Source organism: Hemitrygon akajei, chromosome 22, assembly GCF_048418815.1.
Source record: "Hemitrygon akajei chromosome 22, sHemAka1.3, whole genome shotgun sequence".
Lineage (NCBI taxonomy): Eukaryota > Metazoa > Chordata > Chondrichthyes > Myliobatiformes > Dasyatidae > Hemitrygon > Hemitrygon akajei.
In genome coordinates, this window is record NC_133145.1 from 46,637,194 (window position 1) to 46,900,132 (window position 262,939).

Consider the following 262,939-nt stretch of genomic DNA (forward strand, 5'->3'; position numbering starts at 1 on the left):
AAATTTTAGAGAAATGAAACTTATGCCTACTGCAATTAAAATGGAGTTTGAGAAATGATCTAGAACATTAAAAAATTGCTTTTGTTTATAGTTAGAACTCAACACGTGTTGTGAATCAACAGCCGTATTTCCCTAAATTTTCAGTGTCCACTTGTGAAATCACCAGCTTCCTTGCAGTCCACTCTAATGCATTTGGCAAACAAATAATTGACCACACTTTTCTATCAAGCAAATAAATAAAGGCAGCAAAATGAAATACTTCAAGCCAGCGAGCAGGATTGCACATTATAGTTTATGTGAACAACATTTTCCTTTAATAAAAACAAATCATTTTTTACATTTACAGTATTGTGCAAAAGTTTTAGGCATACACATAGCTAGAGTGCCTAAGATGTTTGCACAGTACTGTAGTAATTTCTTGTTTCACACTGCACTGCGTGATAATCATGATATGTGAGTGAGGGTCAAATTGATTCTGATATGGGTCTCCTTTGTGGAACAAGGGTGGGAAGGGGGCAGGGAGAGGAGAATCATGGTTGGGAAAAGGGGAAGAGAGCGGGAAGCACCAGAGAGTAATTCTGAAATGATCAATAAACCAATTATTTGGAACCAAATGACCTTGGCTGGTATCGCACCTGGCATTCCTTCTCTGCCACCTGTCCACACCCCTCCCGTGGTGCTACACCCTCGCCATTCTCAACATAATTTGCTCCTGCCAGATTTACAAGCTCACTCTCCGCACCACGTTGTCGAATACAGTGTTGTCCAAAGTCTTAAGCATGCTAGCTATACAAATGTGCTTAAGACTTTTGTACAGTACCGTATATCACTACTTATTTTGCAATTCCAACAGTGACGTTTCAAAATGATTAGCTACTACTTAAACATGTTCCTGGATCAATTCAGTTTTCAAAGCAATAAAGTCAACTTGAATTGATCAAAATGCACTTTTGCCATACAAATCCTTTCATTAATGTGTGCAAGCACTGCTGATAAGCAATTGAAAATATATGTTAGTGTTTTCAGAACACTGGCAAAAGCCGTGGAATACAATGCATCACCAGAAAGCTCCACCCCTCACCCTACATTTCTTCCCACTCTCCATATATAACAAAGTTCCTGCCCCTTACAGTGTTTGTGTTCACTGTACACAACCCCCCCCCCCCCACTTGACATGATAAAATATGAGTAAAACACATCATGGATGCAGGCAAAACAGGAGTTGAACATTTCAAATTCAAACCCTGCTTTTTCTCTCAGGAACCATAATTTCTATGAATATTTAGTTCCGCTGCATTGCCTGAAAAACATATTTGAAAATGGAGACATGGTAGTCTCTTTAAATCTAGCAATGTTGTACACTTCAATATTCTCTCCAAGAGGCCCATTATAATCCAAAAGTGTGTGTGAGATTCTTGCTTAACAATTAATAACTTGAATATCCACCTAATAAATAATGTTTTTCCTGTCTATGCAAATCAAATTTAAGCCCAAATTTTACCAACAATTAACTCAGAGTTGCGTTCATGCCAGTAGGAGAGGGGAAAAAAAACACAATCTGAGACTTGGTGTTACAGAGCTGCTGTTTAATTCACCCATCTCCCTCCTGAGATGACTGAGAGTTATTTAGATTAGTGGGTGTGAACCGCAATTTGGAAAGGAGTATGACAACTGAAAGAATGCGCAGAATAACTGGGTGGGGTACATACATTTTCCTTTTGAGAAATCCACAATGATTATTAATAGAGACAATTATTTTTAGTTCCGTAATTAATGCCCCATAAAACATTTTCTTTATTACTTGTTCCTCTTTACAAATGCATTTTATCTGATTTCAAAATATATGATGCTGGAGGATACTTTGTACACTATTGAAATTTCATTATGAAGCCAGGTAACAAAAGTAATTAAGGAATGGAATGTGACATGTTACTTAGTTCATCACTGTAATAGGGAAAGATTATCAACATATAAACAAGATGTAAAGCTGTAATTCTGTACATAATTTAATATTAGCTTCTTGCCAAAATGTAGGAAGTTTATAAAGTTATTTTCATTTTGGAATGTTTAAATTGCCAAGCAAGATCTTAGTGATTAAAAAAATTGTAATGTAACATAAAATGACTACAATTTGTAGATCAAAAACAGCTTTTAAACATTATCATAAAAATGGTATTAAGATTCCTGAATACATCAGTTTAAAAGCTGTACATCTGTAGATCTTTCAAAATCAGAACAAATGCACAATAAAGTTTCTATTCCTCTTTTGCTTTCCATTATTAATCATTGCTTTTATTTCTGCAGCTACATAACTTTCATTTTTTAAAATTGGAAACAAATCGGAAGAGTCAATTGGAGGCCTCAAAAGTCAGTAATATTTGAACATTTATTTAAAATTTCCTCATTACACATCAGGGCATAATGAATGAGTACATCTGTAACTCATCATGTCAGTGTGTGCAGGTCCATGGCTTCCAGAAAGAGGCAACATGAATGGATAGGGTGGTAAAGCAGGCATTGGCACGGTTGCCTGCATTGTTTGGGGCAAGGCCTATAAATGTTGGGAGGTCCTGTTATAGCTGTATAAAACTTTGGTTAGGCCACATTTCAAGTATTGTGTGCAGTTCTGGTCACTGCACAACTATGCAAAGAATATAGGAAATAATGGAGCCATGTAATTCTTGAGTCTATTCTACCATTTAATTGGACCACTTCTCAAATCCATTGCCCCATCTTATTTGCATATACCCTGATTACTCTAGTATCCAAAAATATTTTAACCTGAGCCCTGAATATAATCATTGACTGAGCATCCCTATCTCCTTGGAATACAGCATTTTGAATAATAAGTTTAAAAGACACTTTTCACTCTTAGAGGAAACAGCTTCTCATCATCCATCTTGTCAACCCACCTCAGTGAAATTATCTCTGAGCTTTATCTTGAGTGAGCATAGGATTACCCTGCATAAAGTTCTCAAAATAGGGCATACATAGCCTGCTTCCGTGGAACAATCTGGTGTATTTCTGCTGTGTTGCCTCTAAACAAATACATCTAGCCTCTGACATAGAAACACAAATTGCAGGTGGTTCATCAGATAAGGTTTCACCAAAATCCGGTACAGTTGCACCAAGATTTCCTATTTATGGTCTGCAACACCTCTGTGATAAAGTCCTAATATACTAATTGTTAGCTCCACCTGCACATTGTACATTTTGTGTACAAACATTATGCAGAACCTTTGATATTTATTTCATCTGCTTCCTTCTTGTGCACTCACTTAACCGACAGTATACCCCTTTGCAAACTTTTGCATCATTTTCATAACTCAGTATTGTTTCACAAATCTTTTATTTTAAGCGAACCTATAAACATATTTTATTCCTTTGCTAAACCATTAAAATAGATCATATACAATGGAAACTCCACCATTGATTCTTGTAGCATTCCATTCATAAATACCTATTAACTTGAAAATAGCCCATTTATTCTTGTTTTCCATTTCCTGGCCAATAGACAATCACCTATTTTCTACATTGCACTGAACCTCATGAAGTCTACAGGCTGATAAGCCTTATAGTAGCAGTGGGAGAGTTAGTGAAAGGCATTCTGACAGACAGGCTGTATTTGTATTTGGAAAGGCGAGGACTGATTAGAGATGGTCAGCATGGGTTTGCCTGAGGGAAAACACATCTCTCACATCACAGACAGGGTGATAGACATTGTCTACTGGACTTTAGTAAGGCTTTTGACAAGATCCTGTGTGATAGGCTGGCTTGGAACGTTAGAACCCATGCAATCCAAGGTTAGTTGGCTAAATAGTTACAAAATTGTCCTAATGGTAGAATGCAGAGGACTGTTCTTCAGGTTGGAGACCTGTGACTAATGGTGTGCCATTGGGTCCGCTGTTGTTTGTCATCTGTACTAATGATCTGGACAAGAATGTGGGTGACATGACCACTATGTTTGCAGATAACACCAAAATTGATGGTGTGAAGAATGTAGTCCAAGGTTACAACAGGACAACTGGGGAAGTGACAACTAGGAAAGACGTGATTAACCTAGAGAATGTGTACAGAAAATTCACAAAGTGGTGGCTGAATTGAGGGGCTTGAGTTATCATGAGAGATTAGATATGCTAGGTCCGATTTTCCTGCTGTGAAGAAGGCCAGTGAATGACACGATTGGACATGAAAGGTTTCTGACATTTAGGATGTAGCCAGAGGGCTAAAACATTAGTTTCACCCACATTGGTGAGCATAAATATATTAAAATTCTGAGATTTCCATGATAACCAATGATCTGGAATGACCTTTAAAATGTACCATACACCATCTCTTCCATCCTCTGATTGTTAATAGTCAAATTGAATATTTTGCAAAAAAAATCTACAGCCTTAATGTGAGAGACAGGAAGTTTAAATGGCTTTGAGGGGTAAACTCTTCCACACAAAGAGAAGTTGGTATCTGGAATAAGCTGCCAAAGGAGGTGGTGGAAGCAAGAACAGTAACAACGGTTGAGAGCACTTTGACTAGTGTTTGAATGAGCAAGATATGGATATAGAATGAATGCAGGCAAGTTGGATTAATGTAAATAGGCAAGATGGTTGGCATAGAAGCAGTGGGCCGGAGGCTGTTTCCATACTGTAAATCTCTATGACTCAATTGCATATTTGAGAAATTAACACCAGATTTACAGTTCTGTGGTCAATCATTAGAATACAAAAGAAATGCTTTAGACTATCAATCTAATCAAATAGGAATCAAAATGAAGGAAAACAAACTTCAAAGCATTGTTGGTGAGGAAATCATATTTTGGCAACAAATAGAGAAGTGCATGGTTATGTCTGAAAACAAAACATCGGGAGCACAATATTGTATTCCTGAAATGAAACTAGACTATATCTTCAGGTTTAGAAACCAGTTCAGAAATTAGGAGCAACATCTACTTTGCAACACATTATGTGACTGCTATACCCAAACTGAAAAAGTTGGTGGAAAGTCAACAAATTGTTCACTTCAAGGTATTTATTATGACCAGCTTTCCATACGTCCTATTATTATTTTGAGCCACACTATATTATCAGCAATCACAGACACATTTTAAACTTGAAGAACTTAAAAGTACCTCTGAAACACCAAAAACATAATACTGGGAGAATTTGTACGAATTTGTACTTTTTTAGATACCTGTTATTTGGAATATGCAAATTTTCTGAAGTTAATACATGAAATCCTTAATATTTCATGTCTTTTTCTTTGAGAACAAGGAAATACATTGTGCTTCAGAAAAAGTTTGGTATCTAGGATGTAGCCAAAAGGTTAAAACATTAATTTCACCTACATTGGTGAGCACAAATATATTAAAATTCCGAGATTTCCATGATAACCAGTTATCTGCCATCTGACTTTTAAACTGTACCATACACTATCACTTTCATCCACTGATTGTTAATAGTCAAATTGAATATTTTGCCTAAAATTTCCAAGAAATTTCCAAAGATTTAAAGAATATACAAAAAATTTTGAATGTTATTTGGTGATTTTTTTCTGTATTCTTCCCCACTTTCATGCACTACAATGACTTTACTTAGATAAATTAACCTAACGATGATTTATGGTTACTGGATTTAGCAAGTAATCTGTATTTTCTTTTGAATGTTGGGCAAAATAACATAGATATAGAGAATAGTGATTGAGAAGGATTTCACAGTTTATACCACTAAAAGTAGAGAGTAAATTGAAGAAATTGTGCTTTCAAAGACAAGTAATCTACAATTTTCACCTTCAGAAATTGCTTTTGGAAATAGCTGTCATTCTATCATTGTCTAATTGTACAACTGGCCATAAGATAGCTGCCTCAATGGGTTTTCATTTGTGACAAAAAAAACTAGCACTCAGCCAAAATTTACTAGAATGATAAAATCTGATTGGGTTCTTGGTACTCCCCATCATTTACTGTGATGGGATTAAGCTTGACTGAAGTTGCTTCAGTGACAAAGGGGCCACAATTTCATCTCTAATGAAGCAAATATATTGGTGATGATGCTTAAAGATCAAAATGAATGAATAAACAAATTAGAGGGTAATCTTAAAACCCTAAAATGATATCAGAAGGTTACATGACCACAGCTGTCAAGTTACGCTTATTGTTTCACTGAGAACTAGTTTTAAATGGCATGTATATCAAAGTACGACACTTAAGTGTACAGACCATAATTTAAGAGAACCCCAGCACATTTAAGATTATTTCATAAGATGTAAACTATTGCCCAGATCAGATCTTAACATTTCTTTTACAATTATTGATAGTTAAAAGAAAGTGCAGCAATTTAACATTAATTTTCTTGAAAACATTAATTTAGTTTTCATAATAGTAGGAAGAAACTGATAAATTAACTGTTTTACTTTTCCCCAATGGCAACCCAATTGAAACCTTATCTTGGCAATAAAAATCTGAAATCCCACAGCACTCACAAATCCACAGCTTTCCATAAAAGTACTATACATGTGCTTAAAAGCAGATGTGAAAAGGCAATGCATTTAGCTATATATCTGAAATTGGGAATATATTTTAAGATAGAACAGTTAATTGATAGGGATGTGATTAACTGAGAATTATTTTCAATACTGCAGATAACTGGGTGCCAACAATTTAAAAAATGTTTAAAATCAGCACTGAATTCTTACACTGAATGCAAATCACCCATTAAATTTCATATTTTTACCTTCACAACATCTTCCAAAAATCAGATGTATATTTTGCATTACATTATAAATGTTCCAGAGTGTGCTTCCCCAATCATTCAACTTGGACAGTATTTTGGGGCTACAGAAGAATCCCCAATAAAGACATCTGTATCTTCACATGTTTAAGTGATTGGGCTATAACAAGCTCCCTTTCCCTGAATAGCTTCTCTACTTCAAGGCAGCTAGAGTTAGTGAAAAAGTTTTAAGTATTCTGTGTTCTGGAACAACTGTGGGATTAGGTCCCACTTCAGTGAATTGAACATTAGAATTTATGGTGACATTACAGTGCAGTATATGGGAAATACTGTACTGTTGGAGGTTTCCACCTTTCAGATGAAACCTTACACCAAAGCCTCACCTGCACTCTCAGGTGGACACAGAAAATCCTGTGGCACAATTTCCAGCAGGCATATGCTCCTCTTGGTCAATTTTTGTCCTTCAACAAACTTTACCAAACTAGTTCATCTACCTTTATCAAATGCCAAAATTGCCTGTTACATTTTCTACATTACTGCAGTTGTTACAACTCAGAAGTACTTCACTGGCTGTAACGCACTTTGAGGCTCCTGGAAAGGTGTTGCATAAATGCAAACCTCTCTTTCTTTTCAACGGTATCAGTCTAGACATGCCCAAATCTTACCTGCAGTCAGGGTGCATACCAACACTAGCCCTCAGCTATCAAAAAACTATAGTTACTAAGACCACAGGTTCAGCCTCTCTCAGGTAAACCACTTCCTGAACAATTTTTCAAAATGTACTAGAGTCCTCAGCACAAAATATGATTATCTCAGGAATGTGAAAACATCTTTAGCTCCTTTTTTGCCTTCTTGTGCTGATCTTGGAGATGGAGTAGCAGATGTCCCGCCATATGGACAACTGTCAAAATCTAAGTGATTCAATGTGCACTCCACAGCTGGGATGTATCCACTGTCCCACATTCCTGTGCCACACAGCTTACAAAGATCATGTAGGCTGCAGGGGATTCTGGGCAAGAGGCGAAACTGGTACAAAAGACTCCGTGCCTGTAGAGAAGAAGAAAAAAAATCTCAAATGAAATCAACAAGCTTGAATGACACTTCACTCACTTAAATATTTCACTAAATAACTTTAAAAAATATTCCACTTTGGTACAAAAGTTGTTAAGCACTTGCTAGTGGCCCTTTGTGCATCCAGTGGCTGGAAAAAACTTGTACACATTTGCAAAAATGGAACTAATTTGCTAGATCGTAGAGGTGCAGGAGAATGGTTTAAACCCAAATCATCCCCATCATCATTCATCCACCTCATCAATTGATTACCCTCAAAGTTAAACCCCTGATAGAATTCAGTTCTCCTCGTTGATGAATCCCACATTCTCCCACTCTCATCAGCACACAAGAGGTCATTTAACTGGCCTCTGATTGTACTGTTCACATATTTGCAGTATCAGTTTCTACAGACAAATACATAGGGATTTTAGATTTAATCCAGTTCATAAAGGAAAATAATGTAAACACAAAATAGTATTAAGATATGCCAAGCTGCTTAGCTCCTTATTAAGATAAATAAAAGGTACATTTGTTTTCTGTTTGCTGTTTACACAAGGTTGTCGAGAGCTTGGTATCTTGATCATGATCATTTCACAGTGGCCTACCACTGGGAATCTTTATTAAAATAGCATTCACCTGGTGGCCAAGTTAAGATAGTATTCTCCCTGATTTAAAAAAAAAATTCAGCCTAAACTAAAACTGGCATAGAAAAAAAACACTGATGTTATTTAACTAATGACCGTTCACAGGTAGTATTGGAAATTTACATAAATTGCTGTGTTCCTCTTGTTTTAAGCTTCTTCACTAAATTACCAAAGTGTTACATCTTTCATCTCCAATGAAGGCCTATAGAAAGCCTGTGTACAGTGCATTGAAATTAATAGATCATTCAAGAAATAAAAGAAGGCATTGGTTGAAAAATCATTCCTTATGAATCCTTTCTTTTCCCCACAAGGGCAGGCTTGAGGATCAATTACCAATTGCAAACATTTTGAATATAAAATTGGCCTCCAGATCTTCCTCAATCTACAGCTAGTACTCACTTTAGACTTTTAAGTGCCACCCACTTTATTTCCCCTTATCTCCTTTGCACTCATGTTCTTCTCACTCCCAATTAGTTAAAGCTTTACAACGAAAACTGTCCAAAGGCCTTTCTCATAATTACTTTTAATTTTGTTTGCCAACTCCTGGTACTGTTGTAAGAAATACTTAAAATGATATTAGATTGAAATGAAACATTGTAAACGTGCACAGAACATAAATGGTTGGAAGTATTGGCAGATATTAGTCACACAAGGTATTATACCATAATGGACTGTGTCATGAAGGCAACATGCTGATCGTTTGGGCATTCTTGTGTGGGTATGTAAATGATGTGGCTTGCCCATGAGAGTCAACTGAGTGTAATTACGCCTTCAGTGCTGACGTTTAAAGATGATGTTCTTGTCTCTTTGTGGGGTGGGGGAAAGCATTCAGAATTTTGTCTGCAGTTTGATTCTATGCATGATATGGTTATTAACAAGTTGCTGGACCTCCTATGTTCTTTCCACCCATCAATTCTTTGAACAATTTTCTTTTTGTCAGACTTTGGCTTTCAGTTGCCTGTAGAATGCGTTGTTTTTCAAAGTGTAGTGCAGCTTCTAATTCAAGAATGGCTTGTTATTTATAACATGCACAAAATGCTGGAGGAACTCAGCAGGTCAAGCAGCATCTATGGAATGAAATAAAGAGCTGACATTTCAAGCCAAGATTCTTCATCGGGATTGAAAAGGAAGGAGGAAGAATCCAGAATAAGAAGTTGAGGGAAAGGAGTTCAAGCTAGAAAGTGATAGGTAAAGACGAGATTCTGTAGATGCTGAAAATCCAGAGCAACACATACAAAATGCTGAGGAACTCAGCAGGTCAGGCAGCATTTATGAAAATGAATAAACAGTCAATGTTTCGGGCTGAGATGTTTCATCAGTTGATAGGTGAGGACAGCTGAGGGGGAAGGTTGTTAATTTCTTGTTACAAGTTCTTGTTAATTAGTTCTTGGATCTCCCTGTCACTTTCATCAAACTAGTTCTGGACTTTTTCCACTAAAAAAATCGAAGAGTCACTTCAAACGTACCAACTAAAATGGACTTCAGGGCTGCAAAGATACTGGGACATTGTGCAGATCTTGATGGGTGAGGGTCACCAGACTGTGTGAGAAAAGCATTTGTTGTGGTGTCATTGATATCTTCAACACTGGTTTTTATGCAGCAACATTCCTGGTGGGGATGATGGAGCAGATTATGTAGCTGTCTGTCCAACAATCATCGATGGTGATAGCAGCATTTTAGGACATTACTAGGTAGGCTGTGTTCTGTAACCAAAGCCCGCTGAGATGCTAGCAATGTCACGTCAACAGCTGCTGAGGGAAAGCCACCAGTGATAGAGCAGGGCTTTTTCCTCAGGCTTGAGGTGACTTCTGCCACAGGCTATGGGCTAGGGGATGGAGAGTAGGACAGAGAGAATAAAAGATGGAAATGGGTGCCCAGTAAAGGAAGGAAGAAGGAATTTAAACCGCTGGGTGTAAGACAGAAGGATGGAAGTGTAAGTGTTGGACAGAGGAGATTTGTGGGAGGATGGGTAAAAGTATGTAGGTGAGGGAAACTGAAGGACAAAAGATTCAGGGATGGACAAAGTCAACAGGAGTAACAAGTGAAATGCCAGCAGATAAGGGAAATTACATAGAGTCCCAAAGAAGGGTCTTGGCCTGAAACGTCGACCGTTTACTCTTTTCCATAGATGCTACCGAACCTGCTGAGTTCCTCCAGCGTTTTGTGTGTGTGTTCCTTTGGATTTCCAGCAGATTTCCTCGAGTTTGTCTTTTTACATGGAGCAAGCACGTGTGTTTTGTGTGCATGTGTTGGGTGGTTTTGCTGATGGCCATGTCTACACGTGTGTGTGTGTGTGTGTGTGTGTGTGTGTGTGTGTGTGTGTGTGTGTGTGTGTGTGTGTGTGTGTGTGTGTGTGTGTGTGTGTGTTTTTTTACTCACTGTGCAGCATAGTTGGGTCTTGATTATCTTAGAAGTCCCACCACTTAGACTTAAAGTCATTTTTTCAACCCTCATTGTGAATTTTAGGGGTCTGGATCATTAGGATGCTCATGCACAGCTCTAGCAGTAACAGATCTGAACAATGTTCCATCAAAGTAAGACAACTTGGATGCTTTGACAATGACATTGGAGGAACACAATGAGCCAAACTTTTTTCTGGAATGACAAACTGGAAGTGAACTGCTATCATTATGGAACCAACTTTGCCATTTAGAATGAGCTATTTTGGCATCTCAATGAGATTAGTGAATGTCTCATAATCCCTGCCTCAATATAACACTGTCTACTATTGTCAGTGCATACATTTCAACCATGCAACCTACTGATGTGGCCAAGAGCTTCTGCTCTAACCTTGAGAAGAAAAAACATAGTCTGCAATCCAGTGGGTAAAGAACTGATCTTCCTAGGCAACTTCATTGCTGGAGAAAAAGAGATGTATTTCTCTGGCAAGGAAGGAGTAGTAAAAATATAGTGAACATACTTGTCATAACCAATAGCCTGTTTCATCAGAGAGACAAGTGCAAGAGGTCGTAACAGCCCTCAACCAAATTCTGGCACCTGCAATATTATTGTATTATCCAAGATTGTAATAATGCATATGAAGTGCTCAAGTAACGGAGATGAATGAGATTTGTTTAAACATTCACAAGTGCTTGAGTAGCTAAGTCAGATAATACTTCAGAAATTGTGCATTTATTTGGTCTGACTAGTTCAAGTGTTACCAATAATTCTTACATTATCTGCTGTTATTACATTAAATATGGTTCAGGGCAAATTAAATGACAGAAGAAATGAGCAGAGTGCTTGTACATTTACTATTTTTATTCTTGCCACACAAGAGTAAGTCAAAACATTGTAAACAAAAAAAAAAGCACAGAAATACCACAAAGAGCTACTTCCTCATATAAAGAAAGCAGCAGGAAATAACAATCTACTGACAGCTGCACCTCACCATTAGATTGATATCTCTCTTCTAGCACAATTGAAACAAAATATTTCAAGGCAATTTGTTGCTATAAGAATGGTATTTGTTTAATACTAATTATTTTAAGTAAATGAATTATGTAGATATTTTAAAAATATTATCATTATGTTGAACTGTTAAATTAAAATTTTAGCAGTAGCTGTTAACCTTGAGAGGACAAACCAGGATAAGACTTGCATAGTGAACGGCAGGGCTCCGAGGTGTGCTGTAAAACAAAAGGAGCTGGGAATAAGGGTCTATAATTCCATGAAAGTGGCATTACAGGTAGATAGGGTTATAAAAAGAGCCTTTGGCAATTGGTCTTCATAAATCAGGGCTCTGATTACAGGATACACACAAACTGCTGGTGAAACTCAGCAGGTCACGCAGCATCTATGGAGAGATGAAAGGTCTCAGCCCAAAATGTTCACATTTTGTTTCTCCATAGATGATGCCTGACCTGCTGTGTTCCTCCAGAAGTCTGTGTGTGTTATTCTGGATTTCTAGAATCTGCTGTATTTTTTGTTTTATTGATTACAGGGGTTGGGATGTTACGTTTAAATTGTACAAGATGCCGGTGAAGCTGAATTTATAGTATTGTGTGCTGTTCTGGTCATCTACCTACAGGAAAGATATCAGTAAGCTAGACAGAGTGCAGAGAAAATTTACAAGCATGGTGTCAGGATTTGAGAACCTGAGTTATAGGGGAAGGTTGAATTGGTTAGGACTTTATTCTCTGCAGCACAGCAAAATCAGGGATAATTGTATCGAAATATCCAAAATTATGAGGTGTATAGACAGGAAAAATGTATGCAGGCTTTTTCCCTTCAGGTTTGATGAGACTAGAACTAGAGGTCATAGGTTAAGGGTAAAAGGTGAGATATTTAAGAGTGGTGGTGCAAATGTGGAATGAATAGGATTAGTAGATGCAGATTCAAGATTCTAGATGAAATTTCAAGGTTTAAGATTGTTAATATTTTTAGTACACAAGTGTAAAGAGCTAGATAATTGTTACTCCAGCTTTGATGCAGCAAAACAAAAACTCAGTAAGATAAAGAACACAATGATAATAAAAAAACACAATAAATATAAATACATAATCTATCTAAATATATAGATTGATTGTATGTCCATAGAGTGACGCTGGGCAGAGGAGTGTCTGTATGTAAGGTGACTGACAGGAAATGATAAAGCAGTGGTGGTTGTAGGTGTGGAGCTGTTGATTAGCCTTGCAGCTTGGGGAAAGTAACTGTTTTTGAGTCTGTTGCTCCAGGCATGGATGCTATATTACCTTCTCCCTAATAGGAGTGGGACAAACAGTCTGTGAGCAGGGTGGGTAGGATTTATCATGATATCGCTGGTTTTTATCTGGCACGTTTCCTCATATCCATGATGGCAGATAAGCTGGTGTTGATGATGCATTCAACAGTTTTGACTACCCATTGTAGAGTCTTCCTGTCCACAGTTGTAACATTTAAGAGAGGTCTGAGTAGGTATATGGAATGGAAGGGGTCTGGAGGGATCTGATCTGGGTGTAGGTAGAAGGGACTAACCAGAAAATCCAGTCGGAATGGACTAGATAGGATGAAGGTCTGTTTCTATGCTGTAGTATTTGATGATTAGAATTGAATAACACACTGGTAGAGGGCATGGTTCAAATACCTGCTGGAATATAGTACTGTGCAGCAGCAGTACAGTGCAGTACCTAAAATTAATACATATGTAGTAGGCAGGGAGAGGGGAATCATCATTGGGATAAGGGGAAAGGAGAAGGGAGGGAAAGGGAAGCACCAGAGAGACATTCTATAATGATCTATAAACCATTTGTTAGGAATCAGATTAGCTTGTTTGGTGTCTCAGGGTTGGGTGTGTCTGCACCAGCGCCAACTACCTGCATCTGGCACTCTGCCACCTGTCTCATGCCGTTCCCACGGTACTCAACCCTTACCATTTCCAACATGCTTTGCTCTCACTTTGCTCCACATTGACAAATACAGTACTGTGCAAAACTCTTAGTTGCAAAACCTGGCTATATATATGTGCCTAAGTTTAAGGTGTGTTTTATGTGTGCTGGTTTAAAATGGCACTGCTGGGGGTGAGAGACAACTTACTAGAAGTTAACAGAACAAGAAATACAACTAAATGCTTTATTAATAATGCTTTTTCTTAAAAAAATATGGTGAATTATCACTGCAAATGATGTAGAGATGAGCGAAGGTGAGTCTGAGCTAAGGGTCGATGCCAGCAGGTGCGAAGTCAAGGCATGTTTGAGGAGAAGTCAGTTGAGGTATATTTGAGATTAAGTTGAGGTGAGTGGAGTGAAGAAGAGTCAGAGTGGAGGAGAGGCAGATTCGGGCCATGTCCACCTAAACCGAGAGCGAGGTTTGATCAAACTAAGCACCGGGCCAATTTGGAAAGGTTGGGGACAGGCTGAAACGTGGCTGTGAGGTCCAGGTCCAGAGCAACAGGGCCCAGTTCTAAAGAGTGAGGAACAACCTGATGTTTGGGTGATTTAAATACCAGGCCAAATGGATTGAAAAGGCAGGGTGTCAAGACCAGAGGCCAGGGTCGGGCCAGTTCTGCTCACTGCTCTGCTACGTTTACTCCGCTCTTCACTGCACCGAGGCCGAGGCTGTAGGTCTGCTCCAGGCTTCATGTCTGCGTTCACTTCGTTATGTGCCAAACTGAAACTGAGGCTGTGGGCCTGCTCTGGCTGCTCCTGGTTTTGTGTCTGGAGGACTCACTTCAATCTAAGTGCTATTTGCTTACTTATATTGTTTGTACAATTTGATTTTCTCTCTCTCTGTACATTGGGTGTTAGTCAGTCTTTATTCTTAATTTTTTGGGGTTTCTTGTTTTGTGGCTGTAAGGAGATGAATATTAAGATTGTATAATGTATACATACTTTGATAATAAATATGCTTTGAACTTTAACAGTTTTGCACACTACTGCAAGTTTTGAATTTTGGAAAAACTGAGTGAATGAAACTGAGTGTCAACTCCAAGATTTATTTGAAAGAAAGATTTATTCTGTGTCGGTCTACTTGCCTGTTTTAACCAATCTCCTCCATGTCCAACCATTGTTGCAATCTGTAATTTTCCCTCTCGCCATAGGATCACATACTAATCATAAAGTCATAGAGCACAGAAAGAGGACTTCTGGCCCACCGAGTTTTGTCAGTTATGAAGCACCTATTTATACTAATCCTATACTACTTTTATTTAAATCACCCTATAATGGGATTTTATCACTCATCTACACACTAGAAGCACGTTATAGTGATCAGCTCAGAAATGAAAATGCACATTTTTCACTGTGGAATGAAATCGGAACACTGCAAGGGATTCCATTTGGTCATAGCGAGAATATGCAAATTCCATACAGACAACACTGGAAATCTGGATCAAACTGGGATGTTGGAACTGCAAGTCAACTGTTCTACTAGCTCATTCACTGTAACATCAATCGGACCTTCATCACCTGAACCCTCAGCTTTTTGTACTCCAGCTGGACAACTCTTCTCAAATTCTTAGCTTCTTACTTGCTTTGTTTTTTTCCCCATTAAACCAGTTATATCCTCTCTTGGATAAATCTCTTTCTTTTCCTTGGGATGCCCCAAAGGATGCATTCAGATCAGTGTGTGAGGGATGTCATCAATAACCAAAACTGCCCATCTTATTCACCAGCTCCCTATCTGATACCATACTGCAACTGGAAGCTGACCTCACTGATTTCCTTCCCTTCCAGCTCACTGTTACCATCTGTGGCTTCTTGGAGTCTGCCAGTGGATAAAGAATTTTTACTCTTCTAAAAATACTTCTTTAGATTGTGTATTCTCTTGCAAAATGCCCCCTGTCATCTGAAATTAGATGTGTAAAGTATCTGGGCTTAAGAGTGACAAACACTCTTAGGTTCTAACATGTCAGTTCATGGGCTCCTCTTCTGCTGCGACTAGGCCACTCTCAAGTTGGTGGAGCAAATTTCTTATTCCGTCTGGGTAGCCCTCATCTTGCTGGCAAGAACATCGATTTCTCTAGCTTCTGATAACTTTTCATTCTTTCCCCCTCTCTCTTCTTCCATTCCCCACTCTAGTTCCCATTTTACCCCTTCTCTTCTCCTCACCTATTACCTCCCCCGATGCCCCTTCTCCTTCCCGTTCTTCCATGATCCACTCTCATCACTATCAAATTCCTTCTTTTTCAGCCCTTTACCTTTTTCTACCCATCACCTCCCAGCTTCTCCCTTCATCCACCCCCCTTCCCATCCATCTAGCTTTACCAATGCCCTCCTAGTTTGTACTCCTTCCTCTTCCCCACCTTCTTATTCTGGCTTCTTCCCGATTCTTTCCAGTCCTGATGAAGGGTCTTGGCCCAAAACATCAATTGTTTATTGCTTTCCATAGATGCTGTCTGACCTACTGAATTCCCCCAGCACTTTGTGTGTGTTACCCTAGATTTCCAGCATCTGTAGAACCTCGTGTTTAAGAACGACAGTATTGACCTGACTACCACACCCCCAGCTGGCTATATTTTTTTGCTACCTACTTTGACCAAATCACCATGAATGAACTTTTATTTGTGATAAATTAAAAGAAATTATACGATATGAGTATATTGAATAACTTTTGCTACAAGTCATAATTTTGCTTAAAGTAGGAAAAATAGATTGCGATAAATTTAAAGTATTAGGTTGGATGAACTATTAAACAGCACTGTCACGGTGAAAGAATAAAAACTGCTAGGAAAAATTCTGTTATTTAACATAAGTAAACAAATACCATTCGTTATTATGTATGACAACAGAAAACAATGATCGGTGGTGAAAGTTAACAGATTTTTATATATTTTTCCCTTTTCATGATGATGCATCTGATGGTCATCTACTGATAAAACTGATGATAAACAAATTCAATATGGCAATATAATAGATTACTAACCCTGTACTACGATTAATTTTAATTTTCAAATGATGAAACAATATTGACTAACAAAACACTCTTTTGCTCCAAAAATGTTGTTTTCAATAAAGCAGAATTTTACTTATATTTTATATGCCAGTGTATAGTTCAATAATTAAAAACAAGCTATTTCTTCAGAGCTACCACATCCAGTTCAAAACTATTACTATGAACAGCTAAAGCAATCATAAAATTGCTGGCTGGAGGTTTTCTGCGTTTGCACTTGGCAGTATGCAGTTTTCCACACTTTAAATGTGAGACAAATGAGGGGTTGGCAAGCACAAGAGTGGAAAATCCAGGCTGCTACAAAAACAATGCCTAGATACAAAGCTCTAATTGAATCTTAGGACCCCATCACCTTACTGTCAATCAAGGATGTCTCTGGAACAATAATTATTACTTTATTTTATCTCAGTGACAGAAAGAAGAAATCCCATTTGGTTTAACTTTATTTATCAAATTCCTTGTTCCTCAAGATTTATAGAAATATACTGGGCTGATGAAAGTTTGTTTCTTTCAAACTGTTAATGCCAAAGTCACATCTAAACGTGAGGAAATATCTTAATCGCTTCAATGTTTTTGGTACTTTAAGTTTATTTCAGTTAAATTTATTTTGCACCAGAGTTCAAAACAGTGCACACTAAAAACTGAATTCAGGACATTCCCACTCCCGCTGCTCCTCCTCAGAGTAAAGGTAGTGGAAATCTGGAACACTTTCTCTAAAAGCCTGAAGATTTTGAGTGAACTGAATTTTTCAAAAGTGGAAGTTGGCGAGTGTTTTTTGGTGAGGCACTAACATCAACAGATACAACCAAAGATGAATAAACATAATTGTGGTCCAGATCCACCAGGCCTGAATGGATGACAGAGTCGACTTTAAAGGCTGAACAATTTACTTCCATTCCAACAATATACATCTTTCAGCAAACATGTAACTGGCAAAGTCATAGATTCTAAGTCTAATACATGATTCCACATGAAAAGGGCGCAGGGGTAGAAGCTTATCCTTGCTATTTGTTGTTCATGTATGACACTACAGAAGCTGAGCATTATATTCTTGGTCTGAAATGTGGCCCCAAAAAGAGCCCATGGATCTGCCTTTAGCACTAACCACATATTTTGTCCCGGTCTCTAGACATGAGGTTGCCCATTTAAGACTAAAAGGAAAATATTTTTTCTTTTTACTCTGTGGGCTGTGAATAGTCAACTCCAGACAGTTATCAATGTTCAGTTGGACAGCATATTAAAAGATATGATAAATTAATTTTCAGATATTTAAGGAATCAATGAATATGGGAATCAAGTGATGATGAAGCAAAATAGCCTGTCACCTGAATTACTTTATCTTCACAATTTTAAATTTATTATTTTCCCCTTTTATAGTTCCGCCTCTCCTCATCCCCATTCCTCAGTGACCAGAATAATGTTCACATTTCAGAATGAGAAGAAAAACCCATTTTAACCATTGACAGACAAACAGCCATGCTGTTACAGACTGACCATTTTAGTGATTCCAACATTGGTAAAAGATGATCATTGGCAATGGTGAAAAGTTACTTTTTAAAAAAAATTTGAATAATTAATAGAAGCTACATTGAAATAAAACAGAGGCTGAGGGTTAACCGTACAGAGGTTTACAAGATTATGAGGAGCACAGATAGCTAAGATAGTCAGAGACTTTTTCTCATAGTAGGAGAATGTAAAATTAGAAGGCAGAGGGTTAAAGCAAGATTAGGGAAATTTAAAACAGATCTAACGGGCAAGTTTTTCCACACATTTTCTTCTGTGGGAGTTTTCTCCCACAATTTCATACATAAGGGAAAAAAATATTTTTTTTGGTTACATACAAATGAGCTAGAGGAGGAGTCAGTCAGACAGGTACTTGGATAGGAGAGGAGTGGAGGGATATGGGCTAATTGCAGACAAATGGGATTAGCATAGATAGGCATCATAATCAATATAGATAAAATGGGACATTGGGTCCATTTTTATTCTGTATAGGCCCTAGACTCTGATTCCCTGATGCATCTCTAAATTAACGTTTTTCTTCAAATGGAATTTGCGACATTGCATGTTTTTGGTTTTACTTATCTTATGGACTTTGAATGGATGCAACACATGATCATATTAAGAGTAGTACTGTTGTTACACACAGTTACACTTTGGATGCATTGTGAATACTGTAACAATATCAAAAGAGATAAGCAAACTATTTCAACAGATGGCCCACAACACTTCAATTTACTAAAATCTGATTATTCCAATCTAATAACTGTTACTTTCTTCACTGCCTAAATTACCTTACAAATAAAAGCTCATTTAGCTTGTAAGTTATTTTAAAATGAAAGCAGGGAGTCCTTCTCTGACTCAACAGCTCTGCATACAATAAAGGAGCAGAATACTAGAATTTGGCAAAATGTCAAGATGTCACTTATGTTCATATTGATGCAATGCCTGAAAGCCCGACTTAAAATAAAGAATTCTATTATTAAAATGGTTCTTGTGAATTTTGGTAACAAGAAAAGAATAGGAAATTACCAACAAAGCAAAGTCACATTATTTCTTTGCACAAAACTGGATGGTGGTAAGAATTTACACTGTAAAGAAAACCAAACAAGCAATGCATCACTGTATTAAGAATATTTTTGATCAGTCCCTTGATGACCACCTTTTATTAAATGGAAATAATTTATGTATTTTTAAACAATATGTCACAGTTAACTAAGATCTACTACATTTATCACTTTGTACAATAATATTTATTAACACTTATGAACAAAAGAATTTTTCCCAGTTCTTACCTTCCTTAAGACGATCTCTCCACTCATATGCATGGCCAGGTTGCTAAAATGGAGCAGCATCTGGTCTGTCGCTAACTGTTGTTCAATTACATCATCCCCATAAATCACAACAATAGCCACACAAACAAACAGGTGGAAGTAGTCAGTCTGCAAGGCACATATACATAAATGATATTACTAGCATACAGAAACTGTGCATGGGTGTTATTATTCAGAAATTCAAACATCAAATCAACAGGGCCAATATGCAGTTACTCTTCAATAACTGAAATTCTAGCAGCAATTCTCTACATTTCATCCCTTCCACCCATTACAATCCTCCAAATGAAAATCCAAATTCATTCAGGACTGAAATTAGGGCTAGCATTAGGCTTTGAATAAAACGGACAAATAATGCTAGTAAACATGGCCAATACTTGCTCTCTCTTTTGATTTTGTGCTGTATATCTTTTATCTGTTTACTTCAAGTTCAAATTCAACTGTCATTTAACCATACACATGAATGCAGCTAAATGAAATAGTGTTCCTCCAGGGCTAAAGTGCACAACACAGTACCAAAATTCACACACAGCTCACAATACATATAGCTACAAATAATATTTAAGAATATTATGAATAATATTTAAATAATCAATAAAACACTGGCTGTGGGGCAGAGTAGGATTTTCTGATTGAGATAGCTTTTAAATTACACATCTCCACCTCTGTGCTAGAGATGTTACAGGGAATGTTTAGCAGTCTTCAAATTTTTAATTTAAATTCAATAAATAGACATACTTTTGATTGTGAAGATCAGAATTGATCAGCGATAAGAAAAACAAGCTAGCTGGGTTACACTTACTGAACTGCAGATGCAGATCAGTGAATACCAAGGCAGGCAATATAACCCACTGAAAAAATAGTATTATTTGTAAAACTATACCATCTTTTAAAATCTTTGGGCACACACACATTTTTTTGGAACACTCTCTGAAGATTTTTTTTTATCAAACTGAAGTCTATGCACTGTCTTGTTTTCCAGCACCTCATGCTGATACAGCATTCGATCATTCCAGCAGCACAGCAAGAACATCTGCTGTAGGTCTAGGTCCTATCGCACCTTCAATGAACCTTAGTCTCTTCAGTGAATAGCCACAGTGGCTGTGAAGGAGGCTTTCTAGCAAGACGGGTTTAACACCAAAAGAAAACTTAAATTAGAAAGCGCAGGATAAAGCAGGGATTGAAGTCAGAATTGCTTTGGCTGCTGTACTTTGGACTGTGGTCAACCCATTAATTAAAAAAAAAGGAATGGAAAAGCAGTGGATAGAATTCAACACAAGTCATTTTGAGCAGTAATCTTTTGATTAAAAAGTAGGGACTGGGCGTTGTGGTTGGCTGCTTTTTATGACAATATCTAGTAACTCTGAGAAAGCTCTGGCATTTACTTCCACCTCTTCCAATACCAGTTTCTGTTTGAGGGTTCAGTAGTATTCTGTTTCCCGGAGGCCTAAAGTACTGACCCAGGAACAAGAGTAATCACAAAGCTAAGGAACCATCATACAAAACAATCTGGTTCAATAGTTTTTATAGGAAGGAAATCTGTCATCATTACTCAGTTTGCTCTGCATGCAACTTCAGATGTGTCACTTCTATAGAAAATGTGATTCAGAATTGCCTCTTTAGTTTGGGCATTTAGGAATGGACCATTAATGACACCCTCACCAGTAATATCCACATTCCACAAAGAACCACAAATAAACACATTTAAAAATGGTAAGTCATTAAAATGAGTAAAGTATGATTCCCAAAAATAAGATTTTTTTCTGTCTAGAGAGATCGTTAAGCAGTAATTGAGGCTTTTAACCTTTCTCCCAGATAGTTACAGGAATCTGAAACTCTCTTAAAGGCAATGAAAACAGTTCTTGAACATTCTGCAACACAGAAAAGTACAGCACAGGAACAGGTCCTTTGGTCCACCATGATTTCAAATTAAACTCATCACATCTGCTTACACATGGAACACATCTCTCTATTCACTGTTCACGTGTCTTTCTAAATAACTTATCAACGTGGCTATTGTATCGGCTTTTGCCACTTCCTCTGGCACCAGCCACTCTCAGTAAATTAAAAAAAAATCATTGCCTCTCAAATTTTCTTTAAACCTTTGCTCTCTCATCTTAAACCTATGCCCTCTAGTATTTGACATTTCCATCTTCGGAAAATAAGACTATCTACCCTTTCCATGTTTCCCATAATCTTGTTACTATCAGTTTTCTCCTCAGTCTCTGACTCTTCAGAGAAAACAATCCAAGTCTGTCAAACCTCTCCTTCTAGGTCATGCCCCCTAATCCAGGCAGCATCCCGGTAAATTTGTTCAGCACTCTCTCCAAAACCCAAACTTAGTTTGTCCAATTTCTCATTCTAGTTAATACCCCCTAATTCAGCCAGCATCCTGGTAAGTCTGTTTTGCACCCTCCCCAGAACTCAAACTTAAACTCTTGACAGATTAATGCTTTAGGAGGATTACCCTGGAAATAATTGCAAGACAGTCTAAACAGTGAACAAATAAGGAACTGAGGAAACCAACTTTTGAGTTGCCATGTACGTTCTGCATAGTTCAGAAATGGTCAGCTTCTTGCTGTAATGGCAAGTTTCATCATCACTGCTAATATATATACTGCAATATTATTATATTTTAGTGGGGATATTATGTGATGTGATATGAAGAAGAGGGATTTGGGGCTGACTTGTGGTTGCAAAAACATAATGTTACAGCTGAGATAGATATTTCTTTAAATTTCCTGTAATCAGTATTTTTCAGACTTATTAGACTTGACATAGGCCTAAAAAATGGATGCCAACCTGATAATGAGCCCAGCATGCCTCCCAAATACGGAGTGCCTCTGTTTCAGGAAACTCGCGTTTAAAGCAGAGAAGAATCCACCGATGACAGAACAGCATCTGGAGCCCATCCTCACCCAAGGACACCAAGTGGTGGTAAAAACGGGGGTGCATCAATCTCAGCAACTCTCTTAGGTACAGCTTTAAAACAAAAAGTACTTACGAAAACGCCGTATTTTTAGAAAAACTAATTACATGCATGCATATAAAAGTTCATAATATTATTAAACTTAACAATAAGGTTAAAATAATCAATAGGTTAAAGAAGAATATTTGGCTTAAGGAAAGATAATTCTTAAGGATATCTTTTATACATATTGAACAACTTTATATAATAATTTCCTTGATTAATCAAGGCATTAAAGATTACAGAGAGAAGACAGGAGAATGGTGTTAAGAGGGATAATATATAAGCCATTATGGAATGGCGGAGGAGACTCAATGGCCTGAATGGCCTGATTCTGCTCCTATGTCTTATGGCCTTGTGAAGTATGCTCTATTTACGCTAACCAATGCAATGGGTGCATTGGTATCCTAAATTGGATAAATTTTGCACTGCATGAAGGATTCGCAGACCCCATGCCAACACTGGAACACCAACACAAGGGGATGGTTTCTTACTAATCACTGAAATACTTTCCAAACTACTGGTGTAAATATTACAAAGTTAAATTTCAATGACTGTGCCCATTTAGCTGTTCAAGTTATTCTATTGCACACAGCCAAACCCAGCTGTGAAAATTAAAAAACCTGCTCAGGCTGTAGGCTGTAAATACTTATAAAAACAGTATTTACTGAAATATGACTTATTCCCAACTGTGCTGCACTGGAAATGATTTTTAAGGCTAATTATCCTGTAAAGTATTAAACAGAATTTGATGGATTAGATAAGAAATAGAAATGCCTCCAAAAATTACTTCAGCTTCATCAATCATCTTTACTGCCAGTCCAATCACTTCTCCCATCTGATTCAGCACTTACCAACTGTTTCTCCATATCATCATCCCGCGGAGAGCTGATGAAAATTGTATTCTGCATCAGTCCAACAAAACACCAAAATGTGTCGGATTCATCCCTGACTTCTGACAAGATTGGAGCCACCAGATCTGACATTCCCTGAGAGTAGCCTACCTCAGGGCTGTAAACTGCATAGTTCAGCAAAATTCTCCTGTGAAGAAATTCAGTTGCATAGACATGATTCATTTCAGGAGTTTATTCAGGGAAAAGAATCCCAGAATTCTGGTATGTTTAAAAATTGAAAATCCTTAATCTTTAAAACACAAAGACAAGTGCTGCCAGCTATGCCAGACACAGAAACTGTTATGAAATTGGAATGCTCTTCTTGTTCAGCCTTGCATGAAGGTAATTTCAAGGGGATGGGGAGGGCGGTGGAGGAGGGGATGGGGCATTGCTCTTGAACTATTGTAGCTTTCTTTGGTCAGCAATTTTCATAAGGAAGGAAATATGCAGGATTAAAGACTTCATAGTTGAACATACCCTTTTAAAAAATTAACTTTTTCAGAAACATTGCAACCCACTTCATGTGATTAAACTTTTTGAAAAACAGTTAACATTATTCCAACAAAGAGAGCACCAATTTAAAGTACATTAAATTAAAAATATGTGCAATAGAGCTAAAAATTGTCAACCTGTAAAACTATTGTTCATCAAGTTGTAAATTTGAGAAGATACCACATTTCCATTTTTAGAGTTTCCCTGTATGAAAATGCCACCTTTCTCCCATCTGGCCAAGATACATAAACACAGACAATTACCTCATTAATTCCACATTGGGGTTGTTTTCCCCTTTGAAGAACTGTTTGGATCGATCAGTTCGAACCACATCTTTATCAACAGTAAACTGAACTTTTCGCCAAAATTCTTCCTGCTCTTCAGGAGTCATTGACAATCTGCAACAGGGGAGTAATTTAAATCTCAATTTATGACATTCAGCCATCATCCCATTTTCCCTCATCATCCAGTTCTCCAGCTATTGCCATCTGGCAACAAGATCTGGAATGATCTGTTAGACCACGTCTAACCATCACCAAACAGGTCTGCAAATATCTGCATCACAATTGTCACTGTCCTTCAATTAATATGTCAAAATAATTTTTTAAATACACATAAGTAAAACAGTTTTTACTTGTGTTTTGATTTGCACTGATGTGGTTAATACATGCTAACTGTAAAAACAAATAATTTTCCTTTTTATATTGGTAATTGTGCCATGCAGGTGAATCTTACTTAATACTGCACTTTGAAACCCAACACTGCTCCAGCACTATTTTACTGCTTGATATTATGCATATTTATAATTGTCAAATATTAATTTTAAATATCTTCAGTAATTGTTTCCCAGTTGATAACATTTCCTGAATTGAAATATTCCTTAAAACAGTCATTAAGTGTCCTTCTATATACTGCCTGAAGATCACACATACAGTACACTCAATGCAGACATTGAAAGTAGCATGTACACACAATGATTCAGATCAAGCTCAAGCTAATTTTAACACTACAGATGAAAAACAACATTTTTTATTTATTCTTTGTGATTCTTATTTATTCTTGCTCTCATTTATAGATGATCTTGAATCATATCTTTGCATAAACATTCTCTGATGACTGGGAGATCTATTTTAATTTGCCTTTTATTTCCTCTTTGGATATAAACTCTTAACCTCATGACAAATGACATTGTTATTTAGATGAATTTCAGATGACTAACCAGCTTTACCACAATGTGGCACACTTTTCTTAAGCTCTAACAAGGCTCTCCAAAAAAACCCAGAATAAATCAAGTACAGCAGAATGAAAAAAAGAGGCAAAAACTATCAGTTTTATGCAAGCTACAAAGTATATTTGCATTATTCTAAAGATTACTAACAACATGAAAGCAAGCATTCACATGATTTCCTAAAACAGTCGCGGTTACATTTATTTACACTAGTAAAATTTATCAAGACTTACTCTGACCCTGATTCTTTCTTCCACTGATATCAATTATCTAAGTGACACAATACAGATATTTTGCATGAATAAGCAGCAATGTATGTCCTTTGATAGTTTGAACATTGTTAGTTTGTTAATCATTCTAACTGGCATTAAAAGTTATAAAAGTAGACATTTTTTTGAAATTATTGCAGGGCAAAGGTTGGAAATGTCAGAATTGTTAACATTTTTTAATGTACTATTGTTTCCTTGTCCTTATATCCCCTTTTTCTCTTTCAATCTAATCTTGTAGTCATACAGCACAGAACCCTTAGGTCAACTTGTTCATGCTGACCAAGATGTCATCAAAGCTAGTCCTATTTGCCCATGTTTCACCTCTAAATCTTTGCCATCCATGCACTGATCCAAATATCTTCTAAATGTTGTTATTTTATCTGCTGCAACCACTTCCTCTGGCAGTCACTCCATACGTATACACCACCTTCTATGTGAAAAAGCTCCCTCTCGGGTTCCTACTAAATCATCAGCCCTCTCACCTTAAACCTATGCTCTCTTGATTTCCCATCCCAAGGACACAGAACGTGTACATTCACCCTATCTCTTTCCCCTATGCTCTTATACACCTCTATAAGATTACCCCTCAGTCTCTTAAAGTCTTAGCTGTCCAATCTCTCCCTATAACACATACCTACAAACTCTGGCAACATCCTTGTAAATCTTTTCTGCACTTTTTCCAGCTTAATTCCATCTTCCCTAAAGCAGGGGACCAAAACCAGACACAATACTCCACGCAAAGCTGCAATGTCTCAACTTCTAGACTCATTGCTCTGAATAATGAAGGCCAGAATGCCAAGTTTTCTTCAATATCCTGTCTTCCTCTGACACTAATTATTCCAACATACTCTTGTTTATTTATACCCACTTCTATCCCAATAAAATCAGAATCAAGTTAAATACTATCGGCATATGTCGTGAAATTTGTCTTTGTGGCAGCAGTACAATGCAATACATAGTAATAGAAAAAACCTGGCACAGTGAAAGGCTCATACAGGGTCCTGGTAAAATGTAGGACTTGAGTTGATTTACTGAGGACTGTGATTTTATTTAAAATAGCTGTAAATCTACAACGAGGGGTGATGTAAGGTAAGTAGATCATGTGTGTGTTTGTGTTTGTATGTAGTTGTACGTACATGCTCTTTGTGTTTTCTTTCCCTTGCTCCTACTCTCTTCTACCCCGGTATAGATATTTACCATTCGGACTGATAGCCAATGCTTGTTTGCAGATATGTGTTTGTTCAATAAAGTTTTTAAAAAACTGAATTACAGAATTTCTACACACACACACACAAATATATATTATTTTTAAAAAATAGTTAAAATAAGCCTTTGACAAGATGCCACATGAGGCTGCTTACCAAATTACCTCATGCCTGTGGTATTACAGAAAAGTTACTAACATGGTTAGAGTATTGGCTGATTGGAAGGAGGCAGCGAGTGGGAATAAAAGGATCCTTGTCTGGTTGGCTGCCGGAGACGAGTGGTGTTCTGCGGGGTCGGTGTTGGGACCACTTCTTTTCATGCTGTATATAAGTGATTCAGATGATGAAATGGATGGCTTTGTTCCAAGTTTGCAGATGATACCAAGATTGGTGGAGGGGCAGGTAGTGTTGAGGAAACACAGGTAGGATGCAGAAGGACTTCGCCAGATTAGAAGAATGGGCAAGGAAGTGGCAAAATGAAATGCAATGCTGGAAAACGCATGGTCATGCACTTTGGTAGTAGAAATAAATGTGGGGACTATTTTCTAAATGAGGAGATAATCCAAAATCTGAGATGCAAAGGGATTTGGGAGTCCATGTGCAGAACACCCTAAAGGTTAATTTGCAGGTTGAGTCAGTGTGGTGAGGAAGGCAAATGCCATATTAGCATTCATTTCAAGAGGTCTCGAATACAACAGCAGGGATGTGATGCTGAGGCTTTATAAGGCACTGGCGAGGTATCACCTTGAGCATTGTGAACACTTGGGCTCCTCATCTTAGAAAAGGTGTGCTGGTATTGGAGAGGCTCCAAAGGAGGCTCACAAGGATGATTCCAGGAACATTTGATGGCTCTGGGCCTGTACTTGCTGGAATTTAGAAGGATGAGGGGGATCTTATTGAAACCTTTCGAATGTTGAAAGGCCTAGACACCGTAGATGTGGAAAGGATGATTCCCATTGTGGGAGAGTCTAGGACAAGAGGGTACAGCCTCAGGATAGAGGGGTGTCCATTCAAAACAGAGATGTAGAGAAATTTCTTTAGCTAGAGGATGGTGAATTTGTTGCCACATGCAGCTGTAGAGGCCGGGTCGTTGGGTGTACTTAAGGCAGAGATTGATAGGTTCTTGATTGGACATGGCATCAGAGCTTATGGGGAGAAGGCCGGTAAATAGGGTTGAGGAGGAGAATAAAAAAAGGATCAGCCATGATTGAATGGTGGAACAGACTCAATGGGTCAAATGGCCTAATTTCTGCTCCTATGTCTTATGGTTAAGTAGTGCAAAAATATAAATACAAGAAGTAGCGAGATAGTGTTCAAGGGTTAAATGTCCATTCAGAAATCAGATGGCAGAGGGGAAAAAGCTGTTCCTGAGCCACTTGAGTGTGTGCCTTCAGGTTTCTGTACCAATGTAGCAATGAAAACAAGACATGACCTGGGTGAAGGGGGTCTTTAATGATGAACGCCACCTTTTTGAGGCATCACTCCTTGAAGATGTCCTGGACACTAGGGAGACTAGTGCCTCTGGTGGAGCTGACTAAGTTTACAACTCTCCACAAGTTCTCTCAATCCTGTACAGTAGCATCCCCTCTACCCCCATACCAGATGGTGATGCAGCCAGTTAGAATGCTACATCTGTAGAAATTTGTGAGTGCCTTTGATGACATACCAAATAAACTCCTAATGAAATATAGCCACTGTCATGCCTTCTTTATAGCTGCATCGATATGTTGGATCCAGGTTAGATCCTCACAGGCACAAACTTGAAATTGCTCACTATTTCCACTTCTGATACCTCGATGAGGACTGTGTGTGTTTCCTCATCTTACCCTTTCTGAAGTCCACATTCAGTTCCTTGGTCTTACTGAGTGCAAGGTTGTTGCTGTGACACCGCTTAACTAGCTGATATATCTTGTTCCTGTACACCCTCTTGTCACCATCTGAAATTCTGCCAACAGTAGTTGTGTTTAGCAGCAAAATTTATAGATGGCATTTGAGCTGTGCCTACCACAGTTGTTGGTGTAGAGTAGAGCAGTGGGTTAAGCACACATCACTAAGGTACATTAATTTTGATTATCAGCAAGGAAGAGATGTTATTTCTGTTAGATCATTTGATCCAATGTCCATCAGCCACTCATCTTGCAACATTTGCTTGTCTCCTTTGGTCAACTCTGCCTTCATAAGAGCAAGCTATAAAATCACGTGAAATAGGAACAGGATTGGGCTGTTCACAAACTTGCTATTGCAGCTTATTCCACCATTCAAATAGTTCATGATTGATCTGATCTTGGACTCAGCTTTACTTTTCCACCTGTTCCCTATGAAGAACAAAGGTCTATCTCTTTTGGCATTAATTTTGTTCAATGTATCAGCTCTTTGGGATGAAGAATTTGAAATAATTATGATGTTCCAAAAGAAGGAATTCCTGCTCATCTCTTAAATGTGCTCCATGCTGCTACTTTGCCACTCAAGGGACGTGTCATTCAATCCAATGTCCATTAGCAACTCATCTTGCAACATTTGCTAGTCTACTTTAGGCAACTCTGCCTTAGTAAGAACTAGCTAAACTCTCAGGACAATCATGTTATGATTGCTCTTTCCAGAAGATCCTCTAACCTTGATATCTTAATTGTGAATCAATGCACGTGACCAGAGTTTAAAAAGTGGTTCCTTAAACTGGTTCTACATTATATTATTTTGAGAAATTGTCCTGACTACTGTCCATGAACTCATCCAAATGTGCTCTTTTCCACAATTGCTACCTGGCCTGCTGAGTTCCTCCAGCATTTCATGTGTGTTGCCTGCTTCATGTCATTTTCTTCCCTTTACCAATCTGATTTGTTCAACATATTGATTATTAGAGTATCACAATGATTACAGAACTTGCTTTGCAGATCACTATTAACTTATTGATTTACACTGCCCTATTATTGTACATGATTTCCACCAAGTTTGTGATTGAAGACTCATCAGTAATGTCTCTTTACCTCTCATTTCAGGAATTTGTCAGGATGTTGCTCCCTTTTAATTTTCATTAATTGATAATTAGTGATATACTATTAAATATCCAATCCTTTATTATCTCAATTTTTTATTGTTTTGTATCTTTTTACTCTTGTTAATTTTGTTTCTTGATATTCGCATTACATCATGGCTATTGCATGGCCATTTGTCCCAACAAGCCAACATTAGCCCACTGGAAGGACAATCCAGCTAGTCCACTTTCTCCTCATAACAGTGTAAATTCTTTCAAGTTCAAGTTTAATTATCATTCACTCATTCATGAATATAGCCAAATGAAACAGAGTTCCTCCAGGGCCAAGGTGCAAAACACATTACCAACAGCACACAGTACAGAGCACAAATAGCACATATAGTTACAATTTCAGAAGAGCAGACATTCCCAAACAGAGAAAAAAATATATATATACCCCACGACCCTGAGTGGCATGACTGTAAAATTGTAGAATTAAGTTGTCTTTCCACAATGTGAACACTGGAGGGCAGCACCAATGGGAGCAAACAGGCCTAACCTAGTACAGATTCCAGCATGCCCCGCAGAGGCTCTTCCACACTGCTTTGGCATCTCCTCTCCTGGTCAGCTGCAACAGACAACCCAGTGGCCTTAGCCTAGATCTAGTCCTTGCCACAAAAAGGGCAACGCAGTTTCCCACCGTGGGTCTCTCCAAAGAACGAGTGAACCGGACTTGCAGTATTCTACATTACCAGTGTCCGACAGGGTCTTGCGATCACAATCACATAATTATCCAGCTCTATTTAGCTACAATCAAACATGCTTCTACTGTGCCCTCTCATGCAATTCAGACTCCAATCACTAAGGTAAAAAAATTGCTTCAGGTCATTTACAAGAGAAAATCTGCAGATGCTGGAAATCCAAACAACACACACAAAATGCTGGAAGAACTCAGCAGGCCAGGCTGCATCTATGGAAAAGAATACAGTCAACATTTCGGGCTGAAACCCTTCAGCAGGACTTTTATTTCTCTCCAGTCCTGCTGAAGGGTCTCGGCCCAAAACATCGACTGTGCTCTTTTCCACAATTGCTACCTGGCCTGCTGAGTTCCTCCAGCATTTCATGTGTGTTGCCTGCTTCATGTCATTTTCTTCCCTTTAATCTAAGTTCCCTAATCCTTGGTGCTTCTCCCACTAAGAAGTTTTCATCTATCAATTCTGTCTGCAACTTTCATGATTTTAAACACCCATTGTTATTGACACAGTAGGTCAACGGCAGACACAATCTCAAAGGCTCTCCACATGACTTCAGACCACCTGGACAACACAAGCACCTATGTCAGGATGCTGTTCATCGACTATAGCTCAGCATTTAATACTATCATTCCCACAATCCTGATGGAGAAACTGCAGAACCTGAGCCTCTGTACCTCCCTCTGCAATTGGATCCTCGACTTCCTAACCAGAAGACCACAATCTGTACGGATTGGTGATAACATATCCTCCTCACTGACAATCAACACTGGCGCACCTCAGGGGTGTGTGCTTAGCCCCCTGTTCTACTCTCTGTATACACGACTGTGTGGCTAGGCATAGCTCAAATACCATCTATAAGTTTGCTGACGATACAACCATTGTTGATAGAATCTCATGTGGTGACGAGAGAGCGTAGAGGAATGAGATATGCCAACTAGTGGAATGGTGCCGCAGCAACAACCTGGCACTCAACGTCAGTAAGACGAAAGAGCTGATTGTGGACTTCAGGAAGGGTAAGACAGAGGAATATATACCAATCTTCATAGAGGTATCAGAAGTGGAGAGAGTGAGCAGTTTCAAGTTCCTGGGTGTCAAAATCTCTGAGGATCTAACCTGGTCCCAACATATCGATGTAGTTATAAAGAAAGCAAGACAGCAACTATACTTCATTAGGAGTTTGAAAAGATCTGGTATGTAAACAAATACATTCAAAAACTTCTATAGATGTACTGTGGAGAGCATTCTGACAGGCTACATCACTGTCTGGTAAGAGGGGCTACTGCAAAGGACCGAAATAATCTGCAGAGGGTTGTAAATCTAGTCAGCTCCATCTTGGGTACTAGCCTACAAAGTACCCAGGACATCTTTAGGGAGCGGTGTCTCAGAAAGGCAGTGTCCATTATTAAAGACTTCCAGCACCCAGGGAAGGCCCTTTTCTCACTGTTACCATCAGGTAGGAGGTACAGAAGGCACAAACTCAGCGATTCAGGAACAGCTTCTTCCCCTCTGCCATCTGATTCCTAAATGGACATTGAACCCTTGGACAGTACCTCACTCTTTTTTAAATATACAGTATTTCTGTTCTTTGCACATTTTTAATCTATTCAATATACGCATACTGTAATTGATTTGTTTATTACTAATATTTTTTCCCTTCTTCTATGTTATGTATTGTATTGAACTGCTGCTACTAAGTTAGCAAATTTCACTTCACATGCTGGTGATAATAAACCTGATTCTGATTCAATCAGATCACTTAATTTCCTATGTTCCGACAAGAACTTCACCCCCCCCCCCCCCCACCCCGCCGCCTCAGTTTCTCCGGTTTATCCACATAACTGACATCCCTATCCCTAGAATCAATTTAGTTCCACTCAAATAAACTCTCTTCAAAGCTTTGATATCTCTCATAAAATGTGGGGGCAGGAATGGGCATAATGATCCAGATGTTTCCAAACCAGTAATTTATAAAGCTTCATAATAACTTTCTTGCTCTCATGCTTCTCTATTTTGCTTACCACAGCTTCCTCAATCTTAATTAACTGTATGCAAGTCCATTATATGGAACTTGCATTCTTGTCCTTTCTACCATTGCAGCTGTTCTTCACAACCAGTTACTACCAAATTATTATGTTGCTAATGGTCCATAGATTGCTGTATTGTCAATCTAGTACGTTCTTACCTTTCATTAATCTGGTGTTGTTTAATAAAGACATTTTGTTATTACTTCCTATGTTGTTCATTTTTTCTCTTTTTGTTCTAACCTATTCTCTAAACTTATGGTTTCCTTACTTTTTGGCCATTACTATTTCTTCCCATTTGCGCTTTTGCATTGGAATACTTTTCTAAAATTCTATTTATTCTTTCTTCAAAGTTCTTAACACAAGTTCGACTTACGCACTGACCACTCTAATTACACATCATCTTGCTGGCTCCACTCTTAAATTTACCCCATATTAGGAAATTACAGCTGAATTTTAAGTAATGGCAGTGGAATAAAAAATTCTTAAGCTCTGAAGAGGTATTACCTCTTTTGCTCGAGTTCCTCATATTCCAAACGTTTCTGAATACGGAGAGCTTCTCGTTCTTCTGATGTTGACTCACAGCTGTAAAACTGTAACAGAAATGGCCAGACCTCTCCACGGATTGCAGGATCAATACCACCAAAAAATATTGCCTTTAAAAGAAAGATGCAGAAGTCCTCATGATTCCTTTCCATACCTATAGCTATTTTTATTTACCAAATACTCCTTAATTAAAATAACGAACTAACATTTGTTGTGGAGAAATAAGCAGGGATATCTTCTGCCCAAGCAAAAGACTATTATCGGTAGCAAAGGCATGCAACTCTAATTATTTTTGTATGTAGCCTAAAAGTAGTTTTCATGACTAACAAAATCATTTAGTCTGAAAATCTTTAAAGTTCACATGACAAAATATTTCTTATAAAGAATGTGACGATAGTGTCCCACAGTTGAAGTATAGTTTTTGAAGGAATTTTACAAGCATGAATTTTACAAACCAAATTTAAAGCATTCCAATCAACCATGCCAATAGGAATCAAAATTTCCTGGCAGGCAGAATTTAGTTTTCAACAACAGCAAGCAAATTTCATCTCTTTGTTTAGAAGGATTTACTGGCTTTGGAGTTAATGCAGATTTCTAAGATTGGCTTTTAAGATGATGGTGTCCTTTGAAGGGCATTTGAGAAAGTTTATCCTTTTCAACAGTAGAGAATTGGTAGTAATTGTAGACTATGTAGGTGGCGAATGAGTATCAGCATTACATCGAATGGTGAAACAGGATCAAAGGCTGTATGGTCTACTCTTATTTCTATTGTTTACTTTATATTCCTATGATTAGTTGTAGGAATTTTGTATGAAGAATGGCTGGTGTACTCGTCCATGTGTGTTTATGCATCACATTTGATATCATATTGCAAAATACCTAGATTCTGGAAACAAAACTGAATAAATAAAATATATATCATTGAAGCATCTCAAAGGTCACAATCAAGTACTGAAGTGTGGTCACTTATGAATCTCAACATTACAGCTAATTTACACAAAGCAATGAGTTAAATATGCACTCTGATAAGGGGTAAATGTCCAGTCATTTCATGAACTCTCTTGATAAGTTGTGTGAGAATTCAATTAATGGATCTTTTACATATACCTGAACAGACTAATAACATCTCATCCAAATGGCTATGCATAACTTGCTCAATACTACACTCAAGTGTCAGCCTAGATTAACAGCTTCCATTTACATAATGCTTTTAATGCAGCAAAACATCCCAAACACTTCACAGGAGTGCTATCAAACAACATATTGACATTGAGCTATGAGGAAGTATTAAGGCAGATAATCAAACCCTGGTTAGAGAAATAAATAAATAAACAAGGAAACAAAACAAAAATGTTTTGGGACAGAATTTAAGAATGTAATGCTGGCAGCTGAAGAAACAATCACTAGAAGAGGAATTAAATTTGGGGATTCTCAAGAGACTGTAAATGAAGATTGGCTAATATCTAAGTACCAAAAACAAAAGAGCACAGGTTTAAGGTGAGTGGAAGGAGTATTAAAGGTGATCTGAGGGGCAAGTCTTTTTTAAACTACACTGCAACACACTACCAGTGGAGAGGGTGAAATCAGATACAATTACTATATTTAAAAGGCATTTAGAGAGACATACAAGTAGACAAGGCTTAGGAAGATATGGACTAAATGGGATTGATATAGATGGACAGAGAAATATAGAGCACAAAAATGGATCCGTTGGCCCACCAAATCCATATTGATCTAAGAGTAAATGGCTCCAGTAAAACAGAAGGACAAAACTACCAGGGAAATTAGAAAATAAGAATCTGAATTTTAATGAAACACAATAGAGGTTCCATTGAACAAGGATCAAAAAAAAGGTCAGTAAGCACAGATGTGATGGGTGAAGACACAGGTGGTGGAATTTTGGATAGCAAATTCATGGAATGAAGAACAAGGAAGGTCAGATAAAAATGCATTGAATTAGTCAAGAATTGCTGTAACAAGGATATGGATGTTAGTAACAGATCAACTGAGGAAGGAGAGTAGTTGGTCAATTCTGAAAAGAGGTGGGCTTAGTGAAGGCACTGTAAGAAAATATGAAATTGAACTCAAGATTGTGAATAGTTTGATTCAGTTTCAGATACCACAAAGAGAATTTGCGTCACTGGCAAGGAAATTTAATTTGTAACTGAGGCACAAGACCATGGCTTTGGTCCTCACAAATTTTCCATCCATTCACATGGATTTTCAAAAAACCCATAAAACTTATGGAAAGCTCATTTGGTAAGGTAGGAATGGTAGTAGGAGTTGAGATGCCAGAATCATAAATGTAACCCTTCTTTTTGGATAAAGTTGAAGACAATAGCATAGAAATAAGAAATAAAAGAGATCAAGAATTATTTCTCAAAGGACATGAGGAATATCAGTATACCAGTGGAATTGGAAGTAATTGTAGCAATTCTTGACATAAATAAATAGACTAAATTGGCAAACACACTTTCATCTAGTTGGATGATCATATAGGGCATTGAGGTTCATGAAATAGTCAACCACAGTGGGGACTTGAGGTCAATTTGTGGAGGTAAAACAGATTGCATCCTTAAAGCAACTGACCTCTGCAATTCCGTCAGTAACCCAGAAATAAAACTGATTTAAATAAATAATCTAATTACTAAATAAATTTCCCACTAAGACACATTTTCCTGTTTATTAACCAACAACCCCCCTCATCATACCACCATGCCAGAAACAATTGGGGAATCTGTGGAGTATTTAAAAACACAAGTTACACTTCTTAGAAAAATATGTCCCAAACTAACAGTTTTTAAAATATCAGCCTAATATAAAGCAGAGCACTATTTTACTGTTATTTGATCTTTACAATACATAATAATTGATCAGAGCTACAGTTCAGAAAGATACTAAGGTACTCGGTGCCTAAGTTAGTACACTGCAGCTGTCAGTGAATATTTGTATTTACATTTAAGAATCTCTTCAGATAAATATTGCCTTCTTCCTGCTAATCTTGGCTGGGGTATCAGCTGTGCCAAGAGCATCACTGTGTTGTTGTCAAGACTCCACAGGCCACACATTTTCTGCAGGTCATCACTAATCTTCTTCCTGCTGGTGTAGAATCTCCCCAACTCTAGTTGTGAAAACTTACTGCTTCTCAAATTCCAATCAGAATCATGACTATCACATGTGAATGAAGCTGGGCAGGGACTAGCAACTGGGATAAAAACTAGGCTTTGAGCAAAGAAATCTCTAACTGAGGCATTGATTAAATAAAGGATAAGCAGAAAATAAACAATTATTACATTAATACTATATTTTTAAATCATACATCTCAGAATCTAGCCATTATAAATACAAGGTGTGTGTGTATTATATACCTGCTATAAGCTGGCCCATATTAATAAATACATTTTAAAACAGAGCTCAGAATACCACAGACACTTCATAGAAAATATTTTTTCTCTGCATGGATGACTACTGGTTCATTTAGAGGATGATCCCGGGGCATTTTGCAGCTAGAAATCGGAGATAGGTGTAACAATCTCACTATAAGCCGCTCTGCTGACCAGCAGGATAGAAGACATGCTGCTGGGATAATAGCAGTGCAAGCACAGTACGGTCGTATAGCACAGGCAAATCTGATGTTAAATATGAACATTGGAAATTGCAATAGCAAAACAATAATAATAAGACTGACAAATGTTCTTCAGTATTCTGATTCCTATTCCATATAAATGCTCAGATTAAGAATCACTGACTGCCAATATTCAGGTGTGGATTTATGCTAACTTCACTGCAATGAAACTGACATTAAAAGGTGCAATTACAGCTGAATGCATCTGAGGGAACACATTCCCTGTCTGGGGTAGTCATTCAAAAGACAACAGAAAGCCAAATGGCACAGAGCAAAAATAAATGCAGATACATTAAAAAAAAAGGATGTACATTTTTTCCTCTAAAAAAAAAGATCCTCAACTACTTAATATTCTCTTCAGCAGACCCAGGGTGAGAGGATGGGTAGGAAACTGCAGACTTTTTCATGGTTTCTCTGCCAATCCTCATCTGTGGCCAGCTGGTACGATATGCTAGAGCTAGATTGTGATATAAGACACAGCCAAATTTTCATGCTTCCTTTTGACAAGGCACCTCATTCAGTACCGTGTCCAATGCTGAAGCCAAGTTCAGCAGTTAGCTGCCTGAAGAAATACAACTCATGGCTCAGATTCAATTTTTTTTCTAAATCATGGACACAATGTGCTAAACATGTTAGACTGATGGGTTGCTCCATTATTCCCTAAGTGATTGGCTTGTTTAGTTTTAGCATTAAAAATTATAATCATTTTGCTGCAACGTTCATGCATTCATCAGCAACCCAGATGAGGTATTTTAATAAAGGCCAAATAAAATAAATTTCAAGAATCCATTATTTCCAAGTGGGATGCCCTCTAAATTTCTAAGGAAAGGAAGAAAGTGCAGATGCCCTGATTGTAATCTTCGGAATACCAAATTCAGTAGTGATGCTTCAGGTCTGGAAAATTGAAAATGTTACACTCCTACGTAGATTTAAAAAAAATACAGGGTTAAACTCAGCTACTACAGATCTGTCAGTTTAACTTTAATTGCATGGAAAGTTTTTGAACCATAACAGGGAAGGAATTAGCAGTCGCTTGACAAGTCTGGCTTCAGTTTGAGACAGCCAGTTTTGTTAACGGCAAATTGTGTCCAACTAACTGGAAATAAATTTTTTTAAATAAATAAAGAGAAACAGATTGCTGATGAGGAAAATGAAGTTCATATGGATTTGCAAAAGGTAAGGTTACATCTGAAGTGTGCAAATAGGACTGACGTCAAAATTAAAGTATGTCTTTGCAATAGGAAATAGAGTAATAGTGGAAAGTTATTTGTCAGTCTACTCGGAAGTGCACAGAGGAGTTCCGAGGGAGGTAGGGTCAGTGCAAGGGCCATTTTCTGAACATACATCAATGATCAGGACTTCAGGTGTACAGAAATCAAATGTCAAAAGGTTAGAAGAAGCGTTTATGCAGAATATTCCCAGTTATACTATAAGCCCTACATGATCTTCATTCTCAGCTACTCCAACAACAAAGGCTAACATACCATGCAACTTTGAAAGGGCCTGTTACACCTGTAAGTTGGTTTTCAGTGAATGTTACAAGTCAAGCTAGGATCCCGCTCTCTTACCATTTACTAACCAAGACCCATCACAAGCACTCCCTTTAACCTCACTGGGGTTTCATTTCCTACACTCCCCATAAACTCACTGGGACTCATCCCAGGAAGTGGAAACTCAGCAAGCCTCGATTTCCCATTCTCACGTGGATTACAGTATATACCTTGCTCTTCCCATGGCAGATAAGAGGACAGAAGAAAATCTGCAGGAAACAGGGACAGAAGTGAGCAGGCAGAAGGAGAGCGGGAGGGAGTGTGCCACTGAGGAAGGAAAAGGTGAGGGGAGGAGCAGAGCCAGCAAACATGGATAGAACAGGGAATTGCAAAAGATAAATCAAAAGGTATAGAAAAACAATAAATATCATTCTAAGGGACTTCTAGTAGCTATTTGACACAATATAGGCATTTTGTTTTCTTGTGATTAGTACTGAACTCACCTTGTTGAGATGTCTAAGCTCATTTTACAATCTATTTTTGAATTAACTTTTGGCCTCTGCCCAAGTTTCCACTGAATTGATTTCTATGAAAGTAATAAGCAGCTTGGGGTTTTCCCTCCTCCTTTCCTGTGTGAAGTAAGATGGTCATACCCAGCTTCTTTGTTGATATCCCAACAAAATCACACAGGCACTTCAGGGATATCGTTAATAGCCCAAAGGTGTTGCCCAATGAGTAAACTTAATTATTAAGCTTTTCACAAACCTTGCGGAGTTTGTATTCCTCTTCCATCTGGCCAATTTCATTCAGGTGGTTCAGCCAAATAGTGACATCCAACCGTTTATACATGTTTTCCTCAGGATGAGTTTCAGTTGATGGAAGGTTTGGGCGCTTTATTGAAAACTGCATACAAGCCTTTACATCAGACACCTGGAGGCAATATGAGTTTAGTATACAGGTGTAAAAAATGTGTTTTCATTCTGCAACAAGCAAATCTAGATTCATTTTTTTATCAGATGTACATTGAAACACACAGTGAAATGAGTCGTTCGTGTCAATCAATGCAACCTAAGGACGTGCTGGGGGCAGCCCGTAAGTGTGCGACACTAAACAAACACCAAAACAAAATTGTAATAGAACTATTCTATAAGAATAAGATGCACAAATCACTTTCATTAACAAATGCAATCAGGTTGGAAACTGCTGCTCTTAGCTAGTCTACTGATTAGTGGATTCTGAGACTCCAATTCAAATTCTATGATAAGTGAATTAATTTTATTCCTTATTTGGGAAATTAATTATTTTAAGTGAGTACTAATTTCAACCAGTTCAAACAAATTCGATTCCAGTAAAGCAGCTGATTCTTAATGCCCATATACAATCACATGGAAAGGATTGATGAGCACAGTGAAACCTGTCACAACTATGTACAAAAGTTGCTATGTATTACAGTGTCTTTTTTTTCCACCCTCCTAAAGGCTTAAAGATAACATCAATAGATAAGGTCAATGGTAAGTCAACAAGCTGATTTAGTTATATACAACCTTCAATGTAATATTCTCAAAGATAGCCTTGCTCTCAATAGCAGGTTAATCTCACTTCAAAGATCAAAATCTGTGGAACATGTCAGTTTAGTTTGACTTTTGCATCATCAATTCCATGTTGTACGTTTGGTAGTCAACCAGCCAACCAAATTTGCTAACTTCTTTCCTGGTCTACTGGATTCAAACTATGCAGTTCATACTGATATGCTCTGTATGAATATCTATTAAATATCCTTCACAATATGCAATAACTGAGTAATTTAGCAATCACTCCTTTTGGTCCCTCCAGGCAAATCATGGCATCACGACATGGAAGGGCATTAAGGAGCTGAGGATTTAGATCAAAAGAAGGCACATTTCCTTTCTTGTTTTAGCAATGTACTGTGAGCTATGACTGATGAAGGGATAGATATTTTTGTGTTGTTTACTCTGGTTGGTCATGGTAAGAGATGGTCATGAGAGTTCATCACATTACTTCCAAGTGTCCTTTTACTCCCCAAAACTTTTGGCTGATCAAAGATTTCAAAGAATGAAAATACATCAGTTTTTATTTAATTATCTTACAGTTTATCTCCTGGGGTGTTCACGGCATGATCTAGGAGACTAGTTTTTAATTCCTGTGGACTGCAGCACAAAGTGGTAGAGTTAGCACCCGCTCATGCTCTGATCATTCCATTGTTTCTTGGGTTTTATGACAGTCACTGATATAAAGCACAGACTCCCTAATTCCATGTACTCCCTTGGAATTTCACGTTTAAGATATCTGCTTGTAATCTGCTTTTTGGCAATCTAGAGTGGTCAAGCAAATTGACCATAAAAGATACTGAAAAGATGCAGGTTGCCTGGATTTGCACACTATTTTTCAAAAGAAAGATGCGTAGAAATGTCTCGTATGGTGGTGTTCCCACATTTCCTTCCTGCTAGTAAATGCCAGGGCTCTACTTGGCCTCAGCTATAAACTGCACAGCTGAGATGGTGAGAATTCACCATTTGCAAACTCTTGCCAACCTAAAGTACACTCAGCTACTTTGAACCAAACAAAAAAAACATGGCTACCACAGCAAATGATCTAGCAAATTAGAAATTAATATATGATTAACAAAAAGCATAACGTCCAAACATTAATACATTTAACTGGAATGGAATAGGGAAATACTTTTACAGAATGTATTTAAATAGGTCTCCATAAAGCCACAGATGGTCCAGGCTATAATTCAGGCCAAAGGGATTTCACAAAACACTAAATTAATATGGTGTGTTTTAACACTCAGTGATTGCACTCCTAAAATCAATTAGCAAAATGCAAATTAAATTAGAGAGCAATAGCATCAGACAGCTAACCAAGATGCCCCAAGTCTAACTCTCTGCCTTAAATAATGTGAACTTAGTTATCGGCATTTGGTGAGGTTTCACAGTTTGTTAAAGCTGTTTGATAGAACAGCTTAAAGAGGTGGAGAAAGGAAGGAAAGAAAAACTGTTTTAATCAATTCCAGTGTAAAAGTACACCTTCTACAAGCCAATATGGACTGACATTTAATGGGTGAATTTGTTGGCTCCAATATTTACTCCATTTTCTTTAAAGAAAACATTCTGGATTTCCTGCAAAATTTGAAAACTCTTGAATAGATAGGTCAACAAGATACCTTGACCTGGTGTTGATAAAATGCCTCAACTTATTCTGGTATGAATGTTTGTGACTGTGAGCACAGCAAATATATTTCAGCCTATAAAATACTGACAAAATAGGGACAATAAAAAGTTTCCCAATTTTTTAAACATCTATCTTTCTACCTTCCCTGCCAATTTCTTTTCCCCCTTGAAAGTGATAGCTATTTTGTTTCACCATATCTGCAAGTCCTAATTTTAAAGCTAAGTTCTCTGATTGTCACTTGCGTAGTGAATGTGAATCCTACCAACCTGACTGAAGAGCCTAATGCGTTCATTCAGTGGTTGGGACTAAAAAGCCAAATTTTCTTTCCTACACTTACAAAAATGTGAAAATGACTCTAAGATTTATCAGCATCAGGAAAACAACCCAGCTTTTGGCTAAGCATTTTAGCCAAACTAAACAAGCATTTATTCCAAAACCATTTCCTCTGAAATGTCCTGTTTGACTGGGGTCCACATACAAAATGATGCAGTTAACTTTAAAATACCTTCAGATATTTACATGCATGTCTTCAAAGTAAACCACAGTAGAAGAAAATCCTCAATTAAGAGGCACCGATAAGAAAAATGATCTTGTCAGAACAGATGACAAAGGAAAATTCGCAAAACAGATGAGAATCCTCACAAGGGGGAAGGCAGAAATAATGTCATTATACTCTTTAGTCAGGAGTGTATACAAAAACATATGGGGAGACTAAGCACAGTTTGGGTGATGACATCATTTAATATCCCCTTCAGTCTACAAACACAACCCCATTTTTCGAGTGACCTGTCACTTCAGCTCTCCATCTTGTCTGCATCTTTCTGTCTTGTTACCGAGACCATTACAAACAACACGGTCAATAACTCTAAGTAGTAACTATTTAATGACAACAGTTAATAATCATTCTTTTCTATCCATTTACACACCCTGAACTTATGTTCTTTATTGGTCTCATTGCCATTGTCTTTTTCCTAACCAACATTACCCTTTTGCCAGGCATCTCTGCTGTCTTATACCATCAGATCTTTCCCTCTTTTGCTCCCCTTCCCTTCCTCTGCAGCACTTAAATACTGTTGCTGTATACTTGGGCTGAGTTGCTCTCCGATCTCTGCAATTTAATTGCAAACATTTTGTCACCATGCAAGGAGATAACGCCAGTACGCTGTCGAATGTGGTGTGTCCACCGAATGCTTGGCCTTTATATATTCTTCAATCAGCTGATTCGATCCCACTTATGAACTAATGCAGGCAAAACTCCTGACCACTGCACACGAAGTTCACCACACTGGCAATCAGTGACGAGATTTCTTCCCCCACAACACAATTGAGTTTCCAAACTGACTTCGAACCAGCTGAATGGAAAATATATAAAGGCCAAGCATTCAGAGGACACGCCACAATCAACAGTGCACTGACGATGTCTCCTCACATGGTGATGAAATGTTGGCAAGTAAATTGCCAAGATCGGAGAACAACTCAACCCAACCATCAACCACCCAAGCTACACATCTTCTTAATTATTTCCAGTTGTTATATTTGTTACTATTACCAATTCTGAATAAATGTCATTGGCCTAGATCTAGAATACTTTTACTAACAACTTGATATGCTTAATCCTGTTGAGAACCTCCAATATTTTCTGAAATGTCAGAAACGGGGACTTCACAGAGGCTGGGTATAAAAGAATTCTACTCAAAGGTTAACCAAAAGTAGTCTTTGGGCTGCAAAGCATTCTATGCAGTTTGTTGTCATCCGTGTAGGAGAGTAGAGCCTGTGTGAGTTGTGCTGTGACCTATTCAGGACTCTGTGCAGCAGAGCCCCCAGTGACAGATCTTAAATGCAGTTGTATTCTGTCTAGTGGCTACTTATGCTAATGATGCAGAGGTTTAGGATTCCAACTGTGCTGAAAAGAAATTAATTAGACTTCAAGCATCCTATTACTATCTTGCAGACCCGTGGATATTTTGAGAGCATTAAAGACTTGAATATAACAGAGTTTCTCAAATCAGAAATGGGTATCAATTTGTCGAATGGATGCAGTCAGTTTTCAAATAGTTTTAACAGCACAGACAAGAGCAAACATGAAGACCATTTAAACATGGGCCCAACATGTTATTCAGTTTTTATTTCCATTCAGTAATAATCAGGGTTTTTTCTTAACAGAAGGAGTATTGTATCTCTCTTATTTCTGCAAAAAAATAACATTCAGTAAATTATTTCCTTCTTGCTTCTCCCTTGCCGGTTGATGATCATCCCCCACTATAACAAAATTTCTCTGGATGATGAAAATAGGGAGAAGTGCACAATCTGTTGGAAATTAAGTCAGTATTTTCAAGATGCCCAGAGTTTAAAATAATGATCTGTCCTGTGCATTGATCCTTGCTGCTCATTTTGCAAATAATCTTCTCTTTGGAGATCTTCCTTTTTAAAATGAGCCAAGTTAAATTAAATGATTTAATCAAAAAATAATCTGTGGAAAGTACAAGATTGTGGGAAGTATGGGATTGTGCACAGGGTTTTACTAACAATACAAATTAAAATAATCTCTAAATTTAAAGAAAACAGACTGTACAGCAAATGTGTCTGGGCCATAGTGTCTGTGCCAAGCATGATGCTAATGGCAAGTAATCCAATCTGCAAGCACACAGTCCATATCTCTGCATTCCCTACCTGCTCCTCCATACTAGATTTCTAACTTTCCCAAGTTCTGATAAAAGATTATTAACCTTCCTCCATGGATGCTGTCTGACCAGTTGAACATTTTCACCAAATGGTAATTTTATAATTTTCTGTTGTGTTGCAAATCACAAAGTCAATACTCACATCTAATTACCTATATCTAAGTCTCAAGAATGGTCTGCAGAAGAGGAGACTTGGGAAGTATCTCAAATATAAATGCACTTAATTTATATTTTCACACTCCAGTTTCAAAACGGACAATGAGTGGGGGTTGGGAAACTGAATTTGGAAGAATCTCAATGCCAACAATATCCCCATTGTCCTTACAAACCAGACCCCTTTTCAACCACAGTCTATTCACAAGGGTCACTGTGTATAGAACAAACTGCTCTGAAAACAATTACTGCCAGAGATGTGCTGACTGATCATGGTCTGTTACCAATTTGTGTAAAAGCTGGCTGTAAAGAAACTGCTAATTGATTTTTCCAAATGCTCATGCATCCCAAAATGTACTGCAATTCAGCTTAACAAAACTGACTTTTTAATATTTCTAAAAGATCAAAAAAAAACATTTAGAACAGAAGAAAAAAAAGAACATTTCTTGCAACTTTAAAAGCATTTTTTTCATAGCAAAATATCCTTGACTATGAAAGTATCAAGGTAATCTAAATAAAATTAGTTTGGAACCTGTTTTCATGTTTTTACATTACAATGTGACACGTGGTAAATAACTTGTGAAGCTGAAAAAGTATCAGAAGTATCTCAGACTGTGTCGGATGGTGCTAGGTTCAGTCTGCTGTATTTAATAATATACCTGGTCCTTTTGATGAGTCTCAGTGCAATATTTCCATTGTTGAAAAACTTCACTGAGTTTATCAAGTCCACCACGATGGAAGTGGAAGATCTTGTACTGACTTTCCCGGCTCGCGATGACAAGTTGTCCACACGTGCATGCTTCATCACTAAGAAAAATACATTTAAGATGCATAATATTACGTAGTTTCTGTAACTCCCTCTATTACATTTCTCTTCAGCTATGTGTCTGCATTTACTTTTAAGTTAAGAGGTGATCATTTGAATGGACTGAGAAGTCAAAACCTGATGTGGAAGCTAGTCGGACTTCACAATTTACAAGATGGAAATTTATGGAGGGGAATTGCCTTTAGATCCATTAAGAACAAAATAACATTTTCAAGTATAACTCTATGCCTGATAACCAATGTCCTATTAGCAGAATACATTGTATGATATAAAGCGAAGTTCTGTATTTATTGGAAAAACAAAATACTGTCTAATAACTTTGAATGCTGGTGGTGAAAGCAGAACATGAATATTTGGGCTTATAAACTTTATAGGAGTGCTATCTACAAAGACCTAAAGACCCAAGGCTTCTAGGTATTTCTGCTTTTAAATGTACTATTTATGCATCATAATATTCAATATAATATTTCATACAGAACAAAATGAATTTAAATGTGCAAAGATATAGACCAAATCGCCAACATTGCTACAATGTCGTGCATAAGAAATTCAGATAATCACGCATAATACAAAGAAAAAGCTCATATGGGGCGAGAGGAATGTTTGACATGCAGTTTTTGTCAAATGGATTATAAGTAGCTTAGCAAAATGCTGTACTATTCAAGAAACATTTTTACAGGAAAATGTTTTTGCAATCCATTAAAAGTGTCTTGTTATTCAGATACTTGCTATACTTAAGAGGAAATCTAACCTTTCCTTTCATTACTTCTATTCAGATAGGTAACTACTCTGAAGTACCAACTACAAAGTGACAGAGCAGTGAAAGTGTTTATTGATTGAGAAGCATACTATGTAATCTCTACTTTCTTTATAACACAGTCACATGAAACCAAGTAGACTAATGATGTACTTGAAGAAATGAAATTTGCACTCTAGAGGCAATTACAGCGGCTGTTGCAATCCAAACTTCTATTTTAAAATGAAAAAGCATTTAAATGCATCTTCCTACAATTACTGAACATTTAAAGCAAAGTGTTGATGATACTTGCAGAGACTTTGAAATACTTGAAATGGTGCATTATGCATTTTAGTTAAGTATATTCCTCTATATGAAATATGATCTTTCAGTTTCATGAACATACATGGGTGTCAGTTTTGTATTATTTTGGTGATAAAATCTCAGGAATCTACATTGTTTTGCAATTTTTTAAGCTCTCATAAGACTGAAATAGTAACTATACTAAATGAATAATTAAATGCTTTATTTTTAGAATTAAGTATTTGGTTGTTCTTATTCATTCTCTATTTTACTATGATTTTTAATTTTCCTATAAAAAGCTGTATTTTAAATGCATTCTTTTTCCATTTTCCAAAATAGAGAGTGAAAGCAGTAACACTTGCAATCACAATGAACCAAAAGTATGAATTTAACATGAAGCAGGAAACGTATATCATCTAATAACATAATGCCAATGCTGCAAGATAACTGGGACTCCTGCAAGTTCTTTGGGGAACTGAAGACTATTTTTAGCACTCATGGTCACAAAAGATAAACTAAACTATTTACTGTGGAAATACAGAACTTGTACATTTTAAAAACTGCAAAAAACATTCGGTGCTGAATGGCATTAATTCATAAAACAGCATGACAGTAATTCCATAGAACTATGGTGTTATCAGAAGGCCACTTTCATATTCTTATCATCTTGTGCATCAGCAGAAAGACAATTATAATTAGATGTTAATGCATTCCAGTGTCACAAGGGGTATGCAAAGTAAGCAAAACAAGAATAAAGGAAGAAAGCAATTAAAAAAAACACATCAATGCTTTCCTTCAAAGCCAGAGTTGACATTTCCTCAAGCTGGCATTTAATACGTCAAAATTGCATAAAGTAACCTTTTCCAAATCATCCAATTGTCAAATTCATATCAATATTATATATATTTTAGTATTACAATACCCAGTTTCTGGGTTAAATGATTTATTTAACTCCACCTAAAATGATTAAATAATTAAAATAATTAATACTTCAATTACTTTAATTATTTTCATCTCAAAGGTATTTCAATATGTTACGGTAGAAAATAAACTGTATCCAACTGAGCAAACTATTTCTACTAAAGATTACCAGTGACTCACTCAAGTTTGGGTGACACCTGCCTCCTGCCTCCTTATGGATAATAACTGTTGGCTCATTTCCACTGACATCACAAACTCAAAGTTATTTTTTAGGTTCATGCATTTGGTAAAATGTAGCAAACTATGTGGACATGGTCAGATTTAATTTATACATCAACAAAATACTTTAAAGTGGTAATGAATTACTAAGTAGTATCTGCAAAACTTAACTTACAATGGCAAGTAACTCCCACAATTTATCATCTAAATAGAATGAAGATCATTGTATGAATTTCAGTATTGTTTTGGGCCTTCAAAGAGATGAGAAACTGAAAGTGTATTGACTAACTTTAGTGAAGCCCTTCTCAATGAGTACTGGCTCTATTCATCTGTTACAAATTGTTATAAAATAGCCTCTGTCTGCTTTTGATTATTATTATCTGCTTTTAATGGTTGTTTAGCCAAAATAGGCCCAGTGAAGATCAATTATCCTTTCTTTCTAGAAAACATAAAAGAGAAGAAATTGATGTATCTGGAAGTGCAGTCATAAAAATTTAGAATGTGAAAATTATTTACTTATTATGCATTTGTATCAAATATTGTCATCAGATTCTGATTCTCTTTTATGATAGTAAATAAAGACATTAACAAATATAAATGAAAGAATAATTAAATAATTATATTATTGCTATCCCAGTAAGTCTGTCCTAAGTATAAGGAAGTCTTCAGAGTTCTGTCACAGGGTTCCATATATGATAAGTTCACTCTGGATTCAATCATTGCAGGGGAAATCATTAAGTAAAAGATAATGATTTTTATTCATATATTTAGTAAATAATACTCTTTGTTCCTGATGCGGTCCATTTCCAAAACAAAGCTAATTATATATAGTGCATCTATCCCAACAGAGAAAAAATAAATTCCAAGTCATTATTTATCATTATTGTTAATCTCAAGGAAGCATCTCTAAATATAAATACTGACAAGAATACAATCCATTCCAAAAGCAGAATTAAGAATCAACTGCCAGCATGAGTTTTGGATCAATTTAACATGAAGGAACAAACATAACAATTCTCCCAGTACTACTTCAACAGCTGAAGGATTAAGCAAGCAGCATCTATTAATGACATGATAACACATACATTACAATAGGTTTCAAAATGCAGGCTTTACCACACCTTCATGCAGCACAGGCAGTAGTATCTTCCTTATCAGAACTGCCAATTAGGCCCACAGAGCATGTTGGAGTTATTCCAGGTAACAATCCAAACAGGATTATAGAGAGCATCTTTTGGTTAAACTGTTTTGAGCTTCTCTTTAGAGATGAAATATTCATATGGGAGAAAAAGAGAGAAAAAATAATAAATAGAGAAATTCCTTATATTAATGGGAGCTAGATTTCTAACCTGAAAAAAAGGCGCAGTGATCGCATTTGGCTCAAATCAACTCTAAAAACACCATAGAGTTGCTCAAGTGCCAACACCTTCTGCTGCTCTTCCCATTTTGTGTTATGCGGTTGTGTGCAATTCTCAGAAAACTGCAAAGTGTACCCTGCATCAGAGGAGTGGTCTGAGATGGAGCTCGCCAAATGAGCCATATGTTCTTCGCACATCTCTCTGTATAATGAGGAAAAAGGGGAAAAAAGTGATTATTAAAGAATATTTTCTTAAGTAAAATTGCAGAGTGTTTAGTTGGGAAACAGCAACAGGCAAAATAATTATTGTAAATTTACTATTCAAAAATTACTTTATGCAAAGCATTTTAACTAATAGTTCATTTAGCTATCAGTAATCTATATACTACTAATTAAAATTAATAATTTCAATAGTTATTCCTTATTACGGTCAAACCTTATTAAAAATAATCCAAGATCTCAATCATCCAGAGTGAGTGCATTGAAAGATATTATATCTCAACAAAACAGACGGAATATTATTAGATGACTAGCATCGCTCCTCAGGTTCAAATGAATTTGATCCTCTTTCAATGATGGGTGCAGCAGTCTTATTTAGTAAAAACTCTTAACTAAGTTATTAATAATTTGCAGCTTAATATAGATGAAACCTCCAAAACCTATTGGAACATGCACTCAAAAATATTTTTCCCCCATAACAAAACAAAATTATATTTGATCTGAAGACATGTTTACAAGTAGAATTTAGAATCAGAGGTTACACCCAAAATTCATACTCAGCACTAAAACTTTCTAGTGCAACACGTTAGCAAGTTTATTGAAATATGATATAAAGCAAATGAAGAATAATAAATATATGAACCCCCTCCCCAAAATGCACCACCACCCTCCCAAAGCTCCAATAGGATACCTTAAAATTAGTAAAGAAAATAAAGTCAAAGAATTAGCTAATAGAATTTAAAACTGCTGCTGAAATTACTCATTGATGCAAATCATGTGTTAAGTCCTTACATTGACATGGCCGCTAATGAAGAGAAGAGATCAGCAGTTGAGCTTCCTGCAGGAAAGATTCACATATTTGGGTATCTGCATAGCTTTTCTCATTGGACTGGAACTTTGAGAAATCTTGGGAGTTCAGAGTGGCAATTTTCCTGTTCTAAATACCAAAGAGTTTGTAATTTCCTTACAAACTCTGGTATCAAGAGTTCACTGGCTGTTCTTCATCAGCAATTTCATGACTGCTCTAACACAGGAGTCATAGAGTCAGACAGCATTGAAACAGATCCTTTAGCTCAGCATGTCCATGCTGATTGTGTTGCCCAGCATGCTAGTCCCATCTGCCTGTGTTTGGCTCATAGCCCCCTAAATCTCTCCTATCCATGTACTCATCTAGATGGTTTTTTAAATGTTGCTAACATGCTCATCTCAACCACGGTTTCTAGTAGCTCAGTATAAACTTGCCCCACCCTTTACAAGAAGAAGTTGCCCACGATGACCCTTTGAAATTTCTCACCTCTGATTTTAAACATATGCCCTCCTGTTTTTCATACCCTCACCATGGGAAAAAGACTATGTGCTTTCACCTTGTCTATGCCCTTCATGAACTTATGTACCTCAATCTTCCAGGGGATAAAGTCCTAGTCTATGCCGTCTCCCAATGTAACTCAGGCTCCGAAGTCCAGGGAACATTCTAAGAAGTCTTTTCTATACTCTTTCAAGTTTAATAAAATCTTACCTATAACAAGGTAACCAAAACTGTACACAATACTCCTCACCAACATCTTATTTAACTGCAGCATACCTTTCCAACTCTTATATTCAATGCCCTGACTGGCCAAGGCACTCTCTGTTCCTCTGTCCTGAGGGCCCTACCATTCACTGTGTAAGTTCTACCCTGGTCTAACCTCACAAAATGCAATACCTCACATTTATCTGAATTGAAATCCACTTGCCAATCCTCAGCCTACATATCTAGCTGATCAAGAGCCCTCTGTAAGTTTTAATTAAACTTCAACATCCACATCACCACCTATTTTAGTAACATGGACTCATCATGAAATTCCTTATATTAATAGGAGCTAGATTTCTAACCTAAAAAAGGTGCAGTGATTGCATTTGGCACAAATCAAATCTAAAAAAAACAGAGCTGCTCAAGTGTGATCTTCTGAAAACCCATTACAATTCCTTAGGACTAAATACTAAAACTGACATAAGAATAATGAATCCATTCATTTCAATGGAAAATAATGATTGCCAACCAGGTAAAAATATTAAGCTTTTTACAATTTAAAAAAGTACTTTGAGTCAAATGTTAATAAACAGTAGATCCTAAAAAATTGGAAGAGTTTAATTAATTTTCTTTAAATAGTTTTTGAATGTTTATTACTACTGTATTTCTGAATATTGGGTGCTGTTTAGAGCCAGTGTTAAACAACTTTTTCTTTTGCCCATGTGGGCAGGCTTGTTTTAGACATTTATCCATGCAAAGCTTTGCTAAGGACATTAAACTGACACAACAGTATGTAGAGTACCCACAGAAGTTAGTGTTTACCATGCATGGCTGCAGTGAGCATGAGCAGCTTAATATATCATGGTATTCATTCGTGATTGGAAACTGTATATATTCAATTAGTATAAATATGGCCAGTGTGTGGATGATTATTCAATGAAATGAAAGAATAAATGCAAGAGTATGGGTTACTGTAAAAAACATACTGATAACTTTCAGATAACTTGGGACTTTTTGTATTTTACTGCAACATTGGCTCACCGACACAATGCCACATGCCTAGTTCCTGATCATGAGAGATCACAAGTGAAAGATACAGAATGGAATTTACAGGACAAAGCTCCCCCCCCCCACCCCCCCCCACATAGCTCTTACAAGCCAAGTACAAAATCAAGCAAAGTCACTCGGGAAAATCTTGTGCATATTGCTTATTAGATAACTTGGATCCAGCTAGGAAGCAGGAGAAACTGAAAGATTAAGAATTCTTGAACTATTATTCAGAAATTGCCAACCGTTAGGCAATCATATAATATAGATATAAAAGGTATTTCCTTCCTATATTCAGAGCAGTATTCATTGTTTAAATTATTGTAAACAAATTTGCAGAAACCAGGATGTACACTAATCTCAACATTGCCTTGCACTATTTTATGTCAGCTTATCATTGTAAAGTCACAATCTGAGATTGAAAACTTTGTCACCAGAAATTTGCCTTAGGGTAATTCAATAATAGCAAGGATATGTTGTGCAACATATCAGTTTCCTTCACATGAGATGAGAAAACCCATAATAGCTCATTAATGAACGGATGGAATCATACAGCACAGGCGTTTCCTCAGTATCCCTTGATACCTTGGGAATATTTCTTTAAATATACTGTTGACAAGTAATGAAATATATGCTTTGTAAGCCTCCAGTGGAAAAAGATATTTGAATAAACACCAGGTGGCCACTTTATTAGGTATCTTCTGTACCTAATAAAATGGCCACTGAGTGGATGTTCATGGTCTTCTGCAGTAGCTTCCACTTCAAGGTTCGATGTGTTGTACTTTGAGATGCTCTTCTGCACACCACTGTTGTAATTCTTGGTTATTTGAGTTACTGTCACCGTCTTGTCAGTTTGAACCAGTCTAGCCATTCTCCCCTGATCTCTCTCATTAACAAGGCATCTTCATCCACAAAACAGCCAATCACTGGATGTTTATTTGTGGTGTCACACCATCTGTGTAAACCCTAGAGACTGTCAAGTGTGAAAATCCCAGGAGATAGCAGTTTCTGAGATACTCAAACCACCCCCTCTGACACCAGCAATCATTCCACGGTCAAGGATTATCAACAGATGGAGTTAAATAAAAATCATTTACTTACTACAGGACCATTTAGCCTACTAAGTCCATGCCAAGTCATGCAGAGTATCAGTCTAATTCCCCTCTGCAGCTTGGCAATTTATTTACTCTCAAATGCTCAACAACTTCCCCTTCTGATTTTCTTTTTGCCAATTAATTGCACCAAGGAACAATTTACATTCACCAATTAGTCTACCAGCACATGAAGATGTAGGAGTCAACCAGAAAAAAAATTAGTCCTAAGGAGTAAGTATAGATTTCACACAGACTGACACTAAATTAGAATCAATCCTGGTGTCCCAGGAACTTTGGAACTGTATTAAACAAAGGGCTTGTTCATGCACTGTACTTTGCGGAGTCTATTTTCCTGCCATTTAGCAGCCTATCCCTGAATGCTTTGTGGATTTTGCTATATACAGCAAGTAGGTTGCTTCATTTGTTGAGGAGGCTTAAATAGAATTGAACCATTGCACAATCATCAGTGAGCACCTTTACCTCTGGCCTTGTAATGGAAGGAAGATCATGGATGAAGTAGTTGAACACGTTGAGTCTGAAGCCCTGAAGAATTCCATCCCTAATGCATTGATTCTGGAATAATTACTAGCAGCAACCACAACCATTTTCCATTGTGTGAGAGTGACCACCCATTCAAGTGTTGCCCCTTGATACAATCTCACTTGAGTTTTATCAGGGCATCTTGATGTAACATTTAATCACATTCTGTCTTAGAGAGATGGCTGGTCACTCTCATACTTATTCTAGGAATGCATCACTTTGGTCCATATTTGAACCAAGGCTGAGATGAGTTCTGGAGGCCAAGTGGTCCTGGCAAAATGTAAACTAGGTATTAACAAGCAGGTAATCAATCATCAGCTGATGATTGAGAGGAGATTACCTCGGAAGTAATTACTTTTTGTGAACATGATGTACATGGGGAATTCTTTCAAATTGTTGGGTAAATGCAGGTGTTGTTACTGTGCTGGAACAGCTTGAATAGAGACACACCCAGATCTGGAACACGGGCCTCCAGTACTACAGCTAGAATGTTACCCAGTCCTATGACTGTTGCAGTTTCAAGTACTCTCAGCATGAATCAAACTGTCCAAAGACTGGCTTCTGTAACAGTAGGATCGTCTGCTGATCACTTCTGGGTCAACGTGGCCACAAATGCTTCTGCTTCATTTTCACACTCACACGCTTTGCCCTGTCATCACTGAGGATGTAGGAGTTCTTGGAGCTTCCTATTCCCATTAGCCATTTAACTGCACACCAGTAAGTTTATGATTAGGTCAAGTGTATACGGGCTGAAGCACAGCAGACTGGTAAGGGGAGTATGAGAACAAATGACAATGGAACTTCTGCTTGAAAAGGACTGAACAGGGAGTAAACATTATGAAATAGAGATTATCAAGAGACTTGATAACAGAGTGGAACTGGGACTGCAATCTCAGCTCAAGACCAAGTAGACTGTTAAGCTTGTGTACAACGTCAGAGTAACTGCAAAGTATACTTAAGACAAAGGTCAATAGATTTTAGATTCAAGGGATTTAAAGAAACCTGGGTTGATGATAGAAGGTGGTGCCAAGGTGTCAAGATTTTATTAAATGGTGGAATAAGCCCGACAGGCCAAAAGGTCTACTCCTGCTTTTATTCCTGTGTTCTAAGAATAGTTGAACCCTATGATACCTAAAGCCTTCCCTGGCATTCAGCTAAGATTATAGATTATCCTTTGAATGATCCACTCGGATACCAATTTTCCATTTCCACCCATTCCTGTAATGTTTTACGATTCTCCCAGTCCATGCACCCTTAAATTATATCTCTTCCAAGACTGGATATAGGAAAATTAGTGTCACAAATGAAATGAACTGAAAGGTTTAGTCAAGGTAGAGCTGAGTAGTTTTAGCAAACATGTGAAATTGAAATTGACATTGAGGGGCAACATGGAGGCAAGAAATGGAAGACAGCCAATGATAGCTGGCTTTAAGCAAAATGTTTTCACCCAAAAGCAAAGTTGTGTGTAACCATTTTCTTCATATTCTCCCTGCTTATAAACATCAATCCAAAGGCCTAACTGTTAAGTTTCCTGGTTTTCCCCAAACTTGCAAAATTTCCTTAATCTTCAGATAAGGTAATATCTAAATCATCTGATTATAATCTTTCAGAGATAATACTATGATTTTACACCACTTTATACAATCCTTTTCACTTATTATATATTATGTTGTGCCCTGCTTCAATCATGTGTCATCTAATAGATAGACCAAAAGTATGCTTAGTTGTTTTGGAACCAAGAATTATGTCTTTGACATTATTTCCTGAGACAAAATCTTCAATAAGATATTTAAAGCTGTTATAATAATGTTACTTGATATTCCTGGTGACAGTACCTGCTTTCTGCATCAAGAAACACAGATCTGTTACTCTCTGCCAGTGGGTCACCAATTGGAGAGAGGCACGATGGAGAGGAAAAAGAATCAGAATCCGAGCCAATCATGCTGTCCCTGCTGACATCATCAGCAGTAAGATCATACGTTGCCTCATGCTGTGCTTCTTCCCACTTATTATTAGCCTCATCCTGATATTGTGCTGGAACCTCCAGATCTTTTCTGTCACCAGGGCAAATTAATGATGAGGCAATTTCTGAAGTATTTTCCGAATCACTGTGAACTTGTAGCAATGCTCCATGAGTGCTGTGCAAACTGAAGGAGTGCTGTGATTCATTCTGCTGTGTCTCTGGTGAACCAATGTACATGGAATTAGTTATGTTCTGTGACACAGTTATAATCTCATCATCCTCTGGCGAAGTCGAAGCTTGTTTTTGTGCTATGTTGTTTTGAGGTTGGTGCACAACAAAGGAACGTGCATGCCGGCATCTCCTACGATGTACTTTTCGTACTGGAGAACTTTCAGGAGTGATATACCTTAAAGCCTCCTCATCTTGTCTTTGAATACGGGTGTTTGGGATCCAGGTGATGATAAGAGTAGTTCCCAGTAATTCATCTTTTTCCAAGTGTATACATAAGTATCCTGGATATGAAGATAGGGACAAGAAGAGGAGAAGCTAAATAAAATATTTTAAATGAAATTATAAAAGCAAAGACATGAACTATTGATCTACAATAAATTCTTCCCATATGTACTGCACTAACAAACCTAACTTAGTTACATTTGTCTTGTCAAGTAAAGGAAAATGAATCATATGCAAACTTTAAAATTAATATCCATATCTCAGAAGTAAAGAAAAAAGATGTTTTTAGATAACATTAATACTCTGTTCTGTACAAGATATAATCTTCTCAAATATCTCCCCATGATATATTAAAAAATACAGACTCTGTAACACAGAATTGGGCCACATCACTGTTTATTTTCCATAAAAACCTCTTATCACAAATTTTCATCTTAGCTAATGAGATAATCATTTGTTCTTAAATTTGTCATATACTTAATTAGCTTTCCATAAATGTATTTAAGCTATTAAACTTATCTGTTCTTTCTTGCAGTACGCTTACCTATATGATCATTTTCTAGGTAGAAAAGCTATTCCCAAAATCCTATTTGGATTTATTAATGACCATCTTACATTTATAGTCCCTGATTCTGATCTCTGTCACAGATCTACCATGTTGATTTGCCCACCATTTTCATGACCATAATATCCCAACTGATGGAATCATCACTGTATACTCCTTAATAATAAGGAAGTATTCTAAAATCTAGACCAACTTGAAAAAACATTATTAAATCAACGACTGATTTTATTTGGTTTTAACTGATAACGTTTACAAAAGGTAGTAGTTTCGGCCCAATACATCACAGGTAAAGACCTCTCATCCATTGAGCACATCTATATGAAATGTTGCTGTAGAAAAGCAGCATCCATCATCAAAGATCCTCACCACCCAGGCCATGCTCTTTTCCCACTGCTGCCATCAGGTAGAAGGTACAAGTGCCTCAGGACTCACACCACCAGGTTCAAGAACAGTTACTACCCCTCAACTGTCAGGCTCTTGAACAAAGGGGGATAAAAGGCAAATAATGTGAGCTGCCTGAATGACTATCACCCAGTAGCACTCACATCTAGGGACCTGGACCCACTGCAATTTGCCTATCACCACAATAGGTCAATGGCAGACACAATCTCAATGGCTCTCCACATGGCCTTAGACCATCTGGACAAAACAAACACAGGATGCTGTTCATCAACTATGCTGTTCAGCATTTAACACCATTGTTCCCCCAATCCTGACTGAGAAGCTGCAGAACCTGGGCCTCTGTACCTCCCTCTGCAATTGGATCGCCGACTTCCTAACCAGAAGACCACAGTCTGTGTGGTTTGGTGATATCTCCTCCTTGCTGACGATCAACACTGGTGCACCTCAGGGGTGTGTGCTTAAAACACTGCTCTACTCGCTCTATACCCCTGACTGTGTGACTAGACATAGCTCAAATACCATCTATAAATTTGCTGATGATACAACCATTGTTGATAGAATCTCAGATGGTGACAAGAGGGCCTACAAGAGTGAGATATGCCAACTAGTGGAATGGTGCCGCAGCAACAACCTGGCACTCAACGTCAGTAAGATGAAAGAGCTGACTGTGGATTTCAGGAAGGGTAAGATGAAGGAGCACATACCAATCCTCATAGAGGGGTCAGAAGTGGAGAGAGTGAGCAGTTTCAAGTTCCTGGGTGTCAAGATCTCTGAGGATCTAACCTGGTCCCAACATATTGATGCAGCTATAAAGAAGTCAAGACAGTGACTATACATCATTAGGAGGTTGAAGAGTTTTGGTATGTCAACAAAAACACTTAAAAACTTCTATAGATGTACCATGGAGAGCATTCTGACAGGCTGCATCACTGTCTGGTATGGGGGAACTACTGCACAGGACCAAAAGAAGCTTCAGAGGGTCATAAATTTTGTAAGCTGGTACCCAAGATGGAAGTGACTAAGTACCCAGGACATCTTCAAGGAGTGGTGTCTCAGAAAGGCAGTGTCCATTATTAAGGACCCCCAGCACCCAAGTCGTGCCCTTTTCTCACTGTTACCATCAGGTAGAAGGTACAGAAGCCTGAAGCCACACACTCAGCGACTCAGGAACAGCTTCTTCCGCTCTCCCATCCGATTCCTAAATGGACATTGAACCCATGAGCACAAGCTCACTTTTTAAATATATATTATTTCTGTCTTTGCACAATTTTTAATCTATTCAATATACATATAATTTATTTATTTATTCTATACTATGTATTGCATTGAACTGCTGCTGCTAAGTTAACAATTTTCACAACACTTGCCGGTGATAATAAACCTGATTCTGAACTACACTTATTCTATTTCTGGTGTTCCCATGACCAATGGTCTCACTTTAAGGACTCTTTAGCTTGTTATTTCATGCTCTTATTATTTATTGCTATTTATTTATATTTGTATTTGCACAGTTTGTTGTTCATTGATCCTGTTTACAGTCACTGTTTCATAGATTTGCTAAGTATGCCCGCAGGAAAAAAGAATCTCAGGGTTGCATATGGTGACGTGTGTATACACCAATAATAAATTTTATTTTGAACATTGAGCTACTGTTCAGAAACCTGATGATTTCTGAATCGTCCATGAACACAACCTTGTTGTTCCTCTTTTGCATTTTTGATTGTATTTCTTATTTAACTTATAGTAATGTATTTATGCCTTACACTGTTCTCCTGTCCTGGCCCACTGATGACACTATAAGTTTGGTCCTCCACTCCATCCTGTCCCACCTAGAATATAATGCCTCATACGCAAGGATGTTGTTCATCAAATTCAGCTCGGTGTTTAACATGATAATTCCTCAGAGGCTGGTGGGTAAACTGTCCTCATTGGGACTCAACAACTCTCTCTCTAACTCGATCTTAGACTTTTTAACAGAAAGACCCCAATCAATATAAGCTCCATCACAATGAGCACTGGTGCTATGTGCTCAGTTCACATAACTGACTCATGACTCCATTGCCAGATTCACCTCAAACCACATCATCAAGTTCACTGATGATACTCCAGTCGCTGGCCTCAAAAGAGTATAAAAAATAGGAGCAGGAGTAGGCCATCTGGCCTGCTGAGCCTGCTCCACCATTCAATAAGATCATGGCAACTCAATCTCTCATCATAGTCTAACCCCCTCATCTCTGGAATCAACCTGGTGAAACTCCTCTGCACCGCCTCCAAAGCCAGTATATACCCTTCCTCAAGAAAGAAGACCAGAACTGCACACAGTACTCCAGTTGAGCTTAGGAGGACACGGCAGCTAACGGCGGCTCTTTTGCTCCTCTTCAGAAACAGCTCTATTTCTATCTTTGAAGGGCCTGTAATATGCTGTACTATTCTATGTTCTATCTTTTTTTTTTATCTTTTCAAGGTTCTTTTGAAGACCCTGACCTGGAGTTACACACTGTCTTTGCTTCTTTGCAGAAACAGGATCCACACTCTGGGCCTTACGACCGCTGCTTTCCGATATGCCAAGGATGCGGCCTGGAAGACTAGCGCGCCTTTGGGGTGCCGGATTTTTGTGGCTCAGGAGGCAGGCTGACTCGAGGCCAGTGCTGCCATCAGGTGCATCGTGGGAGACGGAAGATCATAAGCAGTGAGCTGGCTGCTGGCTGTGTGCTCAGAGACCCAAGTTCTTTGGGTACAGAGCTCGGAAAAAGTGACGCAAAAGACTTCTAACACCATAAATCAGCAAGTTGCTTTATTATGTCTCTCCACTTGCTGTGAAATGGGGAACACCTCTTTTTCCCTTATTAGGGTGAGAGAGGGTAAACGAGTAGTCTTTGGGGTACTGCAAGTCTGTGTCTTTATTGATGCTTGGCTGCACGCTTGAGTGCTTGGTGGAGGGCATCAATGCTTTTTTGCTGGTTTGGGTGTGGGGGGGTCATTGCTTGCTGCTGCTTATGCATGGGAGGGGAGCTGGGGGGGTTTCGGAGTTCTAACATTTAACAGTCATTCATTCTTTGGGGCACTCCTGTTTTCGGGGATATTTGCATAGAAAAAGAATTTCAGGATGAATATTGTATACATTTCTCCGACATTAAATGTACATATTGAAACCGATTGAGGTGTGGCCACACCAGTACCCTGTACAGTTGCATAACCACCCTGCTCTTAAATTCAATGCCTCTAGCAATGAAGGCCAACATTACTTTTGCCTTCTTGATAGCCTGTGCACCTGCAAACCAACCATTTGCTCATCAGCAACAATGATTTGGTATCCAGAGAAGTAGTAGAGAGGCTTGTCAAATGGTGCAAGAACAGCCTGAATTGTATTTTATTAACTTATTTGTGGTTATATCTTGGTTTATGTACTGTGTTTGATATACGTTTTGTGGGTACACTGTAGTCTGGAGGAATGTTGTTTTATTTGGTTGTATATATGTACAGTCAGATGACAATAAACTTCAACCTGAACTTCAAAAAAATCAATACTTTGCTTCAACTGTATAGTCTTTGCTCCACTGTTTGTGGCATTCAGCAAACGTTTTGCGATGTTTCCAGAAATTAGCCAAGCAGCTAACAACCTTAACTGATGGGATCAATTTCAGTGCTAAACCCATTTTCTGGCAGATGGCAAAGCAGACTCATTACAACTACAGTCCGTGGTTGATTAAAGTTTGAGAGGGAATAACAAAATCATCTACCTCTTTAAAGGATACAGTTTTAAGATTTGGCTAACAAGTGGCATTAGCTCTACAACATTCCTGCAAAATAAGCAATTTGTTGATTGCAAATAACAGATAAGCTGTAGAGCTGTATGAATCAGTGGATGGATACATCACATCAGTGGATTAATTAGTTGCTAAATTGATGTAGTGCAACCCCCCAATGGGTTCCAGGGTTCCACAACCTTCAGGCTCACTGTCAAGGACTCTACAACTCATATTCTCTGAATAATTTATTTGTTTTTCATTTGCACAAATTGTCTTCTTTTGTGCATTGTTTTTTTTGTCAGTCTTTGTTTACAAAGAGTTCCATAAATTTTATATCTTTATTTTCCTGTAAATGCCTACAAGAAAATAAATCTCAGGGTTGTAAAAGGTGACATATACATACTTTGATAATAAATTTACTTTGACTACACACTATACAAGATGTGGTTTAATGACAAGTCAACCAATCTTGACGAACACTAATAAAAGCAGGAAAAAATCCAGGCTGAATGCAAACTGAAAAAAACATGAATAACAGTTTATAAAGTACTGGCAGTTAGTGCAACAGTACAGACAGTTCTGTGGCGCTGTCTAGAAGTTTTCAAAATGTAAATTAATTTGTGCCAGTGGAGTCACTTCAGAAATGGGAAAGGTGGGGGAGGTATGGGAAATAGTACAGATGAAAACAATATCCAAAAAGGGAGTTATTCATAACACAAACAATGCACTGGTGTACAATAGCATTCTAGAAGATTGCTCCATATAGTTTAATGACCCATGCAAAAACTGAGCTTTTGCCAATGCTACCATGCCGAGTTCCATTATAAGAAAAAAAACACGCCTTTATAGAGTCTTCCATTACTTATCTCTTTTTAATAGCTCATAAAGTGTCCACACTGACCAGAGAACAAGTACAAGAAATCCAAATTTAATTATTTTAGAATGAAATGTTTCAAAAGGATTTTCATTACTTTTACTAGATTAGCAAGTGGAAGTAAACATTTCTTTAGTATTGTCACTGTTGTAATGTAGGAAATACGGAAGCTAATATGCACAAAATGAGATTCCTCCAATGATAAATACTGATAATTAGTTTTGGTTAAGTTCATTGATGGAAAGATTTTAGCCAATACACCAAAGGTATTTCCACTTCTATTCAAAATGCAGTCACTAGGTTGCGACTAGGGCTCAGTTCCTGAGAACTGACCATTACCCAAACTGCTCACACATCAGAAATGAATAAAAGCCAATGTGTGGTAGAGGATTACAGAAACAGCTGAGATGGGACAGAAGACAGGCACGGGAAGAACAGCCAACAACCAGCCTTACTGACTCAGTGAGCGAGTAAATCTGCTCAGTATTCCCAGCTCAGCTCAACTCAACCCAGAGTGTGGAGGTAGGTAAAGGTACACAGACATAAGTTGTTCCCACCAAACAGAAGATCCTTATGATCATGCAACAGCCAGCAATTCCACTCCCATCTATCCTGTCAGTCTGCCAAATATTTGTTCATATGCATAGGGAGGCGACAAGTATACCATCTGTAAACTGGGGAGGACCTGCAGTGTCACGTACTCAATTATGTCCTTTAATCAAGAGCTGAAAGGGCCTGTCCCATCCTTGAAAGAAGTGTTGCATTGATAGCAACACTTCTTCAGTACTACACAGAAATATTCAGTTCATAGTTTTGTACATAAACCTCCAGATTAGCTTTTGATCTAGAAGTGAGATGGTTACCAAAAGAATTGCAGCTGACAGTTATTAGTTATATGACACTGCAGTAAATCCCCTTTAGGCTAAAAGAAAGGCATGTTAAGAGTATTTTGTAAATTGATCATCTTTTATCACTAACTTGTCAGCAAGAAAATATTGATGACCTTATTTAAAAAGAACATCAACAGTCTGATGAAATATACAGAAAATAGCCCACTGGTATGGTCAGCCTATTCAAAGATAGAAGTGCCAATTTGAAATCGATACTTATCCTTTTAAAATCCATCTTGGTTTATGTTTCTCAATCTGTCAAAACTTTTATTTCCTATTCCAGAATTCATATTTATCAAGGATTTTCAAGAAAGAAAAATTAAAATCCTATCTCATTAGTAATTCTTAAACATATCTACATTCACCATTGAATGTGGCAAAGAACCCAAAATTAGTTGTTTTGTGAAAAGGCTTATTACCTTTCATTATTTTTGATTGATTAGCAAGTAAGTCCTTAAAAAATAAAAAATGTTAAATTTTAAAAGTACTCTGTCATTGTTGAACTGCAACTTGTTGAGTGGTACCTGCACTTAATAAGATATGTGCTGTCCCTCAATTAACTTATTGTATTTATTGGGGAGATCTACTGGTCTTAGTATTGCCCTAATACATTCCCTATGATATTAGAAATAATCAGCATTTTAAATTGATTTTTATTCATGAAACAGCTGGTTAGGTCAGTCAGAGCCCTTACAGTTGCTTTCTTTCACACAGTCTTGTTCTGCAACTTTCCAAACCCTAAATCCAGCTGGGTAATTGAAACAATCCTTTCAGCGATGGTAGGATTAAAGGCACAATCATTGCTTATGAAACTCTGCACACAAGTTACAGTATATCCATCCTTTAAAAATGGAAGACAGAAAAATGAAACAAAACTTTCTCTAAATGATGAGCAAAAGGTCCTTGAGATTTTTTTGGCAATATTCTTTCTTTCCAAATTTGCTTTAACTAACTGTAATTCCCCTCAATTCGTACTGTAGTACCATAGCATCGTCACCTTGCAAATCTGGGATGCCTCCTCCTCCAAATCTACTGCATTTAATACTGGCATCACCTTCATTGTTTTTTCAAATTCACAGTAGTTGTAGAGATTTGGTATCATATATGTCTACTTATATATTCTTCAACATTCTTCTGCATTTCTGGTGTTAGCATCTGAGGAATTACACTCCCAGACTCCAAATGGTTAAAAAGACAAATGATTGAGGTAAAGTTTACAGCTCATAAACATTGTGGAATCTGCTCAAAGGGCAGTTTACACAAGGAAACAGATACTGATAAATCTGGCTCCATGAATATATCAAAGTCAAAACTTTTCATAGAAACTAACAGCCTTGGTCCAAATAACAAGATAACAATGAAAAATATAGTACAGATAGTACTTTTAATAATCAGTCTCCAAGGGGAGCAAGCACAGCCTGGTCAGCTAGCCAGGAAATGATCACGCATCTTATCACTGATCTGTGGCAATGAAACAAACTGAAGGGGTGAAGATTGGCACTGCACAATACATGGCTGAGGAATTGTGTAGAGGCAGAATTTCAGATGTGTGGATCATTGGGATTTCTTCTTCAGAAGGTATACTGTATACAAAAAGGGCAGGTTACACCTGAACTCAAGGGGGAACCACTATCCTTATGGAGGTTTGTACAGTTGTGGGGGAGGGTTTAAAATAATTTGGCAGGGGAATGGAAACCAGGATAGGGCTAAGGATGGGACAGTTGTTGTACAAGAAGATGCAGTGTGCAGTGAAACTGTGAGGAAAGACAGGCAGAATATAGGGGAAAATTGCTCAGTGGGATGAGTTGAAGTATAATATGGGAGCAAAATCAAAAAGCTAATGAATACAGGACTGTAGGTGTTATATTTCAATGCATAAATTATACGGAATAAGGTAGATGACCTTGTAGTGCAACTAGAGATTGTCAGTCAGGTATGGCGTGAGCATCACCAAGTTGTGGCTGAAAGAAGATCATAGTTGGGAGCTTAACATCCAAGAATATGGAAAGGACAGGGAGGTATGCAAGGGAGTGGGGTAGCTCTGCTGGTAAAAAAAAATATGAAATCAAATCCTTAGAAAGAGGTGACATAAGATCTCAAGATGTAGAATCCTTGTGGTAGAGTCAAGAAATTGTAAGAGTAAATAGACCCTGATAGGAGTTTTATATAAGGCCTCCAAATAGTAGCCGGAATGTGGGACACAAATTACAAGAAGAGATAAACGGCATTGCTATGATAGTGATGGGGATTTCAATATACAGGCAGATTGGGAAAATCAGGTTAGTGCTGGATCTCAAGAGAGGGAATTGGTAAAATGCATACGAGATTGCTCTTTAGAACAGCTTATGGTTGAGCTGAATGGCAATTCTGGATTGGATGCTGTGAAATCAGATTTGATTAGGGAGCTTAAGGTAAAGGAACCCTTAGGAGACACTGATCATAGTAGAAAAGAATTCACCCTGTAGTTTGCGAGGGAGATGCTAAGATCAGATATATCAGTATTACAGTGGAGTAAAGGGAAATACAGAGGCACGAGAGAGGAACTGGCCAGAGTTGATTAAAAGGGATCACTAGCAGGTATAACAGCAGAACAGCAATAGCTAGAGCTTCTGGGAGAAATATGGAAGGCACAGGATAGATACATCCCAAAGATGAAGTAGTATTCTAAAGGGAAGATGAGGGAACTGTGGTTGACAAAGGAAGTCAAAACAGCATAAGAGAGAGGGCATATAATACAGTAAAAATGAGTGTAAGGTTCAAGGATTTCTATTCATTTTTACTCATTTTGATTTTACAAATCAACATGAGGCAACTAAAAAGCCATGAGGAGAGAAACGATGAAATATGAAGGTATACCAGCTAATAATATAAAAGGCGATGTCAAAAGATTTTGTCAAAAATATAAAAAAGAGAGGTGAGAGTGGATATTGGACGGTTGGAAAATGATGCTGGAGAAGTAGTAATGGGGGACAAAGAAATGACGGACTAACTTAATAAATATTTTGTGTCAGTCTGCTCTGTGGAAGACACTAGCAGTATGAATGAATAGATAATGTCAGGGGGCAGAAGTGAGGGCTTTGTGCTGAAGTTATCATGAAAATTGATGAAGGCAGGGCAGTGATTGCTGTCTGCATGGTCTTTAGCAAGGCCTTTGACAAGGTTCCTCATGACATAGGAACATAAATATATAAACAGGAGAGTATTGCGTGGTGCTGAGTAAGAAGGACCTAGAAGTGTATATGCAAAGATTCTTAATGGTAAGTAAAATGGATGGTTGAAGGCATTTCCTTTGCTAACTGAAGCTAAGTGCAAGGAGGTTATGCTATAAGTGTACATAAAATTTGTTAGACCACAACTAGATAATTGAATACAGTTCTGTCATCACATAAGTGGATGAATGTGATTGGTCTAAAGAGGGTACACAAATTTACAAAATCTGGGACAGCTGAAATGTTGCAATCAGGTAACACTGAATATGAAGTATGAAAACTAGGGCTGTCTAATTTAAAATAGGAAGGATTGAGGGGAGACTTAATTGAAATATACATAAGTATGAAGGGTTTAGATGAAGCAGGATGGACACATTTCCTTTAGCAAAGGGTTCAAAACCAGAATGCTGAGATTTCAAGTATTCAGTTTAAGGACTGAACGGGAGATGAGGAAAATCGTATTGACTCAGGTGGCAGTAGGGGAGAGGTCTGCAACATATTGCCTGAACCAATGGCAGAGGCAGAAACCCTCCTCAGAATTATGTACTTCGATTTACTTGGAAGAGCCATAACCAGTTTGGTTAACAACCAGCTGCCAAATTAGGTAGGAAGGCTCTTTTTCAATCAGCATTAACACAATGAAGCAAATAGCCTCTATTTGCATCATGAAATGCTCTTTGATTCTATATTTGTCATTTTGCTTTATTAGTGGAGTCAATGATGTTGGGAAATCTGCTTCTCTATCCTATGCCAATCAAATCTGGCATGGAAGCAGTAACCCATTTCTTTGAATGAGCATCACTGGCCCTAAAAGGTTAGATGTGAAAAGTTAATAAAAACACAAAATGCTGGCAGAACTCAGCAGGCCAGACAGCATCTATGGGAGGAAGTAGTGATGACGTTTTGGGCCGAAACCCTTCATCAGGAGAGACTCTCTTCATGTGAAAAGTTAACTCAGCTTCACTTTTTAAATTTGTATTTTTTTAAAAACTAAGATAGTTTGAAAACATTTCCAAATATCAGAGATATTTAAGAACAGATTATAAAAAGCCTTCCAACTTTAACAGCTGAAATTCCACCCCTATCTATCTCCTATCGAAGATTATTGGGATGTTCAGGAGACATTATAAGGACCCTATTGGGATTAAACACTGTTGAGGGCCTGCCTGCTATTATATACATTTTAACTTAAATCTGTGTTAAAAACTGCATGAACTATTCATAACAAATGATAACTGACAAAATGCAACTATAAAGAATGAACTGTGAAAATAGTAGTTTCAAGTTTTTAAACTTGAGTATTTAAAAAAATATACATCATGAAACTTAAAATAGCAAAATCCTGGTAAGAACATGAAATAGAAGTGAATTCAAATGAATCAATTCATTTCACCCTCAATGTGACTATTCTAACCACAGACTTTAAATTTTTAATGTTATTTCAATGTTAAACTGTTTGAAATATTCAAATTTCCACTGTTCAGTGTGTTAGTTCTTGCCAATCATCTATCTTTGATGAATTTCCAATAAACCAAAACATAACGTGAAAGAACTTTATTTAGAATGGGTTGTGTCCAAGGTTACCACATGAATAAGGACAGAAATATGATTTTTTTTTAATACAACCAACAGAAAGCACCTTTGGTCAAATGCAGTGGTTGTTGATTTGTGTGTACTCAAATGAAATTTTTCAACATGTGTGATCTATTTTGGTTAATAAATTTTAAGCATTTTGAATACACATATCATAAAAGGCAGCTCATCCAATAAACTTGCACAATTCACCATGCAATTTAGGAAAAAATAGCTGTTACCAAAAAACATTGAAATTATCCACCCTGAATACTTACAACACTTCAATTTTAAGTGCATTTTTAAAATTTAAACTATTCAAATAAGTGAATTTCTTTAAAAAATGAAGGAATTTCATACAATATCAACAAGCAAAATTTCAAGGCCAATGCATAACAGGATCTCAGAGAGTATGCCAAAGACTGTTTATAAAAACTGGCTGGATTTCACTGATGATATTTCAAACTGTTCTCAGGCTGTGCCCTGACTGAACACCAAGTTCTCCAAGATACAGAATTGAGCTCGTAAATACACTTAAAATCAGGTCCTTTTGGCTCTACACTCGTGATATTATTGATATTATTATTAATCTACTGAAGGACCTCCGTAGGTCAAGCAGCACCTGTGTGGGAAAGGAATTATAAACATTTGGGTCAAAACCCTGCATCACAATCAATTCTTTGCTTCCCTCCCCCCCCACCCCCAATACATGCTGATCAACCTGCTGAGCTCCTCCAGCAAATTGTGTAGCATATTATTGACAATTTTTTCCAAACGTCTTTTTGATAGCAAGAGTTCTCCAGTCTAGGAAGCATCCACTCTATCTAGATCTTTCAATAGTCGACAGGTTTCAGTAAAATCCCTCTTCATTTTTCTAAACTCCAGCAAGTCCTGACCCAGAGCCATCAAACGAGCCTCATATGTAAATCCTTTCATTCCTGGAATCATTCTTGTGAACCTCCACCGGACTCTTTCCAATGCCAACACATCTTTTCTTAGATGAGACCCAAAACTGCTCACAATATTCCAAGTGTGGGCTAACAAACCTTAAAGCCTGAGCAGGACATCCTTGCTTTTATATTCTAGTTCTCTCAAAATGAATGCTAACATTGCATTTGCCTTCCTTATCACTGATTCAACCTGCAAGTCAAGTTAACCTTTAGGGAATCCTGCATGAGGATTCCCAAGTCCCTTTGCACCACTGATTTCTGAATTTGTTCCTCAGTTTGAAAATACTCTATGGCTTTATTCCTTCCAAAGTGCATGACTATACAATTTCCTACACTATATTCAATCTGCCACTTCTTTGCCCATTCTCCAAGTCTGTCTAAGTCCTTCTGCCAAATACCTGCTTCCTCAAAACTACCTGCCCCTCCACTGATCTCAGCACCACTCTTAAACTTGGCCACAAAGCCATCAATTTCATCATCCAAAATAATTTCCTATGACATGAAAAGAAAATATCCCATCACCAACCCTTGTGAAACATCAACGAGAAAAGGACCCTTTTATTCCCATTCTTTGCCTCTTGCCAATTAGATAATCTTCTATCCGTGCCAGTATCTTTCCAGTAATACCATAGGCTCTAATCTTGTTTAGCAGCCTCATGTGTGGCACCTTCTGAAAATCCAAGTAAACAACATCCAATGACTTCACTTTGTCTATCCCACTTTTTATTTCCTCAAAGAATTCCAATATACTTGTCAGGCAAGATTTTCCCTTAAGGAAAGCATGCTGACTTTGGCCTCCAAGTACCCTGAAACCTCATTGTTAATAATGGACTCTAACATCTTCACAAACACAGAGGTCAGGCTAACTGCCTATAATTTCCTTTCGTCCACCTCCCTCCCTTCTTAAAAAGTGGAGTGCCATTTGCAATTTTCCAGTCCTCCAGAACCATTCCAGTATCTACTTACTTTTGAAAGGTGATTACTAATACTTCCACAATCTCTTCAGCTACCTCTTTCAGAATCCTGGGATGTAATACATCTGGTCCAGGTGACCTATCTACCTTCAGACCTTTCAGCTTCTCAAGCACCTTCTCCTTAGTAATAGCAACTACACTCACTTCTGCCCTGGCACTCTCAAACTTCTGGAATACTGAAGATGTATTCCAGATTAAAGACAGACGTTGAATACTTATTAAGTTTGTCTGCCATTTCTTTCTCTCCCCATTACTACCTCTCCAGTGCCATTTTCTCACCAGTCCAACATCAACTTTCACCTCTGTTTTGCTCTATACTGTATATCTGAAAAAATATTGGTACACTCTTTTATATTATTGACTAGCTTACATTCATATTTCATCTTCTCTTTATGGCACTATAGTTGCCTTCTGTTGGTTTTTAAGAGCTTGTCAACCCTCTAACTTCCCACTAATTCTTGCTAATTATGTGCTCCCTCTTTTTATTTTATGCTGTCCTTGATTTCCTTTGTCATCCTCCCTTTAGAATACTTCTTCATCTTTGGGATGCATCTATCCTGCACCTTCCAAACTGCTCCTAGAAACTCCAGCCATTGTTATTCTGCCATCATCCCTGCTAGTGTGCCCTTCCAATCAACTTTGTCCATCTCCTCTCTCATGCCTCTACAATTCCCTTTACTCTACTGTAATACTGATAATTCTGATTCTAGCTCATCCCTCTCAGACTATAGGGTGAATTCTATCATATGATTATCACTGCCTCCTAAGGGTTCCTTTGCTTTAAGCTCGCTAATCAAATCTGGTTCGTTACCCTACACCCATGCCAGAAGTTATTTTCTCCTTGTGGGCTCAATCACAAGTTGCTCTAAAAAGCCATCTCATAGCCATTCTACAAATTCCCTCTCTTGGAATCCAGCACCACCCGATTTTCCCAATCTACCTGCATATTGGAATCTCCCATGACTATTGTAACATTGCCCTTTTTATATACCTTTTCTATCTCCTGTTGTAATTTGTATCCCTCATCTACATTCATCAGCATCCTTTTACCCTTGAAGTTTCTTGACTCTACCCACAAGGGTTCTACATCTTCTGATTCTCCATCACTTCTTTCTAAGGAATTGATTTTAATTTTGTACCAACAGAACCACACCACCCCTTCTGCCTATCTTTTTGAAGCAATATTTATCTTTGGATGTTAAGCTCCCAACTATGATCTTCTTTCAGCCACTACTCAGTGATGCCCACAATGTCATACCTGCCAATTTCTAACTGCGCAAAAATATCAGCTACCTTATTCCATATATTGTGTATATTTACATATAACACCTTCAGCCTTGAATTTATCACCCTTTTCGATTCTGCTCCCACATTAGCTCATCCCACTGACTGCAATTTTGCCCTATCATCTGTCTGGCCCTCCTCATAGTCTCACTACACACTGCATGTATTTGTATACCAACTGCCTCATCCTCAGCCCTTTCACTCTGACTCCCATCTCTTGCCAATTTAGTTTAAACTCTCCCTAACAGCTCTAGTAAAGCCATCCGCAAGGATACTTGTCCTCTTCAGCTTCTGGTGAAACCCTTTTTATACAGGTCATACCTTCTCCAGAAGAAATCCCAATGATCTAGAAATTTGAAACTCTGCCTCCTGTACCAATTCCTCAGCCATGTACTCATATGCTAAATCATCCTACTTAATGTTGCCCCTGGCCCAGCCACGATTTGATGACTGCTCCACTTCAAGAAATGACCTTGGTAACAAAACTCCCAAGTTCTTTGTGAGTCTTGTGGCCACAAACATTAAAGTCATCTTTGGGGATCTTGTGGGAGACTCTTGCATTCTACAATATACAAATTATCTGTCATTAGCTTTATTCATGGGATAGCCTTCTTCAAAATGAGAAATCTTTAATTCAGCAATTAAATTAATAAATTTATTTATTGAATTTGTTTCAGTCAACAGTCTCTCCTGTGTACTGTTTTTCTGATTGATAGGGCCAACAGGACTTAATTCAATGGAATAGGAGTCCAGTCAAAATCTTTGATTCATAATATTATTAGGAGTTTAATAATTTTATATTACTAATTTACATACATACACAAGCAAAATTGTAAAATTTGAAACTTCATAGTCAGAAATAGTGTTAAATTAAGAACTTTTTGACACACCAAGCACAGAATATATCCTAAATTTTGTAGCACATTCATCCTTTATGTATAAAGTTATTCATATAAACTTTAATTTACATTCATACGACTCTTCAGCTTTTCTAGCTCATACAATCGGTCTACTTCTGAGATCTTAACCATTTCCAATCACTTCCTTACATCATTAATTTGTATAACCCACTGCAGAAAATAGAAATCTGAAATAAAAACAGAAATTGCTTTAAACAATCAGCAGGTCAGCCAAATTCTGCAGAAAGAGAGACAGAATTTCAGGTCAAAGGGATTACTACGGTATATCCCTTTTCTTGTTAGAACTGGAAAAGGGATATGATAATGTCCATTATAGAACTTAATTTATCTCTCTTTCAAAGGAATCTGCAACCTTATAAAATACACAGCTGCAGTAAATGCTAATGTAACATTTCAATAAAAATCCGTATAACGGTTGCTAACATTATCATTGTTAGGGGATATCAAAAAATTACGAAAATTGAATCAAAAGTGATTCTGACATCTTCAAAATTATTTTCAAAAATAAACAGAAGATATTTATTAAATATTTTATGCCAGTGATCAATTTATTTGTCTGTCTTCCTAGTTCTGATGGATAGATATCATGTGCAGTTTTAACTCATTATCTTGCTCATCCTTTTATTTCAGCAAACCACATTTAATGGCTTTAACACTAGAGGGCACTGCAATTTCCATTAAATCAAAAGTAAACTAACACAAGTTCAGAAGCAAAGGGATGTCATCAATATGCAAAGGCTATTATTTAAACTTATTTAAATGTTATTTAAACTTTAAATAATATGCTCAAATAAAATAGAAGTCTATAACTTACTGCAATAATTCGTATATAATAGATTCTAATGGTCACTCCAAACCTTTCCCTGCTTTCCTTACAAGCAACTTTATCTTTCCTAAGTTATGAAGTTACAAACACACATAAGCCATTATGCAGTTTTCTGAAAAAAGTGGCACATTAACTAACAGAAAAGAGTGAAAGTGAGGAAACTTAAATAAATGTTGACTACTTCAACTACTGCACAGAGTCTTGCCATCTTCAGAAGTTTTCTGATGACTCTGCCATAGTTGGATGCATCAGCAAGGGAGATGAGGTGGAGTACAGGGCAATGGTGGGAAACTTTGTCACATGGTGTGAGCAGAATCATCTGCAGCTTAATGTGGAAAAGACTAAGGAGCTGGTGGTGGACCTGAGGAGGGCTAAGGCACCGGTGACCCCTGTTTCCATCCAAGGGGTCAGTGTGGACATGGTGGAGGATTACAAATACCTGGGGATACAAATTGACAATAAACTGGACTGGTCAAAGAACACTGAGGCTGTCTACAAGAAGGGTCAGAGATGTCTCTACTTCCTGAGGAGACTGAGGTCCTTTAACATTTGCCGGACGATGCTGAGGATGTTCTACGAGTCTGTGGCGGCCAGTGCTATCATGTTTGCTGTTGTGTGCTGGGGCAGCAGGCTGAGGGTAGCAGACACCAACAGAATCAACAAACTCATTCGTAAGGCCAGTGATGTTGTGGGGGTGGAACTGGACTCTCTGACGGTGGTGGCTGAAAAGAGGATGCTGTCCAAGTTGCATGCCATCTTGAACAATGACTCCCATCCACTCCATAATGTACTGGTTAGGCACAGGAGTACATTCAGCCAGAGACTCATTCCACCGAGATGCAACACTGAGTGTCATAGGAAGTCATTCCTGCCTGTGGCCATCAAACTTTACAACTCCTCCCTTGGAGTGTCAGACACCCTGAGCCAATAGGCTGGTCCTCGACTTATTTCCACTTGGAATAATTTACTTATTATTTATTTATGGTTTTATATTGCTATATTTCTACACTATTCTTGGTTGGTGCAACTATAACGAAACGCAGTTTCCCTCGGGATCAATAAAGTATGTCTATCTGTCTGTCTGATATAGAGATAATTCAAAATCCAATAAATTAGCACATCTATGGAATTTTCAGGAATTATGAAATGTCTTATTCCCTAATAGTCACCTCCCTTATAACCACGCAACAGTCTGCTTTTAAAGAACTGGCCAAAAATGCCTGATGTTTTAAAATAGTCCAATGAAATGATACAAAATATTAAATTACATGAAATACAATTTCATTACACAGCTTATCTGAGATTTTACATCTGCAGCAAGAGAACGCATAAGTTAAAAACGAAATGGAAGCATCCATTATTGAAAACATATAGATTTAATATATACCATGACTATAAATGCACAAGGTCTGCTATAAGTTCTCAGAAACAAAACTAAAAAAATTTGTAGCACAAAGAGAAACATCTTTTAGTGGACAATCTTCTGATGCAGTTTAAAACAAATGAAAAATTCTGGGAGAACTCAACGGATTGAGACCCTGCATCAGCAATGAGGAGTGTAAAGAGAAAATAGCCAGTATAGAGAATTGAGAGGAAGTGTGAGACAGAAGCTGGTGGGTGATGGGTGGAAGCAAGAGACGGAAGGATGGTTGTGAAATGAGGGGAATGGGAAATTGTTCAGGCTTGAAAATGATAGGTGGAAATAATAAAGGAAAAAATGTGGTACTGTTCTTCTAATTTGCATTTGGCCTCACCACGCCTATGGAGAAGGCTGAAGATAGATAAGTCACTGTGGGAATGGGAATGGGAGTCAAATGATGTGGAACTAGAATCTCAAACTGGTCATTGCAGACAGAGCAATTAGACTACCTGCAAGGAATATGAGATGATACAAGCTGCCAAAGTGAAGCCTAATGCAAACTTCAAGAACACCTCTTATTTCGCTTGGGTAGCCTAAAACCCAAAATTTTTTATACCTCGCCTGTACTTTTCCTGTTCCCACTAATCCACCCAGTTTCTCTCTCCTACTGTTTACCTTTTGTATTACCCTCAGCCACCTAGTTACCAAGATTCTTGACTCCCCCCCCACCCACCCCCTGATCGTTCCATCTGTCTGTTATTCACTTACCTATCTACCTGCTTTTTGTCTTTTTTCTCCCTTGTTCAGCTTTCTCATCTCCTTTCCCCACCCCCATTCTGGTTCCAGCATCCGTCATACTCCCTCAGTTCATTCAACCTATCACTTTCCAACCTCTGTTCGCCCTTCCTCTCACCTCTACATACTGTTCATCTTCCTCTACACTTCCAGTCCTGATACTAGATCCTGACGCAAATCTTCAACTATCTGTTTGCCTCCACCATTCCTTTGCTTGGTTTTGCTTCAGATTTCAGTACCTGCAGTCTCGTGTCACCATTTGAACTTTGTTAAATTGGTTTAAAGTTAGCGAAGTAAACTGACAGAAAATGCTCAATATAATTCGGTTTAAAATAATGGAAACTGAAAAATCAATATTTTATAATGCTTGAATTAAACTTTATTTCTTCTTGCTCTTAACTGATTAGTACAAAAAAATGGCATTTCTTTGTAAACCAATGATCTGGATGTGAGATTAATGGTTATTAACAACATTATTTGCAAAAATGCACGCAATTTAACATAATTATTATTAATATTGAACAAAAGTTTATATTGCAATGAAATTTGATTTAAGCAAGTTTCATTACAAAGATATCCAAAACTATCTATTCTTCTTTGAATCCCCCCCCATGTCAGAATCATGAACCTCTTCAGGGTTATCAGAACAGAATGCTTTATTAGTGCGGATTTTGAGATGACTGCAGGAAAGATAGATGGGGGGGGGGGCGTAATGATAGCCTCTGGTTTTTAAATCAATAACTATGCATCTTTCTACTTCTTGCCTGGGTTTGTTCAGATTTTGAAGAATTACAATATATGGCTGCCAATTAGCCTCTAAAATCAAACAAAAACAAACTGTACTATCCAACATAAATATAATTTGTATGTCGATTGATTTAATAGCAAATGTTATCATTTATAGCTCTACATTCCAATTTGACTGCAACTTAGAAACATCAAATACACCTCAAAACAGAAGCACAGAAAGTTGACCTCCATACCTGGGTGATGTTCTCCAAGAACTCGCAGCACGTCTGAAGGATGAACACAGACATTGTTCTTGGAGTAAATAATTTCACCATCTAGAATTCTGGAAGATCCACTTGACTGATTAAAGGTCAGGAGATCAGAGGCTTTGGAGGAAGCCCGTCGTAGTAGCTGACCCAGAGACATCTCCAGGAATATCTTTCCATCATCTGATTTCTTCACTCTAGAATAAAACAAATCCAACTTTAAAAATATGCTGATGAAAACTTGTCTCCCAATGAATCCACTATTCTGTTGATTCTTCCACCCTTTGCATTCTGTAAATACCTGCACAGCCCTTGCAATCAGATCACCCCTTGTCCCCCTACTTCTCCCGTACATTCTCAGCCGTCGTCTCTCATCAAGATCATTCCAAGAGAAGATGGTTCAGGTACAGTGCAGGCACATTCCCAAGACAGAGCCCAAGAGGGAGAATGAAAGGTCAGCTAAGGCCAAAACTCCCCGAACAAGAAACAGTAAGCTATAACAGAAGAAGTGAGAATATTATGTTTGCCAGATGACAATAAAGTTAAAATCATGCCAAGCAAAGAGATCAGAGAGGAACCAAAAAAAAGGAAATGTGCCAAAAGAGCAGAAGAGTTTAAGATCTAGCATTAAAGAGAATCCAAAAGACTTCTACATGCTAAGGGAAATGGGTGGTAACAGAGTGCCCAGTTGAGACCAAAAGGACACATACTCAATGCCAGGCATTCTGAATGAATATTTTGAACTACACTTTACCAAGGAAGGAGGAGTAAAGTCAGAAAAGAAAAAGCAGTTGAGATTTTTCATGAGCTAAAACTTGATTAAGGGGAACTATCAGAAAAATAATCTGCAAGTGTATAAGTCTTCAAGTCCATATGAAAAGCAACCTAGCTGATTGCTGAGGGAAGACTGTAATGTTCTTGTTAAGGGACAAGTGTTGGTGGCATAGCCCCAGAGAACTGCAATGTTACATTGTTTTTTTCCCCCAAAGTATTATGGATAAATTCACCATACAGTTTAACCTGGGTAGTGAGGAGACTGGTAAAAAGAATGCAAAATTAAGTATCGCTTCATTGTGAAAAGTCAAAATCAGAAAAGACTTGTTAACGCAAATCATGCTTAACTTATTTAACTGTCAATTTTGTGATAACAGATAGCTGATTTGTAAAAAATGTAACAAAGTCATTAGCAGAACTAAAGTCTACACTGTAGTAGCAGAATGGAAATGGAGTTGACTCTTACGAGATAAAACAGAATTGATGTAATAAGGTTTTTTTTTCAGGGTAGTGGAATGCATACAGCAGTGTTTTCCAGGGTTAGGACCACTTCTTTAACATACATTTTCACATGGCTGTGCTGGGCAAAATTTCAATAGTAGTACAGTATAAAAATATTTATCTGAAGGAATTATGCTGAAGTTTTTGAAGGTGATGGGAGGTTGAAAAAACAGTTAAAAAGGGGAATAGCCTCCTGTTTTTTTTAAATAAACAGATAAAGAAGTTGTACCAAGCCACTAAGAACAATGGATTTACTGCAACTGAGAACATATGAACTTCAGAAACAACAGATGGTCATCATCTGGACACTCATATATGCTTTGGAATTTAATAAAATTGTAACTGAACTTTTACCTCAGCACCACATTCTTGTACTTATCCCATTTCACCCAAGGATTCCCTACCATCTGGAAGAAGTAATTTCTACTCATTTGTGTCCTAAAGGAATGTCTCCTTATTTTGAGCTGGTGATCTCTAATTTTGCATATTTCATCCCGGCCAACATCAATGCCAGCCAGTTAAGAAGTCTATACATTGCCCTTCCTTCTAAATTTAAGAATTTGTTTAATCTTTCATCATATGACAAACCTACAATTCCAAGATTCGATCTGGAGGACCTTCATTGTACAGCTTGTATTACTGGTAGGGAGATAAGACCTGTATATGATCTACCAGAAGCATTCTGACCAAGGCCACATATAATTGGACTAAGATATCTCTACTCTTCAACTCAGTTCATCTTACTGTCAAGGCAAAAATATAAATTTTCGTTCCTAAATGCTTGTAGAACTGAGTATTAATTTTCACTGACTCTACTGCAGACATCCATGTCCCTTTGAACACCTTTTTGCTTTTGGCATTTAATTGAATTATGTTTGTTGTTCTTTTGCACATTAGTGGTTTGTCCATCTTTGTTGCGTGTGCTTTTTCATTGATTCTATCATGTTCTTTTGTATTTACTGTGAATGCCCATAAGAAAATGAATCTCATTGTATTATATGCTCCTATATATTGTATTTTGATAATACATTTACTTTGAACTATGATTTCCACATGACATTACATTTGGCATGGCTTTGCCTATTCATCTAGCTGTCAGTACCTCAATGCTTGTCTTCATAGCCTACACAGGTTTAGTTCTTGTTAGAGATTTGGATATATTGCACATGCTCCTATTATCCAAATCACTGATATTACATGTGAACAGATTTGTCTCCTGCATAGATCTCTGCAGCAGACCACTTGTCACCAAACATCTCAACCTCAAAATGAGCAATTATTCCTACGCTGTTTGCTGTCTGTTAGCCAATGATACCACTATTTTACAATGGTTGGCACATGATCTAATTTTATTTAGTAATCTCACATGGCACCTTAAAGGCCTTCAGAAAATCCAAATATATCACATCAACCAGTTCATCCTATATATTCTGCTAACTAAAATACCAAAAAAAAATTCAGAAAATCTGTCAAGTATAATTTCCTTTCCAGAAATTCATGTTAATTCTGCCCAATCCTATTATTACTTTCTGATTGCCATTTCATCACTTCCTTAATAACACTGGGTGTATTTAAAGTGGAGGTTGAGAGGTTCTTGATTAGTAAGGGTGTCAAAGTTTATGAGGAGAAGGCAGGAAAACGGGGTTGAGAAGGATAATAAATCAGCCATGATGGAATGGCAGAGCAGACTCAATGGGCCAAATTACCTAATTCTGCTCCCTTGTCTTATCATCTAACAAACTCTAGCCCTAAAGCCAATGACAGGGTAAGGGCTAGTTTTCTCTTTCTCGCTTTTCTGAAATACGAGTATGTGATAATTTTACCAGAATCTGCAAAATTTCAAACAATGACAATCAGCACATCCACTGTCTATAACTGCCTCCATCTAAACTCTAGGAAGCAGATCAATAGGACATGGACATAAGGAAGTCTGCAGATGCTGGAAATCCAAAGCAACACAACAAAATGCTGGGGGAGCGCAACAAGTCAGACAACATCTAAGTCATATATGTCAAACTCAAGGCCCGCGGGCCAAATCCGGCCCGCGGTGGAATTATCTTTAGCCCGCGAGATAATATCTAATTACTATTAAAGCTGGCCCCAGTAATCGAAGCGCCTATGGCGTATGATATGGCTAATGCTGAGTTTATTCAGGTACCAGGTTTTCAGGGTTTTTAGTGTTTATTCGGCAGTCTTCATAAGAAACGGAATTTGTAAAGTGAAACACTTTGTAGTTATAGCAGAGACTGAGACACATGAGAGCAGGCTGAAAAAACGGAGGCAACGAAAGCTGCGTTTGCACGCGTCCGACTGATCCGGCCCGCATGAAGCTGCATTTTGCTCAATCCGGCCCGTGACCTAAAATGAGTTTGACACCCCTGATCTAAGTAAAAGAGTAAACAGTCAACATTTTGAGCCGACACCCTTCTTCAGAACTGGAGAAGGGTCTCGGCCCGAAACGTCAACTGTACTTTTTTTCCATAGATGCTGCCTGGCCTGCAGAGCTCCTCCAGCATTTTGTGTGTGTTGCTCTAGGTCGTGGATTTGTGACCTCAAATTTTTAATCTATTTTCTCCTTATTTCTCATTTACTCTCAACAGTATCCAACCACTTGTAGCTGCTCAGCCATTTATTAAGATCTTGGCTGATCTTTTACCTCAGTGTAACTTACATTTAGATTCAGATTTATTAATGTACATAGAAACATACAGTGAAATGACTCATTTGTGATAACAACCAACACACCCAAGGATGTGCTGGAGGCAGCCTGCAAGTGCTGCCACACATTCCAGTGCCAAGTGCATTCAGAAATCTATCAATTTCTGTTCAAAATGAACTCAATGACTGAACTCCCACAGTCCATCTGGGATGAGACTTCCAAAGTTACACCACTTCCTGCTTAAAGAAAATTTTCAACTAATATACTATCCCTTATCCTAAAAATATTCTAAGCTCCTCCATGGATGCAATCTGTCAAACACCACAAAACATAAGTTTTAATTAAATCTCTTGGTTTCTAAACTCAAATGAATACAGACCTAATCTATTCAATCTCTCCTCACAAAGTAAATGGACCACTCCTGGAACTAGTCTAGTGAGTCTTTTCTAAACTCCCTCTATGGTAAGTACAACTTTTCTAAGGCAAATAAGCTAAATCTGTATGCAGTACTCCAGCTGCGGTTTCATCAAGACTTGACATAAATGTGAATGACTTCCTTACTCCTGTATACAAATCCACTGATAAAAGGCAGCACCTTTCTAATTCACATTTTTCAACTAAATGCTGACTTTGAACGGCTTGCATATTGGCGCGCTGGACTCTTGAACATCAACATTACGCAATTCCTACAAAATGCTGGAGTAACTCAGCAGGCCAGGCAGCATCTATTTGCTTTTCTCCAGATCTGCAGAAGGGTTTTGGCCCAAAGCGTCAACTGTACTTCTTTCCACAGATGCTGCCTGGCCTGCCGAGTTCCTCCAGCATTTTCTGTGCTTTGCTCGGATTTCCAGCTCCTGCAGATTTTCTCGTTTATCATTATACAATTCCTCATCATTTAAAAAATTTTGCTTTTCTATTTTTTGTAGAAAAGTGAATGCTCACAATTTTCCATGTAATATTCCATCTTCCAGGATTCCAGCAGACCCATCCTCCAGTTATTGAGACTGATGATGGCCCCCGAAGCTCTTCACATTCTTTGCTGTTCAGTATCATACTTCTAAATTTGTTGATAATATTTAGTTCCCTGGCCAGAACTGTGAATCTGGTTTATAAATAACTAGGGTCCCAGCAGTATTCCACAAAGTCAGCCTGCTGTCCTGAGAAGACCCTATAGAGAAAATCCAGTCACTATTTTCCAAAGTTCCATCTAAAATGATTCTTCTTTTCGATTTTCTGAGCCAAAATCTTTCATCACCACTTTCACCCCATATCTTAAATCAGTTGCTCCATCTGCAATTTCATCTATCTTTTCTTTAAAAATCCAGAAATATTTGCAAAGATGACTTTGTAATGACGAGATGATACCTATTTATCAGGACCATTACTTCAGTAAACTTGTTCACTACTTCCACCTGCATTCAGCAAAAGAAGCTTCAGGTCTCTGTACCTCATTTTGCAATTGGATTCTCGACTTGCTAACCAGAAGACCACAATCTGTGTGGATTGGTGATAACACATCCTCCTCGCTGACAATCAATACTGGCGCACGTCAGAGGTGTGAGCTTAGCCCATTGCTCTACTCTGTATATACACATGACTGTGTGGCTTGGCATAGCTCAAATACCAACTATAAATTTGCTGACGATACAACCAGTGTTGGTAGAATCTCAGGTGGTGACAAGAGGGCTTACAGGAGTGAGATATGCCAACTAGTGGAGTGGTGCTGCAGCAATAACCTGGCACTCAACATCAGTAAGATGAAAGAGCTGACTGTGGACTTCAGGAAGGGTAAGACGAAGGAACACATACCAATCCTCATAGAGGGATCAGAAGTGGAGAGGGTGAGCAGTTTCAAGTTCCTGGGTGTCAAGATCTCTGTCTGATATGGGGGGTGAGCGGCTACCGCACAGGACTCAAAAAAGCTGCTGAGGGTTGTAAATTTAGTCGGCTCCATCTTGGGTACTAGCCTACAAAGTACCCAGTACATCTTCAGGGAGTGGTGTCTCAGAAAGGCAGCGCCCATTATTAAGGACCTCCAGCACCCAGGGCATGCCCTTTTCTCACTGTTACCATCAGGCAGGAAGTACAGAAGCCTGAAGGCACAAACTCAGCAATTCAGGAACAGCTTCTTCCCCTCTGCCACCTGATTCCAAAATGGACATCGAACCCTTGGAAACCACCTCACTTTTTTAATATACAGTTATTTCAGTTTTTTTGCACATTTTAAAATTTATTCAATATACATATACTTGTAACTGATTTATTTATTATTATTTTTTCTCTTCTATATTATGTGTTGCATTGAACTGCTGCTGCTAATTTAACAAATTTCACAACTCATGCCAGTGATAATAAACCTGACTCTGAGTTTTGAAGCTTATTTTTCTCAGAATCAATTTCTAGGTTTAGTTTGCATGGACCGTTCCTCCCTGACAGACTCTGAACATCATAACCCAAGTTGCTACCCGCAAGAAAGATTGCTTTGTCCTTTATTTTCAACTTTCTAAATTTATAAATCTGTTTTGTTGGAAGTGTTATTTACAGCCCAAGTTATTGGTTTTGTTGGGACACTGATCCCAGTGCAATCTGCCAGTCTCAGTGAAATAGTTCCTTCTTTCCCCAGTGCTGGTACCAATGTTACATAAATCAGAACTAATTTCCCCCACAACTATTCATTATTGACTCTATATCAATCTGCACATGGCTCAGGTAATAAGCTTGTAAAAGGATTATAGTTCTCGGCAACGAATTTTGCTTAGAATGTGAAGGCTTGGAGAGTGCAGGAAAGATTTAGCAGTATGATCCTGGGGTTGAGTCTTTCAAATAGCTTTCCTTTTGTTAGCATTCTTTCTCTCTCACTCTTTCGCCTTGGAAATCTATCAGACTAATAAATTAAACAACATCTTATCTCTTAAACAACCTTGACTATAACCCAACAAAGATACTCTCTTTGTCCTCTGTGCACTCTACAATTTAAAAACCAGTTTGTTTTCTTTCTTTCCTAGTCCTACCAAAGGGCTTCCACCTGAAATGTTAGCAGTTTCTCTGTCAACATATGCTGTTTGGAGTCCTTAATGCTTTGAACATTTGATATTTCCAGCATTGCAGAATTTTTCAGCAGTAATCTTAACTATGTAGATAGCACAGAGAAGCCAGAGTTGTTCTAATAGAGAAAATTGGGAGGTTAAAGACCTTGTATACAAATCCTAAATATTGCCAATTGAAGAACCTTTGGAATCTACTCTTCAGATGAGAATCTATTTGCAAGGGAAAGCTTCTTCGCACAAAAGATAAAATTTCAAGGTTTAAATATAAAAATACATACTAAAATACAGCATCCATTCTGTAGCTCAAAATAAAACTACTGTGTAATAACATGCGCCAATGAACATTTCCTCACACTTGATGGTAATAAAGTTTAGGCATGCACCTGTAACAGGATGCCTTGAATTCCTGGAGCCCTGAAGGGTCGATCATCTAATATGGCAGGAGAATACAGTTTACATGACAAGACTGCTTCAACTAAAATAGCGGCTAGCTTTATAGCACCAGTTCAATTCCCAGTGCTGTCTGTAAGGAGTTTGTACATTCTCCCCATGACCGTCAGTTTCCTCTAGAAGCACTGGTTTCCTCCCACATTTCAAAGGCGTGCAGGTTAGTAAGCTGGTAACGTGCTACACTGATGCTGGAAGCATGGTGACATTTCCAGGCTGCACCCAGGACATCCTCAGACAGTGTTGGCCATTGACGTGATCAACACATTTCAAAGTTCGTGTGATAAATAAAACTAATCTCTTAATGTATGAATGTTTAATTCTTTAAACATGTAAAATAGTGTCATTTGTTGAGAACAACAAAGCAGGAACTTGTGAAATGTATGATCATATTGTTTTAAGAACCTTAATTTTAAAAATGAAAGTTTGAATAACAGTTCAAGCATATTGAGATTTTCCATTTAAAATTACAATTTAAGATGGCTGCATAATATTAACCTCATGTTTGAAGTGAGATCAACCAACTCTTCTTGCTAATAAACTGGTACAGTAATTAGCTAACATTAATCGCTGGTCAATAATGTGGCCTATTGACTAGGTGAAGCAAAGACTTTACTCAATTTCATTCATCCCATCACTGAACTGTTCTCACAATCTATGGACTCACTTTCAAGGATTCTATCACTCATGTCCTCAGCACTTATTACTTATTTTTGATTAATATTATTATTTCATTTTTTCTTTCTATTTGTTTTTGCACAGTTTGTTGTCTTGTACACATTGGTTGTTTGTTCATCCTATTGGTACGGTCTTTCATTGATTCTATTGTATTTATCAGATTTACTGAGTATGCTCGCAAGAAAATGCATCTCATGGTTGTATATGATCACACACACACACACACACACACACACACACACACACACACACACACACACACACACACACACACACACACACACACACACACACACACACACACACACACACACACACACACACACACACACACACACACACACACACACACACACACACACACACACACACACACACAAAATAAATTTGCTTGGAACAAAGATAACAGAATTTTTTCCAGGGCTAAATTAGTGGATGCAATTTTAAGTACTAACACTTGAAATATTGCAAGTCTTTTTTTCTGGTAAGTGCAAAGGTGCCATTAAACTTCAAAGGCAGGAAATGTTTCTGGATGTTTTAGACAGCATTTAAAATCAGCTATGATCACCAAACTTCTGGATTTGTGATGCTCTTTTGGCCTGTATAACAACAATAACACTAACAAAAATAATTGATTATAATAAACACCTTGAGATTTCAGGATCATAACAGCAAATGCACAAGTGTGTGTTCTTTTCATAGAAGTCTCAAAAGATTCTATAAAAATGAATCAAGTTACAGTAATCAACTGACTTAGACAATAGAATGTGTGTTTTAACATCCACAAAGTATATAGCATATAACCAAATCTTGGCATTTATCATTCAGCAGACTGGATTAGCACTACTCAGTAAATTGAAATGGCTATGTAGGTACACTAAAAAGCGCAGATCCTGAAGAAAAGAATAAAATTTAAATACAAGAAAGGCAATCTGAAAATATCACAATGGTCAGCAGGAAAGGCAAACGAGATTTAGAAAAAAAAGCTTACAATTGGGAGACAAAATTATACCATGGTTGCACATCATAAAGTACAAATTCATACATTTTCCCAATTGGTTGACAGAGAAAAGTTAGAAGCTAAATATTTTGCGATGTAAACATAGGAACAAATGAGAGATAGTTAAGATGCTAAAGATAGATTTTTTTTGCAATAATGGCAAAGAGCAGTATGCCCTTTAATATTCTATACAAGACATGGCAAAATTTAGGGATATGGACATCACTGAAGAGAAATTTCTCAATAGGATGATAGTGCCTTTCAAATTATAAAGTGCAATAAATACAAGTACAATTTTAACCCATGTTTAAAAATAGCAATCCACAAAATTCAACATCATTTAAGTTTCTCCTGTTCTTTCTCACTTAGCCTGCCCTTCCTTTCGCATCAATTGAAACATCCTCTACAGAGTACATTTCTCACTTATAATAATAAAAAAAGAAAATTTTGAAAGCACTCAACCAGTGAAACAACAAAGAGGAACAGGTGACATTTTGGGTCACAAACCCTTCAATAGAACTGATAACTTACAAGAGCAAGCATGTTAAATTGCAGAGAGGGAGGCGTGATGAAAACAGAAGCAACAATTGTAATACAGAGCAGATGAGAGCTACTGAGGTAACAAACTAGCTGCTGAATACAAAAGTAAAAAAAAAGAAACAAATTGCTAAAGCTGAATATAGATCAGACGAGCAGCAATTTAATCCCAAGTAGTTTGAGATGATGCATTCTGGGAAGCCAATTCTATATCGGGGTGGGACAGAAATCATAAATGGTAGAGCGCTAAGGAATATGGATGTAAAGACAGACCTTGGGATCGAAGACTATAGTTCTGTGAAAGTGGCAATACAGATCAAAAGGTGGTGAAGGGTGGTGTTTGACATGCTTGCTTTCATGATTCAGGGCACAGAAATATAAAAGTTGGAACATAACACTGCAACCATACGAAACAACTGGTTAGACCACACTGTGAACATTGTGTGTAGTTCTGGTTGGCACTTGAAAGATAGGATGCAATTATGCCAGAGAGTGCAGAGGAGATTCACAAGGATACTGCTTGGATTGGAGAGCTTTGTCCATGGTCATTGGTTCAATTGGCTATAGACAATACATTGCCAGAGATGGTGGAAGAATCAGATACAATTACTACAATTAAAAAGTCTTTAGACAGATACTTAAAAGATAAAGCATAGTAAAGAGGATCCAAATACAGGCAAATGGGATGAGTGTGGACGGGCAAGAAGATTAGCATGAACATGGAGGCTGAAGACCTGTTTCTTCTATACAGTACGCCTGGTATGACTATCTATGACTATGAGAGCACAGCCTCACCTGGAAGGTGGAGCCTATGGATCCTGAGTCATCAAATCTGCTGACAAAAGCTGTTTGTAAACTTGTCACAGACATTATTTGCATTCACTTGCCACTTTAAATTGCCAACTGACTCTGACCTACAGCCTATATTACTCCAACAATGCCTATCACAGGTTTGAGGAACAGTACACCATCATTGGTCTAGGTATGTTGAAGACCTCAGCACTTAATACTGAATATGACAATTTTAGAAATCCACTCCACAAAATGTGCTACCTCTCTTTTTTCATTTTGTTTCATTATTTTGTCTCCAAATGCCAGTTCTTTTTTAAAGAAAATATTACCTTGGCAACCTTTGTCTGCAGAGAACTGAAGGAATTGTCTGTCAAAGACAATCCCTTAGTTCTCTCCACCCCTGCATCTCCCTGCAACTTAAAGCACTTAACAGGTCCTCCACAGGTTACAAGCACCTGACTAAATGGGCATTCCATGCACATAAACAAGCACTTGGGAGACCAGTGGGGTAGATGACGATAGATTTGCTGGCTGTTAGAGGTATCTTCTACAAAGTGGGAACAGGGCATTTCCACATACCTTATCTCCCTACACCACCCTTCTCCCACCTCAGATCTTGAGCTGGAGGGAGTCAAACAATTTGGGAATGCAATGCAGACTCAGTCACTGCATCTGTGAAGTCAGCTCAGCTCAGCCACTCTTCCTGAGCTTGTTTGCTCTCCCATCACAACTGTTTTTATTCCTGACGAAGGGTCTCGGCCTGAAACGTCAACAGTGCTTCTCCCTATAGATGCTGCCTGGCCTGCTGTGTTCCACCAGCATTTTGTGTGTGTTGCTTGAATTTCCAGCATCTGCAGATTTCCTCGTGTTTGTTTTTATTCATTTCTGACTTCTGAACAGTTCAGGTCATGAACAGTTCTCAGAAAACAAACCCTGTCACAACCTGGAGACTTTCTGATATTGTTTGGTACCAATGAAGGCTTAGTGATGTGGAAAACATCTCAGGTTCCTTCCCTATTCATGCTGCTTAGCCTGCTGAACACCTTGTTTTCGATTTCCACAATCTCTAGTTTCCTGTTCAAATTACCCTTTACTTATGACCAGTTTGCTCAATTATCATAATTTCTCAAACAAAAAAGGCAACCTGCAACAATAACCCTATTCAGTTAGCTTAGAAATAACATTTCTTTTTTCATCCATTCAGCGCAAACTTATATAGATCTGAGAACATAAACAGAAAAGGAGCCAATGCTGGCTAAAACAGAAGATCCTTTAGCAGTCGTAAACCAACCAAATAAAAAATCACAACATAACTTTCCTATTGTACAAGTCCCAACATATTTACTTGAGGCCAGCAGCATTATCTAACAGGTTGATCTAGCAATAAAAATTATATAAGCAAGGTATGAATATTTGCAGCAATAGTTTACAGTAGGAAAGGAGACAATATCAAAGTAAAAGCCTGTAGAACAGAAACAAGGAGATTACAGCTTGACATAAAGAGAGTAATCTTTAAAGAGGAGCAACATGTGGCAAGTATACAGTATGTTCAGTGGATAATAGCCAACTTGACTAGGATACTATAAACAGGTTAAATAGCTTTCCATCTTTGTATAAGAACCCCATAGGAAATAAATAATACCATGGAGACAGGGTAGAAGAAATATTAACAATCTGACATCTTTGTCTCAATAAAGAGTTCTTTCATTTGAAACAAAGAAGAATCAACTGATGCTGCAAGACATGCTGCATTAGTCATCAGATTAACACATCGTGACAGATCTCCAATGCGTTACTAAAGATTCAGACTTTTTAAATCAGAGAAAAAAATAATTAAAAGAGACTTTGAAAAACTGCTTCAGACTGAAAATCTTGGAAAACCACAATTTTAATGAAATCAAGTTTATTAACTGACCTCTTATCTTGCTAACTTGTATGTCTAAATGAAACCTGAATAACCACTTAAGTAATTGTCTGTTTGCATTCCCTGGAAATCAGTACCGCCTAGTTCTCAAATGCATGGTTTTTTCCATTTTGACTGGTTGTATTATAGACTGGTATGCATGTTCCAAGGTACATCATTGAAAGAAGCTGCAGAGGGTTGTAGATTCAACCAGCTCCATCATGGACACGGGTCTCTCCACCAATGAGGACATCTTCAGAAGGCGGAGCCTCAGAAAGGCAGCATCCATCATTAAGGACCTTCATCACCCAGGACATACCCTCTTCTCATTGCTACCATTGAAAGCCTCAGCACACTCAATGTTTTAGGAACAGCTTCTTCCCATCTGCCATCAGATTTCAGAATGATCCATGAACCATGAGCGTTAATTCACTATTCTTCTTTTGCACTTTTCATTTAGTTATTTCTTATTGTAACTTGCTGTAATTTTTATGTCTTGCACTGTCCTGCAAGACATGCTGCACAAAAACAAACTTTATGACATACGTCAGTGAAAATGATCCTGATTCTGATTCACCTGTATTGCAATTTTACCCACAATTCCACAAATCTTTGCAGATGATTTGAATTACCTACTGGTGCTCAAAATTTTGAATATTATTCCCATGATTCATGTACAAACTTTTTGAACAAATCAGTGGGAAAAGATATTCTGACATCTTCTGCTACCTTGGCCATTAAAACCAACCCCCATAACACTGTACAGTAGGGATGGTGTTATCTGGCTGATGAGCAGTTTAGATTTATGTCACATGTACCACTAAAAAAAAGCATCACTTTGAAGATAATGTGAAGATGTGGAAGAAGGTCTTGTGGTTGGATGAGACTAAAGTGGAACTTTTTGGCCTCAACACTAAGCAGTAGATGTGGAGTAAATCTAATACTGCACATCAGCCAGATAACACATTTCCTATTGTAAAGTGTGGTGGAAGTAGCATCGTGTTATGCAGGTACTTTTCAACAGCAGGACTGGAAATCTAGTCAGGATTGATGGGAAGGTGAATGCTCCCCAACTAACCTGGCTCAGTTTAAGCAATTTTGAAAGTGGGAAAATCTTGCTCCATCACATTGTGCAGAGCAAATGGAGACTTATCTAAAAAGACTACTGGCTGTAATAGCTGTGAGAGATGATTCAACTATGTACTGAGCAAAGGGATGAATACTTTTGAACTGCTAACATTTCAGTTTTTGAATTTTTAGTTTTTCATGCTTTACAATTTTTCATTATTTGGGCTCAACCATGAAAAAATGAGCATGTGGTTACAAATAAAACTTCAGTTAAAATTGATCAAAGTCCCTGGTTGCAATACTCATTTATGTGAACAAAGGACTGGGGGCTGAATACTTTTTTAAGGCACCGTATAATCAATTACCAAACCCAAAACGCCCGAAGTTTTTAGACTTTTTAAAAGAACTGCTAATTGATCCTCCACTCATTAAATTAGCAATTTTGCATAATACCTTCACCCTCCTTCTCCTTCCTGAAGTCAACAATCAACTCTTTAGTTTTACTCATGTTGAGCAAGTTGTTGTTGTTTCACCACTCAGTCAAGTGTCCTATCATCAACAGGGTCCAATAGGGTCTTTGCAGATACAACAGGGTCTTTTAAGAGACTCTTAGATAGGTACATGGAGCTTAGAAAAACAGAAGGCTATGCAGTAGGGAAATTCTAGGCAGTTCTAGAGTAGGTTACACGGTCGGCACAACATTGTGGGCCGAAGGGGTTGTAATATGCTGTAGATTTCTACGTTTCTATCAATTGCAATACATTCAACAACACTGCTGTTGTCACTTATACATAGTACTGGAACTGTGCTTAGCCACACAGTAATGTGTGTGTAATAAAATGAGAATGGGCCTAAGCACGCAGCCTTATCAGTGAAATGATCATTGATGGGGAGCTCATGCATAAAGAAATAGATTCTATATTAACTGAAGACAATCAAATGTCCTTATGATGCTAATAAGCTGTTTTTGGATTGTACATAATGTTAACCCAAGTATTATGATAAGCTCAGCTGCTTTACTGTAGATCTCATCAAAAGTAACTAGATTACCAATTTACATCAATTAGGAAGAAGGCTTTATTGCATTTTAGGCAATTCATTCCTCGGAAATAACAGCCTAACTAATACCTTTTAAAAACTATACTACTATTTTTGAGATACGTGATCAGTGTGGCTTGTGCCTGTTATATTAAGTGGTTATTAAGAAAATAATTAGCTTGATTTAAATGTAAAGCTATTTATTATTAAATTAAGGTAAGCAAAGAACTACCAAGGAAATACTTCAAAGACTGAATTCAAACTGTACTTTAAATGAAGCATGTTTTCAGATATAAATTCTGTAACAAGTGAATCTCTTCAACATATCACATTACTTCATTGAAATCACACTAGCTACTGAGTTTAAGCTCAATTTTCAGACCCTCAAATTCAACTCAATATGACACAGTCTAAAAGATCTTTATCCCATTTGTTCAATTTCCATCTATCCTTTTGTTCGATCTGGAGATGATGTTGTTCAGAAGGTTCTTCAGAAGTCAAGAATGATGTGCAGATCTTAATGGTTACAGCCATTTTTTTAAAAGAGCAATACCCACAGTATGCTGGAGGAACTCAGAAAGCCAGGCAGCATCTATGAAGGCGAATAAACAGCTGTGTTTCAGGCTATGACCCTCATCAAAGTACAAGTCAGATAGGGTCAGCCTGTACCAGCAAGCAAGGGAAGAAGTAACGAAGGAACTGGAGGACATGATTTTCTTTTATACTACAAACCAGTCTGATCTAATCTAGATAAGAAACCTGTAAACAGATACTGACTGAGTCACACTTCAATAATCCAGACAAACAAACTACAAAAAGTATAGAACTGGAATCAGAATCAGGTTTAATATCACTGGCATATGTCATGAAATTTGTTAACTTAGCAGCGATACAATACATGCTAAATATAGAGAAAAATATAAATGAATTACAGTAAGTATATACGTACATTAAATACTTAAATTAAAAAGTGGTGCCAAAACCGAAATAATAAAAAAAGTTCACAGGTTCAATATCTATTTAGAAATCAGATGGCAGAGGGGAAGAACCAAGTAAACCACAAGCTACTAAAATTTTTACAGACAAACATAAAGAAAACCAAACTACCAGGGAAAAAACAAATGTAAAAACCAATCCGGACCATAACCCAAACACTTTCTCATTTTCACCCCCTTTATGAGAAATGATTAACTCTAGCATACTTTCATAGGATTACACTACCATGTCAGGCTCTACATTCTTCAAAAAAATGTACCTTATCAATCACCTTCGACTGCTTGATTGTGGAAGCAAAGATTAGTTCACACCTCGGCATCAATCAGATACAGAATCTTAGTTAACATGAAACCTTTGGGTAGCTCTGATGACTAGAACAGAACCAGTTAATCAAGCACAAAGTAGAGTCCCATTGACTAACTGACAAACCTTTTATTGTTGTTGATTTTTCAGTACTCTCAATGCAAGTACAGACATGCATTGAGGCACTTGAGCAGTCATTGCAATTCTGGAACATAGAACAAAAACCAAACTAATAGAGGAACACAGCAGGTCAAGAAGCATATGTGGAGGCAAAGGGATAGTTAACATTTTGGGCCAAGAATTTATCAGAACAGTTCTAATGTAGGTCTCAACCTAAAACACGGAGATGGTGAAATACAGCAACGCGTTGCAAGCAATTTACTAAACTTCAAAATATTCTTGTTCTGAACTACTCTTACTGCAATCTGCAGTTTGTAATTTCCCTTAAAGTAATGTATTTTTGATTAACAAACCAGCGATTTCACGATCTTCTGGAGGATTCTGCAGATTTAATTCTGAAGCATATAATTATGTCACCTTTAAGCAAACAAAGGGATATCACCATGGCCAAAAGAGAGGGAAGAGGGGAGGACTTCAAGCCAGTCTAAAATGCCAGGGTATGAAACTTCCTCTACCTAGCATCTTGTAAGCAAATGTACAGTCACCAAAGAACAAGACTGAGGACCTAAGGGCAAGATTGCTGTCTTGGAGGGAAGTGAGGATTTACTGCTTCCTGTGTTTCACAGAGACATGGCTCATTCTGGACATGTCAGATTCAACAATCAGACCCAGGATACACAGGGTGGACCAGTCTACTGATTTGGATAAGGAAAATGTGGAGGACTATGTTTCATGATAAACTCAGATGCAGCAGTCCTGTCGTACTCTTGTTTCCCCCGACCTGGAACATCTAATGATTAAGTGCCAACCACTCCATTTACCAAGAGAGTTCTCCTCTGTGATCCTGACTGCAGTTTAGAGACTTCCCATTAAGCAGGCACTCAAGGTACTGACTGCCACCATCAGCAAACAAGAAACTGCCTCCCCCCAACACTATTCAAACCATTGCCAGGACTTCAATCAGGCTTGTTTGAAGAAATCCCTGCCCAATTATCTCAATATATCACCTGCAGCACCAGGGGTCCAAACACATTCGATACTGCTATACTACAATTAAGAATGCCGACCACTGTATGTATGAACCACATTTTGGGAAATCTGATCACTTAGCTATCCTCTTCCTACCTGAATACAGAGGCCAAAGACTAAGTTTCTAGAGATAAGAACAAATAGGTGATTGTAGGAGTCAGAGGAGCAGCTATGGGATAGCTTCAAGTCAGTGGACTGGACCACTTTCAAGGACTTATCAGAGGATCTGAGCTAATACACCACAGCTGTCATGGTCTTTCTAAAAACAGTTGTAGACGAGTGGGTACCCACAAAATCATTCAGTCATCCCTAACCAGAAGCCCTGGATGAACCAACAGATCTGCAATCTGCTGAGAGCCAGATTAGTGGCATTCAGGTCTGGTGACCAAGTTAAATTCAAGAGATACAATCTCCGGAAAGCCATCTCATGTGTAAAATTCTGGACCAAACTTGAATCACTGAAGGATGCTCGAGAACAGTGACAGGGCTTGAATGTTATCACCTACTACAAAGTTAAAGCAAACAACAAAGGTGACAAGGCTTCACATCCAGATTAACTCAATGCCTTTTATGCTCCATTTGACCATCAAAACATGGAGACCCTTTCATGAACTCCCACAGCCTCCAATGAACCCAGGGAAAGCATTCAGCCCAGACAGGATATCTGGCCAAGTAATAAAGACCTGTGCTGTGCTGATCAACTGACTGTGTGTTCACTGATCTGTTTAACCTCTCACTTTGGCAGTCTGAGGTACCCACCTGCTTCACTTAGACTTCAATTATTCTGGTGCGCAAGTAGAACATGATAACCTGTCTCAATGACTATCATCCAGTAATACATCTGCAGTGATGAAGTGCTTTGAGAGGTTTCATATCAACTTCTTGCCTGTAAAGTGACTTGGATTACTCCATTCTGCCTACCGTTGCAACAGGCCAACAGCAGATGCCATTTCATTGGCTCTTCACTCAACCCTGGAATATCTGGACTGTGAAGGTGTATAGATCAGGAAGCTCTTCGCTGACTACGGCTCGTCATTCAATTCTGTCATCCCTTCGAAACTAATCAATAAGCTTCAAGGCATAAGCCTCAATACCTTTTTGTGCAACTGGATCCTCAATGTTCTCATTTGCAGATCCCAGTCAGTTCAAACTGGCACATTTCTTCTACAAGCTCCAACTGCACAGTTGCAACACAGGGTATGTGCTGAGCCCCTGGCTCTACTTGCTTTATACTTATGAATGTGAGGCTAAGCGCAGCTCCAATGCCATATTTAAGTTTGCTGAAGACACCATTGCCATTGGTAAAATCAAGGGTGGTGACAAATCAGCATGTAGGAGGGAGATTGTAAATATGATTGAGTGGTGCCACAACAGCCTCTCACTCAATGTCAGCAAGACCAAGGAGTTGATTATTGACCTCAGGAGGAGAAAACCACAGTCCATGAGCCAATCCTTACTGGGGGAAATCAGAGGTGGAGACGGTCAACAACTTTAAATTCTTCTGCATTATCATTTCCAATTTACAAGTGCCATTACAAAGAAAGCATGGCAGCACCTCTATTTTCTTAGAAGTTTGTGAAGATTCAGCATTTCATCTAATACTTTTATAAACATCTATAGATGTGTGGTGGAGGGTATATTGACTAACTACATCATAGCCTGGTATGGAAACTTCAACACCCTTGGATAGAAAAACCTATAAAAAGTTGTGGCTATGGCCCAGTTCATCAATGGTGAGGCCTCCACACCACCTACACGGAACGCTGCTGGAGGAAAGCAGCATACATTATCAATGACCCCCACCATCCAGGCGATGTTCCCCTCTCTCTGCTTACATTAGGAAGGAGGTTCAGGAGTCTCAGGACCACAAAACCTGGTTCAGGAAGTTGTTACCCCTCAACCATCAGGCTCTTGAACCAGAAGGGATAACTTCACTCACTCCATCACTGAGCTGTTCCCACAGCCTATAGATTCACCTTCAAGGATTTTTCACCTCATGTTCTGAATATTTATTACTTACTTTTTTCTCAGCTCTATCTGGTAAAACCCGAGGCACAGGCAGACCCAATCATACACATTCTCAAATACCAGGAACTTTAGATCTATTCTAGCGGCATTTAGTATTGTGGCTTTCTGGAAATTTGCATAAATATTGCTTTGTAGGCCCAATTGTTTAACGCTATTGTATAGTGAGCTTGAGATGATACCAGTTGTAGATATTACTATTGGGACATGTTTCATAGTCTGTTAATTCGGCACATTTCTAGTGTTTTTACTTATCGATTTCTTTATGTTAGGTGTATTTGGAATTACTATATGTATATTATTCTCGATTATTTATCTTGTAATATTATCTTATATCCAGACAGTTGTTACTGATTGTCCTGTCTACAATAATGGATAGGTTGTAATGTAATTTGTATGACTCTGACTCTAAAACTGGATCAGGCCTGTATTTATAGTAAGGTATGGTATCTTTTATTAGTTTGCATTTTATAACAAGATTTTGGCAAATGATGTTTACCACTTAATTGTGCCTGTGTAAGTAATCAGATTGAGTGAAACTGTTACAGGATCCTGTAACGTGTTGGATTGTTTCTGGCTTCTAGAACCATAGAGCATAGAACATTACGGCACAGTACAGGCCCTTCAGCCCTCCATGTTGTGCCGACTCATATAATCCTTAAAAAAAAGTACTAAACCCATACTATCCCATGACCCTCCATTTTTCTTTCATCCGTGTGCCTGTCCAAGAGGCTCCTAAATACCCTATTGTTTTAGCCTTCACCACCATCCCTGGCAAGTCATTCCAGGCACTCACAACCCTCTGTGTAAAAAATTTACCATTGATGTCTCCCCTAAACTTCCCTCCCGTAATTTGGTACCTATGCCCTCTGGTGTTTGCTATTGGTGCCCTGGGAAACAGGTACTGACTATCCACCCTGTCTATGCCTCTCATAATCTTGTAGACCTCTATCAAGTCCCCTCTCATTCTTCTATGCTCCAAAGAGAAAAGTCCCAGCTCTGCCAACCTTGCTTCATATGACTTGTTCTCCAATCCAAGCAACATCCTGGTAAATCTCTTCCGCACCCTCTCCATAGCTTCCACATCCTTCCTATAATGAGGTGACCAGAATTAAACACAACACTCTAAGTGCGGTCTCACCAGAGATTTGTAGAGTTGTAACATGACCTCTCTATTCAATCCCCCTGTTAACGAAGCCTCGCATCCCATAGGCCTTCTTAACTACCCTATCAACCTGTGCAGTGACCTTGAGGGATGTATGGATTTGAACCCTAAGGTCCCTTTGTTCATCCACACTCTTAAGTAACTGACCATTAATCCTGTATCAGTCTTCTGGTTTGTCCTTCCAAAATGCATCACCTCACACTTGTCCGGATTGAACTCTATCTGCCATTTTTCTGCCCAACTCTGCAGCCTATCTATATCCTCTTGTAACCTTCGACCACCTATAGCTCCATCCACAACTCCTCCAGTCTTCGTGTCATCCGCAAACTTACTCACCCATCCTTCCGCCTCTACATCCAGGTCATTTATAAAAATCACAAATAGCAGGGGTCCCAGGACAGATCCCTGCGGCACTCCACTAGTCACCGACCTCCAGGCAGAATACTTTCCTTCCACAACTACCCTCTGCTTTCTTCCTTTTCGCCAATCTTTTATCCAAACAGCCAAGGTTCCACTTTTCCCATGCCTCATGACTTTCTGGATGAGTCTCTCATGAGGGACCTTGTCAAATGCTTTGCTAAAGTCCATGTAGACCACATCCACTGCCCTACCTTCATCAATTTCTCTTGGCATCTTCTGTATTTATCATTTTGAATTTGTTGGTCTTTTATTGTGTATATTTGATATTTTTGTGCTAACCACCTGGTCCTGTATTGCCACAAGTAACCTGTTTCTGGTAAGAGGCTCCAACTCTAAGCCAAGAATTCAACACTTCCTTGTCGATATCTAGTCTGCTCAGATCATAGGGATGTCTTCCATTGGTTAGCTTTTTTTTGTAGTGCTAATTTCTTCATTTTTCTGGGTCAAGCTTTCATTTAAGTTTAGTGGTATGCACTTCCTTAACAGGGCCTGCTGATGGTGTAGTGGCAATATCTGCACAGAAGAAAGGCCTGGCAATCTACTTCAATATCTTGCCACAGAAACCATATGGACATCTACATGAGTCGACAGCAAATTGATGGCACTCAACAACAACTACTTCTTAACAGAATTGCATATGCTCACATAGAGTGCTGAATCGTGTCTTCATTGATGAAAACATATCCTTGGAAGTTTTATCTGACTCTAGCGTAATTTTTTTATGTCTGTTATTCCTCTTCTTCCTTCTGTCCTTGATAGTGCTAATCTAAATTCCTTCAAGTGTACATTGCGCTTTCTAAAATTTGTCATTTCAGTTATTTTTCTTAGTAAATTTTCCAGATGAGTTTCAGATCAAGATATTATGCCAAAAGAATACATTAATATGGGTATAGCAAAAGTGTTATGCCATTGTTATATTTTTATTCTTGTGCTGTTTGGCAGATTTTCTTAAGCCTTGAAGTAAATTCTGTCAAACATTTTCCCTTTATCATACTATGATCTATTTTCTTTGCTCATTGATATCTCAAATTCTTACGTTTCTTATTCATCCACCGATTGTATTGTATGCTGCTGCTGTTTTATATTCTACGGGCTCTATTGCACCTTTCTTTATGCTTAATGTCCTGCACTTAACTAGTCCAAAGTTCATGTTTACATTTTCAGAAAATAGTTCTACTATTTGAATTAATTGTTTTAGCTTTACTTCAGGTGCTTGTATGTCTTCAATTGAGTGAGTGCATTTTTTCCCCTCTAATTCAACTTCCTCCTGTTTGACCAGATATTACACAAAAAGTTCATTATCTTTGTTGGTAATTCTGTGTTCGGGTTGGCGACATTTTGTTTTAGTGTATCTATGAATTCTACAATGCTTTTGTCAGGTTGATCATATGTTGTGTGGACCTTATACTTCACTAGATTTTCTTTTAACTTTCTTGCTCGGGTTATCCATTTTATACTCCATTATTTCTGTTCTAAAGGTTTCAATTTTGTTTCTTAATCTTTTCTAACATTACAGTGTTCTCAGTTCATTATTCAGTTTTGGGTTTCCATTAATGAGTGCTTCTATTTTGGAGCCAATGCACTGCACTGCTGTTAATGCCATGTAGTATGTTATTGTGTGCAGTTCTTCAAATGTTTCAAGCTTTCCTAAATATTCCTAAGTATTAACAATTTTTGCAAATTTTGATGATGTGCTTTGTTTTGATAAGTAGGGTCTTTTTTGTTGGGCCAGAGCCCATGTATTCTTAGTGTGGTGTTAAATCTTAGGATAATTTTGTCTGTAAGCTCATTCTGCAGAGATTCCACACCTGTGTTGTTGCTATTAGGGTCAGGTTGTGAAGCAGTTTTTGAAGTAATTTATTTTCATCAGCATTTCAGGGGATGACATTTTCATTATTTTCTTGTATAACATTATTGGGGTCTTTATATTGGCCTCTCTAGCTCTTGTGCTACTTTGTTATATTTGGTTTTACATCTCTAGAGGGATTAATTTTTTTTACTATCACAACATTGATCTGCTATTCATTATGCATTTACTTGCATGAAGGAATGTTGCCCTATAAACTGTTGATGAAATTTGTTTCTGTATGCTGTCATGGTAGTCTCAAGTTCCATTGTTTGATAACATACACACATTATGAATGTGTTTACTTCTAATGACCATTTCATGCGTGTCTTTCTCCTCAACTGCTTGCGTGGTCTCAGTTGTAAATAGACTGCTCCTCTGAGGAACACCAGCAGTTAACTTTTTTCTTTCTTTTTGTATTTGCACAGTTTGTCACCTTTTGCAGAATTATTGTTTATCCATCACATTGGATACTCAGTCTTTCACTGATTTTAAGAGTTTCTTGTATTTATTGTAAATGACAAGAAAAATGAATCTCAGGGATGTATATGGTGACATAGATGTACTTTTATAATAAATTTACTTTGAATTTTGAACTTTTAAACTATTTCTTTACCTGCATAGAAGCTGCCCAACCTAATGAATTATTCTAACATGTTGTGTTTTGTTTTGCTCCAGATTACAGCATCTGCAATCTCTTGAATCTATATTGTCCATACTGGACAGATAGCAAGAGTGGAATTTACGTTAGTACCAACCTGCTCACTGGACATTATTTTTCAGCCAGTTTATATAGACTATTTTCTACACTTGTTGAATGACACAGGACCACTGCAACTAAATAATTCAATGCTCCCATCTTCCATGTAAAGATTAATTAGTGGATCTGGATATGAAGAATTGTAATGCTGGAAATCAGAAGTAAAGAAAGAAAATTCTGGGGATAGTCAGCAGGTCAAGCAACATCTGTGGAGAGAAAATAAAACAGAATTAAAGTTTGATAAAAGGTCTCTCCCTCTCTCTCACGATACCTTCAGACCTGCGGAGTAAATCCATCAATTACCATGCGAATAATTGTTTACATCTTTCCATTGTGTCCAATAATACAGAACAACCTACACTATACCTTCTGTTATTGGTGATCTGCCCATGAAATTTGTTTCAGCTGAGCAAAGAAGAATCTGTTCCAGTCCATTCAGTAGAGGTAAAGAACATAAAGGATACATACACAATGACACCTAATAACCATGTACGGTAGTTATGTGATTGTTATTTGTAATAACATTATTTACATATTTGTAAAACATGTTTAGTGGCACAGAAATCTTTAAAAAGTCAAGATTCTGTCTATAAAATTATTAACCACAGATTACCAAATTTAGCCTTATAAAGCACTTCAGAACAATGGGCATTCTCTCACTTTCTTCTCAGCTAGAAATTTAAATATGTGCCAGCAAAGAGGAAGACACAGCATTATTATGCCAACATTGAATAAATAATCTCTGAAAATAAAAAAACTAAATTCATTCAAAGTTTAATATAATGCCTTCTTTCCAAATTAATTCAAATAGATGCAGGAAGAAAAATGTACTAACTAATGATGACAACAAAGAAGCAGTGTGCATGCACAGAAGGGAGAGGGAAGAGGGCTTAAAAGAAGTATTTTCACAGCAATAGATTCCTTTTTATTTAGTTATTCTTGAAATATACATCATTGGCATTGTTGCCATTTATAGACCATCCTTAAAAGTGCCCAAACACAGCCCCGCTGGTACAAATATTGTACATAAATATTTTAGATCAGTTAACTATAGCACACTTCCTTCCCTAAAGGCCATTAATGAAGGCCATTTTTACAACAATTAGATAGCTACTTGATTACTTTCATAACGTTACTGAGGCAGAATACTTTTCTTTCTAAAATTTGTTTACTAACGAATCTAAATTCCTAGTTTCCAAGATAAGATTTGAGGTCATGTACCTGGATCAATATCAAACCTAGAGAGATCTGGATGTTAGTTCAATGACTTAATCACAATGCTATCTTACTCCAAGTTCTTACTGCATCACAGCTGGGATAACTCCTGTAGAATTCATTCAATATTCTCCAGCCCAGAGTAGAATCCTCAAGTGCAAAATCAATATGTAGACCTACAAAGGACTGCAAAGTATTTTCAGGGAAAAAAATGCAGGTTAGTTCCAAGATCAAGGGCTTATTCGTCAGAATGACAACAGAGTGGTTTATCAAGTGGAACATGGGGTTAATCTTTCAGCACAATCAAGCCAGGAAATCAAACATAGCTCCATGAGAGAACGCCGGGAGCAGCATTCGGCAAATCTAAAAGTAGGATGTTAATGTGGGTACTATGCTAAACAGCAAAAACAGCATGCAAAAAATTGACCCTATTGATCTCTCATCCAATGGATCAAGTGAAAACTCTGCACAGCTATCAAATCTGGTTGGACAGATAACAGAAGTATATTTTCCATCCTCAACAATTGTATGTCTCAACAACTGAACATCAAAGACAAGACTGAACCATTTGCAACCGTGTTTTGCCAGAAATGATGACTGGCTGATCCATCTTGACTTCTTCCTGAAATCTCTACAAGGGCCAACCTGATTCACTATAATGTGATATCAAGAAACAGCTAAGAGTACTGAAAACAGAAAAGGCTATGGTACCTGACAATACCTTAGTAACTGAACTAAGGATTTCCACTTCAGAATTAGCTGCACCTCAAACCAAGCTTTTCCAAAACAATTTGAATACTAGCGTCAATGAGCAATATGAAAAATGGTATGTCTTGTTCATAAAAATCAAATTAAGTTAATTATTGCACAGTCTACTCATAATCCTGAGCAATCAGAGAGAAGATATAGTATCATTAAGTGTCACTTTGGTTAATAACATGTTCTCCCCTGCTCAGTTTTGGTCTTATCAGAACCACCTTACTCCAAACCACATTACAAAATGCTGAAGAAGTGAAAAATCATTTATTGACATCAGTGCATTTTTGACCCAGTCCTCTACTAAACAACCTTAGTTAAAGTGAGTCAATGAGCAAAGGGCAAATAAGTCAATTTTTGTGAAATCATATCTTGCAAAGAATAAACTGTTATTGTTGACAGCCAATCATCCCAAGATTTCAACATGCCTCTTCCAAAGAAGTGTTCTCTACCCAACAATTTTCAGCTACTTCAGTGAACCTCCTTCCATCATTAGATTAGAAATGGGGAAAAAGAAGCAGAGAATGCTTGGCACCACACAAATGCTGGAGTAACTCAGCAGGTCAATCAGCATCTATGGAGAGAAACAAACAACTGATGTTTTGAGCCAAGACCCTAAATAGGACTGGAAAAGAAGGGGGCAAAGGCAAGTGGGGACTAGGAAAGGAGCACAAGCTGGCAGATGAAATGGGGTGGGTAGAGAAAGGGAGATGAAGTGAGAAGCTGGAAGGTCTTAGGTGGAAAAGGTAAAGAGGGTTGAAGAAGGAGGAATCTGATAGGGGAGGAGTAAAGAGTAAAGCGCTGGGAAGTTGATTGGTGAAAGAGACAGAAGGTCATGGAAGAAAGAAAAGGGTTGTGGGGGGAGGGGGGGGAGTACCAGAGGGAGGCAATGGGCAGGCAAAGAGATAAGGTAGGAGGGGGAAAAGAGGATGGGAAATGGTGAAGGGGAGGGGGACATTTCCAGAAGTTTGAGAAATTGATGTTCATGCCATCAGGTTGGAGGCTACCCAAATGGAATATAAGGTGTTGTTCTTACAAATCAAGTGTGGCCTCATCCTGACAGTGGTGGAGGCCATGGATGGACATATCGGAATGGGAATGGGAAATAGAATTAAAATGCATGGCCACTGGGAAATCCATTTGTACTGGCAGATGGAGCGTAGATGCTCCACAAAGCAGTCTCCTAATCTACACTCGGTCTCACCAATAAACAGGAGGCCAAACCAGGAGCACAAGACACAGTAAATGACCCCAAGAGACTCAAAAGTGAAGGACTATTTGGGGCCCTGAATGGTAGTGAGGGAGGTGGTGTAAGGGCAGATATATCACTTGTTCCGTTTGCAAGGTTAAGTGCCAGTAGGGAGAGCAGTGGGGAGGGATGAATGGACAAGGGAGTCCACCTCCAATGGGATCCCCCTACCAAGTACATCTTTCCCTCCCGCCCACTTTCTGCTTTCTGCAGGGATTGCTCTCTACGCGACTCCCTTGTCCATCCATCCCTCCTGGCATGTATTCTTGCAAGTGGTACAAGTGCTATACCTGCCCCTACACCTCCTCCCTCACTACCATCAGACACTTCACCTGCAAGTCTGATGGGGTCATATACTGTGTTCAGTACTCCCGGTGTGGCCTCTGTGAGACCCGACATAGATTGTGAGACCGCTTTGCCGAGCACCTATGCTCCATCTGCCAGAAAAAGCTGGATCTCCCATGGGCCACACATTTTAATTCCACTTCCCATTCCCAATCCAGTATGTCCATCCATGGCCTCCTCCACTGTCGTGATGAGGCCATACTGAGGTTGGAGGAACAACACCTTAAATTCCCTTTGGGTAGCTTCCAACCTGATGGCATGAACATCAATTTCTCAAACTTCCGGTAATGCCACTGCCCCCCCCCCCCAACTCCTTCACCATTTTCAATCCTCTTTTCCCTCTCTCCTCATCTCTTCGCCTGCCCATCACTTCCCTCTGGAGCTCCTCCCCACTTTTTCTTTCTTTCAATCAACTTCCCAGCTCTTTACTTCATCCTTTCCCCTCCAGGTTTCAACTATCACCTGATGTTTCTCTCTCCTCAGCTTTTTTTTTCCCCTCCACTCCTGCTGAAGAGTTTCAGCCCAAAATATAAACTGCAATTTTTCCATAGATGCTGCCTGGCCTGCTGAGTTTTGTGTGGGCCACTGGGAAATTATGCTTTTTGTGGCAGATGAAGTTGTCCCCCAATTTACACTGTGTCTCATCGATGTAGAGGAGGCTGCACCGGGAGCACTGGATATAGTGGATGACCCCAAAAGACCCACAGATGAAGTGTCACCTCACCTGGAAGGACTGTTTGGGGTCCTGAATGGTGGTGATGGCAGAGGTGTAAGAGCAAGTGGAGTACTTATCCTATCTGCAGAAATAAGTGCCACGAGGGAGTAAGTGGACAAGGGAGTCGCGTAAAGAATGATCCCTGCGGAAAATGCTGGGAATATTTAACAATCACACAACATCTTTGGGGAGGGAAAGGGAACCAATTTCCCATCCCAATAACCTTTCATCAAAGTGGGAACGCTTGCTGATCGCTGCATAATGTTCAATTCATTCACAACTCCTCAGAAAATATTTATGTGCACCAACACCTGGAAAATATTTACAAAAATAACATTTGTATCACAAAGGAGTCTCACAGTGACCATTTCTAACAAGAAGGGGGCAACCATCTATACTTGACATTCATTGGCATTCTACTATCAACTCTCGACCTGTGATCATTCTGTGCATCACTACCAAGATGAGCCACATAAATATTGCCAGTTCAAAAGCAGGTCAGAGGCTGGGTTTCCTCTAGCAAGTTAATCACCACCACACATCTGGGATTTTCACTATGCACAAGGTGGAAGTCAGGAGCATGATTAAATGCTCTCCACTAACCTACATAAGTGCATCTCTAACAACACTCACACAGCTCAACATCACCCAGGAGAAAGCCCACTTAATTTCCTCCACTATTAACATATTTCCAGCTGCAGTGTGTATTATCTACAAATTGCAGTTATTCGACAGTACCTCTCAAGCCAAATGAAGACAATGTAAGGCAAGAGTGATGGAGGCATGAGAATTCAAACATCTCAATATTCCCTCTTGAAAAGCATACCATCCTGACTAGAAAATTTGTGAGCAGAACATAGAACAGTACAGTACAGGCCCTTCAGCCCACAATGCTATGCCAACCTATTAACCTACTCCAAGGTCACTTCCCTCCCACAAAGCCATCAATTTTTGTTTCATCCATGTTCCTAGCTTAGAGTCTCTTAAGTGTCCCTAATGTATCTGTATCTGCCACTACCCCTGGCAGCATGTTCCACACACCCACCACCCTCTGTGCAAAAACCTACACCTGACATTCCCCAGTTGTTGGATTTAAATCCTATACTTCACTATACAATAGCCATGTACATATGCCTTCATAGAGGTTTGCAGCTGTTCAAGATAGTGGTTCACAATCACTCTCAAGAGCAGTCAGGGCTGGGCAATATATACCTGGCTGGCTAGTTAGCCTGCATTCCAACAAAGCATTAAAAAAAACTAGTGCCAAGCAACCACACTGTCATCAAGCCACTTCCAAAGCCATTCCTGTAACTTTGCCATGACAGCACAAGGTTCCTTAAAATATACACATGTAATAGTATAGTAAGGGGGACTAAAGAGGAAACTATATTATTTGTAAATGTGTTGCACTTAATTGCACTCAAATTTTAGAACCATGCATCAATAGTAACAACACATGCCATAATTGTACCAAGTTACTTTTATGACTAATAATTAATGGCAAAGAGCTACAATCTAAATAATTCTGAGCTTGGTTCCGCAGGTCTATGGACTGTATGGTGGAAATAGGGTTATTTTGCTATTTAATGAAAAGGCTATTACTCTGTTCTCCCCAAAAGAAGCTAAAAAGATACAGATTGGATTACAGATGGATTTACAGCTTGCGTTTGTGGCCCCAGGGTAAATGTAAACTCATGTTAAAGCAGCCATTGGCAGAAATAATGCTGATTTTAGACACCAAAACTTTGATGCTGCCAAGAGAAAAATTCTATTGCCAAGAACCATAGGACTGAGACTTATGCAAACAAAAGCTCTCATCCAACGATTCACCAACACTGGACCATTGTACCCATCCTAAAATGTACAAGTTTTCATTTCAGAGGTTCAAAATTAAATTGTGAAGGGGAGGGGGTGTCTGTTAAGTGTAGTGAAAAATCCAGCAACACAGAAAGCTTCCCACTGAGAGGACATATTAATTTGTGCTCTCTGGCGCTCTGCTGTTGCTGTCAACTAATGTTCATAAACCTCACCATATAGCCCTTAAAATATGTTACAATGTCATGACTATATTTAATCATAGCTTGTTTATCCCTCTGTAGAGGTTCACATATTCCTTTGTCATATACCCCTCACTTAACAAGCCTACCTCACGGTCCCCACATTTAGTGAGTTCACAAGAGGTTGAATACAGCTTCACTTAAACTGAATCGAAAACCCAATTAGTAAGTTATCATGCACCAAATAATTACAAAAAAAAATCATACAACTTCAAGCCTTGCTCTATTTGCCATTTTGCAAAACCAGCAATGCAGCCCTCATAGGATTAAGCAGACAGCTGCTGCTATAGCAACAATGATAAAAATGATAGGTCAGCAATGCAAGCGGAATCTACACCTGACATTACAAACTGCATTATAATCAATATTTATTGTAAAAAATTACTGTGTTAAAATTTGAGGTAAGAATTGCAGTTAAAGTCTGCTACATACATTCAATTATGTTTAAGTTTAAAGTGGCATCTCAAACTGCAGGACATGCTACAAAAAACTAGAAACAGTGCAACAAAGATCTTTTAGAATAGAATAAATCTTCATGTGCATCACAGGTTCTCAAATCCTAAACCAAACACTCCAAAGGTAAGAGCATATAATAGTCCCGAAGTTTAGTGTTTCTAGAAGGTTACGTACATTTTCTGCAAATAACTGAAGGTGTCCTCACCTATTGAATGGTTCATTTATTATCAAAGTACACAACTCTGAAATTCTTCTTCTCTCCCATCTTACAAATGTAAAACCATCAGCTGTCCACTACACATGCTTATACATTGGAACCAATGATAACTTCTTTAACACTACTAAAAATCATAAAGCACAAATGTATACAAAGCAAGAAGAGAACACATAAATCAACAAAATATTATTAGGCAGTTTACATGTTCATAGGCAAAACAATAAAAAAGCAATTTTGAACTTTAATTATGGCTAGCCAAATGCCACCAGTCTGTATATAGCATGTAAGAAGTTCATTAACTTTGTTCTACAATTTACAGGATTTACAATATGATCAATAGACATATGTGTATGAAATGTCATTGATGTATTTCCTTCTTGTTAGGAACAGAAGTGAATTCGTCGAAGTCAACCAAAGCACCAAATTATTTTTGGTTTTAAGCAAAATTGTATTTTCAAATGAGGAATTAAATGAATTAGTTATTTATCTTCTTAAGCAAATAAAACTGAATATCACTATACTGGTTTATTATTTAGTATCCTTGGTATCCATTTTGCCTTCCTGCCTAATACTCAAAACTGACGAAGCCCTTATTGTTTAAAAATTTACTAATCATAGCCTTGAAGATGGTCAACAAGTATCCAATACTCTTTGAGAAATTGAGTATTTATCTGAGTGAAGGAATGGTTGACCTCTTACCCCAAGACAATGTCCATGTTTTAGATTTGGCAACCTGAACAGGTGGATGCTCATGCTCTTATTTATATGGTTCAATAAAACCACGCCTTTTTTTCAAACTCATCTCATAAAGCTTATTTACTTTCAGTATCCTGCAAAACTTCTGCATCCTGAAACACTCCCAAACCTTATCTCGTACACACACGATCAATGTGAGGTTGAAGGAATAAAAAAAATCTCATATCCAGGGAAAAAAAACTCAAAACAAGATAATAAAATTGAAAATTTTTGAAATAGCCATGAAGGTACGATCTCTGGGGAGAAAAAGCTGTGTTGAAGTGCCTAAGATTTAAAAAAAATGTATTTGAATACATGGTATGACCACTGTACTAACTGAAATCAAGCCTCTTCTGCTACCAATCATGGATTCAGTTACAGCTTTTCCCTCCCTAGACTTACTGTTCTACCAACCCAGCACCATGCATCAGCCTTTCTTTAGAAAAGCAGTCTCAATTTTTTCCTCTCCACGAAAAACTTAAAGCAATATATTCTCATTAAAAAAAAACACACACACAGAATTCATAGTCTCCAAGATGATTTGAGAGTATTCACAAAATAAAGGTCCTCCTCACCCACATCCTTCCATTCTTTAGCCTGGACAAAATATTGCAAGGCCTAGTTGAAATCCTTGCACTTGCAGACGTGTGATATGTGACAATTATGATTTGGAGTTGTAACTTTCAACAATCTGTCTGCCTTTCAGATAACATGTTAAGACTGAGAATATAAAATGACAGTTGCTGGAAATCTGAAATAAAAATAGAAAATGCTGGAGGGTCTGAACAAACCTGGACCTGAAATGTGAACTGTTTCTTTTTCCATAAATGCTGCCTGACCTGCTAACTGCTTCCAGCTGTCCCTTTTAAGTATGTTACAACTGTAGTTCCTGTTTCAGAGGCTTAAATGATTCCTTGGCATGATTCAACTAAGGGTAATTTGCACTGTCTAGAATAATGGAATAAAGTTTATCCCTTAGCCAATCATTTAAAATATGGAATATTGCACTTGGTTCATGTTTCTACATTACAATTAACCCATTTTTCAAAAGTACTTCAGCTTTTCCCCAGATGCCTTTAAAATTATGGCTGTCAAACCCCCTTCTTGAAAAACCAAATCTTGATAGTGAGGTACTAACTAACTATAGGACTATATCGAATCTTCCCTTTCCGGACAAGATTCTCGAGAAAGTAATTTTCAACCAACTTAAAACTTACTGAATGAGAGCAACATTCTAGAAAAGTTTCAGTCAGGTTTCAGAGTAAGCCACAACATGGAGATGGCCCTCAACAAAATTATCAGTGACCTTAGTCTCAGTTCTAATTCTTCTAAATCTAGTGCTTCCCTCAACAGAATTGACAACAACATTCTCCTAGATTGCCTTGAGAACTGTGTTGGTCTCTCCAGTAATGCTCTCAATTTGTTTTGTTCATGTATCTTAAAGATCTTTTTGTCTGTCTTGGAGACCAATTTTCTAAGAGATATGATATACCTTTTGGTGTTGCTCAGGGAAACTGTCTTAGTCCCCTAATCTTCTCCTCATACATGCTCCCCTTAGGAGACATCATTAAAGAGTATAAACTTAATTCCCACAGTTATGCAGATGACACACAATTGTCCATCTCGGTTGAGCCTGATGATGATAATGCCCTATCTTCTCTGACTTCTGGTAGGCTGCAATAAACAAATAGATGAGCAATAATTTCCTAAAACTAAATGAAGATAAAACTGACATACTTCTGGCTGGTCCCAAAGCCAAAAGAGATAAACTTTTTGATAAACTTGGGAATTTGGCTCCCTTTGTAAAATCAGAAGTAACAAGCCTGGATATTATCTTTGATTCAGATTTTAATGTTAAATTCCACATACTGAAAGCATTTCTACACAAGAAATATTGCAGAAGTATGTCTGTTTCTGTCACGTAATGATGCCAAAAAATGATTTCAGACCTTTAACTTGAATAGACTAGATTACTGAAATGCACTTTTTAAATGTCCTTCCAAAGTAATCTATTGACAAACTTCAATTCACTTAGAACGCCACTGCTCGACTTTCAACCAAAACCCGGATGAAGTAACATATCACTCCCAAGGCTGCTACACTGCATTGGCTTTCTGTAAACTTAGAATTGATTTTAAAGTTCCTTTGCTTGATTTTAAAGCTCTGAACGGTCTGGGACCAGAATACATCACAGGATCATTTTCATTTTATAATCCTGCTTGAGCTCTCAGTGCCTCTTCAGCAGGTCTCTTAAATTTAAACCATCTCCTTCAAAAGATAATTGACAAGTCAGCTTTTTTGAACTATGTTCCTATGCTGTGGAATTCAGTACCTAAAACTATATAGACACTTTTAAACACCAGCTCAAAACCTGTTTATTTAACCTTGTGTTTAACTAACATCTTTCTCTTTTGTTTTCATGTTAGTACTTCTAAATTATTGTAAAGCACTTTAAACTACATCATTTGTATGAAAAGTGATCTATAAATAATTGTTGTTATTATATATTATTACTTCACTGGCTGTAAGAAGACTCTCACTGTGATACCTCAGTTATTGTTTCTTCATGGTATACCTGTGGAGTTTACAGACTTTTGATTTTACATCATCCTGCCCAGCATCAACTACAGTTTTGGCAATGGCTTCACATTTCATCCCATAATAAATACCCTCCGTTTATACCTTATGTTATATTTAAGTTTGCTGACGATACCACTGCTGTTGGCTGAATCAAAGGTGCTAACAAATCAGCATTTAGGAGGGAGATTGAAAATCTGGTTGAATGGTGCCGCAGCAACAATCTCACTCAATGACAGCAAAACAAAATAGCTAATGATTAACTATAGGAGGAAGAAACTGAAGGCCCATGAGCCAGTTCTCATTGGGGGATCAGAGGTGGAGAGGGTCAGTAGCTTTAAAAACCTTAGTGTTATCATATCAGAGGATTGTCCCAGGACAAACATGTTAGTGTCAACAAAAAGAGGGAATGTCAACATCTTTATATCTTTAGAAGTTTGCACAGATTCGGCATGTCACAGAAAGCTTTGACAAGCTTCTATAGATGCACAGTGGAGGGCACCTTAAATGGTTGCATTATGGCCTGGTATGGAAACAGTAATTTCCAGGAATGTAAAAGTCTACTGATGAACATCACAGGCTTCCCACTATATAGCACATTTACTTGGAGTACTGACACAAGAGAGCATCATCCATCATCAAGGACCCCACCACTTAGGCCATGCACTCTTCACTACTGCCATTGGTCAGGGGGTACAGGAGCCCTAGTTCCCACATGATCATATTTAGTTCTAGCCCTCAACCATCAGGTTCCTGAGCCAGCATGGACAACTTCACTCACCAAAACTCTCAATTGATTCTACAACCTATAGACTCATTTTCAAGTACTCAGCAACTCATCTTCTCAGTATTATTTTTGTTTTTTATTTGCACAATTTGTCTTCTTTTGCACATTGGTTGTTTTTTTTGCCAGTCTTTGCTTTTGTATAGTTTTCCATAGATTCTATTTTATTTCCTTATTTTTCTGTAAAAACCTGCAAAAAAATGAATCTCAAAAAAGTAAATGGTAACATTGACATACTTGCTTCAATGAAATTGTCTTTAACCTGTTGCTAGAACACAAGGGAGTTGACCTAAGCCCCAAACCGCACCATTTCATACTATCATGACTAATCTGATCTTTGACCTCAATTCAATTTTCCTCCCTGATGTCCAGAACCCTTGACTCTTGTATAGTCCTAAATATTTACCTTCACATTCAATATTACCTTCACCTATTCTACATAAAAAGCCATGAAGCCCTTTGAGTCCACTCTGCTGTTAAACAAGGTTATGTCAGAATTTCTACCTCACAAGCATTTTCCTGCCTATTTCTCCCTTGCCTAGGTTCTTCATGTCCCCAGAAATCTACAAACTTCTGTTTTGAATGCAATCAACCCCACAGCCTCCACCGTCGATCAACTTCCTGCAAGGCGAACAAATTTGTAATTTCATTCCAAGTCGTATCTTATTTTGAGACCTTGACCAAGCATTCACATTTCTCCGGAACAGTGATTTACAGTCTTCAGAGAAGAACTTTCTCATTTTAGTCTTGTATTCAGAACCTCTAATCCAGACACTTCATCCCTTAGTTCTGAAGTCCTCACAAAGGATCATCAATTACGCTAACTGATTTTTCTTCAGAAGAAAGAAGACACATTCAACTTCATCTCTTCTCCTTACAACTACCTTATACACGAATCTGGCATTGTTTTATGATGACAATATCCAGTTTTACCTGCACTTCTGATCTTATTTCCTTAAGAATCTTGATTTTATTCATTAAGTATCTTTCTATAAATGCTCATCAGTATTTCATGTTTATCCTGAGGTGGTATTCACATACCAAATCTTTATAAACATTTAGCGTATCCACCACCAGAAGAAAACAACGATCTTCTTCCCACTTACTCAAATTATGTCTCACACAACCCCAGAAAATGTGACCATCTTGAATCAGACTAATTCTAATTCACGTATCGCATACACACTTGCTAAAGTTTACTGCCCCCCCCCCCACCCATATGGAATTCAGATAACCCAAGGACGCCATTCTTCACACTATGGTCAACTAACAACGACAGAATGGCCGTTTGGTGGAAATTGAAACCATGAGAAAGTATACCCAGTAGACTTCCAAAAGTAGCAGTTCTTCTTTTTCTTTCAAATGCATGATTTTATTCCCCACTGACTTACAAAAACCAGATTTACAGTCTCCCAGCCTATTGGCCAATATCATTACTTGAGGTGACAGCAGTGTCCTAAACGTCCGCCCCCCAATGTACAGTATTAATTCAGCTGGGAAGGATCTTAAATACTAAAATGAAGCAAACAAATTAATACAAGAAATAAAAGTTCTTACCCTCTTAAAGCCCAGTGAGATCTTTGCCCCACTGATTCGGCATACCTTGTAAGACTAAACTGTGCACAAACGCACTCAACACTGCTGCTGTTCAACCTGTTCCTACTACACTACGACACGTTGATCCCTGAAGAAACACTGACAGAGCAGGAACAAGTTCCGGTTCAGTGTATACCAGAGGCCGTTGTTTGGTCGAAAGGCAGGAGAACCGAACCCACCACTAAGACTTGGAATAACACAGGCCCCACTCAGGGCCTATGACTGCTCGGCGTGAAGTCTGTGTCTCAGCTGGAAGCCGCAACGACCACCACTTTAGAGTTGTTTAACTGCATTCAGCCATGCCTGAAACCTAACTCACTTTCCGACAGGTTGGGCGCAAAGCCACAGCGACGGGCCAACGCCAGGAAAACCCTTCAACCTGCAGCGATGGGCCCGGGCACGATGACAGGAGGGGAAACCGAAAGCTCATGTATCGCCGGTACTGCAGTTACAGAGTATCGTTCCCCTCCATGCAGTCAGTCTCAGATGTAGGGAAGGTTATACATCCGTCAACCCCCTAGCCTGGGGTCCAGACGCTGCTCGCTTCCTTCCACCGTCGGCGTACCGAATACCACCACCCCGATACCCAAATAGTGGCACGGTCCAGACACCACGTGATCAGGTCGGCCGAAGACGCTTGTCTGCGTCTCCTAGCAACGGGGAACATGTCGGACCGGTCTGCGCGACGTTCAAAGCACTCGTTTCAGATTAGGCATAATAAGTCAAGCGCTTTTCGACATCAGGACATCCAAAAGGGCTTCACAGCTAACGAAATAATTTTTTTAAATTACTTGTCATACAGTAGAAAATATGGTAGAGAATTCGTCCATACAAGATCCCACAAGCTGCTGCTGATAATTGACCAAAATATCAGCTTTTTGTGATGATAATTGAGCAAATAGATATTGGTAAAATATTTTGAATAACACAACTGCTTTTCTTCAAAACATTAGACATAGATTACCGTCTCATTTGAAAGTTGACGCCAGTGACATTTTGGCATACACTCAGTACTGCACTGGGAAATGTAAAAACATCAATTTTATGTCAGCTCATTAGAGATATTTTTGTCGTTTGTAATATATGTTTACTCTTCTAAGTTGAATATGATTCGTGATACACTCTAGTTTGCTTTTCCAAATATACAAAGGCACTTCTTCAACCAAAGAATGTATCTGTGGAAATTTCTACCAAGGAGCCTCAGTTGCTGAGTATATTGAAGAAACAAGTATATAGATTTTAGCTATTAATGGACTCAATAGCTATGGGAATAGTACAGAAAGTTGGCACTCAAAGCCAAAATCTTCCCTTCGTGGATCCTGCCTGCTTTGCTGAGTTTCTCCGGCATTTGTGTGTCTTGCTCACTCTGTATCTCCTTGAATTCTGGCATTGGCATGAAGAGCCAAGGGACCCATTTTTACTTATTGAATATGTTCTTGTTCACCCTATTATCAAAAAAGTAGACATTTGCAAAACAGAAAATGCAGATTTACGAAGTTTGTATATTACTTCCATTTGAGCTTGAACTAAATCTAACATTTTTTCCCCATTATGGCATTTTGCACTTCTTGGGAGAAATTATTTGGAAAAAGAACCTGACACTATGCCACAATTTTATCAGAACAAATGACAATTAGGTTGGACAAAGCAGTGGGCTCTGAGAAGTGTCATAGTAAACAAGGAATTAGGTTTAGGAAAAGAAATCCAGAATGTGGAAAACACAAAACTTAAGGCATGGCAAGCAATCTTGTACAAATTAAAATCTTGCTGGAGATCAACAATTCATAGGGACAGCAGCTGGAAGGCTACAGATGAATGTTTGGTGTACAACTAGATAAGAACCACAGAGATGGAGGTCATTTGTCAAACGTTCTGTTTATATTCTGTACAATGATCTGAAAATCAACATCTTTTGCTCTTCTGCTCCAAGGGATGTTTCTGTCTTTGAAACTCTCCTTAGGACACCCGGGTTAGAATGTGGCAAGTGTATCTCCTCAGTCAAACTTTCCCACCATCATCTCCAGAGCAGATTGCACCCAGTGACAATCGCTTGCCCTGAGGATTCCATGTGAGAGCTTGTCTGGTGATACTGTTTGGGGGCTTCCTCAACATGTGTCCTATCCAGCACCACTTCCTTCTCTTGATCTCTGCCTCAATTAGTGTCTGGTTGATCCTTTGCCATAATTCTGTATTGTTCACATAGCCTGTCTACGTTAGCCCCAAAATCTGACGCAGGCATTTGTTGATGCAGGTCTGGATTTGTCTGATTACTTCTGATGTCAGTCTCCAAGTTTCAGAGCTACATAGGAGGACAGATTTGACATTTGAGTTAAAAATTCTCATTTTGGTACTTAACCTTAGTTCTTTTGCTGTCTTGCTTGTCTAAAAAGTTCAAAACCCAATGGAGCCTGAAACATTTTATTCAGAACAATTCAGACCATCCAGAAGTTTCATGTTCAGATTCAGAACCACATGGCATCTATTAAAAAATATTAGTAATAAAATACAGAATTCACAGGAAAAATCAAAACTGACAAGAGCAGTTATACCCTGCAGACATGAAATGCAAACTAAGAAATATTTGGTTGCTGAAGTCACATCAAAAACAAATTCTGCCTTTCCAGTTATGCACAACTTGCAAGGAATTAAGCAGATAAATAAATATGATATTTTCTTCACTTTTCCTGTAAAGAATAATTATACTAAAACAATCACTTACGTGGGTATAACTGGACAGAGTGCAAAAGATAATATTTTATCTTGAACTATCAAGTTAAATACGTTTTCCTTTTGAAAACCTATTGTTCTCACTGATTCTTGCAGATTAGAGAAAAAAAGGTTGTAATCTAAATTTTCTGTGTAATCATTAATATATCCTTAATATTTAATTTGCTTACTCTTTGACACAAAGAATGTTGTTCTTTCTGAAGTTTAAAAAAAAAACAGTTGGTCATAGGATTTCTTCTCCGGATCGAGATAAAGAACTGATTTGTTGTTAAGTAATCCTGCTTACCTGCAAATGTCATTTTGTTTCAAAGGAACCTATTGACAAGAAAATTAAAGATAAATTATTTTTAAGATAAATATTTCATTCCATTTGCCCTTTGTAGGTAATTAAATTAAGAGTTAATTTAGACTCAGAGGAGCTGAGCAAATATATCACAGTTGTCACAAGTGTGTACCCAAAATATCTTTCAGTCTTCCATAACCAGAAGCCCAAGATGAACTCAGAGATCCGCAGTCTGCTGAGAGTCAGATTAGGTGGCATTCAGGTCTGGCAACCAAGTTGAATTCAAGAGATCCAGGTACAATCTTCGGAAAGCAACTTGATGAGCAAAGTGGCAATTCCAGACCAAACTTGAATCACTGAAGGGTGCTCAGTAACTGTGGCAGGTATTATCTTGTACAAATTGAAACCAGGCAATACAGATGACAACAAGGCTTCGCTGAAAGATGAGCTCAATGCCTTTTATGCTCGCTTTGACCAGTACATAAGACTCACTGGTCTATAATTACCTGGACTATCCCTACTACCTTTTTTGAACAAGGGAACAACATTCGCCTCCCCTCTAATCCTCCAGTACCATTCCCATGGACAATGAGGACATAAAGATCCTAGCCAAAGGCTCAGCAATCTCTTCCCTCGCCTCATGGAGCAGCCTGGGGACTTATCCATCCTAATGTATTTTAACAACTCCAGCACCTCCTCTCCTTTACTATCAGCATACTCCAGAACATCAACCTCACTCATATAGTCCTCACCATCATCAAGTTCCTTCTCATTGGTAAATACCGAAGAGAAATATTCATTGAGGACCTCGCTCACTTCCACAGCCTCCAGGCACATCTTCCCACCTTTCTCTCTCATCGGTCCTACCTTCACTCCTGTCATCCTTTTATTCTTCACATAATTGAAGAATGCCTTGGGGTTTTTCTTTACCCTAATCTCCAAGGCCTTCTCATGTCCCCTTCTTGCTCTTCTCATCCCCTTCTTAAGCTCTTTTCTTCCTACCCTATATTCCTCAATAGAGTCATCTGATCCTTGCTTCCTAAACCTCATGTATGCAGCCTTCTTCCACCTGACTAGATTTTCCACCTCACTTGTCACCCTTGGTTCCTTCACCCTACCATTCTTAATCTTCCTCACCAGGATAAATTTATCCCTAACATCCTGCAAGAGATCCCTAAAAATCGACCACATGTCCATAGTACCTTTCCCTGCAAAAACATCATCCCAATTCAAACCCACAATTTCTAGCCTTATAGCCTCATAATCTCATAATTTGCCCTTCCCCAATTAAAAACTTTTCTGTCCTCTCTGATTCTATCCTTTTCCATGATAATGCTAAAGGCCAGGGAGCGGTGGTCACTGTCCCCCCAGATGCTCACTCAATGAGAGATCTGTGACCTGACCTGGTTCGTTACCTAATACTAGATCTTGTATGGCATTCCCCCTAGTTGGCCTGTCAACATACTGTGACAGGAATCCATCCTGGACACACTTAACAAACTCTGCCCTGTATAAACCCTTGAAACTAATCAGGTGCCAATCAATATTAGGGAAGTTAAAGTCACCCATGATAACACCCGTTATTTTTGCACCTTTCCAAAATCTGCCTTCCAATCTGCTCCTCGGTATCTCTGCTGCTACCAGGGGGCCTATATAATACCCCCAATAGAGTAACTGCTCCCTTCCTGTTCCTGACTTCCACCCATACTGACTCAAAAGAGGATCCTGCTACATTACCCACCCTTTCTGTAGCTGTAATAGTATCCCTGACCAGTAATGCCACCCTCCTCTCCTTTCTCCCCCCTCTCTATCCCTTTTAAAGATCTGAAATCCAGGAATATTGAGAATCCATTCCTGTCCTGCTGCCAGCCAAGTCTCTATAATGGCCACTACATCATGATTCCATGTATGTATCCAAGCTCTCAGTTCATCACCTTTGTTCCTGATGCTTCTTGCATTGAAGTACACACACTTTAGCTCTTCTACCTTACTACCTTTACACCTTTTATTCTGCTTTTCTTTCCTCAAAGCCTCTCTATGTTAGATCTGGCTTTACTCCACGCAGTTCTTCCACTGCTCTATTGCTCCAGGTCCCATCCCCCTTGCAAATTAGTTTAAACCCTCCCAAACCATGCTAGCAAACCTACCTGCAAGGATATTGCTCTCCCTTGAGTTCAAGTGCAACCCATCCAATCTGTACAGGTCCCACCTTCCCCAGAAGTGATCCCAATGATCCAAAAATCTAAAATCCTGCCTCCTGCACCAACTCCTCACCCATGCATTCAACTGCCATCTCCTCCAATTCTTACCATCACTATCACATAACACTGGCAATCCTGAGAACACCACCCTCAAGGTCCTGTTCTTCAGCCTTCTGCCTAGTTCCCAAAACTCACACTTCAGGACCTCATCCCTCCTCCTGCCTATGTTGTTGGTACCAACATGTCTCACGACTTCTGGTTGCTTTCCCTCTCATACCAGGATGTCATACACCCGGTCAGAAACATCCTGGACCCTGGCACCCGGGAGGCAACAAACCATGCAGGTGTCCTTCTCACATCCACAAAATCTCCTGTCTGCTCCCCTGACTATAGAGTCCCCAATGATGAGAGCTCTCCTCTCCTCCGTCCCACCCATCTGCACCACAGGGTTAGACTTAGTGCCGGAGGCCCTGCCACTGTGGCTCACACCTGGTCGGTCATCCCTGCCAACAGTATCCAGGATAGTATACTTATAATTCAGGGGAATGGCTACAGGGGTTCTGCACTACTGTCTACTCACCTTCACTCTCCCCCCTCTAATTGTCACCCAACGACCTGCTTCCTGCAGCCTAGGTGTGACTACCCCCCTGTAGCTCTCATCTACGACTGCCTCATTCTCCCTTATGAGTCGAAGCTCATCCAGCTGCTGCTTCAGATTCCTTACAAGGTCTTCCATACCGCCCAGCCACATGCACTTCTAGCAGATATGACTCTGCAGGAGAGGGGAGTTCCCCCAAGACTGCCACATCTCATGAGAGGCACATCACAGTCTCAGGAGGCATTGTAAAGCCTAACTGGGAGCAAGCTCATCCTCCGCCTCTTCTCATCGAAGCCTCAAACCCCCACTCCTTCACTGGCCCACTCACTCACTGGCTGCTCCACTTGAGCAACCCCTCTGATTATTTGTTTGAGCTTTTTAAACTGCTTGGTCACCTGATCTCAATTGCCCAATCAACTGCTTTCTGCTGAGTCTGAGCTATTCAAATCTTGATTGTCTAATCAACTGCTTTTTGCTGAGCTATTCAAATCTTGACTGACTTAATTGCACAGTCCAACTGCCAAAATCGTGAGTCAAAGCCTGAAAGCTCCACTCCTTCACTGGCTGCTTTCCACTGGCCTTGTAGACCCCTGAGAGTTTAGAATAGCAACAGCATCTCCTCCATAATCTCCCTCAGCACAGGTGCACCACAAGGCTATGTGCTTTGCCCCTCCTCTACTTGCCTTATACTTATGACTGTGAGGCTAAGCGCAGTTCCAATACCATAATTAAGTTTGCTGATGACACCATGTTGTGGGCCAAATCAAAGATAGTGATGAATCAGCATATAGGAGGGAGATTGAAAATCTGATTGAGTGGTGCCACAACAACCACCTTACTCAATGTCAGCAAAACCAAGGGGTGGTTATTGACTTCTGCAGGAGGAAACTGGAGGTCCATGAGCCAGTGTTCATCAGGGGAATCATAGGTGGAGAGGGTCATTAATTTTAAATTCCTTGAAGTTATCATTTCAGAGAATTGGTCCTGCACTGTGTCATTATGAAGAAAGCGTGGCAGCACCTCTAAGTTCTTAGAAGTTTGCAAAGATTCGGCATGACATCTAAAACTTTGCCAAACTTCTATAGATGTGAAATGGAGAGTATATTGACTGGTTGCATCACAGCCTAGTATGGAAATATCAGTGCCCTTGTACATAAAAAGTCTATGAAAAGCAGTTGATATGGCTCAGTCCATCATGAGTAAAGCCCTCCCCACCATTGAGTACATCTACACGTAGTGCTGTCGCAGGACAGCAGCATCCATCTTGGACACCCACCATACAGACCAGGCTGCTGCCATCAGGAAGGTGGTACAGGAATGTCAGGATCTACACCACCTCCTTTTTGGAACAGTTATTACACTTCAACCATCAGGCTCTTGAACTAGAGGGGATAACTTCAGTTGCCCCATCACTGATCTGTTCCCATAACCTGTGGACTCACTCTCAAGGACTCTTCATCTCATGTTCTTGTTATTTATTGCTTATTTTTTATTACTATAATATCTTTTTTCTCTTTTTTTTTTGCATTTGCACAGTTTGTTGTTTCTTTGTATTGGCTGTTGTCCATCCTGTCGGGTGCAGTCTTTAATTGATTTTATTCTGTTTCTTGTAGTTACTGTCATTGCCTGCAAGAAAATGAACCTTTGGGTTGTATATAGTGACATTATGTACTTTGGTAATAAATTTACTTTGAACTTTGAATTTTATTTAATAGTACAAATTTCAATAAATGAAGGCAATTCTTTGAACCCTTAAAAGAACCAAGTATCAACCCTGTCACAGTTCCACACTTCAGCAGGATTTATGGATTTCCCTCAATTATCCTTCTGACAATTTTTGAATTACATGTTATGCGATCTCCCCACTTAGCCTCCTTTTGTCTGTTTGCATCTTGTAAGCCTTTTACAACTGATTAAATCCTAGATTACATTCTCTCCTGTGCTTCTACGACTTCATCATTTTGCTCTCACGTGTTAGTTGCTTCTTAATATGAATGATTAAATGATATTCAATGAATCATGTGAAATGATTTAATCAACATTAAATTCTATTTGATCATATGAATTTAGCACAGATTTATACATCTACAAGAAAACTATTTCAAATATTTTTTTGGAATCAGTATATGAACAAACACCCTTCTGATCTAACGAATGATATGTCATATTGAATTAAAGTTACACTCACAACTACCCTTTTTAATTCTGTTTCCTTAGAACATTAGTTCTTTACATCATCTAGTTTGGCATGATTAAGTATCTTTTTTATGAATGGCCTTCCTGTGCTGTTCCTCGTGTAGCCAGTGCAAGAGTCACTTTATGAAGCACTCCCTGGTACTGAGGCCACTCCTCCTTGACACGGTCAATGATGGTATTGATGGTATGGATTCGACTCTCTTGTTTCTGTAGTTCATTTTCCAGTGCTTCTTCAGATCTGCACTGTTTTATATACTTCCCCTCTTTTACTGCCTGAAGGTGCTTGAGACGGGTCTGGAAAGTCACTATCTTGTTGAGATTCTATATCACAAGAGAGAGAAATATGTTTAGTTTATGTACATGGTTTTATTTATTTTTTTATTATTTCTACTCATTAATTATTTTAGCACCATCTTAAAGAACTGCCTAGATCTTAAAGTGACAGAGTGCCATTTCTTTGTGAATCTCCCCCACATAGTGAGTTCCGGATTTCAACTTCAGAAGGGTTTCGAAAGCAGATACAAAAGGGCATGTTTCTCTCACAGAGGAGAAAAGATTAAGAGAAATAAGAAGTCAAAACATGCTAAAGTATTTCCACTCTCATGTACACCTGAGTTGATTTTTAATATAATTCAAAACACATTTTATTCAAATATTTATACATCATAACTATAATTTGATATGTCCTTTTCTACATTCATTGTACGATCATATTCAATACATTGTCTGAGAATGTATCAATTACATTCTTATTTCCTCCTTAAACAATGGAAGTGCTTTAAGAGACTATTACACAGGGCCTCCATCCTCAGTGTCCAGTGGTAACAGGATCTTAGATCCTATTCCCTCCTTACAAAGCTTTTGCAGTGAAGTTACTTGTTTGAACTCCCATTCACTATCACCTCTCTTTATGCAGTTTGTACCATTTTCTGCAAAGTGCACAGTAATGCCATATTCAAGTCAAGTCACTTTTTATTGTCATTTTGACCATAACTTCTGGTATAGTACACAGTAAAAACAAGACAATGTTTTTCAGGACCATGGTGCTACATGAAACAGTACAAAAACTACACTGAACTATGTAAAAACAACACAGAAAAAACTACACTAGACTACAGACCTATCCAGGACTGCATAAAATGCACAAAACAGTGCAGGCATTACAATAAATAATAAACAAGACAATAGGCACAGTAGAGGGCAGTAAGCTGGTGTCAGTCCAGGCTCTGGGTATTGAGGAGTCTGATAGCTTGGGGGAAAGAAACCGTTACATAGTCTGGTCGTGACAGCCTGAATGCTTCGGTGCCTTTTCCCAGATGTCAGGAGGGAGAAGAGTTTGTATGAGGGGTGCGTGGGGGTCCTTCATAACGCTGTTTGCTTTGCGGATGCAGCGTGTAGTGTAAATGTCTGTAATGGCTGGAAGAGAGACCCTGATGATCTTCTCAGTTGACTTCACTATCCGCTGCAGGGTCTTGCGAACTGAGATGGTGCAATTTCTGAACCAGGCAGTGATGCAACTGCTCAGGATGCTCTCAATACAATCCCTGTAGAATGTGATGAGGATGGTGGGATGGGAGATGGACTTTCCTCAGCCTTCGCAGAAAGTAGAGATGCTGCTGGGCTTTCTTTGCTATGGAGCTGGTGTTGAGGGACCAGGTGAGATTCTCCGCCAGGTGAACACCAAGAAATTTGATGCCCTTAACGATCTCTACCGAGGAGCCGTCGATGTTCAGCGGGGAGTGGTCGCTCTGTGCCCTCCTGAAGTCAACAACCATCTCTTTTGTTTTGTTCACATTCAGAGACAGGTTGTTGGCTCTGGACAAGCCCATTAGCCGCTGCACCTGCTCTTTGTAAGCTGACTTGTCGTTCTTGCTGATGGTTGGAATGGTGGCGTTGCTCAGGGAGATGTTGAAGATGTCAGTGAGAACATCTGCTAGCTGATCTGCACATCCTCTAAGCATTCTACCAGGAATATTGTCTGGTCTAGCAGCCTTCTGTGGGTTGACTCTGCACCGGGTTCTTCTCACATCGGCCACGGTGAGACACAGCACTTGGTCATTTGGAGGAGGGGTGGACTTCCTCGCCGCCCCATTTTCTGCCTCAAAATGAGCACAGAAGTTATTCAGCACATCTGGGAGGGAGGCATCACCTGCACAGTCAGGTGATGTTGTCCTGTAGTTGGTGTTTCAACTGTACCTTTTGCAGCATCAAATAAGTAATCAAAATGTAAGACAAACAGAGAGTACACTGCAGGAACAAGCCCTTCAATGTACAATGTTGTGCGGAACCAAATAAATTAGCAATCAAATGGCCAGCTAAACTAATCCCTCACGCCTACAAAATGTCCATATCCCTCCATTTTTCTCACATTTGTTTTCCCATCTAAACATCTCTTAAAAGTCCCTAATGTATCTGCCTTTACCACCACTCCAGGCAGCACATTCCAGGAACCACTCTGTGTGAAAAAAGTAAGCCTCTCGTATCTCCTTGAAAACTAGCCCTCCCCCCACCTTAAAAGCAAACCCTCTGGTATTAGACATTTGAAATTTGCTTCTCTAATCTTATCAGATCTCCCCTCAGCCTCTGCCACTCCAAAGAAAACAACCCAATCTTTGTCCAACCTCTCATTATAGCACATACCCACAAGAAATGCAAACAATAAAAGTTATGCAGTCATTTCTTATTTTCCATAAATTACAAAAGCATAACACACACATAATTCATTGTCTAATTTCCTTAAACAGTGCAGTGCTGAATCGTGCAGACTCAAGTTTTAGTTTTTGAATGTGGTGAGTCAATTACTCATGCAAAAGGAATCTTAGCATAATGGCAAAAATAGCTGTTATTTAAATGATCCATGTAGAACTGCATAGCAGTAAAAGTTGGGTCAGGACTAGATAAGACTCACTTACAATTACAGTCTCTTGATGAATCAAAATAGAAGCTTATTAAATATGATCACAGTAATTGAATAGTGCTAGTATTTGTAAAATGGTGCCAGTTTGCCACCATTTTCAGTAAGAAAAAGGGGGAAAGCAACATCCATTTGTAAGTTGCATTAACATAGAATATATGACCAACCAAGATAGTTTGTACCTAGTTTAATTTCCCAGTATAATAGTCTTCAACTGGAAATGAACACATTAAGATGTGCAAAACTGATCAATCAATGAAAACTAACCACTCAAATTTCTCAGTAAATTAGACTAACAACTGGAACCAAAAAGTCACAATAACGTAGCTCCAAGATGAGAAAGCTGATATTAGTTCCAATTGTTAATTATAATCTAGTGGGCTGTGGATATATAGATGGACAACAGTATAACCTGCAATATCTCCAACAATAAATGAGATTGCCAAAGTTAAACATGGACATTGTCAGTTGTCCAAGTTACCATACGAACTAGCAATTTTACGATCTCCTGAAGAATTCAGCGAACTTGACTAGAGAATGCAGATATGGTCATCGCTGGGGTTACTGTCTGAGGCACATCAAATTTCAGGCCAGGTTAAAGCGTTGAGGCCCAAGAGTTGAAAATTAATGGGTGTTTAGCTCCACTTCTTAGCACCAATTAAACAGCCAAGCTAGATTAAAGCAATGAGGCCTGAGAGGAGAAAATGAACTGATGTTCACCTTCACTACTCTACACTGATTAAAGCATTCAGCCAGATTGTAACATCGAGGACCTAGAGTGGAAATGAACTGGTGTTCTTGGTGGCAGCTAAGATCCCCCAACTATGCCCATCCCATCTACCTGCATTTGACCCATCTTCCTGTCTTGTTGGGTGGAAGGTACAGGAGTATTGGTCCCACGCTGCCAGATTCAGGGGCAGTTATTGCCCTGCAACCACTGGACTCCAGGACTGGCTTCACTTGCCTCAGCACTGAGCTGACTCCGGAGCCCGCAGTCACTTTTGGGGACTCTGTAGTTAATCTTCTATTTGTTTACTTTTTTATTATTTGCACAATTTATTTCTTTTTTTTCCAGACATTAGACGTTTGTCGGTCTTTGCTGTGTGTGGCTTTTTATGGATTCTATTGCGTTTCTTTGTGGCTGCCTGCAAGAAGATGAATCTCAAGGTTGTACATGGTATACATACTTGGAAAAAAAGTTTAATTCGAACTTTGAACTACCAGCAGACAACCAGCATCCATGGATCATACATAATTTTGTTAACTTTCATGTGGTATGTGAATTGCTGCATGACCAGCAATTCTCTATCCTTAATTGCTCAGTGTTGCCGAGCTGTGTTTTCTTAAACTGCTGCAGTTCCTCCCATGAAGATATCTATCATATCCTTAATATTCATAATATTATGGATCCAGATAAGTGGTAAGCTCTTGGATTTACCATCCATGATAATGAAGGACCTGTGATATCTTTCCAAGTTAAGTTAGCACGTGACTTGGGAGCAGAAATTGTATCTCATTCTTGGCAATAGATTCTTAGTGGTTTTGCAGGTACTGCTGGAGTAGCCTCGGCAAATAACTGAAGGTAGTTTTTAGATGATAAACAATGCAGCCAGAGCGTACTTAGAGTACAGCAAATGAATATTAGAATGGTGAATGGACATTTTAGTCCTAGGGTGTTGCGTTTCTTGAATGTTGTTGGAGTGACACTATTCCAAGTGTGTGATTCCGTCAAACTCCGGTGTTTTGATTTTGGCCTGCTGGAGTTGGCCATTGCTGGCTCTTCTTTCGTGTAAATGTTACATACTATTTTTGCCCATTCTACATGATGTTTAGGTCTTGCTGCACAGAAACCTTCACTGCCATACTTTCTGAATATTATTCAATCATCAGTAGGCATCCCCATTTCTGACATTATGATACAAATGATATCATCAATGAATAACTGGAGATGTTTGGACAATAGACAATATCCCAAAGAATTTTACAGAGATGATCTGTGATTTAAATCAGGGACTTCAAATGTAAGGAGGATAGAAAAATTGAGCATCTTTTTTTTCCCAAAGATGAGTTAAAAGTTATAAAAAAAAACAAATTTCCAGTCCTCCGGAACCATGGCAGAATCTATCGATTCTTGAAAAATCGTTACTAATTCCTTCACAATCTCTTCCGCTACCCCTTTTAGTACCGCGGAGTGCAGTCCATTTGGTCCAGCTTTCAGAGCTATCCTCAGACCCTTCAGTTTCTCAAGCACCAACTCCCAAGTGATTCTGTTAGAGAATTTAGTACTGATCAAACACAAAGTAGGCATAGCCCTAAAAACTAGTTACTGTAGCGGTGTGCTACACGCAGTGCTAAAATAACGACACGGAGTCGGTAAACTGCAATCAAAGAATGTTTTATTCGAACTTCACAGCCTTGCTTTAAAGCCTCCCTCATCCCGCCCTCTCCGGGCGCGGATGGTCCAAGAGACACGTACTCACAAACCCCCGCAGGCTTTTTCCCTTTGTTGCGGACCTGGCCTTTGTGCCTGCACGCTGGCTAATTGTGAGCCGGTTCGAGTGTGCTAGTAAGTGGGTCGCCACATAACCCCCCCCCCCCCCAGAACCGGCGATACACCCCCCAATGTCCACAGTCTGGGCCGGACCCTGTTTGGGAGGTCGGCCTCTGCGCCGCGGTGCCGGAAACTCGACCGGTTGCTCCAAGTCCACGTGGGCCGGTTTGAGTCGGTCCACCGTGAAAACCTCCTCTCTCCCCCCCAACGTCCAGCATGAACGTGGACCTGTTGTTCCGGAGCACCGTAAACGGCCCCTCGTAGGGCCGTTGTAGCGGTGCCCGATGTCCGCCCCGTCGTACAAAAACAAACTTACAGTTTTGCAGGTCTTTGGGTACTCAGGTCGGGTTCTGCCCATGCTGCGAAGTGGGAATGGGGGCCAGGTTACCAAGCCTCTCGCGTAGTCTGCCCAGGACTGCTGCGGGTTCTTCATCGTGCCCCCTTGGGGCTGGTATGAACTCCCTGGGAACGACCAGGGGTGCGCCGTAACACTAACTCGGCCGACGAGGTGTGCAGATCGTCTTTGGGTGCCGTGCGGATGCCGAGTAGGACCCAGGGAAGCTCGTCCGCCCAGTTAGCTCCTCGCAGGTGGGCCATGAGAGCCGACTTTAGGTGACGGTGGAAACGCTCCACTAGTCCGTTCGACTGTGGGTGGTAGGCAGTTGTGTGGTGCAGTTGAGTCCCCAAAAGGCTGGCCATAGCTGACCACAGGCTGGAGGTGAACTGGGCGCCTCTATCGGAGGTAATGTGGGCCGGTACACCAAAGCGGGACACCCAGGTGGCGATCAGTGCCCGGGCGCAAGATTCGGAGGTGGTGTCGGTGAGCGGGATCGCCTCTGGCCATCTTGTGAACCGGTCCACGATAGTCAGGAGGTGCCGCGCTCCGCGCGACACTAGCAGAGGGCCCACGATATCCACATGAATGTGGTTGAAACGCCGGCGGGTGGGGTGGAATTGCTGCGGCGGAGCTTTGGTGTGCCGCTGCACTTCGGCCGTCTGGCAGTGCATGCACATTCTGGCCCATTCACGGACCTGCTTGCGGAGTCTGTGCCAAACAAACCTGCTGGAGACCATCCGGATGGTAGTGCGGATGGAGGGGTGCGCCAAGTTATGAGTGGAGTCGAAAACACGTCACCGCCAAGGTGCCGGGACGACGGGACGGGGCTGGCCGGTGGCGACGTCACAGAGTAGGGTCCTCTCACCTGGGCCTACGGGGAGGTCCTGGAGCTGCAAACCGGAGACTGCGGTTCTGTAACTCGGGATCTCCTCATCTGCCTGCTGTGCCTCTGCCAGTGCCTCAAAGTCTACCCCTGGGGAAAGGGCGTGAATGTTAGGGCGAGAGAGCGCATCCGCCACGACATTGTCCTTACCCGAGACGTGCCGGACATCCGTCGTGTATTCAGAGATGTAGGACAGATGGCACTGCTGGTGGGACGACCAGGGATCGGACACCTTCGTGAATGTAAAGGTAAGCAGTTTGTGGTCTGTGAACGCGGTGAAGGGCCTACCTTCTAAGAAGTACCTGAAATGCCGGATTGCCAGGTATAGCGCCAACAGTTCCCGGTCGAAAGCACTGTATTTGAGCTCGGGTGGCCGCAGGTGTCTGCTGAAAAACGCCAGGGGTTGCCAGCGGCCCGTGATGAGCTGCTCCAGTACCCCACCGACTGCCGTATTAGATGCGTCCACTGTGAGGGCAGTAGGGACGTCCATTCTGGGGTGCACTAGCATCGCGGCGTTCGCCAAGGCTTCCTTCGTTTGAATGAAAGCGGCGGCAGACTCCTCGTCCAAGGTAATGTCCTTGCCCGGACCGGACAGCAGGGCGAACAGGGGGCGCATGATCCAGGCAGCTGAAGGGAGGAAGCGGTGGTAGAAATTGACCATACCTACGAATTCCTGAAGGCCTTTGATCGTGGTGGGTCGGGGGAAATGGCGAACCGCATCTACCTTAGCGGGCAGAGGGGTTGCCCCGTCCTTAGTAATCCTGTGGCCCAGGAAGTCAATGGTGTCGAGCCCGAACTGGCATTTGGCCGGGTTGATTGTTAGACTGTAGTCACTCAGCCGGGCATAGAGTTGACGGAGGTGGGACAGATGCTCCTGACGACTGCTGCTGGCTATGAGGATGTCGTCCAAATAGATGAATGCGAAGTCCAGGTCGCGTCCCACCGCGTCCATTTACCGCTGGAACGTCCTGTGCGGCATTCTTCAGGCCAAACGGCATGCGGAGGAACTCGAAAAGGCCGAACGGGGTGATAAGTGCTGTTTTGGGGACATCGTCCGGATGCATCGGGATTTGATGGTATCCTCGGATGAGGTCTACCTTGGAGAAAATCCGTGCGCCGTGCAGGTTTGCTGCAAAGTCCTGAATGTGTGGCACAGGATAGCGGTCCGGTGTGGTAGCCTCGTTCAGCCTGTGGTAGTCGCCACATGGTCTCCGGCCCCCTGTTGCTTTGGGCACCATGTGCAGGGGGGAGGCCCATGGGCTGTCAGACCGCCGGATGATCCCCAATTCCTCCATCCTCTTGAACTCCTCCTTCGCCAGTCGGAGCTTGTCCGGGGGAAGCCGCCGAGCACGGGCGTGGAGGGGTGGTCCCTGGGTCAGGATGTGGTGCTGTACACCGTGTCGGGGCATGGCTGCCGTGAACTGCGGTGCCAGAACCGATGGGAAATCCGCCAGGACCCTGGTGAAGTCGTTGTCGGACAGTGTGATGGAGCCGAGGTGAGGGGCTGGCAACTGGGCTGCACCCAGGGAGAACGTCTGAAAGGTCTCGGCGTGGACCAGTCTCTTCCTGGGCAGGTCGACCAGTAGGCTGTGAGACCCCAAAAAATCCGCACCCAGAAGCGGTTGGGCTACGGCGGCCAGTGTGAAGTCCCACATGAACCGGTTGGAGCCGAACTGTAGCCGCACCGTACGGGTGTCATAGGTCCTTATTGTGCTGCCGTCACGGCCCTCAGGGGGGGACCCGGTGCCCTGCTGCGGGTATCGTAACTCATCGGAGGTAAGACGCTGATCTTGGCACCGGTGTCGACCAAAAAACGGCGTCCCGACCGCTGGTCCCACACATACAGGAGGCTATCCCGAAGGCCAGCCGCCATAGCCATCAGCGGCAGCTGGCCCTGGCGTTTCCCGGGAACTTGCAGGGCGGGCGACAACGGCGGGCTTCTGCGCCCCACCGCTGGTGGTAGAAACACCATTGTTCGTTGGGCTCCCCATCCCTGCCTCCGGGGCTAGCGGGTTCTGCGGCCGGGCCTGGACTGGTTTGCTGCTGGGAGCGTGGCCGGGTGATCTGTGCGATGGACGCCCCACTCACCTTCTTGGCGTTCCACAGCAAGTCCGCCCGGGCTGCCACTTTCCGGGGGTCGCTGAAATCCGCATCGGACAGCAGCAGGCGTATGTCCTCGGGCAGCTGCTCTAGGAATGCCTGCTCAAACATGAGGCAGGGTGTGTGTCCGTCGGCCAGAGACAACATCTCGTTCATTAAAGCTGATGGAGGTCTGCCTCCCAAGCCATCCAGGTGCAGTAAACGGGCAGCTCGCTTGCACCGTGAGAGTCCGAAAGTCCTTAGGGGCAGGGCTTTGAATTCCGTGTACTTGCCGTCCGCCAGGGGAGACTGTACGAACTCCGCAACCTGGGCCGCTGTGTCCTGGTCGAGGGAGCTCACCATGTAGTAGTAACGGGTGTCCTCTGAGGTTATCTGCCGAACGTGGAATTGGGCTTCTGCTTGCTGGAACCATAGGTGAGGTTGTAGCGTCCTGAAGCTGGGCAGTTTCAACGAAACCGCATGAACAAATGTGGCGTCGGTCATCTCCGGTCCAAAAATCGTTTGGACCGTCGGGGTCACCAATTGTAGCGGTGTGCTACACGCAGCGCTAAAATAACGACACGGAGTCGGTAAACTGCAATCAAAGAATGTTTTATTCGAACTTCACAGCCTTGCTTTAAAGCCTCCCTCATCCCGCCCTCCCCGGGCACGGATGGTCCAAGAGACACGTACTCACAAACCCCCGCAGGCTTTTTCCCTTTGTTGCGGACCTGGCCTTTGTGCCCGCACGCTGGCTAATTGTGAGTCGGTTCGAGTGTGCTAGTAAGTGGTTCGCCACATTACCGCCTTTATTTCGTAAATTCACAGGGAGCTGTCCTCACAACATCTTCCCCAAAGAAATGTTACAATTCAAATTTATACAGTAAATCCAATCATAGTAGGTTAGCTGGTCTGCAGAGACTGGTTCTGTAATTTACAACACCTATACAATCAGTTCGTCATTGATCAGAGTGCCAAATAATCTGTTAATTATCTCTTAATTAATCTCTTAGACGATTAGCACCTATACAATCAGTTCCTCACTGATGACGTCATCTATTGTAAGTTAGAACAAAGAAGATAGACCCATTCTGTTATTTTATATCATGCTCTCCCCACGATTCAGCAAAATCCCCAGTCCTCAAGTTTAATTTTTACTCCACAAATAACAATTGCACTCACTTCCACCCACTGACACTCTTAAACTGGCATACTACTAGTGCCTTCCACAGTGATGACTGATGCAAAATACCTTTTCAGTTCATCTGCCACTATTTACTTGTCACTATTTACTATCTCACCAGTGTCATTTTACAGCAATCCAATATCTACTGTTGTCCCTCTTTTACTCTTTATATATTTGGAAAAAACTTTTGGTATAATTTTTAATATTATTGGCTAGCTTATATTTCAGCTCCCCACCCACCATCTTATGCTTTTTTTAAAGTTGTCTTCTGTTGTTTTTTTAAAAAAAAATTCATAATCCTAAACTTCCCCCTAATTTTTGCTCTAATGTGCGCCCTCTTGTTTGCTTTTATAGTGGCTTTGACTTTTTTTGTCAGTCACAGATGCATCATCCTCCCTTTTTAGAATACTTGCTCTTCATTTTTGATGAATCTGCCCTGTGTCTTCTGATTGCTCGCAGAAACTCCAGCCATTGCTGCTCTACTGTCATCCCTGCTAATGTCCCCTTCCAATCAACTTTGGCCAGCTCCTCTCTTGTGCCTTTGCAATTCCCTTTACTCCACTGTAATACTGATACATCTGACTTTAGTTTCTCCTTCTCAAATTTCAGGTTGAATTTGATCATACTATCATTACTCTTACCTAACGGTTCCATTGCTTCTTGCTTCCTAATCAAGTCTGGTTCATTACACAACAGAATTATTGATCCCCTTATGGACTCAACTACAAACTGCCCTAAAAAGCCATCTCAGAGGCATTCCACAAATTCTCACTCTTGGCATCAAGCATCAACCTGATTTCCCCAACCTATCTGCATATTGAAATTCCCCATGACTTACCTAAGAGTGCACAGTTTTAAGATGGTTGGAAGTAGGTACAGAGGAGATGTCAGGGGTAAGTTTTTTTACGCAGAGAGTGGTGAGTGCGTGGAATGGGCTGCCGGCGACGGCGGTGGAGGCGGATACAATAGGGTCATTTAAGAGACTCCTGGATAGGTACATGGAGCTTAGAAAAATAGAGGGCTATGGGTAACCCCACATATATTCTAAGGTAAGGACATTTTCAGCACAGCTTTGTGGGCTGAAGGGCCTGTATTGTGCTGTAGGCTTTCTATGTTTCTGTGTTTCTAAAACTTTACACCTTATTGGGCAAATAGCAATAATACAAAATAGAAAAGAATCCTTTTCTTTATTGATTTTGTCTGATAATCTTTCTTTTATTTGCAAATGGGTATTCCTCTGCTCTGTTCCTTATAGACTTCTAATCTTACTGTCATTGCTCTAGTTTGTTTTCAATGTAAATCACTGAGATTTTATTGCAGTAAATGGATACTGTATCTTACGTTAAGGGAAATAGGATTGAGAAATGCAATTAAAGTTCCAAATGAATAGTAATTATTCTCTGCCATGAAATAACATTAAACTCATGCTGTATGATTAGCTTAATTTAATTGCATATAATTATCACATAAAATCTTAGAAATTTCCAAATTAATTATTTTTAATTTGAACGTGCCCATTTTCTTCAAACCAAATATGCTTAATCTTCTAAAATCATTTCTTACCATTCCTTTCTTTTCCTGTAGAGATTCTATACTTGCATCAAGTTGATCTACTCTAGATCTCACTTCTTGAATCTGACACTGTTTTTCTCCCAACTTCTCATAAACAGTTCTCTGTGATTTCTTCAACTCTTCAATAGTTTTATCAAGTTCTTCTATATGCTATGAAAGTATTTGGTCAGAAAGACATAAATAACATTAATTAATAATCTGCAGATCTACTGTTAAATTAAATGTAACTTATGCATTGCTTATGTAAAATATCAAGATAGAAAGAGCAATTTGCTTTCCAACCAAAAACCATGAATTTTCCTGCTAAAGATGCACAGTCCATCAGTTCTAGCCATTACAGAAGTGCAGATCAGTTCAATGAGGATATGATAAAATGTTTACTCCAGCAAATTGTTTCTCCTCATCATTTTCGGCAGTCTCATGACAATGTCAGTAGCATAAATTTAACCCACAGTGTGCAACTGAATGAATTATTAAATTAATTAAAATGGGCCCCTCAGTTCAAATATTCTTTATGGGCTATGGACTCGACCAGTCAAATAAGCAAAAAAGTCTTCACTGTGTACTGCAACTCAGCTGCTATGGGGTGCAAACAAAAGAACTCCTATTATTTTATATGCAAACCACAAATTATTTCATGAAAAGGAGAAGTGATAGACAGTGTTAATGTGTATCTGGTAGGAAATGCCAGCCATATGCTGTAATGTACCTATTTCATTTTAACCATCAACTATAAATGCACTGAAGAGAAATACGAGTTAATTTATTAAAGATCTGGCTGATGACACCTCTTCAGAAACCAACTAACACAATTTGGGATTGGTATAATGAGATTTAAGGATTCAGCCAAATTGATATGTAACTGTCAACTAATGCAATGAGATCCTGTTTCTATTATTACCTTCTCAGGTATGATAGATTGTGGGGTAAGGATTTTAAACAATAATTATCCAATTTTGTAAAATCTTCCAGTTTCAGTAATCAATCTGAAATGTTAGCACTTAATCCCCAAACATGTTCCAGAACGATTGTTTATTTGCAACCGAGTATTAATTGCAGGTACCTACTGTGACATAACTTAAAGTGGAATTAAGTATAAATGTTAACCATCAGCTAAAAAGTAATTTGTATTTTTTCAATACTTTTTTAAAACCATCTCCATGAAACTTCGGCTAATTAGGGCAGTTACTTAATTGGGCCAAAATGTATTGGTGCCGATGTGCCCAATTAATTGGAATCTACTGTACTTTAATACGTAAGTACATAAGTATGTAGGCAGAAAAAAAGCTAAGACCAGATTTCATTGTTTCACTTTAAGAATAGGTAACAGAGTAGGCACAGTCAGAGTGAATTCCTCTAATGTTATAATTTCAAAGAATTATGATTTTCTAATTGCATATTTTTAGATGTCATGATGATCCTTTCAAATTTATAATATTACAATCCATAATGAATATGGGGCATTGAGCAATAATAAAAGAAATCACAATGTTAAACACAATTAACAACAGAATGATAGTACTTTTAATCCGTCTGGAAAAACATGTTCGATTAGGTTAGTGGGGAGAAACAAGAAAATTAAGGTAGAAGAGTGAGGAACAGAAAAGGTAGAATGGGTAGTACTCCTGCAAGTCAGTGTTGAGCAGACAGTGAAAGAACTGAGCCTCTGGCTCTCAGTCAAGTTGCTAAATTCAGTCTTTGTGCTTCTGTGAGTTTCACACTGCACTTTATCTCTCTCTTTCCCTGCACAAGTCTTTCTGCCTTCCTCCATAACTTATCTCCCTCCATTGTTCTCTCTGTCTTTCCTCATCCCCAACACCCCTCCCCACCCACACACACATATCCCCTTACAGTTACTTGCTTTTTCCTTCCCTCTTATCTGCCTGCCTGCCTCTTGCCCATTCCCTGTTTCTCTACCACTCAACAGGAGTGGAGAATCCAGCAGTCGAGTTTGGCACCAGTCTTTGGGTCAAGGGCTGGCTGTGTGATCTGTTTATCTTTTATCTATACATTATCTGACAGCCCTAATTATTACTTTTCAGATCCTTCTGCTAAAAGTCCTTACTTAAAGTGCACTGTTTCAAGCTTTCACAAAAGTTTGTAAAAGAAAATTTGATAGTTTTGACCAGATCTTGAAAGGGAGTGAAGAAATTACTGAGAGTTAATCACTATGAATCCAAATGCCAGGCTATATTAGCAAGAAACGTGTGTGAACTAGAACTAGTGAAGTCATTTAGTCATAGAACACTTCACAAAGAAACAGGCCTTTGGCCCATCTGGTCTGTGACAACCTGTTTTTCTGCCTAGTCCCATCTGCCTGCACCCAGATCACAGCCTTCCATGCCCTCTCATCCATGTACTTTATGTATCCAAATTCTCTTAAATGTTGCAATTAGATCTAGATTCACCACTTCCTCTAATAGCTTATTCCACATTCTCACCACCTTCAAAGTGAAGTTCCCCTCAGGTTTCCATTAAATATTTCACCTAAACCTATGACCTCTAGTTCTAGTCTCACCCAAACTCAGGAAAATTCCTGCATGCATTTATTCTATAGATACACCCCTTAATTTTGTATGCCTCTATAAGATCTCCCCTCATTCTCCTACGTTCCTAGGAATAAAGTTCTAACCTTTCCCTGAAACTCAGGTCCTCAAGTCCCAGCAACATCCTTGTAAATTTTCTCAGCACTTTTTCAAGCTTACTGATATCTTTCATGTAGGTTGGCGGCCAGATGTAGGTTGGCGGCCAGAACTGTACATAATGTTCCAAATTTGGCCTTACCAACATTTTACACAACTTCAACATAACATCTCAATTCCTTTACTCAGTCCTCTGATTTATGAAGACCAACTTGCCAAAAGCTCTATTTATGACTCTATATACCTGTAATGCCACTTCCAAGGAATTATGAATTTGTATTCCCAGATCCCTTTGTTCTACCACAAACCTCCGTGTTCTACCATTCACTGTGTAAGTCCAACCCTGGTTTGTTCTCCAAAAGTGCACACCTCACACCTGTCTACATTAAATTCCATCTGTCATTTTTAGCCCATTTTTCCAGCTGGTCCAGATTATGCTGCAAGCTTTGATAGCCTTCCTCACTGTCTACTTCACCCCCAATCTTGGTGCAGGCTGCAAATTTGCTGATCCGTTAATATAGATGACAAACAACAAACCACCCAGCACTGAACCCCTACCACACCACACTAGTCACAGGCCTCCACTCAGAGATACAACCATCTACTACTAAGCCAATGTGTTGGCGCATGGCTAAGGTGTTCGTCTAGTTATCTGAAGGTCGCTAGTTTGAGCCTTGGTTGAGGCTTGCGTGTGTGTCCTTGAGCAAGGCACTTAACCACACGTTGCTCTGCGATGACACCGGTGCCAAGCTCTCGTCAAGCTGTATGCTGTATGGGTCCTAATGCCCTTCCCTTGGACAACATTGGTGGTGTGGTGAGGGGAGACTTGCAGCTTGGGAAACTGTTGGTCTTCCATTAAAAAAAACCTTGCCCAGGCTTGCGCCCTGGAAACTTTCCAAGGGGCAAATCCATGGTCTATCGGGACTAACGGAGGCCTACACACACACTGAATCAAATTGGCTACGTTATCTTGAATGCCAAGTGATTTAACCTTCTGGACCAGCCACCCACATGGGACTTCATCAAAGGCCTTTCCCTCATTAACCTTCCTTGTTGCCTCCTCAAACTCTCCACCATGCACAAAACCATATTAACCATCTTTATCAGGCCCTGCCCTTCAAAATGCTTACATATCCTGTCTCAAAGAATATCTTCTGGTACTTAATCATGACTAACATCAGATTCACCAGCCTATAATTTCTTGACTTATTCTTGGAGCCTTTCTTGAACAATCGAACAACATTTGCTCTCCTCAAGTCTTCTAACACTTCAACCATGGCTAACAATGTTTTAAATACTGCTGCCAAGACACCTGCAAGTTTTGCACTAGCCTTCTGCAAGGTCCAAGGGGGCACCTTGTCATTTCCTGGGGATTTGCTTCAAGATAGTAAGCACCTTCTTTTCTGTAATCCAGATCCAGTCCATGATCTCACTACTCCCTTGCCTCAGTTCTATAGACTCTGTGTTAGTCTCCCAAGTAAATACAGATGCAAAAGAAAATTACGATCTCCCTTATCTCTTTCAGTTCCATGCACAGATACCCATGCTGGCCTACAAGAGAACCAGTTTTGTCCCTTACTATCCTTTTGCTCTTAATATTCTATGGAAGCCCTTTTGATTCTTTTGATCTTAGCTACCACAACAACCTCATGTCCTCTTTCCACCCTCCAGATTTCTGCCTTTGGTGTACTTTTACATTTCTTTATCCTCCGCAAGTGCTTCATTTGATCCTAACTGCCTGATATTTGCCTTCTCCTTCTTCATAAAACAAGGCTCCCTAAACTTGTTAGTCTTGCCTTTATTTGTAACAGAAACATACAAATTCTGTATTTTCAATATTTCACTGATGAAGGCATCAGTGAGACTTACAAACATCCAAAGCATCAGAATTACAATGGATGAAATAATTTGAGCTGAGCTGGAAGAAAATAAGTAATACTTTTTATTTAACTGCATGGATTCATAGAAGCATTAAATCTTGTTTATGTTACCTTTTGCACACCTGCAATGTTCTTGCATAGATCCTGTATTTTGTTACGATAATCATTCCTGGTTGTGTACTTCTTGTCCAATTTTGCCTGTGCTTCACCACGTGTCAAAATGGTATCCCTACGTGAAACAGCAGCCTCCATGTCACGAATCATTTGCTCTTGCTGTTTCATAAGCTGACTGTAACGTATCTTTGAATCAAGAATACAATTACCTTGAGCCATACTTCAATACCCAGAATTGTTCACCAAAAATATCAATTTCAGATGGCTAATGAGTAGTAAATGAAAAGTCTGCTAATTTCCATGATCAAAGAATGGGGTATATAAGTTAGTAACAAGCACAAAATGCTGGAGGAACTCAGCAGACCGGACAGCATCAATGGAAAAAAGTATATAGTTGATGTTTGGGGCCGAGATATCAGGACAGCTTGAAACGCTGACTGTTTACTCTTTTCCATAGATGCTGCCTGGCCTGCTGATTTCCTCCAGTATTTTGTGTGTGTTGCTTGGATTTCCAGCATCTGCAGATTTTCTCTTGTTTGGGATATATAAGCAAGTTATACATGAATTTACTATTCAATAAATTAAGAAATAAAATTGTAACAGTACTATTTTAAAAATAATTGCCATCAGGGATTATTTCACAATTACTTCTATATTTCCTAAATTAAAAGTTTCAGTATTTATGTATGTAATCAATGGACATAACAATGCAACTTGTAAGAAAGGATACTGTGAATATCATGGAGTGTTAGTTATGATGTGTATGATCTTCCTTGGCATTGCTAATTCATAGATACAATTGGTAAGGAATTGGGGTCATTAGTGCCCATATTTTGGCACATTTACAGTATTTTCAAAGGTCCAAAATAATATCCCCAGCATATACACCCACTTGTGGTGTGAATACTGTCAGGTGTCTTATGAAAAAGTATGCTTGAAAGCAGAGATGCATGTAAAGAAGACTGATTATTGCTACTTTGAAGCACAAAGCTCAAACTTTTACGTTTTTGAACCTCATGAAGCTGAACACACAGTAGGGATTCTTCACCAGCAAATTTAAAAGTATTATCTACAATTTGAGTAACTGATTCCTGCTGTTTTTACAGTTTGTCTGTTGATACAACTCTACAAGTTTGTTGCTTTTTATAATTGCTTAACGTTGCAAAAGTGAATGAAGTAACAGGGGCTGAAAAACTTTCTTTTCTGACTTTTAGATTTCTGCAGGGACCAGTTGTCTTAATCCTAGAAACAGGTATATTACCAGACATTACTACATTATCCTACATGTTATCAGAATAAAGAGCAAATTTGCTTTAGCTTTTGCACTTTGTTTACGGATTGCCAAAAGTTTATTGTTAATTCAGCGTTGTGTGTCAAACTTGCAGATGAACTCACTTCCATTCTATGTATTTCTGTTTTCATGGCTCGTATCTCACCCTGTCCAACCTCTGAGTCAACAGCTGATTTTGCTTCTTTTGTCAATTGTATTTTCTTCTCCCACAGCATAATCTGACGTCTGTGAAAGCAAATGTATGAAAATATTTTAGAAAATACAATTAGTTTCATATCAATTGAGGAAATAAATGGTTACAAAGATATGGAAACCAGAATGATTGCTGTGCATTATGCAAACAGAAGGTTCATTATCAGGATCTTCGTTTAAAAATAAAAGTACAAATTTTGTCTTGCTTATTTGTCCTGAGAGTTAACCTCAAAGTTGCCTTGTGATAAGCAACAACTACAAATATTTTCTTTAAAGTATTGAATGGGTGAGTAAATTCAAATACAAGCTTGTATCTAGTTAAGCTAGAAGTATTTGTACAAGCCTCAAAGTTTCAGATCGTGTGGAATAAAACATTACTGTTGTTGTTAGCCTACAGTATCTCATGTAAGGCAAGTTTAGTATAACCAGATTGATCTGAATCTATCAAAGTTAATATGGTAGTGCCACATATTATCACAAAGAGTGTCCCCAGTTTGAAGATGGTTTTTCACTTCCAGAACTATTATGCAAAAGTCACTCTTACTAAAACTGTCATGGACAGACCTATTTGTGAGATTAAGACTGTCAATTTTCCCTTTGTTTCTTTCCCCTCATTTTCTGGACTTTCAGCTATATCCCTCATGATTTGTCTGGCTACTTTGGTAGTAGTATAAGCCACTCCCATAGAAGCTCCTACCCAGGGAACAATCTATGCCGTCACTACCACCAGTGTTGTTACAAATGGTATTCAAAGGAAATGAAAGGTGGTAGGTGGAATTCAGCAGGGGATTTGCTTAACCGTGTTTGACCAAAAGCCATATAACTACATGAAATTCAGAATCAATGCTGATAGCATTCAGGATCAGCTGAGCTTGAACAGAGAAATTTGGGAAACCATCTGTAAAGTATGACGACGTCAGATGTTGCTCAACTAATCTAAGGGTCAGATTTCTCATCTTAGGCTGGTTCCAACTAGTCATGGAGAAAGCTCAGAGTTAAGAGTTAAGTAGGTTTGACAACCTCACTGTTCAAAGTCAGCACTTTTAAACAAAAAGAGATATCCAGATTATTTGATTACATTCTCCCAGAGGCACCTAAGTTCATGTCTCCAGATCATGAGTATAGGTCTCTGGTATATTAGCCTAGTTACATAAATAGTACGCTGTTATTCCCTTAAAGTCTGCTTAGGAAAACTGAAAGATTAGAACCAGATCTTTATATACTTCAGATCAGATTCAGTAAGATCAAACAAATCCTGAAGTGGTTAATTATTTATTCATTGCCGCCTCCAACGTATCTCTACAAACAAGATATGAATTGGACATTTGATTCAACAACGTATATGGAGTTTGCAAGAATAATTTTAGTTTATGCTGTCCTTTCATCTTCATTTACTTCAGTTGATATATATATATATATAATTCTGATGGGATTTGCAGTACAATTAACTCAAAGTTAATTCTAGCAAAATAATACAACTATTAATATCAATTCTAAGTAAACTTTTAATTTAGGGCTTTCAGACTTAACTGTTGCAATATTAATCTGACTTTTCAAATTAAAAAAAAATGCAATTAGCAGCAAAAATCAAAGGACACCATGGATGAAATACTCAGAGGATACACAGTCAAAAATAAAAAAGGAGAAATACAAACAAGAAATAGAACATTTAAGTCTTTGTGGCTACTCTGTTGTTTAATAAGATCACACTGATATTTTACCTCCATACCACCACTGCTATACCAACCCTTGTGCTTATACTGCAAAAGTTTTTCTTTTCCCACTGCTAGGATCAACAAAAAACTAGAAATACCGATGGACCTTGAGCTTACAATTTCCTGTCACTTTAATTTTCCTCTCAACTTCTACTTTGACCTCCTGTCTGTGGTCTCCTGCAAGGAAGCCCATTGTAGGTTTGAAGAGCAGTACTTCATCTTTGATATACTGCACCTTGGGTACTCCATTTGAATCCAACAATTTCAAACAATTCATTTTTCTGATTTGCATCAGATACAGCCATTCTTCATTCAGCTATCCAACTGTAATATTAGCTCAGTTCCTTACTCTTCACAGGTACTGCCGGATCTGCCGAGAATTCTCCTTTTCGTTCCATTTCTGACCCACATTTCATAGATTTAAAATGTCCCTATGTTTTTTCTGTCCCTAATGGGATCACTTTGATAATTCTAACTTCACTTTTTCAGTAATATTTTATTTGATCCCTCCATACCTTCCTTTTATAATTTCAGACTAGCTTTTCTTACTGTCCCAGTTGTGATGAAGGGTCTTCAGCCTGAAACATTAAGTCTGTTTCTCTTTCCACAGATGCTGTCCGACTTCCTGGTGCTTACAGCAGTTTATTTTTATCATTTCAAATTACTGCATCTCCAATTTTTTTTTGATTTCCACACGCATAGGGTTTGGGGCAGAGGAAATGGATCTCCATCACAATGACCTTAATTTGGCATGCATGAGTAATATGCTTTTTCAATTCCTGTAACATTGACATAGCACAACTGAATTTACAGATATCTAACAAATAAAGCATACTATATTCTAATGTTTCCTCCCCGAGTTCTCAGTAGCTTTTTGTTTGGTTTATCACACCATTTACTTCAATACTAATCTTCAGCACAATGGAACTGTTCTTGACAATGACCATTACATTTGTGCAGACAGGATCATGTCCAGTGACTTTTCCTCTCATTCCCATACTGTTTTTCTCTTAAATCTCCAGTCTAAATCCCTTCCTATTTCTCATCCAGTTGTTGACTGTCAGCAACATCATCTGCAATAATGGCATTAGTTCTTATATAATGCTGGAACCATACAGTAACACCTGAAGAAAGAGCAGCAGTTAACATTGTAGGTTGAAGATCCCTTGTCAGAATGGGAAAGAAGGAAAATAACTTAGTACTTAATGCCAGGGAGAATTGGGGAAGAGGAAAAGTTAGGACAAAGGGGATATCTCTGATAGGATGAAGACACAGTTGTGATGAGCTGTAAATAAAGTAATCTGTCCAATGGTTTAATAGGTCAGTTAGGGGAAAAAGAACATGATCCTTTGTTCATAAAAGCTATGAAATGAAAGCCATAGAGAGTGAGAACGTAGACAAAGGAATGTGCAGCAGGTCAGGCCACGCCAAAGGAGAGAGAAAAAAAACTAAGAGAATATCACAGATGAATGACCTGGCACATACTTACACCTACATAGAAAATGAGTTTCATTAAGTTACAGAATTATGTATTGAGTCCAGAAGGTTCAATGTGACAAGACAGGAGATTGCATACTGTTACTCAAACTTATTGGATCCTAACAATGCAGAAGACCTCACGACAGAAAAGTCAGAATAGGAGTGTGATGGAGACTTAAGTAGCAAGCAACAAGAAGTTCAGAGTCACCCTTGTGAACTGAACACAGGTCCTCTGCAAAGTATTGACTAACCTGCATTTTGTTTCTCCAATGCAGAAATCATATTGTGAAGCACAATGCAATACACTAGACTGGAAGATGTATAAGTAACTCAGCATGATCTGCAGTTTCAAGCTGCTTTCTTAGTTTCAGATTTCCTATGACGGCTTGTTTTTATTATGATTTTCCTTGCTGACTTTGCTGTCTCATCCTCATCTTTCTTTTCCCCTTAGACTACTTCTTTAATATCCACTCCTAAGTGAACCACTCAATTTTGCATTAGAAATATTGAAGGCATTCTCTTCAGACTCCATCACAAATTCCCTTCCCATGCTACTGATATCTTGCCTGGTTACCTCCTTGGGCTATTCCAATGTATTCAGAAAATTGGAATCATATGTGAACTCTGAGCTAATCTTCTAACTCCACCACAGAGACTACCTACTCCTATCTGTGTTACCTCAGCCATCTCCATCATGCCTTTGCCCAACTGTTGCTGAAATTTATTTCTTTTGAACAGGCTTAACTATTCTAGTTTTTGCTGCAACTGTGCACAAATATGTTTTAAAAAAATTCCATTGCTTATACTTTAACTCTTGCTTTGACTGGCAATACTGGTGTCGCTAACTTATATTTACTCATGAGCTACCAGCATTCCAATTTTATATTCTTACATCTCCAAAGCATGCCTCTGTAACTTTCTCCAGCCTATCAAAAAAATAAAAATTTGCTTGCCTGCAACTACAGATTTTGAACCACTCTCTTCACGTATACCTACCTACTAATAGCCAACTAGATGGTTCAAGAATTGGAACTCCCTCCCTGAGATATTCAATCTTTCTAACTCCTTTAAGATTCTCCTTAACTGATTAGGAAATCTCAATTTTTTCCTTTACCTTGCTGTCAATTTTCATCTGTGCTCTTATAAAGCATCATGGGATATCACATTTAAGCCATTTAAGACTAGTATTATTGAATTATCTATTGCAAATCCAGAATCTCAGCCATACACACTTATAATTACTCACTCTGCTTCCACAAGACTGTTAAGATTCCTCTCTTTCTCCTCTTTCAGTTGGTCCAGATACTGCTGTTTTGCAATAGATTGTCGCTCTGCATCCTAAGATATAAGAAGTTACATTTAGCTTGAGGTTTAAAGCTAAAGTTTATCCTATATTGTGTGCATTGAGATTTAAAAAGCTAATCACTTAAGTGCCTGTATTGTGCTGTAGGTTTTCTATGTTTCTAAAAAGTCAGAATATAAGTTTGAGTGTAACTATTCAGTTTCAACCATCACATACATATTTAATTAGTACTCAACAAAATAGACACACATAATTTTTAAACAAATAGCGTGTGGATGAACCTTCTATGAAAGCATAATGATAAAGGTAACTTCAGAGTAAATAATCTTAATCAGAAAATAATAATTACTGTTTGCTTCACAAGTGTGTGTAAAAATAGCTCTAACCTTGCTTCTTATGCTTTCTTAATACATCACTAATGGGAAATCAAGACTACTTTAATGAAGTGGAGAACATTTAAAAGCCTCATTATAAAATGAATAACCAAATTAACAATTATAAAGTCCATTTGACAATGAAATCTGTCACACAAAATATGCGTGATCAATATTTTGGAGAGATGTATTACAGCCGGTTATTGGGGTCATCTTGTTAACTTACAACAGTGTTAACAAGTTGAACCTCTTTCACGAAGTTAAACTGAAATTTTACAGAAGCTTCATCAAAACAAAGGTGACAGATGAAATGATTCAAAAGGAACATTTGGCATAATCATAAACATTTACAGAAATGAGCAAAGCAAATGCCAAATGGTTCCTCAAATCATCATGCATTGTAACTAGGCACTTCATACATTCGTTATGTGAGACAATAAAAAACATTTTAAAAATTGCCTAATACTAGGAAACAAGTTGAAATATATTCTGCAATCTTTTCTTACGACTAATATGTGGCAGAAAGAGACTACATATAATACACTATCTCACATTTACTGCTCTCAAAATAAAAACAACTATGTAGCATCTAGACTATCCCTGCATTTGGACTGCTTAACTTTTACGTCAGGTCAGTCTATAAAACTGAACTAAATTATCAATGTGCATGCAGTTCAGCTCATTCATTATTTTATAGATTTCTATAATTTCAACTTTATTCTGATTTAAAATAAATGGATTAGCTTTCACAGACTTTCTTATAACAGTAAATCACTCTTTAAGTCCTTCTTTACCACCTGCTGAGGTCTTCTATAATGATAAACGGGTTTGGATCTGTTAACTTGTTTTTTTAAAAATTTTCAATTATGTATTTTCTTTTCACTAACCTTGAGTGATTTTATAAATTCATTTTCCATGAGTACATTATTGTGCTCGAGTGAATCCTTGGCAGAGTTGTTCTTTATCAAAAGTGTGTTAAGCTTCAGCATGTCATTAGACAGGACCTTCATGTGACGTTCAATGTCCTTCTTTACATTTAGTCCCTGTTGTATCATATCTAGGTGGCAAAAAGATGGATGCAAGATTTTATTATGTCAGGTAATATTGACAAAGATGATACAAATTTGTTGTGAAACAGGACAGGGTGTTGTTAAGTGTGGTTGAAAAGGATAAATAAAGACGGTGCACTTGATCTATGTATATAGATGGAGTGTGACAAATTTTATTCACAACTGTTGGGGTTAATTCGAGACTGCCATTACAGGTCAGGAGTGGCTCACGTAACACACATAATGTTAGGAGGCTGGAATGCGAGGGAGGGGGAGCGAAACTGGGGACCCCGCTACATCGAAACTACTAGTGTCACGCGATTCAGTAAACAAAAGAAACAGGTAACTCGTGAGCATATGGCTGCAGGCCAATAAGATGGACACAAGTGCCCGATATTACCTAATATGTAGCGGGGGGTTGTGCTGGGGGGAAAAGGGGTATAAATAAGAGCAGATTGTAAGGGGAAGACAGAACGCCTTCTCCAGCGACTCCGTGGATTTGCTGTGCCAGTTACGAATTCTGCAATAAAGCCACGTTTTGTAATATTCCGGTGTTAGTTGTCTCTCTTCCTAAACGAACACAGGGCAGAATTTCAAGCCCAACACAACTAACAATTACCAGAAGTTTCCCATTAAATTTGGAATATTAATAAGCATGTTTTTTTTGGAAGCTTCCGTTAGAGCATACAGACTTAGTTTGTAGAATTATTCATATGCACAACATAATATTCCTCTCCAATTTGTCTTTCATCTTCTGAAAGCAATTATTAATGCATTAGTTGACAGGGAGAAGACCATTGTGTGTCATTTTAGAGAGATGTGCATAAGTAAGAATAACAGCAACAGAATTAAAACCTGAGATGGTAACTAACAGTGACTTTCCTTTACACCATGGAATTATGCCTTACACTTTTGAATATGAATGAGAGGTAAACTGTAGGCTGCAAAATCCATCATGCCATTACAGGTGTTATCTGCTGCCAGGTCATGATTAATAGACAAACTGCTGAAGTGGACTGCAAGTAATTGATAATAAATATTAAAGTATTTGTTTTCATCACTTTTACAAGAGGGCAATCTGCTGAATTCTCTGGTAAATATGGGGAAAGCAAAAGATATTGTGAATAAAATTAATTTTTCTGGACTGTACATTTTACATAGTAAATTACATCTATTCTAAAGAAGGAATGTACAAAGAAAATTTGTATGTAGAACATCGAAGTTCATGTATAGACTGATTACTCAGATTGTCCTAAGCTTACTTTCAGTGCGGATCTTCTTCTGTTCAAGTATTGTGACTTGTTTCTTCTGCAGTTCCACACTGGCTGTTTGCTGCTCCCTTTCTTGGGTCAGCATGACTAGTTCATGCTGCTGTCGGAGCCAAAATTGTTGCAGTGATGATATTTCTTTGTTCTGTTCCTCAATATTTTTCGTCAGGGTTCTGATTTTAAGTTCCTGAGGGCTCAGTTCATGCCCCTGAAGTGCAAAGATAAACATGCAGTGAATTGAAGTGTTCAGTTCTCTCCTCCTTGTGCTAATTTCAAATTATATGTGGGTCAAATTGACAGAAAAACTTGACCTTAAATGCAAAACATAATCAGATTGCTTCTGCAACACGGCCACACTACTTCCAAACTATTTTCTAACAACCAAGACAGGCTTAACCTTGTTTTATTTAAAAGCAGAAAATCAGAATTAAACTCATCAAATTAACCTTTACAAATATTCAAAATCCTCAATAATATTCTCTGATTATTTTCTGTTTGAAGACATTGGACTAATGGAACTTCTAGGTATGATACCAAAGATTCAGCAATTTAGTTGAATTAACTTTGTCAAAGTTAAAATTTTATGAAATACATACAGTTTCAGTTCAAAGATTTTCCTGAATTATTTTAAGATAAATAGAAACATGACTAAGATAAGGTTCATAATAGGCAGGTAACAAAGTCTGGAAAAGTTGAAGATTATCTTTGCCCTACTAGTTACTACACAGATTTGACTATGAGCTCATCAGCATCCTTCATTTTCAATATTTTTTCCTTTTCACTAACAATTATATGGCAAAACAAGTGTATTTTAGACAATACAATGATTTATTTTCAAAGACTGAAAATTATTTATAACAACTGAAAGCAAAATATTGCAGATGCTGGAAGCATGAAAGAAATATAAAATACTCAGCAGGCAAGACAGCATCTCAAGGAAAAACCAGAACATAATTTGATTGGGCACAGTACAACCTACTGGACTCAGCAGTGAGTTCAGTAATTTAAACCTATCACTCCCAGTTTAGAATTGAGTGTCACAGAGTAATACAGCACCAAAACCAGCCTTTTGGTCCAAATTATCTGTACCAACCAAGTTGCATACCTGGGTTAGTTCCAGTTGCTACAATTTGGCTCATTTCCCTCTGGACCTTTCTTAATCATTTACCTGTCTAAATGTCTTCTAATTACACCTGCCTCTATCATTTGCTCTGACAACTTGTTCGATATGCACACTTGAGAAATTAGCCTCTCAAGCCTCCTTTGAATGAATAAACTCTTCTCATGCTTCCAGCCAGGAACAGGTATTGTTCATAACCGTCGTTTCGATGACAAACTCTGCCATCTTCATCAGGGATGACGCCTAGGCATGCTAGTCCGGTGGTATTTATAACCCCGTAGTCCATCTCTCCTGATTGGTTAGTTCTCATCCAATCAGGTATCCGCTCTCCCACCTTTGTTTACAATCAAGTTCCTCTTCTTACTTAGAGTGAGACTTTCATCTTTGTATAAATTCTTTTCCTCTAGTTTTATTGCTCAACTATCTCTTTGGGGCTCCTTGTGCCGTGCATTATCACCTCATTTGTCACTTAGTCACTATTTTTCATCCACTACAAACCATCTCTTATGCTCTTTTCCTCCCATCCCTTGTATCATAAAATTTGCTTTAGTTCTAACTTCCTATAGTTCTGATTAAAAAGTCATTAAACTGAAACAAATTCTGTTGCTCTCTCCATTGATGTTGCCTCGCCTCTCAAGTATTTCCAGCATTTTTTAAATTCATGCTAAAATTATATAGATATAGTTACTGGTATACTTATTAATTAATTACAATTCTATACTTTACAGTTTATATAAATTAACAATTAGTTTCTGAACTTACTCCCATTTCTGTTATCAGCTGTGCAATTTTCTTGTTTTGCATGTTTAAAACTGACTGTTTGTTTTGAATGACGAGTAACCTTTTTGCAATCTCCTTTTCACTCAAAGAAACAACTTTGTTTTTATCATTCAATTCATTTAACTGATCCTTTAGAGTTTTCTGCAGTATTCTCAGTTCCACTTTTTTATCATTTATATCCAAAATTATTTGAGCATAATCGTTTTCAGTGTTTGCATATTCAGTTTCCTGTAAAGCAGACAAGAAATAGTAAAATTGATAATAATTAATGGAGCAAATAAAAATACTTACCGGTACATTTTCATTGTTATTCAGAAATATTTTATTTTATTATAGTTACTGTGCAAACTTATGTAAAAGTGTCAAGAAGAAGATGACAATTTTCAACAAAAAAACATCTTTTCTTGTCTCAAGTGATGACATGGTTACAAAAATATCCTGAATTGTACCTATTAAAAGTAAACCACAAAAGTTCTTTGAAATGAAATTTGACTTTCCAATACCTTAATGAAAAGGCTGAAAACTTTAAAAGTTGGCATCTTAGATTAGTGTACTAATAGTCCTTATGGTATTACCAATGCTCTGAACAAATGGTGCTAAAGGCATTAAACTTTGTATATCTTTGTAAGTTCTTTGATATTTGATGCTTGAGAGAAGCCAAAATATGCAGAATAATTGGCTTAAATTAAAAAAATTAAAATACTATAAAATGTGTTTTGCACATATAGTGGTCTGAGATTTTTATGTTTTCTCCTTTCTAATGTGAGCCTGCAGCTGATAATGTTGATTAATTAAGATGCTCGCATCTAGTGAAGCTCATGCTATGAGCAGCACAGTGAATAATAATGCTGTGCCAAAAGTTCAGTATCTGATTTTTTTTGCATACTTACAATCAGAATAATATGAATACTGCACCAATAACTACAAGTTAATATTGTTTCTTCATCCTATTTTGTCAGAGTCATAGAGAAATACAACATGGAAAAAGGGACTTTGTCCCGTCATGTTACACCAATCATCAAGCATTCATTTTCTATTTCATTCTCCAACGCTCCTATCGACCTCTCAGGACCCTATAATATTCTACCATGTATCTACACACAGAGCAACTTACAATGGCCAATTAACCAAACAACATGCACATTTTTGGACTCTGGGAGGTAATAAGAATAGACAGGAGAGTCACAGGAAGTACAACACTGGAGATCAGGACTGAACTGAAGATGCTAGAGCTTTGAGGCACTATTTCACCGTGCCACTCCCTGTATTTGTACAAATCTGTTCATACTGGCCAAATGTCGTACAGTTCTATGTTCCCTCAAATTTGTAATGATCAGTGTGCAGAAAAATCTTGTGCTGTGCAATTTTTTGCTCAGTGACAACAACATGTCTGCACTGAGTTTTGTATAGAGAGGCATTAATTTCAACAGCTATCAAAACACTGTCAATAAAAACTTTGATCTCCTGTGGGTTTGATTGTTTTAACTTTCTACACTCTCACAAAACAGACACAGCAGGCCTACAGTGAGTAATGAAGGATTTTCTTGCCAGAACTTTTGCATACTGTCCATATGTGACTTGCTTGCTAAATGATGCTTTAAACAGTCAAGTTTCCAAATATCACTCTAATTCTTCCCACTTGCAAATTCTCCAGCAACTTCTTCATCGTGACAACATAATGCAGGTAACACCAGTTTCTGTATTGTACATAAATATTTCTCGTAGCTGCACATTCCTGACCTCATGAGCTTTCAGTGTAGCAGTGTCTACTGTTTCATTAAGGCAATCCTCTTTAAATGAACTAGCAGTTCTTTAGCGCTTCACACTCTTTGCTTTATTGGAATGCAACATAATGAAGCAATAATTTTATCAATAAAAACAGAATAAATAAGCCAGGTCTAAAATTTGCCTTCAAATCATCACAAACTCCATGTTGTCAACACCATCTGCATCAGAAATCAGAAAAGGAAATGTGACTGTACAATCGTGAAATATACTTAACATGCCAATGAGGTAGAGGGTGACAATCTTTTATTGGCAGTTTAAATTCCTCTGTGGTCTAGTAGCAAAAGATACATGCATGCACACACGTGCCCACCTTAGAAGGAACACTGATGCAGTGCCAGCGACAAAGACTAGAAGAAGTTGGCCCAGGTTTTGCTAAGAAGGATTGTTATCTGTACTTGACACATAGATTCCCTATTATTGTGCCCAAAATGCAGGCTCAGAACATTATAGATCCAGTCAGTAAGGCTACGCAAGGTATTAGATCCTCAGGGAAGTTAATTAGACAGGTGAGAGACCATAATAAGAACCCCACAACAAACTTACAATGTTCTGCATTTCCCTGGCATACAGAAGTATTTAAAATTATTAGAATCAAATAAAAACAAATTAAAAGAATGTTATCTGTGAAACAAGAATCAATAATCAAATCTAATGTTGGTAAATTACACACACATCAAGTCATATAAAATTATTTCATTTTATTTAAAGGTTTTCAAATAATTTGCTTTAATCCAACATTCAACCTCACAACTTTAAGGTATCCACCAAAACAAAGGAACTCAGAGATTCAATGCCAGCTATACCAAGCACAGGATATGTGACAGGATTCCCCAGAGCAGAGTGCAAGAAAATCTCAGCAAAGTTTGTGCTTAACTTCTGAATACTATATACAGCTCAAATGCAGAACCTTAAAACAGGTTCATTAAATAGAAACATTGAATTGTTTCATAGTTTTTGTAGATTTGATAACAGTTAATATTGAATGAAGTACTCATGAGTGAGAAAGGATCCTAATTATGTAGGCAGCCCATAATTATATTTAATTTCTCAGTAACACTTTGTGCAACATTGGGAAAAAGCAAAATTATACCCATAAACTTCCAAGCTTTTTTCCAAGAGCAACAAAGGAATGACACAGTGACCACATGGATGCCTAAAATAACAAGTGAGATACACAGATATACTAATTTGAAAGGATTTTTATGATGTAACTGGCTGCCCTTCATAAAAATTTCACTGAGTTAAAAATCAAGAAAAAGATGCAACATCCAAGAATATCATCAAATTTTTCACATTTTTGTGAAGTTAAATAAAACACGGATTACAAAATTCCTGCTCCTGAACTGTACATGTGATAAATTGGTTCCAAAATGCTTTGGGATATATGTCCACTTTACTTTATTGTCACCAAACAATTGATACTAGAGTGTACAATCATCACAGTGATATTTGATTTTGCACTTCACGCTCCCTGAAGTACAAATTGAAGTAAATATAATAAAAATTTAAATTATAAATCATAATTAGAAAATAGAAAGGGGAAAGTAAGGTCTAGATATTTGGAAGGTATGGCCCAGATCTGGGTCAGGATCCGTTCAGCAGTCTTATCACAGTTGGAAAGAAGCTGTTCCCAATTCTGGCCGTATGAATCTTCAAGCTCCTGAACCTTCTCCCGGAGGGAAGAGGGACAAAAAGTGTGTTGGCTGGGTGGGTCATGTCCTTGATTATCCTTGCAGCACTGCTCCGACAGCCTGCGATGTAAAGTGAGTCCAAGGATGGAAGATTGGTTTGTGTGACGTGCTGGGCTATGTTCATGATCTTCTGCAGCTTCTTCCGGTCTTGGACAGGACAACTTCCATATCAGTGTGAGGCACCGGTGTTCAGAGTGATTGAAGAGGAGAGCTTGTCCCCCATTTTTACAGCCTGGGTCCTGTCTGTGAGGAAGTTGAAGATCCAGCTGCAGATCTGAGTGCTAAGACCCAGGTTCCGGAGCTTAGGTATCATTTGGATTAAGGAGCTACTTATTTGTAGCTGACGTCATGCCAAAGGTGAAATAATAGGGACATTAGCTAATCCATCACTATATGACATCAAAACTATGCAGAATAGGTAGATCACTGTGCTCTCCTTCAAACAATATCCTGACATTGTATTTTCCTTCAAAAATGGATAACTTCACAGATCCACATCTTTGCCAAAGGTTTGCTCACTTCCCTGACCTATACACAGCTACATATCAGAATTTGCTTTCCAACCTATTTTTCTCAGCAAATTTGTTTTTAGCAGCTAAAAAATCATAACTATAGATTGTAAAAGTTAAGATCCTAATACAGATCTCTGTGGCACCCCACTCATTTCAGACTGCCAAAGTGGAAGTGTCCCATTATTCCTGACACTTTTTTTTAAATTGGTTAGCCAATCCTCTAAGTCCTCTAATGGCATGAGCTATTTTCTTGTATATGAAACCTAATGAGGAAATAATTATTTTTCCTGTTTTTTTGTATTACCAATTGGAAATGTTTTACAGGGTAGCATTGTAAATACTTATAAACAATCAATATACCTACCAACTGCCGTTTTCGGATTTGAAGCTTGTTAGCCAGGGTTTTCAGGTAATTGTGTGCCTGATTCATGGTTAATTTACTCTGTAATTTTGCCATGATCTTGTCTTCCAGTTCTACCTTTGTTGCATATTCCTTTTCTGTTTGTAGTAGCAACGCTTTGACCTCATTTTGGCGCATGCTCTTGTCCTAAATATCAAATATGAGATAGTTATAAATCTGGTATTTTGAAAATTCAACAGAACAGTTATGTCAAGATAAAACCAAGGTTTAAAGGCCCTTTCTTCATTCTCATTTGAAAGATAATTGATCCACTAATTTTTAGTACTTTTAGTTTTAAATCTATCGTTTAGTCAAGATGGCACCCGTCCACAATGCTCCTTTGGTCGACATCTTCTGAATAGATCATGAAACCATATATTTCACTTCTATGTCTTTTACATTTGTTTTGCATCTTGAATGTGACTCTGGAACTGTTGGAGCCTATGATTTGCTGTTAGGAGATCATTTGCGTGTTTATGAGAGGATTCCAGGAGACAGAGACGGCATGCAGGAACCTCATGGTGAAAAGGCTGCCGGACAGGGCACAAGCCAATGTTCGACTCCATTTCACCAATTAAAGCTTAATTGTTCACCGATTAAAACAATGAGGGAGATTGAAACATTGAGGTGAATGCAGAAGCTGAGAACTGGCTGACTACCTTTTTTATCACTGGTGGGATTGCTCTGCTATGGAGAGGGAAAGGCCTGCCCTGAGAATGAGATCCAGTTTTTTTGCGATTTGGATATGGACTTGGACTATAGACTTTTTTTCACTCATAGTTTTTTTTATATTCTGTGCTTTTCATCTGATCTTTCTTGTGTTTTTTTATGTGCTGGGGAAGGGAATTTAGGGGTCGATGTGCCTCTTTGTTTTTTGTGTGTGGGGAGTGGGGTATTTGGGGGTAGATGATCGTGCTCCCATTCTTTTCTTTTGTTTCTTGGTTTTGTGGCTATCTGGACAAGAAGAATTTCAGAATGTATACTTTGAAAATAAATGAACCTTTGATATTCAAAGCACTTGTGAAAAATTAGATTCATTATTCAACTTTAAGTTAATAAACATTTGACTGTCTCAGATATCACTCCAGTCTCACTGATTCCAAACTCAGTGAGAGCATGGTTTGGGGACTAGGAATAGTGGTCCGTTCATAGGAAATGAATCAATAATTTTAATGCTACTTCAGCTGAATGCCTCAGATTCAAAAGAACATATAAATAGCAAAAAATATAACTAAAAATATTAGCCATTAACAGGTGAGATAAATTAACTTGAAATCAAAGGGTGCACTAGCTTTGTACTTTCAAATGGAAACACACTTTCCTGAAACCAAATACCAGTTAATATTTGATAATTAGAATCCAGAAAATATACAGAGGTAACTTGTCAATGTTAAACTATTAATAGTATTCATGATGACAATGCTCTTACCAATGCAGCTTTGTTGAGCAAGCGTTCTGTCTCCTGCAGTGTCCGAGTGTAGGTGCTATATTCTTGCTTTAGTCCTTCCTGTTTTGCCAGATTCTGTGTAATCTGTTTCTGGGTCATGTTAATGTCATTCATCAATCTGTTCAGAGTCATGGTGAGAGATTCATTCCGCTCTTCTTCCTTCATGATAAATTTTTTGTAGGCCTGTATTTCTGTCTTCAAGGTTTCTACCTGTTGCTTTGCCTGTCTGAATAAAGATAATAAAACCATTAGAAAAAAATCATACAATGTAGCACAAAGAAAACTAAGCTATAAAATTATGTTTAAAGATTTACATCAAAGATTTAGAGAGCTAACAGGTTAATGATTGGCAAATGCACTAGAGTTAAAAAAGCTTGACTATGAACGATGCAATATGCATATATAGTATAGTATTGTGAGTGTTTTTAAAAATTTTATAAGTTCCACAACAGAAGTAGGAATAGATAGGAAGCGAGCACATTTAACATATATGGGTCTATTAATATCTTTTTGCTAAGCTTATAGCAATTGCATGATATTCTGTGTCTAATAGTTAGTATTGAACTTTGATCTGTTTTTTCTAGCTCAAGTATACTTATGGCTAGAAACAGAAGTAATTCCAGTTTAGTAAAAAGCCATGCACTTGATGTATCATGTCTGCAAACAACTATGATAACAGTAGCAAATATCATTCTCTTCAATCAGATGCACTGGATTCTGATTAATTGGTTCACAATGGGACCTGTACCTTTTGGCCCAATTAGCTGAAGTTTCATAGAAATAGTTAAAAAGGTATGAAAAAGACAAACTATCATTAAACTAAGTAATAAGTTATGTATTTGAATGAAGTACAGAACAAATTAGAACACTATTGTACAATGTACTGTGTATGTTAATCAAAATGGCTTCTTTGGTTTGCTAGAGTAGGAATGCTTTAATGTTTGATAAGTGTTTTCTCTCGCAGTTGTTTAGCTTTGGACTTGCTGATATGGGGATTGTATTCATTTTTTAACCAATGGGGAATGTTATTTTGTCTTGTGAGGCTGGGAGCTTGGGGGTTTTGTGGTCTTTTCAGGGGAGGCGGGAAGGAGACGCCGAGGAAGGTGGACGTGCGCTGCACTGCTCGGTTGACCACCGGGGGTGGTTCCAGGTGCGAGGACGTGGAGGTCGGAGGAAAGTGATGAGGGGTCGAATGGTTCGATGGTTGAGCTCCAACGATGTGCACTAAACTGACTGAACTTTGTTAAGTTGGTGCCTTTTACTTTATTTTCTTTTCCTTCATATATATTGTATTGCATAGTACTCTTTTAGTTCTAGTAAAATCTTTAAAGTGTATTCCATAACGGTATTTGGTGTGAGTTTGATATTGTGTGTGTGCGCACGGCATAAACTTGATTCTCACAGCACCTGCGTGTACGGGAGGTGGGGTTGGTGAGTGGCTGGATCTCCTTTTCTCCTAGACATATACCAGCCTGTTGGGTAAGTGTTACACTATCAATGCTAATACAATACTATCAAACTGTTTTAGTTCCTGATCTATAGAGGAATTCATCCAGTGTATGCTGCCATGTATGGGGTATCCAGGGAGGGGTAGCACCTCTGGTGAAGGGGCTTGTCATATCCATTCTCAGGCAGTTAACTCACCTTTGGTGTCCACATGACATTCAGCTTTTACCTGTGGCTTCAAATAGCTGTTTGCATGTGAAAGTGGCCACACGCCGGTACACTGCTTTGACAGGCAAGCTAAACCAGGTGAGGGTAGTTGGCAGGCTGGTGAAATAGGGGCATGTCTGTCATAGCATATGGAATCAGTGGAAGACCCCAGTTTGGAATGATTACTCGTACCACTGGACCCAGACTTTTGAGATCAAGAGAGTGGAACTGTCCTAGTGTAACAGCTTTTCCACTTTAAAAATTCTTCTGCACAGGTGTCACTGTCACCATCAGATACGACAGACAACCAACACGCTGCTGCGTTCTTTTGATGGACCCTAAATAAATAAAATTAATGGCAGAAACCTAGTGCACATAATGGATTGACTTCATACAATGTTTTCGATGACTGCATCCTCCAAATTTTTATTTTCATTCTAACATCCAAGATGAATGTCAATACCTTCAAATTCTTTGTAGTTCTTAACTTGAAGTAGTGAAATCATTTCATTTTCACTCCAGACCGTTTGTGGCATTTCCAAGCCTGAATGCTTGAAAATGTAGTGATCAAACTGTTTTAATTGTCTTCTTTATTGTGGTAAGACAACTCTAAATTTTTCATTAACTTCCATTGACAAAAATAACTGCTTTTTGAACAAAAACATATGCAACTGATGCTATTTAAAAGCCGTTCGCTCTAAGCATGGTGTAGTATATAACAGCCACACAAGTGTACATGACTGACACTAGTTTGAGACTATTCAGCAACAGTCTCCTGTTCCACTTAATTGGCATGGTATCTCAAATAAATGAAGGGAATCCCAGCAATTTTCTCAATTCGTTTTTGCTCTTGAAGAGCTGTCCCAAATAAACAGCTGCCCTGATTAACCGACGGACCAATTAACCAGAATCCATTATACCTAAGTCAGGAGCTGAAAAATATTTGAAGTCTTATACGGGCTAAACGCAATATCTCAAAACAAAATACATAACTATGTCATTCAAGCTAATGAAATTTTCTGAACTGTTATCACAAATCAACTGGATTCCAACCCCTACCTGACAGCTTCCTGCATTGCAGCATAGACCTCATCACGTTTCTGCATTCCAATTAGACTACTCCTCCATTGCTCTAATAATTGCTTCTTCTCGAGGTTGATTGCCACAATTTCCATGCTGGCCTAGGAATTTATTTGACAAATTCAAGAAGAAGAAGAATGCTGTAATTAAATATCAGAAAAAGTAAAACAAGACTTTGATCTTGGATGAAATTATGTAAGAATTCCCAACATTAAAATTTACACAGCAGTCAAAATATAAGAAATGGAAGCAACAGGAGATGATCTGGTCCTGAGTGTCTGCTTTGTCATTCAATAAGATTATGACTAGCACAGCACCATTTCCTTCAAACCCTATATCCTATGATTCTCTTAATATCTAAAAATCTAATCAATTAATTCCTGAACACACACTATGATCACAGCTCCACAGCCCTCTTAGGTGAATAATTTCAAAGATCCCATGGAAATTGTGAATTCCAAAGATTCACAAACCTCTGGGTTAAGAAATGTTTTCTCATTCTTGTCTTGAATGGTTTACTTTGTTTGAGATTACTGCCTCTGGTTGAACACAGAATAGTCAAGGGAAATATAATGTCTGTATCTATCCTCCAATATCCAATAAGAATTTTGTATACTTCAACATTATCACCCCTCACTCTTTCAAACTTGCTATCTGCTTAACCTCTCCTCAAAAGATCACTTGAACCCAATCACAGGAATCACCTTAGGAACCATTGCTGCACTCCCTTATTTACATGTACATCCTTCTAAAGCAGGGATTCCCAACCTAGGGTCCATGGACCTTTCGCTTGCTGGCATTGGTCCATTGCATAAAAAAGGTTGGGAACCTCTGTTCTAAAGATAGGAAGACCAGACCTCCCAAAGGTAGGAAAACCATACATATTCATTTATGGTTTCACTGGAGTCCTTTGCAATTGGAGCAAGGTATCGTCTGCAAATATAGGAAGCATAACACTTAATTTCTTCATTGCTAGTTTCAAATTCTGTTATATTTCAGTGAGTCACATTCAAGGACACATGGCTTCCCTAAATGTCAAAACTTTCAAACTATCACCTTTTTAGAAAGTATTTGACCATTCTACTTTTTTGCTATCAGACTGGATGACCTCACATATTTCTATATTGTACGTATTGCTTTTACCATGTCCTTACCAATTCATAAGACCTGGCTATATCTCCCTGGGGCCTTAGCAAACAGCTCACAGCCACTTAGCTGTGCATCTTCAACAAACTTGGATATATGGCCTTCAGTACACAATAGTTCCTGATGTCCCTCTGAAATCACCTCATTGAAATAATACCTACATTTTGTGAATAGCTAGGTCCCCAGTATCAATTCCTACAGCATGCCAATAGTCTCAGCCTTCTGAGGAAAAAAATGGTTCATTTGTTCCTGCTCTATTCTTCATAACAGAGACTGAACGCACGCAACTTAAAACTTGAAAAGAACTGAATGTCTCTTAAACATGATTATATCTCTTTCCAGCACCTCCTCTGGCAGCACATTCCAGATATCAACCTCACTGTGTAAAAGAACTTACCCCTTAGGCTCCCTTTAAAACTCATTCCTCCTACCTTGCATGCTTATTTTTGATAGCTCTACCATGGAGAAAAGATTCTGACTGTCTATGTTATCTCTGCCTCTTACATGTATCTTCAGTCTCCCTTGCTCCAAGGAAAAGAAGTCCAATCTACCTAAACACCACCCATAACTAAAATCTTCTAATTCAAGCAACAATCTGATGAACCATCTCTGCATTTTTTCCCCAACACATTCATATCCTTCCTCCAGCGTGGTGACCAGAGTGGCACACAATACCTAAAGTTCGGCCTAAACAGTGTTCTGCAAAGCTGCAGCGTAACATATGGTAGCATAGTACTCAGTGTGATGCTATTACAGAGGGCATCAGAGTTTTGAGTTCAATTCCAGCGTCCTCTGTAAGAAAGTTTGAGCATTCTTCCTATGTGCGTGTGTACTTCCTTCGGATACACCGGTTTCCTCCCACAGCACAAAGACATACTGTTATTAGGTTAGATGGCCATTGTAAATTTTTCTGTCATTAGGCTGGGGTTAAATAGGTGGGTTGCAAGGCAGCACAAGCTCGTTGGGCCAGAAGGACCTGGTCTGTGCCGTATCTCTAAAATAAAAAGAATAAAATAAAAAGCATCCCAACTCCTCTATCCTGCATCCTGACCTATGAAGGAAAGTATGCCATATGCCTCCTTCATCACATACTGTATTGTCTTAAAAATCCTAATTACGTATTATAAAAGGGTTATGGACTACCCACTTTCAGTAGCTTGTAAAATACATTTTAACGGCGTGAACACTTTCTCAACCTCCTCTTAAACCAACAGTACAACCTTATTGCCAAGGGCAAAAGAGACTGGTGTACTGTCCTTCTCACTCTCTCATTCAATCAGGAGACAGCTCCCGGAGCCTTGCATGATCACACCTATCATTGGATTTTTGTTAATCTAATTTAAAAATGGAAAAATCTAGTGAAATGAATAATATTTACAAAAGAAACTGGGAATTTATAAGTGAAATCCAATTTTAAAAAATTCAAAAATACAGGATATTAAGATTACTCTTTTTGACTACACCAATGTCAAAAGTGCCAAGTTTTTAAAAAATACAACAGTGACTTCATACAAAGTAAATCTGATGCAAACTGAAGATGGTTGTAGGTACATTAAGGATTATTCTCTCACCTCTGCTACTGTATTCCTTGCTGCTTTTGTTTCTTCTGCTTGTGCTTTATACTGGGCTTCATACACTGCAATTTGTTCTCGCAATGTATCCAGTTGAGATACCAAACGGTCTACAAACATGTCCTAAAGCACAAATATTGTTACTGTTTTCACAAGGTAGTTTTATAACACACTACATTTGTATTATAACTTTTACTTTCTGAGAGACCCATTTGGAGCCCAACAGTATAAGATACCATAAATAGAATCAACCAAATAATGTTTATTTCAACATTTGGATAAGGAATAAATCAGGATACTCTTTCCATATGGTGTAGTGGGAAGAAGGGTGTTGGGTGGTGAATCAGGAGCAAGTGTGGCTCCACTAATTTCAAGTAGCCAAGGTTAAAACTCGTATGCCTGTCATTCCCACAAAAATAAAGTGACATTTTCTTCTTGTTGGCCAGTTGAAAACATGATGGCCTTTAATTCACCAGCAAATTGTTCAATTAAGGAAAAGGGTATCTGAAGATAAAAACTATAAACCTGCAAAAATGTATGGTCCACTGGGCAGAAGTAACTCCTGCCCTCCTATATATTTTTAAGACCTGGACTATTTACAGCAGATACTCAAAGCACTAGAAGGATATCACAAATGTTGTGTCTGAAAAATCCTTCAAATTTATGAGAAGGATTAGTAAATCAATATCAATGACTTCTCCCAGGTCATCACCCCCAGGATTGGGCCCCTATTACACTTGGTCAGCTACATTGGATAGGCCCCAAAAATCACACATCAACTGCCAAACACTCTATTCCATGGTCTGGAGTGATTCAAGGAGATATTCAACCCCTCAAAGCAAAGTAACATCCCAACTGGCTCTTGGAAATCTCTGGACCATGATGGCGCAAGATAGGGGAGAAATATTAATGGTGTTGAGAACCTCGAACCCTCTGCCAGGACACAGAGAAGTCCTGTGGAAAGGGTGTATCATCTCACAAACTACCCATCTGCTTACCCCATTAGGAACTTGTTCAGGCTAAATGAAATGTGTAGGTTCTAATACAGAAACACAAGAGATGCTTGATGGGCCAAGTAATATGGGTGCATTCCTTCCTATTTTCTGGGCATGCACACACTCGCAATGAAGGGATGAAGGGATCCAACATTCTCTCAGAGCTAACTACCATGAAAGATCTGTGATCTGCTGTACCTGCTTCTGTTTCAGCTTTGTTGCCTGTAGTTTTTCAGCCTCCAACTTTTCTGTAGCACGCTTCATCACCATGACGTCAGAACACATATCCTGTTGTAAGTTGGTCACATAGAAATGCCGCAGTGCAATATCTTCAACATCCGTTTGCAGTTGGGATACTACAATAAGATTACATAATTACATCAACATTTGCTATCAAGTCCACCCTTAGAGCAGCAAGCTCCACTGTATATTTTCTATTTTCCATTAACCAAGGCTATGTACTCTGTCTTCACAATGGATTGAAACTATTGTTAACATTCAGGGGAAAAAATTGAATATTTCAAAGCTACAACAAAGTATTTCAAGCCTAAATCCTAAACAAATTAAATGATTATTCAAACTCACGGTTGGACAGGAATTTGGGCAATAAGCTATTAAAGACAGGAAGAATACATAGAAATAAGCAATTTTTGATTTAAGTATTACTACTCTAATTTTGGAATTAATGTTTAACACAATTAATGTTTAACTTGCAAAATGTTAGCATTAGAAGGTATCCTCTGTTGTATGCATACAAACAAGAATTGTTTTAATATATGTGATTTGAACACTGTTTTTCCAATTTAAAGTGTTATACATTTCACATATACAACAGATTTCTAACTTATTGTCTTCTAATATTTCCGGTAACCTATTTATTACAAATTAAAATTAATGAGTCAACAGGGTTGACACCTTTTTTCCAGCTAGTGAATTATCTAATTAAAGAGAGAAATATCATATGATGAAATATATTCATGCATTTTTTTCAAATAAAAGGAGTTACTATACAATACAATGACTAAATTGAGTGTGCCATACAGCTGAGAACATTAAAAGATTTTTCCTTGCATGGTACAGAATATGACCTACCTGCAGCTATCTAATCTGTTAAACAAATCAAACATCATAGTGTTAAATGTTTAATATTTACAAAAGGTTTACTTTTAAATGTTGACACAGAATTTCATGAATTTCATAGAAGTATCTATATTTGTTTGCAGTAAACTGGAATACACCTTTTACAAAAATGCATTCAATTCTACATGCTGCATCCATGAAGTTATTAGTTTTTAAATTCACAGAATTCTGTGACAGACATTTGGTTTTTAAAATTAGTTTTATAGTAAATTAGAAATAGGTTAGCTTCATTATACATAAGAAAGAGAAGTAGGAGATAGTCATTCAGCCTATTTTGTCTGCTCTTCCAATCATATGACAAGTGAACAATACATGTCTGTAGATTGACTTACCATCTAAAAATCTATCAAATTATTTCTTGGATATACAGAAACTGAGTATTCATGTCATGTACTGTAACAGTATAGCACAATACAGGTCCTTCATCCTGTGATGTTGTACTTTTAATCTGCTCTAATATCAATCTAACCCTTCCCTCCTCCAAAGACTTCCATTTTTCTTTGATCTACATGCCTCTCCAAGAGTCTCTTAAATGTCCTTAATGTATCTGCTTCCACCACCGCCCTGGCAGTGCATTCCACGCATTAACAAATCTGTGTGAAAAAAAACTACCTCCAACAGCCCAACTATACTTTACTCCAATCACCTTTTTTTTCCAGACTCCGCTAATGAATTGGAGATTGAACTGGCTGAACATTCAGGAGATATAGGGAGGTAGTTACACCCAAGGTGCAGGATACAGGTAACTGTGTGACTGTCAGAAGAGAGCAAAGGGGATAGGCAGTCAGTGCAGAGTACCCCTGTGGCCATTCCCCTCAATAACAGGTATACTGCTTTGGATACTGTTGGGGAAGATGATCTAGCAGAGGAAAGCCACAGTGGTCAGGTCTCTGGTACTGATTTTGGGTATATGGCTCAAAAGGGTAGGCAGCAGAAGAGAAGAGGAGAGCAGTAGTGATAGGGGATTCCATAGTTAGAGGAGCAGACAGGAGATTCTGTGGATGTGAAAGAGACACTCCAATGGTACGTTGCCTCCCTAGTGCCAGGGTCAGGGATGTCTCAGATTGGGTCCACAGCATTCTAAAGAGGAGAGTGAGCAGCTGCAAGTTGTGGTATATATTGTACCAGCGACATAGGTAAGCTGGCTTAAGGTGTAGTGGCATCAGCACCAAACTTTGAGGCGAATGGTCCCAAGTTCAGATCCGGCTAGCTCCTTGCACACTTTCCATCCATGCTGGGTTGAGCATCGAGAGAGCAAGTCGACCTCGTTAAAAAAAAGTCAAATGCTATGTAAACAGCAAAATGCCACCCGATGCACCACAAAGTGTGAAAAGGAGCAAGAAACAACATAGGTAGGAAAAGAGAGGAGGTCAGGAAAAGAAAACAAAGGGAGTTAGGTAGAAAGCTGAAAACCAGGACATCCAGGGTAGCAATCTCTGGATTGCTGCTTTTGTCATGCACCAGTGGCGGTAAGAATAGGATGATTTGGCAGATGAATGTGTGGCTGATAAATGGTTTCAGATTTAGGGTCTATTGGGATCTCACCTGGGGAGTGCATGACCTGTACAAAAAGGACGGGTTGCACCTGAACCCAAGGTGGACCAATATCCTTGCAGGTAGATTTGCTAGAGCTGTAGGGGAGGATTTAAACTAATTTGGCAGAAAAATGGGAACCAGAGTGATATAGCTAAAGATAGGGCAGTTGGTATACAAGTAGATGCAGTGTGTAGTGAGAACGTGAGGAAGGGCAGGCAGATGATAGAGCAAAATTGCAGTCAGTGGGATGAGTTGAAATATAACATCGAAGTAAAATCAGAAAGTAAAGTGATGAATGTAAAATAAGTGACTAAGTAAAATGATGAATGAAGGACTGAAGCTGTCATATTTGAATGCACATAGTACACACGATAAGATCTTGTAACACAGAGATTGGCAGGTTAAAAAGTGAGCATCACCGAGACATGGCTGAAAGAAGATCATAGTTGGGAGCTTAATATCCAAGGATACACACTATATCAAATGGACTGGCAGGTAGACAGAGAGGTGGGGTAGCTCTGTTGATAAAAAATAAAATAAAATCATTAGAAAGAGGTGACATGAGATCAGAAGATGTAGAATCCCTGTGGGTAGAGTTAAGAAATTGCAAGGCTGAAAACACCTTGTTGGGAGTTACATGCAGAACAATAGCCAGGATGTGGAGTACAAATTACAATGGGAAATATAAAAAGCATGTAAAAAGTGTAATGTTACAATAGTCATGAGGGATTTTAACATGCAGGTAGATTGGGAAAAATCAGGTTGGTGCTGGATCCCAAGAGATGGAATTTGTAGACTACCTGCAAGATGGCTATTTAGAGCAGCTGGTGGTTGAGCCCACAAGGGGAAAGGCAATTCTGAATTGGGTTTTATGTAATGAATCAGACCTGATTAGGGAGTTGAAGGTAAAGGAACTGTTAGGAAACAGTGATCATAATACAATAGCGTTTCATCTGCAGTTTGAGAGGGAGAAGCTGAAGTCAGATGTACTAGTATTATCAGTATTACAGAGGAGTAAAGAGAATTATAGATGCATAAGAAAAGAGCTGTCCAAAGTTGATTGGAAGGGGACACTAGCAGGGATGATGGCAGAACAGCAGTGACTGGAGTTTCCAGGAGCAATTCGGAAGGTGCAAGATAGATACATCCCAAAGATGAAGAAGTACACTAAAGGGAGGATGATGCTACCGTAGCAGTCAAGGAAATCAAAAATAGCATTAAAGCAAAAGAGAGGGCATATAATAAAGCAAAAATTAGTGGGAAGTTAGAGGACTGAGAAGTATTTTGAAACCAACAGAAGACAACTAAAAAAGCCATAAGGAGAGAAAATACAAAATATGAAGGCAAGCTAGTCAATAATATAAAAGAAGATACCAAAAGTATTTTCAGATAAATAAAGAGTAAAAGAGATAAGAGAGTGAATATTGGACCACTGGAATATGACGCTGAAGAGGTGGCAATGGGGTCAAAGAAATGGTGGACGAACTTAGATATTTTGCGTCAGTCTTCACTGTGGAAAACACAGGATTCAGAAATTCGAGAGGGTCAGGGGGCAGAAGTGAGTGCAGTTGCTATTACTAAGGAGAAGAAGGTGCTTAGGAAGATGAAAACTCTTAAGGTAGATAGGTCACCTGAACCAGATGGACTGCACCGCAGGGTTCAGAAAGAGGTGGCTGAAGAGATTGGGAAGCATTAGTAATGATCTTTCAAGAATCACTAGATTCTGGAATGGTTCCGGAGGATTGGAAAATTTTAAATATCACTCCACCTTTCAAGAAAAGAGTCAGAAGTAAGGAAATTATAGGCCAGTTAGCCTGAATTCAGTGTTTAGGAAGCGTCAATTTTTAACGCTGAGGTTGTAGGATACTCAGAGCACATGATAAAGTAGGCAAAAGTCAGCATGGTTTTCTTAAGTGGAAATCCTACCTGACAAACCTATTGGAATTCTTTGAGGAAATAACAAGCAGGATAGACAAAGGAAACTCAGTGAAAGTTGTATACCTAGATTTTCAGAAGGCCTTTGACAAGGAGCCATACACGAGGCTGCTTAACAAGATAAGAGTCCATGGTATAACAGAAAAGATACTAGCATAGATTGAAGATTGGCTATTGGCAGGAGACAAAGAGTGGGAATAAAAATCGTCTTCTCTGGTTGGCTGCTGGTGACTAGTGGTGTCCTGCAGAGGTCAGTGTTGGGACTGTTTCTTTTCACATCAGATGTCAATGACTTGGATAACAGAATTGATGGTTTTGTGGTCAAGTTTGCAGATGATGCAAAAAAAGATGAAGGGCAGGTAGTGTTGAGGAAGTAGCATGACAGTAAAAGGACAAACAGTTTGGGAGAATGGGCAAAGAAGTGGCAGATGGAATATACTGTAGGAAAGTGTTTCATCATGCACTTGGTAGAAGGAATAAAGGCGTACATTATTTTCTAAACAGGCATAAAATTCACAAATTCAAGGTGCAAAGGGTCTTGGAAACCATGTACAGGATTCCCTAAAGGTTAACTTGCAAGTTGAGTCAGTAGTAAGGAAGGCAAATGCAATGCTGGCATTCATTTTGAGAGGACTAGAGTATAGAAGCAATGATGTAATGTTGAGGCTTTACAAGTCATTGATTAGACTGTACCTGAAGTACTGAGAGCAGTTTTGGGCCCCTTATCTACGAAAAGATGTGCTGGCATCAGAGAGGGTCTGGAAGAAGTTCTTGAGAATGATTCCAGGAACGAAAAGGTTAAAAGGCAATGCATGAGGAGTGTTTGATGGCTCTGGGTTTGTACTCTCTGGAGATTAGAAGAATGGGGGGTGGGGGGGGGGGAAATCTCATTGAAACCTATCGAATGTTGAAAGCCTAGACAGAGTGGATGGGGAGAGGATGCTTCCTATGTTGGGGGAGTCTAGGACAAGAGGGCACAGCCTCAGAATAGAAAGTCACCACGGATGGCTGTGGAAGCTAAGTCATGGGGTATATTAAAGCGGAGGTTGATAGGTTCTTGATTAGTCAGGGCAGGAAAATGAGGTTGAGGGTGGTAATCAATCTGCCATAATGGAATAGTGGAGCAGACTCAGTGGTCAGAATGGCCTAATTATAGTCCTATATCTTATGCCCTTAAAATAATGCCCCCTTCTATTAGCCCTTTCCACCCTAGAAAAAGTCTATGGCTGTCCACTCAATCTAAGCTTTCTCAGCCTATCCTTATAACATATGCTCCCTAGTACAGGCAGCATCCTGGGAAATCCCCTCTCTAAAGCTTCCACATCATTTCCAGAGGCAACCAGAACTGAATACAATACTCCAAGTGTGGTCTAAGCAGAATTTTATAAAGTTTCAACATTACATAACAGCTCATTCCCCTGACCAATGAAGGCCAACACTCCATATACCTTCTTAACCACCTTAGCAATTTAATGGATCTAATCTATGGATGTGGACTCCAAGATTCCTCCATTACTCCATACTGTTAAGAACCCTGCCAATAACCCTGTTTAATTGTCCAAAGTGAATTACTTCATTTTTCTATATTGAACTCCATCCACTTCGCAGCCCAGCTCTTCATCTTATCAGAGTCCTATTGTGATCTATGACAAGTTTCTTCACTATCCACAACAGCACCAATCTTCATATCAGCTGCAAACCTACCAACCCACCCTTCCATTTCCTCATCCAAGTGATTTATAAAAATTACAAAGAGCAGGGGTCCCAGAAAATAACACCATTGGAAAACCGACCAACAGGCTAAATACATTCCATCTACTACATCCCTCTGCCTTCTGTAGGCAAGCTAATTATGCATCCACACAGCCAAATTTCCATGGATCCAAAGTCTTCTGACTTTCAAATTGAGTTTACCATGGGAAACTTATCAAACATCTTACTAAAATTCACACACGGCACATCCTGTGTTCTCACTTCATCCACTTGCTTTGTCATTTTCTTAATGAGTTCAATCAGGCTCATGAGGCATGGCCTGCCTCTTACAAACCCATGCTGATTATCTCTATTCAGACTATATTTCTCCAAAAGCTTACAACTCCTGTCTCTAAGAATCTTCCCTAATAGTTTGACCACCACTGACATAAAACTCATTGGTCTGTAATCCTCGGGGTTATCCCTAATACCTTTCTTGAAAAAAGGTGTAATATTTGTCACTCTCCAATATTCTGCTGTTACTCCTATAGCCAATGAGGGAACAAAGATCATCACCAAAAATCACAACAATCTCTTCCCTTGCTTCCCGTAGTAACCTGGGGTATATCCAATCCAGCCCCGGGGACTTACCTATCCTAATGTTTTTCAAATATTCCAGCATATCCTCTTTCTTAACTTCAATATCTTCCAGCATATCAGCCTGTACTACGCTGAACTCACATTTGCCAAAGTTCCTCTCACTGGTGAAATCTGAAGCAAAGCATTTGTTTCACATTTGTAGACCTCCCCGACCTACTCCAACTCCAGGCACATTTCTTGTTTTAACCCTAATCAGTCCTACCATCATTCTAGTCATCCTTCTGTCTTCACATACATGTAGAAAGCCTTCGTGTTCTCCTTAATCTTTCTCACCAAGGCCTTCTCATGTCACATTCTAGCTCTCCCAAATCCATTCTTAAGCTCCTTACTGGCTATCTTATTACTCTCATGAGTACTGCCTGATCCTTGTTTCTTAAACCACAAGTATGTTTCCTTTTCCCCAACTCAAAGTGACAGATGTATCCATAACCACATGCAAGTGCTCCCTAAATAACCTCCTCATTTCTGTTGTGCATTTCCATTAATGCACCTGTTCCCAATTTATGCCCACAATTTTCTGCTTAATAGCATCATAATTCACCCTCCTCAAATTAAATACTATCCCATACAGCCTGCTTTTATCCCTGTCCAAGGATACAGTAATGGTCAGGAAGTTGAATTTACTGTCTTGAAATGCTCACCTATCGAGAGGTCTGTCACCTGACCTGGTTCATTGCCTTCTAGCAGATCAAGTATAGCCTCTCCTCTAGTCAGACTATCTCCGTGTTGTGTCAGGAACTCCTACTGGACAAATTCTGTCCCATTTAACCTTTTGCACTGAGAAAGTGCCAATCGATATTAGGTAAGTTGAGGTCACTCATGACAATAATCCTGTTATTTTTTTGCATCTTTTCATAAGTTGCCTCCTGATCGGTTCCTCAGTGCCTCTGTTGCTACTGGGGTGGGGGGGGGGTGAAGTCTAGGATACTCCTAATATAATGATTACTCCTTCTTGTTTCTGACTTCCACTCAAATTGACTCAGTAGACAATCTTTTCATAATATCCTCCAGGTTGTACTACCCAGTTTGCTATGCCACTTCCCCATTTACCTCCCTCTCTGTCCTTTTTGAAATATCTAAATCCCTGAACATCTATCAGCCTTTGCTACTCTTGTGACAGCCAAGTTTCTGTAATGACCACCACTTCATGATTCTACATTCTGATCCTTACTCTAAATTCATCACCGTTGCTCATGATAGTTTCATAGTAAAACACTTTTCAACCCATCCAACTAACTGGTATTATGCCCTGTCCACTGCTTATCCTTCCTCACAGTCTCTCTACATGCTCCATCTATTTTTACATCAACTGCTCCATCCTCTGATCTATCACTTTTGTTTCCATCTCCCTGCTCTGGTACAGAATACTAAAGAATTCCAAGTCCCTTTAATAAGATTTTTCTCATCTTTGTCCTGTCAATCCTGGTTCTCATTATCCCAGCCAAGAAAAAGTTCATTCCTGCCATTTACTGTCAAATCCTGTGATAAGTTACTGTACTTCACGGGATCATGGCACATTCTTGTCATCACATGACAAATCGTCCACTGGAGGAATCTAGTTAATCTTCACTTCATTCCCTTTATCATGTATATATTCTTCCGAGGGTAAGGAGACCAAATCTGTAAAACAATCCTTGAAGTAACTGGAACAAGACATCTCATTTATACTGAAATCCTCCTGCAAGCGTGGCCAGCACAGCATGTGCTTTCCTGTACATGAACTTCCTAATAGTTCATGTATAAGGACACCCAGGTTCTTCTGAACAAATTCAAACTCTCAATATTTATAAGCTATTCATGTTTCTATTCTTTTTCTATCAAAGTGGATGACCTCACAATTTTCTACATTATATTTCACATGTTATATCCTTACCCTTCTATGCTCAACTGCTCTCTGTTTGAACATTCCATATCAACCATTTGGAAAACTGCCATCATATGCTCAGTTCCCAAGAAGAGCAATCCCACCTGCAATAATGACTACCGTTCTGTAGCTCTAACATCGCTAGTAACGAAGTCCTTTGAAAGACTCGTACTGTGTTGTGTATCTAAAGTTCTGTGATGTTGCCTTAGCACTACACAAAGTTCCTTAAGGAAAGTAAAGTGAATTGAATAGTTGAATGAATTTCACATAACTTGCCTGTATCTCCCTAAAGCCTCTCTGCTTCCTTTGCACATACAGGTACATAGCTCTGTATTGTCAGCAAATTTGGAAATACATTAAAATAAAAATAAACTACAGCACTTTCCTTTCTACATTGACTTTATCAGTTGATTTATCATGAGTACTTCATCTTCTCTTTGGAAGTATCCAAATTTCATTCATTATTAAAATTCTAGGAAGAAAATTCAGCTCCATTTTTTGAGCCAAATTCATTATTCTCAATTTTGTACAAACCTCAGAACTGTCAGAGATAAATAGCTCTTATTTTATAAGCTCTTCCAACATAACCGTCACACCAATGGAAAAACTATAAGAAGTCAGACATATTCAAAACCCTGCCACCATCTCTTTTTCTACCTTTGGTTCCAAACTTTTCCAATTTAATAAATACAACTGAGATTAGTTTTCTTTGAGCTTTTGTAGCTTGATTCTCTGATGCTGTGAATGTTTCATCCTACATTTACTTCTGTTCACGTACTCACTGAAGTTGGGAAAAAAAAATCACATGTTATTGTGTCATGAAAACCGCCACCACTGACCTCTTTTCAACTGTATGTATAAACAGAAGATTTTTTAAATCTTCTTTTAATTTTCTTTTCCTCTATTAGTCTAAATACTAATCTAATTGCTACTTATTGATTAGATCCATTCATCTTCATTCTTGTCCTCCTTTATTATCCATGGTGACATGGATAAGTCATGGGACAAGTCCACATTTGCTGATTATCCCTCCACTATTTTTGTATATTGTCCATAAATGTACCTGGATGATCCACATTTTCCAAGAAACCACTGATAATGTAATACTTGTCCTTTCACTTATTCCCCTCCCACCATCCAACAATTCAAACAGCCTTTCCAAATGATGCAGCATCTCACTCCTATTTCTTCCAACATAGCGTACTACATCACAATGTGGTCTTCAGTGCATCGAAGAATCAAAATACAAATTAGGTGACAACACACACAAAATGCTGGTGGAACACAGCAGGCCAGGCAGCATCTATAGGGAGAAGCGCTGTTGACGTTTCGGGTCAAGACCCTTCATCAGGACTAACTGAAAGGAAAGATAGTGAGAGATTTGAAAGTAGTTGGGGGAGGGGGAAATGCAAAATGATAGGAGAAGACCGGAGGGGGTGGGATGAAGCTAAGAGCTGGAAAGGTGATTGGCGAAAGTGCCTCATGTTTGCTATACAAATTAGGTGACTGCTTTACCTGCCTTCAGCCTGCAGAGACAATGTTGTGCTGTTACCTGTCATTTTAATTCTCCATCCCACCCTGACTTACAACTCTGTGGTCTCCTGTACTGTAAGCAATATTCTGCTTGGGTACATTGTAGCCTTCTCCGTAATACTGAATTCGACAACTTCAGGTAACTTGATTTCTGCTGGTATGTCTTCCTGCTCTGTAATTTACAACTCCATCATTCACTCCATTACTGCTCCCCATTCAGTCTTTGATAATCTTGTTTAAAGCTTATCTTTATGGTCATCTTGGCTTTACACTATCAAAATCAGCTCCTCTCCACAACTTTCCTGCAGCTTAACAACCTCCTTTTGTTTCCTTCCCAGTTCTGATGAAAGCCCATCAACCCGAAACTCTGACTCTGCTTCTCTTCACACAGATGATAAGTATTTTCATCATTTTAGATTTTGTGGATTTGGAGATTTTGTTCTTATTCTCACTGACAATTCCCTTTGGTTAACTTTGAGACAACGAAAGCTACAAAAAGCTCTATATCCTGCTTGGTCTTTACTCAGATTGAGTTAACCTGCTTTCAAATGTAACATCCAAATTAAGCTTCTGTCCTCACACTCTCCATCACTAAAAATTCCTATCCTCTCTTCATAGTGCTATTTGCTTTGATTCTATCTTAATCCATCTGTAACTGTTATCTATGCCTTGGTCATCTCCATGACCTTCTGCTTGAACAAATTCTACTGCTTTTATTCTGCACTGCACCTTGACATTACCACCAATGATCTTTGTCATTATGAGCTCCATTAGCTTCTGAAACTCATAAACCTCCAACTTAAATTTCAGCCAGCATGTTTAAATGCCTTTATGCTCTAATCCCCTAGCCTTACAAATTATTGGATACTCATTCGTTGCTGCTCACATCATGATCGTCTATAAGATTTGAAACTTGTATCTCAACCTTTTCTGCCTTTCTTGTTTAAGCTCCTCCTTAAAGCATAGTTAAATAACCTCATTTTAGATATCGACTCAAGAAGTATTTCATTGTGACATTCATTTGTGACTGTTATACCACTGCAAAACACCTTGATTTGTTTCTCTATGTTTACTTGCCAGCTATTGAATGCATTGTTTCATTTAAAAGTGCTTATTTAATTCAGTTGCCAAGGAGTTGCCAAAATGATCAAATTATTCACCTGATTTGGATCCAATACAACATTTGAAGAAAAATTTCATCATTATTTCTTTCCATATATCCATCAAAGGCAGCCTTCATTTCAAATCCCTAGCTTTAATAAATAATTAAGTAAATTATTATGGTCACCTTTTGAGCGCTCACTATTTGCTTTGGCTTGTGTCATTTGGTAAAGATTCCTCACACATGTCAAATCTTCCTCTGCCTTTCTTCTCTTTGCTGAAGCTTCTGAGCAATGGCTATGGTATTTTTCCAGCTCCATTTGCAATTGTGCAAGAGATTGTTGTATTCCATAAAGGATCACACCTGTGTCTTCACGTTCAGTTGTTACCTTTTTCATTCGCCATGACTTGAAGATAAAACAGTAACGTCATTAACTCACAGTTGATGAGCACATCATTCTTAATTTGACACATCACAACCTTCATCCCCTCTGTGCCATGGTTGAACTAACTTTTTGTGATTTGCATAGCTACCAACAGTTTGGTTTCATGAGATCAAGCCTCCAGATAATGCAAAATTAACAAAAAATACTGGAAATACAAGTAGTCCAAACATTTTGTGTGGAATGAAAAATACAGGTAATGCTTCAGGTCAATGACTTATCTGACCTAAAATGTTAATTTTGTTTCTCTCTCCTCATTTGCTGCCTGGCAAGCAGCACCTCCAGTTATTTGTTTGTTCACTATTTATCCTCAGCATGCCCAATATTGTCCTGAGCACTTCTGGCTATTTTCACTGGCAAGCTGCAGCTCCATTGTATTTAATTTCTCTAATCATTAGTGATTTGAAAATAATTCAAATTGATTTACAGAAATTATTAAAAATGAATACTTTTGTTCACACACACTAAATGTGAACTCAACAAAGGCATTCAGATAAATTTTATATAAAGTGAGTGTCTCTTTACAGATCAATGGCATCATGCTGAATGGCTAGCACAAGGTTGAGGGACTAGATATGAAGTTAGTTATGTAAATAATTAAGTAATAAGGTCCTTGAAATCAGTGTTTCACAGGATAAAAATATACTGATAAGTACACTGCAGCGAGCCAACACTGCTCTATGGATCTGCCAACAAGTTGTCAGCATGATCAGATACAATATGTTGTATAAAGTCATGAAACAAATAATCTATCTGGAGCACAGATGACAGTGCATTATTCTCCACCACTTCTGCACCCAATAATAAACATCTAACCTACAAAAATGCGCCCACAGAGCACGATTCACAATTAAGCTACAGCATATTTAGGACCTCAGCTAATTTAGAAAACATGGACAGTACAAAGCCAACTCACAAGAGAGGAGAGTAAGGTCACATACAACATCTGCAAAAAAGACTCTTAAGTAAGTATTTTGAAAGGGCAGATTCCTGAAGTTGCCCAATGGGTATACATAATAATACTAATTCCAATTGGAAGCCTGCAACAAAACCAAAATTACTGTTAACGAGGACAGTGGAGTCAAGTGGTAAAACATCACCAAACGTTGCATAGACCTGGCCATTTTTTTTTGTCTTGAAGTGGTCGCCAACTCTGTTCACGCCGATGGACCCTAATTTAATGCAGCTTGTGAAAACCAATATTGCAACTTCCATTGCAGCAAAACAATCAATCCAAAGCCTGAATTTCTGAATGAAAGTTCAAACCAGAAATACATAAGCTCAGACTATTGTAGAGATATTTGCAGAGTACAATATCAGTTTGTTTAGAAGTCTGCTCAGTAGGTAACTACAATTGCTGAGGAACTGCCCCTTGGAAATGGAAATAGCTCTGCATTGCTTAGCATCAAAGACTATGCTACCATACTTACCAATTCCCTCAGCTCCAGAGTTAACTTATCCAACTGCTTTGAAAGATGGCTCTTCAGAGCTTCCTGAAAGCGCTTCATTAGAGGCTATGTAATTATAAAAGAGATTTATTTAATTTGGTTACATATTCTTTTCATTGAAATTATATTTGTAAAACTAATGCCAAATGTTGAGAATAGAACAATTTTTACATTTGCTTTGAAATGCTCCGTTGATGCAGGAAAGCAAAGGTGCTTTCTTAACAGAATCAAAATATGAGTTGATTTTACTCAATTGAACATAATTGATAAATGAAAACATAATTCAATGGCTGAAATTTTTCCTCCGATTGCCTCCAATTGTAGGATTCACTGCCTACAGTACCTGCTAAAACCATGTACTTCACTTTAAAGCATGGATCAATTATATGTAAATAATCTTTTAGATTATTACAGTACAGTAATTATTAGTACAGTCCTCAATACTGATGTCCCAATCATTAATGTCATTATCCTGTGTTTCAGGAATAGTGACTGTTCTAATACCAGTTACTACTGGCACTGAAAAAAAAGTCTGGATTTTCAAACTATGGTGATCCCAGGACAGTCCGCATCAGGGCACTATGAGACAGACAGCAGCTTTCAAATAAATCCAGAAACTGCAAATCCATTCCTCCAAACGGTATTCAATTTACAACGGTTTCCAGGGGAACCTTCTAAATTCAAGACAATGAGGAAAAGTTCAGGTATTTACATATCATTGTTGAGTGTAAGGAAGCTGGCTGGAGGACCATCACCTACCCTGTGGAGATAGGATGCTGGGACTTCACTGGCGCATCGATGACAAGGTTACTCCATGAGATGGCATTGACTGGAGCGAGGCTCAGGAGGGCCACAAGAGAACTGGTTGAAGAGGCAGCTTTTGGTTGTTGCTGAGGAGGAAGGACAGAAATTGGGGGAGCAGCTAACCCCATTGAAAGCTGCAGAGGGTGACAGGGAGGTGTCCCTGCCACTGCTCTGCCACCAGGGCTAAGTGAGTGAAAAGTCAATGGATGGTGGTCCGTGGCTGATGGCTCTGCAGCTGACCTTCGGGCACTTTTGGAGGTGCAGCAGGCAACAATACCAAGTAGGAAATATCTTCCTGTATATCTCATTGTTATAAACTATGGTGTAGGTTGCACCTTGGTGCATTTGGTTAAAGCTTTTGGTGGCATACTACATTATATTTACTACATTGTATTTTTGTGTGGCCTTAAATTTCTAAATTTACAAGTGTGAATTGTCAGCCCCTCATATTACTATCTACAACACTATATAGTTTTTAAAATAATATTTTTATTATCTTTTTAGTTTTATGTTATCACTTTCTGTAAGCAGAAAACATGCAATGATTTGAATACGATGATCTTAAAACTTTAACAAAGATAAACTGTCTAATGGCAAACATTTTCTTACGTGATCTGGGTCAAGCACAATCAGTTCTGTCTGTTCTTCATCCGTATCTGATTCTTCTTCAACATTTAATTCATCCATCACAGGGGGACTTTTAGGACATTCTAATTCAAGGTCTACACAAAGAGGAAAAATTACATTCAGTATTCATGAAAGAAAGAATATAACAGAAGAAACAAATACAAACACAAAAATTAAAGTGGAATTTTTGTTTTAAAAAATGAATAAGCTTGTGGCTCTCTCATAACAGCACTCCCAGTAAAATATTACAAATGTGTTTCAGATACAATGCTGATAAGTTTTCACACCCGCCCCCTCCCCCGGAAGTTTTCATGTTTTATTGTTTTACAACATTGAATCACACTGGATTTAATTTTGGCTTTTTTGACACCGATCAATAGAAAAAGTCTCTTTCATGTCAAACTGAAAACAGATCTCTACAAAGAGATCTAAATTAATTAAAAAATAAATTACAAACTAATTTATTGTATAAATATTCACCCCCCCCCCTTTAATATGACACACTTAATCATCACTGGAGCAGCCAATTCATTTTAGAAGTCAAGTAGTTAGTTAAATGGAGATCTGCTTTTGGAGACTTGTGTGCAGTCAAGGTGTTTCAATTCATTGTAGTAAAAATACACCTGTATCTGGAAGGTCCAACTGCTGGTGAGTCAGTATCCTGGCAAAAGTTACACCAAGAAGACAAAAGAACAGTCCAAGCAACTCTGCGAAAAGGCTAATGGAAAGCACAACTCAGGAGATGGATACAAGAACATTTCAAAGCCATTGAATATCCCTTGGAGTGCAGTTAAGTCGGTCATTAGCAAATAGAAAGAATATGGCACAGCTGTAAATCTGCCTAGACCAGGCTATCCTCAAAAACTGAGTGACCGTGCAAGAAAACTAGTGTGGGAGGTCACCAAAAGACCCATGACAACTCTGGAGGAGTTACAAGCACAGTGGGACTGTGCATACAACAACTGTTGCCCGGGTGCTTCACTGGTCACAGCTTATGTGAGATTGGCAAAGAAAAAGTCATTGTTAAAATAAGCTCATATGAAATCTCAACTAGAGTTTACCAGAAAGCATGTGGGAGACTCTGAAGTCAGCTGGAAGAAGGTTCTATGGTCTGATGAAACCAAAATTGAGCTTTTTGGCCATCAGACTAAATGCTACGTTTGACATAAATCAAACATCACACATCATCAAAAATACACCATCCCTACCGTGAAGTGTGATGGTGGCTGCATTATGTTGTGGAGATGTTTCACTGCAGAAGACCCTGGAAGGCTTGTGAAGGTAGAGGGCAAAATGAATGTAGCAAAATACAGGGAAATCCTGGAGGAAAACCTGTTGCAGTCTGCAAGGGAACTGCGACTTGGGAGAAGATTTGTTTTCCAGAAAGACAATGACTCCAAGCATAAAGCCAAAGCTACACAGGAATGGTTTAAAACAATAAAGTTAATGTCTTGGAGTGGCTGAGTCAGAATCTAGACCTCAATCCAACTGAGAATTTGTGGCTGGACATGAAAAGGGCTGTTCACACATGATCCCCATACTATCTGAGAGAGCTTGAGCAGTATTGTAAAGAAGAATGGGGAAAAATTGCAGCGTCCTGATGTGCAAAGCTGATAGAGACCTATCCACACAGACTCAAGGCTGTGGTTGCTGCCAAAGGTGCATCTACCAAATACTGACTTGAATGGGGTGAATACTTACGCAATAAATTATTTTGTGTTTTATATTTGTAATTGATTTAGATCACTTTGTAAAGATCTGTTTTCACTTTGACACAAATGAGTCTTTTTCTGTTGATCAATGTCAAATAAGTAAAATTAAATCCATTGTGATTCAATATTGTAAAGCAATAAAACAGGAAACATAACTACTTTTTATAGGCACTATAAAGGTTAGAAATGCATAAACTGAGACACATTTTCCTTCTGTCAGTTTCTTTCAAGCCATGAAACCGAATGCTTGTTAAGTAAATGACAGACAGGTTTACAGACAAATCATGAAAAAAACATTCTGGCTGGTATTTTTTTTGCATATGTGCTTGACAGTATTCTGTTTGCTCCATTCATGTTAGTTAATTGCAAGTTAACAACTGTTCAGGTAGGAAACTCCATCCTGTCTCTGATATTACTGCAAAATACTGAAAAACTCTCCCAGTAACTTCTTGACCTGAAAGCAGTCCATAACATTTGTAATATAGGGCAATTTTAAATGCTATCATCAGGAAGTATACGAACAATCAAAGAGGTTAAATTGGTTCACAGATATCTTTTGCCAACACAATGATTCATTTAAAATTTTGACCATAAATTGCAAGCATACATTTTTAGCATGTCTGGAGCTGCTTGACAGATTTCACAAAGTGGCAGCAAGTATATCTTAAACGTCTCCCAAAAGTATGCCACAGAATAGGCAGTTGATTCTGTTAATGCTCTGTCCTCAGGGCTGACAAAATGTTTAAAAGTCAGCCCCAGCAAACCTGGTAAAATTATTGACATGCGATTATCGGTACTGCTTGAAAGCAGAGGGTTTTGCCTGACAAAAATTTGGATACTAGTGGACATTCCTTTGGACCTCTGCTGCAGTAGCAGGAAGATAACTAACGATCAGGCCAATCTACCAAAATAAGATACAAGGAGAAGTGGGAGAAAGCCACAATCCATATGAGGAGATATCAGGACAGTTGACCTTTGTCAATTATATTAAGTTTTAAGTTATGCCCTTAAGAAGGAAAGTGATAAGTGATGAAGAGGAACAGAGTAAAAAACACAAAATGCTGGCAGAACTCAGCAGGCCAGACAGCATCTATGGGAGGAGGTAGTGACGACGTTTCGGGCCGAAACCCTTCATCAGGAACAGAGTAGTTTACTTCATATTGCAGGTGTCCAAAGGGCCTGTTTTGGAGGAGTGCATTAACTTTTGGGGGCGGGGGGGGAAAGAGTTCTTGGCTGTAGAAGTTAACAACAACTATTTACATCAAACTGTCATGGCTGCCTGTTTAGCAATTTGCTGGTTTTCAGATCGTCATACTTACTTTCATATTTCTTTCCAATTGTCCTTCCTATCTCTGTAATCTCCTGCAGCCAACTACCACACACAAAAATTTCTGTGCTCCACAGATAGTTTTTTTTCCTTCATCTCTGTACTTAATTACTCTGCAGCTGATAATCATGCTTTTAACTGCCAAAGCCCGCAGGCTTGGAATTACCTCTGTAACCTTTCTGCTTTTTTTTCCTCTGAGAAGCCACTTAAGCCAACATTTGATCAAGCTTTTGTTCATCTGCCTTCATGTGTCTTTATATGGCTCAAAGCCTAATTTTGCTTGCCAACACCATTTAATGCCTTGGGAGATTAATAGCAGTGTATAAAAAAAAGCAGTAGGAATAGATGCAATCCAACATCCGGTCATTTTGCATTCCAAACAACAATTTTGAGGGATTTACCCAAATTTGGTAGGTCTTGATAAAAAAGTTCAGCTGTGCTGCTTAGTATTAAACTCTGCTGCCCGCTAATATTCAGCAGTTGAGTATCAATCAGCTGATCTGTAGATGTTTCTTTCTTTGATGAAGTTTCGATAACTCCTAAAGCAACTTCATCTTGCACCATCTGCAAATAAGGTAAAAAATTTCAGAAGTACAATATCAGCTTCATTCATAGTAATTATTAATTAAATATTATGTGCTAACTGACCACACATCTGCCTGCAGCATTATAATACTAAAAGATCAAAATTAAGTTTAGAAATAGTTGTCTAGCTTCTCCACAAATGTTGCAAGTTCAATCAGCATTTTACTGGCTCTAGCCAAAGCTAGTGGGAAAATAGAGGATTGGGAAGCTTTTAAAAACTTGCAGAACTAAGAAAGTCATTAGGAAGGAAAAGATGAATTATGAAAGAAAGCTGGCAACAGATATCAAAGAAGATACTAAAAGCTTTTTTAAGTATATAAAGGGTAAAAGAGATTTGAGGGTAGATATAGGACCAACAGAAAATTACACTGGAGATATTGTAATGAGAGACACACAGAGATGGCAGAGGAACTGAATGCGTATTTTGCATCAGTCTTCACGATGGCAAACACCTGCAGTATACCAGACATTTAAGAGCGTCAGGGAAGTGAAGTGTGTGTAGTGAAAGTTACGAATGAGAAGGTGATCAGGAAGCTTAATGGTCTGAGGGTGGATAAATCCCCTGGACCTGACGGAATGCACTTTCAGGTTCTGAAGGAATTAGCTAGAGAGATTGCGGAGGCATTAACAATGATCTTTTAAGAATCAATAGATTCTGACATTGTACCAGATGACTGGAAAATTGCAAATACTACTCCGCTATTTAAGAAGGGTGGGAGGCAGCAGAAAGGAAACTATAGACCTGTTAGCCTGACATCAGTGGTTGGGAAGTTGTTGGAATTGATTGTTAGGGATGAGATTATGGAGTACCTGGAGGCACATGACACAATAGACCAAAGCCAGCATGGTTTCCTGAAAGGAAAATCCTGCCTGACAAACCTATTACAATTTTTTGAGGAAATTACAAACAGTGCAGACAAAGGAGATGCAGTAGATATGGTGTACTTGAATTTTCAGAAGGCCTTTGACAAGGTGCTGCACATGAGGCTGCTTAGCAAGATAAGAGCCCATGGAATTACAGGAAAATTACTAGCATGGGTGGAGCATTGGCTGATCAGCAGAAAACAGAGAGTGGGAATAAAGGGATCCTATTCTAGCTGGCTACTAGTTACCAGTGGAGTTCTACAGGGGTTGATGTTGGGACCACTGCTTTCTGTGATGCATGTCAATGATTTGGACTATGGGATTAATGGATTTGTGGCTAAATTTGCCAATGATACAAAGATAGGTGGAGGGGCAGGCAGTGTTGAGGAAACAGAGAGCCTGCAGAGAGCCTTAGATAATTTAGGGGAATGGGCAAAGAAGTGACAAATGAAATACAATGTTGGAAAGTGTATGGTCATGCACTTTGGTGGAAGAAATAAGCAGGCAGACTATTATTTAGATAGGGAAAAAATTCAAAATGCAGAGATGCAGAGGGACTTGGGAGTCCTTGGGCAGGATACCCTAAAGGTTAACCTGCACGTTGAGTTGGTGGTGAAGGTGGCGAATGCAATGTTGGTATTCATTTCTAGAGGTATAGAATATAAGAGCAGGGATGTGATGTTTAGACTCCATAAGGCACTCCTGAGACCACACTTGGAGTATTGTGTGCAGTTTTGGGCTCCTTATTTTAAAAAGGATATACTGACATTGGAGAGGGTTCAGAGAGGATTCACGAGAATGATTCCAGGAATGAAAGGGGTAGTGTATGAGGCACGTCCGGCAGCTCTTGGGCTGTATTCCCTGAAGTTCAGGAGAATGAGGGGGGATCTCCTAGAAACATTAAAAGGCATGAACAGATTAGATAGGCAAAGTTATTTCCCATGGTAGGGGAGTCTAGGACAAGAGGGCATGACTTCAGGATTGAAGGGCGTCCATTTAGAACAGAGATGCAGAGTAATTACTTCAGTCAGAGGGTGGTAAGTCTGTAGAATTTGTAGCCATCAGCGGGTGTGGAAGCCAAGTCATTGTGTGTATTTAAAGCAGAGAGAGAGAGGTTCTTGATTAGCCAGGGCATCAAAGGGTATGGAGAGAAAGCAAGGGAGTGGGGATGACTGGAAGAATTGACAACTGAATTGACAAAAGAATTGGATTAATTCATGATTGAATAGTGGGGCAGATTTGATGGGCTGAATAGCCTACTTCTGCTCCTATATCGTATGGTCTTATGGTCCATTAACCCTCATGATTTTCTAAGAAACATTATTTAACACTTTAAATTTAAGTGATCACAAAAATTTAAGAGATTAAGAATAGATATGCAAGAACTAGAGACACAGTTCTCAATTTCCCCATGGGGATGAATAAAGTATCTATCTATCTATCTATCTATCTACAATAGATGATATAGTAACTCTTGTAATACATGTTTGTTAATTTTGATTGGTACCACTCTAAACATTGTACCATGGGATCAATTATGTGTCTGCAATGTTTCCATACTGAAGCCTCGCTGCATCTGTACAGAAAGCAACTTTAAGAAAAACTTAAACATGACTAAGTCTGCAGATGCTGGAAATCCAGAGCAACACACAGAAAATGCCAGAGGAACTCAGCAGGTCAGACAGCATCTATGGAAATGAATAGACAGTTGACATTTCAGACTGAGACCATTCCTCAGAAAAGCCACACACACACAAAATACTGGAGGAACTCAGCAGGCCAGGAGAAAAGTACATTTGATATTTTGGGCCAAGACCTTTCCGCAGGTGTGAAATGAATTGAATTGAATGGAATGATCTTTATTGTCATTATACATAGATACAATGAAACTCTGTTTAGCTTCCTCTCAGGCAATTAAATAAAGTGGTAGATAAAAACATGACAGTAATAAAAAAAAGTATTTAATAGGTAAGTAGCAGAAAATAAGTTGCAGCAGCACCAGAATATCACAGTAATGCACAAAGTGCTGTTAGTGCAAGTACTTGAGTCCTTGTGTGTGCTCACAGTTTTCACTCATTGTTCTGTGGGAGTGGAGTGATGGAGGCCACAGCTCTGGGGTAGAAGCTGTTCCTCAGTCTATTTGTTTTGGCTTTTAGTGTCCTGAACCTTTTGCTGGACGGCAGCGGGTCAAACAGGGAGTGGCCGGGATGTGTGGTATCTCTGGTTATGCTGATTGCTTTCCTTCTGAGTCTGCTGGAATAGATAGTGTTATTCTGTAAATAAAAAACTGCTGTTCATTAAAACTATCAGCTATCTTCCCATGCCTTAGAGAATGAATGAAAGATGATACTGAAACATAAAATCAGGGGTGAAATTTGAACACTCAAATGGGACAATCAAATATTGAGCTATCAACTCCTACACTCTGTAACATGGATTTGGCACTTCAATGGGCTCTGTGGAATTGAAATCTTAATCTATCTGTTGTCTGGTAATTTAAAACTGAATGGGTTTTCAATTAGTTATTTGGAGATGGCACCAAAAGATCCTCTTTCGAGCACCCAACTTATGGGTTCCTCATATGTACGAGTGAGTATTTGGGAGACTAGCAGGATGGATTTAGTGGCTGCTGCAGGGTTCAGGCATTATCTGCTGGGCAGAACTGGGACATTTCTGCGTGCCTTCTATCCCCACAATACCCACTCCTCCCCAAATAAGCTGCAACAATCAAGCCAAGCAGACACCTAGCAGACTTACTCACTCCCTCAATGGGTCAATAAAGCCAGAAGCCAATCTTCTTTTGTCAGATCCTCTCCAGTGATAATCTCTCACACACTGCTTGCATTCAATGAAACCTTGTAATAACCTGGGGACAGCCTGTATGTCAGAAAGCAGCTTTGTCTAATTTGTAAGCAATGCTTTCTGGTCAGAATGGTGTTTTATGAACTAAGTGTGATGCCATCCCAATTCAAAGACCATAAACATAGCTATTTGTAATAATTAAAAGCTGATACTAACTTGTTTTTCACAATGTGCCACAGTAAGCACCACAAATTACACTAACTGTTCATAAAATCAAACATTAAAGGAAATAGTACTTCTTTTAGGCCCCTGGAATATACTTAACTACTTCTTTCTTTAGTCAAAAATCTCTCTTCTTCAGCAGGACTACAATACACTATCGATTTACCTATATATGATTATTAAATGTTTTCCATTGTATACTTTGTTAGACAATAATGCACAATGATAATGTCTATGTAGAACCATATAGAGTAAACTCCCAATTGAAACTTGTGCTTTGTTTCTTTCTTCTTTTAAAATACATGCATTCAGACCATGTTTCTTTCCTGTTCATCAACTCATTACCACAAGTGAGGATTCAACATTGATTTGCAAGTACATCATACCAATAATGGATGAACAACATAATGTTGCCTGTAATCCGTCAACAACAATAAAGAGTGTCATGAAAATATAATGACACAAACCAAAGTTCCAAAGATGATGGCTACTTGGCTCAATTGACTTTAAATTGGTAAATTGGTTTATCATTGTCATGTGGAATAAAGGGAATTACAGAGGCACAAGCAGAAGAGCTAGCCAAAATTGATTTGAGAACACTAGCAGGGTTGAATGCAGAGCAGCAATGCCTGGGGCTTCTGGGAGCAATTCGGAAGGATACATACATCCCAAAGAAGCAGTATTTGAAAGGCAGGATGCTACAACCATGGCTGACAAAAAAAGTCAAAGCCAACATAAAAGCCAAAGACAGGGTATATAATAGAACAAAAATAGGTGGGATGTTAGAGGATTGGGAAGCTTTTACAAACCAACAGAAGGAAACTAAAGATAAAGAAGAAGAAATGCAATATGAAGACAAGCTAGTCAATAATATTAAAGAGGATACCAAAAATTTCTTCAGATATATGAAGTGTAAAACAGAGCTGAGAGTAGACTGCTGGAAACTGATGCTGGAGAGGTAGTAAAGAGGGACAAGGAAATGGTGGATGAACTAAATAAATATCTTGCATCAGTCTTCACTGTAGAAGACACTAGCAGTATGCCAGAAGTTTGTGAGTATCAGGGGGCAAAAGTGAGTGAAGTTACTTGGGAAATTGAAAGGTCTTAAGATAGATGGTCCAGATGGTCTACATCCTAGGATTCTGAAATTGTGGAGGTACTAGTAATGATCTTTCAATAATCAATAGATTCTGGCATGGCTCCGGAGGACTGAAAAATTGCAAATGTCACTTCACTCTTCAAGGAAGAGAAGCAGAAGAAAGGAAATTATAGGCCAGCTAGTCTGACCTCAGTGGTTGGGAAGATATTCGAGTGATTGTTAAGAATGTGGTTTTGGGGTACTTGAAGGAACATGATAAAATAGGCTGAAGTCAACACGGTTTCCTTAAGAGAAAATCTTTCCTGACAAATCTATTGGTATTCCTTGAAGAAAAAACAAGCAGGATAGACAAAGGAGAATTGTGGATGCTGTGTACTTGGATTTTCAGAGGGCCCTTCACAAGGTGCCACACATGAGGTTGCTTAACAAGTTAAGAGCCCGTGGTATTACAGGAAAGATATTAGCATAGAATAGGGCACTAGCTGATTGGCATAAGGCAAAGATTTGGAATAAAGGGAGCCTTTTCTGGTTGCCTGTCGGTGACATGTGGTGTTCCACAAGGGTCTGCGTTGGGACTGCTTCCTTTTACTTGATTTGAATGACAGAATTGATGGCTTCGTGGCCAAGTTTCTGGACAATACAAAGATAGGTGGAGGAGCAGGTAGTGTTGAGGAAGCAGAAAGGCTAGAGAAGAACTCGGATAGATTAGGAGAATGTGCAAATAAGTGGCAGATGGAATACAATGTCAAGAAATGTATGGTCATGCACTTTGGTAGGAGGAAAAATGTTGGATATGTTCTAAATGGAGAGAAAATTCAAAAATCTGAGGTGTATAGGGACTTGGGGAGTCCTCATGCAGGAAAATGCAATGTTAGTAATCATTTCGGAGGACTAGAATATAAAAACAAGAATGTAATGTTGAGGCTGTATACAGCCCTGGTAAGGCCTTACTTAGAGTATCGTGAGCAGTTTTGGGCCCTTTATCTAAGAAATGATGTGCTGACATTGGAGAAGGCATAAAGGAGGTTCAAGAAAATGATTCCCAGATTGAAATGAGGAGCGTTTGATGGCTCTGGACCTGTACTCACTGGAATTCAGAAGAATGTGGGTGGGATCTCGTTAAAATGTATCAAATGTTGAAAAGCATTGATAGAGTGGATGTACAGAAGATGTTACCTTTGGTGACAGAGTCTAAGACCAGAGGACACAGCCTCAAAATAGAGGGATGTCCATTTAGAACGGAGATGAAGAGGAATTTTTTTAGCCACAGAGTGGTGAATATGTGGAATTCTTTGCCACATGCGGATATGAAGGCAGAGGTTGATAGATCCTTGATTAGTCAGGGTGTGAAGGGATAAGAGGAGAAGGCAGGGGACTGGGGCTGAGAGGAAAATGGATCAGCCATGATGAAATGGCAAAGCAAGACTCCATGGGCCAAATGGTCTAAGTCTGTTCCTGTATCTTATGGTAATGAAATACACTGATCATCTAATCTTGCATACAGTCCCTACAGATCAATTCATTACAACATTGCTTTGAGGTACTGAAAGGTAGAAAAATAGCAAAGTGCAGAATAAAATCATTGAATGCAATGCAGGTAAACACTAAGGTGCAGGGGCACAATGAGACAGACTGTGAAGTCAAGTGTCCATCTTAGTATTCAAGGGATACATTCAACAGGATAGAAATGTCCTTGACCCTCAAGGTATGTACTTTCAGGCTTTTATATCTTCTGCCTCATGGGAAGAGGGAGAGGAGAGAATGTCTTTGATTATGCTGGCTGCTTTATTGAGGCAGCCAGAAGCGTTTACCATGGATTCCATGGAGGAGAGGCAATTTTCCATGATGTGCTGAGCTCTGTCCACAACTGTCTGCAGTTTTTTTAAAAAAAATGTTTATCTGTTATTATTTTTATTTAGTATATTAAGAATCAGACTACTCAGTGGAATTATAAACCAATAGGAGGGTAGGGACAGGATAATCCAAGTAAAAATTGATTCCATGTTCACTCAATTAAAGGAACGTGCATTTTTAGTTGCATTCCATTATGTAATGATGAAAAATAGTAACCTGGCCAAGTTTCATCCTTAATCTATCAATGGCATTGAGAAATACTGCAGCTTCCAATATAGCCGCCCAGATGTCATCAGATTTTTCAAATTGACTATGACAAATATTTTCTTGTCTGTATGGTTCACTCTCATACTTGGCACTCTCTTTATCAAGGATAGGAACAGAATAAGTTATAATATTCTAATATTTTACAAATTACAATCCACAAAAATTACCTAAGAAGTACATGCTACTCCTAACCATATTTGTTTGTACATTTCCTATAACAGCCAGAACAATAGCAGATATGGCAAGTTCTGATTTATGTGTCTAATCTCTTTGTTTTATCTCATCTTCAGTAACTCCATACTGATTTGAATAAAATGCAATTAGCATATGCATGTATGATAGGTGCCCTCCAGTTCAAACTATAATACTTTCATTTTAAGTGAGAATGACTTTGTTTTAAATCATACATGATATTCATTGAACAAGAGATTGTGGAAGATAATTTTTTTAATCTTAAAATTTACAAAATATTAAACCAATACACTAAATATTAGGAAAAGAGCAATAGAAATGTTGTCCATTACCATATTGACCTGTGCTGCCCCAAGACCATCTTCAGCTAATTGTGGTGACACTGAAGATTCAGTAAAGGGCATCAGATCTCCATCTTTGGGCATTTCAGCTGTAGCTTCCTCCTGATTTGCATGAAAACAAAGCAATTAACAGACAATCGCATAGCAGTTATCATAGCAGTTGTCATAGCAGTTAAAAGGTTAATGTAAATTTATAAATCAAACTTTTCTTCAAATAACAAGTTGGACCTTCATAGACATTGAACAAAATAAGTCATTCCAAAAGAGCTACAAGGCAAAAAATAGTTACTGTAAATAAGCAAACAATTCAAAGCAGCAGCATGATATAGAAGCTTAGGGAATGTATTTCAAATTCACAATCAAAAAGGCTAAAGTTCTGCATGTCGCTGTGAATTGATGGAATGGATTGATACTGGGAATGGTGGATATCTGACTTTCTTCAGCCAGTTTCATGATTTCTTGTTGCATTAACATTCTGCCAATGATAAAAGTCTTCCACACAAGATGAGTTTTTGACAGTTAAAAACCAGAATGAAGTGGGTTTTTTTATATAAGATCACAAGATATAGGAGAAGAATTAGGCCATTTGGCCTTTTGAGTCTGCTCTGCCATTTCATCAGGGCTGATCCAATTTTCCTCTCAACCCGAATTTCCTGCCTTTTCCCCATATCCCTCATGCCCTGACCAATCAAGAAAGTATCAACTTCTGCCTTAAATATACATAAAGACTTGGCCTCCACAGCAGCCTGTGTCAAAGAATTCCAGAAATTCACCACTCTCTGGCTACAAAAATTCCTCCTCATCTCTGCTCTAATAGCACACCCCTCTGTTCTGAAGCACTGACCTCTGGTCTTAGACTCTCCCACCATGGGAAACATCTTCTCCCCATCTATCAAGGCCTTTCACCATTTGATGATCACTTTCCCCCCCAGGGTTTTTTTTTAACCTTAAACTCTCTAATCTATTCCAGTTCATTGTATCACATCCATTCCAGTATAGCTGATCCCCCAGTGGGCTCAACCATGAGCTGCTCTAAAAATCTATCCTGTAGGCACTCTAGAAATTTCCCCTCCTGGAATCCAGTACCAATCTGATTTTCCCAATCTAGCTGCATATTGAAACCCCCATGACTATTGTGACATTGCCCCTTTGGCATGCATTTTCTATCTCCTGTTGCAATTTGCAGACCAAATTCTAACTACTGTTTGGGAGTCTATATACAACTCCCATCAGGTAAATGAAGCTTCCTCAAAGAATGTATTATATCATAACAATATAAACAGACAATAGGTGCAGGAGTAGGCCATTTGGCATAAAACCCTTATGTACCCTTACAGTACCCTTATGTACTGTATGATATTTGGTGGGGTTGATTCTTGGTTGGGGAAATTAGGGATGCCTCACATTACTTGCAATGGTCACATCTTGAGAACAAGTAAATAAATAATAGCTTGTTGCAGCAAGGGTAGAGTTTCTATATGACAAGTTGGAAGAGGTTGTTTTTGGGAACCAGTTGATGGAGAGATTAATGGATAGCACTTTGTGTTTGAAGTTAACAAGACTACACGTCTTTCTTGTGATGATATACTAAGAGAAAGGGAATGAAAGGAAGGCTGGGATGTAATAAATAGAGTCTTCTGGAGACTGAAAATTAGAAATAAACAAGATTGCAAGGCTTCAAAATGGCAAAGTAAACAGCAATCAAAGCAATGTCTTTACAGAAGGGAAAATGTAAGTAAAGGAGATTATTTTGCTGTGTTCCATTTTATATTTATAAGAAAGAAAATCTCTGCTTGACGTGATGATGTATACATGAATAAAACTCTATAGACAATAGTATGCCCCAACAATCAAAATTAATTACCCTGCTAGATTATTCCATAATACCAGTGGTACAGAGATAAACTGTAAACCCCACAGTGGTCAATGAGACAAGCCAGTATTTTCCCCGGTTTACTTTCACAGTGGCACTCCATTTATCGTGGGCCAAAGAGAATAGGTAAGTGACAATTCACAGAAAAAATAACAAAAGTATTAAGAATGACTTCATACCACTATTGAAGAAAAATGTGCAGTTCTAATACCATTCTACAAAGAGTATACTGGCACCAAAGTTTTGAAAGGTTGAACCTTCGCGAGTAAATGTAACTTTGCATTTACCGTATCTACTTCAATTTATAAGGCTGAGATGACATGATACAAGTCTTTAAAATAAGAAATATTGTATTAATTATGTAGAAAAGAAAAACTACAGTTCACCAATATGATAGTAACCAATAAAAAAAAAAAGGAAATTCAGAAGAAATGTCTTTACCTTTCAACAGGGAAAATGTAGAAGTTGCATCACAAGGAGTGAATGAAATAAGTATTCTTAGGGTGGAGAGAGGTAACTATATTAAAGAATACAGGGTTACACTGGTATTTAGACAAGGGAAACAGATCAAATGTAGCATAATCATCATGTGGGGAAAAAAGAAATAAAACAAAGAAAACAGCTTATGAAATTCTATAGGTGTTTTTTTTTACCATATCTGTTTTTGTATCCCCTGGATCATATTGAGTATCGGTTCTTGTGGGCTCTGAATTGAGCATGTCATCTCCTTCTTCAGCCACATCCTTAGTAGCTTCTTCCTGAATTTCATGAAAATGCTATCAATTAGCAAATGCAGGCACAAAAGATGCCCAACAACCCTTTATCCACAGCCAGGTACTTGGGGTTAATAATTTTCTTCAATTCCAGTTCTGAGGAGTGGAAAATGCCTATGCACTGGGTGTGATTTCTTCTGCCATGCGATGGCAATTTTTTACACATCAGTTACCTCAGAGTGAGGAATTAATTTAATGGCAAAGATTTGGCATGGACAATTTTAGATTAGGCTCTGAAATCAGACAACACTTAGCACCTGTTTATGAACATAGATACACACTGTTCCTTTCTCCTACTCTAATGCTTTCTTTACAGGCACCTCCACTTCATCCACCACCATTTTCACCATCCTTCCCCTATTTCCCCTTCAGCTCATTGCAGGGTGACCAGAAATTATACAATTTCATGTCATTTATAGTGCAGACATTCCCAGACTGCATACTATTAGATCTCTTTTTTTTTAAAACAGGACAGGAACTTTTCCAACAAAACTTTGCTGTTACATAAATATTACATAAGACATAGGAGCAGAATTTGGCCATTTGACCCATCAAGTCTGCTCCGTCATAACATCACGTCTGATTTATTAGATATCTCAATCCCATTCTCCTGCCTTCTCCCCATAACCATTGACATCCCTACTAATCAAAAACCATTCAATCTTTGCTTAATATATACACAATGTCTTGGCCTCAATAGCTGTCTGTGGCAACAAATTCCACAGATTCACCACACTCTGGCTAAAGAAATTCATTTTTATCTGTTCTAAAGGAACATCCTTCTATTCTGAGGCTGTGCCCTCTGGTCCTAGACTCCCCACTCTCCATATCCAATCTAGGTCTTTCATTATTTAATAGGTTTCAATGAGATCCCCCCCACCACCCCCAATTTTCTAAACTCCAGCGAGTTCAGGGCCAGAGCCATCAAACACTCCTCATACTTTAACCCTTTCACTCTCAGGATTATTCTCATGAACTTCCTCTGGACCCCTCCAATGCCAGCACACCTTTTCTTAGATAAGAAGTCCAAAATTGTTCACAATACTCCATGTGGTTTGACAAATGTTTTAAAAAGCCTCGGCATAATAGCCTTGCTTTTATATTCTGGTCCTCTCAAAATGTATGCTAACATTGTATTTGCTGGCATTACCTTCCTTATCACCGACTCAACCTGTAAGTTAAACTTCAGGGAATCCTGCATGAGGACTCCCAAGTTAATGCCTTTATTCCTTCTACCAAAGTACATGACCATCTGCCACTTCTTTGCCCATTCTCTTAATCTGTGTTTAAATGCTTCTGCAGACTCCCTGCTTTCTCAACACTACCTTCCTCTCCACCTATCTTTGTAATGCCCACAAACTTGGCCACAAAGCCATCAATTTCACCATCCAGGAAACTATCCCAACACTGGCCCCTGCAGAACATCACTAGACAATGGCAGCCAATCAGAAAAGGCCCCCTTTATTCCCCTCTTTGCCTTCTATCCATGCTAGTATATTTCATATAATACCATGGGCATAAGAGCCTTCTTTAGCATCCTCATGTGCACTGGATGTCACAAGAATGAAAAATACTGATGTTGGTGAAATTGGTATCAAAACTGAAGGAAACATCCAAAAGGTACACTTTTTAAAAAGTGATGAAAGAAGCGCAAACTGCAAGGAGTTTCTAAAGGTATTGAGTGGCAAAGTGTCTCCCTGCAAATATTTTCAATAACTTTGGTGTGCCATAGGTGAAAAATCAGGTGGCAACTCTTTTTACTAGCTCTGGGATTTTATGATAGATAGATAGATAGATACTTTATTCATCCCCATGGGGAAATTCAACTTTTTTTCCAATGTCCCATACACTTGTTGTAGCAAAACTAATTACATACAATACTTAACTCAGTAAAAAAATATGATATGCATCTAAATCACTATCTCAAAAAGCATTAATAATAGCTTTTAAAAAGTTCTTAAGTCCTGGCGGTAGAATTGTAAAGCCTAATGGCATTGGGGAGTATTGACCTCTTCATCCTGTCTGAGGAGCATTGCATCGATAGTAACCTGTCGCTGAAACTGCTTCTCTGTCTCTGGATGGTGCTATGTAGAGGATGTTCAGAGTTATCCATAATTGACCGTAGCCTACTCAGCGCCCTTCGCTCAGCTACCGATGTTAAACTCTCCAGTACTTTGCCCACGACAGAGCCCGCCTTCCTTACCAGCTTATTAAGACGTGAGGCGTCCCTCTTCTTAATGCTTCCTCCCCAACACGCCACCACAAAGAAGAGGGCGCTCTCCACAACTGACCTATAGAACATCTTCAGCATCTCACTACAGACATTGAATGACGCCAACCTTCTTAGGAAGTACAGTCGACTCTGTGCCTTCCTGCACAAGGCATCTGTGTTGGCAGTCCAGTCTAGCTTCTCGTCTAACTGTACTCCCAGATACTTGTAGGTCTTAACCTGCTCCACACATTCTCCATTAATGATCACTGGCATTCTTTAAGAAAGATGGGAATGGGAAGGTGAATTGGCATCAATAACAGGGTGCATCTGCTCAAATAAAGATACTTACCACACGTGTGCCTGAGGTGTCTTCCTTTATTTTTAGCCTGTTGCCACATCCTTTGACCTTTACAATATCTCATCTATTTTGAGTCACTCTGCCTTCACCCTTCTTTTCTTGCTCAGATAAACGATAATGATCCACTTGTGCTCACCTAACCAGCCTCCACATTTAATGGATGTTCCCCTGCAATTTTCACTACTTCAGTGAGATTTCATCAGCAGTCACATGGTCCACACCCATCATTCTGAAGTGATTGTTCCTTGTGGAACTCTTTTAAACCGTTCTTGCATTTTGACCAATGAATCCCCATCTTAGAGCATTTTCCTATACAATTGCAGGCGATACAATGTCTTTTACATCATCTCTACCCACTATCCAGGGATTCAAACAATCCTTTTAGTGACTTCCTTCTTTGTATCAAGTGAATGGTACTCAATAGTCATTGTGGCGCTTCTCTTGAATTAAAACAACATGGATAAGGTGACCATTTTGAAAATCACCTTTATTCAGTGTACAAGAATGATCCTGAGCAACTATTTGTCCATCACTGTAATTCTTCATGCCACTCTCACTCTGACTTACCAGCTGTGGCCTCCTCACACTATTCCAACCCGGTAAGCTTAATCTTCCATCTGAGAACAATACTGAATTCATCACTTTGGAAAACTCACTTTCTCTGTATCCGATCTGGCCAGTTCTGCTGTAAGTTCTGTTGTAGAGAGCTAGGCTGAAAGCTGAGAAGCAGGACCTCCACGGCAGTAATTTCTGGATTGCTACCCGTGCCATGCACCAATGAGGGTGGAGACAGGCTGATTTAGCAGATTAATGGGTGGCTGAGGAGCTGATGTAGGGGGCAGAGCTTCAGTTTCTTGGATTATTGGGATCTCTTCTGGACGAGGTATGACCTGTCCAAAAGTGACGGGTTGCACCTGAATCCAAGGGGGGATCAATATTCTCGTGGGCAGGTTTGTTAGAACTGTTAGGGAGGGTTTAAACTAATTTGGTGGGCGGGATGGGGGGGGAAGAGAACCGGAGTGAAGGGACTCAGGATAGGACGGATAGTAAAAAAAACAAAGATAGCATGCAATCAGACTGTCAGGAAAAACAGGCAGATGATAAGACAAAATTGCAGCCAGTAGGGTGAGCCTCAATGCAAAGTGTTATATCTCAATGCATGGAGCATAAGAAATAAGACCATAAGATCATTAGATGTAGGAGCAGAATAAGGCCATTCAGCCCATCGAGTCTGCTCCACCATTCCATCATGGCTGATCCTGGAACCCACTCAACCCCATACACCTGCCTTCTCGCCATATCCTTTCATGCCCTGACCAATCAGAAAATGATCAGCTTCTGCCTTAAATATACCCATGGACTTGGCTTCCACCACAGTCTGTGGCAGAGCAATCCAGAGATTCACCACTCTCTGGCTAAAAAAAAAGTCCTCCTTAACCTCCGTTCTAAAAGGTCACCCCTCAATTTTGAGGCTGTGCCCTCTAGTTCCTGATACCCCCACCATAGGAAACATCTTCTCCACATCCACCTTATTTGGCCCTTTCAACATTTGGTAGGTTTCAATGAGATCAATAAGATAGATTATCTTGTTGCACTATTACAGATTGTCAGGTAAGATATTGCAGCCATCACTGAATCATGGTTGAAGGATGGTTGTAGTTGGGAGCAGAATGTCCAAGCATATACATTGTATTGGAGGGGTAAGAAGGTAGGCAGAGGGGTTGGTGTGGCTCTGCTGGTAAAGAATGACAACAAATCAGTAGAAAGATGTGACATAGGATCAGAAGATGTCGAAGCCTTGCGGAGTGAGTTAAGAAACTGCAAGGGTAAAAGGACCCTGGTGGCAGTTATATTCAGGCCTCCCAACAATAGCTGGGATGCGGACCACAGATTACAATGAGGAATAGTAAAGGCATGTCAAAGGGGCAAAGTTATGATAGTCATAGGAGATTTCAACATGCAGGTCAATTGGGAAAATCAGGTTGGCAATGGATCTCAAGAGAATGAGTTTGTTGAATGCCTACGAGATGGCTTTTTGGAGCAGTTTGTCATTGATCCTACTAGGGGATCAGCTGTACTGGATTGGGTGTTATGTAATGAACTGGAGGTGATTAGGGAAAAATAACCCTTTGGAGACAATGATCACAATATGATTGAGTTCAACTTGAAATTTGATAGAGAGAAAGTAACGCCTGACGTAGCAGCATTTCAGGGAAATCACAGTGGTATGATTGACGAGTTGGCCAAAGTAAATTGGAAGGAGATGCTGGCAGGGATGATAGCAGAGCAGTAATGGCATGAGTTTCTGGAGGAAAAAAATCAGGAAATTGCAGGATAGATGTATTCCAAAAACAAAGAAATACGCAAATGGCAAAATAACACAACTGTGGCTAACAAGGGAACAAGGGGCTAACAAGTTAATGTAAAAGCAAGAGAGAGGGCATACAACAAAGCAAAATTTAGCAGGAAGACATAGGATTGGGAAGATTTTCAAAACCTATAGACAGCAACCAAAAGAATCATAAGGAGGAAAAAGATGAAATGTGAAAGCAAGCTAGCAAACAATGTCAAAGTGGATAGTAAAAGCTTTTTCAAGTATGTTAAAAAAAAAATGAGAGTAGATGTAGGAACATTAGAAAATGAGACCAGAGAAATAATAAGGGGAGACAAGGAGATGGCAGATGAACTAAGTGAGTAATTTGCATCAGTCTTCACTGTGGAAGATGCTCACAGTGCGCCAGATGTTGAATGGTGTGAGGGATGAGAAGTGGGTGCAGTTACCATTACAAAGGAGCGGGTGCTCAAAAAGCTGAAAGACCTAAGAGTATATATATCACCCAGTCCACATGAACTGCACCCTAGGGTTCTGAAAGAGGTAGCAGTAGAGATTGTGGAGGCACTAGTAATGACCTTTCAAAAATCATTGGACTCTGGCATGGTGCCAGAGGACTGGAAAATTGTAAATGTCACTCCACTCTTTAAGAAAGGTGGAAGGCAGCAGAAAGGAAATGATAGACCAGTTAGCCTGACCTCAGTGGCTGGGAAGATGTTGGAGTTAATTGTTAAGGATGAGGTTATGGAGTACTTGATGACACAGGACAAGGTAGGACAAAGTCAGCATGGTTTCTTTAACTGAAAACCTTGCCTGACAAACCTACTGGAATTCTTTGAGGAGATTACAGGTAGGATAGATAAGGGGGATGCAGTGGATGTTGTATATTTGGACTTTCAGAAGGCCTTTGACACGAGGCTGCTTACCAAGTTAGGAGCCCATGGTATTACAAGAAAGTTACTGGTATGGTTAGAGCATTGGCTGATAGGGAGGAGGCAGTGAGTGGGAATAAAAGGATCCTTTTCTGGTTGGCTGCCAGTGACTAGTGGTGTTCTGCAGGGGTCAGTGTTGGCTCACTTCTTTTTATGCTGTATAACAATGATCTAGATGATGATGTTAAGTTTGTAGATGATACAAAGATTGATGGAAGGACAGGTGGTGTTGAGGAAACAGGTAGGCTGTAGAAGGACTTACACAGATTAGGAGAATGGGCGACAAATGAAATACAATGTTGGAAAATACATGGCCATGCACTTTAGTAATAGAAATAAAAGTGCAGACTATTTTCTAAATGGGGAGAAAATCCAAAAATCTGAGATGCAAAGGAACTTGAGAGTCCTTGTACAGAACACCCTAAAGGTTAACTTGGAAAAAGAGTCAGTGGTGAGGAACGCAAATGCAATTCTAGCTTTTATTTCAAGAGGTCTAGAATACAAGAGCAGGGATGTGATGCTGAGGCATTATAAAGCACTGGTGAAGTCTCACCTTGAGTACTGTGAACAGTTTTTTGTCTCCTCATGTAAGAAAACGTGCTGGGATTGGAGAGGATTCAGAGGAGGTTCACAAGGATGATTAAGAGAATGAAAGGGTTATCATACGAGGAACATTTGATAGTTCTGTGTCTGTACTCACTGGAATTCAGAAGGATGAAGGGGGATTTCATTGAAACCATTCTAATGTTGAAAGGCCTAGACAGAGTAGATGTGGAAAGAATGTTTCCCATGGTGGGGGGGTCTTGGAGAATAGGCACAACCTCAGGATAGAGGGGCATCCATTTAAAACAGAAATGCGGATAAATTTCTTTACCCTGAGGGTGTTGAATTTTTTAGAATTTGTTACTGCAGTAAACTGTGGAGGCCAGGTCGTTGCGTGTACTAAAGGCAGAGCTTAATAGTTTCTTGATTGGACATGGCATCAAAGGTTATGGGGAGAAGGCCGGGGTGTGGGGCTGAGGAGGGGAGAATGGCGGAACAGACTCAATGGGCCAAATGACCTAATTCTGCTCCTATGCCTTTTATGGTCCAAGTTATCATCTGTAACATGAACTCAGTTTTTTTTCGTCTCCATTGACAGTTCCTAATCTTCTGGGCATTTCCTGCCATTCTGATTCATATTTTGCAGCTGTTACTTGCTCCTTCAATCTTTTTTTTTCTGATCTGTGCTTGTTAATTTGTCAACCAGATGATTTTATCAACAGACTATATTTATGGCAATCCTGGCCTCACCTTGTGTCCTATCAATCCCTTCTCCACCCTTCCTGCAGCTTCAAGTTTACTTGTTTTCTCTCTTCCCTGTTTCTGACAAAGAAATGTCAACTGTTTCTTTCCACAGATGATGCCTGACTGCTAAGTGTTTTCAACATATTTTGTTTTTTTATGACAGGGTTTTGAGCAATTTAATTCAGCTTTAGTCTTGCTAATAATTAATCTAATATGGCTTTGACCAACAGTATTTGATGCTTCATATAATGGTAGAGGAATTAAAGGAAATAGCACACCCACATTGCGATTCTGTCTTTCATGTTTGGAAAACTGACTGCTGTTTCATTATTCCCTTTTTTAAAAAAACCTCCATCTTTTGTCATATGATGATTAAGTGAAATGGAGGAATAAGCAAATGGTAAATGTAACTACCAGTAGAAGGAAGTAAGAAACAATGAATGGCACTTCCACTATTTGCACCTTCAACTCACTCAGATCCTTCAGTATGGTACTGCAGAAACATGAAATGTAATCATTTTAAACACAGAGCCATACCCAGTTGTTATAATACCATGCCGGAATCCCAATCTCAGCTGGCACACAGATTCTGACAAGTCTCTATATTTATTTAGAGATACAGCATGGAACAGGCCCTTCCAGCCGAATGAGCCATAGCATCCAGAAAACTACCTATGTAACACTAGCCTAACCACAGGACAATTTACAATGACCAATTAACCTACTAACCAGAACGTCTTTGTACTTGGGAGGAAACTGGAGGACCCGGAGGAAATGCATGCACTCGCAAGGAGACCATACAAACTCCTTACAGAAAAGTCTTGGAATTGAACTCCGAACTCCAGAACATCCCAAGTTGTAATACTGCTGTATGAACCACTACGCTACGTGCCCGAAGATCTACAAATTGGTGAACTAAATGGTACAATAAAAACAAAATTGCTAAATATGCATTTACCTTCTCTGATACATCTTGATCTTGCTTCAAGCTTTCAGTGATCTCAGAAGTGAGACTATAGTAAGAGAGAAACACCAGTTAAACAGAAAATAAATGATAAATTCTGAGAAATGGAAGTGATAACAGCAACCACTGCTAAAACTAATATTTTAAAAGTAAATTTCTGGAAAAAGAAAGGCTAGATTCTACATCTACATAATGTCTATGTAAGAACAATTAAAACCAATCCTAGATAGTAAAACCAATTTCAAAATATTATAATTCTATTGCATTAGTTATAATGTTAGAAACATAGCAGTTAGCCTAACTCGGTTCAATTCTCGCACATAAGGAGTATGTGCATTGCCCGTGACTAGATGGGCTTCCTCTGGGTGCTCCAGTTTCCTCCCAAATTCAAAAGATGTACAGGTGTTTAGGGATAATTGGTTACATGAATGTAATTAGGCAGTACATGCTTTTTGGGCCGTAAAGGGCCTATTTAAATAAAAATAAATAGAAATAGAAATGTAATAATTGCATGCATTTATTAGTGTACTTAAATTCCAATTTCAATACCTGTTTTGAGATTCTTTAAAACTAATGTCAAGGATAACCACAGTATCAAAATAGTATAAAACACCTAGCATCAACTGATCAAAAGGCAGAAAGTAATTCTGTATAGATTGAGATGTTAAGATGACTACTATTTGGAGCTGCTTGAAGAAAAATAGTTATATCACAAAACAGTTCTTTTTAGTCATATATTTTATTATGCCACCTTCTCTTCTAAACCTTAACTTTGCCCTGCCTTGGGACCCTTTAAAAATTGCTTGCCTTGGGGTAGTCCGAAAGAATTAGTTGATGAATTTGTATAGCATAATTTCATGTTAAGGACTATCATAGTATCTTGCAAATTGCAATACTTATTTACATATTAATCACCTTCTCCAATTATCATTCTATCCCTTTCTACTCATTCGTTGATGGCTCCTTCCAGTCTGTATCCATACGATTGTCATTTGATCAATAACTACACCAGGGAGTGAATCACAATATCTATTTCCTCCATTTACTTCAATTAAAGGCAGTAAAATATTTGCTTTAAAATAAAACAAGGTGTGGCTTGACAGCTTCATGAGATTCTATCCTGACTTCCAGGGCGGTATAATATTTGCATGTTCTCTCTGTAACTGCATGGGATTCTTCTGATTGTTCAGGTTTCCAATTACATCCCAAATGCCGTGCAGGATGATAGGCTATTTGGCTGCTATCATAGGTGGATTCAAGTGGAGTGGATTATGTATATAATAGATCAGTGGGATAATTGCTGTGGAAATGGGTTTGCTCTATGAGCTCGTACAAATCCGAAGGGATGAATGGTCTCTTTCTCATGAGTATGGAAAAGAGTTGCTCCACCTACAAAATTTTGCTTTTGTTTTAATGAAGTCATATAACTCTTCAGCCCATCACTAAATATCTATCTACGATAATATTTCTAAAACTAGTTGGGAGGTACAGTTTCATTACCAAACCAAAGATTAACAGAAAATTTGTTATTTTTCATAATTAAACGTTGACATAAACGAAACTTTTAAGAATTCTGAATACCCAGAGAACTTCAAAAGTTATACTCATATTGACTAATTCAAAGCAAACCCAAATACAAGGGACGTCGTCGGCAATTAATGAACTAAATAATCACACATGCACTCTAAAGAAATAATAAAAGCCATCTATTGGTCGACATTTCTCATCTGAAGTAAGAAATTCTGACACCAGCCGGTCCCGAACGCCAGTACCTCTCCTCCCCCGCCATGTTCTCCGTTGCTAAGAGACACAGACAACAACCCGGGGCCGCTTCGGGGATCACGTGGGGGATTGTACCACGTTTCGAGGAAAAGGAGGGGGGTAATTTCCTTGGCGTGTTCGGAGGCGCTCCAGGATCCGGCGCCTGGACAGGCGGAGTGTTGGCTGCCTCCTGATGAGGGAGTGGCCTCCGGCGCCTTGTCACTCGAGTAGGCCTGTTTGCCTCTGCCAAAGTACTTCCCAGTTTCACTACTCCCAGGTCAGCACCTGCTCGGCCGGGTGCCTCCAGCACTCTGTCCCGCTGAGCTCCAAACACGAGGGCCTCTCATGGGGGCAGAAGGAGGCCATTCAGCCCCTCAATTCGGTTCTGCAAACCATCGCCACAACTTCTGTTTCTCGGCCTTTGACCTGTAATTAATTATTCTCTCTCTTCAATTATGAAAAGGTAAGCGTTTTTATTTCCAATGTTTGGTTGCAATTTGTTTTTTTTTTAAGGGGTTTCGCGTTCCTTGAAGGTACTTCCTTACTAGAAGGTACAGCCAACATGAGCTTGTCCGAGGTAGATTCTTGAATGTAACAGAATATATCCGTAAAAGCAGGGAAGTAGATGTGATTTACATGGACTTAAGTAAGGCTTTGGGAATTTTTCAAAGTATATCCAGGCCACGGTGGGGACCAGGATTCAATATTGGCTTGGCAATAGGAGACAGATTGCTTCTGCCCTGGATGTAGGTGGCATGAATAGATTATGCACAACACAAAGATTCAAAGTTCAAGGTGACTATATTATCAAAGTATGTATATATCAGCATATATTACCTTGAGATTAATTTTCTTGCAGGCATTCACAGTAAAACAAATAAAAACAATAGATTCAATGGAAATTTAGATTAGATTCAACTATATTATTATGCTGAGTACAGATATAAAGCCATTAAAATGCAATTAGCATCTAACCAGTAATGCAAAACTATAGTATTATTTACAAAATAACTGCGAATAAAAAGTAAGTGCTACAGCACACAAATATAAAAGTACTGAGACAGTACAATATGGGTGTAATACTGCTTAGCGCTGTGATGTGAGGTTCAGCAGGGTCACAGCCTCAGGGAAGAAGCTCTTCCTGTGCCTGCTGGTGCAGGAGCGGAGGCTCCCGTAGCGCCTACCGGATGGGAGGAGAGTAAAAAGTCCATGGTTCGGGTGAGATGCACCCTTGATAATGCTTTTCGCCCTGCCCAGGCAGCGTTTATGGTAGATGTTCTCAATGGTGGGCAATTGGGTGCTGATAATCCGCTGGACATAAAGATTGATAACCAATTGATGTGCAAAGGGCAATCCGCAAATAAAAAATAATAAATAAATAATACTGAGAGCACTTTTCCACCTGTAGTCAATTGGTTTAGCTGGCATTGAGTGAGCAGTGGTTGTGGCACCATTCAACCAGATTTTCACACTTCATCCTATATGTCTTTGATCCAGCTAACAAGAGTGGTGATTGCCAGAGCTGTTGATAATGTGGAGGTTAGATTTAGGCTGCAGAGTAGTTTGGATGCGTTGGTGAAATGGGCTGAAATGTGGCAATTGGATTTAGTTCAGGCAAACGCAAGATGATGTGTTTGGGAGAAATAATGAGGCTAGGACGTCACCATGAACAGTTGGGTCTTGGGGGATGTTAAGCATCAGAGGCACCTTGGATTACAAGTCAATATATCATTAAAGGTGGCAACACAGGTAGGTAAATGTGGTTAGAAAGAATATGGGGTACTAGTCTTCATTAGTCAGGCATTAAATACATAAGTAAGAGGTTTATGCTTCATTAAAACCTTGTTGAGACCTGAGCTGGACTACTGCATGCAATTCTGGTCACCATGCGATACGAAGGATGTGATAGCACTGGAGACAGAGCACTTCATTTACAAGGAGAGAATACAGAAGCGAAGTCTCTTTTCCGTGGAGTGGAGGAGATTTAAACAGAGTGAAATTGAAGTTTATAAATTTAAGAGGAGTATAGTTTAGGTAGACTGCTAGAAATATTTCTTCTGCCAGAGGTTGATGCACCATCAATAACTCACTCTGAGACGTAAAGGCGAGATATCGGCTTTTATTGACTGGAAGAAGGAACAAGCAGTGGTTGACCACCATACTCCATCCTGGAGACAGAGAGGCCGGGCTCAGACCTCAATCGCCTTTATACCGGGGTCTGTGGGAGGAGCCACAGGAGCAGTCAGCAGGGGGCGTGTCCAGACAGGTATATGTAGTTCACCACATTGGTACATAAAACTGCAGAACACATTATGGAAAAGGAGAAGAAATTTCAAGGGAGACACTTTTAAACTTGCCACTCTGGCTGAAAAAAGGTCCCCCTCATATCGTTTCTGAATCTCTTCCCCATTACCTTAAATGTGTCTTGTAGTTTTAGGATGTTACCTGGGTTTCAGCACTTAAGTTACAGAGAAAGGTTGAACAAGTTAGGTCTCTATTCATTGGAGCGTAGAAGGTTGAGGGGGGATTTGATCGAGGTATTTAAAATGTTGAGAGGGATAGATAGAGTTGACGTGAATAGGCTGTTTCCATTGAGAGTAGGGGAGATTCAAACGAGAGGACATGATTTGAGAGTTAGGGGGCAAAAGTTTAAGGGAAACACGAGGGGGTATTTCTTTACTCAGAGAGTGATAGCTGTGTGGAATGAGCTTCCTGTAGAAGTAGTAGAGGCCAGTTCAGTTGTGTCATTTAAGGTAAAATTGGATAGGTATATGGACAGGAAAGGAGTGGAGGGTTATGGGCTGAGTGCGGGTAGGTGGGACTCGGTGAGATTAAGAGTTCGGCACGGACTAGGAGGGCCGGAATGGCCTGTTTCCGTGCTGTGATTGTTATATGGTTATAGTTTGAGCTCTGTTTGACAGAGTAGTTGAAAATGGGTTGTTCATATCAAGTGAGCTCTTCAGTCACACTGGCGCAGAAAGCTATGGGTGCCAAACTGGTTGGTGTGGATGAATTGGGTGGAGTGGCTTGTTTCCATGCTCTTTGATTCTATGATGATAAGGTACTCTGTAGCATTAGAGCTACCACCACTATAAAAACCTGTCATTAGCACAGAGGAACTTGTCTTATATGGCATTGACAAATTCAAATTTAGAAAAGCAATGACTGTGCCTACCGTAACTTCCTCTGAAAAGGCTGGTGTATGAAGTGACAAACTCCGCAAATAATCAGCAAATGAGCCATAAGGTGAGAATAAGGCCATTTGGCCCATTGAGTCTGCTCCACCTTTCCATCATGGCTGATTTATTATCACTCTCATTTTCCTGCCTTCTCCCCGTAATGTTTGACACCCTTGCTAATCAAGAACCTGTCACTCTCCATGTTTGGTATACCCAGTGGTTTGTCTTCCACAGCCATCTGTGTTAATGACTTGTAATTCTTTTTTTTAAATTAGTTTTTTTATACATTTTCTACATAGCTACAGATAAAAAAAACCCAGATCAAAATGAAGAACATTGATACAGTGCAAAAATAAACATACAATAATAATATGATACAAAGAAAGATAATTGAGAAAGCACCCAAATTGAGGACATGTAAAATTAGTATCCTCCCCAAGCCCCGCAACAACAAAAAAACTCCAGACCAACCACAACACAATATAGAGAATATAAATCAGGACAATCAAACCCCCAAAACTGTGAATACACTTAGCAACAGAAGATATTAATGCCTACTACCAAAAAAAAAGGAGCTGAAAGCAAGGGACCGAAAAAAAACCTTAGTTAAGAGGAAGGTTATGAAAGTACTCAATAAAAGGTCCCCAGACCTTATGGAACTTTAAATCCGAATTAAGAACTGAATAATGAATCTTTTCAAGGTCTAAGCAGGCCATAATATTGTTAAGCCATTGAGCATGTGTGGGCGGGGCAACATCTCTCCATCTAAGGAGGGTTAAACGTCTAGCCAGGAGAGAGGCAAAAGATAATATTCGACACTTAGTCGAACTCAGACGTAAATCTGTCTCACCCCAGAAACCGAACAAAGCAATTAAAGGGTTAGGTTCTAGGTGGTGATTCAGAATATACAATAACGTTAGGAGAAAATTTCTCCAAGCTAGGACAAAACCAGTACATATGAATGAGAGAGGCCTCGCCCTTTTTGCATTTATCACAAAGCGGACTGATGTTAGGGTAAAATCGAGATAATTTAGATTTAGACATATGGGCTCTATGAACAATCTTAAACTGTAAAAGGCAATGGTAAGCACAAAGAGAGGTTGAATTAACTGATTTGAGAATCGAGTCCCAAGTCTCATCAGATAAGGAGGTATTTAAATCATGCTGCCATGCCATTTTAATTTTATCCACAGGGGCATGTCGTAAGGCTGCTAATTTATCACGAATAAATGATATTAAACCTTTACCTAGTGGATTAATAGAAAGAAATAAGTCCATAACATTTTTCTCAGGCATTTCAGGGAAGTTAGGGATTAAAGGAGTAATAAAGTGTCCAATTTGGAGATATCTAAAAAAATGAGCATTGGGCAGATTGAACTTAGCAGAGAGCTGTTGAAAAGAAGCGAAGCGATTATCAATAAAAAGATCTTCAAAATGTCTAATGCCCTTCCTATACCAATCATGGAATGCTGAGTCATACGTAGTAGGTAAAGAAAGGTGATTATGTAAGAGGGCTAGAAAAGGAAAAACCATGGAAACCATAAAATTTCCTAAACTGAGCCCATATATGCAAAGTGTGTCTAGCAAGAGGATTAACTATTAATCTGGACAAACTACTAGGGAGTACAGAGCCGAGAAGTGCAGAGATAGATAATTCTTTAGTGGAGCTCAACTCCATTGTCACCCAATTAGGGCACTCGGGTTGACCATGGAAAAAAGACCAAAAGGTAGCACAACGTATATTGGCTGCCCAATAATATAAACGAAAGTTAGGTAAAGCCATGCCACCCTCTTTTATAGATTTTTGGAGATAAACTTTATTAATTCTAGAGCGCTTATTCTTCCACAGATATGACAAAATAATAAGAGTCTAAGGAATCAAAAAAAGATTTAGGAATAAAAATTGGGATTGATTGAAATAAATATAAAAGTTTAGGGAGAACATACATTTTAACAACATTAATACGACCTACCAAAGACATAGATAGAGGTGACCATTGTAACAGGCTCTGTTTAATAGTTTATGAAAGATTGGCAAAATTTTCACGAAAGAGATCTTTAAACTTCCTTGTGACTGTAATCCCAAGATAAGTAAATTGATTGTGAGCTACTTTAAAAGGGAGATCACCAAATGTTAATTCTTGTGCTTCTTTATTAATTGGGAAAAGTTTGCTCTTATGTAAATTAAGTTTATATCCAGAGAACTGGCTAAACTGGTCAAGAAGTGAAAACATTGGAGGTAAGGATGTAGATGGATTTGAAAGAAAAAGTAATAAGTCATCAGCATAGAGAGAAACTTTATGCTCAACACCCCCTCTCCAAATCCCGGTCAGTTCAGGACAATTTCGAAATGCTATCGCCAAAGGTTCTATAGCCAAATCAAAGAGAAAGGGACTTAAAGGGCATCCCTGACGGGTGCCACGTTTGAGGTTAAATAACTGGGATTTCTGAAAATTAGTTAAAACAGAGGCAGTGGGACATAAATACAGCAATTTGATCCAAGAGATAAAACTTTGACCGAAGTCAAATTTTTCTAAAACTGCAAAAAGGTAGTTCCACTCTATACGATCAAATGCTTTCTCCGCATCGAGGGAAATAACACATTCAGGAATCCCAGTTGGAGGTGAATATAAAATGTTAAATAAACGCCAAATGTTAAAAAAAGGAAGATGGTTTTTAATAAAACCAGTTTGATCATCAGAAATAATAGAGGGAATAACAGTTTCTAATCTGTATTTCTTTATGAAAATGCTTACAGATATAATCTGGTGAGCCACCTGATGTTTCCAAGCATTGGGATTACAAACATTTACTGCTTTGGTAGTGTATCTTAAGTGTTTTGAGGTGACTTCTGTAGGCTACCCATGTTCATGAGCTGATATTTAGCATTTGATTTGCATGGGTTCTCAGGACCTATTTTCCGCCTAGTCTATCTTTTATCTGTGCAGACGGAGCTCAGTTGGTTCCCTGTATGTAGATAAGATGAATGCAGGTAGGTTAATCAGTGTGTTTCAGAGGCCATTGGTTAGAATATAGGAGGGAGATTGAAAATCTGGTTAAGTGGTGCCATAACCACAACCTCTCGCTCGATATCAGCAAGACCATGGAGCTGATTATTGATTTCAGGAGGAGAAAATCAGAAGTCCATCAGCCAGTCTTTATCGGAGGATCAGACATGGAGAAGGTCAGCAACTTTAAATTCTTCGGTGTTATTACTTCAGAGGACCTGTCCTGGGCCCAGCACATGTGCAATTAATAGACAATAGGTGCAGGAGTAGGCCATTCGGCCCTTTGAACCAGCACCACCATTCAATGTGATCATGGCTGATCATCCACAGTCAGTGCCCTGTTCCCACCTTCTCCCCATATCCCTTGACTCCTCTATCTTTAAGAGCTCTATCAAACTCTTTCTTGAAAACATCCAGAGAATTGGCCTCCAGTGCCTTCTGAGGCAGAGCATTCCGTAGATCCACAACTCTCTGGGTGAAACAGTTTTTCCTCAACTCTGTTCTAAATGGCCTACCCCTTATTCTTAAACTGTGGCCTCTGGTTCTGGACTCCCCCAACATCAGGAACATGTTTCCTGCCTCTAGTGTGTCCAATCCCTTAATAATCTTGTGTTTCTATCAGATTCCCCCCTCATCCTTCTAAATTCCAGTGTATACAAGCCCAGTGGCTCCAATCTTTCAACATATGATAGTCCTGCCATCCCGGGAATTAACCTTGTGAACCTATGCTGCACTCCCTCAATAGCAAGAATGTCCTTCCTCAAATTTGGAGACCAAAACTGAACACCGTACTCCAGGTGTGGTCTCACCAGGGCCCTGTACAACTGCAGAAGGACCTCTTTGCTCCTATACTCAACTCTCCTTGTTATGAAGGCCAACATGCCATTAGCTTTCTTCACTGCCTGCTGTACCTGCATTGTTACTTTAATTATGAAGAAAGCACAGCAGTGCCTCTACTTCCTTAGGAGTTTGAGAATATTCAGCATGGCATCTAAAAATTTGACAAACTTCTATCGATGTGTATGGAGAATATATTGACTAGCTCCATCACAACCTAGTATGGAAACACCAATGCCCTTGAATGGAAATTCCTACAAAAGATAGTGGTTACAGCACAGTCCATCATGGGTAAAGCTCTCCCTACCTTTGAACACATCTACACAAATGTTAGATTGCTACTTTAAATAATATGATATAAATAACAGCTTCTCCATTGAGTGAGATGGGGCTGATCATAAACCTCAGTGCCAGTTTGCTTGACAAAATTGATATTCACTGGTATCTAAAAATCTATTGATTTCTGTCATGGTCAATTTCAACAAATGAGCCTCCACTTCCATCTTGGTAAAGGAATTTCTTTTCACCTCTTTACCAGCTATTATCTTTTGACTGCAACTCCTGTCTGAAGATCTGCCAGCCAGGCAAAGATCATGCCTGGATCTATCCTGTGAAGTCCCATAAGAATTTTATATATTTCATTCAGCTGACTTCCAAACTCAAGTGCGGGTCCAGTCTGTTTAACCCCTCTTTGTTTGACAAATCACCATTTTTCCAGTGATGCACTTCACCCCATCCCACCAGCAATCAATTTGGTATACCTTCGTTGCCTTCCTTGTATTACAAGTATTTTGTTCCTTGGTTGAGGAGACCAATTCTGTAATCATTATGTTTGATTAGCTTTTATAACTGGTTTCTATGCATTATTTCAAAAATTTTGTATGAGGACACCTGGATTACTCTAACATGAGGATCTGGAGGTCTCGCACCATTTAAAAAAAAAAAATTATCTGTCTATTCTTTCCACGAAAGTGGATGATCTTACAATTTTCTGTATTGCCCTTGTCCATTCACTTAATGTATCCATATCTCCTTGAAGCCTCTCTGTACCCTGCTCACAGTAGGACCCATCAGCAAGCTTGTATATCTTACCTTTGATTTCCTTGTCCGAATCATTGATATTTAATGTGTGATGTTGATCACTGCAGCCCCCACACATCACAACTTCGCAACTTATAAATGACCAGTTTATTCCTATTCAGTGTTTCTCTCTATTAGCTAATCCTTTATCCTTGCCTGTTGTTTCAAACCCAAATCCATAAGCACTCAATTTTGTTTAATAATTTCTTCTGTGACACTATTAAAGACCTTCTGAAAGTCCAAGTAAATCACTTCATTGGGTTCATCCTCATTTATTCTGCTGGTTACATGCCCCAAAACAGATTTGTTAAACATAATTTGTGTTTTCATAAGTTTACGTTGACTCTGGCTTATTCCCACTTCCTTAATAATAAGTTCCAGTACTTTCCTGCTACTGATGTTGGGTTACTGGTCTCCATTTCTCTTCTATCTTAAATGGTGGGTTATATTTGTGATCATCTAGTCTGGGAGAATTAATCTAAAGATGCTCATTTGAGTTGCTTTGAACTCTTCTTTCAAGTTAGACCAATTGCTCACCATTGTCTTCAGAAGTTCTTCTGTGATGTCCATGCAGACACACATGCAAAATATTTGTTTAATTTCTCTTCCATTTTCTTTTTCCCAATTAAATTTCTCTTGCCCCAACCTGTTAGACACCCTCAATTAACATGAGCTAAATCATTTTCTTTTTGTATATTTTAGTCATTTAGAAATGTTTGAGATTATGTTCCTCTTTGCTCATCCATGTGCTTACTTAGCCTTCTAAGATTTGAGATCGTTTAAAGTCATTTAAAGTGTAAAGAAGAATGAAATAATTATTTCTCTGGATCTGATGCAGCAAAAAAAAACACAATAAGATACACTAAAAACACAGCAAATATAAATACATAGGATAGTTGATGTACATACATTGATTTTATGTTCATAGAGTGACGCTAGGCGCAGGAGTGTCTGTACACAAGGTGACTGACAGGAAATGATAAAGTAGTGGTGGATAAGTGGAGAAGGTAGTCAAAATCTTTTTCCTGTGGTAGGGGTAACAAGCAGAAGAGGGCATTGGTTTAAGATGAGAGGAAAGATACTTAAAGGGGATATAAGGAGCAAGTTTTTACAGTGAGTGCTTGGTAACTAGATTGTGCTGTCAGTGGAGGAAATTGGATATAATTGCTGTATTTAAGAAGTGAATGGGGTTAGTGTGAGTGGGCAAAAATGTCAGTATTGATTTTGTGGTCTTGAAGTGCCTGTTTCTGTACTGTATGACACTGACTATAACTGACTTTATACCGCACTTAATACAAGACATAATGATGGTAAAATAGTTTGCTGTGAAGAGCTGCCACTGCACTGGCCTAGATTTTTATGTTTAGAGTTTCTTGACAGCTATAAGTGCTGCCCCAATTGATCCAAAACATATAGATACAGATGATTTTTGATTTTAAAAAATAATTATAAAGTTTCTGCTTACGTTGGTCTTTTGTTAGTCTAGATTTCTGAAAAGATTTATGAAGACAAGTGAGAAAGGCAAGGTAGCAAGGATGAAAGTAAGTCATGTGAGCTCATGTGATCTTAGATTTCTTCTATAATGATAGCTCAGTCTGATAACTGAGTAATTAGAAAAACCTACCCTCCATGACCCTTGTTATATAGCAGCTTTTGTAATCATTTGATAGGTCATCTGCAGGTAACACTAACTTTTTTTGCGAACTATCTTGAACTTTGCTTTACTCTGTCTCTCTTGGCAGCCTCCTTTGATTTAAATGATTTTCCTGAAACATCTGACTGAAAATAAATTGTTATTGCTCAAGAGTTTTCGGTGATAAGGATGCAAATTAGGCAAAAATGCTGAAGTTAGAATATCTTAACTTATTTGAGGCAGTTTAACTATTGCCTACAGAAGTTGAGCAGCTTGAAACACCAGTCCAGGGGTGAAATATCAGGGTGAGTTACAGCAAAAAATAGTTTTCTTGTAAACTATGCACATGTACTATCTGCTTTCTTTATGTAATTGGTATTCCACTTGGTGTTTTTCAGTGAATTTTTTTTTCTTGCTTATTTCATTGCTGGGTCAAAATCATGCCATTCTCAAACTAGTTTAATAATAATTTAATTGCACTATTTCTGTGTTTAGTTTCCTGAAACAAGTTTTACTTCTAGCTGTCTCTAGTGTGAATAGGACAATGAAATACGTCGAGGGCTCTGTAAATCTAAAGAAAATTAAATCAAATTTAATTATTTGAGTCTGATTGTAATAGATTTCTTGATTAACCATGATGTTTATGCAGGTATTAAAATATTCTAGTTCCATCAGCATTTTGTGTGTGTGGCTCAGATTTCCGTCCTCTGCAGATTTTCTCCTACTAGTTATATCAAATAATTAGAACTATTTCCATTAAAAGTAATAGTTGTGTTGAACCAAGAGTTACCAAATAATGACTAGAATTTCATTTAAGATTCTATTTATTGTGGTTTCTCTAAAAATCATCTGTCAGTTTGATTCTGACTTTGAGTACTTCTTGGATGAATTGCACAAAAATTAACAATGTGAAGCAACACATCATTAACAGATACTTTAGCAAGCATCTCAAAATTAGGATAAAGTGCTCAATGTTCTTATGCTTTATAACTACCAAGTTGTTTGTTTTAAACAATGTTGTTTCTTCTATCATTTTAGGCACAGATCCTAAATCACAGATTCAAGACTGTCTTTCCACCATATTTCCAGGACAAAGTAGAGGTCCTGGCTTAAGGAAATTGGAGAATGGCACCTTACGGACCTGGATCTATGACTAATCCCAGAATTCCATTAATTGCTACTCTTAAGTATGGGGCTATCCTCCTTGCTATCACTCTAGTTGGTGTGGTTATTTACCACAATTATTCCGTTCCCGATTTTGTAATCTCTTCTAGATACAGTAATGTTGGCAAAATTAAATGGGAGTTACTGTGGCAGTTCAGAAATTACAAGAATGGATCAGAAGCCCCTAAAGCACTGAACAAGTTGCCATTCGGAAAGGGTCATTATAGTCACTCACATTGTGATATTGATTCTAATAGAAGGTTTGACTGTGCTTTTAATGATCACATTGACATGAAGGAATGTCAGATTCGTGGCTGCTGTTGGATTCCAGTGGTTAGTAATATCAATGTGACTGGACCTCTTTGTTTCTTACCATCAAATTATCCTACATACAACATGGATAGCCTTTCTCCAACCAAGACAGGCTTTACAGCCACTCTAAGCCGAACTAAAAAGACATTTTTCCCAAATGACATAACAACACTTCAGTTGAGCGTAATGTACGAGACAGCAGGCAGACTTCATTTCACGGTAAGTAATCCTGATTAGAAAAGCTAATTTTAGTGAGGCCATAAAGATGTGTGTAGCTGCAAATATGTTAATGGAACAGATATAGCTATTATCCATCTCAATATTTTTCCAGTTGGTGTTGTAAGTAGTTATAGTTGATATTTTCAAATAAAGTCAAGTTGTGAGATTAAGCTAGTAAAAACAAATTAAGGTTAAAAGAAATTTTCTGAAATTTCCTCTAACAGATGTCTTCTGCATTATACTGCTTCTTCTTGACATAAAGTTGATGGTTCATTAACACTTAAGAAAATGTTTTATCTTTCCACTGTCATGCTTAATGGAAAAACTCCCCAAAAAACCCCACAATTATTGTACCCAAGAACCACTTTCTTTATAAGAGTACTAGGATGTTATAGGTAAAACTTCTTAAATTTGTAAATATTTATTAAATGAGTGTGTGTTTATTATCTATAGCTAAGAAGTTATTTTATTTAGAACGACAACATGGAAAAAAATTATTTGATCATTATGTCTTTTTTAAATTTATTTTCTTATTCAAAGACTGACTATTTACATGTGTATTATTTTATTTGATTTAAGAGGACATTTTTGTTGGTTTGCTTGGAATGAGTTAAATTTTGATCTACCTAAACATCACTGTTTGATATTTCCTCAATATGTCTCATTAATTAACACTATCTTTATAATTCATCTTTTTGTTATTACTTTTTTGTATTGGTATACAATTTTGAATGATTGTGTCTATGAATTATTTTAGTATGATTTATATTTAAATCAATTGAATAAACAAGCATTCCTTTGATTTACAGAGTGAGATAACTTAGCTAATTTCAGATTCATTTTTAACAATATTCGGACAAAAAGATTACAGGTATGTAAAGAGTAAACACGAGGAAATCTGCATTTGCTGGAAATTCAAACAACACACACAAAATGCTGGTGGAACACAGCAGGCCAGGCAGCATCTATAGGGAGAAGCACTGTCGACGCCTCGGCCCAAAACGTCAACAGCGCTTCTCCCTATAGATGCTGCCTGGCCTGCTGTGTTCCACCAGCATTTTGTGTGTGTTACAGGTATGTAAAGACTTTTTTTTAAAAAAAATGGATTTTTCCTCCTTCAACAGTTTTTCTTTTATAGAAAAAAAAAACAAACGATGATCTGACAAGATGCTGTTGATAGGATAAATAGTCTGAATCATTTTCCCAGAAGTCTTGAAAGTTTTCCCAGGAGTGTAAATAAGAGGGTTTAGTTTTCAGATGAAATGGGAAGAATCTAAAGGCGATCAGTGAGGTGAGTGGCTCACACGGGACAGTGAATATCTGCAACAAGTGACCAGAGGCATTTAAAAGGCATTTGAACAGGTACTTTGATAGGAAAGGCATTGAAGGATGTGGGCTTCATGAGGGCAAAAAGGGTTAGTGCAGTTAGGCATTATTATTGGCTAGGGCAAGGTTAGTCAAAAAGATGGGCATTACCATTGGCATGGACAAGATTGGCCAAAACAGGCCCATTTCTGTGTTATACATTTCAATAATTCTGAGAACAGAGGTCTGTTGTTTTAATTCAAAACTTTGAGAGAACTCCACCCAGTTCTTCTGTGTGGTTTGTATAATTGCTTTTCAATTCATCTGTGAGATATGTCTTGTTTTTTTTTAAAAGTGAAGTGTATTCCCAAAGAGCACATCCATTTAAAAATGTGGTCTTGGGACTCTCAAAAGTAATTTTCCCCCTCCTTGCTGCTGAATTAATTACTGTCATTAACAACAAAATTTATATATTTTTTGCTAAATTGATTGAATTATGTAGTGTTCTGTTACTAAGCATTAAACAAGTCTAATCTGTTGGTACATTAATGAACTAATTACTTTGTATTATTCACGGCAAATGAACACACTAAGCTTTACTGATTGAAGGTACATGTGGAAGCTACAGTTTATCTCTTAAGTAGATCTTGTTTCAGTAGAGGCCAGACTAAGAGTGGTTCACCAGTCCTCCAGGTTCAAGGGTTCAGCTCAGGGCTAACAACCCTGACTGGTCAAACAAAACTGTTACAGAAACAGCAATGAAGAGTTCTACATCTGCGTGTGACGGTATGAAGCAGAAATGAGAACCCTGAACCATACCTGGGGCACTGTAGAGAAGATGGCCAAGGACAGAGATGGAGGACTTTCATTGCTGCCCTAAATGCCAGCAGGCGTAATGGGCAGTAAGTGAGATCTTGTTTCTGTCTTTCAGCTTAAGGATCCAATGCACAAACGATACGAGGTTCCTTTTAATGTCCCAAAAGTAACTGAAAAAGCTTCAACACAGCTCTACAATGTAACATTTTCATCCGCACCTTTTGGCATCATTATCCAGAGAAAATCAAATGGGCTTGTGCTGTAAGTATATTTAGCCTTTAACTCTTGGGTATTCTTAACTGCCCCCAATGCCTGTAGCTCAATCTGGTAGTATATAGCACTGTGTAAGAACATAGGTATTCATAAATTAGAAAGAGAAGTGGAGTTTCAGGTTAGTAATTTTTCATAAAATGTGCAAAAAAGATTGAGATCTGATTAGTTTCAAACAAATTGAGAGCCAGAGAAACTGGTGATAGAAAGAAAAGTGAAAAAAGGTGGCTGGCTTTAGAGCGGAAGATTAGATATACTGAATGATGTAGGGTGACTGTGCAAGTTAAAAGGGATGGCAACGGAGCCTGAAGGAGCAAAAGGGAAGTTTAAAGATGTGAAACTCCACATTACCAACAACTGCCTTATGAAGGAATTGGAAAGTGATTGTGACCTGAAATTGTTGTTATATTTGGAACATAGTGGAGTGCCTAATCAAAAGACAAGGTGCCATTCCTGGCAGTTCCATCGAATTTCATTAGGTCGATGTAGGAGGCCGAGGCTGGGAAAATGAGATGGTAGTATCTGCAATGACAAATGATCATTTGATTGGAGAAATTACTTGGCTAAAAATTGAGGATAAGGAGATTCTTTTGTGGTTTTGGAAGGGAAAGCAAAGGATTAGAGGAGAAATGTGGGAAGAAGTATCCTTGGTCATAGGTCCTACCAACCACAACGGAGAGGAGTCCTGCGTTACGTGTAAATGAGAATGAATCAGAAACATTGGGATGATAAGTAACATCATCAAAAGAAATGCAACATAGATGGAGATCAGGAGGTCCACCAGCACTCAAGAAGCTTGACAACAAGCAGAGCATAGCAAACCACTTGGTAGACACCCCATCCACAACGATTCACTAACTTCACCACCTATGCGCAGCGGCAACAGTTTGTACCATCTGCAGGATATATTGCAGCAACTCACCAACTCACCAACTCCTGACTCTGTTCCTTCACTGTTGCTGGGTCAAATTGATGACACTCTCTCCCTAACCACATTGTAGGTATAGCCTCAGATCAAGGACTGCAGCAGTTCAGGAAGATGGCTCACCACTATCTTCTCAAGGCAATAAACACAATTAAATGGTGGCTTCATCTATGAAACCCACTTAAATTAATATGTATACAGGGTTTTTAAAAAAGTACAGAGAGGAATAAAGTGTTACTTTTTCAAATAATTGGCTGTTCTGCTTTTCTTCCAGAAATGATGCTTGATCTGCAGAGTCTTAATCAGCATCTTCTGTTGCTCTTTTACTGTTTTGCTTTTGTACTGTTGTTGAAATGGCTGGAGGCTTAGTTGCTGAACCACTGGAGGGTAGTTAAGGGTCAGAGGTAGGGATGGCGGGTTTACATTTCAAAAAAGGCATTTGAACCAATTTGATTTTTTTCCAGTAGTTTTATGCATACCAGATTTTCCTTTTCCATCCACCTGGCTTCACCTGTCACCTTCTAGCTAACCCTCCTTCCCCTCCCCTCCCACCTTTTTATTCTGGCATCTTCCCCTTCCTTTCTAGTCTTGAAGAAGGGCCTCGGCCTGAAACGTCAGCTGTTTATTCACTTCCATAGTTGCTGCTTGACATGCTGTGTTCCTCCAGCATTTTGTGTGTGTTACTCTAGATTTCCAGCATCTGCAGAATTCTCTTGTGTCTTCATTTCAGATTTATTTAATTTAAATTTATTCAAGTTCACAACTTGAACCTGTGTTCTCTGGGGTAATGAGGCCTGTATGTGGCCAACAATTTTGAACTGTACATCTCTGTATTTTTCCATTCCACTATCTTCCTAATCTTACCATCGTTGCCTTTGTGTACAGTTTCTATAAAGTGCAGTCTAAATTTGAGGAACTGCATTTTGTCTATTGATTTGGCATCTTATGGCATTCAAAGTAAACAACACATGCAAAATGCTGGAGGAAGTCATCAAGTCAATTTATGGAAGGAAATCAACTGTCAACATCTTGGACCAAGACCCTTCATCAGACCTGCTCACTATCTTCTATAGGTGCTGCCTGACTTGCTGAGCTCCTCCGATATTTTGCATGTGTAGCTCAACATTTCCAGCATTTGAACAAGCTCGTGGGGCTACTAAACAAACACTGAGTTCAGCAACTTTGGATCATAACCACTTCCTATTTTTTCTGACAACTGTTGTTGGTAGTGATTATTTTGCTCCCGCCTCTATCTTTTTTGAATTGTAGGAAAGAAAATGAGGAGGAATTAAATAATAAAATATGTCTGTTGTAAGGTAATGGCGCAGCATTTGTCCCTTCATTTGGCACGTTAACGCTCTTCTGCTTTGCAACATGACATATTTTGTTATTTAATACTTTCCAGTCTGCTTTCCTATAACAGATTCAAAGTCGTTGGTCAGGAATATAAACTCTTTCACTTTCTCTCGATGCTACCTGACAGGACATTTATTTCCAGCCCTTTTTTCCATCCTTTATTTTTCATTTCAGGTTTCCAGCATTTGCAATATTTTGCTCTGGATTGTAACTGAATTTGTATTTGGAGTAGTATAATGCCCTCAGTAGCTTTACCTGATTGAATCTTACAGAAATCTCAGGTTGTGTCCAGTGTCATGTACAAAATACCTCAGTTTAGTAATGCTAAAGGAGTTTTTGTTTTTGTTTTGTTTACTTAGCTTGAACACCACAGTGGCTCCATTATTTTATGCTGACCAGTTTCTGCAGATTTCTACGTCTCTTGCTACAAGGCACATTACTGGATTGGGAGAGCACATGACAAATTTGATCCTCGATGTCAACTGGACTCATTTAACTTTTTGGAATCGTGATCAAAGCCCTGGTGTAAGTTGCTTGCTATTTTTTCTCCTTTCTTGGGCCTCGGAAGTAAGCAGGATAACTTTACTTAGAGATGAATCTTGATGAAATCTAAGTTACCAATGACTATATGCAAGGAAGTATGCCAGCTTACCATAACTGATTATTTCTCCCCCCCCCTCTCCAAGTCCAGTGGAAACAAGTGCAACTTCGATGTTGTTTTACGTATTGCGTTTGTAGTAGCATTTTGAAATTTTCACTCTGAAATGCTTCAGGAAACAGCTTGTCACAATATGAAAACCTGGTCAGTGTCATGTTTCAGGCTGATGGTACTGAGAGCCAACCTAAAGCAATCTTCCTGAGGCACCTCATTTCAATCCCCATTTCTTTTTCTCGATAGCATTTGTCGATGTCTAGTGAAAATTACAGAGTGTTGAAAACACATTATCCAGTGAGACTTCATGAATCTCTTTCTGGTGCTGAAGAGATTGAACAGATTGTAATCCACATCTCAGTGACTGCAGCAGCTCAGGAAGGCAGCTCACAATCATTCTTCCGTTTTTCTAGGCATTTTCCTTATTAGTGCTTCCAATTGGGTTCTGGGGGTTCTAAGGTGATGAGGCTAAAGTAGGATCCCACAAATTATTGCAGGTGGGACTGAAAGTAGTCCACATTTTCCAAGGCTGTTTGATTAAATTAGTGGAGGATTACTGATGTCACCTGAGCAAAACAACGGCATGATATAAATTAGAGACAAAATTTGGAAATATGAAACCAAGTAATTACAGTCACTCGCACTATCCTGTTTTCTGCAGCTAAATTCCAATTTATATGGATCACACCCTTTCTACATGGTGATGGAAGAGGATGGGTCTGCTCATGGTGTTTTTCTGTTAAACAGTAATGCCAAGGGTAAGAAATTAACTTGTCCTCATTGAATATATAAATATATCTCAGTCCGAATTTGGAGACTTGATAGGTCTGTTTGTTATTACCTGTTCTTACCTTTTTTGAAAAGTAAACATGGTGATTTTGGACATTGTTTCATTATCACAAAGTTGACAATCCTCTTTGTATAATCTATGTGATTATTGCAGTAATGATGCTGTTAAATTAACTGATTTTGTTTTATCCAGATGCTTTACTCCAGCCATTCCCTGCTCTAACCTGGAGGACCACTGGGGGAATTCTTGATTTTTATGTGTTCTTGGGTCCAGACCCTAAAACAGTGATCAGACAGTATATGGATGTTATTGGTAAGATTGCAACTATGATGTTATTTATGCTGAGCTAACATCTAAAATTCTGACACACATTGATAATTCTAGATTTCCTTCCGATTATATCATGATGCAGCAGTGTTGGATTTTTAAAAAAATATAATGTGAAAAAATACATTTGGTTGTGTACAATTTATCTTAAAGCAATGCTTTCTGACAGGTGATTTATACATTTGCATAGTTGGATGCTGGCAAAGGAAGTAATTCAGAACAGTACAGCAGATATTATTTATTAATATTTGATGAAAGCAAATAAAACTGGTGTTACAATTCTGTTGTGGAATTCATTTCTCAGTGAACTGCAGGTGCTTGGAATTTTGTATACCCCCCCCCATCTCCAAGTAAACTTCATACTTTGGAGATATGTTAGTGTTATCTGTAAACATTCACAGAGAACTAAATTGAAACAGCTGAAAAATATCTTCAATAGTAAATTCACAGCAAATAAACTTTAATGCCAGTGGTTGCGACTGGATTTGAGCTACTTTCCAAAGCGATCATGTCAATATTTAACCAGCTATTTTATCTTCATCCTTTATCTATGCCAAATGATCCATCTGTTCTTCAGCATTAAACTCTGAACTTGTCTGTCTTTACTCTGATATAAAATATTCTTGTCGTGAAGAAGACAAACAGAATGTTCCTCTATGTCCTGGCCAGTGTTCATTCCACAACCACTGTTACAGTAGATTCATTCTAATTATTGCATGATTGTGCAACTGTACTGTAGGCAAATTGCTACATTTTCAACCTACAACAGAGATTATACAAAATAAATTACCGGTATAATCAATTGGCTGCAGCAATGTTACAAAAAGCACTAAATAAATCCATAGTTTTTCTTTTGATCTTAACTCTACCTTACATAACATCTCATTATACATTATGTGATTGGGTAGGTTATCCAATAATGCCGCCATATTGGAGCCTAGGATTCCATTTATGTCGTTGGGGTTACTGGAGTACCAACATCACCCGGGAGGTAGTGGAGAACATGACTAGAGCTCACATGCCTCAGGTGAGAATACAAACATAAAAGAGGATTTTCTGTCAAAAGAAAGCCTGGTCTTGTAAAATAAAAGATTCTTCCAAAGAACTGCTGCGGGAAGTGAGCACTGAACTTTAATCATGTACTTAGATGAATGGATTGAGTAATTAATCTATTATATGGTAAAGAATGGCATTTTCCCTCTGCAAGAGCTAATACATACATTTAACTATTGAAATGGTGTGCATTTACTTTGGAAACACAGGAGTAGTGTGGCTCAATATGTAGGGAAAGGAATATGTACATTGGGTGTCATGGTAACATATTATTTCCAGTACTAGCAACTTAGACTTAATTCCCGCCGCTGCCTGTACATTCACCCCGTGACCGTGTGGGTTTCTTCTGGGTGTTCCAGTTTCCTCCCACAGTTCAAAGACATACCGGTTGGTAGGTCAGTTGGTCATTGTAATATGTCCCATGATTAGGTTCGGATTAAATTGGGGGATTGCTGGGTGGAGTTGCTCAAACCCATCACTGAGTGTCAAGAAATAAATATTTTACTCATCATCAGCTGGATATAGAATTGCTCTTGTTAAAGATCGTTCTTTCTCCAGGATGTACAATGGAATGATTTGGATTACATGGACGGGAAAAAAGACTTCACTTACAACAGACAGAACTTTTCAGACTATGCAGAGATGGTTGAAGAGTTTCATCAAAAGGGCTTAAAATATGTCATGATTGTGGTAAGAAAAATTCAGAAGTAAGGAGGAGTTGATCAAAGTGATTTGATTGCTAAAGTTAAAAGAAGTTTTTTTTTGTTTGACGAAGTTGAGCAGAATATACACTGGTATATCTGAAATTTTTAAAAAAACACATTGTATTTTGGAAATGCTCAGCACAACAGGCAGCATACAGAGAAATAGAAATAGTTAACAATTCAGATTAATTTCTGACAAGGGGTCTTTTACCTGAAACATTAAATCAGTTTGACTTTCCCTGGTTGCTGCTTGGCCTGCTGAGTATTTCCTGCATTTCTGTTTCAAGGTCCAACACTGATACTTGGAGACACGAGACTGTTGGATTCAGGAGCAAAAAGTATGTACTGATACTTTGTTTAAAGCTAAGGATGTTTTCCTAGGAATGCTAGGAATAGAGCGCACGCACGCACGCGCGCGCACACACACTTTTTATAGTACCTATAAAAAGTAGTAAAAAAAATGCTGCATTCATTTTACCTGCTACATTCACAAGCCTTCCAGGGCCTGCTGCAGTGAAGCATCCCCACAGCATGATGCAGCCACCACCGTGTTTCGCATTAGGGAAGATGTGTTTTTGATGATGTGCAGTGTTTGGCTGATGGCCAGAAATAACAATTTTTGTTTTATCAGACCATAGAACCTTCTTCCAGCTGACTTCAAAGTCTCCCACAGACCTTCTGGCAAAATGTAGCTAAAATTTCATGCAAGTTTTTTTTTCAACAGTGGCTTTCTCTTTGCTGCTATCTCATAAAGCTGTGACTGGTGAAGCCAGTTGTTGTATGCACAGTCTTTCTGATCTCAGCAACTGAAGGTTGTAACTCCTCCAGAGTTGTCATAGGTCTTTTGTTGTCTTCCCTCACTAGTCCCCTTCTTGCATGGTCACTAAGTTTTTGAAGACCACGTGCTCGAGGTAGATTTACAGCTGTGCCATATTAACCATAGAATCTATATTCTTGATGATTGACAAAACTCCAAAGGATATTCAGTGACTTTGAAATTTTCTTGTATCCATTTCCTGACTTGTGCTTTTCAATAACCTTTTCGTGGAGTTGCTTGGAGTGTACTTTCGGCTTCATGGTGTAGTTTTTCCCAGGATACTGTCTCACTAGCAAGTTGGAACTTCCAGATCAGGTGTATTTTAATGAATTAAAACACCTTGATTGCACACAAGTCTCCAAAAACAGATCTCCATTTAAGTAATAATGTACTTATAAAATATTTCTTTCTTTTTTAATCTTTTTATTAATTTTCAAATACATAAGCATAATAACAATAGTAGTACAGAGAGATTGGGATTACATCATTGGTAAACAGTATATACGAGTAAAAGCTATAGATAACACAAATGTACTAAACTTCCCAAACTCTTAATGTAATTAAACATGGTAAAAAAAAAGACGACATGTCAAAAAAAGAAACCCAAATTAGAAAACAAAAAAAAACCTAAGCTAAACAAAACTAAACTAAACAAAGCTGGGCTTCTTCTAAAGTCAATTGGCTGCACCAGTGATGATGATGATATGGTGTGTCAAGTTAAGGGGGGGGGGTGAATACTTATGCAATCAATTATTTTGTGTTTTATATCTGTAATTAATTTAGATCACTTTGTTGAGATCTGTTTTCACTTTGACACGAAAGAGTCATTTTCTGTTGATCAGTGTCAAAAAAAAGACAAGTTAAATCCACTGTGATTCATTGTTGTAAACCAATAAACATGAAAACTTCCAGGGGGGAGCGAATACTTTTTATAGGCACTGCATGTGTATGTATGTATGTGTGTGTGTATATAGAGATAGCGAGAAAGAGAGAGAGAGAGATTACTGACAGCATTTCTACTCAAGGATTCTGATGTGATCTATAGCCGTCCCTAATGCTGTCCTTTGCTGCGCCAAGAATTTTTCTGTGGGCTAAGCAGTGGACTGGCCCTCCTACAGCAATGAAATATTTAAAGTGATCTTTTGGCAGCATGGCTTGTCTTTGTGTGAATGTGTGTGACTTCTTTAACAGACAGATTTAGGAAAGCTGGGGTGCAGTGCCGAGATGTGGGGTTCACGGCTACAAGCGTGAAGGAAGGAAGGGGGTAGGCCTCAGGACTGTCTGTGGCTGCTCCCTGTTTCAACAAATCTCTCAGACCCTGGAGGCCCTCTTGTCACCTCCTCCTAGATGCTTCTTAACTCTCCCTAGCCCTGAAATTTCTCTCTACTAACAAAGCCAATAGCTAGCAACTTTTTTGAAGCTTAATTTGATATTTGACAATTTTGTTCCATGTCCTTACAGTATTTTTCTTTTCGTTATAGGATCCTGGCATCAGCAGTGCAGAGACACCAGGGACATACAAACCATATGATGATGGTGTAAAGAGAGGTGTCTTTATCAAGAATGAAACAGGTCTACCATTAATAGGGCAGGTCAGTACAGCAAAGAGAAGCTTGATTTTTAAATCTGGATTTTTGCATTTGTTCATTATTAATAGCAAGCAACACTATTCTGCCAAATTTTCTTTATATGGAGAAATGAAATAGTGTTTTGGAAAGATGTTGGTTAACTTAAAGTACTATTAATTGTTTTGAATAATGCCTCTTAGAATACAGTTCTATTCAAAATTTGATACATCTGTTAGAAAATGTTATTAATTTCACATAGTTGGGGCAGCATAGTAATGTAACAGTTAGTACATCGCTTTACAGTGCCAGCAATCACTGATCGGGTTCAATTCACACCACTACTTATAAGAGGTTGGTACATTCTCCCCTTGGCTGCTTGAGGTCCCTTATGAGTGTTCTGCTTTTCTCCTACTTTCTAAAAATGTACTGTTACATTAGTGAGTTGTGGGCATGCAAAGTTGGTGCCGAACCATGATGACACTTGCAGACTGCCTAGAACTGATTAAATTTGATGCAAACAAAGGATTTCACTGCATATTTCGGTATACGTGTTACAAATAAAGCTAATCTCTGTTGTGTAGGACAGCGATCCCTTCAGTCTGAAAGGATCTGAACTTCCACCAAAGCTCTGGTAATTTTCTAATTCAAATCTCAGGAGTTCCCAACTATGTTCTAAAGTTTATAGTACATGATTTAGTTGGGGATCAGGTTAAAACTCTATTTTTACTTAAAAAGAACATTAAATCCAATCAGAATCTGGTTTGTTATCAGCAGCATCTGTCATGAAATTTGTTACCCTATCATCAGCAGTTCAATGCAATATATAATATAGAAGAGAAAAAATATAATAAAAATAAATAAGTAAATCAGTTACAGTATATGTATATTGAATAGATTAAAAATCATGCAAAAACGGAAATATATTTTTAAAAAGTGACATGGTGTTCATGGGTTCATTGTCCATTTAGGAATCAAATGGCAAAGGGGAAGAAGCTGTTCCTGAATCACAGAATGTGTGCCTTTAGGCTTCTGTACTTCCTACCTGATTGAAACAATGAGAAAAGAGCATGCCCTGGGTGCTGGGGGTCCTTAGTAATGGACGCTGCATTTCTAAGACACTGCTCCTTGAAGACGTCCTGTTTACTTTGTAGGCTAGTACCCAAGATGGAGCCAACTCAATTTACGATCCTTTGCAGTTTCTTTCGGTCTTGTGCGGTAGCTTCCCCACCCCCACCCCCCCATATCAGACAGTGACGCAGCCTGTCAGAATGCTCTCCGTAGTACACGTTCAGAAGTTGTTGAGTGTTTTTGTTGACATACCAAATCTCTTCAAACTCCTGATGAAGTGTAGTCACTTGCCATCTTCATAGCTGCATGTTATATTGGGACCAGGTTAGGTCCTCGGGGATCTTGACGCCCAGGAACTTGAAGCTGCTCACTCTCTCTACTTCTGAACTCTCTATGAAGATTGGTATGTTCTCTTTCATCTTACCCTTCCTGAAGTCCACAATCAGCTCTTTTGTCTTATTGCTGTTGAGTGCAAGGTTGTTGCTGCGCCACCACTCCACTAGTTGGTATATCTTGCTCCTGTATGCCCTCTCATCTTCATCTGAGATTCTGCCAACAATGGTTGTATCATCAACAAATTTGTAGGTGGTATTTGAGCTATGCCTAGCCACACAGTCATGGGTATAGAGAGAGTAGAGCAGTGTGTTAAGCCCACACCCCTGAGGTGCACCAATGTTGATTGTCAGCGAGGAGGAGTTATTATCGCCAATCTGCACAGATTGTGGTCTTCCGGTTAGGAAGTCGAGGATCTATTTACAAAAGGAGGTACAGAGGTCCAGGTTCTATAACTTATCAATCAGGATTGTGGGAATTATGGTGTTAAATGCTGAGCTGTAGTCGATGAACAGCACCCTGATATGGGTGTTTGCATTGTCCAGGCGGTCTAAGGCCGTGTGAAGAGTCATTGAGATTGCGTCTGCCATGACCTATTGTGGCAATAAGCAAATTGCAATGGGTCTGGGTCCTTGCTGAGGCAGGGTTTCAGTCTAGTCCTGACCAACCTCTCAGAGCATTTCATCATTGTCGATGGGAATGCCACAAGGCAATAGTCATTAAGGCAGCTCACATTATTCTTCTTAGGCACTGGTATAATTGTTGCTTTTTTTGAAGCAAGTGGGAACTTCCGCCCATAGCAGTGAGATGTTGAAAATGCCCTTGAATACTCCCACCGGTTGGTTGGCACAAGTTTTTAGAGCCTTACCAGGTACTCTATCAGGACCTTCCACCCTGCGAAAGTTCACCCTCTTTAAAGACAGCCTAACATCGACCTCCAAGACAGATGACAAGGTCACCGGGTGCAACAGGGATCTTAACAGCTGCAGTTATATTCTCCCTTTCAAAGCAAGCAGAGAAGGAATTGAGTTCATCTGCTCGTGAAGCAGATGACCATAAACACAGATTCTGCAGATGCTGTGTATCGCTCATTGGATCCAACCAAGCTGTTTGGCCTTACTTGCTGTTACTGTAATGCACAACTCTGTGTGTTTCTGTGCATCAATATAAATAGTAATGAAGTGCAGGCGATGGACTGGGAGAGGCAGATGTAATGTGGACTACTTGTTGAAATTGAAATCTAGAAATGTATGCCCGTCACCTTCCTGGCTTCTCTTGCAGTCTCTACTATCTGGACTTGATTTGAATTCACAGCACTCACATAGTCTCCAGAAACATTCAAGTTCTTCTGGTCTGCTTTATTTAGGTTTGGCCTGGTTTTACAGCCTTCCCAGATTTTACAAACCCAGAAACCATGGCTTGGTGGTATGAAAACATTAAGGAGTTTCATGATCAAGTGCCATTTGATGGGATATGGATTGTAAGTATATGAAGAAAACTCAAAATATAAAGTTTAAACACTTTGGAAAGTGAATAAAGTGATATGAAATAGGCATTTTAAATGCTCTCATTCTTTGTGTCATTCAAAATTCCATTATTCAAAATAGTTACATTATTTAAACATGTATAATACAAGCACAGGAACAGTGCTAGGTAACTGATAGTGTACAGTCACTTATTGTTTCTACGTCTGCTAAATTCCATATGCAGAAATGTCATTTTTTTGCTGTTACATGATGCTGTTATAATGTTGGTGCCAATGCCATGGGTCCTTTTCTCTTCGCCTGAAGTTCATCTGTGTCTGTAATTATTTGATCTGGATGCAGAGGCAGAAACTTGCTGCCCCAGTGAAAGTGGTTTTAAGGATGTGGAGGAGTTATGTCTATGAGATCGACTGTTTTAACATTTTTGGAAAAAAAATGTTAAATAAACTGTTTTGCAGGACATGAATGAGCCTTCCAACTTCATTAGTGGAGCAGTTGGTGGTTGTCCAGATAACAATTTAGAAAACCCTCCGTATGTACCAGGTAAAAATCAAAATTTTAAACTTTCACTTTTAAAGCCATTCCGCACCCTTCCTTGCAGTGAAGTTTGTTTGAGGTATTGCGTGCTTTCTGGTTTAATGCTTTGATTTTTAATTTTCATTGTATTTATGACTTCTGTGTAAATAATTTATTGGGTTTGGATTTGTCTGCTGCAGATGTGAGTGGAGGATATCTAGCATTTCGTACACTGTGTATGTCGGGTAAACAGAATCTCTCATCGCATTATAACCTGCACAACCTTTACGGGTTAACTGAGGCTATTGCTTCCCATGAGTGAGTAACAATTAAATCATAAATTAATTAGTTATACTGAATATAGTTTCAGTAATATAAAGTACTCAAGGGTTTTTGAACACGGCAGAAGTCAAAAGAAAATACTTTGAACTTGTTCTGCCCTTTTTAATTGCTTCAGCATACTTTGAGTGTTATTCTTCATGCATTAATTTGCAAATAAATGTTGCATTAAAGCCTAAAGCCTGATCCTGATCTCTGAGTGTGCAAAGGCAGAGTTCTAGCATAACCTGAAAATAGGAACCAGAAGCAGAAATCTTAACTGATATTTTTGTATTTCCCAGTCCAAGGTACCACAATTGTACCACTTATACCTTTGCTTTAGCTCCGAAGGGACAATGTGACCTTCCTAATCTAAATGAATTTATCATTTACATAGACATTTAGATTTAACAGTCAGCTGACTATCATCTGAAAGCCAGAGCGATTATTTTTCCACAGGTTTCATTTTGATCCACAGTCCTTATCAGTCCTTGAAGTTAGACAGGACATAAACTGTCACCCTTTTCAGACTTGTAGTAGAAAATTGTTTGAGCCTGTAGTAATTCTGGAACACCTTTTTGGTTCCTTCAGCTTCCCCAAATTAGAGAATACCTTAAGTACCAACACAGATACAGCAGTATATGATGTCCTACCTAATTGTTCTTAAATGCTACTAATACTCTAAGCTGAGTTACTGGATAGAGTTTGTATGCAGGGAGTGTAAAAGCTCAAACTGCATTCGATCTCAGTGAATGGATCTTTTACAACAACTTTGGCAGAAGGATGCCAACAGCAAAAAGGAATATCAAATATTGGCAATGACTCTTAATAGCACATTCCCCAAGTAACTTGAATAGAGTTGAAGTGAGGAAAAAATAATGTTCTTCATTGGCAGTAGTCAATTTTTGCGAACATTAAGCTATTAATGTGTTCTGTCTTGCATTTAGTGCATTGATCAAAGTGAGAGGAAAACGGCCTTTCGTTATTTCACGGTCCACATTCCCTAGTCATGGTCATTATGCTGGACACTGGACTGGGGATATCTCAAGTAACTGGTATGACATGTACTACACTATCCCAGGTACATAAATTAATGTGGAGTTTGTTAATTGACCTGGAAGGTGAGCTTTTTTTTTCCTTCAAAGGTATTGCCTCATCCATTTCACTTTCATTTATGGAATTTTGTGTACCTGACTGTTGGAATACCTGGATGGTTTGTATCTGAGAATGAAATTTGATTTTTAAACATGATACTCTGCTCACATTCATTTTTGTCAATTTAGATTTTTCTCACTTTGCTTGCACAATTGAGCAGGAAAACAGCATTGACCATTAACGACAACTTATCCAGGCAATGCTCTCTTCTTGCTACTTACCATCAGGAAGGAAGTACAGGAGCCTTAGTTCCTATATCACTTGGTTCAGGAGCAGTTGTTATCCTTCAGTCATCAGGCTTCTGAACCAGAGAGGATAACTTCACTCACTGCACTGATTCCACACTCTTTGGAATCACTTTCAAAGACTCTACAATTCATGTTCTCAATATTATTTATTAATTGCTGTTGAGCGACTCGGCAACCCTATGGGTAGTGTACTTGTCCATCAGGTTTTCGTGGCAAGATACGGAAGTAGATTGCCAAGCCTTTCTTCTGCATAAATATTGCTACTGTCCAGATTCGAACTCAGGACCATCTGCCTCGAAGTCCAATTCTGATTCCACTACACCACCCGCCGGCCTGTTTATTACTTATTTATCTATTATTGTTATGTTTTTTTTTGTGTTTGCACGGTTTGTCTTTTGCACTTTGATTGCTTATCGGCCTTTGTGTTTCTTTGTGAACTCCTGCAAGAAAATAAATCTGAGTAGTAAATGGTCTGATGTTCAGTACTATGCAGAAGTCTTTGGTACGTATATATAACTAGGGAGCCTAAGACATTTGCACAGTACTGTATTTGTCAATGTGGAGTGGAGAGCAAATTTGTAAATCTGACAGGAGCAAAGAATGGCATAGGTGGAGCACTGCATGAGGAGTGTGGGACAGGTGGCAGAGGAGGAGTGCCAGGGACAAGGGTGCAGACACACCCAGCCCTGAGACAGCAGGCAAGGTCATTTGCTTCCAAGCAATCGATTTATTGATCATTATAGAATATTGCTGTAGTGCTTGCCCTGTTCCCTCCCCTCTCCCTTCCCCTTTTCCCAGCCATGATTCCCCTCTCCCTGGCCCCTTCCCACTCTGTCCACAAAAGAGACTCCTATCAGAATCAGGTTGATCATCACTCACATTTATCATGAAATTAGATTTTTTTTGCTGCAGCTGTACAGTGCAAAACATAAAATGACTTCAGTACTGGGCAAAAATTTCAGACACCCTAGCTATATATATGTGCCTAAGACTTTTGCACAGTATTGTATTTACTTTGAACTGAAATTCCATCATTCCAGCACCTTTACTGGCTGTGGGCATTTGTAGCCAAGCTCTGCCTCAGCTGTTAAAAGCTGGCAACTTGACATGTGCGTTAAAGGAGAGCAGGTAATTCTCCCCATTCTACTTCTCTAATACAAATACCTTTGAAAACGTTGCAAGTACACTACCAGTATATATCATGTCACCGCAAAGTAAATTCATTTGATACAACCAGTAATTGTTCATAAGTTGTTTGAGATAGTCAAACTATTTTTGTTATTTGTTTTACAACAGTTTAAAAGCGAAAAATGGAACGTTGAAACATGAAATGTTTTTTTAAAAACCTGTGTATTTCTTTAGCAATAATGCTGTTTAACATGTATGGAGTTCCACTGGTGGGAGCAGATGTCTGTGGTTTTCGTTGGGGCACCACTGAAGAACTCTGTATACGCTGGACACAACTCGGATCCTTCTACCCTTTCATGCGGAATCATAACGACTGGAAACAGCCGGTTAGTCTTTGAGAGAAGAGTAAACTTCAAAGTGGATATAAAGAATCCAATTTTGTTTTTTTACTTTTAAATGTTGAGTATTAGATTGATAGACATCGAACAGTCAACCTGTCTAAAAGTTGCAGAATCTGTGAGTTATTTTTACTCGATAAAACACATTTCTATTACATGTGAAGTCAATGTTTATCACATGTTTTCTTTCATTTTGTAGCAAGTTCGGTACAATAATTTCTGGCTCTTGCTCCTTCCTTTCCATTCGGGATAAATGGTCTCAGCCTGAAACGTCCATGGGTGCTACCTGACTTGCTGAGTTCCTGCAGTATTTTATGTGTGTTGTTCAGGATTTCCAGCATCTGTAGAATCTCTTGTGTTCAGCCAATAACTGTTTTTCAATGAAATAAATCAAGTAAATTAATTAACTTGTTAATTGAAATTTAAAAATTTCTCTTCAACATCTGTCACCTTTAAGCAGTTTTTATTATTGACCGCCAACAGTATCCAGGTCACTGTCATTTTCTGAACTGTTAAGAGTGTCTTTATGCCACAGAAGAGTGGGAAAATGGGATTTGTGTCAGCAGGCAAAAGGTTAGTATGGATGTAGTAAGCCAAAAGACCCATTTCTGTGCTGTACAATTTTATGACTATTAAAAATACAAGAGATTCTATAGCTGCTGGAAATCCAGAGCAACACCCACAAAATGTTGGAGGAACTCAGTAGGTCAGGTAGCATCTATGGAGGAGAATAAACAGTTGATGTTTTGGGCCAAGACTCTTCATCAGGACTCTGACTATGAATGGATCTATTGGGATCAAATGTTGATGACTTGATTTGATATTGGGGCTTGAGGCTCATGTCTCATGATTAGACATGTTCTTTCAAAATATCTGTGTGTTCATTTTTGGTATGAATTGATATTTTTGGAGCAGCTGATGCTTAAAGAAAAAGGATTGTGTATATTGTTTTTCAGTCTCAGGAACCATACGTCTTCAGTGAGTCAGCTCAGTCAGCAATGCGGAAAGCTCTCTTCACCAGATACATGCTGCTCCCTTTTCTTTACACACTTTTCCACAAGGCACACACTGCCGGAGAGATGGTTGTTCGGCCACTGTCATTTGAGTATGTTTTTTTAATGTGTGTATAATATTTTAACACAATGAAGTTGGAAAATAGGTTGAAACTAAATCTAATGATATTTTGCCTATAGATTTGTTTAAAATGATTCAATCATATTTTAATCCAAATGTGAACGTTTCCATGGGTTAACTCCAAAGCCAAAATTGGACCATCAGGAACCCAATATGTTCTCATTTAATCATAAATATCTGAAGCTTGGTCCTCTTTATTAGTATACAAAGTAAAAAAACGTTCCTTAATTGATTTTAATAACATTGAAACTACCAGCATTTGCTGAAAATCTGACACAGCTTTATACATGTTCCAAGTTGAGCTGCACTGTGCAAAAGTTGCAGAAATCACTGACAATAATTTCACACTTTTCCTGTACTATGTTGAATGACTGGCTGAGTTTCAAATGTCATACTAAGTCATAATTGCCTATGAAAAGTTGAACATTGTGCATTTACTCAAACTCACTAAGAATATTAAATTGAAAATTATATTATACTGCCATGCAGGATGAAAGCAAATCATTTGGTGCAGAATCTATGCCAACTATCAAGCACACACCTGCATAAAACTACACTAATCTCAATCTATTCTATCCACGCTTCCATCAGCACCATTCACTTACACACTAGGGGCAATTTACAGTGGACAGTTAATCTACTAACTTTTTAAAAAAATATATTTTTATTGAAGGAATGACACAATACAGAATACATAATGAATTACATTTTCCTCTATTTTGCTTTTATATCTTATCCCTAAACAAACCTCCACTCACCCTCCCTCCCCGAACATACCATGGCAGCTGTTGTATTTACAATACAACAATTCACAAATACAAGTACGGACATTTCACAGCCATACCCCCACACTACTTCAAGACGAAGGCCCACATACATCCACAACATGTCAGATGATCCAGAATATACTCATATTACAATTCATCAGCCACCCTGTGAGGTAAACCATATGTGTGTTAAAAGAGAGGCAACTTCCCAAGTACAATCAGATGCCCTCAACTAGTAGGTAATTCCTTAAGACTCCCAAAATATGACAAGAAAGGTCCCCATTTCGAATAGAACTTTTTCACAGACCCCCTCAAAGTGAATTTAATCTTTTCTAATTTCAGAAAAAACATTACATCCTCTAACCAAGCAGCAGCAGATGGGGAAGTGGTAGATTTCCAGACCAGCGAGATTCTCCTACGGGTCAAAAGCGATGTAAAAGCAACAATATCCGACTGGTTTGCATTTAAGCCCAAAGCATCATCCCCCACACCAAATACAGCTATAAGCGGGCAAGGTCTCAGTGTCACCCCCAAAACCTCACTGATAATTTTAAAAACCAGTGCCCAATAGCCATCAAGCCGAGGGCAAAACCAAAATGCATGCACTAAACCAGCCGGAGAGAAGGAACACCTGTCACAGCCAGCGTCTGTCCCAGGATACATGTCAGCAAGCCTGGCTTTACTTAAATATACCCCGTGTAAAACTTTAAATTGTATGAGCCCCAGTCTAGCACATGATGATGAGGAATGAACTTTATTTAATGCTTTTGCCCAATATTCCTCAGCCAGATCCATACCAAGGTCATCCTCCCACCTAGTCTTACTAGGGGCAATTTACAGTGGACAGTTAATCTACTAACTTTTGCAGGTCTTTGGCTTGTCAGAGGCAACAGGAGCACTCAGAGAAAATGCTCTTAATCACAGAGAGCAAGTGCATACCCGACAGACAGAACAGGAAACAGAATTTAACCCAGATCACAAGTCAAAGCAGCAACTCAACTAGCTGTGCAATAGTTCTGCACCAAATGTTAAATACAAGTTGTGGTTTTTTTTAAATTTCAACTGCCATTTTAATATTGTTTCAGATTCCAAGCTCTATTTTGTTTTCTGTAAAGTATTTAAAAAGCTTAGTTAGAAGTTATTTTTGATGTATATTTCAGAATTGTTTGGTCTTATTATCTACCCTGAATCACTGTTATTAAACTGCATGGCTTTCCGTCTGAATCAGAAAACCAGAAGTTACAGTGTAATGTACAGTAACAGGGGAAGTTGTGGTTCTAGTTGACTTAAGCTTTGAATTCAGTAAAGGGGAAGCAGAATCCCTATGATAATGCTAGGACCGGATGTGCATACAGTCATTGCCCTTGTTATAAATTGCTCTAATTATTTGCTATCAAGTTCTACAGGTAGCTCTATTTTTGTAGGATTTCCCATTCAAGGGTGTTAGTATTTCCATATCAGGCTGTGATGTAACCAGTCAATATACTCTTCACCACTCATCTATAGAAGTCTGTTGAAGTTTTAGATGTCGTGCCAAATTGACGCAAACTCCGAAGGAAGTAGGGGCACTGCTGTGCTTTTTTTCATGATTGCATGGAAACTGATACAGGGTTGTCGTGAAGGGAGATTTTAATTTCCCCAATATTGATTGGCATCTCCGTAGAGCAAGGGGTTTAGATAGGATGGAGTTCGTTAGGTGTGTTCAGAAGGTTTTCTGACACAACATGTAGATAAGCCTACAAAAGGAGAGGCTGTACTTGATCTGGTTTTGGGAAATGAACCTGGTCCTGTGTCAGGTCTCTCAGTGGGAGAGCATTTTGGAGATAGTGATCACAATTCTATCTCCTTTACCATAGCATTGGGGAGGGATAAGACAAGTTAGGAAAATATTTACTTGGAGTAAGGGGAAATATGAAGCTATTAGACAGGAACTTGGAAAAGCAGATGAGCAGATGATAAATTGAGAGCAGATGTTCTCAGGGAAATGTATGGCAGAAATATAGCAAGTGTTCAGGGGATATTTGTGTGGTGTTCTGCATAGGTACGTTCCACTGAGACAGGGACACTGAGACACTGAGGTAGGGTACACCAACTGTGGTGAACAAAGGCTATTGAAAATCTAGTCAAGAAGAAAAGAAAAGCTTATGAAAGGTTCATAAGATCTAGGTAAGAATAAAGATCTGGGAAATTATAAGGCTAGCAGGAAGGAGTTTAAGAATGAAATTAGGAGAGCCAGAAGGGGCCATGAGAAGGTTTTGACAAGTAGGATTAAGGAAAACCCCAAGGCATTCTACAAGTATGTGAAGAGCAAGAGGATAAGATGTGAGAGAATAGGACCAATCAAGTGTGAAAGTGGAAATGTATGTATGGAGGAGATAGCAGAGGTACTTAATGAATATGTTGCTTCAGTATTCGCTACGGAAAAGGACCTTGGCGATTGTAGGGATGATTTACAGCAGACTGAAAAGTTTGGGCATATCGACATAAAGAGGATGTGCTAGAGCTTTTGGAAAGCATCAAGTTGGATAAGTCACCAGGACCGGACGACATATACCCGAGGCTACTATGGGAGCCAAGGGAGGAGATTGCTAAGCCTCTTGTAATGATCTTTGCATTATCAATGGGGAGGGGAAAGGTTCCGGAGGATTGCCGGTTGCAGGTGTTGTTCCCTTATTCAAGAAAGAGAGTCAAGATAGCCCAGGAAATTATAGACCAGTGAGTTTTACTTCAGTGGTTGGTAAGTTGATGGAGAAGATCCTGAGAGGCAGGATTTATGAACATTTGGAGAGGCATAATATGATTAGGAATAGTCAGCATGGCTTTGTCAACGGCAGGTCGTGCCTTACGAGCCTGATTTTTTTTTTGAGGACGTGAATAAACGTATTGCTGAAGGTAGAGTAGTAGATGTAGTGTATATGGATTTCAGCAAGGCATTTGATAAGGTACCCCATGCAAGGCTTATTGAGAAAGTAAGGTGGCATGGGATCCAAGGGGACCTTGCTTTGTGGATCTATAATTAGCTTGCCTACAGAAGGCAAAGAGTGGTTATATTCTGCATGGAGGTCAGTGATCAGTGATGTGCCTCAGGAATCTTTTCTGGGACCCCCTACTCTTCATGATTTTTATAAATGACCTGGATGAGGAAATGGAGGGATGGGTTAGTAAATTTGCTGATGACACAAAGCTTGGGGGTATTGTGGATAGTGTGGAGGGCTGTCAGAGGTTACAGTGGGACATTGATAGGATGCAAAACTGGGCTAAGAAGTGGCAGATGGAGTTCAACCCAGATAAGTGTGAAGTGGTTCATTTTGGTAGGTCAAATATGATGGCAGAATATAGTATTAATGGTAAGACTCTTGGCAGGGTGGAGGATCAGAGGGATCTTGGGGTCCAAGTCCATAGAACACTCAAAGCTACTGCACAGGTTGACTATGTAGTTAAGAAGGCATACAGTGTATCGGCTTTCATCAACCGTGGGATTGCGTTCAAGAGCAGAGAGGTAATATTATAGCTATATAGGACCCTGGTCAGATCCCACTTGGAGTACTGTGCTCAGTTCTGGTCACCTCACTACAAGAAGGTTGTGGAAACTATATAACTATTGTGGAAACTTGTGGAAATCACTGCTGATTTGGTTTGCCCAGATTAAAACCTCTAATGATTATTATGTCACCCTTGTTGCATATTCCTCTTAATATCCTTCTTTTCAATGTGCACCTCTTTATCGTTACCCCTTGGGTGCCTATAGGCAGTTTCATGAACTTTTTTTCTTTGCCTCTGTCGTATCTTAATTCCACCCAAACCAATCATGCTTTTTGTTTTGTTTTTCAGTTGCAAATTCCTTCCTTTCCACGGGCTTTGTATCATTTTCAATGTCAATGCTATCACATCTCCCTTTTACATTCCACTAATTTCTTCTAAATAATATCAGATGTTTAATTCTCTAACTTGGTTATCATCCAAAGTATCTTTACTGGTTCTCCACTAAGTACAGTGCACTTGGCATTTGCTTAACATGCCACAGTGTGACAACTGTGCGTGAGAATTCAGTAGTTGAACACTGAAATGTTTGAAGCACCAATTGGCAAGGCTGCATCGAAAAATTATATATATACATTTGACTTCAAATTCATAGTTGAAAGCTTTTTAAAAATCCATCTGACTACATTTGAATAAAAACTACTTTATCTTGTATGTATAAACTCTGCTTTGTCTTGGTTTTAGATTCCCTCAAGATCCAAACACATTAAGTATTGATCAGCAGTTCATGTGGGGAGATGCACTTCTTATCACTCCAGTACTGAAGCCCATGACATTTGAGGTGTCTGGCTATTTTCCCCCAACCACATGGTACAGTCTAAATGACGTAAGTTTTGTAAGGTTGTCCATTTTTAATGTGATCTTAGAAAGTTACATTTTCTCATATTCACTGCTTCTATATTAGTAACTCTGTTCATTTGAGGTTGTGTGCTCAGCAAGTTTTTCTTTAGACTGATATGTTGAATTCTCAGAAAGACCATGAAAAAAGGCTTTATTTTTGACTTTGGGGCAAAAAGTACAATGCAGGTGTAGTATCTTGTTCTGGGAGTTTTTCACTCTGCCCGAGCGAACAAACAAGTATCCACTTTCGGTTGGAAATCATGAGAAAGATCACCTGAAGTATGATGGCCCCAACAACATCCCTATACTTGCATCTCTTTCTTGATATAAACACACTTGCAACATCTTACAAGTCTATCTTGCAGAGGAAATCTAGCAGTATCTCTCATAGCAAGACATCAAAGTGGTCATGTGCTTAAAGCATGCAATGTTTCTAAATGTTTCAGACTTACAAAAATAAAAAGACCCAAAATCCTGAAATGTTTCAAAAAAATCTAGTATTTTCAAGAATTCTCATAGCTGTTTCCCTCCAATGGAACAAATGGAGACACAACCCTTCAGCAATCTCCATCTTGGTGCATATTCATGTATGTTCTACACCAAAGATCATTGAGAATTACTGCAATTTTCTGTTCTCCAACATTAGAGTGTTGAAATAACAATCAACAACTGATCTCAGCTTCAGGAATTTTACATTTGCATGCATGCAAACCCCATTATTGTTGACAGTTATGTGGAGAAAATGTTAATCTTTTTTTGACAGTTTCTTACATGTATGTTTGTAGTTTAATTTTTGATATTTAACTATATTTAAACTCATACTTTATTAAATACAGGAGTGGAACCCCTGTAGCTCATCCACTTCAAGGTTTGATGTGCGTTCAGAGATGCCCTTCGGCATACCGCTGTTATAACGCGTGGTTATTTGAGTTACTGTCACCTTCCTGTCAGTTTGAATCAGTCTGGCCATTCTCCTCTAACTCTTTCACTAACAAGGCGTTTTTATCCACAGAATCGCCCACTCTCTGGTTTTCACATCATTCTCTGTAAACTCTAGAGACTTGTGCATGAAAATCCCAGAGAATTAGCAGTTTAGAAAATTTTCAGTCCACCCCATTAGTACCAACAATCATTCCACGGTCAAAGTCACTTAGATCACATTTCTTCCCCATTCTGATGTTTGGTCTAAACAACAACTGAACCTCCTGATCATGTCTGCATGATCTTATGCATTGAGTTGCTACCTCATTATTGGCTAATTAGATGTTTACATTAATGAGCAGGTGTGCAGGCATACCTAATAATGTGGCCACTGAGTGTACGTGCATGCAGCTCTGAATTTGTCATCATTTCAGTATCTCTTGCTTTTTAGGGAGCTGCAATTCATAGTAGGGGTCAGTATGTTTTACTTGAGGCACCTTTGGATACAATAAATGTTCATCTGCGAGGAGGCAGCATTCTTCCTATACAGGTAAGTGGATACATAAGCTTTAAAATGGGGAGCAAACATAGATTAGTTAAGAAAAGTCGGCATAGATTTAAGGAGCTTGAGAAATCTAAGCAGGAGTAGGCCACTTGTTCCTTATTGTTTAGTTATAGCTCACTACACCTTAAACATACCCAAATCCCTTCATTAGCTTGGTATCCAAATATCAATTTATCTTTACTTTGAATCTACTTAATGACTAAGCCTCCACAGATCTTTGTGTGAGAACATTCCCAAGATTTGCATTCACCTGAATGAAGAAATTTCTCATCTCGGTCTTTAAATGTCAGACCCATTATTCTGAGATAGTAGCCCCATGTTTTGGGCTTCCTCAGCCAAGAGGAAACTACATGTCAAACAGCTTGAAAAGTATACGCTTCAATTGTACCACTGCTACTAAATTAATGTGACAACACAGGGCTAGCATAAATCACTTGTAGGGCAATGCAAATAATTCAGAAACTTGTTTGTTGTGCCTTTCTTGTGCTCCCTTGGTATATCCTTATTTGGTTAAACAGCTAAACACAATGTGCAAGGTCTGATGTTACCAGGACTCAAATATACCTCTAGTAAAACTTAAATTATTTTTTCATTCTAATTCTTTTCCAATAAGGAGCAGAAAAGACTAAGAGTTGATTTGATCGAGATCAACAGTGGTTTACAAATGGCTTTAATATATTTATTCCACTTGATGATAGGTAATAGAAACTGTTAATTTCAAGTGAAGCAGAGGCATTCTGAAGTATTTTTAGGGTGCTTCATTAGTGCATGCAGTGATGCCTATCAATGGTAATCTCATTTGGTTTGTATTCCTCTGCACTGTGTTCCCAACCTGAGGTTCCTGGACCCCTTGGTTAATAGGGTCCATGACATAAAAAAAGGTTGGTATCCTCTGTTGTACGCCTATCCAAGTACCTGTCCAAATACCTTTTAAGTGGCATTACTAACACTATAGCAATATGTTCAAGATAACCACCACCTTCTATGTGGAAAAGCTTGCCCCTCCGATCTCCTTGATATATCTCTCCTCACACCTTATACCTGTTCCTTCAGTTTCTAGACTCCCCTGACCTGACTCCATTACAACCATACCCCTCATAATTATTAAAAATTCCCAAGCTCTTCCTCTTCTTTCACTGAAAGTAAACCTAGCTTATCCATCTCATAACCATGGCCAATATGTTCCAGACAACATCTTGGTGAATCCTTACTGCACTTTCTGTGTAGCTACCACATCCTCCTCTTGGTGTGCCAACCAGAACTGTACACAGTACTCCAAGTGTGATTAACCAGTATTTTGTACAGCTGCAGCATGATGTCCCAACTCTAATTCTCAGTGACCTGGTCCATGAAGGCAAGCATGCCAAATCCTCTTTTCTCTTCCCTGTCCACCTATGTCACTATCTTCAGGGATCAATGGACATGTGCCACTAATCTTCCCACATCAGTGCTCCTAAGGTCTCGTCCATGTGTTCTATACATCCTAAAATAAAGTGACTTTCCAAAGTACTTTTCCTCACACTTCTCTGGATTCCATCTCTCCAATTTGTTCACTGAAATTATTTTCCTAGCAGCAAAGGTAAGAATGATAGATTTTCCAATATTCATGTAGATTGTAAAGAACGTTCTGTATTTTTAAAATATTCTGTCCAAATCAAGACCCCAAGTCAAATCAGATATGAAAATGTTATTTGTTGAATTCAATTCTTCTGGCAAGGCTTCACTAGCCACATGCCTGAAGTGCATTAATGTCAATGAACTGTGTAATTCTGCATTGGTGATTAGGAAAGCACCTTGAGCAATTAGACAATTCTTTTTGAATGTTTTTTATCTTGGTAACTTGTCCATTACAATTGGCTGATTTAGAAAAATCCACAGTAAGATAATTGCTTTCCACACTTCAGTTTCTCACTTGAAAATATTAAAGCAAAATAATCTGTATTTTCCACATTTAACAGAACATTTCATGATCCTGATGTTATGTATATGGATTCTGTATTCTTGTCATCAAAATAATAATGTTGGTTAAAGAACTTCAGAAATTAACGAACTTAGTTGTCGTTCTTTCCAAGTAATAACTGCATTTGAATAACTTCAATCAGGAACCCAGCACCACAACTGCTGCCTCTCGTGAGAACTCATTTGGTTTGATGGTAGCACTGTCTGATCACGGAACTGCAAGAGGAGAACTCTTCTGGGATGATGGTGACAGCCTACTGACTTATGAAAATGGTGACTACACTGAAATTATTTTCCTAGTAGCAAAGGTAAGAATGATAGATTTCCCAATATTCATGTAGATTGTAAAGAACAATCTTTCCTGATTTTTAATTGCAAGCTTCATATATCAAAAAGTTGCCACTTGTTTCATTCAGATACATCTCTGAAGAAAAGCAAAACTGACTTGCAGCTACTAACCCATAAAGACATTGATTGAATCTGCCCAACAGCCCGTAACCACCAGTGTTTCATCAGAAAGCAACGTCAGCAGCAGTCAGGGAAACCCACAACCAGCTCCTCAGGAATGATAGGATGGAGGTGCGAAGAGATGATGCCACAAATTAAAAACGTTAGCAGTGATGAAGGAATAGGCATAAGGCATAAATTAAGTAATGGGTGGAAGGGCAACTACATGGGTAACATGAAAAATAATTCATCCAAACAACGATAGAGGTCTGTAACTCCCTACTAGAAATCCATAACGCCACATCCACTGCAGTTCCTTCATGAATTTGACAAAACAAATAATGAAGCTCGAGTGGTGAATATGGATTGAGTAAGGCGTTCGAAAAGGTTCCACATATCTCAATGGGACACTTAAGAGAGTCTTAAATAGACACATGAATGAAAGAAAAATTGGAGGGCCATGTGGAAGAGAAGGATTAGATTATCTTGGAGTAGGTTAAAAGTTCAGCACAACATTATAGGCCAAAGGACCTGTACTGTGCTAGACCCTTAACAGATAGTTGTTATTTTAAGAGTACTTGGACGGGCACCAGAAGAGGCATAATACCCAGAGTTAAAGATGAAGTGCTCAAAGAGGAATTTGGTTGAGTAGTTCTTATTTTGCTAAATTGTTGATCCTTGGTCAACTAACTTAGGTAAATAGCTAATTACTAATTAATTCGAACCACTTACAACTTTGTTGTGTCAATGTAAATATTCACATAAATTGTGTTGACCCTGGGCCAATAATTCCTGAATTCTATTGATCCTTTAGAAAAATAAACAAAAAACACAGGATAAGATTTTAATATCCCTCATGCCAATGCTGTCATGAGCACTTGCTCAAGACTGCCTTGATTTTGGGAGTGGCAAATGGTTGACACACAGGGGTTTTCAAGTGGGCACCCTCCTTCCTCAATGTTTCATCGATTAGTCCATTATATCTCCGGAGTCATGGACGATAATTTCTGGCATCCCAGAGTCACCCCACCCCCATTGTGTCTTCCCGCTCTCGAGACTGATCTTGGAGCCCAGGCGAGATCTTTTCACTTGATCCAAAGCCAGTGACTGCTTCTTTCCGCAGCCTCTGATGCGGCGCTGATGGTTTACAGTAGAGACCGACTATGGATCCTTAGCTCCTTCAGCGATTTGATGGTGGATGTGGCTACAAATCCTCTACAACCCACTCCCACAGGACAAACTTTGGTTTTCCAGCCGTCACTGAGCTTCAGCAGCTAAATCTACATAGCGTAGCCTCTTATGCTCATATGCTTCAGCCACTGAATCCTCCCTTGGGACTGTGAGTTCCATGATGTAGGCGATCTGTAATGAGTTGGACCAGAGAACCAAGCCTGGCCTGTGGTTGGTGATAGCAGTTTCCGGTGGAAAGGCGAGCGGTTTATTGACATCCACCAGCATTTTTCAGTCACCAACTATGTTCATCTGTCCTGCTTTTGGCTTAGGAGGGAGATTAGTTGTTTTTTCCCCTCCAAAATGAATGAAAGCTGCTGGTGTCAGAGGATTAGTCCTTCTGGGAAGAAAGGAGTGGGTTGCTATTCTCTTGGTCTCGATTGCCGCTGCCAGACTCTTCAAGACCTGGTTGTGATGCATGTATCTGCCTTGTGTGAGGCTGGTTCTACAGCTTGCCGGGATATGCTTGAGGGTTGCCAGAATCAGGCACAGCGTACATGTTGAGTCCTCACTGAACAACTGGTGGAGGGTTTTTTTTGTGTGGGAAGCACATCATATGTAGTTCTAATGAGAAAGCCAAGTCTGTTTGCTTCCATCTCCCATACGTCCTTACAGCTGATTTTCCTCGTCTCAGTGCTTTCCCATCACATCCATTGCTCCTGCTTAGCCAGGGAGACAGCCTTTACAGTTCTGTCTGACTCTTCTTTTCACCATACTTCCTCAACAACCATCTTCCTTCAACCTGGAGTTGTGGCCTTGTGCCAGCTGGATCCACTTACTGCCAGCCCAGAGACGCCCCTCCCCTGTTGGACTTGGACTTGCCCCACAGTGTCCCTATGCTGAAAGGCTGCTGTTGCTTGCTGCACTGCATCAGCAGGGTTCCATTTCACCCAGTTGATAAGATCCATGCAGCGATACTGATGGTCTTGTTATGAGAGTCTCTAAGTGTCTTTTGTAGATGCATCTTAGACCACTTGAATTCCTGTGTAAAGCCAGTGAAAGGTAGTTCAAGGCCTCCTTTACCATAGAAACTGATGTTACCGATGACACCTTGCACTTCTTCACGGTTGTTAGTCGGATCTCGTAGACAGTGACTGACCATATCACCTGGGGTAGGAGTCCAAACTGTAAGCACCAAAGCTTCAGTTTTCCTGGCACGTGGTATTTTCAGTGTTATCCAGGCCACTGGCAATATGTTGCTTTAGTTGCTGCACCTTCTCTTTGTCCATGAGGCTGGCATTGTACCATCTACCCAAGCTTTTGGCAGGTTATTCAGACACTGTTTGAATTGGGTCATCACCAATGAAGAACTTTATGTCTTTCAGCATTCCCTTGACAATGGAGATGATTTGTAACTTGCTGGGTTTGATTTTCATTCTGATATGCTTGGATGTTTTCCTGCAGCTTTCCAAGTAGTCACTTGGTGCACATTGCAGTAGTGGTCAGTGTTGTTATATCATCCATGTATGCCCTAATAGGGGGAAGATGAAGTCCTGCATTTGTTCTTTCACCACCTACCATCATCTTGAAGCCGTGATAATGACCTCCGTAGCCATTGAGAAGGCCAGGGGTGATATAATGCAACCTGCCATAATGCCTTCTTCCAGTCTCTGCCATGTTTTGATTAAAGTCTACTGTTGTGAAGCAGAATTGCAGGTCTTGAAAGTACAATCTTGCCAGCATTGTGTGGGCATCGGGAAGAACTCAAATGCTTCCCAGAGGAGTGTATGGGGAATTGAGCTGGATGCATTGGCGAGGTCCAGGAAGATCACACAGACACTTATTTTGTCCTTCCGAGCTGCTTGGATCAGATGCCATATCATACTTGTATGTTCCAAACACCCGGAAAACCCTGTAATTCCTGCTTTCTGTACGGATGTATCAATGTACTTGTTTCTTTCCGGGTAGCTGGCCAGCCTCTGTGCTATTATAGTGAAGAAGATTTTCCCCTCGACATTCAGAAGGCAGATTGGTCGAAACTGACTGTCATTTTCTGCATCCTTTTCTTTTGGAATCAGCACACCACCAGCCCTTCACCACACTTTGGGTATTATTTGCTTCTGCCACACTACCCTGATGAGCCTCCAGTGAAACCACAAGATGTCTGGTACATTCTTATAAAGCCTTTATGGTTTTCCCATTTATACCATATTCACCCAAACTACTACTCCCACTTACAGCAACAAAATATGGGATCTCCAGTTGGTCCAATAGTTTATCTTTCATCTCCCTCACCCAGGCATGGGAGTCTTCCTTACAGCAGTTGATCTCCAGAGTTCTCAAGGCTCTACCTCTAAAGCTATTCATTATTATTATTCTTCCTTATCATTTCTGCACTGTTATCCTTTGACTCTATTGGTTCTAATTTATTGGGCTAACCTGTGCCCACTTTTCATTGACTCTTGCCCAAAACGACAGGTCGCATTACCTCACTGCTCTTTTTCCAAATAAGGAAATGCCTCTGATGTCATTCCTTTTTTTTTCCCTCTCTTAATCAGGCTATTTCAAACCAATTATGTCCAGTCCAGATAAGAAACTGGCCTTTTTTTCAGTTCATGCACACAGACCTGCTTGTGAACTTCCTTTGATTCTTCTACTTTATCAAAGAGCATCACATTTATAGTTTCTTAGTTGGAAATTATCTCTGATTTAGCAGATTATTGGTAGATAATTTGTTCTGTCCTCTTTCAATTACTTCAATCAACAAAATTGTTAATTCTGAAAACCAGGTCACAAAGTGTTAGTCACAAGAACAGTCTTGCAAAATGAGAGCTTTCATTTCACTCTTAATGTGTCTACATAATGACTTCACATTTAATGTGCCTATTCGTCCACTGTGCTTGACTTGTTCCAACTAGCTGTTTGCTGATTTTTTTTTAATTTCTCAGGCCAAACAAAGTAAACAGGAAATGAATGTAGATCAGTTTTTTTTCTAATTTGACATTAAATTTTACAAGGTAGCATGGTCCTAATTTGGAATCAAATAAATATTTTAAGCTGGAAATGCAAGGATCTTAATTTGCAGGAAAACGGAACAAAAACAACAAACTGTTGGAGGGACTCAATGGCATTCCTGAGGAGAATGAAATAGTCGATGTTTCGGGTTGTGGCCCTCCGTCAGGGCTGAGAGTGTAGAAGGAAGATAACTGATATAAAGGAGGGAGAGCAGTGAGAAAGAGCTTCACAAAAGAAAATTTCAAAGTCAACATTAACTTTTTTTTCCTCTTCGTAGGGGCCTTTGAGTATCTCCTAGCATTTTCTGTTTTTATTTCGGGTTTTCAGAATCTGCAGTTCTGTTTTACTCTGAGTGTCTTCTGACTGTGTTATTTTAGAAAATCAATTCCTTTTGGATACTTTAATGGAGAGCTTTGAGAGATCATGTTTGGATTTATTACATTGACAGAATTTTGAATTTAGTGTTGTTTTGTAGATAACGTATTATGTGATTTACCTGTTTCTATTAGATCACATTGTTCCCAATTCGGTTGTGAAATGGACATATGCCAGGAACACATTTAATTCTTCATGATGTTTTCATTAGCTCTATTTTCTACCCCCAGAATGTGCTGTTCAGTGAGATAATCCATTTGAGCAATCAGATTAATGATCTGATATTAAGCAATATATTTGTGCTTGGAGTTCCATTTGCCCCAAAGAAAGTTTCAGTGAATGGACTCTGGATCTCAGACTTCTACTACAAAGAAGACACAAAGGTGAGACCAAGGAATTTGTCTAGATAGCATTTAAATAATCATTTTGAACATACATGCAATTAACTTTGATACTTGAAAATTGTATGGATATTTTTGATTCTGCTAAAACTGCTTTCTTCTTGCCGAGGCATGATACTGAGGATCTTATGGTCTAATGCCCTTGTTCACACTTTTCAAAACCTGTGTCAATGGTGAATTATTGATGGGCATTTTGCTAATGTGTCTTCACTACTGAGGGATTTTAATCTACATAGACAGGGGAAATCGAGGCTAATTTAACCCAATTGATGAGAATTTACTGTGCTTCTGGGGTAGCTTCATAGAGCAGCACATTCTGGAGCTAACCAGAGTGTAAGCTAGTATCATGCATCGAAATAAGATTAATTAATAACCTCAAAATGAAGGCAACCCTCAGTAGCAGTGATCATATAATTGAAGTTTAGCAGAGAGAAGCAATGGTCCAAATTTAGTGGTTTCAATTCTAATAAAGTCAGTTATGAGACCATGAAAGCAGGGTCAGCTAAAGTGAACTGTAAAATTTGATGAAAGCAAAGATAAGATTAGCTTTATTTGACACATGTTCATCGAAACATACAGTGAAATGTGTCACCTGTGTCAAATCAGCAAGTATTGTGCTGGGGTAGCCCGCAAGTGTTGTTCCATAACATATCCACAATGTACTAATCCTAATCTTTCAACTTCAGAATGTGGGAGGAAACCTAAGCAATCCCGGGAGCATGTACAAGCTCCATAAAGGCAGCGACAGGAATTGAACCCTGATTAAAGTGAATCCACTAACTGCTGCGCTACCACACCTTGTACTGTACCATGCTACTGTTTAAGAATCACCTTAAGGGGATCTTTTCATGTTACCAGAATAGATGCAAAAGAAAACTTCCAAAATGACTTTCCACCATCAGTGGTTAACTAAAGTTGGTTTCAAACCTAAGTACAAATCATGTAACTGCAACAATGGTAGGTGGCAAGTCAGAAGACTGAACGAGATATATAAAGCAGCTGAGAGTGATTGGAAGATTAATAAAGAAGAGAAAAGTTGAGTATGAGGGGTAAAAAGCTCTCTAGAAATGTAAAAGCAGGTGATAAAATTTCTACAAATATTTCAAAAAGGAACGTGGTAATAAGCAGCATTGGTCTTGTGGAAATTTAGTCAGGGGAATCAGTAATGGAAAATAAGAAGATGGCAGATGAATTCAACATTTCTTTTGTGCAATTTGTCCTTCTACAGGATATAAGTAACATTCCCAGAAATGACTATAAATTAAGAATTGAGAGAAATATTAGGATCACCAGGGAAATGTGTAACTGAGCAAATTGTTGGAGCTATGGGCTGTCAAGTCTTTTAGTCCAGATGGAGTTCATCTTAAGGTCATAAAAGAAATAGCTAATGAGATAATTAATGAGTTTTATTTTTTCAAAATTCCCAAAATTCAGAGGAGGTTCCTTTGGATTTGAAATCCTTATTCAAAGAGAGAGGAAGATAAAATGTGGGAAGCAAGCTGAGATAGGCATTGCACGTGTAATTCATTTAATTGGGATTTGAAGTCAGTTTTACAATGAACGGTATCAAGAATTTTCATAGATTTTTCTTACAAGATTGCTTTGATTCTCTCATTCATTTCATCCGTCTGCTTTAATTTCCTTTCAGGTGCTGATTTTGCAGAGTCTTGCTATTCCATTAGGAAAGCAGTTTACAATTAAGTGGTTCTGAAGAAAGAAAAGCAAACAGACCAAAAAAAAAATTTTTGCAACAAAATACATGGTTGTAAATTGTTGGCTGAAAGTTAGAGATGTTTATGATTGGATTCTGATTAATAGTCTGATATGAATTGTTACACATCAATTTAAAAAGAATTAATGAAAAATTTATATTTTATACTTGCACAAAATTTTGATTGAATCTGTTATGTAAGCATTTTTTGGGAAGGAGTGGAAGGGTATTGACTGTGTGGGATCCCTGGTAGACCTTCAAGAGTCTCACTATTTCATCTAAATTACTGCTGCAAATATTTGCACTTTTACCTGTTACATAATGTAATTTAACCCACTCAGTGTAGAATTTCTAAATTAAAAATGAAATTATCAATAGAGTTGTCCTGTGATTTATTTTGTACTTAACAAGGTTATGATCTAACCAATTACTGCCAAATATTGATCTGTTTTTCTATACCTCAAAATGTTACTGGATACATCATGCATATTCTACACTATTGCTTCATTTAATTGGCCCTATTTTGTTGAGGGCAGAGAATGTGTTACTATGTAGCAAATCATGTTACTTCATTTTATAACAGCACAAAATAAGTGCTTTTTTTGGCAATTTTTAAAGGTGAGTTCCTTTTCAACAATTGAATTTTTAAAAATTTTGTTTAATCTGGGGAATTGTTTTTGATTGTGTACCAATGAAGTGCTCTTCAAAGTAATTGATGTGATAAACTTAAGATATTTTTGAGAGTCAGAATGACTCCCTTATTTACTTAATTTCATCACTCCTACTGGGTCATAGGCCACCAACAGCAGCATTCTGTCCGAGGGATGAGGACTTCGGAGCTTCTGTTGGTATTTCTGTAGCACAAGGTTTTTATGATGGGTTTTGCTAGCCCCATGTCCAAACCCCCTTATTTTACAGCTGGTCTTGGGGCCATCCAAGGTCGTCTGAATGAAGTGCCATATAAATCTTGTTTGAAAAGTAAAGCATAGGTTGTAAATATTTAGAGTAATTGTTCAGTAAAACCAAGACAGAAGAGAAGTAGGCCATTCAGCCCCCCATGCTTGTCATACCATTCAATAAAATTTGAGGTATAACTTCAGCTTTTCTACATGAATGGTTTCCCTCTAGCTGTAGTCTGGCTGCTGGAAGCCCACACCATTTTGCACTAAGTCTTTACAGATGTCTTTGTTCTCAGATAACCACCTAGGGTCAGTTCTGAGAAGCAATGATTAAAGGCAATGTGGTATCCTCTTGAAGGAGGATATGCCATTCTGAACCTGAACACCAAGCAATTTCTCAGGACTGGGTAGACCACGGTGAATGACACTATTGTTTTCAATTCCAGACTTGGTGTTGAACCAACTGAAAACTACTGGTAAATGAACTACAGATGTTTTCTGCTTGTTCTCTTTAATTCTTTTCCTTGGATTCAGCTCTCCAGAAATCTGATCGGGCCTCTGCGAAAGCCAAGGGGTATGTCTCTTCCACAGAAGAGTAAAGCATTCCCACATGGTGTATTTCTGCCCCTGTGGGAGAGCAATTTGCTTGCTGGTAACATCTCACTGCTCATGGAGGACAGAGAGCAGTTCACTGGTGATGTATTCTTGTTCTTTTCCAGCTTCAACCAAATTCCAGGTGCAAAGAGATCTGTAGATTACACTTGTGTAGGAGCAATGAGGCTTTGTATAGTGTTGTCTGCTGTTCCACAATTGTCATGGAATCAGGAACACAGTTTGGTGGACTGCTACAAGGATATTGCTGGGACTTCAGGACCTCATTTACAGGGCAAGGTTGAATAGATTAGAACTTTATTCCCTCGAAGTATGGGAAAATGAGGGAGATCTTAGGTATACAAAATTATGAGGGATATAGATAACGTAGGCTTTTTCCTCTGAGATTGAGTGAAACTAGAACTAAAGGACATGGGTTAAGACTGACAAATGGAGAACCTGAGGGGGAATTCATTCACTCAGAAGATTGTGTGAGCTGCCAGTGGAAGTGGTAGTTGCAGGTTTAGTTGTAAATTTTAAGAGAAGTTTGGATAAGTATGTGGATGAGTGGTATCATCCTGGTGCGGGTAGATGGGACTGGGCAGAAAAACAGGTTGGCATGGACTAGATGGGCCAAATGGCATTTTTATTTGCTGTAGTCCTCTATGACTCTCTGATCAGTAATCAAACCACAACAAAAATAAGTGGAGGTCATTCTGCTGCAAAAGCCAGAACTCCTCTATACTCCATGCCATTACGTGCATTCAGTAAGGCAGACCTAGCAGTTCATTAATAATTTTCTTGGCATCCTCATCATAAAAATTTCCCATCTGTGGTCCTTACCTGAGTTCTCTGTGACAGTGTGGTTGCAGAATCGAGATTGCTTTGCTGAAATTTTATGAGTAAACTCTCATGCTGGATATTCCCTCACTTGATACCACATTGCAACCCATGCATGACAGTGCATCACCTAGTGACACATCCCATAATTTAGCCTCTTATCCATTGCACTTCCAGTCTGAGGTATATCTTGGTGTCTCAGAGCCACTGAGCTCTTCAACCACATTCTCAGCCTCTTAGACCTCTTTCCCCTCCAATGTTTTCTCCTGTTCTCCCTGATTTTTTTTTCTGGGGAGGAGATAAACAGCAAAAACAAAATGGAGTGCAGTTGTAATTACAACAGATTCTGCTGATGCTGGAAGTCCAGAATAATACACATAAAATGCTGGAGAAACTCAGTAGGTCAGGCAGCATCTATGGAGAGGAATAAACAGTTGATGTTTCACGCAGAGACCCTTCATAAAGACTGATGCATTAGGGTCTCTGCCCAAAGCATCAACTGTTTATTCCTCTCCATAGATGCCTCCTGACCTGCTGAGTTCCATCAACATATTGTATGGTCAGTAGTTACTACAGTCTGGCAGGAACACCTTTATGGTGTTGCTGAAACAAATCAAATGGTATAAAGTAATCACAGTGGAACATTTATAAGGCATAAATGCATTTATATAGTGCATAAGTGCTTTAAGTGATTTGGAATTTGGTGACCCCTCTACCTAGAGCAGAAATTTCCACCTTTTTTATGCTGTAGACCAATGCCTTTAAGCAAGGGGTCCATGGACCTCAGGTTGCAAACCTGACTGAGAAGGTGGTTAACAGTTACTTCATGTGTAAGTGGCCTGTCTCCTTGCCAGATTTGCCTAAATAGAAATGAAGAATATCATTGAAGCACCTTATTATTGTTCCTCTGTAGGCTTGACCTTTAATTTGAGGAGCAGAAGAGATAGAATATCAGTAGTATGGAGAGAGTGGGGTAAATCATATTTCTGTTTGTGAGAGGGAACCAGAAAAAGTAGAACTCATCTTGAAATATTTGGTCAGTCCATGAATTTTCTCCCAGCATTACTCTATGATTTATGGATTCTCATACTTGACTAAAACTGTCCCCTGTTAATGGTAGCTTAGCTGATCTTCTATCTGCTATCTTGGCTCACAAGACACCTCTCCTTGCTTTTTGCTTTTCTCCTGCTCTGGGACTTAATCATTCTGCTATGTAAAATGTAGAACATCTCCCCTGCTGCCCCTATTTCCTCCACCGCAGTCTGGCTTCCAAGGGGAACGTGCCTTAAAAGGCTATACCTGTCATCAATGAACAGTACCAGTAAGTATTCTAAATTGATTGTAACCTTTTCAAGATCTACATAGTGGGCAGTTCAGAATGTTCATAATTTGGCCAATTTCACAATGTTTTTGAATGGGACCTGATATAATATCAGCCTGAAATTTAATAGACAGAAAAGGGAGCAGAATGTGCCTTCTTTACTAAAATCATTGATTTACAGCAAGAACTATGTAAGTGCAATGATTTTTGAGGCACATTTAATGGTGAAATATGACCATGAAAATAAAAAATTTAATATGAAGTTAAGAGTTGCTTTCTGAATAAATCTGAAATACAATGCTGTGTTCTTTTCAACATTTGTAAATGAAACAGGCAGTTGCTGTTATAGCAGCTGTTTAGGTGAATTATCTCATCTAGCATTTAATTGATCTAATCTTATTCTTTGACACAGTATATAGAGAACTCAGCTCTTGGATTTTTGAAATGTGAGGAGCCTTTTATTCTGCAATTTGCAGTTGTGCTTTCTTTTCATCTTTTAAATTAATTGTTTGTTAGAATCCAATAAAAAGATAATATTTTTGTATAAAGTTGTAAGTCTTTAATTGAAGATTAGTTTCTTTTTATCTCAGATCTCCCTCAATGCATACCAGATTCTACGCAAAAGTGCAGGACCCCGTTCTCCTCAACCACCTAGCAGTGGTTATCTTAAGTTTAATTTATATGTGACATCTTAGCTTAATGCATATCATGGAAACCTGCCTCCCTTCCATGGCCTACACCTCTTAACACCTTGGTAAAGCAGCTAGTATGATCAAAGACCCATCCACCCTGGACATCGTCTCTTCTGCCCCTTCCCATCAGAATTAGGTTGTTATCACTGCCATACATTGTGAAATTTGTTAACTTTGTAACAGCAGTACAATGCAATATGTGAAAAATGCAGAGAAAAACTGAATTATATTATTTAATATACATAAATATGTATATTAAATTGTTAAATAAATAGTGCAAAAACAAATTTAAAAAAGTAGTGAGGTAATGTTCATGGATTCAATGTTCATTCAGAAATCAGATGGCAGTGCGGAAGAAGCTGTGTGTGTGCCTTCAGACTTCTGTGCTCCTCCTAACAATGAGAAGAAGACACTTTTTTGAGGCACTGCTCCTTAATACTGCCTTGGATACTGCGGAGGCTGGTACTCATGATGGAGCTAATTTTACAACTCTCTGCGGTTTCAATCCTGCGCGGTAGCCACCCCACCCAACCCCAGCCCCAATGCCAGGTGGTGACACAGTCAGACAGAATGCTCTCCACAGTACACCTAGAGATTTTCGAGTGTTTTAGGTCTCACTGAAAGTTCAAAAGTCTGAATGCATCTACGACCAGGCTCTAGGACAGTTGCTGCCTGACTATTGAAAGACTATTTGTTTCTTAGTACAATAAATTGGACTCTTGACTTACCTACCTTGTTGTGACCTTGCATGTTATTGTGTAACAGATTATTCTGCACTCTGAACTGTTTTATGATCTGCCACCTCAGTGCACCGTTGTCATGAAATGATCTGCATGAATGCTACGGAAAACAAGTGGGGTTTTTTATTGTACCTTGGTACATGTTACAATAAACTGATTCACTTGATCCAACCCGCAACATATGTGAATGATGGATATCTCTGTTTAATGAGATTGTGTTTAATATTTCAATTCAAATGAAATCCTTCTCTCATAGGATAGATTTAATTAGAATGAAGGTTAACTTGCTTTCTTTGTGGTAACTTGAATGTGTTATCTTTAATCTTTTGATTTGGCTCTTTATTTTGATCATGGTCAAATTGCTCAATGGCCTCGAGAATTTTGCAACTATTCATATTAATAGAATGCCCTATCAACAAATTTTATTCAAAATGGATTCATCTGTCATCAAGGACATACTCTCTTCTTGCTGCTGCCATCAGGAAGGAGGTACAGGAGCCAAAGGTTCCACACCACCAGGTTCAGGAAGAACTATCCAACTCCAACCATCAGGCTCCTGAGCCAGTGTGGATAACTGAACTGACTATACAATCTATACACTCTCTTTCAAGAACTTTGCAATTCGTGTTGTCAGAATTATTTATTTATTGTTTGTGGGGGATTTTTTGTATTTGCACAGTTCGTCTTCTTTGCACATTGGTTGTCAGTCTTTGTGTGTGGTTTTTCATTGACTATTATATTTCTTTGTGCTATCATGAATACCTGCAAAAAAAAATCTCAGAATAGTATCTAGTGATATATATAGTATTTCAATCATAGATTTCACTTAAACTTTGAATTTACAATACTTTAATTAGACTGTTTTTAAGATCATGAATGAAATACTCTTGTTATGCCACATCATCAAGGAAAACACTTTATTACAAATCATATTGCAAAACTGGGTAGATGGTTACAAAATAGAGTTGCACAAGTATATAACCATGGGTAAGTTAATAAGTACTATGTACACAGTTCTATACAAAAATGCACATTCAGAATCTCAGCTGCCAGGTCAGCACATCATTTGTCACTTAACACTCCCATATCAGCCAAACACTTGTGGTAATCAGAGTTTGCTTTCAACTGATGATACTACTAGTAATTTAGGAGACGCGTGATGTTAATAATCAGTCATGCATTAGTAACCCCAGCCATGCGGGTGGACAGTGGAGTTATTCACCCTTTCTTCTGATGCATGTACTAGCTTTTGGAGCATTGAACAGGTGAGTTTCTGTTACCTGTTTGGATCTTCAGGATAGTGAACAAAGAAGGTAAGTCTACAGTCACACTAAAACTGCATATCCTTGAGAACATTGAACCATTAGGGAAAAACTATCAGAATTTAAACCAGGTAACTCACCAATTCAAGCTAAGGTGTGTTTTAGGTTTGTGGGGGAAGATGAAAATTGTGTTGGTCTAATCTTCCAAGTTGCATTAAATATGTGGGTGAATCCAGAAAACTGGAGAAATGCTCATCTTAAACCCTTATTGAAACAGAGTGTTTTATTAGGTAAGGGCACTTCTGGGCAATGCAGTGTTTTCCCACTCTGTTCGGAATAGTTAATTCCCTAACTTTGAGACCATGGCCCCTGATTACAGCTATCCCAGCCAAGGAAAATATTGTCCCTGTATCTACCTTTTTAGAGCTTCCTCTATCATAAGAATATCCTTGCTTGGGTAGGGAGACCAGAGTTGTATGCAATATCCGTGGGCAACCTCACCAGCCCCGATGTCATTTCAGCAAGACATCTTTACTTACATAACAAAGAACCCAGAAAAACTCAGCTGGTTGAGCAGCATCTGTTGAGGGGTAAGTATTTGTTGACATTTTAGTTCAAAATCCTTCATCTGGACTATTTAGAGATCCACTGTAGTACAGGCCAGCATATTATCTGCTTTCCTAACTGCTTGTTTCCCTTCAACATTAAATTTTAGTAGCTTGTTTGCAAGACAACCATAACTTTCTAAATGCCAACTTATTTTCATCTTTAACCATTTCATTTTATACTGCATTCTATTTATTCTACCAAACATTTTCCATATTATATTCAATTTGCTATCTCCCCGCCTTGGTTTGGTTTGTTTAGGCTCCCTGAAGTGTCTCTGCAACCCCTCACAATTCATCTTACCATCTAACACAATGAAACTAGAAATTAATGTTGTTTTTCCTTATTCTAACAAAGGAGAAATAAATGGTATTAACACCAACTTAATTAAGCTATTATGTAGTAATATTTAATAGTGCTGAGAAATAATTATACTTTTGAATTGATCACATGCAAGTTGTCTGCAAAAGACAATGATATGAGTATTCAGTCTCATTTTTCATATGAATAATAATCAATCACAATATACAATGTCATTTATAGAAGAAAGAAGAAGAAGAAAGCCCTTAACTCTGAGTGGAGTCATCGGGACGCCGTCGTGACGCATTTTTTTTTTAGCAGGCTTTCTTATTTTTATGAGGCCGAGTTGCTAGCTCGATGCTCAACCCAGCACGGATGGAAAGTGTGCAAAGGGGCCGGCTGGATTCGAACTTGGGAGCCTTTGCTCCGATGACCGGCGCTGATGCCACTAAGCCAACAGCTGGCTAATATCATTTATGATATGTCTATTTTACCGAGGTTTTCTGCACTTTGAATATTGATATGGTGTTGGACTATGAACTATTTTCAGTCTTAAAGGTTTTTTTATATTCTGTTTTTTTCACCCATTCTTTCTCATTTTGTTTTGGATAGAGGAGGATGATTTGGGGGTTGATGTTCTTGTGGTGTGTGTGGGGGTGGGGTGTCTGGCGTCAATGTTCTTGTTGCGTTTTTTTGTTTGTGCAGGGAGAGGGGTATTTGGAAGCTGGTGTTCTTTTTGTGTTTCATGTCAGAGGAGGGGGTTTGGGGGGTCAATGTTCTTATTGTATTATTATTTTGTGTTTTTGTGTGGGGGAGGGGTATTTGGGGGCCAATAATCTTACTGATTTTTGTGCAAGGGAAGGGGTTTTGGGGGATGATGATTGTGTTGCTGTTCTTTTTTTAATTGTTTTTTTGTGGCTATCTGGAGAAGAAGAATCTCAGAGTTATATACTTTGATAATAAATGAACCTTTGAATCATTCAAATTGAGATATTATAAGAGAATTGCATATTCTCTGTTTTTAAGTGGATAACCTGACTGGAGCTGGCAAAGAAGCACATACAGAATAATCCTATTGCTTTTGAAAGCTTAAACCTTCAGTCTCTGCATTAGTCAGAAATATGATCACAAATTAGATTCCCAGATAAATACTACCATATCCATATTCTATGACTTAATGTAATAAAATTGTCCTCTTTCTGTTCTGCACTTTCCATTGTCTCCTTTTTAGAGTCTAGGACCAGAATACAAAGCTTCAGAACATCCCTTTAGAATGCAGGAGGAATTTATTTAGCCGGAATCTGCGGAATTCATTGCCACAGACTGCTGTGGAGTCCAAGCCACTGGATATATTTAAAGAGGAGGTTGATAGGTTCTTGATTAGTAAGGGTGTCAAAGGTAATGGGGAGAAAGCAGGAGAATGGGGTTGAGAGGGATAATAAATCCATATGATGGAATAGAAATGGTAGGTCAAATGGCCTAATTCTGGTCTTACAGTCTTTCCTGCTTCGAGAACAAAAAGTAGCAACAAAGCAACAATTCTGAGCATCAAGTGAACAGTTTACTTATTTATACTCCTTTCTCAACTCCCTACCCATATCAACACTTGGTGCCACGCAGATCCGATAGAGTCCAATCCATCAGTGTAAAAACTTTCTGTCCCAATACCAGTGTAGTGTCCCTTGAAAGGAACTCATTTGCACACAAGCCCTTTGGCCTCATTTTAACTGAATTGTCTCTTCCTCCCTAGCAGCCCTGAGAAATCTATTACCCTAACATTGGCAAAGCACTCTTCTGACCTTGTTCAAGGATGTGGAGGGTGTCATCTATCCTTCTAATTATAGACTTGCCAATCACTATCACTACTGAGCATTAATGTCTTTAGTTGCATTGTCTTCATTACAGCTTTTCCCCCTTGCTATCACAGATAGTAAGTACAATGCATTTGTTCTTTCAAAGCATTGTTAACAGGACCCTTTTTCTGTCTTCTCCTCAGTCATGCTTACCCTAACAGCCATGCTTGCCATTTATTGATTCTCAAATTTTGGAAGGTCTCTTACTACCATTACAGTTTGATTAATCCCAGCTGGATGTACCTTGGATACAAATAGATAGGAATCTTGAACTTCTTAATGTATGCATAACACTTAGAGTTCCCAGAGCAGTCTTTGTTATTTACTTATTAATAATCTGAATTCAAATTAAAACTTTGTTAAGATATTCTATGTTAAAGTGAAAAACAAAATTGCTCTGATGCTGAGGAGTTTTACGTCGTTCAGTAGAATGACTTTGTGTTTCTTAGCTTTCTGGAAACTGCTTCAGAAAGAGCTACATTTTGCATATTATGTGTCCTGTATTCATTGAACTCAACTCCACACGTTTTCCAATAAATTATATTGATTTGTAACAGACTATCATTGCTCAAGAGCTATCTAAATTAAGTAAACTAATAAAACCTGAACAATTATTTCATGAGCTTGAGGCACATTTCAGTGTGAAAATTAAAAGCAGCATTTAGAGTTTTCCAGTTTTTTGTTACAATCAAAGTTGTGGTGTTGACAAAAATGTAGATTCAATGTAAATACATAATGACAGACTCAATATTTTCAATATTCTTCATTTCAATTTTGAACAGCTGAAGGTCCTATGGCAGAAAATGCTTTGAAGGAGAGTAAAGTTACACTCAATCATCATTAAAAAACTTTGAGTGTAAGAAAATCAAATTAAAATAGCTAATCAAATTATAAATCTATGAATGGTATTGAATCTCATCTCATGGAAGTCACTAAATTTCTTGTAAAGTGGTAATTAACGTTCAGATTTATAATGTGATCAATTGTTTTTTAATGCTGAGGACAGTGCCATGAAGAACTCCTTCATTAAATACTGTTTTTAAGTTACAGGCTGAAATGCACCACAGATCAAGCTCAGGAAATAATATTTTGCAAAGGGGGACTACAGATGTAATTTACTACTTGGTACCCAAAGCTTTCAGGTTTTGCTTCATCGTCTGAGGAATTGTGAGTGGAACTGTCATATTTCAAGATGTTCAAATATTGTAATTTTTCCAGATATTTTGCATATCTGATGATCATTGACCATGTGAAGATATATTTAAAATATTAAAAAGCCTTTCTACCAATAGATAAGAACCATCCATTATCTTATATGATGATAAAAATAATAGTGGCTTGATTTAAGTGTTTAAATACAATGTGTGTTGAGTAATAATAATTATAAAGATTGCTACTGCAAAATATAAACAGAAGGTGCTGGAAAGATCCAAATGGTCAGTTAGTATCAGATGGAGCTACTAGTCAGTGCCCTCTCACTTGCACCTTAATTTATTTTGTTCACAAATACTGGCTGAGCTCCTGAGTATTTACAGCTATTTCTGCTCTATTTCCTATTTCCAGCATCTGACTTATTTTTCTTTTATAGTTGGACACACAGATGTGCCACTGTTGTCCTCTGAAGGTCTCACCAGTTACTGTGCTCTTTTGGGGCAAACCTTGAAAATGCCTTGATGGATTTATTTGCAACAGAGCAAACGGGTAGAAGTAATTGGTTGTGATTCATCCTGAAGCAAGTTAGGAGAGAGCCATACACATACTGTATTTCACTTTCACAAATGAGCTTGGCTAAGAAATACAATAGTATTGATTCTACTACTGAGAGCAATCCTGAAGGCATCTTGAGATTTGTAACAGGAGGCTGAAAGAGATGGAAACAAACATGATGACCTTAAGTAATAGACCTTAGTTAGAACATGCTCTAATTTATTGTACATTTAGGCAAAGTGCTGTTCAATTTTTTTTTATAACTAACCAACTATCATTCAGCTGTCTACTCAGTGCAATTTTTGGAATCCTGAAAGTACTCTACATATAAACCCATGTTGTATCATTTCTACAATATTTGTGAAACAAGTATATTATGCGTCTTTTGGAATTCAGTGGATCATTTTATATTTCTGCATATCATTATTATGTTATATTTTCAAAGCTTTAAATTAGCTACGATTCAAAATTAAACCTTTCACTTGCATGAATATTCTGCATAGCTCCCTTAGAAAGTTTAAAATGGGTGAGCTTCAACATTGTTTCCTAGCAACCAAATCAATCTGTAACCATAGCAATAGAACATTTCAGCAGAAAATACAGACAAATCTACTTCTATACAGGTTTCTCAGTTTGTTTCCATTAGTTTTACATGTATACAACTCTAATGTGTTAATTGTGTTCAAACATTTGCCCTTAAGTTCTTAAAACATTTAGGCAAAGTAAGACTTGTGTATAACATTACAAATGCATTTTATTTAATTAATATATTGATCACAATGCAGTGATTTTCACAATGATATGCTCTGATTTTTTTCTGAGGACTAAAGACTATCAATATGGGTGAAATATCATTACAAATGGTCAAGGTTCATAAGACTGAAACCAAGTGGAGGAACAATTCCTAATCAAGATAAATATAGTTCCTGAAAAATTATTTTCTAACAAATCGTAATAGATTTGTCTAACTAAAACACAGGGTGTTCTGACACGTTTCTACCAAACTTGCCTCTGGGCAAGTTGCCAAACTCCAACTTCATCTGTAGTGAATATCACAACCTTATTTGTTTTATGAAATCAATTTATATGATTTCAATATTTTTCTCACCATTTTGCATGTAGTTTTTGTTGTAATATCTGCTAGTGAAAGTGTTACAATTTTATATACCTTATTTTACCTATGTTTTCAAAATATTGTGTTATCAAAATATATTAAGGGCATTAGTACTAATATAGGTTAGAAGTTTATTCTGTGGATCTTACATATGCATATTACTTTACAGTTAATGTATTAGTTCTGAATTAACTCTTAAGCCTACAATTTGATTATTTTCAATATCCTAGATGTGTGGTAAGGTTACTTCTCTCTTTGAATCATAATTAAAATTGGAATATGCTTGCTTTAAATAGTTCAAAGTAAATATATCACTATATACTATATATAATCCTGCAATTCATCATATTTATACTATATATCACTATACATCACTATATACAATCCTAAGATTCATTTTCTTGCAGGCATTCACAATAAATATAACAAAGCACAATAGAAATCAAATGACACGTGTCAATAGGACTTCGCTTCCAGATGAGGTCAATGCCTTCTATGCTTGCTTTGACTGTCAAAACATGGAGGAACCATCATGAACTCCCACAGCCCCCAATGATGCTACAATTTTAGTCTCTGAGGCTAACATGAGACCATCCTTCAAGAGGGTGAAGACATGGAAAGCATCCAGCCCAGATGAGGCACCTGGCCAAGTTCTAAAGATCTGTACTAATCAACTGTCTGCAGTATTCGGAGATCTGAGATACACACCTGCTCCAAGCAGGCTTCAAATATACAGGTGTTTAAGAAGAATGTGGTAACCTGCCTCAATTACTATGGTGATGAAGAGTTTTGAGAGGCTGGTGATGAAACACATCAATTCCTGCTTGAGAACTGACTTGGATCTAGACCAATTTGCCTACCGGCACAACCAGTCACAGCAGATACCATTTAATTGTCTTTTCACTCAACCCTGGAACATCTGCACTGCAAAGGTGCATATACCAGGATGCTCTTTATTGACTATTGCTTGGCTTCAATGCCTCAAAACAGTATCCTCTCAAAACTAATCAATAAGCTTCAAGACCTTGTCCTCAATACCTCCTTGTGCAATTGGATCCACTTGCAGACCCCAGTCAGTTCGGATTGGCAACAACATCTCCACAATCTCCATCAGCACAGGTGCACCACAAGGCTGAGTGCTTAGCCCCCTGCTCTACTCACTTTATACTTATGACTGTTAGCTAAGCTCATCTCCAATGCCATATTTAAGTTTGCTGATGACACCACTGCCATTGGTCAAATCAAAGGTGGTGATGAATCAGCACATAGGAAGGAGATTGAAAATCTGGCTGAGTGGTACCAAAGCAACAACCTCTTACTGAATGTCAGCAAGACCAGGGAGCTAATTATTGGTTTCAGGAGGAGAGGAGAAAAGCAGACATCCATGTGCTAGCCCCTATCATGGGATCAGAGTTGGAGAGGGTCAGCAACTTTAAATTCCTTGGTGTTATCATTTCACAACACCTGTCCTGGGCCAAGTACATAAGTGTAATTACAAAGAAAGCACAGCGTGCCTCTACTTTCTTAGATGTTTGTAGAGATTCGGCAAGACATCAAAAACTTGGACAAACTTCTACAGATGTGTGGTGAAGAGTTTATTGACTCGCTGCATCATAGCCTGGTATGGAAACAACAATGCCCTTGAATGGTGTAGGCCCAGTCCATCATGGGTAAAGGCCTTCCCACCATTGAGCACATCTACATGAAGTGTTGTCACGGGAAAGCGGCATCCATCGTCAGGGACTCCCACCACCCAGGTCATGCTTTCCTCTCGCTGCTGACTTCAGGAAGAAAAGTCCAGGAACCTCAGGTCTCACACTTCCAGGTTTAGGAATGATTATTACCCATCAATCATCAGGCTTGTGCTCAATAGTGTGGAGGTCTTTATCCTCTACTTTTCATGGGCTTTTCCATTCAAGGGCATTTATGCCTCCATACCAGGCTATGATGCAACTAGTCAGTATTCTCTCCACCACACATCTATAGGAGTTTTTCAAAGTTTTAGATGACTTGCTGAATCTCTGCAAACAGAGGCATACTATGCTTTCTTTGCAATGGCACTTATGTGCTGGTCCCAGGACAGATCCTCTGAAATGAAAACGGTGAGAAATTTAAAGTTGACTCTCTCCTCCTTAGATTACCTGCTGAAGACTGTTCATAGACCTCCAGCTTCCTCCCCCTGTAATCAATCATCAGCTCCTTGGTCTTGCTGACGTTGAGAAGTTGTTGTCGTGGCACTAGTCAGCCAGATTTTCAATCTCCTTTCTACATGCTGATTCGGCCAATGGCGGTGATATCGCTGCAAACTTAAATATGGCATTGGAGTTATGCTTAGCCTCACAGTCATAAGTATAAAGCAAGTAGAACAGGGAGCTAAACACACAACCTTGTGGTGCACCTATGCTGATGGAGATTGTGGAAGAGATGTTGTTGCCATTCTAAACTGACAGGGATCTGCAAGTAAGGAAATTGAGGATTCAGTTGCACAAGGAGGTATTGAGGCCTAGATCTTGGAGCTTGGTGATTAGCTCAGAGGAGATGATAGTATTGAATATTGAACTGTGTCAATGAAGAGCATCTTGATGTATGCATCTTCACTCTTCAGATGTTCCAGGGTTGAGTGAAGAGCCAATGAAATGGCATCTGCTGTGACCTGTTGTGATGGTAGTTAAATTGAAGCAGATCCAAGTTGACGTGTTTTGTCACCAGCCTCTCAAAGCACTTTATTGCAGTGGATGCACAGTAAGTGCTACTGGAAAACAATTGCTGAGGCAAGTTACCATGTTCTTCTTGGCCACCAATATAACTGAAGTCTGCTTGAAGTGGGTACCTCAGTCTCCAAAGTGAGGGCTGGCCTTGGCATCTGGGAAGATCAAATGGGGCTGTTAAGATTTCTCCTTTCATTCCTCAAGTATGAATGCTAACAAAACTCATTCTGCATTGATACCAATGTTAGGAAACTAAGTAGGTATCTATGGAAAACAATCAACAGTCATATTTAACATAATAAATCCAGATCATCAAAGCCAACCTAGAACTAGAATCTTCTAGAAACACACAGATCGGGTTATAATATTTCTTTATGGGAGTAAGTATGATAATCCTTTTTAAATCAAGCATATTCTAATGTAGACATCTTCTATATTCAGTCACCAAATTACTGGAAGCAACCCGAACACATCAAGTGATAGTTCCTTTTAATTGAATTTTAATTGTATCTGGAGTTTCTCAAGCATTTCCCTTTGATCTCCTCTTCAGTGTTTTCACTGGGTGCTCCAGTTTCCATCAAAAATTTTGTTAGGTCTTCTGCAGGCGCTATATTGCTGCTTTGCAAACATTGTTGCAGCATCTTTTCTTTAATCTGGTGATTGAAGTCAGTTTGGGGAGTATAAATGAGAAGTGCAGTGGTAAATCGTGAGAAAACTAACAATTGCAAGTTCCTCTTCAAGTCCCATGGTGTCAGGTCTTGGAAGTGTATCACTGCTCCTTAATTATCAGTGGAAGAAATTTCTCAAGCTCATTACTGAACATTACTATGCAAATAAAATAATTGGCTTAGGTAGTTCTAATTTAATTACTCCTCATCTTTTCTTTTACCAAAGTTAAAACTGTGCTACTTTTAGAACCTTGATAATGGACCACAGTTTCACTCAACAATGTTATACTTCACACCCCTTCATTTATCTTCCTCTCTGTCTTTCTCTAAAACATTGAAACCCAGGGCATTAAGCACCCATTCCTGTCCCTCTCTCAACCAAGTATCTGCAATGTCCACAACGTCATAGTTCCATGTTTTAAATTAATCACATTTACCCAGAATACTTATAGCATTAAAATACACACTTCAAACTGTCCATCTTACTGTGTCTATTACTTTGCTCCTGTCTGCTTTTAAATGCACTGGTAGTTATCTTCCTCTGCATCCTTCCACTTTCTGACCCGGTTCTCTGGTTCCTCCTGCCAAACCAGTTTAAACCCTGCCTTAAATTGGTCATCCTTTATGTCTTTCTTACAATTGCAAGATGCTTCTGGATATTAAAAAAGAATGCCAAGTACTGCTTGTCTACCGCACTAACGAATGGTGGTAGAGTGGTGGAGCTGGACTTGTGTACTGTGTCATCGCCCACTACAGCCACCCGGGGAAGAAGGCATCAGAGGTGGTGCGTGGTCCAACAAACAGTGCAAATGACTGCTTTAGATGTTTTTTCCTGTGATCGCAAGACCTTGTTGGACAGTGGAAATGTAGAATCTTGCAAGTCTAGTTCATCGCCAAGACTATTGGCAGGGCAGCCAATGAATAGACTCGGTTGATGCACGAACCGGGCACTCATGCCACGGCATTGCTTGTTGCAGCTGCCCAGGGAAGATGCCAAAGGCAATGTAGGGAAAGCTGAGGCACAGTGGGCACATTGGAATCCATTAAGGGTTAGGGGTCACCTCTTATTGGTGCTGCTCTTCAGTGTTCTCTCCTGGATTACGTTTATCTGTAGCTGCTGTAGTGTGTGTTGAGGAACTGCTACGTGCTTGTTCTTGGCAGAAACATGGCTCGAAAATAACATCCAATGCACCATCATTCAGGCCACGCTGCTCAGGGACTAGGGCTATTTATTTTTTTAACTGTATATTTTTCTGCTATAGTAACTACTGTATGTGACTGTTGGTATTGTGCTTTATACCTTGGCCCCAGAGGAACGCTGTTTGTTTGGCTGTATAGAAGTGGTTGAATTAAGCACTAGATCCTTTTTTAAACTTGAATTTGATTTGAACTAAAAGGCAGAATAGAAATCTATGTTACCAGCTTCAGAACATTTTGGAACTGTCCAATATCTCATCAAATTATTAGGTGAATCCAGGAGTGTTTCTTAAATCAAAATATAGATTGTCCAGCAAAGGGAGGAACTGTACTGGTTCTGGTGTTGGGTAATGAGCCTGGGCAAGTGACCAACCGGTGAGCAGTTAGGGAACGCTAACCACAACCTCAAGTTTTAAGATAGCTATAGATAAGGATAAGCATGGACCTTTTGGGAAAGTATTAAACTGGAGCAGGGCAAATTATGGGAGTATTAGTCAGTATCTAGGAAAAGTTACTTGTAAATAACTGTTTTGGGGCAAGTCCACATTGGAAAAAGAAGAAGAATAGTGCTTAACTCGGCAGTGGAGTTATCAGGGCACCGTTATGACGGTGTTTCCGTAGCAAGCTATTCTTGTTTTTACGAGGCCAAGTTGCTAGCTCAACACTCAACCTGACTTGGATTCGAACTCGGGAACCTTTACTCCGGAGTCCGGCGCTAATATTATTGTGCCACCAAGCGGGACAAGTCCACATTGGATGTACAGGTATTTAGAGACCAACTGTACAGAGTACAGGATGGGTATGTTCCAGTCAGAAAGAAGGACAAGGATGCCAAGGTAAGGGGACCTTGGATATCAAGGGAGGTGATGAATTCAGTTAAGAAGAAAAAGGTAAAGCTTAAGAAGCTAGAATCAAACAGGATTATAAGGAAGCCAGAAAAGAATTCAAGAAAGGAATTCGGGAAAACCAGTAGGGTCTATGAAAAGTCTTTGGCAATTGGGATTGAAGAAAATCTCAAGGAATTCTATACATATATCCAGAGCAAGAGGATAACTATGGAGAGGGTGGGACCGCTTAAGGATAATGATGCAAAGGATGTGGGTGGGGTCTTTAATGAGTACTTTACATCAATATTTACCAAAGAGAAGAAGGTGGTGGATAGGGAGATTAGTGCTGAGAGTATTAATACTTTCTAGAAATACTGCGGCATTTCAAAATAAAGGAGGGGATAGTGTTGGATCTCTTAAAGAGCATAAAGGTGGACACATCCCCAGGGCCTGATGGAAGATACCCTATGTTATTGAGAGAGACAAGTGAAGAGATTTCTGGGGCCTTGACCAATATTTTTGTGTCCTCTCTAGCCACAGGCAAGGTCTTAGAGGACTGGCCAATAGCTAATTTTGCTCCATTATTCAAGAAGGGAAGAAGAGATAATCCTAGAAATTATAGACCAGTGAGTCTCACTTCAGTGGTAGGGGAGTTACTGGAGAGAATTCATAGGGATAGGATTTATGAACTTTTCAAACCCTTCCCAAATTAGAGAGTGCCAGCATGGCTTTGAGTGGGGCAATTCATGTCTTCAGAACTTATTTGAGTTTTTTGATGAGGTGATGAGGGTGATTGTTGAAAGTGGAGCTGTGGATGTTGTCTATACAGATTCTCATAAGGCGTTTGACAAGATACCTCATGGGAGGTTCATCCAGAAGACTAAGATGCATGGCATCCATGATGAATTAGCCATTTAGATTCAGAACTGGCTTGCCCATAGAAAACAGAGGGTGATGGTTGAAGAGATTTATTTTAGCTGGGGGTCTGTCATTGGTGGTGTTCCACAAGAATCTGGACTGGGACCTCTGCTGTTTGTGATAGATATAAATGATCTAGATGGAAATGTAGATGGGTGGGTTAGTAACTTTGCAAATGATATTAAGATCGGGGGTGTTGTGAAAAGTGTAAATGACTGGCAAAGAATACAGCAGATATAGATCAGTTGCAGATATGAGTTGGAAAATGGCAGATGGAGTTTAATCCAACCAAATGTGAAATGTTGCACCTTGGTAGGTCAAATGTATAGAGATAGTGCACTATTAAAGGCAAGACCCTTAACGCTGTTGATGACCAGAGGGATCTTGGGGTCCAAGTTCATAGCTCAATGAAAGTGGCTACACAGGTTGATAGGGTAATTATGAAAGGATATGGTACGTTTGCTTTTATTGAGGCACTGAGTTCAAAAATCAGGAAGTTATATTCAAGCTTTTTAAAGCTCTAGTTAGACAGCATCTGGAATGTTCTCCTGTTTCCACCATTGTCCTTGTACCAAAAAAGACCAAGGTAACATGCCTGAACGACTGGTGTCCTGTTGCACTCACCTCAATAATAAGCAAATGCTTTGAGAGGCTGGTCAAGGATTACATCTGCAGCTTGCTACCACCCAAATTGGACCCCCTACAATTCGCCTACCGACACAACCGATCGACACGTGACGCAATAGCCACTGCTCTACATACCATCCTTTCACATCTGGAGAAGGGTGCTTATGTGAGAATGCTGTTCTTGGACTACAGTTCAGCATTCAACACCATAATTCCCTCCAGGCTCGACAGGAAGCTCAGAGACCTCAGCCTTGACCCTGCCTTGTGCAACTGGATCCTGTCTTCTTGTCAGATCACCGGCAGGTGGTAAGAGTGGGTTCCCTCACCTCTGTCCCTCTGACCCTCAATACAGGAGCCCCTCAGGGCTGTGTACTGTCCCCTCCTTTACTCCCTGTATACCCATGACTGTGTCACCCACAACTCTAATCTGCTAATTAAATTTGCCGATGACACTACATTGATTGGCCTTATCTCAAACAATAATGAGGTGGCCTACAGGAAGAAATCATCTCTCTGACACAGTGGTGTCAAGAAAACAACCTCTCCGTCAATGTCACAAAAACAAAGGAGCTGGTTGTGGATTACAGGAGGAATGGAGTCGGGCTAATCCCTATTGACATCAATGGATCTGGGGTTGAAAGGGTAAACAACTTCAAGTTCCTCAGCATCCACATCACCAAGGACCTCACGTGGTCTGTACACACCAGCTGTGTGGTGAAAAAGGCACAACAGTGCCTCTTTCACCTCAGACAGTTGAGGAAATTTGGTATGGACCCCCAAATCAGAAGAACTTTCTACAGGGGCATAATTGAGAATATCCTGACTGGTATGGGAACTGTACCCCCCTCAATCACAGGACTCTGCAAAGAGTGGTGCGGACAATCGGTGGTTGTGAACTTCCCATGATTCAGGACATTTACAAGGACAGGTGTGTAAAAAGGGCCTGTAGGATCACTGGGGACCCAAGCCATCGCAATCACAATCTATTCCAGCTGCTACCATCCAGGAAGCAGTACTGCAGCATAAAAGCCAGGATCATCAGGCTCCAGGACAGCTTCTTCCATCAGGCCATCAGACTGATGAACTCACACTGATTTGAGTGTACTCTCTATTACATTGACTGTCCTATTTATTATAAATTACTATGATTGCACATGCACATTTAGATGGAAACGTAACATAAAGATTTTTACTCCTCATGTATGTGACGGATGAAAGAAATAGTTAATTCAATTCAATTTCTTTAGCCAGAAGTTGGTGAATCTGTGGAATTCATTGCCACAGACAGATTTAGAGGCCAAGATATTGCGCATATTCAAAGTGGAGGTTAATAGGTTCTTGATTATTAAGGGTGTCAAAGGTTATGGGAAGAAGGCAGGAAAATGGGAAAATAAATCAGCCATGATTGAATGGCAGAGCTGACTCAATGGGCCAACTAGCCTAAATCTTCAGAATCTGGTTTAATATCAATGGTAAATGTCATGAAATTTTTTGTTATGCAGCAGCAATATATTGTAACACATATTAATAAAAACTGAATTACAGTAAGAAATGTTTAGGCTCCTGTTCCTCCTCCCCGATAGCAGCACTGAGAAGAGGGCATGTCCTGTGTGATGGCGATCATTAATGATGGATGCTGCCTTTTTGAGGCATCACTCCTTGAAGACATTGAGTGCAAGGTTGTTGCTGTAACACCACTCTATCTTGCTCCTGTATGCCTTCTTGTCATCATCTTGAAATACTGCCAACAATAGTTGTGTCATCAGCAAATTTATATATAGCATCTGAGTTGTGCTCACACTGTCATAAGTGCAGAGACAGTGAGTGAAGCACACATCCTTGAGGTATGCCGGTGTTGATTTTAGCAAGGCGGAGATGTTATTTTCGATCTGCACAGTCTGTGATCTTTCAGAGAGGAAGTTGAGGATCCAGTTGCAGATGGAGATAAAGAGGCCCAGGTTTTGCAACTTTTTAAACAGACCAGTAGGAATGATTGTATTAAGCACTGAACCATAGTAAATAAACAGCAGTCTGATGTAAGCATTAATATTGTCTGGATGATCTAAGGCCGCATAAAGAGCCAATTAAATCGCATCTGCTGTAGTCCTATTCTGGTGATAGGTAAATTGCAGAGAGTCCAGGACCTTGCTAATATGACTTATTCTAGCCATAACCAGCCTCTCAAAGCAATTTATCACTGTAGGTGAGTGCTACTGGACAAATGTCATTAAGGTAGCTCATTCTGCTCTTCTTGGGCACTGGTATGATTGCTGTCCTTTTGAAACAGGTAGGTGCAGAGATGTCAGGGGTAAGTTTTTTACACAGAGAGTGGTGAGTGTGTGGAATGGGCTCCCGGCAACTGTGGTGGAGGCAGATATGATAAGGCCTTTTAAGAGACACCTGGATAGGTACACGAAGCTTAGAAAAATAGAGGGCTATGGGTAACCCGAGGTAATTTCTAAAGTAAGGACATGTTCGGCACAGCTCTGTGGGCCGAAGGGCCTGTATTGTGCTGTAGGCTTTCTACGT

The 262,939-nt window shown here is 38.8% G+C and overlaps 3 protein-coding genes across 8 annotated transcripts; 1 reads left to right on the top strand and 2 right to left on the bottom strand.

Annotated features, from left to right (window-relative positions):
- Window positions 1-273: 273 nt before the first annotated feature.
- tbc1d16 (TBC1 domain family, member 16) lies at window positions 274-111,041 on the bottom strand. 3 transcript variants are annotated; one of them, XM_073026155.1, is made up of 13 exons: window positions 110,437-111,041; window positions 97,772-97,979; window positions 74,654-74,862; window positions 54,720-55,359; window positions 48,467-48,676; window positions 44,772-44,919; window positions 38,849-39,013; window positions 32,930-33,078; window positions 24,237-24,371; window positions 23,443-23,629; window positions 22,423-22,602; window positions 19,582-19,728; window positions 274-7,769 (listed from the first exon to the last, which is right to left on the bottom strand). In XM_073026155.1, exons 3-13 carry the CDS (start codon window positions 74,823-74,825, stop codon window positions 7,530-7,532), a joined length of 2,373 nt encoding a protein of 790 aa, XP_072882256.1. In that variant the 5' UTR covers window positions 74,826-74,862; window positions 97,772-97,979; window positions 110,437-111,041; the 3' UTR covers window positions 274-7,529. The 3 variants fall into 3 exon arrangements, with proteins under 3 accessions (XP_072882256.1, XP_072882255.1, XP_072882257.1); XM_073026154.1 differs by lacking the exon at window positions 97,772-97,979; XM_073026156.1 differs by lacking the exons at window positions 54,720-55,359; window positions 74,654-74,862; window positions 97,772-97,979; window positions 110,437-111,041 and adding an exon at window positions 48,911-49,020.
- Window positions 111,042-117,996: 6,955 nt separating this feature from the next.
- ccdc40 (coiled-coil domain 40 molecular ruler complex subunit) lies at window positions 117,997-196,062 on the bottom strand. 3 transcript variants are annotated; one of them, XM_073026157.1, is made up of 21 exons: window positions 196,044-196,062; window positions 194,266-194,320; window positions 186,067-186,171; window positions 183,532-183,642; window positions 175,716-175,878; window positions 172,258-172,370; window positions 170,827-170,910; window positions 169,141-169,360; window positions 157,691-157,848; window positions 156,498-156,620; window positions 153,760-153,881; window positions 151,030-151,273; window positions 149,565-149,747; window positions 145,192-145,437; window positions 143,304-143,517; window positions 141,880-142,049; window positions 140,562-140,653; window positions 136,034-136,154; window positions 134,636-134,824; window positions 129,994-130,152; window positions 117,997-118,801 (listed from the first exon to the last, which is right to left on the bottom strand). In XM_073026157.1, exons 1-21 carry the CDS (start codon window positions 196,058-196,060, stop codon window positions 118,550-118,552), a joined length of 3,141 nt encoding a protein of 1,046 aa, XP_072882258.1. In that variant the 5' UTR covers window positions 196,061-196,062; the 3' UTR covers window positions 117,997-118,549. The 3 variants fall into 3 exon arrangements, with proteins under 3 accessions (XP_072882258.1, XP_072882260.1, XP_072882259.1); XM_073026159.1 differs by lacking the exon at window positions 129,994-130,152; XM_073026158.1 differs by lacking the exon at window positions 186,067-186,171 and having other exon boundaries at window positions 196,044-196,061.
- Window positions 196,063-196,200: 138 nt separating this feature from the next.
- LOC140714697 (lysosomal alpha-glucosidase-like) lies at window positions 196,201-241,915 on the top strand. Of its 2 annotated transcripts, XM_073026166.1 has the most exons (21): window positions 196,201-196,495; window positions 205,618-205,677; window positions 206,808-207,464; window positions 209,701-209,846; window positions 212,496-212,661; window positions 213,450-213,546; window positions 213,771-213,890; window positions 214,814-214,932; window positions 215,517-215,648; window positions 217,961-218,071; window positions 220,815-220,928; window positions 221,391-221,475; window positions 221,649-221,766; window positions 222,714-222,847; window positions 224,532-224,683; window positions 225,652-225,800; window positions 230,821-230,962; window positions 232,349-232,447; window positions 234,565-234,729; window positions 239,659-239,811; window positions 241,478-241,915. In XM_073026166.1, exons 3-21 carry the CDS (start codon window positions 206,895-206,897, stop codon window positions 241,538-241,540), a joined length of 2,835 nt encoding a protein of 944 aa, XP_072882267.1. In that variant the 5' UTR covers window positions 196,201-196,495; window positions 205,618-205,677; window positions 206,808-206,894; the 3' UTR covers window positions 241,541-241,915. The 2 variants fall into 2 exon arrangements, with proteins under 2 accessions (XP_072882267.1, XP_072882266.1); XM_073026165.1 differs by lacking the exon at window positions 205,618-205,677.
- The last annotated feature ends 21,024 nt before the right edge of the window (window positions 241,916-262,939 follow it).

Bases quoted from the DNA above. Each gene is read 5' to 3' on its own strand.
- tbc1d16 (XM_073026154.1), bottom strand. From the start codon at position 74,825: ATGTCTCTGGGTCAGCTACTACGACGGGCTTCCTCCAAAGCCTCTGAT. The intron at 22,603-23,442 runs GTAAGTGCTGAA...TTTGTTTTAAAG, and splicing joins ATGATATGGAGAAACAGTTG to CTGTACCTAAGAGAGTTGCT. The intron at 19,729-22,422 runs GTTGGCATCCAT...TGTGCCTTGCAG, and splicing joins CATGCTGGGCTCATTATCAG to ACTGACTACTTCCACCTGTT.
- ccdc40 (XM_073026157.1), bottom strand. The intron at 175,879-183,531 runs GTAATGGACAAC...CCTTATTTGCAG, and splicing joins GGGCAGCACAGGTCAATATG to ATGGTGCAAGATGAAGTTGC. The intron at 169,361-170,826 runs GTAAGTATGGTA...TTTATCTTCAAG, and splicing joins CTCTGGAGCTGAGGGAATTG to TCATGGCGAATGAAAAAGGT.
- LOC140714697 (XM_073026166.1), top strand. From the start codon at position 206,895: ATGGCACCTTACGGACCTGGATCTATGACTAATCCCAGAATTCCATTA. The intron at 213,547-213,770 runs GTAAGAAATTAA...TGTTTTATCCAG, and splicing joins GTTAAACAGTAATGCCAAGG to ATGCTTTACTCCAGCCATTC. The intron at 220,929-221,390 runs GTAAGTATATGA...ACTGTTTTGCAG, and splicing joins CATTTGATGGGATATGGATT to GACATGAATGAGCCTTCCAA.